General features: G+C 47.3%; 2 protein-coding genes across 4 annotated transcripts; both read right to left on the bottom strand.

Moving 5' to 3' along the window:
• Positions 1–113,088: 113,088 nt before the first annotated feature.
• RAB5B (RAB5B, member RAS oncogene family) lies at positions 113,089–267,766 on the bottom strand. Of its 3 annotated transcripts, none has more exons than XM_085600277.1 (7): positions 267,642–267,689; positions 205,283–205,327; positions 201,934–202,208; positions 160,375–160,526; positions 159,571–159,693; positions 158,918–159,011; positions 113,089–119,112 (listed from the first exon to the last, which is right to left on the bottom strand). In XM_085600277.1, exons 3-7 carry the CDS (start codon positions 202,094–202,096, stop codon positions 118,997–118,999), a joined length of 648 nt encoding a protein of 215 aa, XP_085456403.1. In that variant the 5' UTR covers positions 202,097–202,208; positions 205,283–205,327; positions 267,642–267,689; the 3' UTR covers positions 113,089–118,996. The 3 variants fall into 3 exon arrangements, with proteins under 3 accessions (XP_085456403.1, XP_085456404.1, XP_085456402.1); XM_085600278.1 differs by lacking the exon at positions 267,642–267,689 and adding an exon at positions 205,690–205,815; XM_085600276.1 differs by lacking the exon at positions 205,283–205,327 and having other exon boundaries at positions 267,642–267,766.
• LOC146832858 (uncharacterized) lies at positions 218,616–221,512 on the bottom strand. Its single transcript, XM_085600025.1, has 2 exons — positions 221,224–221,512; positions 218,616–221,141 (listed from the first exon to the last, which is right to left on the bottom strand). Exon 2 carries the CDS (start codon positions 220,780–220,782, stop codon positions 219,850–219,852), a length of 933 nt encoding a protein of 310 aa, XP_085456151.1. The 5' UTR covers positions 220,783–221,141; positions 221,224–221,512; the 3' UTR covers positions 218,616–219,849.
• Positions 267,767–288,358: the final 20,592 nt, after the last annotated feature.

The raw sequence follows: 288,358 nt of genomic DNA, 5'->3' as shown, positions 1-288,358 counted from the left end.
TTTTTCAGAAATTAATGTTTAAGCTTTTTGGGGAATGTAAAAATGTCCTTGCTTATCAGGACGACATCCTTGTTTGTTCTAAAAACACTGAAGAACACCTAGCAATTTTGAGTGATGTATTACAAATTATAGAATCACATGGCTTCACTGTTAAAAAAAGAAAAGTGCAAATTCCTTGTTAGCAATATTGACTACTTAGGTCGTCACATTTCGGTGTCTGGTATCAAGCCTAAGTCTGACCTTGTCAAGGCGATTTTTGACAGTCCTGCTCCTGAGAACAAAGACCAATTACGGTCTTTTCTCGGGCTGTGTGAATATTATTCACGCTTTGACAGTTTTTTTCTTCAAACTGAGCCCCTAAGGAAACTTCTGAGGAAAGGTGAACAGTTTACATGAGAAGAGTCTGAGTCTTCAGACTTCATTAACTCGAAAAATCTTATTATGAAAGCCCCTGCTTTAAATCCCTTTCAGGGATGATGTCCAATCTATTGCCACATTGGGTGCCAGTGGGGTTGGGCTAGGTGCAGTCCTCACACAGTTAGTTGAGGGCGTAGAACGCACAGTGGGTTTTGCCTCCAGGTCCCTTTCTCAAACGGAACGTAATAACAGCACTATTGAAAGGGAGATCTTGGGTCACCTAACATTTTTAAACCTTTCTCTGGGGTAGAAAGTTTGTGTTTCCACAAGCCCCTTGTTTTCTTGTTGTCAAAGAATGATCATGACAAGGTCAGTTCAAGACTAGTAAGACTACTCTCCAGGATGTTTGAATTGAATTTTGTCATTAAGCACATTCCTGGAGGGAAAAATGGTTGTGCTGAATCTTGTCAAGGTGTCTTCTACATGAATTACATTCCAACTCTATTGATGATGACTTAGAATGTGTAGTTGGTTTGGTTGATGGCTTGGTTGTTTTGGAAGGAGCCATCAGCAAATCATAATGGGTGGAATGTTCGTTAAATGATGAATCACAACAGTTGATCAAAGGCTTCATTACCAAAGGGTGGCCTGTTGAGAGGAACTTGTGTGAAGGTATACGCCCATTTTAGAAGGTGAAAGATGAACTCACCATCAAGGCTGATACTATCCTGAGAAGAAGTTTATTGGTTTCTCCTGGGCAGCTCAGGTTAAGGCTGATTAATTTTGCCCATCAAGGCCACCTTGGCATGACAGGCACTAAAAAACGTTTGCGACTTTACTACTGGTTCCCAGGCATGGATATTGAAGTGGAAAGTTTTGTGGGTCATTGTGCTACCTGACAAATCTGTGAAGGTACGCAACACTCCCCTTCATCCAGTCACATTTCCAAATGGTCCATGGGAAAAACTTGGTATAGATTTTATTGGCCCCATGTACACTCAAAGTCAATATGAGGTATGCTTTAGTCATAGTTGACTATTTTTGGAAATGGGTGGAGTGTAAGTTTTTGTCTGAACCTTCTACTACTGCTGTTGTTGGAATGCTCCATGATTTGTTTCGACGAGAAGGGTTTCCCAATGTCCTAGACTTGGACAATGGGGTTCAATTTGAATCCCATTCAATGCAGAATTTTCTGAAAATCATGGGAGTCAAGCACGTAACTGTGACCCTTTATAGTCCTCAAGGCAACGGCATTGTGGAGAGGGTGAACAGGATGTTAAAGGAAACTATTGAATTAGCTTCTATGCAGGGGAAGGCTGTTTATGAAGCTGTCCAAGAGAGATTGTGACGTTACCACAATACTCCACACTCTGTGACTGGCATTACACCTTTTGTTCTGCTTAAAGGTCGTTTTGGTTCATCCAAACTTAGCCCTAACTGGGTTTTGGAGCAAACCAAGTGTGCTTACAAGATCCCTGATTTTAAGCAAGTGCGTAACACTGTTGAAAAAGCTCAATTAAAGATGAAGCAAAACTATGACACTAACAAGAAAGTTAAGGATATTCAATTTCTTATTGGGTATCTTGTCAAGGTGAATTCTAAATTTTTTCCCATGACACGCATTGTGAGTTTCCAAACACGCAGTTTTGGTGGAGAATGGCAAATGGTGGAGTAAAAGGAATGTGGTGTTGGTAAGGAATAATTTGTTTCAGATTCTGATTTTGAAGTTCCCATTGAGAAGGATTATTCTTTTAATTTAAGTTTACCTGATGTTCCTTTACCTAGTCAACCGAATGAGATTCCTGCACATAACACAGGTAGTGGTGATGCCAGTTTTCTGAAGACAGTGTAAACATAGACATTAGCTGAAGGTGCTCAAACTGACTTTTGCTTATCAGAAAAGGAAGGAAGACTCAATAATAGTGTTGCTTCAAGTGGCGCTATTACTAGTAGAGCAGCTGCTGTGCCAAGGGAAAGCAGGAGAAGAATTTGTGCTCCTTATTACTTAAAGGATTACATTGTACAATGAATTTTTATTCCCTTTTCTGTTGTTTTCCCTAAGCTTACTCGCATTTTATGTTTGCATGTTTCTCTTTCGTTTTGTTTATGTTGACGCAATAGTTGTATTATGTTTATTTTGTTGTTGTTTTAAGAGGGAAGATGTGTTGTGTTTCCATTCCTATGACTATTGGAATGGTTACTGGAATGTGGGGGTGGAATGTACTGGGAGTTCTAGCTGGAGGGTTCGGGGTCCGGAAGTTATGCGGAGACCTCTGAAGCTGGCAGATGTGTCGGGATTGTCCTGTGTGCTATATGACATAAAGAAGGTTCCTGCAACATCCACTTGAATCCTTTTGTGATTGACGGACCCACTACAAAAGTCTGATCCCAAGACTAGAGGGCAGAAGTGTGTATAGCAAGTGATCTACATCAACACATGCTGCAAACCCTAGATTACTGTAATACTATCCTTGCTTGATTGGGACATCTGACTCACACTAAGCCTGGGAGATTATTGAAAAGGAAGATGGTGCCTAATGACACGGAGAATGTATGGCAAAGTAGAGCCTCCAAAGAACAAGGGATAATAGAGCTCTTTCAGAGGCATAAAGCAGAGACGCTGAAAACTAAAAAAGAACAAATGGGGCATCTAGAAATAGGCAGATCCGTAGAGAGAAAGGCTTGTTAGTAAAACGTTGGGTAAAGTGTTGCATTAGGGAATGACCACAATATCCATCAACAAGCATTTACAATGCAATGGTCTCGGCAATATTATAGGTAGAGCTATTGGTATTGCTCATTATTTTTTTTAATCATTTTTGTATCCCTAAATAAATGGCATTGTCATTTCTATTGGCATTAGCTTTTTTTTGCATATGTGATACCTATTGCATTAGCAGAGAGAGAGTGAGGTAGTGAGATAGAGAGAGTGAGGTATTGAAATAGGGAGTGAGGTAGTGATAGAGAGTGAGGTAGTGAGATAGAGAGAGTGAGGTAGTGAAAGAGTGAGGTAGTGAGGGAGAGGGATGTTGTGAGGTAGTGATATATAAGCATAGAGTGATGTTGTGATGTAGTGAGATAGAGAGGTAGTGAAAGAGTGAAAGTGAGTTAGTGAGATAGAAAGAGTGAGGTAGTGAGATAGAGAGTGATTGAGGTAGTGAGTGAGAGAGAGTGAAGTTGTGAGGTTGTGAGCTAGAGAGTGAGGTAGTGCAACCAAAACTGGAATCATGCCTACTTGACAGGCAAAATACACAGGAGGGAAGGGCAATGTCAAGCACAGTGCAAGGTTGTGCACGTCTTAAAGGGATCATGCACGTCTTCGAGGGATTGGTTATCAAGGGGGAAAAGGGACACCGCGGATGAGGTCCCTGTACATTCAAGAAGTACTGCAACCATGTTTGGGGTTCAGTGCACGCACTACTGTATGGGTGAGGCAATACTGCAGATTTGTGAGAAGGGACGGTGCATATTAATGGGGCTGTACATGTGAAGGGGGCGAAGTGGATTGCTGTAACGGGGGTGATAAATATTTGAGGCAATGGGGAATCCATACTGAAAACGACATGCCAAATAGAAGTAGCATAACGCAGAGACCTGCGCCTCCGCGGCGCAAACACTGAACTGGGCAGCCTGTCGCACACCCGAACCTTGTCCTGCAACATTGAGCCCGACATGGTATCCCTGTCCTTGCTCTCAGCCCTCTCTACAACGTAAATCGTGCCCCGGCCGTGCAGCCTACCTGCCCTCCAACCGCCCAGTCTTGGGGTCTAGGCTGTGCATCCCCTCTCTGCAAATCCACCGCCTGTGCACCCTCCCTCACCTCATTAATGAAAGGCGCCGAGCGGCGGCGCTGCATGGGCGGCTCCTCTGGGCCCGGCTGCGGCTCCTTCACTCCGCAGCGCCGCGGACATAGAGGCGCTCGGCGGGGCCGCCATTTTCTCCCTACTCAAGCCGTCCAGGAAAAGGATGCCGCGCGCCGCTACCAACTTCCGGTCAGCAGAAACCGTGCACACGCATGAGACACCCTGTAGCGTGACTGTAGGGGATTCTGGACACCAAGTTTACAAATGTAATCTGCCAAGAGACAACGGGGTTATTCTTATGGTATTACTTTTAACCTACATTATTGTTCAAAATATACATAAGGCACGTTATTCCACACTAGTTTCGTATTTCTTCCCAGCCATAGACGATGTAATTTTTTTACCCAGAAGACATAGTACACTGACATTTCTGTTGTTGATAAGCAATATCGATATTGATTATCAGGTAAGACTGATGTTGCGTGCAGCAGAAAAGGATCTGAATAACGACTCGCGTTGTCTTAAACTTTGTCGGTACATATGAACCACGGGCGTTAGTAAAATTACAATAAAATGCTGAAGATGTGTATTAACTCTCCTTTGAGGACACGTGACTAATTGTGGCAGACTGTAATACAACGCTAGACGTGCGCCGTCGCCCTCGATGGGAGGAATGGTTCTGGTATTACGGTCAACGCACATGTGCACTATGTTTTGTTTGTATTTCCGCTTGGTTGGTTTTCATGGAAATGCACTCACTGTTGTTTTGTGTTTTTTAACGACCCAAAGGGGAACCACTCCTCGGGGACTCGTCCTATCAAAATAAAGAGGGCCGGGCACGCTCAGCCTCATACGTTAAGTGGGCCCAAAGTTAAAATACAGCATTTCCTGGAGATAAGAACACACACGAACGGTCGCCGTTCCCTGAGCCTCTCCGTCCAACATAACAAACTGGTAATCTGCTCAACCCAGATCCCTCCCCCGAAGCTCCCTCACACCGCTCTCCTCTGGACCTTAGCTCCCCGCCGAGCTCCATCTTCCTCCCACAGCTACGAACAACATTTGAGTACCGCAACTGACTACCACCTCAATAACAACCTAAAGCTGCTCTACAACACCCTCTCTCTCGGGATACCTGCTCATTGTCTCCTCCTGTATCTCCTTGAATTTACTGACAACGAAGGATCTGAAGATCTCTTCGAAGTTGGCCGCCATAACTCGGCCGCGATCTACTCAGCAGCCGCAGCAGATCCATCCCACAATGCAACGCTCCGGAAACGAGCAGCGGTCCAAAAGCGAGCGACAGCCGGTCCTGTCACGGGCGCCGACAACATAAAAGAGGGAACGTGTTCGTTCGTTGTCGAGTCAGTCTGCGGCTGCGCCCCGTCGCTAGCCAGGCAGCCATCTTACAATTACAACTCAAAGGAAAATATATTGTCGATTTTGCGAAATGTTAATGTATTCCAACCTTTTTCATTTTTTAAGTAAAACACTAATTGAGCTCTCTGTTGACAAGTACACAGAAACCTGTATAGTATTTGGATAAAAAGTTCTGTTACTCTGTATTTTGTTTGGTGGCACTCTAACAGTGAAACTGTAATTTGAGACTTTTGTTACGAAACCGTTGCCTATCATGCGTTGATTCGATTAACTCTAACGGCTAAAAATAATAAAAACAGTTTTCGTGATTAGATAGATCTCCACCCAAATGACCTGGCCAACCCTTCTTGTGTTATTCGAATTTACGGCAGTCCACCTTTTGGCTCTTCAGGGGAATGTGTGCCCTCGAGTTCATTTACTATAAAGACAAGCACACCACCGCCTTTCTCCGAGGCGGAGCAGAAATGCCTCGGAGAAAGGCAGCGTCCTTTTCGGATTCGGGGGCGTGTTTTGCTGTTATCTCCTCCTGCCATTGGCTGGAGGAGATAATTAGACTTTCTGCAAAAAACACGCCCCCCGATCCGAAAAGGACGGGGCCTGATCGGAGTGACGGGACCTCTTCTCCAATGGCTGGCCAGCATTGAAGAGGCCAGCCAATGGAGAACAGGGGAGAAGAGGGGCGGGTTCAAGCCCCTCTTCTCCAAGTCATTAAATCTCGGATCGAGACTGCGCAAGCGCAGCCTTCGAGCCGAGACCTAAAAACGTCTTGATCAATAACAAAGAAGCGATCATGAGAACACTGGATTGATCTCACTGGAGGTGGGTGGGGAGGGAGGTTGCAAGAATACAGATAGACAAAGCTGATAAGGCCGTATCAGAAGGCTGGTCCCATGACATCATTGGGGCACAAGTAGACACTGCAGCACAATAAACTGGAGCAACTTAAAATGCTAAAGTGCCCCATGACGTACATCAGCAGTGTGACGCAAGAGGATGTGGGGAATCCATCTTCATGGAAGAGTCAGACACAGAGGCTCACACACACCTTGCGAGGAAGTCAGGACAAGAAGACTAAATTCTTCATTCTGCTTGAAGCAAGATCAGCAGACACCGTGCTCGGTTGTTGGGAATGCAGGCGCGTTCCCTGGTCAGTCGCCTGAGCGCAAATGTAAAAGTGGCAACAAACATTTAAAACAGGTGGACGTTGAAGGATTAGGATTGTTTTAAGAGCTTCTACTACAGAATTATTTTCATTTACCTTCTACTACTTGGCTCTGATTAAGCACATTGGAATGCAAAGCTTTGCCATAATAACAAAATGTGTGCACTGTTAGGAGACAAATCTGGAACCCTGTGATCACTCACAGTGTTCTTCACTAAAAGCAAAAGGCCAGCTGTGTCTCTACCAACATTTTTTGGATAAAGGGAAATATATATTGATCAGGAAATAAATCAATAGGGACCGACAGTGGTCGGAAATAGGATCACAAATTATGCAACGACAAACAAAAAAATGCCAAGCGGCATAATTATTTGCAGAATCCTTCTGCCAATGAAACTAAGAAAAATATGAAAATTGTAAAAATGACTTCAGACTAAGCCAAGGTAGAAAATACTTCACATAACTAACATAGCCAAACTTAAAAGTCCCCAGTCAAGGAAAGCCGTAGAGAAAGAAGCAGTGAAGCAAAGAGCCATGCGGATAAACTGGTTGAAGCCTTGTGTTTAGAACCCTAACTCAAATGCCGAAGCACTCAAACATTACAAAGAAATTGTAGTGCAACTCTATTTTTTATGAGCGTATAAAGAAAAGCACACCCCATAAAGAAAGCAATGAAGAAATATGTTATAAACCAGAATGACAGCAAAGTCCAAACTCACAGTGTAAAAGGGCAGAAATGAAGAGACGTGTTAACAGCACACATCACCAACACATTTACAGGCACATGCATCAAAAGAAAAACCGGTCGCAAACGGGCAGATTCTCAGAATCTGCCCCTTTGCAACCGGTATTTTTGCATTTGGGATGCATCATCCCATATGCAAAAATCGCAATTTAAGTAATGTCTAAATAGCGATTACTTAAATTGCGATTGCATTTAAGGAATTGCAAATTGAGATTCCTTAAATGCAATGCATTAAAGTAATAAAATTAGCGATTTCGCTAATAGGGGGCGCAAATTACCATGAAGTTGAACTTCATGGTAATTTGCAAAACCTTTGAAAAATGCACTTTTGTGCATTTTTCAAAGTTTCATGTTGCGCACACACATGCCCTTAGGGCATGTGTGTGCGCAACATATGTGCACAGGTCTATTTCAGGGGTGGAACAGGGTGACCTTTTGACACCCTTGCACCCTGAAATTGCATGCGCAATTTACGAGTACCTATTGGTACTCGCAAATTGCGCTTGCAATTTCCCATTCATTCCTATGGGCCTGTAGGCCCATAGGAATGAATGGGAATCCTTATTTGCGACTCGCAATTTGCAAGTCGCAAATAAGGAATGTGTAGGAATCGCTATTATAGCGATTCTTACATGCATAGGATTTTGCGAGTCCTTAATTGCGAATCCTTAATATTCGCAATTAAGGACTCGCAAAATCCTAGCTTGATGCATGTGCCAGTTAGCCACATTGAGCGCAGTGTGACAAGTTTTCACTGCAGTATTCTTTACATTGTGTGAAGAAAGGCATGAGGTCCTGTAAGATACACACCGGGGACTCCTAGCCTAGCACTGCAACAAAAAGTATCAGGATAAAAAGAGAGAGAGAAAACAGGGAGTAAGTAAAAACATCCTCTTAACAAAACTCTGTGGTTAAAGGAAAATCAATCCGATGTCTTGTAAAGCGAGACTACTCACCTGTAAGGGTCTCAACTCAAGGTGCGGGGGGAGGGGGGTGTTTCTGCTGGTCCGACAGGGAGCTGTGGCTCTGTCGAAGAGCCAGGTCTTGAGGTCCTTCCTGAAGTGAGGCAGTGACGGTGATTGCCTGAGGTGGAGAGGCAGTGTGTTCCAGGTCTTTGCAGCGAGGTTGCAGAAGGATCTTCCTCCAGCTGTGGTCTTGCAGATACGTGGGACGGTAGCCAGGGCCAGTTGAGCGGAGTGGAGGTCTCTGGTGGGTGTGTGGAAGACAAGGCGGTGGTTGTGGTACGCAGGCCCAGCGTCGTGTAGGGCTTTGTATGCATATGTTAGGAGCTTGAAGCTGATTCTTTTGTTGACTGGGATCCAGTGGAGGTCTCTCAGGTGGCTGGTAAAGTGGCTGTGGCGAGGGATGTTGAGGATGAGTCTGGCAGAGATGTTCTGAAGAATCTTGAGGAGTTTGAGTGGATGCTGGTGTAGAGTGCGTTGCCATCGTCGATTCTGCTACTGATAAGTGCGCGGGTGACCGTCTTTCTGGACTCTGTGTGAATCCACTTGGAAATCTTTCAGAGCAGACACAGTGTGTGGAAGCAGGATGATGAGAAGGCGTTGATCTGGTGGCTCATGGTGAGCGAGGAGTCCAGGATGATGCAGAGGTTCAGGGTGTGGTGTGTGGGGGGTCCAAGTGCTGTGGGCCACCAGGAGTCGTTCCACGTCGAGGGGGTAGAGCATATGATGAAGACTTTGGTCTTCTCTGAATTGAGCTTGAGGCAGCTGTTCTTCATCCAGGTGTCGACAGTCTTCATCCCGTCGTGAAAGTTGTTCCTGGCAACTGAGGGTTCGTTGGTGAGGGAGAGAATCTGCTGTTATCATCAGCATAGGAGACTATGTTGAGTCCGTGGTACCTGACGATGGCTGCGAGCGAGTCCATGTAGATGTTGAAAAGAGTAAGGCTTAGGGAGGAGTCCTGAGGCACTGTGCAGCTGATCTCTGTGGGTTCCGAGAGGAATAGAGGTAGTCTGACTCTGTGTTCGGCCAGTGAGGAAGGAGCGGATCCATTCCAGGGCATTGTCGCGGATACCAGTGCCTTGGAGTCTTGTGCATAGGGTGCGGTGTGGAACTCTTTCCCGGCCCACATTCGCGGGCTTACTAATTATCTTCACTTTAGGAAAGCCATTAAAACATTTCTGTTTCCTCCCTTGTAGACCTTCTGTGCTTGCTATTTTCTTGCTGCTTAGCGCCGGGACGCCTCTTAGCTGGGGCAGCTGTTGCACTTTACAAAATCTTTAACATAACATTTAACATAACAGACGGTATCGAAGGTGGCCGAGAGGTCCAGGAGGATGAGGGCTGAGGTTCCCTCGGTCAAGGAGGGCATGGACATTGCCTGTGGCGTCAAGGAGGGCAGTCTTGGTGCTGTGGTTGCTTTGGAAGCCGGTATGGAGATGTCCAGGACGTGGTTGTCTTCGATGAGCCAGTGACACCCAGAGGAGAAAAACTTGCTGAGTGTATGAACAAGAAAGAAGAGAAAAAGATTTAAAGAAAATCATTACCAATAGATTTCAAACATAGCAATCAACAATGTGGCTCACACAGAGGTTGTACAATTTAAAACTTATCCCCATCCCTCTGCTAAAAGGAGAGTAGCGCGAAAGGAGGATCATTCAGGCTTCGATAACATTACATGAAAATAACTCGTCTCTCTTTGACCCTTAGTGATCAACAAGAAATAACTGAGTGAAGATAGTGATATTGTTCAAACATCTAAGTCTTTTTCAAGGTCTGCGGATAGTTTTGAACTTCAGAAGTTGTAAGATAGAGTCAAAGAACTGGAACGTGTTCTTCCTTCTGTGGCTTTATGTGGACTTTTGTTACTGCCATAATATTTTAGTGAGCAGAGTGGAAACCTGTGGCGGTAGATATCTGGACATTTCTGAAGCCATGTTAAGTACTATTTTGTGGAGTGCTGTGGAGCCTAAGGCAGTTCTAGTGGAAACTGGGTGCCAATGTAACTTGCGAAGAAATCGGATGTCATGCATGCATGCATTAAACAGGATACTGTTCTGCAAGGAGTGTTTTGGACAGTCTAAAGATGATTGGTCACAGCTCAGGTGATGGTGATTTGGTGTTCTAAGCGGAAGAATTAGATTTCTTACTTTCAGGTCGAAATAACCGGCACGGACCTGTTTTTCACGTTCTTTCATTGGCATAGTGCTGTTAAAAAATAACCTAGGCTCGCATGAGTGGCCACTTAATTCCAGTGGGACTGGTACCAGCGGGTACTGGCCCCATTGGAACTAGGGGATCTGTGGGAAAACCATGACCATAGTAACTTTACCTGTTACTGAAAGCAGCCAGATCGGTAGGCAAAGTCCAGGTCATCATGACTAATTACTAGAGGGATTTGGACCCCAAATTATCAACTACCCCAATAATTGCCCATTTCTTAGTGGACAATAAGGGCCCAACTCATGATGGGAAGGATATTACCTGCCTCTTGGGTGCCTAGTGTCGGTAACTGCAGGGGTGCAGAATTACTGTGCCTTTTTATTAGCCACCGGTACTGATGGTTTTAGCATTAACATTTTACACTGTCCTAGTAGTGTAGTTATCTAGGGTGAATAAGAATAAGTTGTACTCAGATGGAGCTTATAGAGTTTTGAGTTTGATGCTTCAAAGTATGATCTATGACTTCCTCCATCATGCCTTCCAGACTCGGTGGTGAGGGTAGGTCAATGCGCACGGCATGAGCGAGGAGAAACTCCTACTTATTGAGGAACTGTTGCTCATGTTCAATCCACCGAGTACTGTTGTGGTCTGGACCTCTACTGAATAGGGTAGTACCAGACAATAACAGGTATTTTAGTCTGGAGACACTGACTCGCCATATACCTTTTTAACCAAGAGTATTAAAATTATTACATTCTCTATTTTTGTGTAGATAGTTGTTTTTCTAGGTCCTGAAGAATCGCGAGTGTAATAACTCTCTGCGAGAAACATGTTGACCAATAATTACTAATACAGGCCACTCCTACATGAGACATTATACTCTGTTGAGTGCTATACACACACGTTTTTAATCCGGGAAGGAGGCCCTCAGAATAAAATTAATTCCTAGCTGGCACTTTCAACCCTGTTTTATATCACTTATTCACATCTACACACTTGAGGCCCCCACACCCGCACTTCACCATACGGCAGTTGGATTGAAGATCTCCGAGAAAGTGCCCCTTTTTTAAGGGAGCCCGTTAGGCATTGCACCGCCGACCCGACGAGGAGCAGCCCATATGATGAAGCATGACACCTGAAAGGGTGTGTGAGGGCATTATTATCCAACAAATGGATTACCAACTTTAGACGCACTATGTACTTAGTTGGATCCAGCCTTCCCTTTTGACTCTTCCTTTTTGACTCTTCCTTTTCTTGAATTGAGGAACAGCAGGATTAACCCTTGTTTGGTACTCTATATTGCTGGGGCAGCTTTTCTTGCTGGACCTCCCACTCCCCTGTGAGTGGAAAAAGCCCCTTCTGTCCCTCTCTTTGTAGTTCGTTCTTCCTCCATCATTTGGCATGATCCACTGCAAATTTGCCACCACCAGTTTATGTAAATGTGTGCTCAGCATAAAAAACTTGTTGACATCTCTGCATAGTCAACCCACATTTTGATGATGTCTGGCACATTTTCAGTGTGTGTGAAATTCGCTTTCATGAAATTACGTGAACTTTTGTCAAAATTACACATATTTATGCAAAGTGCAAATCCTTCATTTAGTACTATATTTTAGGGCAAAATGTGTCCTCATATTTTCTGCAAAAAAAATGAGTGCAAAAACGAAAGCACCAGAAACAAAAGCTGCTCGCTTTCTACTGTTACCATGTGTTTGCTGTAATTTTGTATGCAAGAATGACACAACCGCTGTACATTTTTGCCTCTAATTACACGCAATTGCATGATGGCATAATTTTGGGAACTTTGCTTAGTAAGCGTAATTTGAAATTTCCAAAATTATGCAAATTACGCCAGAGCAATTTAAATTTTAGTCAGGATTAATATTTTCTTGCAAATAAAATCAATCAAATTGTGCAAATGCAAAATAGCATCAACATTGTGGCAATTCTCAATGTGAATGGCATTTTTGCAGAGTTAATTTGCAAGTTACACCAGAGCCTTCAGTGCAATTCTGATTTATTCACTACTGCAAAGGGTGCAAAACAGCAACTTCATATCTTACAAACAAAACAAGTGGCTACTGACCCGGAGAAAAGAAAGCAGGGAAGGTGATATTTGCACACAGGTGGAACAGCGTCACAACTTTTAGCAATAATGCTTGTGTCCGCAAAACCAGTTTTGTCTGGGAAGTAGGTGGTGTACGGAGGGTTGACACAGAGAACGTGACCCTCACTTACATGCTGCGCCGCTGTAATGGCGACAAGGAACACTGTTTTTAGAGGGAGATGTGAAGTGGCTCAAAGGGAGTACACATCGAATATATGAGGGCCAAGTTACAGTTCCACTATGGCGTGACAAAGGGAGAGGGAGGAATCAGATGTCACAACCTGCGATTTAAAAACTGAAAGCTGATCTGGCAACGCGCAAAAGAGCTGAAAGATACACTTTAACTGCGATCAGAGCAAACGTTTGTCAGGTGAGAGACAACATAAACAACAAAACATCAGATTACTTTGCCCGGCTGGCGTCATTCACAAGCCACAAATTTGTCACAACAACAGGCGTATACTCTCTTTGTCAAGGGCAGCTGGCTGCCAATATGACATCAGCCACCTCCAGAGAAAGGTTGAAGGTGTTCAGTTAAGGACTCAGTCCCATTGCTGCAACCGCTGATCCTCCTGGAGAGACAGCCTGATTGGATGAAAGATGCTCATGCCCAGATACCATACTCTCAGTGCCCAATCTATGGCTTGAATGACTTGGGCCCAAGGCAGTACCAATATTTTTCAGAACTCAGGAGAGGTATTGAGGGAAAGGCATACAGTAGTTCTGAGTTCCACCCTTGGCAGAATGCGTCTCCTAGTGAAGGACGCCTTGGAAACTCCAACGCACAGAACTACTGACTTTGCACATTCTAGGCGGTACAAATCGATCAAGCCAAGTTTCTCACCGTTCGCAGAAGAGACTTTGCACCACCTCCAGGTGATACTACCACTTGTGTTCCGCTAGGTGTCAACAGCAGAGCGTGTCCACTCTGGCATTCAAAGTTCCTGCCAGGTGGTGCTTCACCACCAGGAAAATTCCTTGATAGTCCAGTCATTTCCAGGGTATAGTGCCACCAGGCATTGGGTGCATAAACCCACCGAGCCCTGTTGTTTGCAATACCACATGGTGGTGGCCTTGTCCCTAAGCACCTTTACCAGCCTTTCTTTGATGATGGGGGAAAGCTTTCAGCGCCCAGCCCTCACCTCCAGCAGGCTGATATAGAGCCGGGACACTAGCCAGATGCCAGAGGGCTCTCACCTCCACCTCTCCCAAGTGGCTATACCAACCAAGAAGTGAGTCATTGGTTACCACTGTCAACTCCGGGTGGGGTAGGGAGAGGGGTCTGCAACTGACCCAAATGCAGTCCTGTAAACACCTCCGCAGATCTTTTGCCGTCATCTCCGAAATATGGGCGTGGTCGGAGAGGCTCCCCCTTGACGTTAGGCCCACTGAGACTTTAAATCCCACATATGCCACCATGCGTACCTGACCAGTAGGTTGCAGGAAGCCAGCAGCCTCAAAGTGGAGTGTACGGGAAAAGCAGGACAGAGGTTGAAAGACCGATGTTAGAGCATGAACGTCCTGGAATCTCTTTCCTGGCGAAAGGCATGAAACAGAACAATGTCCAGAATGGCACAGATGAAAGGGAGTACCTAAGAAGGTTGTATGACATTACAGCGTGTTGTTTTAGCACACAAGTTTTTAGATCACAGATTTTACCATGCATGCATTACCACGCATTTCCACTAACTCACGTTAAAAATACATTTACCAAGCAATCCACTTCCACGCACAGTTTTACTACGCATACTTATTTTGTTTTAATAATATTAATTATATGAGTAGTTTAAACGTGTAATGTTGATTGGTCCACAAAATTAGAAATACGCTATGTGACTCTTCCTATTACCAAAGTCAGGATAGCGTCTGCCCCCTTCGCACCAATAAGCCTGGAAAATATATTTATCTGTCCTTCCAAGTAAAATGCAGACATGTAAGATAAATAAAAGAGAGCCAGAAAGTGCGCCCAGAATGGGGACTCATCCATACTGCATTCCTAAAAAGAAAGAGCTGTCCTCCCCACAATGCACTGTCTACTGTGCAATGTCCTGATGCCATTCCAACCAGGAAGCACAGCCCCAGCCACATCGGTGCAGGCCAGGTTCAGTCTCTGCTCACTACACGCCGCAGGCTGCCTCCCTCTGCCTTTCAGCTGTGCAACAAAGGTCAGCCACTGGCTCAGAAAGCTCTATGTCCTGCCAGCTTACATGTAAGGCACACAATTTCCTTTTATTTTTCAAGAAGGGTCTTGCTATGGGTGTATGGGAGGCGAGGTCTGCCTCTCACTAGTAAAGAATTCGAGGCCAGGGCGGCACATAGGGATAGTGTGTTCCTTATTTTTCTAAAGCCTAATTCCAGGGCATACATTACAACACTGCATTCACTCAGATTAAAAATACATTTACCACACAATCTGCTTTTCTGAAGCCTAATTCCGGGACATACACTACAACACTGCTATATGCAGCCCTAAACTCTTTGTACAACACTGCCACCCACTGATGATTATTATTCGTGTGGTAAATGTAGTACTGCTGAAATACGTAGCAATGACTTGCATGGCAACAGTCATTACGTTGTAAAAAAAAAAAAGGCGTGGTAAATGTATTACGTTGTTAAAACTTCGGAATAAAGGCTGTTTCCCCCTAAGGAGGAGTCAGGAGTGACATTGGCACATTGATCGAGAACAACAAAGATGACATTAAATTTGCTGTAGTCTGTAAGTGGTTGACAACCACCCTGGGTGATCGATCCCGCCTTTAACAGCCAGTCATCGAGGCAGGAGAAGATTAGGATTCCTGGCCTCTAAAGATGTGCTGCTACCACCACCATCACTTTCGTGACAATCACGAGGGACACTGTTGCTACCAAAGGGGAGCACATCGAACTGAAAATGCTTCTGTCCCACCACAAACTGCAGGTAGCGCCGATGGGCATACAAAACAGGCATACGGAAATAGTCAGTCTCCAGGGCAGACAAGACCTGGGCCAGGGTGAGCATTCCGAATTTGTCCTTCTTGACAAAGGCGTTGATAAGGCACGGGTCTAAAATAGGATAAAGACTGCTCTTCTTTCACAGCAGAGAGTGGCAGGAACAACAACCAAGACCCACTTTTGGTGCAGATACCATCTCTATATCCCTCATGGCCAAAAGGGCTTGCACTTCCTGCCCTAAGACGGAGAGGAGGTCCTCCACAACTCATTTGGAAGGTGCAGTGGAGTGGCTATGAAGGGTAAGTGTACCACTGCAGGACCCATCTGTCCAATGCTATGGACTGGTGTACGTTCCCTGAACAAGATGGTGTGGGGGGGTGGGTCAATGGTTGTCATGGTTGTAGGAAAGTGGCTTTCTTTTGCAGTAACCCCCCCACTTTTTGCCAGACTACTGATGCACTTTTTCTTGGTGTGCCCGGTGTCCCTGCCAATCAGGTTCCCAGGGCCTGTATTCTTTCCCCAAAATTAACCCAATTGGCATCTCTGGCCACAGGTCAGCCCCTGGTAAATGGTACCACAGGTACCCAGGGCGCTGTGGCCAGGGTAGACCTCTAAGGGCTGAAGCACTTATTGTGTCACCCTTAGGCGCCCTGTACCTTTACACACACATACTGCCTTTGCAGGCTGCGTGTTTTGGTGCAGAACAAAGTAAAGAGTCGACATGGCACACATCCCTGTGTGCCATGCCTACAACCCACTGCCCTGGCATAGATCAGTCACCCATCTAGCTGGGTGCCCTATGCCAGTGGTGAGGGTGCAGGTGCATGAGCCCTGTACCCCTACAGTGTCTAAGCCCATTCTTAGGCATTGTAAGTGCAGTGCTGCCATTAAGAGTATATGGTGCCAGGAGCTTGTCATTGCGAACTCCACAGCACCATAATGGCTACACTGAAAACTGGGAAGTTTGGTATCAAACCTCTCAGCCCATTAAACCCACACTGATGCCAGTGTGGGATTTAATGAAAAATGAACACAGAGGGCATCTCAGAGATGCCCCCTGAAAAATGACCAGCCTCTTGTGGGTTCCCTGACTGGTACACACCAGTCTGCCACCACAAGACATGTTTCTGGACCCCTAGGGTGGGAGCCTACGCTCCCTGAGCCCAGAAACAAAGCCTTTCCTGGGCGGAGGTGTTCACACCTCCCCCAGGCCAGGAAGAGCCGTTTTTGACAGGGGAGGTTCAAAGGCCTGGCAGCCTTTGTAATGCAACCCCAAGCCTCTCCTGCTAGCAGGAGCAGGCTTCCTGTCTCCTCTCCCTTTCGGCGGGAAAACGGGTGGGAAAAACTAGCCAGCCCAGGAGGTGTGCCCACCTCTGCCAACTCCACCTATCAGGTGGGGGAGGCGAGGTGAAGCCCACTCTCCAGTGCTTGCATCTTGCAGATGGCAGGCACTCCCCAATCAGGACTAGGGATTGTGCCCACTCCCCCACGTGGGGTGAGCACACCAAGGGTGTAGTCACCCGAAGGTCAGTAGCCCATTGGCTACTGACCTCAAGACCCTAAAACGCCCCCTAAATACAGTATTTAGGGGGCATCCCTGAACCAAGAAGGCAGATCCAGCAACCACAAGAAAAGAAGAAGGACAAGAAGCCGTGCAGAGCTAACAAGAGGATGACGCCCCCTGACTTGGTCCCAGCCCTACAGGCCTGTCTCCCCTTGAACCCGGCGTGTCCAGCGGCCAGCAACCTCAAAAACCCTGGAGGAACTGCCTGCATTCACTTTCCAAGCTGTTTCTCCCGTGAACACCGGACATGATTAAACTGCAGCTTCTGGTGCCAGCTAGGAACCGCGAATCCAGCACACTCTGCACCCGCCGGGCCCGGCCTGTGTTTGAGTGAACAAACACCAGGAGGAGGTACCCCGGCGATCCTGGCCTGAGATCCGGCGACCCCTGACCTGCCTCTAGGCTCCAGCGATGCCTGCAGCCTCAATCCAGAGGACCCCCCCTACCGCGACCAGAGGGGGTAAGAGGCACCCCTGCACCCGACGCCCCATGGCCTTGTGTGCCCAACCCAGTGGTGCCTAACCATCCCTCTACATTCCAACTGACCCCTCGAAGTGGTGGTAACTTCTGGAAGATCCTCGTCCCCGAGTCTGCAGTGTTTTTGTCCCGGAGAATCTCCATTGAAATCAACAGGGCACCCGATCTCAAAACGGCACCATGCACCCGGCTGCCCTAGTGCCACTGAGGGTGCCCCTTTTGTGCTAACCTGGTCCCCAACTTGCCCTGAGCTTTAACCCTAGGAGCTTTGCTCCCACAACCCCATGACCTGCGTGACAGCCGCCACCAACCAGAGCCCCCCTATCCTCCATAGGATAATATTGGGCCTCAACACTCTGCACCCGGCCGCCCTAGTGCCATTGAGGGTGCAACAACAGTGCATCACTGACTCTGGGAGACCCCTGAGTCTTGCCCCAGAACCCTAACTTCAAAGACCAAATACTTACCTCGAAACCGATAACCTGTTTTTCCTCATAGGATAACATTGACACTTTTTCTCCCAAAAAGTTTCCAAGTGTCGACTTTTGAAAACTAAGACTATTCCTTAAAAATCGCACAAATAACCTAACCGAGTTTTCTCAACTGTTTGCAGGAAAGGCCCCAGTGCTGAACCCAGGTGTCCAGCACGGAGTAAGAAAGTAACTAAAAAGCTTACCTGTTAATTGAATTTCCTTCCGTAGGATAACATTGGGGGTTCTTTATGAAAAAGTTTTAAGTATCATATATACAGGGTGGTGTTTCGATTCTTTTTTTTCTTTTTTTGGTGGTCTGTTCCTTTTAGGCTTTAAAAGGGAAGGGGAAAAAAAAACACACAAAAAAAAACGTAACATCATAGCCTAAGGCCGATCATGTTACAGGTTAAATTTAAGGTACGGCCTAGCGGCGAGGTATTCTAACTGACAACCATCATTCAGGGTTTCCCTGTTTGCCCTATTTTTGGGGGTGGAAGCGAGGGAAAGGGGGGGGGGGTCACGACTTGGTGGTGAGTGAATTCACGATATTGACATTGGTTGATGAAACAAAACACAAAAAAAGAAGGTTAAAAAACAAATCAAAAGAATAGAAATAGAAAAGGGAAAAAGGAAAAATGTACGAGTAAATGAGTCTCAGTATATGGTGGAATACACTAAAGTCATGAACACTCAAGGCGTAGACCTAGGAGAAAAACAAAAATGCTAAACAATATGAATAATCAATGTTCCTTAAAAATTGTGTCTGTTAACATCTGTGGTCTAAATGATGCCCTGAAAAGGCATAAAGTAGCTCAGGGCCTACGTTTTTTGGGAGCTGAAGTAGTCACCCTGCAAGAAACGCACGTAGAGGGATCCCAGAAACATTTATTAAATTCACTGGGGTATAGGGTTATCGGAGGAACCTCTCAGGCGGCAAAGACAAGAGGAGTAGGAGTTTTTGTTCAAAACAGACACCCATTAACTTCCAATAGGGTGAAATCTGATTCTCTTGGCTGGTGGGTTATCGCAGAATGCCATATCCCTCCTAGCCTGGTCTTTACATTGTGCTCTATATATGGGAGTAACACTGATGACCCCGAGGTCATTAATTGGATCTTGGGAGAACTAGCCGATTGACCTCTACCACTGGTAATCTCTGGGGACTTAAATATCAACCCTCCCAGTAATTGGAAAGCAAATGATTACTGGCCTTATACAGCTAGGAAGCCTAAAGTCTATCAGGCCCTACTTAATTTAATTCAGACACATGGGCTCAGCGACGTCTGGGCCACTTTAAAACCAACCCACCCGGGATACACATATTTCTCAGCTCCACACCTCTCCCTTGCTAGGTTAGATTACTTCCTTGTCTCCTCATCTCTTCTCCAAAACTGCTCAATTGAGGTCACCCCACGTTTTATGTCGGACCATAATCCTCTTATCCTAAACATCAGTGGGCTAGGGCCCAGGGGCGAAATTTTGAGCTGGAGCTTCGAAAAAGCCCTACTGTATGATGAGGGATATCGATCACACATGCAGGGGTGGATTAAAGAGTTCTTGGAAAATAATATAGGCTCAGCAGCAGTGCGAACCGTATGGGATGCAAGGAAGGCGGGCATCCGAGGGGAGACCTTGCGGTATTCCATAAGGAAGAACGAAAAAACCAAAATCGAGCTAGAAAAGGCACAAGATAAAATGAAGCAAGCAGAGGAAAAACTAATCGTAGCAGTTAATTCAGGTGTCGAAATCGAAAATGCCCAGCTAGAAGTGATAGCCAGTAAGGCAGAAATAGGGGCCATATCTGCAGTAAAAAAACTGCTATGAATTGGACCTCTGCCAGAGAGAATATATATGAATGTGGTGATAACATCGGCTACCAACTTGCTCTTAGAACTAGACAACAAGTGTCTGCAATCGAAATTTTGTCAATTCAACTCAGCTTTGGCGAGATCACAAAGAATGCAACTAAGATCTGTAATGCTTTCTGTGAGTTTTATCAGAATCTTTACTCTGAAGACCACACAGGGTCCTTAAAACTGAGAGGAGGAGGAGAGCTTGGAATATCTAGAACAGTTCACCCTAGCGGCACTCAGTCCTGAAGATTACAACCAACTTGAGGAATCTCCCAGATGGGATGAGATAGCTAAAGGCTTGGCAGGTCTCCTGGATGGGAAAGCGGCCAGCGTTGATCACATACTGGTTGAGTTTTATAAAATATTTGCGCCTCAGATAAATACCCTTCTTACTCTATTGGTAGTTTCCATCTTTAATGGTGAACCTCCTCCGGACTCTTGGTCCAACGACTAGATAGTAATTTTCCAGAAAAAGGATAAATCTCCCCTAGAAATGGGATCGTACCGTCCAATAACCCTAATTAACAGTGATTCTAAGATTTATGCCAAAATATTCGCGACAAGACTATCTTTGAGAATAGAGTCTCTGTTATCACAGTGGCAACATGGGTTTATCCCTAAAAAGAGCACGACGGAGCATATTCGTAGAGCTATCACCCTGCCGGACGTGGCTCAAGTAGCAGGAGACCCGATCTCACTAATTCTACTCGACGCTGAGAAAGCGTTTGATCGGGTCTCCTGGTCATTCCTCTGGGCCACCATAAGGAAAATGGGCTTTGGGTCTAAGGCAATACAAGCCATGCAAGCTCTCTACTATAATCCCATAGCTAATGCACAAGTTACTACTTGTGTAACGATATATCTGTAAGAGACATTAGTTAGTGATAGATTCCTTACCTTAGAATATCCCCAGGCGTCAGACTGGATCCGGAAAGCTTTGTTTAGCAGTACCCCTGCACGTCAGTAGGAGACGTTGTGCGTCTCTGCGTCCGTCACTGGCATCGTAAGCGCCGAGATGACGCCACGGAGAGTACTTAGGTGCCACCCATGTGCGCTGTCAGTTCTGTACACGACTTTCCGCGCCAGGAACGCAAAGCCATGCAAGATGCTGACCATTGGTGCAGAAAACTAGGGCCCTAAGAGGGATGACCTTAACCCTAGTAACCAGTTCGCAGAACGGGGAGGATGGGTGGGGTGGTAAGGAATCTATCACTAACTAATGTCTCTTACAGATATATCGTTACACAAGTAGTAACTTGTGCATCTGAAAGAGACACGTTAGTGATAGATTACTTACCTTAGAATAGATACCCCAGCTCTACCAACCCCAGTGGCGGGTCTGCGAACAAGATTACACCAGAAAGTCACGGAGCACGGAACGGCCAAAGAAGCCGCCCCTCCGGACTTGACTGTCAAGGCAGTAGTGCTTGGTAAATGTGTGCAGCGAGGCCCACGTAGCTGCCTAACAAATGTCCTGCAAGGGGACGCCACGTCCCAAGGCAGTAGTGGCTGCAGTTGCCCTGGTAGAATGGGCATGCAGCCCCACAGGAGGCTTCTTCTTAGCCAAGGAGTAACATGCTTTGATGCACAGAACGACCCACTGAGAGATGGTCCGTTTGTGCACCGCCCGACTTTTTTTGGTGCCCACGTAGCCAACAAAAAGCTGGTCATCCACCCTGTACGCTTTAGATAGAATGCAAGCGCACGTTTTGGGTCCAGACAGTGGAGCCTCTCTTCCTCCCTGGAAGGATGCGGAGGCGGAAAGAAGGTAGGCAAAGTGATGGTCTGCCCGATGTGGAAGGGCGTGACCACCTTTGGCAAAAAAGAAGGACGGATCCTTAACACCACCTAGTCAGGTTGAATAGAAAGGAAGGGAGGTTTGGAAGAAAGAGCCTGGAGCTCACTCACTCTTCTAGCAGAGGTGATAGCGACCAGGAAAGCCGTCTTAAGAGTAAGAAGACGCAAAGGACAGGTATGAAGGACTCGAATGGAGCGTACATCAGATAGGTCAAAACGAGATTCAAGGCCCATTGAGGCATGATGAACGGCACAGGAGGAAACGTATGCATAATGCCTTTAAGAAAACGGTTAACAACCGGGGACTTAAAAAGAGAAGGCTGATCTGGAAGCCTCAAAAAGGCGGAGATGGCCGAAAGATAACCTTTGAAAGTGCCCAGAGCAGAGCCCTGCTGGGCCAAAGGAAGAAGGAACAGAAGAACTTTAGAAAGAGGTTGCAGAAAGGGGATCCACAGCTTTTGCAGTGCACCATGCCACAAACTTGTTGCACCTGCAGGCGTATACAGTTTTAGTAGAGGGACGCCTGGCTGCCAGAATGACATCACAGACCTCGGTAAGAAGATCGAAGGCTGTCAACTGTCGCCGCTCGATCTCCACGCACGGAGGTGGAGGCTGGACAGGTTCGGGTGGAGGACCGTCCTTTGCTGCTGCGACAGAAGATCCTCCCGAAGAGGCAGACGGATAGGGGGATCGATCGCCATGCTGAGTAGCTCAGGATACCAGTATCTTCGTGCCCAATCCAGAGCCACAAGGATGACTTGGGTCCGCTCGCGCCAAGTCTTCTTCAGCACTCTGGGCAGAAGAGGTATAGGCGGAAAGGCGTACAATAGACCGCAACTCCACTCGCGACGAAAAGCGTCGCTGAGCGAGTGCCGCCTTGGAAATTCCAATGCGCAGAACTGAGGACATTGAGCGTTCTCTTCGGCGGCGAATAGATCTAACCAAGGCTCTCCCCACTGCTGAAAGAGACCTTGCACCACGTCCTAGTGCAGATGCCATTCGTGATCCACCAAGCACCGGCGGCTGAGTTCGTCCGCCCTGGCATTCAGAGAACCTGCCAGGTGTTGAACCACCAAGGTAATGCCTTGATGTTCCAGCCACGTCCAGAGGCGCCGAGCCTCCTGACATAGGGCCCAGGACCCCACCCCGCCCTGTTTGCTGCAATACCACATGGCGGTGGTGTTGTCCGTGAACACCTGCACCACACTTCTCCGAACAGAGGGAAGGGATGCTTTCAGTGCAAGCTGGATCACCCGAAGCTCCAAAAGGTTGATATGGAGCCGGGACTCTGCCGGAGACCAGAGTCCTCTGATCTCCGCCTCTCCCAAGTGGCCTCCCCATCCCAGGAGGGACGCATCCGTCACCACTGTGTGCTCCGGTTGGGGAAGGGAGAGGGATCTGCCACTGACCCAATCGCGATTCGTGAGCCACCACCGCAACTGCTGTGCAGTGCCCTCCGAGATCTGGACATGATCGGACAGGTTGCCCTGATATTGCGCCCACTGGAACTTCAGGTCCCACTGCAGAGCCCGCATATGCCATCTGGCATGTGTCACCAGCAGGATGCCGGAGGCCATCAGGCCCAGAAGCCGGAGTCATCCTGACTGAAACCCGGGACAGAGGCTGAAAGATCGGAATCATAGCCTGAATATCCCGGACTCGTTGCTCGAGAGGATAAACCCGAAACAGCGTCGAATCCAGAACCGCTCCAATGAAGGGGAGCTTCTGAGAGGGACTCAGGTGTGACTTCGGCACGTTGATGGAGAACCCCAGCAAATGCAGGAGGTCAGCCGTAGTCTGAAGGTGGGTGACGACTGTCCGGGGCGAGCCCCCCTTCAACAACCAGTCGTTGAGGTAGGGGAAGACTGACACCTCCGACCTGCGCAGATGAGCTGCAACCTCCGCCATCACAGTCATGAACACCCGAGGGGCGCTGGTAAGGCCGAAGGGGAGCACGGCAAACTGAAAATGCTCCTGGGCTACCGTGAACCGCAGGTAACGCCGGTGGGCCGGCAGGACGGGAATGTGAAAATATGCGTACTGCAAGTACAACGCTACCATCCAGTCTCCAGGGTCGAGGGCAGCTAAGACCTGAGCCAGGGTCAGCATCTTGAACATCTCCTTCCGGAGGAAGCGATTGACTTCCCGGAGGTCCAAGATAGGACGCAGACCTCCATTGTCCTTCTTGGGGACCAGAAAGTAGTGGGAATAACAACCACTCCCTACTTCCGGTCCAGGAATGCACTCGATGGCCCCCTTGGCCAAGAGGGACGTGACTTCCTGTCGGATAAGAGCCAAGTGAACCCCCGATATGCGGTGGCACCGAGATGGCATGGCAGGAGGGGAGGACTGAAAGAGAAGGGAGTAACCATGGCAGATTATCTGCAGCACCCATTTGTCTGATGTAATCTCGCGCCAGTGAGGGAGGCGGTGGTGGATCCTGCCACTCACCGGCGTGGGTTACTCCCCGAAGCTCAGATTAGGAAGGTTTGGAGGCCGAAGGAGGCGGGGGTGGAGGTGAACGGACCAGCACGCTGGTTCCCCGACCCACTCCTGCGGAAACGGAAACCACGCCCGCGCTGGGGCTGCTTCTGCACAGGCTTAGGAGACGGGCGCGCCTGACTGCCTCTACCTTGGCCACGAAAGGAACGAAAACCAAGAGAGGCCGAGCTCTTAGTAGAAAGGCCCAAGGACTTAGCCGTAGCCCGCAAATCCTTAAAGCGCTCCAGGGCACTGTCAGCCTTGTCGCCAAACAGGTGGGTGCCATCAAAGGGCATGTCCATGAGCGAGCTTTGGACATTTGGCGAGAACCCAGTCGAACGCAACCAGGCGTGACGTCACAGCGCCACAGTCGTAGAAATCGCCCTGCCCAATGAGTTAGCGGTGTCCAACCCACACCGAATGGCGAACTTAGCCGCATCCTTACCCTCCGCAATTGCCTGAGAAAGGACAGCCTGCACCTCCTCAGGACACTGAGGCAACACCTGAGCAACGGCATCCCACACCGCGTGGGAGTAGCTGCCCAATAAGCAGGCGGTGTTCACCGACCGCAGCCCTAAACTGGCCGAAGAGAACAACCTCTTCCCAAACTGGTCCATCCGTTTAGAGTCCTTATCTGTCGGGCCGTAGGAAAAGCACTCTGTGATGTCGAAGCCTGAATGACCAGGCTCTCAGGCGTAGGGTGAGTAGTCAAAAAGGCGGGGTCACCGGGCGCCGGTCGGTGGCGCCTGGCGACGTTTTTATCCACCGAGGCCCCCGTGGCCGGCCTCGACCATGTGCCCAAGAGGACGTCGGTAAGGGCGTTATTGAAGGGAAGCAACGGCTCCGACGAAGTAGATGCCGTCTGGAGCACCTCGGTGAGGAGGTTGGTCTTGAGGGCCACTGTGAGGGAGGTCAAGATTGAGGGCCTCAGCCGCCTGACGGAGGACCACCGTGTAGGAGGCACCTTCCTCCATCGTAGGCGGGGGGAGGCGAACCCCGGGTCAGAGGAGACATCTAGATTGCCTGCCTCCTCCAAGTCGTCCACCCTATCCTGCTCAGAGTCACATTGACGGGCAAGAGGGTCCTCGGACCCTTCCTAGTCTTCATCCGCCTCTGGCGTAGAGGGAGCCGGTCGTGGCGGCAAAGCCGGAGCCAGAGAAGGGACGAACGGCGCCAGCCGGGGTTGGACCGGCGCCGTCTCCCAATGCGGATCCCAGGCCGGAACAAAATGGTCCTGGAACCAGGGCAAGAGAGGAATAAACGGCACCCAGTGTGGCGCTGAGGGTGGCGCCGGAGCCGGCAACGCTGCACCTCGTGGCGCCGGAGCCACAGGCGCAGGATCCTGTGGCGCCGGTGGCAGAGCCGCCGGGCCAACAGGATCTGGACACGGGACCGCGTGGCCCAAAGGTGCGCCGGCGGGAGCCCGAGGCCTAAAAAGCAGTCCATGTTAGCAAGGAAATCTTGCACCTGTTTGGGAGTCGCCGACGGACCCGGATATGGCGGGTAGGCCGCTGGACTCCCAGGCTCCAGGGGAGCCACCGGGGCAAAGCCCCTGTCCCCCGCATCCGCCTCCAGGGAGCGACGGGGGGACGTCAGAGAGCGAACACGCTTCTTCGACTTCTTTTTATGGTGTCGCTTACCGGAATCCGAAGGTGAAGACTTGGAGCCTGAGGAGCGATGGCTCCGGTCCCGCGAGCGGTCCCAGGAATGGCCCCTGGACCCGGAGCGGCAGCGTGACGAATGCAGGACCTCCTGCAACTTCCTACGCCGCTCCCGCAAGGCCTTGGGGGCCATGGCTCGACAATCCCGGCAGTCCCGGGAGTCGTGGGCAGTCTCCAGGCAGTAGAGGCAAACATCGTGGGGGTCCGCCACCGACATATTCCGGCGACAGGTCCCACAGGACTTAAAGCCGGGCATCCCTACGTGCACCAGGAGAAAAGAGAGAAGACAAAAAGTCTCAAAATAATAGTCAAAAAGTGACTAAGGTACGTGCTCAATCCGGATCTGCGCTTGCTGGCGCGGAAAAATAAAGAACTGACATCAGTGCGCATGGGTGGCGCCTAAGTACTCTCCGTGGCGTCATCTCGGCGCTTACAACGCCAGTGATGGACGCGGAGCTGCACAACGCCACCTACTGACACGCAGGGGTACTGCTAAGCAAAACTTTCCGGATCCAGTCTGACGCCTGGGGATATTCTAAGGTAAGGAATCTATCACCAACGTGTCTCTTTCAGATATTTGAGCGGTGAAGAGATTTGGGCTATATTCTAAAATCATGGCTTACGCCGACGACCTAGCAGTAGTGACCCCATACCCCGTGAGTGCCATTAATGCTTTAGAACAGAGGCCAAACAATTTAGGAAAATATCAGGCTACGCCCTTAATCAAGGCAAAACCCAGATCATCATTAATAATCAGATATACTGGACAGATAGCCGGGTGGTAGTCAGCAAAATATCTGGGGGTCACTTTAACAGACAATATTGACCCGATAGCAGAAAGGAATTTGACCCCATTGGCTACTGAAACCAAAAGAGCACTTAAACGGTTAAATAATTTACATCTTACCATAGTGGAGAGATGTAATGTCATTAAAATGACTTACTTTCCTAAACTGCTGTACTTTTTTCGGGCTATTCCTCTGGAGATGGGCAAAATAATGTTGCAGAGATTCGATCAGATCTTTTCTCAATTCATCTGGGTATACTCTCGACCAAGCCGAGCTTTTAAACTGTTTTCTCTTCCCCGTGAGAGGGGCGGGTGGGCGCTGCCCAATTTAAGATTTTATTATTGGGCCTCAGTCATGCAATATAGCGCAGAGCTGCTTCAGGAATACTCATATACCCCAAATACAGGCCTACCATCTCCTTACCAACTGCTTTTGGGGGAAGAGATTTGCGGCTGTCTTTGGAGACAGCTCTCCTTTGGCTATTACAAACGGGTAAGATTTAAGACCTTAATGAATGCCTTTAAAGTTTTCACCAACATCCGTAAAACTTTAGGGCTGGGTAGCCTGAACTACTATTCTCCCCTTAATAACAACCGTAATCTACCTGTGATTTTTGTGTCTTCTTACCTACATGAATGGCATTGAGCTGGCATACTAAAAATGGGAGACCCGATAACCACCGATGGCATCAAACTCTTCTGTGCACTTGAAACGGAATTTCATCTGGGGGAATTGGAGTCTTTCAAATACATGGCTATAAAAGACTTCTTGACCTGCAAGACCGGGGGGACTGCTGGCTTCTCTAGGGTAGACCTCCTTGACAAATTAAAAAACTTCACCCCACCTAGGATTGGATATATATATATATATAATATATTAGTTAGTTTAATGCCTGACGATATGCATGCTACCGCCAATAAATGGCAAGTGAAATTGAACATCCCCTTTAACATATTCAACCAGGCCTTCCAATCCGCAAGAGGGACTTATTTCAGCCAAACTAACTACAGGCACAATTTTTTAAAACCGCTTTTTTTCTATACATTACACCTGGCCGAGTCGCTAAATGGGGAAGGGGGCTAGAATTTTCTGTCCCAGATGTGCAGAGTTCAGTGTAGACTCGATACACATGTTTGCTACCTGTCCCCAACTTACACCCCTATTGGGTCAGATACAAGACTTCTTTATTAAAGTTCTTTCTCGGGAATTCCAGCTGACCCCCACGATTGTCTTATTAGGCACGCAAGACAAGATTAGTAGAAACAATGGAGGTGCACTTATTTTTGTGGCTATGACTATACTACGTCTTTGCATAGCTTCCTTTAGGAAAGACCCCAATCCTCCATCATTCTCTTATTGGTTAGCCCGATTGTTTTCTACCTATCATATGGAGAAGGCTATATTCTCCAGAATGGGCTACCAAGGAAAAAAGAAGGGCCTGGCCATCTGGAAACCCCTATCTGCCTGGTTAAGATGGAGAAGGATTTAATTGGGGCTCTAGGTACATAAATAAGTGATAATTTATGTTCTCCATCCTAGGCAGGTAACACCCAAACCCAGGAAAGTCTTTGCTGGGGGGATTTTCCAGGTACTTACAATAGTCCCAGGCTTGGCCCGATCTCAGATGAGACACTCAGTTATCTATATTGTTTACGCCATAACAAGAGTCAACTGCATAATGATGCATGGGATTTTCCACGTTTATCCTTTCTTTTCTTTTTCCCTCTATTCACTGGTTTACCGATTTTCGAACCTTTAGACATTGAACTCCTGCATTAGATCACTCACCAAGTTCCTATCCTAACGTTTTAAGCGTCAGGGGTGGGGGATGGGGGGAGGGCAGGGGTGAGGTACGTGTTCAAAATGGATTTTCTTCTTTTGAATTTTGACTTTCGTACTTACAATAAAAAAAAGAAAAAAAAAGAACAAGTAACTTACCTGTGAATTGAATTTCCTTCCATAGGATAACATTGGGGGTTCTTTATGAAAACGTTTTTAAGGGTGAACTTTTGAAATACAAGAATATTGTTTAAAAATCGTACAAACTACAAAAAGGTAATTACTTACCTGTTTTAAGTAGATGTCCCAGTGCTGAATCTAGGAGTCGATACCAAAGGACGGAGCGCTTGACCAAATCTTGAATCCAGTGGCAAAGTGAGCAAGGGACCTACGTCTGGGCATACCCTGCCAATTTAGGGCGAACAAAGCGATCCCAAAGGGGAAGATGGATGGAGCGCTTGAGCAAATCAAACACTCACCCCCAGTCAACTGATCTGGGTTTAATCCATCATCATTCTTTAGCTCACTCCACCACCCCAGTTCAGACATGGCCACATGCAAATCAGTCTGACCCTGTGCCTCATGGGAACAGTCCAGCCCGAACTGCCAAGTCATGTCTTCCCTGGAATTTAGGAGTCCAGCACTGGATTACATAAGTAACGCAAAAGTAACTGACCTGCCAAGTGAATTTCCTCCCATAGGATAACATTGGTGATTCTATGTGAAAAATGTTATGTGTCAACTTTTGAAATACAATAATATTCTTTAAAAATCGTACCTCTAACTAAAACGAATTTACTCAACTGTTTTCAGGAAATGTCACAGAGCCGAATCTAGGATCCAACCCTGTGTTAGCAAAAGTAATCTGAAAAGTAATTATCTGCATTTTATTTAAAAAGCCCATTCATGTGAATGTACTATACCTGCAATGTGTTGCAAACTGCTTATTTAAAACTGTAACCAAAACCAGTACAAGTCATACTGCAATTTTGAACTGTTCATACAAGTAATTTACTACTGCAAAGTATTTATATGCTTACCTGTACCAAGCTTGCTTGGTTCTAGAAATAAAACAGTGTATTTTTTTAATACAAATCAATTGGCCTAGAGTTCAGTTCTTGAGTGTGTAAATTCATTTGCCGACTGAGTGTGTACATCAAATGCTTAACACTGTCCTCTGATACTGCCTTCTGCTCGACCAAGCTACCACTTTAGAGAGTAAGGTTCTATCTAACTTTAACCTCTGCCAAACCTCTGGAGACCCTTGGACTCTATACACACTGTACCTCACCTTGGTGCAGTATATATAGAGCCAGTTTCTTACAATGGTCTCGACCAATAAACTGTTGGCCACCTTGCTGAGGCTGTAGGAGCTGGAGGTATGGGTTACCTCTGCCGAAACCACAAAAGGAACAGTAGGGCTGATGCATATATGTCCAGGCAGTGAGCTGTGACCCTGCTCTCTTTGAAACGTTTCAGAGCAGAATCTATCTTGTCCCCAAATAGGCAAGTCCCATGAAATGACATGTTCATAAGTGATGACTGGACAGCAAACAAAAAATCCTGTCAATAGCAGCCAGGCATGGGGCAGGAAAGTGAAACTAGTGCCCATGGCTCGACCGATAGAATTTATAGTCTCCAGGCCACAAAAAATTGTAAATCTGGCAGTTGTTCTGTATGGCTTGCATCAGGACAGGGTGCAGGTCTTCTGGGGCACCTGGGACGACTATGCAACCAAATCCATGTGAGTGTGGGAATAGCGGCCGAGCAGGACACTGGCAATGACTGGACTGAGAGCCAAACTAGTGGAAGAAAATACCCGCTTCCCAAAAGTCTCCACTCTCTTGGTCTCCCTATCTAGGGAAGTAGCTGGAAAAGTATTTGGATTCGTCTGACTCATGGAAGCCTGCACCACCAGGTTTTGAAGCAAGGGGTGTAGAGAGGAAAAAAAGGCAGGGTCGCCAGGGGTAGGCTGGTGGTGATTCACAATTTGAAGAATGAGTGGGAGCTGAGAACAAGGTTTGGCCTAGCTTATTAGGGGTGTATCAGGCAATTGACTGGTGGCTCAGCAAGGTCTGGCCCAGGGTACCAGTAGGGTATCAGTGAGTGCCTCATTAAAAGGAAGTAGGGGCTCAGTAGAAGTTTGCCCTGGATGGAGTACTTCTGTTAGGACATTGGTTTTGACTTCTATGGTAGGAAGCTGCAGGTCGCGGACTTCGGATATTCTCAGCATAACCACAGCAAAAGAAGCAATCTTTTCAGTGGCAGGACAAGGTCGAGTCTGGAGCGAAAACACAATGGGCACTTCAACGTGGATTGTGGCATGCCAGAGACTATGTGTGAGCTGGGAGAGGCATGTGATCAACAGCAAGCTGAAAGAAATCCATACACCTACCTCCTCCCTCTCTAGATCTCACAGGAAACAGATCCTAGTGTATGTGTATATATATATCCACAAACGTTGCCACAATGGAGAACAACAAGGAACAACAGCGGTCTGCATGCAGGTAAGTAGCTTTATTTAGTCCTTGGCATGATGCGTTTTGAATGCTGCCTGCATTCCCCCCATTGGTGGAGGCCCGATGGCCCATAGAAACTGCAAGTCCCAGCTGCCCCCATCTTGGGACACTGAAAATAGCTGCCATACAACGGAGTCAGTGTGCCTGAGACTCCGCATTCCCCACCTGCTGTGACCAACGTCTTCTGCAGCCTGTCAATGCGGACCAGTTTGTGAGGCGCCAGTAAATACTCAGTGGCTCGCCATGTAATCATGGCCCCATGCTGGCCAAACACAGTCCTCTCGTGGCCGCAGCGTTTCCAGAAAGATTCGATTCCTCGAAAAAAACGTACTGGTGCCACTTCTGGAAACGTTAGGACGGGTTCCCTCAGCGTGCAGTGGCCGCACGCAACATATCCACAAAAGTTGCCACAATGAAGAACAACAGGGAACAACAGCGGTATGCATGCAGGTAGGTAGCTTTATTTAGTCCTTGGCATGATGCGTTTCAGCTTTATGCCTTCCTCAGATGCCAAACAAACATTACTGGCGCTGATTGACAGTTCTTCTTTTGAAAGCTGCCTGCATTCCCCCCATTGTTGGAGGACCGATGGCCCGTAGAAACTGCAAGTCCCAGCATCCCCCATCTTGGGACACTGAAAATAGCTGCAAGAGTTACAGTTGTTCTGTATGGCTTGCATCAGGACAGGATGCAGGTCTTCTGGGGCACCTGGGAATACTATGCAACCAAATCCCTGTGAGTGTGGGAATAGCGACCGAGCAGGACACTGGCAATGACTGGACTGAGAGCCAAACTAGTGGAAGAAAATACCCGCTTCCCAAAAGTCTCCACTCTCTTGGTCTCCCTATCTAGGGAAGTAGCTGGAAAAGTATTTGGATTCGTCTGACTCATGGAAGCCTGCACCACCAGGTTTTGAAGAGAGGGGTGTGAAGAGCGAAAAAAAACGCAGGGTCGCCAGGGGTAGGCTGGTGGTGTCTCACAATTTGACGAATGAGTGGGAGCTGAGAACAAGGTTTGGCCTAGCTTATTAGGGGTGTATCAGGCAATTGTCTGGTGGCTCAGCAAGGTCTGGCCCAGGGTACCAGTAGGGTATCAGTGAGTGCCTCATTAAAAGGAAGTAGGGGCTCAGTAGAAGTTTACCCTGGATGGTGTACTTCTGTTAGGGCATTGGTTTTGACTTCTATGGTAGGAAGCTGGACGTCGCGGACTTTGGATATTCTCAGCATAACCACAGCAAAAGAAGCACTCTTTTCAGTGGCAGGAGAAGGTCGAGTCTGGAGCGGAAACACAATGGGCACTTCAACGTGGATTGTGGCATGCCAGAGACTATGTGTGAGCTGGGAGAGGCATGTGATCAACAGCAAGCTGAAAGAAATTCATACACATACCTCCTCCCTCTCTAGATCTCACAGGAAACAGATCCTTGTGTATGTGTGTGTATATATATATATATATATATATATATATATTGCCACAGCGTTTGCGAACAGCCACCGCACTCCTAATCAGCGGGTGCGTCGTCGAGCAGACCTCGCAAACTGGGTCCGTAATATGAACAGATACTCCTCTCAAGAAAAGGAATGACGACGCCACGTCTTGACAATCTGTATCAGATTTTAATCCGCGGCAATGTCGGACGCGTTTCGCCTGAACCAGCAGGCTTGTTCACCAACAAAGTTTTGTCAAAAAAACACCATTTTAAAGCTGTGCACATGATAAGTCACATGATAAACTACAAATAAAGTGCAATGAAAAACAGACTCGTAGTTCATTTAAATTCGTCATCAAAGCAAAAGCAGGCATAACGGAATTGGTGTGAATTAAAATCAAAATTAAACTGGTACCAAGACTTATTCTGCGTAAATACGCAATAAATACTGCACTCCGTATTATTTAAATTCCACACACCAAAACGTAAATGTTGCCCTAGTGGGCATGCACAATGGCTTTTGCTACCGTATTTCAGATTAAGCCCTAGTGGGCATGCACTACACATGATTCTTCGACTTGTTCAAACAAATCTGGACTTATCTTATTCTATCTAATACAGTGCTACCCCGTGCAAAACTGACAAAACATACAATTACACAAGCATATTTAAAAAGAGATTACAGAAGGAAAGCAGCAATGGCATAATACTGATGACTTTAATATAGACCTATCTCTTGCCCTTATAGATGTGTATACAGGTCCTCTTCCATATTGAGGCCTGACGGGGCTCTGCTATTTAGTTCTAAAATATAGCGAGATTCCAATTTTCTTAGGTCTTCGCCCCCAGCTATGCGAATTTGCATATGGGCTTAATCTGAAATACGGTAGCAAAAGCCATTGTGCATGCCCATTAGGGCAACATTTACGTTTTGGTGTGTGGAATTTAAATAATACGGAGTGCAGTATTTATTGCGTATTTACGCAGAATAAGTCTTGGTACCAGTTTAATTTTGATTTTAATTCACACCAATTCCGTTATGCCTGCTTTTGCTTTGATGACGAATTTAAATGAACTACGAGTCTGTTTTTCATTGCACTTTATTTGTAGTTTATCATGTGACTTATCATGTGCACAGCTTTAAAATGGTGTTTTTTTGACAAAACTTTGTTGGTGAACAAGCCTGCTGGTTCAGGCGAAACGCGTCCGACATTGCCGCTGATTAAAATCTGATACAGATTGTCAAGACGTGGCGTCGTCATTCCTTTTCTTGAGAGGAGTATCTGTTCATATATATATATATATATATATATATATATATATATATATATATATATATATATATATATATATATATATATATATATATATATATATATATATATATATATATATATATATATATATATATATATATATATATATATATATATGTGTCACTCAGACATTTCTCAATGGAACAGCCCTACACACGGAAAGCTCACCTCTGCGACTCAGCTTCACCAACGTCCTTCCTATCTAATGGAGGATGTGGCACCTGCTGTTAGGTGAGGCAGCATTCATGGGGTCTTGCTGAATAAAGGACTGTATGCAAACACAAGAGGGCATTCAATATCACACTTGTTGGCCTGGCTCTCTCCTTTGCAACTGTCAACTAGAAGTGGTAGAGTGTAGCCAAAGAAGTAGAATGCAGTGAAGTTGCTGCAATCACACAAGCACCACTCCTATCCATCATTACATCTAAACGTGTTCTTTTTGATACTTGAGCACAAAAGATTGCGAATTTCAAAAGGCCTCGTTCGTGCAACAAGCCACCACAATTCTGCACTTTAGTTGACATTTGAGCTTTGTTCCATTGAATTACTCAGCATATTATTCATACTTCACTTGGACTCTATTTAAGACACCATGCTCATTTTGACAAACAGACTTGGTTTCTTTTTCTGTGTCATAATTCTTTGTCTTTTAATATGGTGCTTATATTACCAGCAATCTCTTTTTTCCTCAGACTGATAGCGGCATTGGAAGGGAGAAGGCAGACGGAAAGATACTAATGTTGTGTAATAACTTACCTGTACCAATGCACTCAATCTTTCTCCTAGGATGCTGAGTTTACAAACGGGCCAATTCAGATGTGGTGTTTGTAGTAGTTTTCATTACACAAAGGAGAGACTTCTGTTCTAAGATTTTCTAGTTGTTTTCAACTGTGTTCAGCTTCCAGGCGTGATACCAAGTAACGTATAGTTTCTTACCTCTCTGTGTAGTTTTGCAGCTTGAAGAATTTTCTGGTTTCACTATGCTGTGCATTATTCTGCCATCTAGTGGTTGAGTCTGGAATTGTTGTATTTCTTTTTTATGTTTTTTTGTGTCCGATGAGCTTCGACATACCACCATTTGGTGTCCTTCTGTGACATCGACGTGCTTCCTCTGTAAGCTCCCACCTTTGGTCGCCATCTTCGGATTCTTTTTTTAAATATTTTTCTTTATTGTTCGTTCTCGTTTCATATATTTCTTCCTCTTGTGTCATCTTTTTGGCGGAGGAAGGTGAGTTCGCTAGTGAATCCAAAAAATTCTTCAAGCATCAAAACTACACCGACAGGTCAGAAACTATATGTTTTGCAGCGTGAATCTTTTCTGGATTTACTATGCTGTGCATGGACTATGCAGTGGTTTGCTAGTCTTGTGGTGGTTGGGTGGAAGATGAGCGTTGGTTTCTGAAAATATGTTGTAAAACCTTTTGTCCTACTTGTGCTTCTTTATTCATTCGAATATCAACGCAGTAGTGCTTTGTGAACGTGTGCGCTGAAGACCATGTTGCTGCTTGGCAAATGTCTTGAATAGGCGTATTTGCTAGAAAAGAAGCTACTGTTGCTCCTTTCTTCCTTGTTGAGTGAGCGTGCGGTGCTATTTGTAATGTCTGACCTGACTGTTTGTGGCACAACTGTATGGCTTGTGCAATCCATCTTGCAATGGTATTCTTTGTGACTGGTCTTTCAAGAACACTCTTGGCAAATGATACAAAGAATTGTTTTGTTTTCCTGTATTCTTTGGTTCTTTCTATGTAGTACATGACTGCCCTTCTGGCGCCCAGGGTGTGTAATGCCCTTACTGCTTGTGTCCTTGGTATTTGTATTGCTTGGTTTATGTGGAACTTTGATACCACCTTTGGCATAAATTGTAATCAGTTCTCATGACGATTCTGTCATTATGTTTTTGGAAGTAGGGCTCTTGCAGTGTTTGAGCTTGCAATTCACTTACCCTACGTAGTGATGTAATTGCAACTGAAAACACAGTTTTTAGTGTGAGCATTTGTAGCGTTGTTTTGTGGATTGGTTCAAATGGTGCCTTCATAATTTGAGCATTGAGATTCCATGCAGGTGGTGGCATCTTTTTTGGAGGTGTTATTCTTTTTGCTCCTTCTAGGAATCTTTTGACCACATGGAATGTAAACAAACTCTTCCCATTTCTCTCCTTGTGCACGCTACGATTGCTGCTAAGTGTACCCTTATAGATGTGTAGCTCAGTTTATTCAGTAGTAAATATGTTAAGTATTTAAGTACTGTTGATTCGCTTGTGATCCTTTTAGAAAGTTTTTTTCTAAGGCACCATTGAGAAAATATTTTCCATTTGGCTGTGTAACACTTCCTTGTTGTCGGTCTTCTAGTTTCTCTGAGTACTGCCATTTTGCTCTCTGGTTGTCTGAGGTGAGCAAATTCTAAGTCCTCAGGAGCCATGTGGCAGGCTTAAGCTCTCTGGTTCTGGGTGTTGCACCTTTCCGTTCTGCATTGTTAAGAGGTCCTTTCTGTTGGGGAACTTGTGCATTGTCCCCTGAGTCATTTCCATTATCTGTGAGAACCATGTTTGTCTGGCCCACTGAGGTGCTATGAGTATTAATGTCATGTGGCTGATCCTGCACTTGTTGAGTACCCTGTGTAGCAGTGGTATCGGGGGGAAAAGCATGAGCAAATGTCCCTGACCAGTCTATCCATAGCACATTCCCTAGGGACTGTTTGCACGGTTGCCTGGATGCGAAGTGTTGGCATTTAGCATTTTGGGGTGTTGCAAAAAATGCAATTTGCGGATTTCCCCATTTTTGGGATATCTTTAGGATTTCTGATTGATTAATTTCCCATTCGTGGGATGCTAATGCTTGCCTGCTCAGCCTGTCTGCTTCTACATTGTCCTTCCCTGGAAGATGTATTGCTAGTAAGCCTATTTTCCTTGGGATTGCCCATCTCCAAAATCCTTGGGCTAGGGTCAATAGTGTTATTGATTGTGTTCCTCCTTGTTTGTTGATGTAAAACATGGTAGTTGTATTGTCTGTTTGGATTAACACCCTCTTCCCGTAAAGCTCTTTCTGAAAGGCTTTCAAGGCTAGGAACACTGTCTTTAACTCCAGGAAGTTGATGCATTTTATCGCATCCTGTTGTGTCCACAATCCCCTTACTTTGAGGTTATGTGCGCTCCCCACCCTAGCTGGGAAGCATCTGTTGTAATGGTCATTGTTGGAGTTGGTTGTGTGAGAAGTCTCCCCTGTGCTATGATCTTTCTGTTCCACCATGCCATCTCTTGATGAACTGTTTGCGTGACAACCATTAGATCCTCCCAACTCCTTGTTGCCTGTGACCATTGCTGTTGAATCCATGCCTGGAATGGTCTCACGTGTAGTTGAATGTTTGGGACTAGATGAATGCATGAAACCATCATCTCTAGCAGTTTGCCCACTGTCCTCACTGTCAGAGCTTGCCCCTTGTGGTATGGATGTGTCTCCTTCAGTATCGATAATGTTCTCTTCGTGCTTGGAAATACCTTTCCTAGTATTGTGTTGATTTCTGCCCCTAAGAATATCTATACTTGTTCTGGTTCTATCGACGATTTTTCCCAATATATTGAAAAACCGAGTTGGAGCAATGTCTCTATGATTTTTTGTATGTGTTTTTTGCAAATATTGTATGAGCTAGCTCTTACTAACCAGTCATCTAGGTATGGGTAAACATGAATCCCTTGCCTTCTTAGGTGGGCCGCTACTGGTGCTAGGCATTTTGTGAAGACTCTGATTTCAGTCCGAATGCTAGCACGGTGAATTGGTAGTGTGTTTTGTTGATCACAAATCTCAATAGGCTTTTGTGTCTGCTGTTAATGGGGATGTGCAAGTAAGCGTCCTTTAAGTCTATAGTTGCCATGTAGTCCCTGTGAGAAGTTGGCCTGATGTATGATGTCACTAGTTCTAGTGTACACCTTATATCAGTCCAAACAACCCTTATGGTGATTGGTTGTAAAGTCAACCTTATAGACCAGCTATCCTAGTGGTAGCATGGACAAGAGCAGTCTTAGGCTAAACTCTGAATGGCATGTGAAGCCAGCTGTGATACCATATATAATCCCTTGAATACCAAATGAAAGGACACCACAACAGATATATATATAAAATAAAGTGTATTTATTCTAGTCAAGCCCTCAGCACTCTTTATGAGATTAGAGGTAAGTACAACACAGTCTTATTTAAGCATACATTAAGTCACACAGGTAAGTAATACAGTTAGGCCCTAGGGGCCACGCAAACCATATACTAAGTAAGTGGTTTAAGGACCACTGTCACGGAAATAGGATAGGCTTAGGCCTAGGGAATCGCTGGGGCTACACTACACTAGCAACAGTTAGGAAGTGGGAGGCCCACGGGATTCAGGTGCAGAGTGGAAACACGCACGCATAATGCGTATAGTCGATAGAAATAGTACAGTTTAGATATAAACAGTTTAAGGACACTTCTGAAGCAGCTAGAGAGTCAAGACTCAGAAACTAGACCTTAGGATAGTCACTACCCTTGTGAGCACCGAAGTACCCAAGTTACCTAGCCCACGGGCTGCGGGTGCATAGGTGTGAACTTGCGTCGGGTTTCGTCGTGGACTTCTATGGATGCCTGAAGGAAAGTTGCTGACAGGCAGTCAGTGAAGAATGTCCGGTGGATCCCAAGGCTGGGATCAAGAAGAGAGGAGACCTGCAAGCAGAAGGGACAGAGTCAAGGTCACTAGCCAGTGACCACGTGGAACCAGGAAGGAACCAGGCGATGTTGTGAAGATTGCAGGTGAAGGTGAAACTTGTCGCTGCAGCCACGAGGACCAGGGAACGTCGAGGACGACCAGGACCAGGAGGCGAGCTGTCCCACAAAGGCTCTTGCTGTCGGCGGCGTCGAAGTTGGACTAGGACTCACCAAGCCTTGGCAAGCGGAACCCACGAAGAACGGAGGACTTGCTTCTGGTGCAGACCAGGAAGGTCTGGGGTGCTTCTCTTTTTCAAAGAAGCAGGAGCCAGTCTGGAGGAGCCAAACCAGCGGTGAGGATTTCAGGATGCGTCGTCACAAAGGCCACTAGCCAGCGGGCAAGCAACCGGACAGACGCGGCAAGCAGGAAAATGCAGAAGGGCCCCACGCAGGACTCGTGGAGTGTGGGGGGCTGATCTTCGGTGCAGATGGTGCTTGGGGTTGGGGCTTCTCAATCCCCGGTGCACAACTTCGAGGGTGCCTCAGAAGCTGCGCTTGAAGATACTAGCCACTTTTCCCAGGTAGCCGGTCCCACGTCTCTCGTCGCCTCCACGGATCTCAGCTCGGCTGTGGATGTAGATCAGGGTCGGAGAAGTCTGGAAGTCAAGGCTCTGGTCGGGCTCTGCAGTCGGTCCCTCGTAGAACTTTAGCAAAGCAAAGGGTAGTCTCTTGGTGGTGCCTGTTTGCACAGGGTAGCCACTCCTTGGCCACAAGGGAGATTCTTCAGTCTTCTTCTTTCGTCGAATGTCAAAGGTCCAGAGTTTCTGTTCAAGTTGCAGGTTCAGGATAATCTAATCTCCTGGGGCCCAGCTACCACTCTTATCCAAATCTGGGGGGCTGGGTTACCTGCTAGGTCACGCCTTATGGGTGGGACCTGGGAGGGGGGTGGTTAACACCCCCTTCCCTTTGTCCAGTTTCGCGCCAGGACTGGGGCTGGAGTGCCCCAGCACCGGTTTGAACTGGACTATGCATGGGACACCTTGTGTGCCCCAGGCATGTCTCATTCCTTTCAGCCCTCCCTGCCCCAATACACTAAAGTCTGTCTGGGGAGGTGCTAGCACCTCCCCAAGCAGGAAACCTATTGTCCAAGCCTCCCTTGCCGGGATCACTCCCAGCAGCAGGAGGTCAGACTTGTGTCTGTGGCAGCAGCATCCATTTTGTGATGCTGAGGCTTTGGTTAGAGTTAAACAGCAAAGTAGGATTTTAACATGTCTCTCCCTCTAGAAGGGAGGAATAATATCCTCATCGCCAGAAATGGTATGGGGGTATTATTCCAAAGTGTTAGACACCTTACACGACATGTTTTGATAAAGCCAAACCATAGTTACCATAACCGTTTAAGATTATAAGGCACTTTAAGAGTATAAGGTAGGCTATATCATAGAACAGCTATAAGGACCTGGTTCCGAAAGCTGCAGACAGGCTCAGCTCATGCTAGAGCACCATCTCACATGTTACCAAGCACTCTGCCTCCAGGATTGTTAAGGCCTGCCATAGGAGTGACTGATAGGTACATGTTAGACGGCGACCTCAGAGGAGCTCGGAAAGGGGGTCCTGACTACCCTGAGACCCACCCTCAAAGTATCGTAGCCGGGCACTGGCGGGAGATTCCTCAGGAGGAGAAATCTCGGATCGAGGATCGTACTTCTGGCACCACACGACACAGAAACACAACACCGTGCGTCCTTAGGAATCAATCTTTATCAAACAGGTTAGCACTGCAAATATGTACAAGGAGAGCGCGGGCTCAATGAGTCTCGGAAGGGATAGGGGGTAGCGGGACAGACTTTGGCACAAAGGCTCAAGGTAAGGATGTACCCGGCGCACAGCTCACAATCCTCGAGCTGGGGGGGTAGGCTAGTTGTCGTGGGGTCCGGCGGGACCAGTGGAGTCTGTGGAAGCCGCGAGTCACTCAGCGGGCTCAGGTACCAGTTCGGAGGTTTTACGATCTTCAGGGAGCCGCGAGTCACTCAGCAGGCTCAAGTACAAGTTCGGAGGTCTTACGATCTTCAGGGAGCCGCGAGTCACTCAGCAGGGCTCAGGTGCAGTTCGGAGGTCTTACGATCTTCAGGGAGCCGCGAGTCACTCAGCAGGGCTCAGGTACAGTTCGGAGGTCTTACGATCTTCAGGGAGCCGCGAGTCACTCAGCAGGGCTCAGGTGCAGTTCGGAGGTCTTACGATCTTCAGGGAGCCGCGAGTCACTCAGCAGGGCTCAGGTGCAGTTCGGAGGTCTTACGATCTTCAGGGAGCCGCGAGTCACTCAGCAGGGCTCAGGTAGTTCTAAGTTCCAGGAGCCGCGACCGCGTCAGCAGGCTCTCGTTGTTCCAGCGTCGAATCTGCCGGACAGTCCCAGAGCACCCCTTGTTATAGGTCGACCCCTCTTTGATGTCCGGAGTCTGTGCACGCAGGGGTCTTGTCACCTGGGGGTCGCTTGTCGGGGTTTCCTGCCATTGTCTTTTGATCCTTTCAGAGCTGGGTCGGGAGGAGTCCCAGACACCCAGCAGGCGTGGAGCCAGCCTTCAGGGAAGCCGGAGGGCCGATCGAAACCCATCGTCCCAGGGGAGTTCAGAGGTGCGATAGAAACTGCTCCTCCCTCTCTCAACCCCTGGAAGCGTGATGTCCTCCAGCCGGAGTGGCGCCTCTAGGCCCGGGTCGCGCTGGGGCCGGGCGGCCATCTTGGTGCATGAAGTGGGCACGCGGGCCCGGGGTGGCCGAAAGGAGGGAGGCCATGGACGAGGATGTCCGGGTCGAGTGCGTGTGTTCTTGGTGGAAAGGCTTGGTGAGGCCGGGGGATTGGGGCTGCCGGCACCAGGTTAAGTGGTGTGGGGACCAGTAAAGCCATGTTATGAGGCCGGGTCCAACACGCGTCCCCCCCAGCTGAAAGCCGGAGAGAACTGCCCATCATCTTGGGGGGTTCTCTTCACTGAGGCGGAAGAACCGGGAGAGGCCATCGGCGTTGGCGTGGTCCGTCCCAGGGCGGTGTTCCACGGTGAAATCCATCCCCTGAAGGGAGATTGACCACCGCAGTAGCTTGGGGTTTTCTCCCCGCATCTGCATGAGCCATCGCAAGGGCCGATGATCGGTTTGGACTTTGAAATGTGTGCCGAACAGGTAAGGGCGTAGTTTCTTGAGTGCCCAGACCACGGCAAAGGCTTCGCGCTCAATGGTACTCCATCGCTGTTCTCTGGGCAACAGCCGCTGACTGAGGAAGGCGACGGGCTGGTCCAGGCCTTGGTCATTCATCTGGGACAGGACGGCCCCAATGCCATGCTCGGAGGAATCGGTCTGGACTACAAACTCCTTGGAGTAGTCGGGAGCCTGGAGGACGGGGGCCGTGCACATGGCCTTCTTTAGGGCATCGAACGCCTCCTGGCAGGCGGTTGTCCACTGAACCTTTTTTGGCTGTTTTTTGGATGTGAGTTCTGTGAGGGGGCCGACAAGGCTGCCATACCCCTTGATGAATCTGCGGTAGTAGCCAGTGAGGCCCAGAAAGGCTCGGACCTCCGTTTGGGTGGTGGGGGGTTCCCAGGCCACGATGGCGTTGATCTTTGGTTGTAGAGGGGCGACCTGGCCACTCCCGACCTGGTGCCCCAGGTAGACTACTGATCCTTGCCCAATTTGGCACTTGCTGGCTTTTACTGTCAGGCCTGCCTGGCGCAGGGCGGTTAGCACCCTCCGGAGGTGCTGGAGGTGCTCACTCCATCCGGAACTGAAAACGGCGATGTCGTCCAGATAGGCCGCGCTGAACTGTTCTAGCCCGGCCAGGACTCTATTCACCAGTCGCTGGAAGGTGGCCGGGGCATTTTTCATTCCGAAGGGCATTACGCGGAAGCGGTAATGCCCATCTGGGGTGGAGAAGGCAGACCGCTCCTTGGCCCCCTCGGTGAGCGCAATCTGCCAGTATCCGCAGGTGAGGTCGAAGGTGCTGAGGAACCGTGCTGCCCCGAGTCGGTCAATGAGCTCGTCGGCTCGTGGAATGGGGTGGGCATCGACTCGGGTGACGTCATTGAGCCCCCGGTAGTCCACACAGAACCGGAGCTCGGGGGCGACACCGGGGGCCGCTGCCTTCGGGACCAGGACCACGGGGCTGGCCCAGGGACTGTCAGATGGCTCGATCACTCCCATGGTCAACATCTTTGAGACTTCAGCTTGAATGCAGGACCGGACCCGGTCGGGGACCCGGTAGGCTCGGTGTCTCACCGGCGGGCTGTCCCCGGTGTCCACGTCATGGACACACCAGTCAGTGACTCGGGGGATCAGGGAGAAGAGGTCGGCAAATTGTCCTAGTAGCTGGCGACAGTCCTCTTGTTGCTGGGCAGTGAGGGCTGGGGAGAGATTCACTCCCTCCACGGAGCCATCCTGCTCCTTGACACACAGGAGGTCCGGGAGGGGATCGGACTCATCTTCGGCCCCGTCATCGGTGGCCAGCAGGAGGCTTAGTTCTGTCCGAACGAAGTGAGGCTTGAGGCGGTTCATGTGAAGGACCCGGAGGGGATCCCGAGGCGACTGGATGTCCACCAAGTATGTGACTGGACTCTTCCGCTCGATCACTTTGTAGGGCCCGGTCCACCTGTCCTGGAGGGCGCCTGGCTTCACGGGAGCCATGACCCATACTTGTTGGCCCGGCTGGAACTCGACCAGAGTGGCATTCTGGTCGTACCAGCGCTTCATCTCTTCTTGGCTTGTCTCTAGGTTGGCCTTGGCCAGTGCTCGGAACTTCCTGGTCTGGTTCCGGAGGGTCAGAACATAGTGGAACACATCTCGTGGGGTGGTCTGGGGTGTCGCCTCCCACCCTTCCTTAACCAAGCTGAGGGGACCTCGGACGGGGTGTCCATAGAGCAACTCAAACGGGCTGAACCCTAGGGACTTCTGGGGGACCTCTCGGTAAGCGAACAAGAGGCAGGGGAGCAGGACGTCCCACTTACGCCGGAGGGGCTCTTCTAGGCCGGTGATCATCCCTTTCAGAGTCCGGTTAAACCTCTCTACTAGGCCGTTCCCTTGGGGATGGTACGGGGTAGTGAATTTGTAGGACACTCCACATTGTTGCCACAGGGACGTCATGTACCTCGAGATAAAATTAGTGACGCGATCGCTCACGACCTCGCGGGGGAACCCTACCCGGGAAAAGATCCCCATCAGGGCCCGGCCCACTACGGGGGCCGTGACGGTGCGTAGGGGGATCACCTCAGGGTATCGGGTGGCGTGATCCACCAGGACCAGGATAAAACGGTGACCTTGGGAGGTGGGGGGGTCCAGGGGCCCCACGATGTCGATCCCGACTCGTTCAAAGGGGGTACTGACGACCGGGAAGGGTTGGAGGGGAGCCTTGCGCTTCCCCCCACTCTTCCCGCTAGCTTGGCACGCGGGACAGGACTTGCAGTGGGCTTCTACGGCTGCTCTCATCTTAGGCCAGTAAAAATGGGTCACGAGACGGCTGTAGGTCTTGTCTTGACCCAGGTGGCCGGCAAGGGGGACGTCGTGGGCTAAGCCCAGGAGGAAGTCTCGGAAGCGGAGGGGTACCACCAGCACCCGTCCGGATCCCAGCTCCACCGACTTCTGCTCACTATACAAAAGGCTACTCTCCCAATAAATTCGGTGCGTGCCAGTTTGGTCGCCTGCGGCTTGGCCCTCGGCCTGGCGCCGCAGTCCGACCAGGGAAGGACAGGTGGCTTGCTCCCGGCAAAACTCCTCCCGGGTGGGCCCCCCCTCGTGGCGCCATTGGGCCAACTCGGGTAGATCGCCTAACTCAGGGACCGGGGCGGTGTCGGACAGGGAGGGCTCGTCGCTGGCGACGGGCCCCTCCGATGGGGGGACGGGAGGACCCTCGGGGGTTACTGCTCTGACTTCTTCGGTCGGGGCGTCTTCGACTTCTCCCAGGGGGGTGAGTCGGGCTGACATAGATCGGGTGGTGGCGCACACCCACTCGGGGAGCCCCATCATCTCTAGGTGGGCCTTGCGTTCGACGTGCTTCCAGGGAGAACTCTCCAGGTCGTTCCCTAGGAGGCAGTCGACCGGCTGGGAGGTTCTTACGGCAACCCTCAGTTTACCTATCACTCCACCCCACTCAAACGGCACCAGAGCTACCTGACACATACTCTCTCTATTATCGGCGGAAATGACTGGGCAAAAGACGTTGGGGAGGATCTGCTCCTCGGGGACTAAGTGTCTGAGGACACCGGTGATGCTGGCCCCGGTGTCCCGCAGGGCCTCTATTTGGTGGCCATTGATCTTAACGAGCTACCCGTATTTCTTCGTGTTGGAGGGCAGGAGGCTACCAGGGACCATCTCCCTATCTCCCAGGGATACTAGGGCCATGGCTGCGGGTTCCCACTCCCCGGTTTCCTCAACCTCCTCCCCCAGAGCTACGTTGGCTATCTGTCTTGCAGGGGTGTTTTGGGTGGCCATGGGGCACTCTGGGTCATTGGCGTAGTGCCCGGGCTTCTGGCAACGGAAACAAGTGACGGTTACCCTGTGTCCCCGTCTCCCGGGGGGTCCGGTTACTGGTGGGGGGGGCGCTGGGAAAGGTGGAGATTGGGTCTTCGGGGGACTAGGCTGGGACTCTCTCTGGCCTCCCTGGTTCCCCCCTCCTCTCTGGCGGGGTGGTCCCTGACTGGCTCGGGGGTATTCTCCTACCATGCCCCGGGTGACCCTGGTGTTGGTCCAGCGGTCTGCTTCCACCTACAGCTTCCTGGGATCGGTGAGTTTGCTGTCAAGCAGATGCTGGCGTAGTTCCACAAAGCAGTTCGCAGCCAGGTGTTCCCACAATAGGAGGTCGGTGAGTTCCTCAAGGGTGGTGACTTTGCTGCCCTTGACCCACCCATCGAAGGCCCGACTAAAAAAGTTTACATATTCCACCCAGGTGGTGCCCGGGATTTTCCTGCAGTCCCGGAATCGCTGACGGTACATCTCGGGGGTGAGACCGTACCTTGTGAGTAGAGCCTCTTTCATGTGGCTGTAGGAGGTCTGCAGAGAGAGGGGTAGGTCGAGCAGGGTGTCTCTTCCTTCGCTCAGAAACCGTCCCCACAACCCTGCCCCCCAGTCCTTCTGCGGGACCCGATGGAAGGTCATGGCGACCTCGTAGGCCCTGAACCATTGCTGAATGTCATCGTTTTTATAATATTCCTTGACCACATCCTTGGGGATGTGGACCTTCTGTTCCGCTGGGGAGGTCGCCTCTCGGTTTCCCGGGGGCCTCCCTTCCTCACTTCTGGCCTTGAGTTCGATTTCCTTCAAGCTGCGTTCGTGCTCCAGTTGGAGCTTCCTTCCTTCGTGTTCCCGTTGGAGCTTCTTCTCTTCTAGCTCGCCTTGCACGCGCATTTGCTCTACTGCTAGCTTTTTCTCTGCTAACTTTAATTCGCCTTCGATTTTGAGTTTAGCTAGCTCGAGTTCGTGATTGCGGCTTCTCTCTCTGTCCGGGAGTTCCTCCGGGGACAGGCCCCCGTCTGGTACGATGCTTCGCACCTGATTGCTGCTGCTTTCGCCTTGGGGGGGTTCGGCCTCGTCGGGGCGCTCCCCCGTGTCTTCCGGGCGGGAGGCCCCGGTATCCACCCAGGCTTTCAGTGCTTTCTGCAAATCTTCCTTGGTGTTGAGACCGGTGGTAGCGATTCTAAGTTCTTTGCAGAATTGCTTTAGTTCTTTGTGTGTGTATTCCTCTAGTTGTTCCACCTGGAACACCCCTGTTGGCGTTGATTTCTGCGGGGATCATGGTGTTTCCTTCTGCCATCTTTGTTGGTAGTGCGTCCGTCGTTCACAGTACGAACTCTCGGTGATGGGCCCGATTCCCGTCGCTTGCCACCAATGTTAGACGGCGACCTCAGAGGAGCCCGGAAAGGGGGTCCTGACTACCCTGAGACCCACCCTCAAAGTATCGTAGCCGGGCACTGGCGGGAGATTCCTCAGGAGGAGAAATCTCGGATCGAGGATCGTACTTCTGGCACCACACGACACAGAAACACCACACCGTGCGTCCTTAGGAATCAATCTTTATCAAACAGGTTAGCACTGCAAATATGTACAAGGAGAGCGCGGGCTCAATGAGTCTCGGAAGGGATAGGGGGTAGCGGGACAGACTTTGGCACAAAGGCTCAAGGTAAGGATGTACCCGGCGCACAGCTAACAATCCTCGAGCTGGGGGGGTAGGCTAGTTGTCGTGGGGTCCGGCGGGACCAGTGGAGTCTGTGGAAGCCGCGAGTCACTCAGCGGGCTCAGGTACCAGTTCGGAGGTTTTACGATCTTCAGGGAGCCGCGAGTCACTCAGCAGGCTCAAGTACAAGTTCGGAGGTCTTACGATCTTCAGGGAGCCGCGAGTCACTCAGCAGGGCTCAGGTGCAGTTCGGAGGTCTTACGATCTTCAGGGAGCCGCGAGTCACTCAGCAGGGCTCAGGTACAGTTCGGAGGTCTTACGATCTTCAGGGAGCCGCGAGTCACTCAGCAGGGCTCAGGTGCAGTTCGGAGGTCTTACGATCTTCAGGGAGCCGCGAGTCACTCAGCAGGGCTCAGGTGCAGTTCGGAGGTCTTACGATCTTCAGGGAGCCGCGAGTCACTCAGCAGGGCTCAGGTAGTTCTAAGTTCCAGGAGCCGGGACCGCGTCAGCAGGCTCTCGTTGTTCCAGCGTCGAATCTGCCGGACAGTCCCAGAGCACCCCTTGTTATAGGTCGACCCCTCTTTGATGTCCGGAGTCTGTGCAGGCAGGGGTCTTGTCACCTGGGGGTCGCTTGTCGGGGTTTCCTGCCATTGTCTTTTGATCCTTTCAGAGCTGGGTCGGGAGGAGTCCCAGACACCCAGCAGGCGTGGAGCCAGCCTTCAGGGAGGCCGGAGGGCCGATCGAAACCCATCGTCCCAGGGGAGTTCAGAGGTGCGATAGAAACTGCTCCTCCCTCTCTCAACCCCTGGAAGCGTGATGTCCTCCAGCCGGAGTGGCGCCTCTAGGCCCGGGTCGCGCTGGGGCCGGGCGGCCATATTGGTGCATGAAGTGGGCACGCGGGCCCGGGGTGGCCGAAAGGAGGGAGGCCATGGACGAGGATGTCCGGGTCGAGTGCGTGTGTTCTTGGTGGAAAGGCTTGGTGAGGCCGGGGGATTGGGGCTGCCGGCACCAGGTTAGGTGGTGTGGGGACCAGTAAAGCCATGTTATGAGGCCGGGTCCAACAGTACACATGTGTCTATATATAAGGGTAGATATAGGCATACTATATCTAAGCAAGGGGTGATTACACGACCTTGCCCCAGCTGAGTGATCAGCCAGTTGTGTCTGATTGGAAGGTCAGACCAGGGGTGGCATAATACATGCTGCAGCCCCTGGGAGGCCTAGGGTACACCTATGCCCTGGGTACCTAGGGTACACTGTACAGGGTCCAATAAGGTGATCCTTACCAATTGGTTATGTACCTAGGGTACATGGAGTCCATTTTAAAGAGAGAGCAGACAGCCTGAGACCCTGAATGGCAGGATCTCAGGCCAACTAAGTCGAAAAACCAGCTAGACACTAGGCAAAAAGTTGGGGTTAACCATAGTCAGATATCCACCTTCCTACACAACCCCCCCCCCAAACGAAAGGAGATAAGGCTGGCCTTGACAAGGTAAGCCTCTATTGCCTAAGTGGCCATATAAGGAAGAACCAGCACTGGCATGGTTACCCCCTGTCTCATGGTCCACTAAGCAATCCCTCATCCTAAAGGTATCATAGGGTCTCCACCATAGGGAATCTCTACCTTGGGTGTGTCTTTGCAAAGTAAAAGGCTGGTGTTGAGATGGAGTACTGAAGTGAGTGTCCTCAAAGTGAGGCCTCAGCTTCCTCCAATCATCCTCCACCATGGATGCCTTTCTTTCTTTCACTGAGTTGCACTGTGCTCTCAGGGTCAGCCTCTGGCTACCTAAAGCTGGAGGCTGGGTCCCTTTTGTGGGCTTACTGGAGGGACAGGTCAGGTTTGGGGCCCTAAGGTCCCATGTTTGCCTGTGCCCAACAGAATCCCTCTGGGGGAGGTCCCTAACTACCTGTAAAGGAGATCCCTCAGGAATGTTTTTAACCATCACCTGGCTAGGGCTACTAGCCAGGCAATCCTCATTCTTTTGATGGGGGGGGTTCTTGTGGACAGGGGCCCTCTTGGAGTCCACTGGCCTCCCTGACCTCTGCAGCCCTGGGCTGACTGAGGCAGGGTAGAGAGAGGCAGGCTACCTGCACCAGACTGGGTCCCACCTTGGAAGGGGCCACTGACATCAGAGGCTCTGCCAGGCCAGGCCTGGCTACCTCTGGGGCAGTTCCTTCACAAGGGGTGAGGTCAGATCCCTGAGGAGGCTGACCTTTTCCTAATGTCTGGGGAGAGGGAGACTTTTCTTCCTCCCCACTACTCTCTGTTTGTGTGGAGTGATCCATAGTTTCAGGCTTCACTACACCTATGTCAGTCTGAGTATGGCTGAGACCATTACAGCCATGCCAACCTTTTCAGGGAGGCACTCAGTTTGGGTTTGAGCTGTGACTGTCACAGCTCTGCCAGTCTCTACAGGGAAGTCTGTCTTTGCCTGGGCTGTGGCTACCACTGCCCTTCCAACCTTTTCAGGGAGGAAATCTACTTGGACAGGGGTTGTGGCTGGCACAACCCCACTACCCTTTTGTGAAAGGCCTACCATTTTAGAATGGGTGTCTTGTTCAACTCCAGCCCAAGCTGAGAGTTCTAAGTCATTCCCCAGTAAGCAGTCCACAGGCAAGGTTGGAGACACTGCCACCCTTTTAGGGCCAGTGACACCTCCCCAGCTGAGACATACCTCTGCCATGGGATGACTGTTCTGTTTGCCATCAATGTTAGTTACCTGGTATGAGAAACCAGGCAAAAGCTGCTCAGAGGGAACTAGCCTATGGGCCACCATAGTGATGCTAGCTCCAGTGTCTCTGTAGGCCTCAGCTTTTCTACCATTGATGTAGGGCTCCTGTCTGTACCTACCCAAAGTGTTGGGACAGGTAGTGAAGTTGGCAAACCCCATGCCACCATCACAGACAAGAGTAGCTGCTGTAGGGGAATTGGCTAAGCCAGGATCCCCCTGTGTTCCCCAAGAAAACCCAACCAAATTTTTGGGAGCACTCCCACCACCTGGGGGATTACTGCTGACAGTAATAGGTGGTGTGACAGGAGTAGTTGGAGGAACAGTTTTGTTTTTAGCCTTTGGGCAACTGCTGTCAGTTTTCCAATGCCCAGGAGTTTTACACTCATGGCAGTAAGGCTTTTTAACTGTGGTAGAGGAGGGAGCTTGGGACCCACCACCCTGTGTGGAGTTTTGGGGCCCTGAGGAAGATTTCTCTTTTGCTTTATCCCCACCCTTCTCTTGAGGCTTGGTAGTATCTTTCTTTTGGTCACCACCCTGATTTTTAGGCCTAATCCTGGTCCTGACCCATTTATCTGCCCTCTTTCCCAATTCTTGGGGAGAGGTCAAATCTGAGTCTACCAGGTGTTGATGGAGAAGCTGGTTCTGACAATTACTAAGGATCTGCTCCCTCATAATCAAGTTGTACAATCCTGTATAGTCCTGCACCTTGCTGCCAGTTAACCAACCTTCCAAAGCCTTAGTGGCACAATCCACAAAATCAGACCAGTCCTGTGTCTGTGTCTTCTGGGTGTCTCTGAACAACAACCTATATTGCTCAGTGGTTAAGCCAAACCCATCTATCAGAGCACTCTTCAGGACTTTGTAATTCTTAGCATCCTCATCACTAACTGTGAGGAGCTTGTCTCTACCTTTGTCAGAAAAGGAGAGCCACAAGATAGCTGCCCACTGACTCTGGGGTACCTGCTGTACTTTGCAGGCCCTCTCCAAAGCAGTCATCCATTTGTGGATGTCATCCCCATTCTGACATGGGGGGACTATCTTGCTTAGGTTTCTATGGTCATAAGACCTATCCCTATCTCTAGGAATGTTGCTGCCACCAGTGGGTTCTGACCCACACAATTTTTGCTCTCTAGCCAGAGCAAGCTTCTCCTTGGCAAGGGCAAGTTCTTACCTCTGAATCCTCAGATTAGCTTCCCTCATTCTGGCTTCATGCTCCTTTCTCTCAGGGGAAGTCATTCCCCTGTGAGAGGAAGCACTAGAGATGCTAGAGACATGGGAGTGGATGGATTCCCTTGAAGGGGATCTGTCCCTCCTGCTTCTCTGGTTAAGCCCACTTGGGGGTCTGTATGGGGGGACCCCATGCAAACTCCCATGTAAGCTTAGGTTAGCCTGGCTAAGTCTTCCTACTTGGCCCTGGCTGTCTACCTCTTCATCTGAAGCCCCATCTGACTCCTCTGTGGTGGGTAGACCCTTATCTACAGCTATGGCACCATACTTGGCAGCTCTTTCAGCATCATAGGCCTCCAGAAGCTCCACTAGCTGTCTAAGGGTAGGGTTGGAACCCTGTTTTAATCTCCTGGAGGTACACAGTTGTCTCATCTCCTGGAAAGTGAATGCATCATATCTAGAGGGAACCTGTCTAGGATTCTCCTCTCCTGAGGGAGCATCAGTGTGATCTCCATTCGGGGACATGATTCTAGTGAGGGTGTGGTGTGTGCACCTACCTACACTAGTTGTATCTACTAAACCTCTCTAGTAGTTGTAGTCAGGGTGTGTTACTCCCTTCAACCTACAACCACTAAGTCCAGTAGGACTTAAGTATTATAATCTATGTTATATGTACCTAAACAATATCTGTGTGATCTTTCAATTTAGTATCTCAAGATTACAATGGTATTACAACAGCAAGCTCAGATCCCAACCGCTGCTCACCAATGTGAGAAGTTGGCCTGATGTATGATGTCACTAGTTCTAGTGTACACCTTATATCAGTCCAAACAACCCTTATGGTGATTGGTTGTAAAGTTAACCTTACAAGTTAACGGGCTGCGGGTGCATAGGTGTGAACTTGCGTCGGGTTTCGTCGTGGACTTCTATGGATGCCTGAAGGAAAGTTGCTGACAGGCAGTCAGTGAAGAGTGTCCGGTGGATCCCAAGGCTGGGATCAAGAAGAGAGGAGACCTGCAAGCAGAAGGGACAGAGTCAAGGTCACTAGCCAGTGACCACGTGGAACCAGGAAGGAACCAGGCGATGTCGTGAAGATTGCAGGTGAAGGTGAAGCTTGTCGCTGCAGCCACGAGGACCAGGGAACGTCGAGGACGACCAGGACCAGGAGGCGAGCTGTCCCACGAAGGCTCTTGCTGTCGGCGGCGTCGAAGTTGGACTAGGACTCACCAAGCCTTGGCAAGCGGAACCCACGAAGAACGGAGGACTTGCTTCTGGTGCAGACCAGGAAGGTCTGGGGTGCTTCTCTTTTTCAAAGAAGCAGGAGCCAGTCTGGAGGAGCCAAACCAGCGGTGAAGATTTCAGGATGCCTCGTCACAAAGGCCACTAGCCAGCGGGCAAGCAACCGGACAGACGCGGCAAGCAGGAAAATGCAGAAGGGCCCCACGCAGGACTCGTGGAGTGTGGGGGGCTGATCTTCGGTGCAGATGGTGCTTGGGGTTGGGGCTTCTCAATCCCCGGTGCACAACTTCGAGGGTGCCTCAGAAGCTGCGCTTGAAGATACTAGCCACTTTTCCCAGGTAGCCGGTCCCACGTCTCTCGTCGCCTCCACGGATCTCAGCTCGGCTGTGGATGTTGATCAGGGTCGGAGAAGTCTGGAAGTCAAGGCTCTGGTCGGGCTCTGCAGTCGGTCCCTCGTAGAACTTTAGCAAAGCAAAGGGTAGTCTCTTGGTGGTGCCTGTTTGCACAGGGTAGCCACTCCTTGGCCACAAGGGAGATTCTTCAGTCTTCTTCTTTCGTCGAATGTCGAAGGTCCAGAGTTTCTGTTCAAGTTGCAGGTTCAGGATAATCTAATCTCCTGGGGCCCAGCTACCACTCTTATCCAAATCTGGGGGGCTGGGTTACCTGCTAGGTCACGCCTTATGGGTGGGACCTGGGAGGGGGGTGGTTACACCCCCTTCCCTTTGTCCAGTTTCGCGCCAGGACTGGGGCTGGAGTGCCCCAGCACCGGTTTGAACTGGACTATGCATGGGACACCTTGTGTGCCCCAGGCATGTCTTATTCCTTTCAGCCCTCCCTGCCCCAATACACTAAAGTCTGTCTGGGGAGGTGCTAGCACCTCCCCAAGCAGGAAACCTATTGTCCAAGCCTCCCTTGCCGGGATCACTCCCAGCAGCAGGAGGTCAGACTTGTGTCTGTGGCAGCAGCATCCATTTTGTGATGCTGAGGCTTTGGTTAGAGTTAAACAGCAAAGTAGGATTTTAACATGTCTCTCCCTCTAGAAGGGGGGAATAATATCCTCATCACCAGAAATGGTATGGGGGTATTATTCCAAAGTGTTAGACACCTTACACGACATGTTTTGATAAAGCCAAACCATAGTTACCATAACCATTTAAGATTATAAGGCACTTTAAGAGTATATGGTAGGCTATATCATAGAACAGCTATAAGGACCTGGTTCCGAAAGCTGCAGACAGGCTCAGCTCATGCTAGAGCACCATCTCACATGTTACCAAGCACTCTGCCTCCAGGATTGTTAAGGCCTGCCATAGGAGTGACTGATAGGTACACATGTGTCTATATATAAGGGTAGATATAGGCATACTATATCTAAGCAAGGGGTGATTACACGACCTTGCCCCAGCTGAGTGATCAGCCAGTTGTGTCTGATTGGAAGGCCAGACCAGGGGTGGCATAATACATGCTGCAGCCCCTGGGAGGCCAAGGGTACACCTATGCCCTGGGTACCTAGGGTACACTGTACAGGGTCCAATAAGGTAATCCTTACCAATTGGTTATGTACCTAGGGTACATGGAGTCCATTTTAAAGAGAGAGAAGACAGCCTGAGACCCTGAATGGCAGGATCTCAGGCCAACTAAGTCGAAAAACCAGCTAGACACTAGGCAAAAAGTTGGGGGTAACCATAGTCAGATATCCACCTTCCTACAGTCCCCTTCCTGTATCTGAGGTATTACCTCTTCTAAGGTTGTCATTTTGAATTTTTTCGTCTTTATGAATTTGTTTAGGAACCTTAAGTCTAGTATTGGTTTTACGGTTCTGTCCACCTTTGGCATGAGGAAGTACGTGGCATACATGCCTTTGTTCCTTTCCTTGTATGGTACCTTCTCTATAGCATTTTTGCTCAGAAGCTCTTGTGCTTCTATGAGCAAATGATATAGTTCCTGTGAGAAGTTGGCCTGGTATATGATGTTCACTAGTTAAAGTGACCACCTTGTACCATGCCAAGCAACCCTTATGGTGTGGTTGTAAGTCAACCTTTTCGGACTAGCTGCCCTAGTGGTAGCGTAGGCTAAGCAGTCTTTGAGGCTAAACTCGTTAAAGCGTGTTAAGCAGGCTGTTTTACCAAATGTAACCCCCCTTTATACCAATGAAAGGACACCACACAGATATATATTGAAAATATATATGTATTTATTTCTCAAAGTATCCCCTAGACTCTTTATGAGCACAGGAGCACAAATCGTTAAACAAGACAACGTTATAATATACAGAAGTTGCACTTTATATGGATGGGCCCTGGTGGCCACTCAAACCATATACTAAAATAGTGGTATAAGTACCACGAACAGGAAAGGGAAAAGGCCTAGGGCCTCTAGAATCGCTGGGCCTACAAGGAGCTAACTTCAGTTAGTGACCAGGAGGTCCACGGGTCGCGTGTGCAGTGAGGAAAGTTACACGCGTGCTCCCATAGGTTTTCAATGGGTGCGTAAAAGTTTAAAAGTTACTGCAGAAAGGGTCTTCTGGGTGGACTACGATCTCAAGATTCAAAACACAGACACTAGAGATGTTTCTATACACTTGGGCACCGGAGTGCCAGCTTTACCTCACCCACAGGAAGCGGGTGCATAGGTCTCGAAGTGCGTCGGGTTTCTTCTATCGATTCAATGGGGCCTGATGACAAAGATGCTGCAGGCGGTCGGTCCAGAAGAGATGCGTTGGATCCAAGGGTGGATCGGAGTTGTAGAAGACCTGAAAGCAGAGGGGACAGTGTTCACAGTCACTAGCCAGTGACCGGCGTGGCACCAGGTACGTACCAGGCGATGTCGGGTGCAAACAGGCAAAGAGGTGTAGCTTGTCTCCGCAGCCACGTGGTCTCTGAAGGTCGACGACGTCCAGGAGTCAAGTCACGAGCTGTCCCACGCAGGCTCTCGCTGTCGGCGGTGTCGGCAACTCGAAAGAAGCAAACAAGCCTTGGCAAAGGCAGGAGTCGTGGAAGTTCAAGAAAGCTGATTGTTCTGACCAGCAAGGTCAGAGGGGCTGCTCTTTTGGAGAGCGGCTAGGGCCAGTCTGGAGCAACCAGACCAGCATCGTTGATTTCAAGTTTTGTCGCCAAAATGGCCACTAGCCAACGGGCCAGGGACCGGGCAGGCGCGTCGAGGTGCAAAGTGCAGAGGGGCCCCACGCAGATCGTGGAGATGCTGGAGGGCTCACCTTTGGTGCAGATGCTGCTCGGTGGTTGGGCTTCTTAGGACCCAAAGCACAACTCGGAGGGAGCCTCTGTCGCTGCGCTTGCAGCTTGTCGTCGGTCTTTCAAGATGGCTGGCTCCACGTGTCTCGGTGCCTCCACGGGTTCCTTCTTTTGAGGGACTGTGGATCGGGTGGTGAGAGGTCTGGAGGTCCAGGTCTTGTCGGGCTCTGGGCTCGGGCTCCGGCAGGAGGCAGCGGCAAAGCAGACGTTCAATAGCTGGTTGGTGCTTGCGTTAGCAAGATGGTCACTCCCTGACCATAGAGGAGATTTCCTTCAGTCCTCTGTGCGGCAGAGCGTCGAAGTTCCCGTCTTCTTCTTGTAGTTAAGTTGATTCCAGGATGTCTGAAGTCTTAGGACACAGCTCCTACCTTTAAGCGGATTCTAGGGGCCGGACTACCTGCTAGGTCCCTACGATCTCAAGATTCAAAACACAGACACTAGAGATGTTTCTCTACACTTGGGCACCGGAGTGCCAGCTTTACCTCACCCACAGGAAGCGGGTGCATAGGTCTCGAAGTGCGTCGGGTTTCTTCTATCGATTCAATGGGGCCTGATGACAAAGATGCTGCAGGCGGTCGGTCCAGAAGAGATGCTTTGGATCCAAGGGTGGATCGGAGTTGTAGAAGACCTGAAAGCAGAGGGGACAGTGTTCACAGTCACTAGCCAGTGACCGGCGTGGCAACAGGTACGTACCAGGCGATGTCGGGTGCAAACAGGCAAAGAGGTGTAGCTTGTCTCCGCAGCCACGTGGTCTCTGAAGGTCGACGACGTCCAGGAGTCGAGTCACGAGCTGTCCCACGCAGGCTCTCGCTGTCGGCGGAGTCGGCGACTCGAAAGAAGCAAACAAGCCTTGGCAAAGGCAGGAGTCGTGGAAGTTCAAGAAAGCTGATTGTTCTGACCAGCAAGGTCAGAGGGGCTGCTCTTTTGGAGAGCGGCTAGGGCCAGTCTGGAGCAACCAGACCAGCGTCGTTGATTTCAAGTTTTGTCGCCAAAATGGCCACTAGCCAACGGGCCAGGGACCGGGCAGGCGCGTCGAGGTGCAAAGTGCAGAGGGGCCCCACGCAGATCGTGGAGATGCTGGAGGGCTCACCTTTGGTGCAGATGCTGCTCGGTGGTTGGGCTTCTTAGGACCCAAAGCACAACTCGGAGGGAGCCTCTGTCGCTGCGCTTGCAGCTTGTCGTCGGTCTTTCAAGATGGCTGGCTCCACGTGTCTCGGTGCCTCCACGGGTTCCTTCTTTTGAGGGACTGTGGATCGGGTGGTGAGAGGTCTGGAGGTCCAGGTCTTGTCGGGCTCTGGGCTCGGGCTCCGGCAGGAGGCAGCGGCAAAGCAGACGTTCAATAGCTGGTTGGTGCTTGCGTTAGCAAGATGGTCACTCCCTGACCATAGAGGAGATTTCCTTCAGTCCTCTGTGCGGCAGAGCGTCGAAGTTCCCGTCTTCTTCTTGTAGTTAAGTTGATTCCAGGATGTCTGAAGTCTTAGGACACAGCTCCTACCTTTAAGCAGATTCTAGGGGCCGGACTACCTGCTAGGTCCCTACGATCTCAAGATTCAAAACACAGACACTAGAGATGTTTCTCTACACTTGGGCACCGGAGTGCCAGCTTTACCTCACCCACAGGAAGCGGGTGCATAGGTCTCGAAGTGCGTCGGGTTTCTTCTATCGATTCAATGGGGCCTGATGACAAAGATGCTGCAGGCGGTCGGTCCAGAAGAGATGCTTTGGATCCAAGGGTGGATCGGAGTTGTAGAAGACCTGAAAGCAGAGGGGACAGTGTTCACAGTCACTAGCCAGTGACCGGCGTGGCAACAGGTACGTACCAGGCGATGTCGGGTGCAAACAGGCAAAGAGGTGTAGCTTGTCTCCGCAGCCACGTGGTCTCTGAAGGTCGACGACGTCCAGGAGTCGAGTCACGAGCTGTCCCACGCAGGCTCTCGCTGTCGGCGGTGTCGGCGACTCGAAAGAAGCAAACAAGCCTTGGCAAAGGCAGGAGTCGTGGAAGTTCAAGAAAGCTGATTGTTCTGACCAGCAAGGTCAGAGGGGCTGCTCTTTTGGAGAGCGGCTAGGGCCAGTCTGGAGCAACCAGACCAGCGTCGTTGATTTCAAGTTTCGTCGCCAAAATGGCCACTAGCCAACGGGCCAGGGACCGGGCAGGCGCGTCGAGGTGCAAAGTGCAGAGGGGCCCCACGCAGATCGTGGAGATGCTGGAGGGCTCACCTTTGGTGCAGATGCTGCTCGGTGGTTGGGCTTCTCAGGACCCAAAGCACAACTCAGAGGGAGCCTCTCCTCGCTGCGCTTGCAGCTTGTCGTCGGTCTTTCAAGATGGCTGGCTCCACGTGTCTCGGTGCCTCCACGGGTTCCTTCTTTTCAGGGACTGTGGATCGGGCGGTGAGAGGTCTGGAGGTCCAGGTCTTGTCGGGCTCTGGGCTCGGGCTCCGGCAGGAGGCGGCGGCAAAGCAGACGTTCAATAGCTGGTTGGTGCTTGCGTTAGCAAGATGGTCACTCCCTGACCATAGGGGAGATTTCCTTCAGTCCTCTGTGCGGCAGAGCGTCGAAGTTCCCGTCTTCTTCTTGTAGTTAAGTTGATTCCAGGATGTCTGAAGTCTTAGGACACAGCTCCTACCTTTAAGCGGATTCTAGGGGCCGGACTACCTGCTAGGTCCCTCCCTAAGGGTGGGACCAGGAAGGGGGGTGGTTACACCCCCAATCCTTTGTCCAGCTCGCCCCAGGTCCGGGGCTGGGGTGCCCCAGGACCGGTTTGAACTGGTATATGCACCGAGGCTCCTTGTGAGCCTCAGGCATGTCTGGTTTCTTTCAAGCCCTACCTGACCAATACACAAAATCCTGTCTGGGGTGGTGCACGCACCTCCCCTGGCAGGAAACCCTTTGTCCCCACCTCCCAAGCTGGAAGGACTCCCAGCAGCAGCAGGAGGGCAGACTTGTGTCTGTGGTGGCAGCGTCCATTTTGTGGAGCTGAGGCTATGTCTGATTTTACCCGGGTTTCAGGTACTGTACATGTCGTGTCCCTCTAGAAGGGTGGAATGCTAACCCCGTCGCCAGAATTGGCGAGGGGTTAGTATTCCAATTCGTATGACACCTTACTCGACATGTTTTGATAAAGCCAAACCAAAGATAGCATTTAACCGCGAGGTTCATAATGCACTTAAGAGTATATGGTATGACGATATCTGGAAACGGTAGAAGGAAGTTGTTCCGACCACTGCAGACAGGCTCAGCTCATGCCAGAGCACCATCTCACATGGAACCAAGCACTCTGCCTTCAGGATTGTTAAGGCCTGCCATAGGAGTGACTCATAGGTTAACATGTGTCCCATTTAAGGTTAGGTATAGGTATACTACACCTAAGTAAGAGGTGGTTACACCAACTTACCCCAGCTGAGTGATCAGCCAGTTGTGTCAAATTGCTAGGCCAGGCCAGGGGTGGCATAATATATGCTTCAGCCCCTGGTAGGCCTTAGATACACCAATGCCCTGGGTACCTAGTGTACACTGGTACAGGGGCTCACAGGGTGATCCAATTCCAATTGGTTATGCACCTATGGTGCACAGTGTCAATTTAGTAGAGAGAACAGCAGGCTGGGGGTCTGATTAGCAGGCCCACAGCCTCAATATGTCAAAAACCAGTGAAGCAAAAATTTGGGGTGACCATAGGATAGCAGACCCTACTCTCCTACAGTTCCCTTGCTGAATGAACCTTGATGTTTGGTCTTTTGCAAGTTCTATGCAGTATCCGTATTGTATTATGTTTAATATCCATTTGTCGGATGTAATTTTCTTCCACTCCTGGAACAAGTTTCTTTTCCTGTCTCCCACTGGTGTTAGATGTTGGAGGAATGGTTTGTTCTTTGGGACATGTTCTTTTGTTATGTTTGTCTGTTGTTGCAGCCTCTGAGATTTTGTCTGAGTGTGCGTAAACCTTGCCGTGAAGTCACTTGGAGGTGGGTTGCTGCCCCCCTCTTTGCATTTGGCCTCTTCCTCGAGGGCGGCCTCGAAAGGACTGTCTTCCGTGTTGGTATTGCCAACCTTGTTGTTGTGAAGAACCAGGCTGAATTAGGCCTGGCGGCGCAGGGTACGCCTGAAATCTTCTGAGTTCGCCCGCTTAATTATACATAGACACGGAACACTCTGTTGGCATAGGAACTTCAATTTATTGGCTGCAGCTGGGTACAGTTGTCCTAGAAGTACATCAGTGGTAGGTTCTCAGGAGACTGCCACTTCAATCCGTGGCTCACAGTCTTTTATAGCGCTTAAATCCCCTAAAGCAACAACACCCTTATTGTGCAAAAACATGTCATCCACTAGCAAACATTCCTCTTACCAGATACAGGATAACAGGTAATAGAAATTCCTTCCCTAGGGTCGTGTTCTCTACCTGACCCCATAGGCCAGGTCGCATGAGCATTCCTAAGTTTAATTAATTTACAACAGGACGTGTTTGCGTGATGCAGGTGGTGATTCGTAAAACAAAGGGGGAGGCAGAGAAAGATCACCAAGGGTCAATAGATGGTTATCACGGAAATTAGTTGCTTCGAGCCGGGTCCCAGAATGTCCTTTGCTCAGAGGGACAGAAAAAGGTTATTTAACATGTTACAGTTCAGAGTACAAAGAAAAGGTACGAAGGTCGTCGGCGCCTGAGTGAGGGCAACATCACAATGGTGTCAATATACAAGATGGAGCCGTAATCAAATTTCCTCAGACCCTCCTTTTGCCATTACTCAGGCAAAAAACACACAGGCTGTTGTTAATCAGATTCGACTTCAATAGCCATGAAATCTACAAGCTGTTGATGCAGCATTATTTTCGTGTTTTCTGCTTTCTGGGATACAGGATTTGGAACACACAGGGTGGCGCAGAGCCCGCATATAGCGGGACCACATTGTAGGCAAAGGCAACATGAGAAGAGAATAGCCAAAGTCGATCCGACAAAGGTAAGAATCTTCCATCCCCACGTAGACAGTAGTCCCCAAAACCATCTCATCAGAGACCAATTCCCTTCATCCTGGTGAACGGACTCAGCGATCTTATGTAGTTTAGAGATGGCTTGGTATACTGTAGGGGCGTTGTCTGGAATATAAATGCAACAGCTAGATCCGATCAATTTGCATACGCCCACACGGTCATCAAGAATAATATCTAATACCATCCTGTTCTGAAGCGTGACAAGGCGGTCAGCAACGTGTTCTGCAGTGAGATTACTCAAAGCTCCAGCTGTTTCATTGACAGTGGCTTCTACAACTCGAATTAGTTGTCTTATGTCTCTACTGTTGGCTATTGGGCCCCAGAATGGAAGGAGTCCTTTCAAGACATCCCCGACTTCTTGTCCTGACGTATCCTGGTCAGACACCACCCTTCTTTCTGTAAATGATGCTTGGCATCCGCTATATATGTAGGGGGCAACAACCAAGCGATATAACAAGTGCCTCTCCAATTACCAGGTAGAGAAGTGTAAGCCTTATTTCCACACAGGAAGTATGTATTACGTGAGGGAACCATGCGAGGCCAATCTGTCCCATTCAAGGTCACAATATGCTGGCATTTGCTTGTACCTTTCTACTCTAACCCTCCTTTCCTAATACAGAATGGTGCTTGTCCAGGTACCACTAGAAAAGTTTGTCCTTTTCGAGAGGTTTTATTAGAGGGCAGGAAATACAAATCCATAGATCTGGTTTGGCGATCAGCATATTCTGACTTCTCACTATTCGTCCCATATATGCTTTTTCTGTCCCGCCAACATAAATGGTATAGATGCACTCCCAAGCTCCTTACGTCTCGGGTATCACCATCTCCAGAAAATACCCAACTGGCACTCAATTCCCACCATGCACTACAAGAACCATTAAATGAAAAAGGAAGGGTAATGTATGGTATTCCAGTATTCACGAACTTGGCAGAAGACCACAAACCCAACAGTTCGTCGCATTAGTAGCCAATTGGTGTTGGTGTAGCATAGAAACAAATGTGTTGTTACAAATTCACTCCTTCTCGACTCAACATGAGGGGGTAGAGTGACATGTGTATGCATTTCAATGGTAACTTTGGGAATAGGCTGCGTAAAAATTACATGTAGTCTCCATCCTATGCAAGACAATATAATACACATTAAAATCAATATTATTAAAGCCACTACAAAACGATTATGCAATAATTTACAATGCTTCGTGCTCATTGTTTGTATTTTGTCCATTCCCTTTCGAACAGTCATTTCCATCTCTAAATGTTGCCCGTGACAGGAGGTTGCTTCACTCAGCTGTGATTGTCTGTAGTTCTTTTTATTTTCCTACAAGTCCCACAGGGCTAGAGCCACACCTTGGGTCACAATTCTGAGACTACGATCACAGCCCTGCAACATGTGGAAATCAGGATAAAGACAAAGTCAATGAGGTACTATTGAGGTATTCTTTTTTTTTTTTTTTTTTTTTTGGAAAACCTTTATTTAACAGTATGTGCAGACAAATACGGGCCTACAACCCTCAGGCCGGCCTCGACAAAAAGGGCACATCAGCAAGCCATTATACGATTCAGCAGCATATCAATACAAGCACGAATAGACCAGATTACGTTATACACAATTGTGCCGTCGAGCGCCAGGATGATGAGGTTTAAGTTTTATAAAGTTTTGAAATAAGTCCATAGCGACAGGTCTGGAAGGATCCGAATCAGAGCAATGCAGTTAGGACTATAGTGGGCAACGATCATCAGAAGAGTCAGCAAGCATTATCCGTAAGGTAATCAATCGCACTCAATAAAATCAGGATAGAAAAGAAGCATATCACATGACGATCCCCAAGCACTACCCACAAGTTCCCAATCCTCCCCTCGACCCAAGAAATAAGAAAGGAAAGAACAAACGCGAAAGGTAAAGAGTAGAAAGGAAGAAGAGAAAGAGAGAAAAGAAAGAAAGAAAAAGGAGGCCCATAGAAAAAAAAAAAACAACAAGGAAATATACCCCCCACCCTACACGCATGCAGAGGCTACGGCCTACCCCCCCTAGCAGTGTGTCTGTCGCCCCAAAAGAGTACCCGAAATGTAGGAGAAGAGAAAGAGAAGAAAAAGAAGAAGAATGTCACGGTTGATCGGAGGAGGGCCAAGGATCTATTCAATACAAGCAAAATCGTTACCCGCGGTCACCCAACCCCAGGCCCCTACCTAACACCCTGCTACATGTACCTCCAACAGTCACAAGTCCCAGTCCCAGCCATATACGTATCAATGTGCAACAAGAAAAACCCCCTTCCTCAGCCTTGGCCCCTTCGAATCTGCAGTCCAACAGAGTCCAATTGCAGTACAGCCAACCTGGACGGGATGGGCCACCATGGAGTCCGTTGCAGCAATCGAGGGGTAAGAGACAAGTCAAACTGGAGCGAAGCTCGATAGTAAAGGACCACAGAATGCGCCACTGCTATGCGGTGGCTAGCACAACAGGGAGCAGGACGATGCATAAATCCCAGAGTAGCGGCCGACCGATGTACAGGAAGCAAGTCCAGGAGGACGCTCAGAGACGTGGCACCAAAGGACAAAGGAGATGGGCAAAACGGCGGCTGAGGCACAAGCTCCGGCCATACCAAGGGAGCAGGATTGTCAGACTCCTCCAGGGCAGAGCCGAGGAGTACCGCAGCGGGCACTGGGACACGTCCCCCCGTCACCGCCACATACCTCAACTCGAGTGATCCACCGACAGTCGACTGAAGACGTGGCTTAACATGCCGCACTGGAGAGTCATCATGGCCAGCTGAAAAAGTCCGATCAAACCGGTCCTCCAAACCAGTGGCAGAGTCGCGGAAGGCCAACCACAGGTCCTCCAGTGCTGCCAGGATGTCGCGAAGCCCCAGCGGTGGATCAAGGATGGAGGGTGCTGTTGCTTCCGCCATCTTAGGCAAGCAACCATCGAGCGCCCCGGGAAGCAAGCCCCCCTCACCAACCATCGGTATCTGGAAGGTGACAAGCTCTCTGCGGGGCCCCGGTGGTGCAGGAAACGTGGAGGCAGCCGGTCGTGGAAAGGCTTCAAGGACAGGGGAATCTGTGGTGCAGGGAAACCCACCGGCGAGACCAGGGCTTCCGATGCGGAAGATGGCGTCCGCTGCTGTAGGCTGCAACAAAGAAGCGATCCGGGCCCTCTCCCAGCTGGGCCGGGATACAGTGTACGGGAGCTGGATACAATGTTGCGAGCGGGGCGCGCTGGGCAGCCGAGCATGAAAAAGGCTGCTGTGAGAATCCCAGCGCCGCGCTCCAGGTCCGGTGTACCGGCTCCTCCCTCTCCACAGCGGCCGCTGCTATCGTTGTCGCCGCCGGCCGTCCCCACTAAACAATGGCCCGGCTGCGACCGCTTGGAAGGCCGGAATGGAAACCGGGGCCCAACTCCGCCGGGGCAGCTCCGTTTTCGACCGGAGTCAAAGTATCGTGGTCAGGGACGTGGCGCAGGTAAGCGTAGGGCTCGGAGGCGCAGGATTCTTGCCAGGATATCGACGAAGGGCGAAAGGGTCGGCGGAGCCGAAGAGCTAGGCGGCCATCTCGGCTGCAGGCTAGGCTCCTCCCTATTGAGGTATTCTTGTTCAGTCTGGGCCTCAAATCGTACCTCTGGGAACCAGGTACAGTTTGTTCTGGGAAAAGGAGATGAGGTTCAGTAGGGTCCAACTCCAATGCCGGTGGTATTGCTGCTTGGACGACCTAGTCTTCTTTTCCCTCTGATCTGGCAAAGTCTAGGTGTGACTCGCTAAACGGTCCATATCTTGGTATCCTTTCTCTTTCAGAATCGCCAATTCGCTTATGAACCCACTGATCATAAGGCAATGGTAGGGGCACTTTCTTGCAATGTACCCCATGTACCCAGTTCTTTTTTCTGACCACCTTCACTGCAGTACGCATCGTTAACAGTACTTGACGAAGCTCTCTCCAGTGAGGTTCCAAGTTCTTCGACCTCTGGAAGTTTTTAATGCAGACCCAATCTCCGGGTCGTATGGTATGATCAGGATCAGTTGAAGCCTGAGGCAAAGTATCTTGTACCTGTTGGTGAAGGACACGTAATTTAGTGGTGAGATCATGCAAATAGTCAATTAACAATGGATGCTCCTGCCTAGCTTCTGAGTTGCTTGAATATCTCCTGTAACCCTGCTTCGACTCTGGGGATCAGTCGCTGCTTCGTGACATCTAGCAATTGATATGCCTCTACTAGCGGCCGGCCCTGGTGGTTCTAGGCCCATATTTGTAACGATGCTATTTTGCACAATAAAGTTTTTTTTTTAAAAAACAAAAAAAAACAATGGATGCTCTATCTCGGAGTATTTCTTCGGCTTTGGGACTCCCCAAACATTTGCAGGGCATCCAAATACAACCTCATAAGGACTAAGCCCCATACGGGAATGGGTGGTTGTTCTAGTGGATAAGAGAACCAAGGGCAGAGCATCAGGCCAAGCAAGACCCGTGCTGGCTTGTATCTTCGCGAGTTTAAGCTTAAGAGTGCCATTATAGCATTCTACCAAACCCGCTGACTGAGGATGGTTTGCTGCGTGGAACTTTTGTTTGATGCCAAGGCCTGCACATACTTTCTGCATGATCTGACCCACAAATACACTTCCGTTGTCACTCCAAATAATTCTGGGTAACCCAAATCTCGGCAGAAACTCCTTCAAAAGGACTTTTGCCGTGGATAGAGCAGTATTATCTTTCAGGGGATAGGCCTCTATCCATCGGGAGAAGGCACATCCCACAACGAGAACATACTTCAGATTGTTACTTCGTTCCATGTGAATGTAATCTATTTGCAACACCTCAAAAGGGTACATTGGGGGAGCAAAGTGGCCTGCCGGTGTTGGTGTTCCCTTTCCCGGTTTATGCATCAAGCATATAATACAATGCTTAACCAGATTGTCTGCACATTTAGGGATCCCCACATTCTGCCATACCGGAGCCAGAAGTTTGCATATACCTTTAGCGCTAATGTGGGCTGGACCATGCGCCATGGTAACTACTGGGAGTACATAAGCATCTGGTAACAACCAGCGTTGATGTTCTGACAAGTCTGTCCAGCACCCTGTCACATCCAACCTTTCTATACTCTCTTTCCACTTACTTAATTCTTTCTCTGTGGCTTCTGCCTGGATCGTTTTCACACTGTCCACAGTATTCTCACACATCCCTCCTTGTGTAACCCATCTCGCAGAGCCCGCAACATACATGCGACTTCTAGTGTCTCTAGCCGTCTCTTTCGCTATCCGGTCTGCGAAAGCATTTCCTTGACCTACATCATCAGTAATCTTCTTATGTGCAATACACTTCACAATCGCTATCTGAGTGGGCAAGGTGAGCGATTCAAGAAGGTCATTTACCAATTGGCCATGCTGTATCTTAGTGCCATGGGATGTGAGGAACCCTCTTTCCTCCCACAGGCGGCCAAAACTATGGGCCACTCCAAACGCATACTGACTATCAGTATACACATTCACCCTTTTCCTTTCAGCCAACACACAAGCTCTAGTCAGTGCTATCAATTCAGCTGCCTGAGCTGAATTATGCATAATACGCGCTGTTTCCACAACGGTGTACAAGGTAGTGACTGCATAGGCTGAGGTCGTTTCACCATTGGGAAGCTTAAAACAAGAACCGTCCACCCATAGGATCCCATCCTGGTCCGGGAGTGGAGAATCCTTTAAATCAACTCTGCCTCTAGTCTCTTCCTCCGTGCGGAGGAAACAATCATGCTGCTCCGGAGTACCATTTTCTACTGGAATTGGCAGCAATGTTGCCGGGTTCAAGGTATTACATCGCTTAATGTGTATGTGGCTAGCCAAGAGCGTCAATTCGTACCCCGAAAGGCGGGCACTCATGAGGTGTTGAGTCTTCGTTCTATTTAGGAGGGTGTCTACTGCATGCGGCACCATGACAATGAGGGTATTATCTAATACCAATCCAGCAGACTGGCGAATGGAAACGGCTGCGGAGGCTGTAGCCCTCAAACAGCTGGGTAACGCCTTGGCCACTGGATCTAACGTGGCCGAAAAATAGGCACAGGGACGTTGCTTGTCCCCAAATTGTTGCGTTAAAACTGATAATGCGCAACCTTCTTTCTCATGAACATAGAGTGTGAAAGGCTTACTGTAATCAGGAGTACCTAACACAGGGGCAGAGCAGAAGGCAGTACGTAAATCAGTGAAACTTTTCTGACATTCCGCAGTCCATGGAAGCGGGTGTGGTGTATCTTTCAGAGTCAGTGCCAACAAGGGTTTCACCAGAAGGGAAAAATTGGGGATCCATTGTCTACAATAAGAGGTAATACCTAAGAAGGCACGCACCTCTTTTTGCGTACATGGAATAGGCATTTGGGCAATTGCTTGAATACTTTCTGGGGTCAATCGCCGTCCCTCCTTTGACAAGAGATGACCTAGATAGGTAACCTCTTGGCAGCAATATTGCAATTTAGACGGTGAAACCTTGTGGTGGTGGTCAGATAAGTGGCGTAACAGTGAAATAGTAACCTTTCCTCAGAATCTGCTGCAACCAACAGGTCATCCACATATTGAATGAGAGTGGCACCTGGTGGTAAAGACATAGTATCGAGCTGTGATTTTAATGCTTGACTGTAAATGGAGGGGCTCTCGCAATACCCTTGAGGAACCCGTTTGAACCGGAAGCTTCGGCCTGCTAAGGAGAAGCCAAAAATATCCCTACTTCCCTCAGCAATGGGAATGCTTAAGAAAGCATTTTTGAGGTCAATGACAGAAAACCAAGAGGCTGAGGCAGGCATCATTGTCAATATGGCATTGATATCCGGGACAACAGGGAATTGAGGTACTACAATTTTGTTGATCTCTCTGAGATCAATCACAAAATGATAGACAGGTGGCTGAGAGGGGTCGGTTCCTTTAAAAACAGGCAGAACAGGGCTATTGCATACATTTCCCCTAGTCTCTTCAACCACACCATTTTGTACCAAATCATGAACTATAGTCAAAAGAGCTTTTTCGCCGTCACTGGAAATTCTATACTGTGGAATGCGAGGAAATTTAACATTAGGCTTGAGGGTAACAATGTAGGGCGGAGTCCTCAGGAGGCCCACATCATTGGGGCCGGTGGCCCAGAGGGTGGCGGGAAGAGAGTGTAATTCAGGGGGAAGCTGGTCTTTAGCTGGTCTTTAGACAAATACATTGGTGAGGTCAATTTCTTACCTAAGGTAAGACGTACACCAGAAGGGGAACAGTGTAATGTCGCATACAATCTCTTCAATAAATCCAAACCCAGCAAATTTTCGCCACAACCAGTTGTTAAAAGGAGCGGGGCCTCCAATTTGTAAGGACCTATTGAAATGGGCAAAGGGCGTGAGACTGGGTTTTGAACTGGGGCGCCAGAAAAACCTACAGAAACATTCGTACAGCTAGACAAAGGTGCCCCAGGGAGTTTAGAGTGAATTATAGAGCTCTTCGTCGCACCAGTGTCTAATAGGAATGGCTCTGTAACACCTAATGCTACAACATCAACATAAGGCCCGCTTTGGTCCACTGGAACTGATACTACTCCCTCACTTTGTCCATGGCTGTCCTAGCTAGATTGGAAATTCTGACTCTCATTCTCGGTATAATAATCATCATTGTAATAATTGGTAGACTGAACATTTGGCTGATCAAAATAATTTGTGGAGTTTCCAGGGGGCATGGAACGTTGGTTATTAGGCGATGTACCTCGTCCTCTACCTCTGGGTGCTGACTGATAACCACCCCGGCCTCGTGACCCGGGAGTGCCGCCCGTACGCTGTAACAAAACCGGGCAATTATACTTTAAATGGCCTTTTTCTTTACAGTAAGCGCATTGATTCTGACCCAGTGGGGGTCGGGGAACAAAAGGCCCAGACGTCTGCAACTGTCTCTGAAATTGTTGAGGTGGCTGAAATTCACGTTGGGCAGGGCGAGGGGGATAAGCTTGTTGCAAAAGAACTTTTGTTTTCAGCTCTTTGGTCTTCTTATCAAGTTTCTCTCTTTTCTCTTTATCCCTGTTTTCATAATACTGAGCAGTAGCCAATATCTGGGCAGAAGATGATACTGCCCACGCACTTTCGGAATTCTTCAAGTTATTAGATATTTCCGGAACCAAATTAGACACAAATTTGTCTACAAACAGTCGTTGGCCACCTTCCGTACTCATATCCTGACCACTATGATCATTAAACGTCTCCTCAAAACGAGTGAAGAAATCAGAGACGCTTTCATCCGCTTTCTGCTAACAAGCTGTTAACTTATCCCAATTAACTCACAGAGGGGGCATCATAGTTTTCAGTAAGGCAATGATCCTAGCTGGGAGTTCTGTAATTAAAGCCTCAGGTTTGGCACCACCCACTTGCAGTCTGTCCGCGGTAAGTATGGCAGCCCAATCACCCCCCAATTGCCTGGGATGGTCCTCCTTCCGAATCCTAGCCCATAATGGTTGTGGGACCACATTACCCATTAGCATGTCTATATCGGCCAAATTCATAATACATGCATCAACAGTTTGGGACAACTCTTTGTAGTACCCAGCAGGATTTTTACGGGGGTCCGGTAAGGACTGTTTAAGGGCCAATACCTCAGATCGTTTCCAAGGAACGTGCACCCACACACGTTGAAAGTGAGCAGGTATAAGAGGATTACCACCCTGAGCTGCAACCTCCTCTCTCCACACTGGGGGAACCTCTCTCATAGGATAGTGTTTTAATTTTCGTCTAACAGAGGAATCGCGTTCTGGCAAAGACCGGCAAACAAACATCATTCTAAAGGTGACAAGCGTCCTTACCACATCCTCAACCTCTGTGCCCACAATCAGCCCTTTACCAAACTCGGCCTGAACATCTAGCGGGCCCTGAGGGGCTGGTCCCAATCCCATATCCTCCCACTCTTGACCTAAAATGTTACACATAGTATCAAAAACATATCTCTGCGTTGGTGCCTCCCACTGCTGAAAGGTGTCCATAATGTCTTGCATACTATACTGGGAGCCATTCAAGATCCACCTTCGGGCAAGAAGATCTAACACTTCCCATTCATCTGGACCTGGGAGCGGACTACGAGTTTGTCTACGAGGAGGAACAGGGGTCATTTTAAGTGTCCCAAAGAGAGGGGACAAAAGGCCAGAAACGGTATCAACCATTCGCCTTCGAACGGAGGGAGAATTCGTCATTAGGACAGGAGACAGAATATTAGGCGGGGCAGAAGAGGGAGTAATAGGTACAAAGGGAGACGAAGGTAAGGGAGAGCCCGGTAATACCGGAAGAGGCTGTGATGGGGGTGCGGGAACCGGTTGAGGAGCGACAGGTGGAACAACAGGTGGGACAGGTGGTAATAATAAAGGTGCATTTGCCCCTGGCACAGGCTGTAGTGCAAAAGGTACATTAGCCCCCTGGGCATAGGGCGGGGGCAACGTCAACAGATGGGACATTAAAAGATCCTTCTCAGGGTCCACATTCTTCTCTGTAAGGGAAATTGGCAACACTGGATAACATTTTTTTTTTTTTTGTCAAACCATTTTTATTGCAGGACCAAGGATATTCTACAGCAACCAGAACGCATGTCAGTGATGCGGGTTTCCCGTCCCCCCTTAACCATTTATCCGTACAGCGTACAGAGCCGTATTGCCCACATCCCGGAAGCCGGGCGGCATCCCTTATTCATATGGCACATTGATACAGTACTGACAAGAACGAACTTCTGGTGGGGAGACCCGCTGCCCGCTTTTGAGCGTTGTCCCCTTGCTCCCCCAGGTACTCACCTAACTTACATTCTACTTCCATGAAACCTTAAACTTGCAATCCCACCCTCAGCCCTCCCCTCACTAGTGCCCCCCCCCATTGCGCCTAGTCAGGAATAATTAGCATGTGTGGTGGGTAGCAGGAAAGATCCAGTAATCCCTAAGCGTGTGTGATTGGCAGGGGAGCTGATGTCACGACTCCGTCTACTACGTCATCAGAGTTCTCATCTTCCTCCCCACTGGCAAGGCTATCTCGCAAGGCCTGTACCAACATTTCCCATTCCATTGCCGCCGCCTGAGCCCGGTCATCCGGTTTGCGGTGAGCTAGCTGGTATCTGAGTGTGCTCTCGCTAGCCGCCCATTTTAGGAATTCGTTCAGCCATCTCCGGTGTGTAGGACCCACCTTCGACTTCCATCCCTTCGTCACCTCCCTCTTTGCCAGGATGAGACCCATGTCTATAAACTTGCTGGATATTTTATTCTTGGGCGTGTGCGGGAACCAGTGGAGTATACAAACGGCCGCGTCGTACTGTAAGTCTCTATCTGCTACTTCATTCAACGTGCCACCAACCTCCCCCCAGTACTCCTGCAGATTTGGGCAGGTCCTCAGCATGTGGATCAGGTCTGCTCCCACCCTGTTACATCTAGGGCACGCAGCTTCCGCAGCTCCAAAGTATTTCCTAATTTTGTCTGAGGTAAGGTATGCTCTGTGGAGCACATAGAAATGAATCAATTGAAATCGCGCATTTCTCGTGCTTTTTCTGGCTCTACGCACTAACTGCGCCCACGTGGTGTCAGGGATGTCCACCTGCAAGTCCAGCTCCCACTTGTTTTTTAACGCAGTCAGGGGCTGAAGGGTCTCCTTTACCATCCGTGAGTAAAGACACGTCACTGCCTTGAAGGTGCCAGCCGACATCATTGTGTATTGGCACGCCTGCGTCGTTGCGGGCTCAATTAGACCCTCACCCCAGTGTGCCTGTATGGCTCTCACTACCGCCGCATGCAATAGGTAATCCCCTCTGGGGAGGTCGTAGCGATCTTGCAGAGTCTGGAACGGGGACAGCACGCCGTCATCATACAGGTCCCCCACCATCTGCAGACCCGCCTCCTCCCACAACTGCAGCCTTGACCAATCACCCCCATGAGGGAGTGCTGTCACCATGCCCAGTGGGATTTCGGGCGCATATGGGTGTCTGACTCCTGCTCGTCTCTGCGTACTATTCCAGCATAGGCGGAACGTGCGCTCCTCCTGGGTCAGGTCCCCAAGTGCCAACCTCTGTTGGAGGGTGATGTAAGCCAACACATGGCGTGGAGTGCCAGTGTCCCTCTCCCTCTTCGGGCCACGGTATACTCTCGCTACTTCCTGAGTGAAGGACTGCAGTTGTGCTGCTAAATAATAGAGCTCGAAGTTCGGGACCGCCAGGCCCCCTTCGTCTTTTGGACGGGTCAAGGTCGTTAGCGCTATTCTGCGTCTGCCCGAACCCCACAGGAAGGATGTTATCAACGACTTAAGGTGCTTAAAGATCGCTCCAGGCACCCACACTGGGAGTGTCCTGAAGAGATATAATAATCGGGGCAAGGCGATCATCTTCAGGAGAGATATGCGGCCCGTTACCGACAGTGGCAGGGTGGCCCAGAAAGACATGCTACCTTGTAGGGCGAGGATGCAACGCCCTATGTTGCCCTCCAGCAAGGCCGAGGCGTCATGATATACGTGCAGCCCCAGGTAGTCCAGACAACGAGGCTCCCATCTAGTCAATTGGCAGGCGGGGGGCTGCACCTCCTCTCGCCGCAAGGGGAACAGACAGGTCTTATTCCAATTAACCCTGAGGCCAGACACCCTGCCGAAGGGCTCCAGGAGCCTTTCCGCGCCCTCCACCGCGCTGTCGGAGTTCTCCAGAAAGAGGAGGAGGTCGTCCGCGTATAGCGATATGTAATGGCGGCGCCCTCCCTCTGAAGTCCAGACCGCCGTAGTGGTTGCCCATTCTAGCCATGGCCGCCAGAGGCTCTATCGCCAATGCAAACAGCAGGGGGGACAATGCACAACCCTGCCTGGTGCCGCGACACACCTCAAACTGCTGTGACACCAGCGTGCCTACTTTCACTCGTGCCTTCGCCGAGGAATATAGCACTTTTGTCCAGTGTATGTAGTTGTCGCCCAGGCCGACCACTGGATAACATTTATCTACCGCCATACGATGTTGCCTATCTGAAACCTCAACCGCATGATCGGTCTCATTATTTTTAAACTGTTAGGCAGCTTGTATAACAGACATATCCCTCCTATCTCTTTTAGCTTGTTTTATTTCTTTCTGTTTGGCCTCCTTACGCCATAAGCGAAAAGAGTCAAACATAGCCGGCCGGGCTTTTCGTTTAAACAAAGTTCCCTCCAAATTATCTAAGATATTGAGCTCAAAACTGCCATTCTGCGGCCACCGTAAAACACCATCTTTCCTAGTATAGCGAACCCACGCCTCATTAAAGGCTATGGGTCCAATACCATGTTTAGAATATACTTCATAAGTGGGAGTCCCGGCCGGAGGAATTGGACAAGAGTCCTCCAGTCGGGAATCCCTATCGCAACAACAACAACACCATCTTCTAAACTTACTGAAACCAGGCATCGCTATTACACTAGTTTCCTCACAAACTTCAAGGGGTTAATTAGTCACTTTATAGTACAAAAACTGCACTCACCCCTCGGTTTCGGCTTTTGCAAAAGTCGAACAAAGACAAAACAAAGACAAAGGAGTGGCCACTATACTTAACTTAACCAGATGTTTTCTTACGCCAACAGAGGTTCGTCTAATGTCTCGCGATACCAATCATCATCGAAGGAGCCAAAGCATGGCGGCAGTCAGGGCATCAGGTCTTCGCAGCCGTTGGAAAGGAGAAGCCACACTGTAAAAACCTTCGGTCCACTTAAGACATGCAGGGGTCGATCACGTGGTGCGCGTCCTCCGGAATTTCCTTGCGGGGCTCCTCACGATCCGCGGGCTGGACCCACGACCTCTGAAGCCGCCTCACAGAGGGCACCATTTGAAGAACCAGGCTGAATTAGGCCTGGCGGCGCAGGGTACGCCTGAAATCTTCTGAGTTCGCCTGCTTAATTGTACAGAGACACGGAACACTCTGTTGGCATAGGAACTTCAATTTATTAGCTGCAGCTAGGTACAGTTGTCCTAGAAGTACATCAGTGGTAGGTTCTCAAGAGACTGCCACTTCAATCCGTGGCTCACAGTCTTTTATAGCGCTTAAATCCCCTAAAGCAACAACACCCTTATTGTGCAAAAACATGTCATCCACTAGCAAACATTCCTTTTACAAGATACAGGATAACAGGTAATAGAAATTCCTTCCCTAGGGTCATGTTCTCTACCTGACCCCATAGGCCAGGTCGCATGAGCATTCCTAAGTTTAATTAATTTACAACAGGACGTGTTTGCGTGATGCAGGTGGTGATTCGTAAAACAAAGGGGGAGGCAGAGAAAGATCACCAAGGGTCAATAGATGGTTATCACGGAAATTAGTTGCTTCGAGCTGGGTCCCAGAATGTCCTTTGCTCAGAGGGACAGAAAAAGGTTATTTAACATGTTACAGTTCAGAGTACGATTGAAAAGGTACGAAGGTCGTCGGCGCCTGAGTGAGGGCAACATCACAATGGTGTCAATACGCATGATGGAGCCGTAATCAAATTTCCTCAGTTGTTTGCCCTGGCTTTCTCCTTGGTAACCTTGCGGAAATGTTTTGGTGTGAGGCTACAGGCTGGTGGTTACTTCTGCCTGCTGGACTTCCTGATGGTGCTCCCCTACGCATGCCTCTGAATTATAGTGTCCCTATGGACCTTGCAGTCTCATTCTTTCTTTAATTGATTTAATTTGTCGTCCACAGCTGTTCCGAATAGTTGTTCACCATTGAACAGGGTGTTTAATATGTTATTTTGTACTTCTGGTTTGAAACCTGAAATTCTTAGCCAGGCGTGCCTCCTCTCAGTGACCCCGATCATCATCTGTCCGCTAGATGTTTCTGCTGCATCTAGGGCTGATTTTAAACATGCGCTCGCCATGTTCTTCCCTTCTTCCACTATGTGGCTTTCCCTTCTTTGGAATTGGTCTGGCAGATGTTTTAGTAGTTCACCTACTTCCTCACAGTGTTGATATGCATGTCTATTGATTAATACATTTAAATTTGCAATGCGCCACTGAATTGCCGCACTTCGTTCCACCTTTCTTCCCATGAGATCCATTCTCTTGCTCTCCTTGTCTGGTGGCGGCCCCACAATAGTGGGTACATTTGCTCTCTTCCTAGCCGTGGAAGTTATCATTGAATCAGCTGGCACTGAACCCCTGATATACATAGGATCCTTAGAGTAATGTTTGTATTTTTTCTCACCACTTGGTGTTACAGCCTTGCATGTAGCAGGTTCTTTAAAGGCTTCCTTACCCTGGTCCAGCACACTTGCTAGCATGGGAAGGAATTGACTCCTTGTTTGTGTGGGCAGCAAGGTCTCTAGGAGAAAACAGGATTGCGTTTTTTCCTCCTCTAACTGCATTCCATAAGGGTCTGCAGTCTTCTTTATCACCTGATTGTACATCCCACTGTAATCTGGTGGTGAGGGCCTAGAGGGGTATGAGTCTACCCCTTCTTCTGGTGATTCGGCATTGAGATCTTCCCACTGCATGTCTTGCGCCGCAATGGTCGCTGAACTGTGACAGGTTTGGTCCTCTTCCTCTCCTTCGGCCTCAAAGTAGTACTCTTCTTCCTCCTCTTCCTTGACCGGTTCTGGCATTGTCTGCAGCTCTAGTTCTTTAACATCTTTTTTGGCTTTGGTCGAAATTTTCAGCAGAATTTCGAATTGTTTCATTTTCTCGTCGAAATCCTTCCTGCGTTGCAAGATACTCGCCATTTCGGCTTCGAGCATTTTCTTTTCCATCTACGATGCTTGTGTTTGTGTCGAGATTTTCTGCCCATCTTTTGGAGCTTGTCGACGTTGAAGTCGAAGCTTGTTTAAGGCCTTTCTTTTTTCGACGTCGAGGAGTCCTTTTCAAGACTGCTTTTCGACGACTTTGTCTTTTCTAGGGTTTTCGCCGTCTGGGAGTCCTTGTCAAAGGAACCGACGGACTGTTTGTCCTTGGACGCACTTGTGGTCGTCGAATGTTTCGACGCCAAGACTTCTTTCATGGACTTGGAGTCACTCTTTCGTGGGTCGGCTGACTGTTTGGGGGTCGATGCTTCTCTTACCTCCTTCGGAGTTTTCTTTTCGACCTAGATGACTGGGACATGCACGTCCTCTTCGTCTTCAGGCCCTTCAACGCCATTGTCCTCTTCTTCGCTGGAGAGTCCCAGGTCTCGAAGCAACAGAGGTGGTCCTTGACCCTGCATGTTGTAATTTGCTCTCTTCTGCCTCTCTCTCACCCTTTAAGTCTTTGGGGTGAACGCCGAGCATGCGTTGCAATTTTCACTTCGGTGGTCCAGCGGGCAGGCAAAGGTTACAGGCCGGATGCTGATCCTTCTGTGCGTACTTGTGGTGACAATTGTCGCAGAACTTGAATGGTGTCTTGTCCATTACCGTGCACAGGGAGCCCCCTGTATGCGCATTCTCGGTAGGATGTCAAAGCTTTGGTCTTTTTTCTCTTCGCTGTGTCCCGGTTCACCGACTCGAAGGCCGGTACGTCGATAAAGATCTTTTCTTTGTGTTTTTGTTATTTTTTGTAGATTCGTCTCTCCAAATTTCTGGAGCTCCCTGCGTATCGATCCAGACCCAACGGCAGAAAATAAGAATCTGAAGAGTGCGACCAAAGGTGAGAGCTTCCGGAGGAATCATGTTGACGTCACAGAAGGACACCAAATGGTGGTAGGTCGATGCCCACAGGCCACGAAAATAAAGAAATACAACAATTCCAGACCCAACCACTAGATGGCAGAATAATGCACAGCATAGAGAACCCAGAAAAGATTCACGCTGCAAAACTCATGATGTTCCCAAGCCTTTCTAAAATAAAACATTTTAAATCCAAAACTAAACCAAAAATCACTGGCCCATCCAATTTCATAAAACAAAAAATGTAAGTCACAATGAAGCAGTGTAAAAAAATGCTTACTGTAATGGATAATAATCATCAATTGACAAAGCTGTGTCACAACGGCTCCAAAACTGCAAACACCTGATGTACAAGTGAGGCATGTACTGAACCAGGGAAAAGTATCTAGAGAGATCTTTCTCTCAACATTTATCAAAAATCTGGCTGTTATTACAGGAGGGTTTTACAAAAAAAAATGTTTTAGAGTTTTATATAGCACGAACTAGACCCCGGACATCGGGTATCAGAGCGCTTTACATGAGCACCAGTTTCGTTACATGAGGACACATTCATTTTTGTTAGGCACGGGGAGATTAAGTGATTTGCCCAGAATGACAGGATGTTGAGCGTCGTGGTCGAGACTTGAACCCGGTTCCCCAGCTTCTAGGTTTGCTGCTCTAGCCGCAAGGCTACATCCTCTCCCCTATTAGGGCTTATTAGCTTTACAGTCTGAACTAGTGACCTTAACCTCGGAGGTGTGATAAGGGTGCAAGAATTGGAAAATGTCTGGTATGTTTACATTTTTCACTATCGAGATAAGTAATCAGAGGGAATGGATGACTTTGACAGACGCATGCTTTGAATGGAAAGCAGCCACGTGCCTGGAGCTCAATTACGGAAAACAAAAAGGAGAGAGGTCGATTGCTTGAATTAATCTCAGCTACTGATAATTACTCTGGGCTGCAAGGTAGTGCATTTTTTTCCATCCATTCCACCTCAGACAAGAATTAGCCATATATCAGCTTTGGACGTGCGCCAGCTTGAACATTCCAACCTAAACTGCCAAGCCAGGTTTCCTCAAAACAGGAACACAAGCAACACCACACCAGTTTCTGCATATTGCGTCAGTGGGGTTCAACTTGAGTTTTGTAGGACAGTGTGCATGGGACCCATATCTGGGCATAACCATTACACTCAGGGAAACACACTGAGAAAAACAAAAATACAGCTCAGCCACTCGTAATTACTCTGGGGCACAATCCAGACCATCATTTTTTCGCACCATGCCCCATCAGACAAGAACAAACCATATACAAATCAGCCTTGTTCCTGTTCCAACATGAACAGTTGAGGCTGATGAGATCCAAATATGCCAAACATGCTCTTGCACTAGTTGTATTCCTCTCCAGAAGGGACGTAGACAGGATATTTGGGCAGGCCTGCTCCTACTGGAGCAGGAACAGGGCTGATTTGCACATGGCTGGTGAGCAACTGTATTAGGCTGAGGAAGAGAAGGAGCTGGATATTTATTGGAGAGCAAAACTCCCTTGTTTAGGTTTCTGGTTTGGGACATAATATGCTGTTCGCAGACGTTCAGAACTTGGTTGAACATCTGCATTAGCTTATGAAGATGGATATAGTTTGCCACCTGTCATGGTCTCATGTTGCCTTGGATACAAGGCTTGGGGTGCGGTGATTATCCAATAACACGATGATCGTACAAATTTATCTCCTCTGTAGATGCCAGAAATATTGGGAAATTTAAATTTGGTTAGTAGCATGCATCTCAATATCTCATGCTGGGAATCCTGTTTTACAGCAACCTCTTTTCACAAGGAATTTCCCAGGGTATTTGTTAAAATCCTTTGCATTAAACTAAATGGTTACTTACACTTAGTAGTTTTTACAGCTTGACATATTTTCTGGATTCAAATGTTGTACATTATTCTACCATCTAGTGGCTGGATCTGAAATTCTTTTCTCTGAAGTCCACTATTTATTTTATATTTTTCATGGGCGTCCTTGAACACTATTTCGTGCTATGTGCTTCCCATTGCTATGTTAAACGTACATCTAGGCAACCCCTGTGCATATTCACCATCTTCAAATTCTATATTCTCCTTGGCAACTTATTTCTTTGGCTTCCTCCATTTCCTGTCTTCAAGTCCTTCCATTCATTTATCTTAAAACATCTAATTTTTGGGGAGGTGTGACAGTCGCATGTGAATCCAGAAAATTATTCAAGCTGCAAAACTACTTCTACAGTTAAGTCAAAATGTTGTGTTACAGCGTGAAACTTTTCTGTATTCACATGCTGTGCATTGGTTTTGTAGAAGTATCCTTCCTGAAGTTGGGTTAAAATAAGTTTGTGCCAGAAAATAGGATGATCATGTAGCTGCTGTACATATGTCGTTAATGGACACATTGCAGAACAAGCATTGGCATAGCCAATAGGTCTCACCTTTGGGACCTTATAAGTGTTTAGCCATGCAACACTTGATGTTGTTGCACCAAGGATACTGTGCTGGATAACTAAACACTTATAAGGTCCCCAAAGATGAGACCTATTGGCTATGCCAATGCTTGTTTAATTAGCACCTGCGATTTTAATGGGTATGACTACTTAAAAAAAGTTTCCCATTTTAAAAATCAAATGTATTGAAGGGTCTGCTTCGGCGGGATCCAATTACGGGGGTCACAAATTGCGACCTTCTAAATTAACATTCATTAGGCGGATTATTTTTAGACACTCTAGCAATGAACGGTTTACAATGCAGCTTATCAGTACACAGGTTGATTAGTAAATTCCCGTTGCAAACCACCCGATGTGCAAATTGCAGATGCCTGATATTTGAAAGGTAATGATAGATCTGGACTTCGACCTCTACAGAAAGGAGCATGTTTAAGAACGTGCCAATGTGCCCATCAGACGGATGAACAAATGTTACTTACCTGTAAACTGTGGTTCTCCAGTATTGGTGTGTTTCATAGATTCACATGCTTGAATATTCCCCGTCGTCGAAGTGGGAGTCCCACAGTACATAAAAAAAGCAATAAGCCTCATACATATATATATATATATATATATATATACATACACACCCATATATAGGAATAAAATATAAATAAGCATTATATATTTTAAAATAACATACAAAGTCAAAAGTACCATAGGATAACATTGACACATAGCAATGCATTAAAAAAGAAATCACTTTACTGACATATCCATGTCGTTTTTATAGTCCAAACTCCAGCCAATCAGGCACAAACACCCTCTAGAACCTTCTCCTCAGAAGCTCAAGCCCTCAGATTTTCGGAGCACAAGAGTGACAAAATAGTCTTATGAGGAGAAGAGAGCCTCTGAGGGGAGGAAGGGTGGGTCGCATGTGAATCTATGAAAGACACCAATACTGGAGAACCACAGTTTACAGGTAAGTAACATGTGTTCTTCTCCAGAATTGGGGTGTCTTTCATAGATTCACATGCTTGAATAGAATAGTGAGCAGTACTCTGCAGCCTGAAGAGGCAGTATCAAAGTTGCATGAAATACAATGACATAGCATCACAGAATCACAAAACGGATAACAACCCAAGGAGGAGGGAAGTAACAGAGGCTCACCTTATTTGAAAAGATTACGAAGAACTGCTTGGCCCACTGCTGTATCGGCTTCGTTGATCGCCTCCAGGCAGTAGTGCCTCGTGAAAGTGTGCCTGCTGGACCACGTAGCTGCCCGGCAGATTTGATGAATCGGCACACCAGCGCATAAGGCAGTAGAGGAGGACATCGCCCTTGTAGAATGCGCCCTCGCTCCGGAAGGAAGAGGCTTGCCAGCCTTCTGATGTCAGAATGATATCGCTGAAGAAATCCAAAGTGCAATTGTTGGCTTGGTAACAGAATGTCCCTTACAGGTTCGTCCATAGGCCATTAACAGTTGGTCAGATTGGCGAAAGGGTGCCGTTCTGCTAATATAAAATTTGAGGCATCTCTTTAAGTCCAAAGAATGCAGACTCTGTTCCGCTGTAGATTGCGGATGAGGAAAAAAGGTTTTTTAAATCACAGGCTCATTAAGATGAAAGTCGGACGGCACCTTCGGCATGAAAGCTGGGTTAGTTAGAAGGGTAACACAGTCCGATTTAAATTGGAGGAAAGGAGGCTGGATTGTGAAGGCGTGAATGTCACTCACTCGACGTGAGGAAGTCCGAGCAAGCAGGAGGGCAACCTTCCAGGTCAAGAATTTAAAATGTGCTGAGTGTATTGGCTCAAAGGGCGCCTTCATAAGTTGCGCCAATACGATGTTAAGACGCCATGTGGGCGAGGGACGCCGAATGAGTGGAAACATCCGGAACAATCCCTTAAAGAACTGTTGAATCAGTCTAGACGAATAGAGAGAGGAAGAGCCGTCCTGGCGAAAACGAGAAATTGTCGCCAAAAAGACTTTGAGTGGAATGAGAAAGTGCTGACTGTGCCAACTGCAAAAAGAAAGGCAGAAGTTGTTCCGGAGAGGCGTGCACTGGGTGGATGTTAGCAGACGAACACCAATGGCAGAAGCGTTTCCACTTTAGTTTGTAGGTCTTCACCGTTGAAGGCGCCCGCGCCCTGGCAAGAACCTCTCTGCAGGCAGGCGAAATATTTAAGTGAGCAAATTCAAGGTGCTCAGGTTTCAGGCCGACAATTTGAGCGAACTGGGGTTCGGATGGCAGATCCGACCGTTGTTCATCGTGAGAAGGTCCGGCCGGGGGCGAAGAAGGATGGGCTCGCATTGTGAGAGAAGCAGTAACTCTGAGAACCACGCCTGCCGAGGCCACCGGGGAGCAATCGGGAGAATGTGGCATGGTTGTCTCCGCATTTTCCACAACACTCGAGGTACCAGCGGGATTGGCAGAAAAGCATAGGCAAATATCTTGCACCAGTCCATCGAAAGGGCATTCCCGCACGACCCGCTGTGGGGAAGCCAACTTGCGTAAGACTGGCATTTGCTGTTCTGTGGAGTTGCAAAGAGATCCAAGCCCGGGTGACCCCAGAGGCTGAAGACGAAGTCCAGGGTCTGCTGATGCAACTCCCACTCGTGGGTCGATGACGTGGACCTGCTGAGAGAATCCGCCAGAATGTTGGAAATGCCTGGTAGGTGGAGTGCTGTTAGCATGATCCGATGGAGTATGGCCCAATCCCAGATCTTCTGAGCTAGCTGGGAAAGCAGCGGAGATTTGGTACCGCCCTGCTTGTTGAGATAGTGCATGCTCGTGGTGATGTCCGTTTGAATGAGCACTGATTCCCCTTGAAGCAGAAGTCGGAACGATTTGAGTGCAAGGAAGATCGCCATCAGTTCTAGCCTGTTGATGTGCCAAGAACGTTGGGACAGATTCCACTTGCCTTTGATGGACAATCCTTGAAGGTGACCGCCCCACCCTTCCAGGGAGGCGTCCGTGGTAAGGACGAGCTCTGGAGCCTTTGCCAAGAAGGAAGTGCCGGCTGCGATGTTGCGAGGTTGCGTCCACCAGTGCAGAGCTTGTTCCATGCGAGCGGTGACGAAGATCCGGTCGCTGAATGACCCGGACACCTGACGCCACTGCTTGTCCAGTTCTTCCTGAATTGGACGACCCTTCAGTCTGCAATGTGGGATCAAAGAAATGCAGGAAGACGCCATCCCCAGAAAGGGCTTCAAGATGCGGACTGAAACGGACCGTTTTGATCTGATGTGAGCTGCGAGCTGCAGGATCCGCTTCTGCCGGTCGTCGGAAACAAAAGCCATGGCCATGGAGGTATTGAGTGTAGCGCCTAGGAAAGTTCTGTGAAGAGCTGGTGTGAACTGAGACTTTTGTGTGTTGACTGACAGTCCCAGAGATTGGAACAGAGTCCGACAAAACTGAGTGTCTCAGGATGCCTGATGGTAAGACAGAGACTTGATTAGACAATCGTCCAAATATGGGAAGATTTGAATGCCTCGCAATCGTAGATAAGCCACCACCGGGGCGAGGACCTTCGTAAAGACCCGGGGGGCGGTGCGGAGCCCAAAGGGCAGGACTCTGAATTGGAAGTCTCTCTGGCCTACACGGAAGCACAGGTATTTTCTGTGGCGTGGTAGAATCGGCACATGGAAATAGGCATCCTGAAGATCGATTGTCGACATGAAGTCGTCTTGAGAGAGGAGCTGAAGAATTTCCCTCAGTGTAAGCATACGGAAAGTCTGATCCTTTAGAAACTTGTTCAGAGCCCTCAGGTTGAGGATAGGGCGCCACTCTCCAGACTTCTTTAGCACGAGGAAAAAACGGGAATAGAAACCCAGCCCCCTCTGAGTCTTTGGAACCACTTCGATGGCCCCTTGTTTGAGCATTAGTTTGATTTGTTGGAAAAGCTCCTTGAGATGAGCGGGAGGAGGACCGGTTGGGGGGGGGGGGGGAGTTCCGAGGGAATGTGACGAATTCCAGAGTATGACCTTTTGAAAAAATGTCCAATACCCAACGGTCTGAAGTTATTAGCGACCAATTTCAAAAGAATTTCGGGATTTGTCCTCAAACTCTGATAGGGGGGGCCTTGAGAGGAGGGGGGTGTAAGCAAAGAAAGTCATTGTTTCTTGGAAGAGGTTCCCCAATAATTAGACTTTCCCCTTGTCGTGGTACACCTCGGGTTTTCTCCTCAGGATGACGCTGATGCTATAGAGGGGTCCCCCTCCCATCCGTCCCCAACCCGGATTCGTATAACAGACCCTCGGGCTCGGGAGACAGGTGGGCGAGGGAAGGAAGGGAGGAGACAGCGGGGAGAGATACCTGAAATGAGAGAATGAGAAGGATTAGGGACGATACTTTCTTCCCTGTGGCAAGAAGACGTTCCGCGGAGCTTTCCTTAATCACCTGTCTCTCTCTCTTCCCTAGACGGGGGAATTGGTTTCTGTATCTTCTGGAAAACGGCTCCGATGCCAGGACTCCTCTCGCAGGGGAGTCTCTGATCGGCTTCTGATGTGGCGGAAAACACCGGCTCCGAGCGTGTCTAGTCCAATGCGTTTTTGGAGCTGCGCCCTAGCCAGTGAGGGAGTACGCTCCAGGCCCAGGAATCCGTGGGGCCCGGGCGTGCCAAGCAGGGAGGAGGTTGGAGAGACTGGTAATGATATCAGGGGTTTCTCTGTAATTGCCACCAGCACTTCCACTCAAAGCCCAGATGTCCGTGGGGCTGAGGAGCGCTGATAACGTGGTTCTCACTCGGAGGAGGGAGGTGACTCAAAAGCAGCAGGGAAACCCCCAGAAACCGTTGTCCGCGCTTCCACTCGAAGCCCAGGTATCCGTGGGGCTGAGGAGCGCGGCGGTAACGGTTCCGGAGACGGAATAGAGAGGGGTCAACCGTTGACCCGTGAGTTACGTTCCGTAACTCTTGACGGAGCTGAAGGATCTCCGCGTCTGCGAGAGTTACGAAGATTGCAGCTGGGGAAGAAGGGCGGACCCTCCGGAGGCCAGAACCCGGCACACCACGGGCGACTCTGGCAGGGGGGCCTGTTGTATCACTCACCCTGTTCGCCGCTTTCGGTGGTTGCCGCGGAGGTGACCTTCCTCGGGTTCGGAACGAGGCGTGCAGGATTCCCGGGCAGTGAGCACGGGCAGAAGGTCTCTGTGTTTGTTCTCAGCGGAGACGAGCGCGGAGCTGACGAAGGCCGTTGACAGGAAACCTGGAAGTTTGCTTAATCATTGGCACCGCCCCTTTGCCTACGATCATCTTTTATGTCGGCAGCCCTATGCACCTGGTGGAACCATGGGCGCGGTGCCTCCTGGGCAATGTAGTGCTTGACTTTAGGTTCGTTGCCGGATTGTGCGCGGCTCGTCCCTGCCCGTCTGGGCGGTCATGACAGCACATCCCCCTTCACCCCGCGTCCCGCGGCGAGAGAAGGACGGGGCTTGTCCGGGCAGCGGCGGTGGAAGGCCGCCACCAGTCGATCAGCATGAACCGCCGAAGCGGGCTCCCAGGAGTTCTCCTCCGGGCCGTAACCTTTCCAAGCCAGAAGGTACCACAGCTTGCCTCGAGACCACTTGGAGTCCAGCACACGTCGTACCACGTACTCTTGTTCGTGTTGGACCCAGACTGGGGCCGTAACCTTACGGACCGGAAAAAGGAGGGTTTCAGCAGGGAGACGTGGAACACCGGGTGTATCTTCATCATCTTGGGCAGTTGCAGCCGCACCGCCACCGGGTTCACATGTCGAACCACAGGATAAGGCCCGATGAACTTTGGGTTGAACACGCTAGGTTTACGGAACCGGATGTTTTTCATTGATAACCACACCTTGTCCCCTTTGTGGTACTCCGGCGGGGCTCGCCGGCGCTTATCGGCCTGGTGTTTGTAGCGTGATTTAGCCAGGTTCAGATTGTCCCGGGCTTTTGTGATCGCAACGCAAATTTTCTTTATCCTGTCTTGGACCTCGGGAAGTTTACTGTGTGTGTGTGTGGTAGGAGAAATGGGAGGAATCGTGGGTGATGCCCAGAAGCAAGAAAGAAGGGTGTCAAGTGCGTGGAGGAGAGTATTGAGTTGTTGTAGGCGATTTCGGCTACCCAGAGCCAGTCTACCCACGTGCTTGCTGCCTGATCTACTTAACAACGGAGGTACTGTTTTAGAGTCTGGTTCAGTCTTTCGGTCTGCCCGTCCGTTTGGGGATGGAAGCTGGTGGAGAGGGAGGATTGGATGCCGAGTTCTTCACACCAAACCTTCCAAAAACGGGCAGTGAATTGCGACCCCCTGTCCGATACGATTCCTAGGGGAAGGCCATGGAGCCTGTACTACGTGTATCAATAGGAGTTTTGCCAGGGCCCCGGCTGTGGGCACCTGTTTACACGCGATGAAATGCCCCATTTTGGTTAAGTAGTCAACTACAACTATAATCGCAGAGCAGCCCTGGTCCGGAGGCAGACCGACGATGAAATCGACAGAGATTTGTTCCCACGGTTGCGTTGGGGTTGGCATTGGCATGAGGAGGCCTTGTTCTTTTTGTCGATCAGCTTTCATTTGGGCGCATACAGGACAGCTTTTCACCCAGTGCAGTACATCGGGACGAACCGAGGGCCATCAGCATTGTCTCAACACCAGTTCTAGTGTCTTTGTCCCTCCCATATGCCCTGCGCTCGGTGCATTGTGACACCAGGTGAAGACGAGTTTGCGGAGCCGAAGAGTAGGGAGCAACACTCGAGAACCGCACATGGGAAGGCCGCTGTGTAGTCGCCATTCTTTGTGTCGCTTCAGCCAAGACGCCCAGGCAAACGTCTGTATCCCTTTTTTCACCCCCTGTAAGAATGACGTGGTCTGTAAGCCGCCCACCACTTGACTTGGTGACAGGATGGGTTGGTCGATGGACTCTGCTGGAGAGCATTGAAGGTCCTGACGGGATAAGGCATCTGCCTTCTTGTTTTGGGCTCCTGGCCGGTAGGTAACCAGAAAATGGTACTCCGCAAAAAAGAGCATCCATCTCTTTTGACGGGGCGAGAGGTGTCTGGCTGATCGGAGGAACTGAAGATTGCGGTGGTCGGTAAACACCGTCACCTGGTGTTGCGCGCCCATCAACCAATGTCGCCACTCCAGGAATGCTTCCCTTATGGCGAGCAGCTCTTTTTCTGAGATGGTGTAATTTAGTTCGTCCGGGCACAGCTTACGAGACGTAAGGCAACTGGATGGAGTTGTCCGGTCTCTGGTTGTTTTTGTGACAAGACGCCCCCCACTGCCACATCGGAGGCGTCTGCTTCCACGATGAAGGGAAGGTTGGGTTTGGCGTGGCGTAGGATGGGCGCGGAGGTAAACGCTTTCTTAAGTTGGTCGAAAGCTGTTTGGGCCTCAGGAGACCAGACGAAAGGAACCCCTTTTCTGGTTAGTCTGGTAAGAGGGGTTACCATTTGGGAGAAGTGGTGGATGAACCTCCTATAAAAGTTCGAAAAGCCCAGGAAGCTCTGGACCTCTTTCACAGTTCTGGGTTGGGGCCACTCAACCACGGCTTGTTCCTTCCTGTTGGCCATGATTTGCCCGGTGGGGGTTAGTAGGACACCAGGGAATTCCACGGTTGTGACATGGAACTCACACTTCGTGAGTTTACAAAACAACTGATGTTCTTTCAGGGCTTGCAGTACGTTTTTTACGTGGTGTATATGGTCGTGTAATGTCGATGAAAAGATTAAAATGTCATCTATAGACACCACGACGAACTTGTCTAGGAAGTCCCTCAACACCTTGTTGAGGAAGAACTGAAAAGAGGCCGGGGCATTACAAAGCCCGAAGGGCATGACCAGATACTCGAACAGGCCAAACCTGGTTTTGAATGCGGTTTTCCATTCGTCCCCTCTTCTTATGTGAACCAAGTGGTATGCCCCTCGGAGATCCAACCTGGTGTAGATGTTGGCTTCCCGTACCTGTTCCAGGAGCACCGGGATCAGTGGAAGCGGGTATTGATTTTTAATGGTCAGTGCATTGAGCGCCCGGTAGTCAATGCAGCAGCGGAGTTCGCCGTTGGCCTTCGGAATGAAGAAGAGGGGGGATGCCGCCGGAGACCTGGAAGGACGAATGAAGCCCAATTTCAGAAATTCATCCAAGTACCGAAGATGCTGGGTTTCTGGACCCGTGAGGGCGTATATCCTGCTACACTGAACTGTGGCTCCCGGGATCAAGTCTATACGGCAATCGTATTGCCGGTGTGGTGGTAATTCTTCGGTTCTTCGTTTATCGAAGACTTCGGTGTAATCGGAGTACCAGTGCGGGAGTGTGACCTCCTTCTCGGCTGCCGTGGCCACGTGCTGGTGCGGGTTGTCGTTCGTGCTCATTTGCCGTGGTGGTTTATGGCACTGTTGTTGACAGAAGACGGAGTCGAATTTTATTGTGTTGTCCGCCCACGTTATGTGCGGTTCGTGCGCTCTCAACCAGGGTAACCCCAGTATGAGGTTGCAACGTGGAGCCTGGATGACATTAAACGTGAGCCACTCACCATGGTCTTCCCCGATGGTAACCCATAGAGAAGGGGTTTGATGAGTAATGGGACCGGAGTCCAGCTCCTTTCCGTCCACCGCGTAGACGAGTTCAGGCTGGTCCTTGAGCCTTAGGGGGATTCCAAGCCTTTCGGCCTCCTTTTTGTCGATGAAACACCCAGTGGCTCCGGAGTCTATCATGGCGCGAACGGGTTGGGGACAACGGTTTACCACCACAGATACGGAAATGAAGAAATGTTTGGGTTCCGTGGTGAGGTCGGCTTCGGTCGAAGGGATGGAGTGGTAGCTTGAAGATGTCCCTTCCTGAACCCTCAAGCTCTTGGGTTTCCCGCAGGTTCGTCTTGGATAACCACTGCGGCTTGTCCGCCGCGGTTGCGGCCTATCTTGGGACGCACAGGACATTCTCGTAGGAAGTGGCCCTTCTTGCCGCAGTATAAGCAGAGACCCTGCTTCCGTCGGTGGTCACGTTCACTGAGTGTTAGCGATGCTCTGACGGTCCCTATTTCCATAGGGTCGGAGCGGGGTTGCCTGGGCTCCACAGCGCGGGGGAGGTCGAACGACCCCGAGGTCTTCTCTTTTCGCTTATGATCTCCTTTACGTTCCCTCAAACGGTACTCTAGGCGGGACGCCAATTCAATCATCGCCGCACATGTGCGGGGTTGGGGGTCTATTTGGGCGATAACGTCTTTGAGATCCTCCGTTAGCCCTCGATAGAATATCGCCGCCTGCTTGGATTCTGGCCAGTCCGTTTCGGCCACCAACCTTCGGAAGCTGTTGATGTAACCGATGAAGTCGTTGGGGTTTTGACGAAGGTCAAGGAGGTCGCTGTCGGCTGAGAAGGTGTCCGCACGGCGATCAAAGGTTTTTTCAAACTCCATCCGAAAGGAGTCCCAGTCATACAGGAGGGCATCGTCTCTCCTGACGATTGGAACAGCCCATTGTGCGGCTTCTCCAGCCAGGTAGGAGATGAGGAACGCTACCCTGGCTTGGTTGGTCACAAACAGTTTAGGTTTGCAATGGAAGTGCAACAATATTTGCGTCATAAATACCTGCACTTTTTGTATCTCCCCATGATATCTTTCCGGAGGAGCTAAAGGTACGTGGGACGGCATCTCCACTACCACTTGGGGAGAGGTTGTCGGGAATACAGTCCCGGCATCAAAGGGGTTTCTCTGGAGGCGGTCCATGCGGGTATGCAAAGCCGCTGTTTCTGCCCTAGACGTGGCCAGTTCTACCTGAACCTGTGCCAGTGCGGCTAACACGTCCTCTAACGTGGCCATCCCTGTATCAGCGTGATCAGGAGGAGGGTTATTCGTGGGCCAATGATTTTGTCGTGGTACACCTCGGGTTTTCTCCTCAGGATGACGCTGATGCTATAGAGGGGTCCCCCTCCCATCCGTCGCCAACCCGGATTCGTATAACAGACCCTCGGGCTCGGGAGACAGGTGGGCGAGGGAAGGAAGGGAGGAGACAGCGGGGAGAGATACCTGAAATGAGAGAATGAGAAGGATTAGGGACGATACTTTCTTCCCTGTGGCAAGAAGACGTTCTGCGGAGCGTTCCTTAATCACCTGTCTCTCTCTCTCTTCCCTAGACGGGGGAATTGGTTTCTGTATCTTCTGGAAAACGGCTCCGATGCCAGGCCTCCTCTTGCAGGGGAGTCTCTGATCGGCTTCTGATGTGGCGGAAAACACCGGCTCCGAGCGTGTCTAGTCCAATGCATTTTTGGAGCTGCGCCCTAGCCAGTGAGGGAGTACGCTCCAGGCCCAGGAATCCGTGGGGCCCAGGCGTGCCAAGCAGGGAGGAGGTTGGAGAGACTGGTACTGATATCAGGGGTTTCTCTGTAATTGCCACCAGCACTTCCACTCAAAGCCCAGGTGTCCGTGGGGCTGAGGAGCGCTGATAACGTGGTTCTCACTCGGAGGAGGGAGGTGACTCAAAAGCAGCAGGGAAACCCCCAGAAACCGTTGTCCGCGCTTCCACTCGAAGCCCAGGTATCCGTGGGGCTGAGGAGCGCGGCGGTAACGGTTCCGGAGACGGAACAGAGAGGGGTCAACCGTTGACCCGTGAGTTACGTTCCGTAACTCTTGACGGAGCTGAAGGATCTCCGCGTCTGTAAGAGTTACGAAGATTGCAGCTGGGGAAGAAGGGCGGACCCTCTGGAGGCCAGAACCCGGCACACCACGGGCGACTCTGGCAGGGGGGCCTGTTGTATCACTCACCCTGTTTGCCGCTTTCGGTGGTTGCCGCGGAGGTGACCTTCCTCAGGTTCGGAACGAGGCGTGCAGGATTCCCGGGCAGTGAGCACGGGCAGAAGGTCTCTATGTTTGTTCTCAGCGGAGACGAGCGCGGAGCTGACGAAGGCCGTTGACAGGAAACCTGGAAGTTTGCTTAATCATTGGCACCGCCCCTATGCCTACGATCATCTTTTATGTCGGCAGCCCTATACACCTGGTGGGACCATGGCCGCGGTGCCTCCTGGGCAATGTAGTGCTTGACTTTAGGTTCGTTGCCGGATTGTGCGCGGCTCGTCCCTGCCCGTCTGGGCGGTCATGACACCCCTGTAGGACTTGTTAGTCTGTTGTCGATAAGACTGTGGAATCTGGGAGGAAAAACGCAGATTTCCTTGATTGTACAGGCGGTATTGTGTTGATCCGCCACGAAAGGAGGAGTTGGTGCTGCATCCGCGAGCACCCCGAAAAGGCTGTCTTTTAAACTGCAGCGTGCCAAGGGAACAAGCTGTTTCCGTGTCCTTTTTTATTGTTTGGAGCGCCTCATCCACGTTCTGGCCAAACAGCGACTCCCCATCAAAGGGCATGTCAAGGATTTTCGCTTGGACTTCCTGGCGAAAAGAAGTAGAGCGAAGCCAACCCCGCCTCTTTAGAACAGCTGCGCCAGCTAGCTGGCAAAAACCAGTTGAGGCAATATCCACAGAGCAGTCGATGATCTCTGAAGATGCTCTTTCTCCCTCCTGACGAATCTTTAGAGCGTCCGCGCTAGAGGGCTCTGGGATGACGTTGATGAAAGTAGCCATGTCGGACCACATTTGGCGGTCGTAGTGACCCAAGATGGCTAGGCAATTCGCTGCTCTGAGAGTTGTAGAGGCCATGGTTGAATTTTTTGTTCCAATGGCATCCAAGCGACGCCCATCACGGTCAGGTGGAGAGGTAAGCGGAGAAGACGGATTCTTTGAGCGACGTTGTGCCGCCTGGGTGATCACAGAATCCGGCTTTGGCTGGGATACCAGGCAAGCAGGAGAAGAGTCCGGAGCTTTATATTTCTTCTCCAACCGCGGGAGAACTACAGGAATTGAATTTGGTGTTTTCATCAATTTCATACCCTCGTTCCAGATGAAATCCACTATGGGCACAGCCCGAACTTGCTTCTGCGGCTGAGTTTTAAAATCATATAAAAAGCAATCCTCCTCTCTCTCTACCATTGGGAGATGAAAACGCTGTGCCGCTCTTTCCATCAATGGATGGAAACCTGTGATATCAACAGGAAGAGAATTCACTGGTGACCCCGGAGGCGGAGATGGTGAATTGATCTGGTAATCGTTCCAATCAGCCATACTATCATCATCATCACCCAGGAGTTCACCGTCTTCTCTAACCGGAAGGACGTCAGCGTCACCCTCTGTAGGACGTACTAGTAAAGGGACGGATGCTGTTGGTTCCGCCGCCAGCAGAGGAGGAGCTGGAGTGTTCGGAGGCGCTTCTCGTGGAGAGCCGTGGGAAGAAGGTGGGAAACTGCGGTTGCAATCCTCCAGCATAAATTGAAGATTAGAAATGAGGGATAATGGCAACTGTGCCATCGGAATCTGCGCAGGAGGTTCCTCCTCTTCCTCCTGATAATAATGGTCCTCCTGTTCCTCATCGTCGAAATCTTGACACTTTATGAAAAGTTCCGATGGACTGCGAGCAGCCCGGAATGTGGTATGTATGTCATCATCCGAGGCAGAATCATCCTCATGGCCAGAGGGAAACAGTTGTGGCGGTGGTTGCGTGGCTGGTGGCACTGTAATAGAATCCAAAACAGCGTGACGACGCTGCAGTAGTGAATCGTCGACAGAAACAGGCGTTGGCGTAGAAACAGGCACCAATGGACGAGATGCAAAATTTGGCGTGGAGAGACCTGCCATCGACGAAATAGCCAACGCCGTCGACGAAGCCTTAGTCACCGTCGACGAGGAGGATCTTTTCTTCTTGATCGTCGATGAAGATTTAGATGTCGACGGGACAGCCACAGGTTTCTTCGTCAGATATAGGAATCGTCGACGAGACAGATTTCAAGGAGACACAAACCAATGTCGCCGGATATAGCGTCGACGAAGCCGTCGTCGACGGCATAAGGAACCTGCTGGAAGCCGTCGTCACCGTCGTCGACGAAGTAGTAGAGGCAGCAGATTTCGCCGACGGAGTGACCGTCGACGAGCCCGTCGACGGTCTGGCACGCTTATGAGAGGAAACATGCGCTGGGAGAGCCACAGACGCCTGAGAGTGAGATCTCGGGGGCGTGGGCGTAGCAGCAGAGTGTAGTGGCACTTTAGCAACCTCCAAAGGGTGAAGCTTTCTCTTTTTAAGAAAGGGGGAGAGCAAGTCATGCACACTGCTACGCTTAGAGGAGGCTCCAGTGCGTCCAGAAGCCACTTTCGGCGTCAGAGAGTGGATTATCTGTGACTTTCAACTTCTGTAACCACAGAAGGAGGTGGCCCTCTCTATCCTTTAGAGTCATCTGAGAAAAAGTCCTGCAAATTTTGCAGTTTCCTACCCCATGGTCAGGGTAGAGGCAGTATATACACTTCTTGTGAGGGTCCTCTGAATAGAGCCTCAACTTCCCACAAGAAGCGCAAGGACGGAAAAGAGACTTCTTACTTGAAGACATCAGGAAAAGCTGAAGATATCCAAAACCAGAGAAAAAAACTGAGCAGAGCTCAGGGAGACTCCCTTCACACGACGTGCGGTAGAAAATCTGAGGGCCTGAGCTTCTGAGGAGAAGGTTCTAGAGGGTGTTTGTGCCTGATTGGCTGGAGTTTGGACTATAAAAACTACATGAATATGTCAGTAAAGTGATTTCTTTTTTAATGCATTCCTATGTGTCAATGTTATCCTATGGTACTTTTGACTTTGTATGTTATTTTAAAATATATAATGTTTATTTATATATATATATTATCTACTGGCGGTCGCCAGTAGATAGTTATAGTTACAACCTAGTTTCCATAGGAAATCTCAAAATTCTATTTTGAATAACTTTGGCGCCGGTTGACGAATCCTCGCGAAAGTTTCAAAACAAATGATGCGCTCCGTTCAGCTCCTACCCTGAAAGTCTCGGGGTGATTCGTCAAGCGGGGGCCGAGAAAAAGCGGGAGTCCCAAAACGCATTTTCCCCATGCATTTTTCCATAGGACCTTTAGTCGCAGCTACAGCCCGAACGGCTGAACAGAATTACGTGAAATTTGGCAGAGAGGTAGCCATAAGGTCAAGGAAGTGCCTTTTGCAGGTCTGGTGTAAATCTGTTCAGTATTTCCTGTGAAAATAGCATTTAAAAGCATATCAATATCTATACGCGCGCACCGTGCGCGCACTGTGCGCGCACCCTGCCGTGCGCGAGCGCAATTCTGATTGGTTGTTAGAGGTCGGTAAACATTCGAATCGGTCGAAACCAGGAAGTGTCGGCCGCCATTTTGTCTCTCGCAGTCTGAGGGGGTGAAAAACAAAGGTGGAGAACGTGAAAAGGGGGCAGAGTGGACAGTTCCTGACCCCCTAGCCTTGGTCAGGGGGTCACAGAAGGACCCCCAAGGGAGAGAAAAACATTTTTGGTTTTTTAAATCGCGAGGTGCGCGCACCGCGCGCGCACGGCACGCACTGCGAACCGTGGGTGCTCCGTGCGCGAAGCGCACCGAGCACCCACAGTGCGTGCACGGTGCGCAAAGCGCACCTTGCGCGCACGGTGAAAAACCTGACCAAAAAAATTTAATAAATACATAACTTAGCATTTAAAAAACCGTACAAGTTCACTGAAATAACCATAGGTTTCACACACGTTATAGTTACGAATTAGCATTTTAAAAACCTTGCAAATTCACTTAAAAAACCATATGTTTCACACATGTTATAGTTAGCTGGACATTTCACTCGTAAAAAACCAATGAAATTCCCCCGTTATAGTTAGTGCAGGCAACTATAACTCACGCGACCGCAATCCTCTGCTGATGACGTCAGATATTACATCACTGATGACATATGTGTCTTTATGAAAAATAAATATTTGTAATATATGTATAGCTAAAGATTAATGGAAGAAGACATGGGTAAATAAGTGTCTAAATACAGTGATGTAATATCTGACGTCATCAGCAGAGGATTGCGGTCGCGTGAGTTATAGTTGCCTGCACTAACTATAACGGGGGAATTTCATTGGATTTTTACGAGTGAAATGTCCAGCTAACTATAACATGTGTGAAACCTATGGTTTTTTAAGTGAATATATATATATATATATATATATATATGAGGCTTATTGCTTTTTTTATGTACCATGGGACTCCCGCTTCGACGACGGGGAATATTCAAGCATGTGAATCTATGAAAGACACCCCAATACTGGAGAACACCTGTTTACTTAGGTACGATGCACAGGATAGGAAACGTTATAAATTAATGATTGACTCCAAGACCTTCAACGTAAGACATTCTCATTAAGATATTCACAGGCTTTCAGCTAATTAGTTACACACACAAACATGTAAACACCGCTGGTGAAGTTCTCAACAGCATACACGATAATAAACAGCACCCCAATAGTGCACACTTCTTGGCAATGCATATAGGTGAGGAGACGTGTACGAAGCCTCCATGTCTAAGTCGCACTGCCAATAGCCATTCACACCCACAGACCACTTTAGACAGAACATTAGGCACATGTACAACACAGCTCAGATATTCCATATAGTTGGTTATTATGCTCAAGCTCACAACTGCACCAACCACAATGGTAAACAACCTGCAACAGAACACAAACAATCCCAGTCTGTGACAAAATCATTGCAAACCGGTCAGTTAACAGCATCAAAGGAAGTGACGAGCCTTCAGACTAAACACCATTGTCTTTAGCCGGGTAAAGATTAGAGTACATTAAGAAAGTACATATATTTTTGGCAATGCTGGAATCATGCGATTTGCGGAACATGGTGTTTTTTTTGCATAGTTATGGATTTGCTACGTTTCCTGCATTATCCATCATCTGCTGCAGAATCTACCCATTTCAACAAAAAAAAAATTCTAGCATAAATGAATCAAGAATTAGCAAAAACATGCCAGGTAGTACCGGCTGCTGTGCAGTAGAAGACGCTTCGCTGAGTTTGCCTGGTACCCTTTCTGTTGGTTTTTTCTATATTTGGGGGTTAAACTGGTACTAATGAGGCGAAACCTATGCCCACTGTTAAGAAGTTGTAAATCAACATAATTAAATAATGCTATCACAAAATGTGCCGCATAATAGTCGATGAGGTAAATTTTCGGTTCATTAATAAAAGTAAATTCTGAGCCAAAGTCAAGTCCCCAAGGAGGAGGGGGGGTCCCTAGGTTTTCGTAAAATGGCTTAAGACCTGTTTTTATTTTTTTATTATTAATTTGGTGTTTCCATGTCTCATGTTATTTTGCAGGGAGTGAGCAAGTAGAGAAAATCATTTTTTTTGTCCTCTGTGAATTAGAGTATTACATGGGAGGGAAGCAAATCTGGGGTTGCAGCCATGCATCTTCATCTGAATTAGGCTGCAGTTAAACAGCTGCCTCTGCCATTACAGGTTCACCCGGCTGACTCGGTTTATTGTTCAGCTTTGTCTTCGTGCAGGTTTTGGTGGCTTCCCTGTGTGTGTATGTGGCTGGTATGATGCTCGCTGCAAGTTGTTCTGTCCTCCAGACCACACAGGAAGGTGCGCAGGGCGGCATGAGGCCGCTTGGCGCGATGGCATCGGTGCAGACCCAGCTGGATCCGGCATCAATCATGACTATATAGGGCAGTGTGGAAAGGATGCATAGATGGGAGTAACTCGGAGACTCCGGAGGTCCGCAGCCAAGGTCTTAATTCTTGCCTCTTGGCTCCGTAGTGTGTCGATGGGGCTCGTTAGAGTGAGAGGTTTAAGGGGATGACTCAGTGCCCTGCGCAAGCAGCTCGAGGGGAAAACGGAAAGCATAACTGTATAAGGGATGGTGCCGGCTGCTGTCTTAAAGATGGAGTGAACAATATTATATACGAATAATGCTTAGCAACAAATATCTATACTGTATATTAGGATGAAGAAAAACTTTAATTATTCCTTCCTACGAGTTTCATTCTCTTGATTAATCAAATATCCATTCAAATAATGGTCAAAATGCAGTTCAAACACAATTCTCGAAAGAAATTTTAAAAGTCAAAACTTTTTTATACATATTTTTTGAATTTCAATATGTATGCATATATACAATCATATATTCTTATATACAATACATTATTTTTTCTTAAACACAATAATTACACCTAATCAAAACATATATCTACTATTTCTCATTACCCTATTAGTAAATAAGGATGCTTTCAATTTTTTAAGCAACGAGCATTCCTTTCAAAGGAAGATCACCCTTCAAGAAAGTGCTGAGGTATATTACTCCAACCTCAACATTTTTTTTAGTACTTTCAAACTTTTTCACACAATACTTTGAATTCACATGGGCGTCCTCGATTCATAAGGTCAATGCGTTTCAGCCCCACAGGTATCGGGCGTCATCAGGACTAGGGCGTTTGAGCATAATTTTTCAAAAAAATCCCCACTTAATTGTTGATTTCAAACGCTTCTATGTTCCTCCATTCCCGCCTACCATGCCAAGACAGTGCAGTAACAAACAGGGGAAATAATTCACCAAGGAGTCGCATTACTTGTGGGCAACCCTTTTCATATGTGGAGTCCGTTCTATACAAAGATGCAACGTTGGTGGAGCAAACAGCTACAGGGTCTGATATACCCAGAGTTCCACACAAATTGATTCCTCAAACAATGACGATCAACTAGAGCCCCCCAGCAAATTTGTAGACTCATTAAGGGAAATGCAAGCCAAGGGATGGCGGAGCAGGACCAGCACTTGTAGGTGAACTCTTTTCGAAAAAGGCTCTTTAATATTCAAGACAGGAAACCGCCATTCACACTGCGATTCTTCTCATGCATGACGCGTTTCAGACTCTCACAGGCTCCAGTAAATCTTTATGAAAAGGGTTGCCCACAAGTAACGCGACACCTCGGTGAATTATTTCCCCTGTTTGTTACTGCACCGTCGCGGCATGGTATGCGGGAATGGAGGAACATAGAAGCCTTTGAAATCAACAATTAAGTGGGGAATTTTTTGAAAAATTATGCTCAAACGCCCTAGTCCTGATGAGGCCCGATACCTGTGGAGCTGAAACGTGTCGACCTTATGAATCGAGGACGACCATGTGAATTCAAAGTATTGTGTGAAAAAGTTTAAAAGTACTAAAAAAATGTTGAGGTTGGAGTGATATACCTCAGCACTATCTTGAAGGGTGATCTTCTTTCTAAAGGAATGCTCGTTGCTTCAAAAATTTAAAGCATCCTTATTTACTAATAGGGTAATGAGAAATAGTAGATTTATGTTTTGATTAGATGTAATTATTTTGTGTTTAAGAAAAAATAATGTATTGTATATAAGAATATATGATTGTAGATATGCATACATATTGAAATTCAAAAAATATGTATAAAAAAAGTTTTGACTTTAAAAATATCTTTTGAGACTTGCGTTTGAACTGCTTTTTGACCATGATTTGAATGGATATTTGATTAATCAAGAGAATGAAACTCGTAGGAAGGAATAATTCAAGTTTTTCTTCATCCTAGTATACAGTACAGATATTTGTCCCAAAGCATTATTCGTATATAATATTGTTTATTCACCCAGATGCTGTTGGGTCATTTGGGTTACCCCTTTTATATAGCAGCATTAAAGATGGAGTGAAAACGCTGCAGCGTCCTGCGAGTGATGCGTGCGCTCGTGTTGCTGGTAACTGCATGGAAGGAACAAGCCCGGGAGTGGTGCGTGCGTGCACAGTCTGCTCATTTTCAAGCACTGCAGTTGTGTTTGTGCCACGCCCCTGCTTGCTCCTGCAAGGTGGATGCCGCCGAGTGTGTGCTTGAAAATGAGCAGAGCGACGGCTAAAGGCCCTCCTATATAGCGCATGCGCTCTGCGTAGGCGAGACCTAAAAAGGCGAGAGTTGCCCTCTTTTTAGGTCTCGCGTGGCGTGGCAGCGCATGCACTGCTCGCCTTGCGAGATTTATTGTTAACAAGGACTTTCAGAAGAGGGCTTTAAGCCCCGCCCCTCATTTCCATTGGCTGGCATCACCGTTTATGCTAAACGGTGGCCTGCTATTGGAAATGAGGGTTTTCTGTAGACGCCCTTTCGCCTCCGAGCCAGACTCGGTGGCCTGCTTTGCGTCTGTCGCAAAGCACTTCCTTATCTTAATGGGGCCATGTGTTTCTAATTTGAAACACATGGCCCCAAGAGATCGAGGCTTGTTATAGGACGGGCTGTGACGCGGAGGGGAGGGAAGGTACTGTTTAACAGAATCCCTCGTTCTATCGGTTCCTTGTGCAGACCCGACCTTGCAGCAGACAGGTAGAGGAACATCTACATTCAGCTTAGGCTAATGTTGCGGGGGGCTGTGGGGACGATCAAAGGCATTAAATGTAACCGGCTGCTGTATCTTTCTCTTCTGCTTCATAGACAGGCATTTAATCTCTCACCCTGATCCTTTCACTCTTGTTTACGGTTTCAGTCCTTCCCTCCCTGCCCATCTACTCACCGCAACTCTGCCTGCCCACTTCTTCCGCCACTAGCACTTCACCTCTCACCTTCCCACCTTGTACCTCCACTGACGACTAATAGGTCTTTTTTCCTCACTGTTCCTCGCTTCAGCACAGTCTCTCTGTCTTCACTCTCTCACTGCATTCACCACAGACACTGTCGAAATTCTTCTCACCTTGTACTTTTATTACGACCAGGCATTTATTTCTGTCTCCTCCCCAGCTTGCCCCACATTCGCTACAGATTCTGTCCACCCCCTTCTGTCCCTGCGTTGAGCACAAGCACCGCTATGCCTTCTCACCCTGTCTTTTACCTCACCAGAGGCACTTACGCCGAACCTAGGTGCATATAATGAGCGAATCAGTCGGTTGTGAAATGGAAGGCAGAAGGCCTTTCCTGTGTCTGATCCTGTGGTGTGAGCCGTTTTCCCAAAAAATGTCCATTATTATTGCCGCGGCGGAGGAAGTCAAGGGAGGAGAGAGGAGCTTCCCGACCTCCCCTCAAACCTAAGAAGAGGAGGGAGGGTGCAAAGTACAATGGGATAGACGAGACAAAAAGAGGAATTAAGGGGAGCAGGAGGAAATCTAGCAGGGACGTACTCATACTCGGGACTTGAAGTGGGTAGGGTCTGCTAGGTCCCTATCTGGCTCGGTTTTCAAGCCTTGGCACAGCCGGTCCGGGTTTTCTACAAACGGTAGCGTTGGGGTGAGCATGCCCACAGATGGAACTGTAATGAAGTCTGAGCTACGGTGCATATTGGTCTTTTTGGCAAGACGGGCCTTACATGGGAGTTTCGTTACTTCAGTCCTACTAGCCCTTTAGTGTAAAAAAATCTGTAGCGGCCTTCCTGGCCTTTCAGGGACATTGTCTGCTCTGGTCCTTCTATAAATTAAAAAAGACGAACGAATGATGAAAGTAGGAAACACAGACCTCTCTACCTCACTCAGGATGAAAGGAGAGGATCGTGATGGAGAAACAAAAATTGGGCAACCACCTACAAAGGCATGAGAGGGGCCGGATGAATGTTGTAAATAGATACGGGGAAGAGAACACAGGGAAGGTGAGCAGGTGAGCCCCCCCCCATGGAGAGGCAGATGGGGTGGTGTGAGAGGGTACAAGAAAGTGAGAGAGTAAGGGAGATAGGAGTACACGCAGAGATAGCAGGGAAGTAGCAAAAACAGTAATATCACCAAGAGAAGGGGAGGACAGAGCCCACCAGATAGCATCAGGGAAGTAAGTAACGAGACAGGCTAAAAGAAACATAGGAAGAGTAACAGTGACGGAACTAGAAAGTACTGAAAGACAGTAACAGAGAAGTAACACAAGTCAGTTCCTACGTTCAGGGAAGTTTTTTGTTGATATTTTATTATCCTTTGCTGAGTGAGAACTCTCGATTTCCTTAAGCACGAAATGCTAGGTCCCACGATTTAAGCCATGCCCCTAATTGTGTTGGTCACACCGCTTTAACAGGTTTGTCATGCCCCTTTTAGAAACACTCAAGTTTTTTCATCCCACTTAAAGCCCTGCTCTTCATCACCAACATTCTAAAGCCAATAGAACGCTGGTATTAAAACATGATAATGTGTGTAATCATGACATCACAGGAAGCTTACATGGCCTGATCTTTAATCTGACCGTGACATCATAGATAAGACCTTACACAAGTGACCTAGATCAGTCTGAAGGAAAAGACTGTGGCCTTTTGATACAGAGGATGTTGCCAGGGGTTTGGCTTTCTGTGCAAAACTGGCAGCGATGCCACACTGCACTACAGAAATATGGCATAAGAGGAGGACTGCAATCCTGTGTGCCCTCTTAGAGCCCTCTTGTTGTTTTTGGATCCTGCATGGCCCCATGCATTCCCCTTCCACACTCAAGGACAGTATCTCGTGCTATTTGCGGTTATTTTACGAGTAGAGAGCAGGAGGAGAAAGTCTAATATGAAAAAGACAGCAAAAGAAGGGCGAAGAAGAGAAAGGCGTAGGGAGAGACGGGGTAGGAAGAGGAGACGAGAGGAGGAAGAGAAAGGGAGGTAGTGAGCACAGCGGAGACAAAAGAGGAGGTAGAATGAGGTAGAGTGAAGGAGATGGTGGGAGAATAAGGAGAGAACGCGAGTAAAGCTCGAAAAAGGAGAGAAGAAGTGGGATTTGGAGGGTGATAGTAAGGAGGGTGCAGAGGAAGAAAGAGTAAAAGTAAATCAAATATATTGATAGAGAATGGCGGAGAGGGATTGAGAAAACGATGAGAGCAGAAGAGATGGGCAAAGGAGATGTAGAAAGAATGGTTCCCTAGTGTATACTTACAAGAATGTGAACAAGGTTGTCAGGAGGAGGAGACAGAGAAAAGATAAGGACAAGAGTCATCAGTAACAGGGAGAACCGAAAGAGAAAGAAGACTAGGGTGGGAGAGAAAGGAGGCGAGGGTGTGAAGGGAGAAAAGAAGGGGAAATCAGATGATCTGTAGATATCAAGTCAGATAAAAGATGGGGGCGCGGGGAGTGAGGAGGAAAGAATTGGGGAAGTGGATAGAGGAAAGAGGTTAGGAGGACAAGGCAAGCGCAACTTAAGAGGGAGAAGGGAACAAGGAAATAAGGAAAGCGGGTTCACACACAGGCAACAAAGGAGGAGGGAAAGGAAAGAAGGGTGTGGTCGGACAAAGAAAGAAGAAAGTCAGAAAGAAACACAGACGACATCTAGGAACAAAGAAGTGAGCTGGGAATCAACAGTCACTGAGTCAGCAGGACTTTCTCCTCTGGTATCCTGTACAACACCTTTCCTATTGCATAACCTCCGAGTTGCACCTGACCCTGTAGGGAGAACAGGATTGTTTTTCCAGAGCGTTTGATTGCACAATAGGAGAGCCGCCGCTCTGAAACATCCACTGCAGGATATATCCCCCTCTAAAAGTGCACCAACTGAAATAGCTAATTCAGAGCTAAGGGAAACAAGCATTGAAAATGCAATAGGTCTCAACATTGATTAAGTTGAAGCCATTTGCTTTGCTAATGGTATTGTATAGCAAAGCAAATGGCTTTAACTTAATCAAAGGCGAGACCTATAGCATTTTCAATGCTTATTTCCTTGAGGAGTGTGCCCTCGGTTTCTCTCTAGTGCTACTGCTGCTTTTTTGTAGCTTTATTACTGTCCCAGGTGAGATCTTCACTAGGTCTCAGAACCACTTCTGTCTTGCCCACTAGAATGCTATCAAAATCAGGATCATGGGTAATTGCTTTGCTTACAATTATTCATCACCAATAATAGAGGTGTTGAGGGAAAAGTGTTCGCAAATTTCTCTGACCAGTCTATTGATATGGCATTCCCTCCGAGATAGGTGGTGTGAGTACCTGGACGCCAAGTCTTGGCTTTTTGCTGGTGTTTCAAGCAGGTCTATATTTGGTATAGTCCATTTTTAAAAAAACCTTTGCAGCTGTTTTAGCTCCCATTCATGCAGGACACTTTGCCTGCAGAACTAATCTCCCAGTACATTTTGTACCCCTGGCAGCTGTACGGCCAACATGGTTGTGTGTCCCTGTACGGCCCATCTCTAGATGTCCTGGGACTGCTAGGACAGCACATAGAACTTTCTCCCTCCCTTCTTGTTGAGGTAAAGCACTGTAATTTTGTTTGTCTGGATTTTAACTGTTTTCTCCTTTACCTAGGAGTGAAAGGCCTTTAGTGCTAGGTAGACTGTGTCAATTTCCAACATATTTAGGTGCTTCACTGCCTCCATCAAGGAGCCAGAGACCCCTGATGTTCAGATTTCCAATATGTAAACCCAACCCCAAGTGGAATTCATCCACGGTAATGGTCACTTAATTTGAAAGGCTTTCCCATGGTAATGTTTCCTGTGTCCAAAAACAATATCTCCTTCTGCACCTAGTGAACGGTAACTTGATCCTCCAAACTCCCAGTGACCTGTAATCAATTGTTCTGTTGCAAATCCTGTATCAAACATGCGTAACCTCTGGTGTGGAATGAGAGTTATATAGGCCGCCATCATGTCCATCAATTTAATTATTGTTCTCATTGTCAGAGACTGACCCCTCAATGCCAGGACTCTCTTGGAAACTGGGAATGCTTTTGTCTCTTTTGAATTTAGTTTTGTGCCCAGTGTTATCTTCACTACCAGAAAGTTCTGGCTTTCTGCTTGCATTTATCAACCAGTTGTACAGATAGGGGTATACATGTATACCCATTCTTCTTAAGTAAGAGGTTTACTACTCCAAGACACTCTGTGAAGATCCGGAGTGCAGATTTTATCCCAAAAAGTAATACCTTGAACTGACAATGAACATTGTCTATGACAAATCCTAGGAACTTCTTGTGCTTCACCTGTACGTGCAGGCAGGTATCCTTGAGGTCTATGGTGTCCATGTAGTCCCCCTTCTTCTTGTGGTCATTTTGAATCGCTGATTGTTTACGGATCTGTTTTCCATGTAGTACCCCTTCTTTAGAAGGGGTATGACTTCTTCCAACGTGCTCATTTTGAATCGCTGACTGTTTATGGATCCGTTTTGCAGTCTAGGGTCCAATATTGGTTGGAAGGACAGATCTGGTTTGGCTCTCTTTTTCTATGGCTTGCTTTGACTGAGACATTCTTTTATTTCTTGCTGCAGGTGAGATAATTTCTCCTTGTTGTAACTGTTTGCACTGTTAGTGTTCTTTGAGCAACTTGATACAATATCCATGTTCTATAATGTTCAGTACCCACTTGTCTGAGGTGGTGAATCCTTATCTTCTGCCCCTCACTGGTGATGTGTTGGCCGTTTGAGTCATTTTGCTGCAGACCCTGTGCTCTTCCGAGTCTGTCCTCTTCTCCTTGCTCTGACTCAAAAGGCTTTCATCGTGTTAAAGGGTACTACCGTTGAGGCACTGTCCTGTGTGTGCTGAATGGCTGGGTGAAGGACACTTGGAAAGTGCTTGGCTGGAAACGCCCCTGCCCAATGGTCTTCTGGTGGGTGTGCTGCCACTCTTAAAAGCCTCCCAAACTGCAAGGCTCCCATTGCCATTTCATTATCCTTTTTAGCTCAAGCCTGGGCAGCGTGTGCGCTGCTCTGCGAGGCATACTGTATTAGAGTATGGACTTGAAGCAGCGCCCACTCTCTGCCTATATTTGTCATTGGCCTTTGTAAATGCTGGCTTCTGATTCAGTAATCGGCTTGTTAATCCCTTCTTAGTACTGCCTTGTTTTCATTTGTAACCTCCCATGAGGACTGGCCCTTTTACTTCTATTGTTACATGGTATGTCTTATTTAGGCTGTAAGCACTATTTTCTTTAATTTGTTTCTCCTATTGCAGGCACGACATGCTTTCCTGCAACATTCAGCGTGCCATGTGCCCTTTTACTTTCCAAGCAGCCTGGGACAACGGCGGCCGCTTGTTTGAAATTAAATAGGTCTCCCATTTACAAGAGTTTGAGCTATTAGCATTGTAAATGACAATGTCTTTTATTTATGTGTTAATTATTAAAACAGATAAATAAAAGGCATGGGCACTTACAATGCCAATTGCTTAAACTCTGGCAAATGTGAGACCTATTTCATTGCAAAAGCTTGTTTTATCTGTTTCTGGACTCCTTCAAAGGGCATGTTTAGGACTGAGGCTTGCCTCGTTAGAGCTTTCCCAGTCTGTGTACATTTAACTGACTGCAGTGTCTGCTGCGTCCAGAACCAATTTGAGGCATGTGTTTGTGATAATTTTGCCCTCCTGGACGATTGACTTGGTCCTCTTTCTGTATTGCTCAGGGTGGTGTTCCAGCAAATCTTCAATCTTCTCCCTAAGCTGGTGGCCATAGTGGCTGGGGACTGCACTGAAGTTCACCATCCTCCATCGAGTGACTGCTGCCCTCTCTATTACCCTGCCCACCATTCCACCCTCTAGCTCCCCTTGTACGGGGGTAGTTCCATTGATGTAGGGTTGTAGCCCGTCTTCTGTCTGATACCACGATGATTGAGTCGGTCACTGCACTGCCCCTAAGAAACACAGGTTCTTGAAAGCAGTGCTTGTACTTCTTTTTGACACAAGGATTCACTGTCTGTGGGGGATGGAGGCTCTCGAAAAGTATGCTTCGTCTAGTTAAGGATGCTTGGGAGCATGAGAAGCTACAAATTCTTCTTCTGGGTTTGTCATGAGGGTTTGGAGAAGGATGCAGGACTCCATCTGGTTACTCCTCGAGTTGCAAACCCATAGATATCTGCTGCATGTTTTTAAGGGTGTTGTAGACCGCTGGATCATCTGGCAGCAAAAGTCTTAAAGAATATAATAGGAGTCTACTGCCTCCTCCAGAGAGTCAGCATCGAGGTGTTGCCAGTGCTCCACGTGTGCGCCCTGTTTATCAAAGGCGATGTATTGCCCTTGTCCTCACAGAAGAATTATACCTGTTCCTATTAATGTAGTTTACGTGTACTCTCAACCTCTGTATGCTCTTCTGCAAATAGATTCGATTCTGCTGGCCTTGTTGGAATTTGAATCCCCTTCAACAACTCAAAGTCTTTGTTCTCTTGCAAAAGAGATGAAATTTCGGCTTTGAGCCAAGGTTTGTTTTGCTTGACTTTGAGCACCCATTGTTCAGTGTCATTATCAACTTCCTCTTTGACTTTGGTGGCTTTATATCTTTTGCGCCCTTGTCCCTCGCCTGCTGTGATAGCCTTCTGGTGTTGAAGCAGGCTCAGAGTTGCCTCCTGCAGTGTCCTTGGCTTTGGACCTGTGGGGCTCTTATTGCTTTTGCCACCCTTCGATCGCTAAGTGCTTCAACGCCGATGTGGTCTACAGGACTTTTGAGTTCGATGTTTTTAGCTTGGCCCCACTGCGTCAGTCAGTGTGATAGTACGATCTGGTGTTTCTTCAGGTCGACATCTGTCGAAGTCTTTCTCACTGCTTTCAGTCACTCGAGGTTGATGACTGACATTAGACCCCTCTCTCCCTGCATCAACTCGATTTCCTTGGCATTTCCACCTAGCCACTGCATGGGCCTGATGCCCTTGTGTGAGGTCTGCTGTAACTATCCTCGTATAGTTTGCCTACCACTGTTCATCCCTGACTTTGAAATGTTGGCTCGAACTCAGGGCAGGGTTCATAACCATCAATGCTATGATCCTTCAGTAGGCACAGGTTGTAGACTTTGTAGGAATCCTTTAGAGCAAACATGCGATGCCACCTTAAACAAATTTAAAGGGAGTGTTCTCCATCTCCCCCAACAGTCCCAAGTTCAGGCTGCACAGGTACTTGGCAGCCAGCAAAACAACAGTCAGGTTGGCCTTTTATCCAGACTCCTCGGTATCCTTCAATATTCCAATACTCTTTTTTTTGTTTTTTCAAAGTCTTCCTCGATGATCTCTTGATCCAAATCTTCCATCCTCCTGGAGTGCCTACAGACCAAAAAAGAACCTGAAAATGTCGACCATGCTCAGCGGTTTCTGCAGAGTATTTCTCAAGTCACAAGAGGAAGGACATACCACCAAATGGTGCTCAATGGCACTCACAAGGAAAAAAGGAGACAGAGAAGAGAATTCCGGACCCAGCCACTAGATGGAGAAATAATATACAGCATGTAAAGACAAAAAAGATGCATGCTGTAAAACTGAGGTTCTAAAGTCAGGGACCTTAAAGCAGCAGAGTGGGCTAAAGACCGGTGATGGATCAAACCCAGATCTGTTGACTGGGTGTGAGTGTTTGATTGGTTCTTATGCTCCGTCCATCACCACCCCCTTTTGTACCGCTTTGTTAGCCATAAGTTGGCAGGGTATGCTCAGACGGGAGTCCCTTGCTCATTTTGCCACTGGATTCAAGCAAGCCTGGCTGAAGACGGCTGAAATGCCAGACACCGGTCCTAGGAAGCTTGTTTCCGTACCAGGGAAGACATGGCTTGGCAGTTCGGGCTGGACGGTTCCCATGAGGCACAGGGTCAGACTGATTTGCATATGGCCATGTCTGAACTGGGGTGGCAGAGTGGGCTAAAGAACGGTGATGGATCAAACCCAGATCTGTTGACTGGGTGTGAGTGTTTGATTGGTTCTGATGCTCCGTCCATCACCACCCCCTTTTGTACCACCTTAAAGCAGTTACACATGTATCGACCCAGTCTCAATCGCGTTGTATGTACTGCCACAACAAGCTCATCCACCATCCCTGGAGCAGGTTGGATCAGAGTCCAATAGCAGGAGAAAACACTTCAGCTTGAAATCCTACAGTGACTAACATGTAGGGCATGATGACTGCCACTCTGCTTGCATAGAGCCACAATTTGTTTACTCGCCACTGAAGTCAAAAGCACTTCAATGCAACATGTTTGAAGAAGCATACTAAAGAGCAGGACAGCATCCAGGCAAAAGGCCCTTTAACATAACCCCCCCCTCCACCACACTCCACTACTGAACAGCAAGACAGAACCCCATGTTTGAAGTGACACACTAGCGAACACAGCAGGTATTTAAAACAAGCATTGGCATAGCCAATAGGTCTCGCCTTTGGGACTTTATAAATGTTTAGCCATGCAACAGTTAATGTTGTTGCAGTAAGGCTATTGTGCTGCATAACTAAATACTTATAAGGTCCCAAAAGCGAGACCTATTGGCTATGCCAATGCTTGTTCTAGGAGGGAACTAAGGCAACCCCAGTGATTTGAACAGGTTTCTTTGCTGTACATTCCTTGTACAATCAAGGTATTTGTAGATGTAGCGGGCATTTCCAAGGGGGAGGTTCTCAGCATGTGATGTAGATTCACTCTTTCGTGACAAGCTTGCTTTCTCATGGTGTGTGTCTCTGTATGTATAATAGGAAATATGCTACTTACCAGTATGCATCTGTTCTTGGCATGTAGAGCTGCAGATCTACACGCAGTGCATAGATCGCCATCTGGTGTTGGGCCCGGATATTGCAGTTGTTTTTCTCTTGGAAAGTCTTTAGAAGTCACGAGGTATGTGACTCCTCCTTTGGATCATATTGCGCATGGGCTTCGGCTCCATCCTCAGATTGTTTTTCGCCAGCGGGAAAATGATGGAGCCTTGTAAGAAAGAGGAAAGATGTCCATGTGTGCTGTATCTAAATAAGATAAAACTGGAACAGATAAAGGTAGCCGGGGAGGTGGGTGGGCGTGTGTAGATCTGCAGCTCTACATGCCAAGAACAGATGCATACTGGTAAGTAGCATATTCTGTTCGAGGCATATGAGCTGCAGATTGCACACTGTGCATAGATTATATAGCAGTACTCGCTCCTAGCGGCGACAACCAGTATCTGTTGCAGTTGTTTGAAACAATGTTTTGAGGACAGCCTGGCCCACACCAGCTTGTTGTTTAGTTTGCACATCTACACAATAGTGTTTAGTGAAAGTGTGCGGTGTAGACCATGTAGCTGCTTTGCAGATATCATCTAAGGGGATGTTCCCTAAAAATGCCATGGAAGTCCCTATCTTACGTGTAGAGTGGGCCTTAGGGGGAACAGATAGCGTTCATTTTGCTTTGTGGTAGCAAATCTGTATGCATTTCACAATCCACCTAGCTATCCCGGATTTGGAGATGGGGTTGCCTTTGTGTGGTGGTGAGAAAGACACGAATAGTTGTTTGGTCTTACGAAAAGGTTGTGTTCTCTCGATGTAGTAGAGTAAAGCTCTTTTGACATCTAGGGTGTGTAGCGCTCTTTCTGCAATGGTTTGTGGCTGCGAGAAGATTACGGGCAGTTCCACAGATTGATTGAGGTGAAAGGGAGAAATGACTTTATGAAGGAATTTTGGATTAGTGCGGAGAACATTATGATGCATTTGCAGAAAGTTCTTGAATGGTGAGTGCTTGTATCTCACTGACCCTTCTGAGCGAAGTAATGGCTACAAGGAAAGCAGTTTTCCTTGTTAAAAATTGAAGCTCACATTTATGTAGAGGTTCAAATGGAGGCCCCATTAGTCTCGTGAGAACGATGTTTAGGTTCCACACAGGTGAGGGTGGCACTCTGGGGGGAATTATTCTCTTAAGGCCTTCCATGAAGGCTTTTATGGCAGGTACTCTGAAGTTTGATAGATGCTGTCTATTTTGTAGATACGCTGCTATGGCAGCAAGGTGTAGTCTAATAGATGTGTAGGCTAGGTTGCATCTTTGTAGGTGTAGTAAGTAGCCTATGATGTGTTGGATAGACATCTAAGGGATTGACGTTATAGTTGTGACAATAGATCACAAAACGTTTCCACTTGGCTGCGTAGCAAGCTCTAGTGGTAGGTCGTCTAGCTTCTTTAATGACGTTCATACAGTCAGGTGGAAGATTAAGGTAACCAAATTCTAGGATTTCAGGAGCCAGATCGCAATGCTGAGCTGGGTCCGGGTGTCTGATCTCTCCATGGTTCTGGGTTAAGAGGCGTGGAGAGAGGTGTAACTTTTGGTGCAGAACTACGGAGAGTTCCTGCAATGTGGTGTACCACGGTTGTCTGGCCCAAGTCAAGAGCAACTAGGATGAGAGATAGGGAATGTTGCTGTAATGGAATGAGTGGGAGAGGCGGAAAAGCGTACGCACATCTGCCCGACCAGTTCATCCATATCGCAGTGCCTTTGGACAATGGGTTTGGATATCTGGCAGCGAAGCTTGGGCATTTGGCGTTTCGTGGGTGGCGAAGAGGTCTATCTGTGGTTACCCCCACATTTGAAAGTGGTTGAAGAACTTGTGGATGAAGTTCCCACTCGTGGATCTGTTGTGTTTGACGGTTCAACAGATCTTCAATGGTGTTTTGGAATCCTGGGACATGTTGGGCTAGGAGAAAAATGTTTTGAGGTATGACCCACCTCCATATGCTCTGTGCTAGCTGCAGAGAGTGTGTGCCGCCCTGTTTTTGGATGTAGTACATGGCTGTCATGTCGTCTGTGCGGACTAAGACAGCCTTGCCCGAGACGTGTATTTGAAAGGCTTTTAGGGCTAGGAATATGGCCAGTAACTCCAGATGGCTGATGTGGAGTAACTTTTGTTGAGGTGTCCACCTGCCCTGCATGGTGTGATGTAGTAGGTGAGCTCCCCAGCCGGAGAGCGATGCGTCCACAGTTAGAACTATTTGAGTAACGGGCTTTAGGAACGGTCGCCCTTTCGAAAGGTTTTTGGTGGTCCACCACTGCAGAGAGCGATGGGCACGACCGTCTACCAACACCAGATCTGATAATTGACCCTGAGCCTGGTTCCATTGGCGTTCTAAGCCCTCTTGGAGAGGACGCATCTGGAGTCTTGCATGAGGTACTATGAATATGCAAGAGGCCATCATCCCTATAAGTTGCATAAACACTCGGGCTGGAAGAGACTGTTGTGGTTGAAATTTGGCGCAAAGAGCCTGTATGCTTGCTATCCTGGCAGGACTGGGGTAGGCTAGCGCTCTTGAGGTGTCTATGGTGGCACCGAGGTATTGTTGTACGTGGGACGGATGCATATGGGACTTGGCATAGTTTACTGTGAAGCCCAGGTTGTGAAGTAGTTGGATAGTGGCGTGAGTGTGTTGTACACACTGGTTGTATGAGCTGGCTTTTATAAACCAGTCGTCTAGGTATGGGAAGACGTGGATGTGTGGTCTTCGCAGGAATGCTGCTACTACCGCTAGGCACTCGGTAAACACCCGTGGTGCTGTGGTGACTCCGAATGGGAGTACTTTGAATTGATAGTGTTGACCGTCCACTACAAATCTGAAAAACCTCCTGTGAGCGTTGTGAACGGGAATGTGGAAATAGGCGTCCTTGAGGTCTATGGTGGCAAGGAAGTCGTTCTGGGAGAGCAGAGGAAGTACCTGCTGGAGTGTGACCATGTGATAGTGGTCTGAGTGTATGTATTGGTTTAGGGGTCTGAGGTCCAGAATGGGTCTTAGAGAGCCATCCTTTTTTGGTATGAGAAAATATAGGGAGTAAACTCCCTTGTTTTGTTGGGTGGGTAGGAACTGGTTCTATTGCACTTTTTTGTAGGAGGGAGATCACCTCCTGCTTTAAAAGTGACAAATGTTCCTGTGACATTGGGCGCTGTTTGGGTGGAATGGTTGGGGGGGTAGATGTTAGTTATAGACAGTAGCCTGATGAATTATCTGTTGCACCCATCTGTCTGAGGTGATGGTAGCCCAGACAGGAAGGAAATTGTGGAGTCTGCCCCGACTGGAGTGGAATAGTCTGGGGGGAGTGGAGGGAAGTCACTGGGTGGGGGTGGAGGCAGAGCGGGAGGTGTTAGTTTTGCCTATGCCTTTGTTCATGTTACCCCTGTAACCGCCTCTTTGGTAACCCCTAGTGAAGGTCGACTGGGTAGGGGCCTTGTAGGAAGTGGAGGCGCTGTCCGAGGAGTAGCCTCTGGTGGTGCTTCTAAAGGAGGAACGGCGAAAGAAGCGGCTGGAAGCTTGCGACTGCAAGGCTCCCATAGATTTTGCCGTGTCTGTGTCCTTTTTCATTTTTTCGAGGGCTAAGTCGACATTAGGGCCAAACAGGAGTTTCTCATCAAAGGGGTGGTTGAGGATGGAACTCTGAACCTCAGGTTTGAACCCTGAAATGCGTAGCCAGGCATGCCTACGCAGAAGGACGCTGGTATTTATTGCCCTGGAGGCGGTGTCAGCTGCATCGAGGGCACAACGGATGGAGGTATTAGTGATGGTTTTACCCTTCTGAATTAATTTGTTGGCCCTATTTTTGTATTTGTCAGGGAATTGTTGCATTATGGACTCCAGCTCGTCATAATGTGCCCTGTCATATCTGGCTAGGAGGGCTTGAGTGTTAGCAATACGCCATATGTTGGCCGCTTGGGACGCCGTGCGCTTGCCAGAGGCGTCCAGGAGTTTAGACTCCTTATCTGGCGGTGGAGCCTCACCTGATGCCTGGGAGTTGGCACGTTTCCTGGCATTGGAGACTACCAGGGAGTCTAGTGGTGCAGGGCCCTCTAATGTAGGTTGGATCTGTTGGTGCAGCCTTATATTTTTTATAAATGCGAGGGTTTTATGACCCTGGCCCTAACCGGTTCTTTAAAGACCTCTGGTGCTTGCTTAATAACCCCCCCTTAAGCATGGGCAGAATTGAGGTGGACCTCTGTGCAGTGCCAAATGTGTCTAAGAGGAAATCCTCCTGCACGGGGGTCTGTGTGGAGATCAACCCCGTGGTAGTGGGCATCCCTATGGAGTAGCGGGTTAAAGCCCAGGTCTGGAAGGGTAAAGATCGTCCTGTGGGACGTTCGGGACGTTGTAGTCGTCCCATGGGTCTGGGGAGCCTGTAGGAGTAGGGTCACCTATTGGTTGGTCATCCGCTCCGTCACCTGTGTCGTAGCTAATGCCATCCTCATCTGGAGATGGTGTGGGAGAATGATGAGGTGGGGAGGAGGAGGAGGAGGAGGTGAAGGAATCCTCAAATGGGAGGTGGCAAAGTCTCTCTTTTTTGGTGGTGGAGCTGGTGCAGGCTTGTCCAGTGGTCTTTTTCTGGTGCGAAGCGTCAAATGCTCAGTCTTTGGATCCTTTACGAGGGTTTTTTGGTAAGGATCGGGTCGAAACAGTTGATCTGTAGGGGACAGATCCTTCGGTGCCGATGGTGTCGGAGCCGTGGGTTTTTTAGGCGTCGATTCGGCACTGGTTCTTTGTTTGGAACCGTGGGGTTTAGAAATGTCTTTCGTCTTCCTCGGTTCCAAGGTGGGTTTCGGCTCCGAGGCTTGGGAGTCGAGGCTCTTCGGTTTCTTGCTCGGCTCCAAGGATGTTATCGGTGCCGAGGAGCAGGTGCCAGTCTTCGGCGCAGAGTGCTTCGGTGTCTAGCTCGGCACGGACGAGGAAAGGGGTGTTTTCTTTTTCGGTGCCGGTGTCGTTGAGAGTTGTTCGGCACCGGGGGTAGGCTGGCTCGAGCCCAAGTCGCCTGAAGGCTTGGTGGGCTTCTTAACTGGGCCCAAAAGCGAGGTATGGGAAGCAGTCTCTCGATGTATACCTAGGCCCGAAGGCGTGACCGAAGCCTTTTTCAATGGCGTAGAGGGGGGTTTGGGGTCGGGGTCGACGCCTGTACTCACGCCCCTCTGTGCCTGAGTGTTGTCCTCAACGTCGGAGTCGTCGGCTTCAGAGGCGCCGACGAGGCCTTCTTCGGTGTGCTGTTGTTCCGGAACATCGACACCTTCTTCGAAGATGTCGTCGGGGATCGAAGTAGACGAGTGAGCCATAGTTCTCCTTGCTAGTCGGTCCTGAATCGTCTTCTTCGATCGGAAGGAGGCACAAGCTGGACAGTCCCTTGCCTCGTGCTCTGGAGAGAGGCAGAGGTTGCACACCTCATGTAGATCGGTGTGGGGAAACTTCGAGCCACATCGAGGACACTTTTTAAATGGCGTCCTTTCCATCAGCCAGGACATGAGACCCAGGTAGGCCTGAAGCCCTACGTCGATAACCGGAATCGAAGACTTCGATCGTTGAGTCGCGTCGAGTGTGGAGAAGGCGATCGAGACAATACCGTCAAACGCGGAAGGATTGCGCGCCGAACAAAAAAACTGGAATGGTTCCGAACTGGAGCGCGAACAACACATCTGAGCCCGATGGTGGAAAAAAACATTCTGAGGATGGAGCCGAAGCCCACGCGCAATATGATCCAAAGGAGGAGTCACATACCTCGTGACTTCCAAAGACTTTCCAAGAGAAAAACAACTGCAACATCCGGGCGCAATATAAATATAAATATATATATATATATATATATATATATATGTGCATTACACTTTTAAAGTCAGCAAGGCAGAAGATAAAACGCCAATCTTCCAAGATGAAGTGCATGGTCCTGAACATGATATGGAGAACCCTCAACGGAGCGAAGACCTATTACCTGCAATACGAGAACCTACACGGAGTGATACAGCTACTTCAATCCTTTTGCTGTTAAATGGAAGCACTATGATAATAATATCTTTCCTATGGCCTTAATGCATTGAAAAAAAGAGATCCTGGAAAGGGGCTTGGGTAGTGGTGCGCACTATTTCCCCCTCTTCAGTACAAGATGGTATCTGTCAGCAGGGTTTTTGTCAACCAGTAACTATGAAACAAGCAGGCCTATCTTTCACACTATAGCATCAGTATCTTCAATGCTGATCACTTAGTTTATATTGACTCAAGACTTGAAGAACCTGTGATGAGCTCAAGATTTCAAAGTAGGTGCCGTTTTGTTTCCTTAGACTTCAGGACAGTGCTCCTCCTGTTTAAAGGCAAACACCGACTGTTTGGGGGCAAACAACCCCGATGGGAAGTATTGTGTCTTAACTTAGGAGAGCAGAGCTGTGCAATCTGAACAGCTGCTCCAGACTGCATGCACCAAGTAACAAGGGTCCTCTATGCTCCCCACATGTTCAATGTTTTTTTCTTTAATCCTTTAACAGATCAAGTTTGCTAAGCGCTCATGCTTAACATATTTTGACTACAGGACCGTGATCTTAAAGCGCATTGAGACTGCGTCATAGCATATCAAAGATGTAAAAGCAAATCTGGAGAAAGGTCTCATTTAACTTTGGGTAATGAACTCCGATCAAATAATATATGAGAATTCCGCCAGGGTTTTTAATGTGGCAGTGGAGCATTTGGTAGAGCAAACAAGCATTGGCAGCGCAGCCGTGGAAGTGACACGGCCGCGAAAGTAAGTGATCGCGCGCTGCGAGCGATGCGCTTAATGAGCATGATGAGGAAAGCCAGACGGCGCCTCTGCTCTTATGCGCACGCCCACGTGCGTAACCGCAAGCTTAAGGTCAGCAAAAGTGTGTGGGAGCATATTCTGAAGCCCACTTACTAAAAGTCTCGCCAGCGTAGCGCGTGAGCTGGCTCAGGCGAGACCTAAAAAGTACCCTAAACACACATGCAAACCCCGCCACAGAACCAAAAAAAACACTGCAGTCAAAGGCAAGTTCATTTAATATCTGTTCTTTCAGTTGGATTTACTTACATTAAATACATTGGAAGGTCTGCTGCAGAACTCCAGAATCTCATGATTGTTATTAATGCAAAGGTGGTGTTCTCTCAAAGCAAATACAAATGCAATGGTTCCATCTTTAAAAAAAACAAAGTACTGTACCCCAATTTGGTCCAGGTCTTCACACATACTGGCAACATAATGTTGGCAACTGGGAGAGAACTGTACACATACAGACAACAGTTGCTCTAAACCAGTTCTACAGCTTCATGGCCTGCTAAAGGACAGTTCATTCACCCCCATAGGCCATAATCCACTAATAAGGCCTTCAAGTTGTCTGTGCGTCAGCTGCATGATTACCTGTTTAAAGGAGTGGGGATTAATCTTTCAAAAAGGTTATTTGTGTGCATAACTTGTCAAAGTTTCCCTTTGCTCCAGACTGAAGTTATTCTTGACTCCATGGCATCTGAGTCATTTAACTTAGCTGCCCATGTATGGTTACTATTCCGAATTGTTAAGTAAGCTGGACACAGCAGGAAAACTAACCTAGACACTGTGCATAATCAAGAACAAGGAATTTGGAATGGACTGAAACTGCAGTGTTTCTGCTAGTGCTCTTTGAGTGGAGACAACATCGATCTGCTCAACCAGGAACATTCTTTAAAAGGATGTCAATAACCATAGTTTGCTTTAAGGAACCCAAGCGAAGGCCAATGTTAGAAAATGTGCGCACACTATTGCTCCCTGTCTTTGAATAAAGGCAGCCTGACTTCTGCTTTCCTAAGTCAGTCTATGGTACAAACAGGAATTGTTCAGGAGCACCCACTCTTGGGACAACAAATGAGACAAGGCATGGACACTGAACATAGAATTCTTTCCCGACCGTAACAGTGCGTTCACATTTAGGCAATCCCATATCAAAAAGTCTTTCCAACTGTAGAAATCTCCCTTAAATAGGACCCTAGCTTTGTTGCTGCACTGGGATCCTGAGCATCTATTTTCGCAACGATAAATATTTTTGCTCATCAGACCTGGTTGGAGCTCTCACATGCGCAAACCAAAGTAAGGGCTCCTCAGTTTCTCTCCTACCTGTTAAGTCAGGCTTTTAAGAGCCTGGAATAAAATAATAAGACTGCTGAGGTAATAATATTTTCTGAGTACAAGCTGGGCTGGCAGATGAATTATTATACTATACTTGGGATGCAAACCAACATAGTACTGTACACTGGGGCTGAACTTTAGCAGCTCAATAACCCTCGATAAATACCTGCTACAACACCACATCTAGGCTCAACTTATGCTACTCTGTGCTCGGTGTGCCTCTAATATCCTCCACCATTTCCTAGTGACCCCCTCACAGCATGTGCAGATTGGTCTTCCAGTTCTCCCTGCTAGCACCCACAGCTCTGTGCACTTAAGCTTAACTAAGGCAGCTTTGGTCACCTAGGGCGTGAAGTACCTTAGGAACTCGCTATGATAAAAAACAGACTCCAAGGTCTAAACTTTGCTATGCTGTGAGACTAAGGATGCCCTCAGTTGAAAGGTTGCCAAGGCGTCAGGACACCAAGGGACAAAAATGGATGAAGGATATAGAACGGCCATACACAGGCTTCTGAGGGTCACAACAGTACAGGAATGACATATGAAGTAAAGGTGCCGGCCTGCGCAGTCCAATACAGACACCAGAAGCCAAAGCGTCACAATCGGAGGGGTTCACTCCAGGTGTAGAGTCAAACACCAAGACCTGTTCAGTGCCAGAAGGCTTTGTAGGGAACAACGATAGCTGAAATAATCCTAAGGGTGAACCATTCATACATAGAACTCTTGATACAAAGGGACACAATCCTATAAATGACAGCTTTTCTCCTGTGTGCCAATAAGGTGAGAGGTTACACTTGGCATGTGATAGGTGCCCCAATCCCATTCCAGCCTTGTACAAAGTGTGAGAAGCCCCACAGTCCTCAGAGAATATTTCACAGCTACCTTTTAGAATCTGTGTTAGTAAAAAAATAATTGGATAAGAATAAACACGTATGGCAGAGTCGAGACGAAGCACGATGGGATGGTTGTACCCAATCAATGAATGAACTTACAAGTGCACAAGAGTAAAAATGACAGCTAAAATATCCATTAACGGGCAATATGTTGGTGATTATACAAACTATAGTGTAATGCAGTACTGCACGGTTGATATCTCATATTATTTAAGCAAAGGTTCTTGATACGAGCTTCAGCCAATAATACCCATTGAAAAATGGTCTGTAAATCCAGGGCGGGAAACCTTCACCATAGGGTTATCAAAGAGGTGGCGTACTGACACAGTAAAGGACAACAGTAAGCAAGAGGCACTCTGACCTGCTTGTATGCCAAGAGAAAGCTAGCTTTTACAAAGAGCCAATGCTGGGCAGAAATGGAGAACGTTATGAACAGTTATGGTAAAGCAGATCAGGATGTCCACATATAAGGGCCAGATTTAAAATTCGAGCCCAGCAACCGTACTCCAACAGACTGCATCATAACCAGGAATGGCTGGCTCAAGAACATGACATTTGTTGAAGTGCAATGTGGGGGAAAGGTGCTGTTGATACCCATACCCCACTCTCCACGTCGGAAACAGATCTAAGTCAGAAGAGAGCTCATCTCATTCTCCCTCACTGCTTTGCCCAAAACTACCATTTTGCCCTCCACTCCTACATCAACGTATTCAAGGTGAAACTGCGACAGACTACAGCCTGTTCGGATACTACTTATGAATTCCATTTAAAGAGGGAGGAATCAGTTCTGCCATCTATTGACCAAAAAGAGTACAAGTATGCAAACAGCAGCTTGCTGCAATTTGCATCAGAGCGAATTATTCTCTGAGACACGCACACACACACCCCTACACGCCACCACACAAGAACAAAGCCGGCCATGCACGCAACCACACATTGCAATTTACACCGGAGGAGGAAAGTACACACCTACCACCTGCAAAATAGAGCAAGCCAGGGTACTGAAATTTGCACTAGAGAGAGGAGCAGTGTACTTTCTCCTAAACGAGAACATCTACCACCCACAGAAAAGTGTCAGTCTGCACAGGATCACATTTTATAGTTTACAAAGGATGGAGGAGCATCACGCGCATTTACTCTCACCCTCTCTCTACCCCTACTATCCCAAAAAAAGGAGACAGGTCTACACACAACCTCAGACGTCCATTTACACTGAAAGGGTAGACGCAAGCACCTACATATACACTCCCACCATCCATAAATAGTCTGGACGCACAGAGCGGTAGACCATATACAAAGGCGGGATGGTCGAAGTGTGCACTGATACACCGTCCATCCCTTACAACACAGTTTGTTAGTACAGTACATCTTACTGCCATTTATGCAGGACAGGGGAGCACTCAAGAAGAAGATACTACTAACATGGGGCACACTGTGATACACTGCCTCAGAATTGCACTTACACAGTAAGGTTGGAGGTAGTGTGCACACATTCGCTGTCTCAGACTGCCATTTAAACAGGAAGGGTACACTAGTTATGCCTACCTCCCACACAGGTAATGCAACCTGGCTGCCCACTACCACACAGGAGTAGGGAGCAGTGTACTCACACCAACACAAAGTATATCACCAGGCACCACGCAATTTCAGACTGCCATTTATATAGGGGGAGAGCAGTTTGAGAACACAAACAGAAGCCACCCACCCCTTACGTTCCACAAAATGCAGGCAGGGTGTACACTCCACTCCCAGTCTGCAATTTGTGTACAAGGAGAGAGCAGTGCACAAGCACTCGCAGACCATGCATGGGCACATGCACACATTGGAAATCCATTTTCACATAAGGGTGGGGAAAAAAATGTGCATGGGCTCGCATTCATGCACACATTTTTCTAAGACTCCACCCTGGGTCTCAAACCTAACCCGAGCGGAGGTCCACTGCAATGCACATACAAGCATAATTGTCAAACTACATTCATTTACAATGGTAAATTAAATTCTATGTTTACAGAGCTGCCAGGGAAGGCATATATAATATAGAAAAGATAGACAAGGTCAGAAGATGTGCAAGAATTTACCTTCTAGTTAACAACTGACAGTAACTTAACAGTCTTCCTGTCCAACAATCACCTCTCACAAAACATCTCAAATTGAAGAGGCCACTGGCCATTAATGCCAAGGAACTCTTGATCTGACCAAGGCCTGGAGTCTTAAATCCCATACACAACACTTGTGCTCTTTCTGAAGGACACACTATGTAAATAATGTTATGGGAGTATTTTAGACAAAGGGAGAGGTGGATGGCTTATCCCTTGGGGGGGAAAAAAAGATCAAAAACAAACACCACAGCAGGCACTTCTTGATAAAATACCACAGAAATAGACAAACATTTGATCACAGAAAATCAGTTTACAGTTCGACACGCCTGCAAATAAGGGCAGTAACTCGCCCTCTGCTGCCAATACCTCTTTCCACGTCTTACAGAACTAATAATGGTTACTGCTTTAACACACCTAAGGTATAAAGTGCAGCTAGGAGTCAGATGGAAATTATGTGGTTACACCTCAGGGGGGCGGATTTGTGAGCGTTAACTCCTTTTACAGGAAGCAAAACTATGCATGAACTGTGCATCAAATGGTGGAAGACTAATGTGACCTAAATAACGTGCTAAACTGGAAGGAAATGGGTTGCATGAAAACATTGCCATAGGACAGTAGGAGCATGTGTGGAGCAGAAACCAAGAAAATGAGTGTTGCTATCCCGCCAATCTTAAAGTTGGTTTAATTAAATTCCAAGGACAGAATGAACATGCAAATTCCTGCTGCTCAAAAACAAACAATGGGAGATTAAAGTTTAAGCTTTCCAAAGAGCACTGGTGGCCTGGTACCCCACAGGATACAGCCTCGTTGACTAACCCAGAAGACAAGGTGGTTTTTCACGGACACAGAGCAGCAATGATACCAGGTCTGGACAGAGGGGGCATAAACTGCCCCTAGAAACACAAGTTTGTTCTGGAAAATAAATCGAGGTCCTCAGGTGCTTACAGCACGAGAGTTTATGGAGAGGCAGGAAACGATTATTCCGTGGCCACTGGACAACAACCGTATAAAAAAAACACATTCTTTCAGGCCCTATGAGTACAAGGCTGCTGAAGACTGCTGAGCCATCCCGCTAAAGCAAAGTAAAGAAGAGACACTTGGCGTTCATGACAAGTCCCACTGTCCAGCGCCACAACCCCGGCCCCCCGCATCCCTCTCACTGTATTCCTTCTGGACCTCCAGCTGAAGAGTGGGGTCGAGACACAGACACTGGCATTCCAGCAAAGGCAAAAATGAAATGTTAACTGCGTGATCCACAGGAGCAGAGAGAACACCCAATTTTTTTGCAGGTTGCAAAAGGAAAGAAAAGGTATAGAAGTAGGAGGAATATGTCTCCCTCCTAAATAAGTTTCCTAGATAAACGTAAGAGGGCAGTTGTTGTGAAGACCTTAACACCTACATACTTGATCTTGCGGTTAACAAAAGCAGGGGGAGTTAGGTTGCTTGGGAGTGAGGGGGCACTTGGAAATATATTCCTGCATATTAGGATAGGTAGCAGAGGAAAGTGTATAGTTAGAATGTCTGTGGCTATAGTACAAAGTGTAAAGTTTTTGGAAGAGTTTGTCTTTTCCAATCTCGCCATATAGGTTGCAGGGAAGGGGGGTGTTTTTGTTTCTGACAAGCGTTAAAAAGTGCAAGTTACGGAGCTCTCGGCCAGGGGGTGGAGGGAGTTCATTATGGGCATCCGGTTCTTGCCCCCGTGTGCTGCTGTTACTGGAGGGAAGGTGAACGTGGAAGGTCTTTTGCATTGAAGGGGATGGAGATGTTTCTCTTATCTCGCCCTCTCCCAGGATCCACTCTCAGTTGCTGCAGCATTGACTCTTGTTCTGCTGGGACTGCTCATGAAGATCCACACCCCGGTTCCTGCCCGCCGGCCCACTCGCACTCTGCGGTTCGCTTTTTGGCAGCTTCTTTGCTGGAGGAGACAATCATTGACACACATCAGTGGACAGAATTACAGCCATAAGATTGCACAGTTTCAGAGACATCAAATGGGGGAGCTCAACATCAGCACTTCCTATGCGTACCCTTTCTTTTCACTCCAACCAAAGCCTAGAAATAAAATAAAGTAAATCAGAATGTTAAAGTTTGCAGATTGATATAGCGCGGCTTATCACCCATGAGGGTATCCAGGCGCGGTCCATGGGCATAGGGAGCTTAAGTGATTCTCCCAGAATCACAGGTTTTGAGCAGACGCCGAGACTCAAGCCCAGATCCCCGGCTCCTCAGTCAACTGCTCTGCCCACTGCGCCACATCCTCTCCCTATCAACAAAAAACACTGAAAAGTTTTTCCAGGCGTTCTAAATACTACTTTCTGTTGAGAGATTTGCAAAAATTCTCATGCACATTAACAGCAAACTGGGGTGCTGACACATCATCTAAGTAAAATGGACGACAGACACTGACAGCGGGTCATTGATGCACAGGGATCCAAATGCCCATTTGTAACAGGCCAACCTTACCATACTTCAAAGGAAGTCTGTGGTGTAGTTCCAAAAACAACAAAGGCCATTACTTACTTGTGAGACAGGGAGGACGGCAAGAGCTAAGAATACATTAACTGTGGCATGGAAGACTGCAAGAAAGAAAGATGTGCGAGCACTACACCAATGGTTCTTAACCTGTGGTGAAAGGACCCGTGGGGGTCCGGGGAGGTTTACTCAGGGGAACATCATATGTTTTATACAATTAAATATTAAAATTAATAACATGTATACAAATAAAGAAGCAAAATTCAAAGTTGTAAACCCCTTTCTAGGTCTGATAGCGAATTAAAGGATATTTTTCAATAGTCTCACATTTGTTTGGTGTATTCTTATTTTTGTGCATTTTAACGTTACAATTATAGAAATAGCTTTGTCCAAGCTTCCCTGGCTTTCAACAAAGTTTCTGTGGGGGTCCTCCAAATCCATTAAATATTCAGTGGGGGTCCACATAAATCAAAAGGATGAGAACGACTGGACTACGCCATTTCTCTAGCATTCACAAGCTAGCCCTGCCATCTGAAAACAGAGAAATCAATCAGGTGGCATACACACTAAAAGGAAGGAAGAGAGCTGAACACCAAGCTCTACAACCTTACTCTGGCAGAATCTGAAATCCACGCTTTAAGAACTTAGCCTAACCAAGCAGAATGCCCCTCAATCCATGGGAAATAAATCTCTCATCTATTTCTGCCACTTAAGCTATTATGTCACTTAGGTTTGCACCAACAATTTGTTTTTGTTGGTCTTTAAATCACTGCAGGCAACCCCTCTACTCCACCACAAGTGTCCGACCCCCCCTGCTGTAGAATCCAAAGCCAGCCATTAGCTGGGGCATTAATAGCTTATAACTGACGTCACCATGCGTCATAATATCCTTCTCAATCCAAATAACAGACTAACATATCCACCACTCAAATTAATTTCATATTTCACTATACTAATTCACCATTAAACCTTTAAGGTTTCTGGAGTAGCATGCTACTCGCCAAAAAAGAGCTTTGACGCCTCGTCAGCAGTAGTAAGCACTAGATAAATGCAATTACAATACGGATACGATACAATAATAACACTACCTATCCTCAACACACAGATCAAAACTTCAGTTTTGGATGTTCTTCCGGAGCCAACCAGGAGATGGCAGATTAACACCAAGAATATTAATCTAGAATCGTTCATGCCGCAAAAAACGTGAATCTGGGAGCATGCCCTGCTGTCTACAGTTACTGAAACACATTTTCCACCCTCACTGCATCACACGGTTTTCGCACTATAGTGTAGTAAGGGAGATAGTTCAGCACTTGGTGTGGCAGCACCCATAACTGGCATTCTCTGATGTGGCTCTCCTGGGCCCAACTGCTGCCCTGAAGCACAGGCAGTCAGTCCACTTTTACCTCCTCCATCTCTGCAACTTTCTGCCCCAAGAGTCTCTCTTTTTCGACCACTGCTGCATCCCTACCACCATCTTCTTTGTCCCCTTCACCACCCACTACACTTTTGTACACAGCTGCCAAGGTTTCGGTGTGCACGTGTGACATTTGCCCGATTTCAATGTATTTGTGTGTGACATTTCAATATCTTAGGTGTGACACTGAGCGACCGGTTATCATAAGTAGAACAAGGTACAGAAGTTCATAAATGAGGGGAACTTTAGAAATTACCCCACATTTTTGCAATGGAATAGTTGTAAATGTCCTTAAAACAACACTCATGTTCCTGAACTGCCTATGCAAGTGGCACATCACGTTGTGTCCTTTCCTTAGCCTCTCAGGTATCCCTATTTGATGCCACCAAGGATGAGATGAAAACAAGTTACTTACCTGTAACTACAGTTATCCAGTATTGGTATCTTTCATAGATTCACATGCCTGAATCATTCCCTGTCGCCGAGAAGGGAGTCCCGCGGTAAAATACAAAAAGTAGTGCCATAAGTAATAAATAGGCCAAAAGAGGCCAAAGGCTATATCTTAGTAGCCTATGTCCTTACAGGAAAAGGACTAAAAGTCAGCTCCAACCAATCAGCACCCTTTAGAACACTTCCAACAGAAGCAGTTCTCCGCACAAGTGGTAAGTAAATACCCCTAAAATCACTAAGAACTGGTTCCACGGGGAGGAGGGTGGGTGCATGGGAATCTATGAAAGATACCAATACTGGATAACTGTAGTTACAGGTAAGTAACTTGTTTTCTTATCCAGTATTGGGGTATCTTTCATAGATTCACATGCCTGAATCAGAATAGCAAGCAGTTTCCCAATTGTACTGTCGTTTGCGGATGGTGGGAGAAATGTAGTTTAAAACTACCAATATACATCGACAATCTTGAAACATTGCAATGACAAAGCATAAAAGCAATAATCATACAGTGAATATCAGCATAAGAAACGTACAAGCTGATAAACATAGGAGCATGAACACTGTAAGCAATGCAACAGTAAAGAAAGCTACTAAAAGACAAGCATTAAAGAAATAAGAATCTGACCTTAGTGAAAGATGACGTAACACAGCTTGTCCAACTGCTGCATCCTCCTATTGTGCAGATTGGAGGCAGCAATGTGTTGTGAACGTGTGGACATTCTTCCATGTCGCAGCACGGCATATCTTGTCCAATGTAACTCATGCGAACAAAGCTGTGGATGCAGCGACAGTTCTGGTGGAGTGCGCTTTAGCTTTCAACTTGAGAGGTTTGTTGGCTTTTTCGTGGCAGAATTGAATGGCAGATGCGACCCATCTGGCTATTGTGGCTTTGTAACAGCCGTTCCCTGTTTTCCTTGACCGTAGGTCACTAACGGTTGATCCGTCTTTCTAATATCCTTAGTCCTTTGAAGATAAAACTTCAAACCCCTTTTTACATCCAATGAATGTAATGTCCTTTAAGCTGGACTGGGTGGATTTGGGAAGAAAGTTTGTAGCAATACCGGTTCATTCAAGTGAAATTGCGTGGGAACCTTTGGAATGAACTTGGGATTCGTCAGCAGAATTACATACTTCTGAGTAAAACTCAAGAATGACAGGTTTGTTTAAATGGAATTGTGAAGGAACCTTAGGGCTGAATCTGGGATTCAATTATCTAGAGAATAACCATTTATTTAAAAAAAAAAAAGAAGAAAAGGATGTTTTATAGTTAACGTTTGAATTCACTAACCCTCCTGTTTAATGTTTGGGCGAGTAGAAGAGCCACTCTACTTGCCAGGTATTAGATGTCAGCCCTATAGATTCGTTCAAAGGGCTGCTTCACCAACTGCGACAGGACTATATTTAAGTGCCACTCAGGAGGTGAAGCCTTAACAGGTGGAGAAATGCGAAACAAGCCTTTCAGGAATTGCTGTACAATTCTGGTAGAACAAAGAGACAGACGTTTAGGGGAGCGTCTATATCGAGAGATAGCTGCTAGATGAACACTAATTGAAGAATATACTAGTCCTGATTTTGCAAAGGTATGGTAAGATTTGCTCTGAAGCAGAGATACATGGATGCACGTTGTTTTGATGGTACCAGAGACAGAATTGCTTACATCTCAGTCTAAGTCTTGTAGGTGCCATCCGCACAAGACCTGGCAATAATGTCTTTATACTCCTGCGTAATAGTCAAATCCTTAAATTGAAAGAATTCAGGAGCCACGCATGAAAATAGTGGGGGCTATCAAGCTGAGAGGACCCTGCTCCGCTTTTCTTTTGCTAAGAACCTTATGTATTAAAGGTATCAGGGGAAAAATTACACCGAGATACTAGACTATGTGTCAAAAAGTTTTCCTTCATGATCCTGGATGTGGATGACAAGTTGCATTGAATTGGCATTTGCAGGTTTCGTTTGTTGCAAAGAAATCTAGAGCCAGTTTGTCCCAGAACGATTTGGTGCCGACCAATCAAACTTTATTCGTGGAGGCCGCTTCATTGCATGCTGGTGGTGGTATTGCCCATGCGAACTAACACCGAAGACTCTGCGATCATTGGCAGGATAACTTGGAGACAGAGTTGGATGGATTTGAGCTGCAGGCGATCGATATGCATGCTCTTTTGGAGCGGAGACCATTTCCCTTGAATTTGTAGGGTCGGTAGATGACTACCCCAACTCTCCAGGGTGGCACCTATAGTCATTACGAAGTGAGGAATTTAGGGTAAGAACGTGAGGCCCTCTAATAGGCGAGAGATCTGGGACCACCAGTCTAGAGTTTATCATGCATGTGCAAAGATCACCAGGCCCCTGAATGATTTTTTAGATTGCATCTATTGTTTTGTAGCTGTACCTGTAAGAGTCTAATTTCCAGGTGCGCAAGAAGGGATCATATTGATAGCTGAGGACATGATGTCCAGAAGCTAATTGATCCAACGCACTGATCTTTTTTTTTTTTGAGAACCAGTTCCTACAACTTTAGTTGCCTGGCTTAGGATAGAAAGTCTTTTGTCTTGGACAGTATCAAGTGTTGCGGCCTAGGAACAGAATCTTCTGGAATGAATGAGTTGATGATCTTAGATAATTCACAAGGGGACCTAGTTTAACTTTAAGCAAGCTTCTGTGACTGTGGGCAATTAAAATGGTCTTTGGTACGTTAATCAACCAATTGCCGAGGTAGGGGAATACCAGATTGTGAGAAGTTGGCCTGGTATATGCTGCTCACTAATTCTAGTGATCACCTTGTACCATGCCAAACAACCCTTATGGTGGTGGTTGAAGTCAACCTTGATAGACCAGCTATCCTAGTGGTAGCGTGGACAGTGCAGTCTGCAGGCTAAACTCTTGAGGGCATGTGAAGCCAGCTGTTTTACCATATGTAACCTCCTTGAATACCAAATGAAAGGACACCACACAGATATATATTCAAAATATATATGCATTTATTTACTTTAAAGTATCCCCTATACTCTTTATGAGCACAGAAGCACATTCGTTAAAACAAGGCATTGTTTAAATATACAAAAGTTGCACAATTATGGATGGGCCAGGTGGCCAGCTAAACCATATACTAAAATAGTGGTATAAGTACCACCAATAGAAAGGAAGGAAGGCCTAGGGCCTTGGGAATCGCTGGGACGACAAGGAGCTAACTGTAGTTAGGGACCAGGAGGCCCACAGGATGCGTGTGCAGTGTGAAAAGTTACACGCGTCCACCTATTGATTTCAATGGGTGCGTGAAAGTCACAAAGTTAAAGAAAAGGAAACCTTCCGGATGGACTAGAACCTAGCAACTTGAAACCTAGACACTAGAGAGGTTTCTCTACACAGGAGCACCGGAGTGCCAGCGTTACCTCACCCACAGGAAGCGGGTGCATAGGTGTCAAAGTACGTCGGGTTTCGTCGTGCAGGTCTATGGAGCCTGAAGATGAAGATGCTGCAGGCGGCCAGGCAGGAAGAGTTCGGGTGGATCCAAGGGTGGATCTGAAGAGTAGACGACCTGTAAGCAGAGGGGACAGTGTTCAAAGTCACTAGCCAGTGACCGGCGTGGAACCAGGAAGGAACCAGGCGATGTCGGGTGCCAACAGGTGAAGAAGGGAAGCTTGTCTCCGCAGCCACGTGGAAGTGAAGGGATCGACGACGACCAGGAGTCACTCACGAGCTGTCCCACGAAGGCTCTAGCTGATGGCAGTGTCAGCTTCTCGATTGGAGCAAACAGGCCTTGGCTAATGCAAGCCACGCAGGAGTCGATAAAAGCTTGGTGCTCTAACCAGCAAGGTCAGAGGGGCTGCTCCTTTTCACAGGAGCAAGGGCCAGTCTGGAGCAACCAGACCAGCGGTGTTATTCATAGATTTCGTCGCCAAGATGGCCACTAGCCAACGGGTCAGTAACCGGGTTGACGCGTCGAGTGGCAAAAAGCAAAAGGGCCCCATGCAGATCTCGTGGATGCTGGAGGGCTGGTCTTTGGTACAAATGCTGCTCGGTGGTGGGGTTCTCAGGGCCCAAAGCACAGCGTTGAGGATGCCTCAGGTGCTGCGCAGTCAGCTTCTCGTGGACGTTCCAAGATGGCCGGTCCCACGTCTCTCGGTGCCTCCACGGGTCTCTTCTTTGCAGGGACTGTGGATCTGGCTCAGAGATGTCTGGGAGTCTGGGTCTTGTCGGGCTCTGGGCTCGGTCTCCGGCGGGAGGCGGCGGCAAAGCAGTCGTCGAGTTGCTGGATGGTGCCTGTATTCACAGGGTGGTCACTCCTTGGCCACAAGGGAGATTCTCTTCAGTCTTCTGTGCAGCAGAACGTCGAAGTCCAGTAGTAGTAGTTCTTAAAGTCGAGTTCAGGATGATCTGAAGTCTTGGGACACAGCTCCTACTCTTATTCCAAATCTAGGGGCCGGATTACCTGCTAGGTCCCTCCTCTGGGTGGGACCAGGAAGGGGGGTGGTTACACCCCCTTTCCTTTGTCCAGTTTCGCGCCAGGACTGGGGCTGGAGAAGCCCAGCTCCAGTTTGAACTGGCATATGCACAGGGACACCTTGTGTGCCCCAGGCATGTCTCAATCTATTCAGCCCTCCCTAACCCACTACACAACATCCTGTCTGGGGTGGTGCTAGCACCTCCCCTGGCAGGAAACCCTTTGTCCAAACCTCCCAAGCTGGAAGGACTCCCAGCAGCAGGAGGGCAGACTTGTGTCTGTGGTGGCAGCATCCATTTTGTGATGCTGTGGCTCGGTTTAACTTTACCCGGGTTTCAGGTTAGGTACATGTCGTGTCCCTCTAGAAGGGTGGAATGCTACCCCCGTCGCCAGAACTGGCGAGGGGGTAGTATTCCAAATCGTATGACACCTTACTCGACATGTTTTGATAAAGCCAAACCAAAGTTAGCATTTGACCGCGAGGTACATAATGCACTTAAGAGTATATGGTATGGCAATATAATGAAACAGCTAAAGGACGCTGTTCAGAAAGCTGCAGACAGGCTCAGCTCATGCCAGAGCACCATCTCACACGAAACCAAGCACTCTGCCTCCAGGATTGTTAAGGCCTGCCATAGGAGTGGCTGATAGGTTACCATGTGTCCATATATGTTAGATATAGGTATATTATATCTCAGTAAGAGGTGATTACACCAACTTACCCCAGCTGAGTGATCAGCCAGTTGTGTCAAATAGTGAGGCCAGGCCAGGGGTGGCATAATACATGCTGCAGCCCCTGGTAGGCCTTGGATACACCTATGCCCTGGGTACCTGGGGTACACTGTTACAGGGGCCAATAAGGTGAACCAGTTCCAATTGGTAATGCACCTAGTGTGCATTGGCATAGTTTAGGGAGAGAGCAGCAGGGCTGTGGGTCTGATTAGCAGGCCCACAGCCACACTAAGTCATAAAACCAGTGAAGCAAAAGCAAAAATTTGGGGTGACCATAGGATAGCAGACCCTACTCTCCTACACTGATGACCCTTCGTCCTGAAAGAAACTGCCACAGGGCTATGCAGCAGGTAAAATGCAGGAAGTTGAACTGAAGCCAAATGTGAGGGCTTTAATGCATGAGAGGAAAGTGGAAGTATGAATCCAGTAAATTCAGAGCTGTCATGTGGTGTCGGAGAGGGGGACCACGTAATAGTATTGGTTTCAGAAATAATTGTTTGATTTCCAGAGGTCTACGATGGATAGCCAATCCTTTATTTTCGTGTCTATGAAGAAAAGATGAGACTAGAAGCCTGTTTGCTTAAAATGTACTCCTTTCTCTATGGAACCTCCGGGTAGAGTAGCCATCACTCCTTTTCGAAGCAGATGCAGATGAGGGGGGCACCCTGTGTAGGAGAGTAGGGTCTGCTTTCTATGTTCACCCCCACTTTTTGCTTTTGCTTTACTGGTTTTCGACTTAGATGTGGCTGTGGGCCTGCTAATCAGACCCACAGCCCTGCTGTTCTCTCTCTAAATTAATACTATGTACTTTAGGTGCATAACCCATTTGGATAGGATCACCTTATTGGCCCCTGTACAGTGTACCCTAGGTACCCAGGGCATAGGTGTACCCTAGGCCTACCAGGGGCTGCAGCATGTATTATGCCACCCCTGGCCTGGCCTTCCATTTTGACAACTGGCTGATCACTCAGCTGGGGCAAGGTCGTGTAATCACCCCTTGCTTAGGTGTAGTATTCCTATACCTAACTTACATATAGACACATGTGTACCTATCAGTCACTCCTATGGCAGGCCTTGACAATCCTGGAGGCAGAGTGCTTGGTAACATGTGAGATGGTGCTCTAGCATGAGCTGAGCCTGTCTGCAGCTTTCGGAACCTTGTCCTTATAGCTGTTCTATGATATAGCCTACCATATACTCTTAAAGTGCCTTATAATCTTAGACGGTTATGGTAACTATGGTTTGGCTTTATCGAAACATGTCGTGTAAGGTGTCTAACACTGTGGAATAATACCCCCATGCCATTTCTGGACATGAGAATATTATTCCCCCCTTCTAGAGGGAAAGACATGTTGAAATCATACTTCAACTGTTAGCCTCTGACCAAAGCCTCAGCATCACAAAATGGATGCTGCTGCCACGACACAAGTCTGACCTCCTGCAGCTGGGAGTGATCCCAGCCAGGGAGGCCTGGACAATAGGTTTCCTGCTTGGGGAGGTGCTAGCACCTCCCCAGACAGCCTTTAGTGTATTGGAGCAGGGTGGGCTGAAAGGAATGAGACATGCCTGGGGCACACAAGGTGTTCCTTGCATAGTCCAGTTCAAACCGGCGCTGGGGCACTCCAGCCCCAGCTCTGGCGCGAAACTGGACAAAGGGAAGTGGGTGTAACCACCCCCTCCCAGGTCCCACCCATAAGGCGTGACCTAGCAGGTATCCCAGCCCCCCAGATTAGTATAAGAGTGGGAGTTGGGCCTCAAGACTTTAGATTATCCTGAACCTGCAAAACTGAACAGAAACTCTGGACCTTCGACATTCGACGAAAGAAGAAGACTGAAGAATCTCCCTTGTAGCCAAGGAGTGGCTACCCTGTGCAAACAGGCACCATCAAGAGACTACCCTTTGCTTTGCCCACGTTCTACGAGGAACCGACTGCAGAGCCTGACCAGAGCCTTGACTTCCAGACTTCTCCGACCCTGATCCACATCCACAGCAAAGCTGAGATCCGTGGAGGCGACGAGCGACGTGGGACCGGCTGCCTGGAAAAAGTGGCTAGTATCTTCCAGCGCAGCTTCTGAGGTACCCTCGAAGTTGTGCACCGGGGATTGAGAAGCCCCAACCCCAAGCACCATCTGCACCGAAGATCAGCCCCCCACACTCCACGAGTCCTGCGTGGGGCCCTTCAGCATTTTCCTGCTTGCCGCGTCTGTCCGGTTGCTTGCCCGCTGGCTAGTGGCCTTTGTGACGACGCACCCTGAAATCTTCTGCGCTGGTTTGGCTCCTCCAGACTGGCTCCCGCTTCTCTGCAAAGAAGAAGCACCCCAGACCTTCCTGGTCTGCACCAGAAGCAAGTCCTTCGTTCTTCGTGGGTTCCGCTTGCCAAGGCTTGGTGAGTCCTAGTCCAACTTCGACGCCGCCGACAGCAAGAGCCTTCGTGGGACAGCTCGCCTCCTGGTCCTGGTAGTCCTCGACGCTTCCTGGTCCTCCTGGCTGCAGCGACAAGCTTCACCTTCACCTGCAATCTTCACGACATCGCCTGGTTCCTTCCTGGTTCAACGTGGTCACTGGCTAGTGACCTTGACTCTGTCCCTTCTGCTTGCAGGTTTCTTCTCTTCTTGATCCCAGCCTTGGGATCCACCGGACACTCTTCACTGACTGCCTGTCAGCATCTTTCTTCAGGCATCCATAGGAGTCGACGACGAAAACGACGCATCTTCACCCCTATGCACCCGCAGCCTGTGGGCTAGGTAACTTGGGTACTCCAGTGCTCATCAGGATAGTGACTATCCTAGTGTCTAGTTTTCAAGTCCCAACTTCCTAGCTACTCCGGAAGTGTCCTAAATCTACCGTTTTCTAAACTGTACTATTGCTATTGACTTTTACGCATTACGCGTGAGTGTTTTCACTCTGCACACGAATCCCGCGGGCCTCCCACTTCCTAACTAACGCTAGTGTAGTGTAGCCCCAGCGATTCCCTAGGCCTAGGCCTATTCTATTTCCGTGACAGTGGTTCTTATACCACTTACTTAGTATATGGTTTGCGTGGCCCCTCGGGCCTAACTGTATTACTTACCTGTGTGACTTAATGTATGCTTAAATAAGACTGTGTTGTACTTACCTCTAATCTCATAAAGAGTGCTGAGGGTTTGACTAGAATAAATACACTTTATTTTATATATATATCTGTTGTGGTGTCCTTTCATTTGGTATTCAAGGGATTATATATGGTATCACAGCTGGCTTCACATGCCATTCAGAGTTTAGCCTAAGACTGCTCTTGTCCATGCTACCACTAGGATAGCTGGTCTATAAGGTTGACTTTACAACCAATCACCATAAGGGTATTTGGACTGATATAAGGTGTACACTAGAACTAGTGACATCATACATCAGGCCAACTTCTCACATTGGTGAGCAGCGGTTGGGATCTGAGCTTGCTGTTGTAATACCATTGTAATCTTGAGATACTAAATTGAAAGATCACACAGATATTGTCTAGGTACATATAACATAGATTATAATACTTAAGTCCTACTGGACTTTGTAGTTGTAGGTTGAAGGGAGTAACACACCCTGACTACAACTACTAGAGAGGTTTAGTAGATACAACTAGTGTAGGTAGGTGCACACACCACACCCTCACTAGATCATGTCTCTGAGAAGAGATCAAGTATATGCTCTCTCAGGAGGATCAGGTCTGCAAAAGACCCCCTCTAGATATGATACCTTAACATTCCAGGAGATGAGACACTTGTGTACCTCCAGAGGAATAAAACAGGGTGCAAACCCTACCCTCCTTCAGTTAAGACAACTCCTAGAGGAGTATGACATTATTAGGGCATCTCAGGCAGGTACCCTAGGTACAGAGGAGGGTCTACCCACCACAGAGGAGTCAGAGGAGACTTCAGATGAAGAGGTAGACAGCCAGGGCCAAGTAGGAAGACTTAGCCAGGCTAACCTAAGCTTACATGGGAGTTTGAATGGGGGTCCCCCCTTACAGACCCCCAAGTAGGCTTACACAGAGAAGCAGGAGGGACAGATCCCCTTAAAGGGAATCCATCCACTCCCATGTCTCTAACATCTCTAATGCTTCCTCTCACAGGGGAATGACTTCCCCTGAGAGAAAGGAGCATGAAGCCAGAATGAGGGAAGCTAATCTGAGGATTCAGAGGGAAGAACTTGCCCTTGCCAAAGAGAAGCTTGCTCTGGCTAGAGAACAAAAGTTGAGTGGGTCAGAACCCACTGGTGGCAGCAATATCACTAAGGATAGAGACAGGCACTATGATAATAGAAACCTGAGCAAGATTGTCCCTCCCTACAAGTGTGGGGATGACATACACAAATGGATAACTGCTTTGGAGAGAGCTTGCAAAGTACAGCAGGTACCCCAAAGTCAGTGGGCAACTATCTTGTGGCTCTCCTTCTCTGAGAAAGGCAGAGACAAGCTCCTCACAGTTAGTGATGAGGATGCAGATAATTACACTGTCCTGAAGAGTGCTCTGATTGATGGGTTTGGCCTAACCACTGAACAATACAGGTTGTTGTTCAGGGATACCCAGAAGACACAGACTCAGGACTGGACTGACTTTGTAGATTGTGCCACTAAGGCTCTGGAAGGCTGGCTAACGGGAAGTAAGGTTAAGGACTATACAGGATTGTATAATTTGATCATGAGAGAGCAAATACTTAACAACTGTCAAAACCAGCTATTGCATCAACACCTGATTGATTCTGATCTGACTTCTCCCCAAGAATTGGGAAAGAAGGCAGATAGATGGGTCAGGACTAGAGTTAAGCAGAAAAACCAGAACCAGGGCGGTGATCAGAAAAAGGCAGACCAGAAGGGTAATGATCAGAAACAAAAAGACGAGAAGTCTTCACCAGGCCCCCAAAAGGCTCAGGGGGAGGGTGGTCCCAAAAAGGATAAAAAGAAAGATGGCCAAAAGAATCCATGGTGCAACTATTGTAAGTCCAACTCACATTGGTTTAGTGAGTGCACCAAAAAGGATAAGCCCCCAGCCACCATTGCCCCTAAGGCAACTGTACCCCCTAGTTCAGCTGTAAGTGGTGGTTCCCAGCAAAAGGGTGTAGTAGGGTTAACCCTGGGAACTGAGGAGGATTCTGGCCTAGTCAGAGTACCTACTCAGGCTGTTCTGATCTGTGATGGGGACTTAGCTTTGTCCTCTACTGTAGGCCCCAGTAACCTGGGCAAGTACAGACAGACACCTTTTATCAACCAAAGAATGGCTCAGGCCTACAGGGACACTGGAGCTAGTGTCACAATGGTGACACCTGCTTTTGTGGACCCTGGACAGATCATACTAGGTGAGAATTACCTAGTGACCAATGCTAGCAATGCCACTACCTCCCATAGTGTGGCTATTGTTAACTTCTCCTGGGGAGGGGTAACTGGCCTCAAGAAAGTTGTTGTTAGTTCAGACCTTCCTGTAGAGTGTTTACTGGGCAATGATCTTGAAACTTCAGTTTGGTCTGAAGTGGAGTATAGGACCCATGCAGAAATGCTGGGGATAGATGCACATGTCCTTGCTGTGACCAGGTCACAGGCCAAAAAGTGCACCACTGAACAAGTGCTGGATCCTGAAACTATGGACCAGTCACAACCCAAGAGAAAGAGCAGTAGGGTGAAGGCTGTGCCTTCCCCCCTGCCTCAGGTGGTGGATCAGCCCTCCCAGGAGGATGATTCTGAGAGCCCTGAAGGAACTGTCCTAGAAGAACTTGAACCTGATCAGGTTGAGTTTCTTGGGACAGGGGGACCTTCAAGGGCAGATCTGAGGCAGGCTCAATTAGACTGCCCCTCTCTTGAACCCCTCAGACAGCTGGCTGCTGCTGAGGCTGCAGGGAATGCTCAAGGTACCCATAGAGTGTATTGGGATGAAGGGCTACTGTATTCAGAGGCTAGAGACCCCAAGCCTGGTGCATCCAGGAGGTTGGTCATACCACTGAAGTTCAGAGGCTTCCTTCTAACCTTGGCCCATGATATTCCCCTTGCAGGACATCTAGGCCAGAACAAGACTTGGGACAGGCTTGTCCCTCACTTTCACTGGCCCCATATGTCAGAAGATACTAAGGAGTTTTGTCGCTCCTGTGTCACCTGCCAAGCCAGTGGCAAATCAGGTGGCACCACAAAGGCCCCCCTCATACCACTACCTGTGGTGGGGGTCCCCTTTGAAAGAGTGGGCATAGATATTGTAGGACCAATGGACCCACAAACAGCATCTGGGCACAGATTCATACTGGTGATAGTGGACCATGCCACCAGGTACCCAGAAGCAATTCCCCTGAGGACCACAACAGCTCCTGTTGTGGCAAGGGCCCTGCTTGGAGTATTCTCCAGAGTGGGCTTTCCAAAGGAGGCCATTTCTGACAGAGGTACCAACTTCATGTCAGGATACTTGACTGCAATGTGGAAGGAGTGTGGTGTCAACTATAAGTTCACCACACCCTATCACCCACAGTGCAATGGGCTTGTTGAGAGATTCAACAAGACCCTAAAGGGAATGATAAAAGGATTACCAGATAAGCTTAGGCGAAGATGGGACATCCTTTTACCCTGCCTTCTGTTTGCTTACAGAGAGGTCCCACAAAAGGGGGTTGGCTACAGCCCTTTTGAGCTTTTGTTTGGGCATCCTGTAAGAGGACCCCTGTGTTTGGTGAAGGAAGGATGGGAGAGATCTCTCAGACAACCCAAACTAGACATAGTGGATTATGTACTTGGTCTCCGCTCCAGGATGGCAGAGTATATGAAGAAGGCTTCTAAAAACCTTGAGGCAAGCCAAGAACTCCAAAAAGCTTGGCATGACCAAAAGGCTGTACTGACTGTTTACCAGCCAGGACAGAAAGTGTGGGTGTTGGAGCCAGTGGCCCCAGCAGCACTCCAAGACAAATGGTCTGGACCCCACACTATTGTTGAGAAAAAGGGAGAAGTCACCTACTTGGTGGACCTTGGGACTCCCAGAAGCCCCCACAGGGTGCTTCATGTCAACAGATTGAAGGCATATGTTGACAGGGCAGACATGGGGCTACTCATGGCTACAGATGAGGGGCAGGAGGAAGAGAGTGACCCTCTCCCAGACCTGTTGACTCAGAACCCTGATGATGGCTCAGTTGATGGTGTGGTCTTTTCTGACAGCCTCACTGTCCATCAGCAACAGGACTGCAGACAGGTTCTGCAATCCTACAGACATATGTTCTCTCTGACCCCAAGTCAGACAAACTGGTGCACCCATGAGGTGGACACTGGTGACAGTCTGCCTGTGAAGAGTAAAATCTACAGGCAACCTGACCATGTCAGGGACTGCATAAAAGTTGAGGTACAAAAGATGTTGGAGCTGGGAGTCATTGAACCTTCAGAGAGCCCTTGGGCTAGTCCTGTAGTTCTTGTGCCAAAACCTCACACCCAAGATGGTAAGAGAGAGATGAGGTTTTGCGTGGATTACAGAGGTCTCAATGCTGTCACTAGGACAGATGCCCACCCAATACCTAGGGCAGATGAGCTCATTGACAGACTGGCAGCTGCTAAGTTTTTGAGCACATTTGACCTAACAGCAGGCTACTGGCAAATCAGACTAGCTGAGAGTGCAAAGGCCAAAACTGCTTTCTCGACCCCAGGAGGACATTATCAATTTGTGGTAATGCCCTTTGGTTTGAAGAATGCACCTGCCACTTTCCAAAGGTTGGTGAATCAAGTCCTTACTGGGTTGGATGATTATTGTGCAGCTTATCTTGATGATATTGCTGTCTTTAGCTCCACCTGGGAGGATCACCTGGTCCACCTGAGGAATGTTTTAGAGGCCCTGCAAAAGGCAGGCCTCACTATCAAGGCCACTAAGTGCCAGATAGGGCAGAGCAAGGTTGTATACCTGGGCCACCTAGTTGGTGGGGGTCAGGTTCAACCACTGGAGAGCAAGCTCCAGACCATAAAGGACTGGGCTCCTCCAACTACCCAGACTCAGGTCAGAGCTTTCTTGGGCCTGACTGGGTACTACAGAAAGTTTGTTAAGAACTATGGGTCCATAGTGACACCACTTAATGACTTGACCTCCAAGAAGATGCCAAAGAAAGTTCAGTGGACAGTAAGCTGTCAAAAAGCATTTGATGACCTGAAGCAGGCCATGTGCAGTGCACCTATTCTGAAAAGTCCAGACTACTCCAAAGAGTTCATTGTCCAGACAGATGCTTCTGAGTTAGGTGTGGGAGCTGTTCTTTCACAACTGAATGTAGATGGTCAAGACCAGCCCATTGCTTTTATAAGTAGAAGGCTGACCCCTAGAGAGAAACGTTGGTCAGCTATTGAGAGGGAGGCCTTTGCTGTGGTTTGGGCCCTGAAGAAGCTGAGGCCATACTTGTTTGGCACTCACTTCAAGATTCAGACAGACCATAAGCCCCTCTTGTGGCTAAATCAGATGAAGGGTGAAAATCCCAAACTTCTTAGGTGGTCCATTTCCCTACAGGGGATGGACTTCACAGTGGAACATAGACCTGGGACTGACCATGCCAATGCAGATGGACTCTCCAGATATTTCCACTTAGAACATGAAGACTCAACTGGTCAAGGTTAGTTTAATGTCCCTAAGTTTGGGGGGGGGGGGGGGTTGTGTAGGAGAGTAGGGTCTGCTTTCTATGTTCACCCCCACCTTTTGCTTTTGCTTTACTGGTTTTCGACTTGGATGTGGCTGTTGGCCTGCTAATCAGACCCACAGCCCTGCTGTTCTCTCTCTAAATTAATACTATGTACTTTAGGTGCATAACCCATTTGGATAGGATCACCTTATTGGCCCCTGTACAGTGTACCCTAGGTACCCAGGGCATAGGTGTACCCTAGGCCTACCAGGGGCTGCAGCATGTATTATGCCACCTCTGGCCTGGCCTTCCATTTTGACACAACTGGCTGATCACTCAGCTGGGGCAAGGTCGTGTAATCACCCCTTGCTTAGGTGTAGTATTCCTATACCTAACTTACATATAGACACATGTGTACCTATCAGTCACTCCTATGGCAGGCCTTGACAATCCTGGAGGCAGAGTGCTTGGTAACATGTGAGATGGTGCTCTAGCATGAGCTGAGCCTGTCTGCAGCTTTCGGAACCTTGTCCTTATAGCTGTTCTATGATATAGCCTACCATATACTCTTAAAGTGCCTTATAATCTTAGACGGTTATGGTAACTATGGTTTGGCTTTATCGAAACATCTCGTGTAAGGTGTCTAACACTGTGGAATAATACCCCCATGCCATTTCTGGACATGAGAATATTATTCCCCTCTTCTAGAGGGAAAGACATGTTAAAATCATACTTCAACTGTTAGCCTCTGACCAAAGCCTCAGCATCACAAAATGGATGCTGCTGCCACGACACAAGTCTGACCTCCTGCAGCTGGGAGTGATCCCAGCCAGGGAGGCCTGGACAATAGGTTTCCTGCTTGGGGAGGTGCTAGCACCTCCCCAGACAGCCTTTAGTGTATTGGGGCAGGGTGGGCTGAAAGGAATGAGACATGCCTGGGGCACACAAGGTGTTCCTTGCATAGTCCAGTTCAAACCGGCGCTGGGGCACTCCAGCCCCAGCTCTGGCGCGAAACTGGACAAAGGGAAGTGGGTGTAACCACCCCCTCCCAGGTCCCACCCATAAGGCGTGACCTAGCAGGTATCCCAGCCCCCCAGATTAGTATAAGAGTGGGAGTTGGGCCTCAAGACTTTAGATTATCCTGAACCTGCAAAACTGAACAGAAACTCTGGACCTTCGACATTCGACGAAAGAAAAAGACTGAAGAATCTCCCTTGTAGCCAAGGATTGGCTACCCTGTGCAAACAGGCACCATCAAGAGACTACCCTTTGCTTTGCCCACGTTCTACGAGGAACCGACTGCAGAGCCTGACCAGAGCCTTGACTTCCAGACTTCTCCGACCCTGATCCACATCCACAGCAAAGCTGAGATCCGTGGAGGCGACGAGCGACGTGGGACCGGCTACCTGGAAAAAGTGGCTAGTAACTTAAAGCGCAGCTTCTGAGGTACCCTCGAAGTTGTGCACCGGGGATTGAGAAGCCCCAACCCCAAGCACCATCTGCACCGAAGATCAGCCCCCCACACTCCACGAGTCCTGCGTGGGACCCTTCAGCATTTTCCTGCTTGCCGCGTCTGTCCGGTTGCTTGCCCGCTGGCTAGTGGCCTTTGTGACGACGCACCCTGAAATCTTCTGCGCTGGTTTGGCTCCTCCAGACTGGCTCCCGCTTCTCTGCAAAGAAGAAGCACCCCAGACCTTCCTGGTCTGCACCAGAAGCAAGTCCTTCGTTCTCCGTGGGTTCCGCTTGCCAAGGCTTGGTGAGTCCTAGTCCAACTTCGACGCCGCCGACAGCAAGAGCCTTCGTGGGACAGCTCGCCTCCTGGTCCTGGTCGTCCTCGACGCTTCCTGGTCCTCCTGGCTGCAGCGACAAGCTTCACCTTCACCTGCAATCTTCACGACATCGCCTGGTTCCTTCCTGGTTCCACGTGGTCACTGGCTAGTGACCTTGACTCTGTCCCTTCTGCTTGCAGGTTTCTTCTCTTCTTGATCCCAGCCTTGGGATCCACCGGACACTCTTCACTGACTGCCTGTCAGCATCTTTCTTCAGGCATCCATAGGAGTCGACGACGAAAACGACGCATCTTCACCCCTATGCACCCGCAGCCTGTGGGCTAGGTAACTTGGGTACTCCGGTGCTCTTCAGGATAGTGACTATCCTAGTGTCTAGTTTTCAAGTCTCAACTTCCTAGCTACTCCGGAAGTGTCCTAAATCTACCGTTTTCTAAACTGTACTATTGCTATTGACTTTTACGCATTACGCGTGAGTGTTTCCACTCTGCACACCAATCCCGTGGGCCTCCCACTTCCTAACTAACGCTAGTGTAGTGTAGCCCCAGCGATTCCCTAGGCCTATTCTATTTCCGTGACAGTGGTTCTTATACCACTTACTTAGTATATGGTTTGCGTGGCCCCTAGGGCCTAACTGTATTACTTACCTGTGTGACTTAATGTATGCTTAAATAAGACTGTGTTGTACTTACCTCTAATCTCATAAAGAGTGCTGAGGGTTTGACTAGAATAAATACACTTTATTTTATATATATATCTGTTGTGGTGTCCTTTCATTTGGTATTCAAGGGATTATATATGGTATCACAGCTGGCTTCACATGCCATTCAGAGTTTAGCCTAAGACTGCTCTTGTCCATGCTACCACTAGGATAGCTGGTCTATAAGGTTGACTTTACAACCAATCACCATAAGGGTATTTGGACTGATATAAGGTGTACACTAGAACTAGTGACACCATACATCAGGCCAACTTCTCACACCCGCCTTTTGGTGGAGTAGATGACACAATTATGGAACTGTTTCTCCCAGAGGATGGCGTAAGCAGCACTAGAGCATTGTCACTGTAGGTAAGCTAGCCTAAAGGCTACTGATAGCGTCATTAAGTCTGATACCTTTGGCATAATTCTTGATACAGAGGAGTATCTCTTTCACAAGTGCCTCAAAAGGGTGTTTCTTCTGAAATTGAATGTGACAAAATATTGCGGTGTCAGAGTCATCCTTGACTGCTTGCAAGGTGTCGTCAAAGTGCTTGCCAAACAGAACATCGTAATGGTATGGTAAAAATATTAGATATATATTCAGTAGTCTTGTGCCAACATTGGCATCCAAGGACCACTGGCCCTGCCAGTTGTGAAATACCTATTGAGACTATATCTGTAGCGCAATATATATTTACTGATGAGGAGGTTTCAACCCCTGCAGAATCTTTCATTTATTTATATATATAGAATTATTTTTATATTTATTTATTGTAATTTTTGCCCCATCTGTCTTCCGGCAGAAATTCTATGTATGTGGCAATGTTGAACTACATCTCGTAATTATGCCAGCCCCATATTGCCAGTGATTGGGCAGCCCACACAGTAGCACCAAGCATAGTTGAGAACGTCTCCTTGCTGGTAAGGCTGGGTTATTCATGATTGCAATTCCTCCCGGATAAATCAATAATTGGACTAGGTCTCACAGCTTTTCTATTCAAAATCAGAAGGAGAACAGACCATTTCTTATTTGCTTTTGGACGTTAGAAGCGTTTGGGTGCACGTTCCTAAGGGTCTGGAAACCATCAAAAATCAGCTGGTGGGGCATCCAGCAGTTGTGGGTTTTCTCCCTATCAAGACCAGATATGAATGGGTCGTTCCCAGGAAAGGAAAGTAAACATTTTCTTTCTTTTTTTTTTTTCTTGACCTTGGGATAACTCTTTTGTGGCAGGAGCATCGGAGTATGCGGACATACCGGGCACAATGTGGCTTTGCAGTCTCGGGAAAGTGTTAGTAGTAGTCCGGTAACACGCCCTATAGGTTTAGTACTAGAGCGACATAGATCTGACCTATGCTGTAAAGTTGGAAGCGGAGCAAAGTAGTGAATTTGCTCCACATATTGCCTCTCTATATATTGGGTTTCTGTTATAGACTTACCCGTATTAGTCTCCTTAATTTGTGTCATAAAGTTATTCTGGACAATCTGCCTTCTGTACTTGTTGATGATTATGGTGAATTGCCATTGAGATCATAGTTGCCTAGGTAGACCCAGATGACTATGCTGATGTTGACAATCTTTTGTCATCGACGAGGCCGTTGTACAGGATGTAGTCATAGATGAGGCCATCGTAGATGATCTCATCATAGACTAGGCCGTCGTAGACATGGTTATGTAGGCGAGGTTATCGCAGACGAGGTTGTCGTCATAGATGACCGTCATGAACAACCATCCTAGATGAGACTGTCGTAGACAACCGTCAGACAATGCCATCGTAGATGAGGCCATTCGTAGATGAGGCCTCATTGATAAGGCTGTCAGACTACCGTTGTAGATGACCATTGTAGATTAGGTTGTCATTGAGATGAGGCTGTCCTAGACAATGCCATTGTAGAGGAGGCCACCATAGATGAGGTCATGTAGACGGACATCGTAGATGAGGCCGTCGTCGACGACCGCCGTAGAGGAGGCCGTCGACGACGACCGCCGTAGATGAGGCCGTCGACGACGACCGACGTAGATGAGGCCGTCGACGACGATCGCCGTAGATGAGGCCGTCGACGACGACCGCCGTAGATGAGGCCGTCGACGACGACCGCCGTAGATGAGGACGACGACCACGACCGCCGTAGATGAGGCCGTCGACGACGACCGCCGTAGATGAGGCCGTCGACGACGACCGCCGTAGATGAGGCCGTCGACGACGACCGCCGTAGATGAGGCCGTCGACGACGACCGCCGTAGATGAGGCCGTCGACGACGACCGCCGTAGATGAGGCCGTCGACGACGACCGCCGTAGATGAGGCCGTCGACGACGACCGCCGTAGATGAGGCCGTCGACGACGACCGCCGTAGATGAGGCCGTCGGCGACGACCGGCGTAGATGAGGCCGTCGGCGACGACCGGCGTAGATGAGGCCGTCGGCGACGACCGCCGTAGATGAGGCCGTCGGCGACGACCGCCGTAGATGAGGCAGTCGGCGACGACCGCCGTAGATGAGGCCGTCGACGACCGTCGTAGATGAGGCCGTCGACGACGACCGTCGTAGATGAGGCCGTCAACGACGACCGTCGTAGATGAGGCCGTCAACGACAACCGTCGTAGATGAGGCCGTCGACGACAACCGTCGTAGATGAGGCCGTCGACGACGACCGTCGTAGATGAGGCCATCATTGACGACCGTCATAGATGAGGCTGTCGTAGACAACCGTCGCAGGAGGCCATCGTAGACGAGGCCATCGTAGAGGAGGCCATCGTAGAGGAGGTCAATATTGGTGAGGCAGTAATAGCAGGCATGGAGTTTTGTTATAGACTCCTTATTGCAAGGTTATGAGGATTTCCCTGATGTAGTGTCAGGAATTAATAGGGAGTTGTAGGATCTGCCTCTGAGGTTGTTTTTTTAATATTTTTTTTTTTTTATTACCTCTCTCTGTGAGAAATGCCTTATCAAGACTCAAGGTAGGTCTTTTTTATGGCTTTCTTGCGCGCCCTCTGGAGACTCTTGGCACGACCTCTCCCTTAGACCTCTCCTATGAGGTGAAGGAATCCTCATCTGAAGTGACAGATTTAAGTTTCTGTAGTCCCAATACAAGCTTCATCTCTCAGAACGTGAGAGTTTTTGAGGAAAAGGTTAGACATATTTCATAGTCTATTACCTTGTTTTCTGCCACTCTGCCATATTAGTGCCAGGGTCAGAGAAATTAAACATGAAGAAACTGAGCAGAGCTCAGGGAAACTCCCTTCACACACGACGTGCGGTGAAAATCTGAGAACTGCTTCTGTTGGGAGTTTTCTAGAGGGTGCCAATAGCGGATTGGTTGGAGCGGACTTAGTCCTTTTCCTATAAGGACATAGATAGGCTACTAAGATATAGCCTTTGGCCTCTTTTGGCTCATTTATTACTTCTGGCACTACTTTTGTATTTTACCGCGGGACTCCCATCTTGGCGACGGAGAATGATTCAGGCATGTGAATCTATGAAAGATACCCCAATACGGGATAATTGAACAGTTTAAATCTATCCAATAATTCTTAGCCAGTAAAGGACCAATCGTGGCCATTATTGGAATCCGGCGACATCTTCAAGAGGTATAGTTTACACTTTGAGCACTCAATATGTATCAACAGATCTCTGGCAATTATTGGGCCAGTTACTGTCATTGGGGTTAAAATCTCTTTGAAAGCTCTTCTGATCAGTAAATATTAAAGTTGAGAGATACTTCATTTAATGCTACCAAAATGTGAAAATGTCATTTAAATACATTCCACTATAGGAACTAATTTTCAAGCCTCAGTGTTCCAGTTTGATTCAATATTGTGACCGATTGCCATAGGTAGTCGAATGTAAACGTTGCCTGGTACCTGCAGCGGTGTAACTGTGTTCCGAGGCCCTGCTACCTTTCCAAGTAGGATGTTACTCGATGCAAAGGAGGAGGAAAGGTGTCAGTGGAAGTCTCTGTCACTTATGTCTCATTATTCAATTCAGGTCACCACTCACTGTGAACCAGGCTGTGCAGGTCTAGCGTGACTGAGCAGCACCGTTAAGAGAAAGTCAGCTGTTTCCTTAAGTGCTGTACGCCCCATCACAAAATAAGCTAAGAGGGGGCTTGCTCAAGGCTCCAGTCACACATCACAACAAATCCTGTGCATATCCAATGCAATCTCACTTCTCCTCAACTGATATCTCTGACTGCTGGGAGCACTCAGCATTGTAAGCGGAGAGCTTATTTGGAATATTGGAATGCTGGGAGCTCTGTTGAAATCAATGGAGTGCTCCGAGCTTCTAATTGCCGGTAGAAGCCCGGAGCTCCAACATTCCAATGTTGTTCACAGCTGTTGCGGTGAACAAGGGCCTCACGGAGCCTGAGAGGATTTCAACCCCCTCCGGCTCCGTGAGGCCTTTGGTTTTATATGTTACAAAAATCTGCCCTCTCGTGCCGGAATATTCTAATAGTCTTATAGCTCTTCGTAGCTGGGCTATACTGGCATTAAAGTCCTGCTCCCTTGTTAAAGGCCCTTGCCTTTGGCTCAGCCCTTTAAAGCTGGAGCAGGCCTTTATCGGGCTGGTAGAGCCCTTTATGGTGGGGTATAAGGCTATAAGAGAGCCTCGAGCAAAGTAGAAGGTCTTACTGCGTGACTAATGCATTTCCGTGGGGGATACAGGGACAAGCAGTGAAATGCGCTAGTCTGACCTCTGATGCATAGCGCATTTAGCTGGGATGTCTCCATCCACACAATTTATAGCTCTCAACAGTCACGTCGGAGCACTGCCAGCCACAGTCCACCTCTTTCCATGTAACTTGGCCTGTCTTTGCTACCTCGGGTGCCTTCCCCGCCTTGTACCACCTAGCTTCCTACTTTGATATCCCGGGGTCACGAGTGGCACTTCATGGCCAGGGCTTTTAAGGGCACATGTATTTTCAAGGACTATGATCAGGATTTTGAAAAAATGACAAGTGAAAGACCAATAAAGATATGGCAGTGTGGGGGGGAAAAAGCAACAAAATTGCGTATGTAATTGTTTCCTTACAAAGTTTTTAACCTGCACCTAAATCCAAACAAGCATTTGCAATGCAATAGGTCTCGCATTTATAAGAGTTTGAGCTATTGGCATTGTAAAATTACAATGCCTTTTATTTATGTTTTGGTTTTTAAAACAAATAAAAGGCATTGTCATTTACTAAATGCTAGACCTATTGCATTGCAAATGCTTGTTAATTCTGTACTTGAGGAACGATCATGACATTTGCGAAAGATAATTTGAATATGGAGTGAATCAGTTAATTGGCTCAAGGGAAAGACTTGGACTACCCTCCTCATTGCATGAATATTTATCCAGAGTGACGAGTATGATAAAAGTAAAGAGAATATTTTACTGTTTATTATCTTATTTCTAAGTTATTAAGGACTAGTTACCCACCGCCTGGGCGCAAGCTGACGCTAAGCTTCATGACTCTATAAAGCTCTTGGACGCAACGTAGTTTTGACGCTAATTTATACAGCTCGCCGATTAACTATTGCACATGTTAATCTCAGAAAATCAGCTGCTCTCCAATAAACCAACTCAATCACAGAACGAACGTCAGACACAATCAATTGATGGTTTTCATATCCTTCAACACAGGAAACTCAGAGTACAAATTTAAAAGCTGTGGAAATTGTGGTTGGCGAGCAGTAAAAGAAGGCGTGGCACTTGTGGAACAGGCGCTGATAGTTTGAGTGTTTACAGCGTGACGGGCGAGGGAGGGGGCAAGTGCGATTGTTGAATGTGAGTCAGTGCTGTTAATCTAAAAGGGTGCATTTTCATAGGTCTGTACGCAATTTAAGTTAAAAAAAATTATGTTTGTGTGCTGAGTGTACAATCATATGTTCCCATGCTATTAATCTTAAAGGGTGCATTGTGTGGCCCCATTGTAAAAGTAAAAGCATGCATAGCGCTCTAAATAAATTAAAAGTGCCCGCTATTACTAAAGCTGGCGTCCCACCAGTGCTCTTTCGATAAACTGAGTTAAACAATGCGTTACTAAGCAGGGACTAACAAAGCCTGTAAATGAATCAGAAGCAACCATTAACAAACCACTGCAACAGGAGACAATTGAACCTAGTATGAAGCGTTTTGCTGTCACGCTCTGAGGAAGTTGGCCAGGAGTTTGTTTGGTTTGTTACTAAGCCGCCGAGGGAGGGGGTGGCAAATGGTGAGCACTTTTGCGGCCGCTTTGATGGTCTCAGTGGCCGCGCGGCTCACGGAGAACATCAAAGCGGCCGCAAAAGTGAATCGGCAGGCTGACAAATGGTGCGCGCGCACATGCACTATATTTGGAGGCCTGAAAAGCACTAGTTTGCACTTCCAAATCCCCCGTTTAATAAAGCTCTCACCAAAGCAGCGCTAAAGCGATGGCTCAGGCGAGACCTAAAAAGGTGTACGACCCAGATCAAAAGGACCAAGTGACTGCCTTCCAAAAGGGCTGGAAACATCCCAGGGTCTTGCGAATGTGAGGCACTGTGATCAAACACCCGATTCTGAGCACTTGGGACCATGGAGCATTAAATGCTCTAAGACCAGTTACACTGACACAAGTCAACAAGGTATGTCATTTTAACCTCAGAAGCTGTATCAGCTAACCACTAAGACTTTTGCCTTTTTTCCTCACAGATATTTGCTGCACAAGCCATAATACTTGGTGTCTTACCAGCCTGCGCAGAGCATGTGGTATGGTTTTGTTCCTCCGGGGAATGTCACGCAGCCTAAAAACAGGACCACATATAAACAAGGAAGCAAGTGGAATTTGTTCTGTTACAGGGTACACACCTCACCTGTGTCACAGTAGAAAGAAGTCCAAGTAAAACAAGAGATGGCTATGAAACGATCCAAAAGAGGACTACGTCTGACCTCAAGCAAGTTAATGCAATGGAATAGATGGGAAACTTTCAGAAAACAAGCAGAGGTTACGCTTGTAACGAGGATAGTATTTAAACAAGGAAACTCTTCTATGTGCAGGCCTCCCTGGACATGCCCAGGCCTCCCTGGACCTGCCCCCAAACCTCCAAACAAACACTGGAAACCAAAGAACCTTTAGCTAAAGGACTGATTTAGATATTAGGCAGACGGGTTACTCCATCACAATGTTGATGGATATCCCATTCGCCGATATAGAAATCCCATGTTATCCTAAAGGATTTATATTTTGGCAGAAGGGATATCTGTCGCCGAAATCTAAATCAGGCCCTTAGTTTCAATACCTGCGCAGCATAACTGCTATGGAACCCACTTGCTCCCTTATATGTCTGAGTGCTAATGTCTTAAAGTGGGCTCCCTGTGCAGCCTGTGCGAGGGCATGCATGTTGGACATGTTTTCACCTAGTTTGTGGGAAGGGCCATGACCCACAAGAGGTGAAATCTCAAGATGGCCATGTTGCCCCCGTTTCTTCAACAATGGTTTATTCTGTGCTTTTTTTGTCAAGTGCAATTTTTATATATACAGGCATTTAAGCAGACCCAGAGTACAATCTCACTTCATAGGCCCATAGTGAGGGCAGTGAAGATCCAAGACCAGGGAGATCCAGAATGCCTTGATGGCCCAGAAGATGAGCTCTGCTATAGTCATAGAATGGGATTTCACCTCTGTGCTGCAATCATAAATGTCTAAATATGTGTTTTTACCATACTTACTCCAACAAACATATCTTACCGGGCCGCATGCTTTCACCGGCATGGTTCATCTATCTATATACACTTGCATATTAAGATGCCAGGAGGCTTTGCCATTTTCACTTGTGAAAATCACACACTTACTATTGGGGCTGGCTCCATGAGTGCACCACTGAGTTAAATGCTTTCTACTGATATCGGTGGTGGCCCGTAGATCGAAATTATTAATCCCAGCAAGGATTTCAGCCTTCCATACTTTAATGTCGGTAAACTGAATACCACAAAATTTGGGAAATTTTAACACCTGTTATTTACAGCAATTAGAAAATGCAAACATGCGTTATTAAGCGCTTTGAGAACAAGGTATTGTCATTATTATGGCACAGGCATTAGACAAGACACAAAGCTGCTTGTCGCTGTCAGCTGCTGTGCCCAGAGACTTCTGCTCGACCACCTCCGAATAAAGGCTGCCTGTTTTCTGTGGTTTAGATTGTTTTTGGGAGTGTGTTTAGCACTCGTTTTGAGGCGGGAGGAGAAGGTTTTTTTTAAGTGTGCAAAAACCATTTAGTGTCTTAACATTGCAGTTTCTGATCAGCCCTGCAGGTAAGGCCCAAAGTGTTTATTGTGCCAGTCTGAATCCAATGAGATTGTGAGCTGGACAGCAGCTCCCTTGCCCCCTCTGCATACAAGTTTCAGGCTAAGTGAATGGGCAGGTCTTCCTCCTCCTCTCACACCTTGCACTGCCCCTTAAGTTTGGGACAACAACCCCAAGGTAGACATCTCCATTTTGTACCTGCCAGCTTCTGTGAGCCCTGAGCAGCCCTCAGACCAAGGCTAAAAAAAAGTGGCAAGAGGAGGCACGTTCTGTTGTGCAATTTCATTCTACCCACCTCCTCCCAAGTACAATAAAAATGAAAAATAGAAAAAAAAAAGAAACCGTACCCTGTGTGTGTAGAGACTGTTGAGGTGAACAGCAGATTCATTCTTCCTTCTACACAACAGTTTCAGGCTAAGTGATTGGGCCAGAGACACCTGATCAAGCCTTCCACCTTCCATCACGCCTTCCATTGCCCCTTAGGTTTGAGGTCACATGCTTTTAGAATAACATTTTATTGGTTGTATGACCTACATTTTGATTTGCCCTAAGGACTAGGACTTTTTTTGGACCTATGGCTTAAGGCTTGGGCTCTGACTGGTTGATAGGTCTATGGTGCTGACTGGCTGATAGAGCTAGGGTTTCTATTGGACCAAAGGCTCGATTTCTAATTTGTTGATAGGACTAGGGTTTGCATTGTCTTCTAGGACTAGGGTTTCTATTGGACCTAGGGCTTGGGGCTGTTATTGGTTGATACGGTTAGGGGCTGTGAATGGTTCCTAGGGGTAGGGCTCCCATTGTACCTAGGGTTAGGGTTCCTATTGACCCATGGTCATCTCATCATTAGGTCTATTTAACCCTAGGGCGTCTAGGTGAAGGGCAGCAGGTTGAAGGTTCTGCCTATTCTGGCCTGGAAAGGGCCTATGGATGAAAACTATCTCCACCAGAAGAATTTCAGGTAAGCAACTACTACCTAACAAAATCTTTATCAACTAATAAACTCTAAAAACTCCACCTATACTAATTACAGACTCCTCATATACAAACCCTGACTGCCTTTAACTACTAATAAATCTCCCCATCAATTAACAAACTTTTCCAAAACGAAAACACCCACAATACCAACACCACAAACAATTATACACACACAATACAATTCAATAACCATAACCCAAATAACCAACAAAAACAATTGAAATTGCCAGATGGAAACTAAAAACCAATGGAAGGCATGAAAGTATGATCACATGGTTCCCTAATCGTACCTTCCCACCACAACCCCCTACACTCTACAGAAATCACCAAACACACCAGTTACAACACCATGACACACCAATAAAAGCCCCCACACACAAACATATCCCAAAGTCCTAATTTCTCTAGCAAACAACCTCCCTTCCTTCCTCATCAAACCCCACAAGCACAATATACACTTAAACCAGCCGTAAATAAATTCCCTATGCCCCTCCACCCATACTACAGGACATGAAGAAAGAAACACAACAACTAAAATGCTTACTCTTTGATGCAAGATCCATGAACAAAAAAAACCACTAACATCTTTGACCTGCTCTCAGGGTAGCAGTAGGGTTACCAACTGGTAATAGTGAGGTGAAATGTATAGTTTACCTGTCGGTGGAGTTTTGCAGCTTGAAGAAATTTATGGATTCACATGCTGTGCATTATTCCGCCATCTAGTGATTGGGTCCAGAATTGTCCCTTTTTAGGTCTTGCTGAGCCAGCGCATGTGCTGCACTGCGAGACATTTAGTGTGTGGGTTTTCAAAGTGCTGCCAAAGGCTTTTGTAAGCAAATGTTGGGAATCGAATGAATGCATGAAGCCATCATTCCTAGCACCTTACCCACTGTCAGAACTTGCCCCCTCTGGTATAGATGTGTCTCTTTTAGCAGGGCTAATATTCTCTTCTTGCTTGGGAACACCTTCCCCAATATTGTATTTATTTCTGCTCCTTAGAATAAATACTTTTTCTTGTTCTGGCTCGGGGGTATTTTGAAAATCCAAGTTGAAATAGTGTCTGTATCACTTGCTGTATATGTTGTGTTCAGAGACTGTATGAGCTTGCTCTTACTAACCAGCTGTCTAGGTACGGGTATGAAAACAAGTTACTTACCTGTAACTTTGGTTCCCCAGTATTGGTAACTTTCATAGATTCTCATGCTTTGTATCATTCCCCGTCGTCGGAATGGGAGCCTCGGTAACAAAAATATATATATATATATATATATATATATATATATATATATATACATATGTATCACCATAGAAACAAAAGAGAAAAATAGGCCTAGGCCTCATCTCATTTTGTAGTATATCACCCTCTTTGTGTAAAAGAGCCCAAACTTTTGCCAGGACCAATCAGCACAGCCTCACCCTCTGGAACCTTCCTGAGAGAGCTCAGAGCCTCAGATTTTCGTAGCCGTTGTGCCAACAGCCACTACCTTAGTAAACCGACAGAGCTTTCCCAGGGGAGGTGGGTGGGCGCATGAGAATCTATGAAAGTTACCAATACTGGGGAACCAAAGTTACAGGTAAGTAACTTGTTTTCTTACCCCAGTATTGGAACTTTCATAGATTCTCATGCTTTGTATCAGAATAGCAAGCAGTAGATCACGACAAGCACATTTCGGTAAATACATGGCTTTACAAAATCATCTCAGTGTACATGATAAAACAAGCATTACTGAAAACAAATGTGCTTACCAGGATGGAGGGATTGTAGGGAAAGCTCACCTCTCATTGAAAAAGATTCCGGAGGACTGCTTGACCAACAGCAGCGTCAGCTCGTCCCACCGATTCCAGGCAGTAGTGCTTCGTGAAGGTGTGTACACTGCTCCACGTTGCTGCCCTGCAAATGTCCTTAATCGCCACTCCAGCAAAGAGAGCCACTGAAGACGCCATCGCTCTCGTAGAATGCGCTCGGGCCTTTTTATCCAAAGGTTTGCCCGCAGCCTGATGACAGTACTGAATTGCACTGGAGATCCAGCGGGAAATGCCACTCTTGGCGAGCGGCAACCCCTTCCGTGGTGCACTGTAGGCAATAAATAGTGGAGTAGACTTTCTGAAAGAGCGTGTGCGCTCCAGATAGAATTTCAGGCATCTTTGGACATCCAAAGAATGCAATGTTCGTTCCGCTTGAGTGGAAGGACGCGGAAAAAAGGAGTTCAAAATTAAGGGTTCATTCAAATGAAACTCCGAAGGCACCTTCGGGATGAATTTAGGGTTGGTTCTCAAAATCATGACATCCCTCTTGAACTGTAGAAAAGGCTTCACTATAGAGAGAGCCTGGAGTTCACTAACTCTCCTAGCCGAAGTCAATGCCAGGAGAAGGGCTAGTTTCCAAGATAGGAACTTCAAGTCCGCTTTGTGAATCGGCTCAAAAGGCGCTTTCATCAGTTGAGCCAGTACTAGGTTAAGCTGCCAGATAGGCGGAGGTGGCCGGACCGGAGGATACATCCGAAATAACCCCTTAAGGAACTGCTTAACAATCCTTGCGGACCATAGAGATGGCCCCGATGTCTTCCGTCGAAAGCGGGATATGGCAGCCAGATGTACCTTGATCGAAGAGTGCGCCAGACCTGATTTAGCCAGAGACAAGATGTAAGGCAAAATCTGATGTGGCAGGGATTTGTAAGGATGGAGTTTATTCCTCCGGCACCAAAGGCAAAATCTCTTCCATTTTGCCCTGTAGGTCTTATTAGTGCTTGGTGCCCGCGCCTGAGATAGAACATCCCTGCATTCCTTAGACAGATTCAGATGGCGGAATTCTCTGTGCTCAGGAGCCACGCTGACAAGTGAAGTGACTCCGGATCTGGATGGAGGACTTGCCCCTGATTTCGCGATAATAGAGATGGAATTAGTGGCAAGCGAATCGGGGGATCCTGGGAGAGAAGTAGGAGTTCCGAGTACCAGAACTGCCGCGCCCATGCTGGAGCAATGAGGATCATCTTGCATGGTTCCGCCCTGACCTTCCTGAGAACTCGAGGAATGAGGGGAATCGGAGGAAAGGCGTAGCAAAATGCGCCGAACCAAGCAATCGAAAGGGCATTCCCCAGAGACCCTCGCTGGGGAACCCTGCTTGCGTAAAACCGGCACTTGGCGTTCTCCGGGGTCGCAAAGAGGTCTATGGTCGGAGTACCCCATCTCTTGAACACTGCCTCCAGCGTGGCCTGATCCAACTCCCACTCGTGTGTCCCCTTCGTCTGCCGACTTAGAGCATCTGCTGTGATGTTGAGACACCCCGCTAGGTGCTCGGCTCGCAAAGTGATCCCGTGAGAGATCGCAAAATCCCAGATCACCTGAGCTTCTTTGGACAGCGTCCGCGATCTTGTTCCCCCTTGCTTGTTGATATAGTGCATGGCCGTCGTGTTGTCTGTCCGGACCAGAACTGCACGGTTCTGAAGTCTGGGAAGGAACGCCAGCAAGGCTAAGTGAATGGCCCTCAGCTCCAAAAGATTGATGTGGTGCAGTCTGTCTGCTGGACTCCAGTGACCGCTGACCTGAAGCTCCTGGAGGACAGCTCCCCACCCTTCTAGGGAAGCATCCGTGGTCACCACCATAGGAGAAGGAGGGATTCGGAACGTTAATCCTCCTGCGATGTTCTCCTTCACCAGCCACCATTCGCAGGCTGTGCACATGGCAGGCGTTATCCATACTTTGTCGTTGAACGATCCTTCTGCCTGGCGCCACTGTTTGTCCAACTCCTCCTGTAGAGGACGCATATGAAGCCTGCAATGCGGTATCAAAGGTATGCAGGATGAGATTGATCCGAGCAAGGACTTGTACTGTCAAACCGATACATGTCTCTTGTGCAGCATTTGACGAGCGGAAGTGGTCAGTTTGCCCTGACGCTCCTCTGACGGACGAGCCGTGCATCGTCTCGTGTCCAGAATAGCCCCAAGGAACTTCCGTGACCTGGAGGGTATCAGTTCCGACTTGGACACATTGAGTTGAAGACCCAAATGGGCGAACAATCTTATGCAAGTTGACACAGCCTGAGACGTTGCCCTGAACGACGGAGCCTTGATGAGCCAGTCGTCCAAGTACGGGAACACTTCCAAGGACTGCTTCCTCAGAAAAGCAGCGACTGGTGCCAGCATCTTCGTGAAAATGCGGGGTGCCGACCGAAGGCCAAACGGGAGCACCTTGAACTGGAAATGGCTCTTGCCTACTGTGAAGCGTAGATATTGCCTGTGAGCTGGGTGGATCGGAACATGAAAGTAAGCATCCTCTAAATCCAGGGATGCCAAAAAATCTCCCGGATTGAGTAGTCGTAGAATATCCTGGAGAGTGACCATCCTGAAAGAGCTTGATGAGATAGGTGTTGAGCTCCCTGAGGTCTAGTATAGGACGCCATGTATCCTCCGTCTTCCGAACCAGGAAGAACCTGGAATAAAACCCCTTGCCCCTTTGTGAAAGCGGCACGAGCTCTATCGCCCCCTTGATGAAAAGCTGGTGGGCTTCGAGATGTAATAGTCGGAGATGTTTCGCTGCACGGGCATCTGGAGCTCTTGTTGGAGGAAGATCTTGGAACTCCAACGTATGGCCACTCTGAACTATATTCAAGACCCACCGGTCTGATGTTAAACGTACCCAGCTGTCCAGACAAAAAGATATCCTGCCCCCGACCGGTGTTTGTGGTAGGGGAGGAACAGTAGCCAGAGCCAGGAGGCCGCTATTGCCTCTTAGCGTTGTCTCGTCCCTGACGATTCTGACGTCCTCTCTGGGACTGCCGAGAGAAAGACGCCGACTGTCCTTGGCGCTGGCTGGAATATTGACCTTTATAGAACTGTCCTGATTGTGTGGAATATGGTCGTTGGTTTCCTCTGTAGTTAGAAAACCCCCGACCACGTGCCCCTCTGAATGGCACTTTGCGATAGTTCAAAGATCCTAAGGACTTAGCTGTGTCGGTGTCCTTTTTAATGCTTTGGAGGGCGTCATCCACATGCTTACCAAAAAGCATCTCCCCGTCAAAGGGGAGGTCCAAGATCTTATTCTGGACCTCCTGGCGAAACCAGGTCGCTTTCAACCAGCCTTGACGGCGCAAGACGGCTGACCCTGCCAAAGCCCTGAAAGCAGTTGAAGCAATGTCCATCGCACAGTCGATGACTTCCGAAGAGCATCTTTCTCCCTCCATCAGCACCTGTCTGGCTTCCTCTTGACTAGAGTCTGGTAGCTGGTCCAGGAATGGCTCCATATCAACCCAGAATAGCCAGAGAATTAGCCGCACGCACCAACAAGCTGGCCATGGTGGAGAATCTTTTACCCACATTGTCCAGTCTTCTGCCTTCTTTATCTGGAGGCGTGGTTAATGGAGTGGACGGATTTTTTGACTTACTTTGTGCGGCTTGTGAAATAACGGAATCCGGCTTAGGTTGACCTAGAAGACACGCAGGACTGCCTTCAGGTGCCTTGTATTTCTTCTCCAGCCGGGGAAGAACCGGAATGACTGTCGCTGGATTTTGCATTGTCTTAAGTCCCTCATCCCAGACATGTTCTATAATGGGAATTGATCTTACCGACTTCTTATACTGAGCTTTAAAGTCATATAGGAAGCAGTCGGACTGCTCCACCGTAAAGGGCAAACCAAACCGCTTGGATGCCCGTTCCATCAAATTATGGAAACCACCAATGTCTGCTGGAGGCGATATATTTGTCTCTCGGCCTACAGCATCTGGATCCTGCGTATCATCAGGGTCCCCATCCGGATCCCCTGGATCTGTAAGAGGGATCACCTGTCCCTCGTCGTCTTCGTCCGTATCTGCATCTTGTGCGTCTCCATCAGCAGGTTCCGTACCTGAAGGTTGGGGAACCACTAAGGGCACCACCGGTGAAATGGTACGAGGTATCTCTCTTGGTAGAGGTGGCAAGTCCATTGGCATGTCACGTGGCACTACCAATGTAGAAGGACGCACTGGAGTGCGATCCGGCAACGTCGGAAAACGAGATTTATAGTCTTGCAGCATCTGTTGCAAATCCGACACTAAAGCCACTGGCAAAGCAATCAAGTCCTGCCTCAGAGAGCGGGGGTGTAATCCCTGTGTCAAGCTTTGGTGCCCCTCCTGCACCTCTGGACCATAAAACTCCTCCGTATCTGTGTCCTGCTGTTTGACATTCAGGTCTGAAGGGCTGTATGCGTCCCCAAACTGCCCATCCTCCTCATCCTCCTCCGAGTCCTCGAGAAGCATGGATGGTGGCAAAGGCGTGACCCGCCTAGGGGAAGTCATGTCCGGTGTAATCATTAATCTTTGGGTGGCAAAATCCGAATTTTTCGTCGTCGACGGTCCCGTCGGCGGTCCCGTCGACAGAGTCGATGGCAAAGGGATTACCAACGTCGACTGAAGGGCAACTGTCGTCGACGGAGCTGAAATCGTCGTCGACGGAGCAGTCGTCGACGGAGCTTTTTTCTTCGTCGACGGAGTATGTTTCATCGTCGGCGGAGCACCCGTCGACGGTCTCGTCGACGAACTTGTAGTCATCAACATGGACGAACTCGTCGTCGTCATAGTCGACGTGGTCTTCGTCGTCGACACCGCTGTCGAAGACGACGAAGTAGATATCGTCGACGGTCTCGTCGACGACCCCATGGAAACAGTCTTAACTGAGGAGATCGTCGTCGACGTACCTGCTTTCGCCTGCGTCGACAGACGCGGTTTCTTTCCTGGAACTGACTGAGGAGTTTCTGTAGCATGTTTTTTTACAGGTTTCTCCTTCTGGGACGGAGGGGATGATGTTGGAACCTCCTTCTTGTCCTTAGGGGCTATGTCCACAGTAGCCCGTCCCTGCCTCTCCTTTACACTGTCGTGAGGAGATTTTTTGGGACCAGCCTCCTCAGACCTGTCAGAGATCCCGTGAGGGGCTTTGAGAGGGACCTTGAGAGGGGGTTCCACAGAAGTGGAGGGAGATGACCTACCCCTCTTCTTCGATCTCCTGGAGGAGGTGCCAGAGATTGATTCCTCCTCATCCGAAGAGAGGACCTCCGTCCTGGTCTTTAGCTTCTGCAGCCACGTCAGCAAGCGCCCCTCTCTGTCTCTCAAGGTCTTGGTCGAGAAGGTCCGACAAATTTTACAGTCTGTGGCCTTGTGTTCCGGGTACAGGCAGTATATGCAGTTTTCATGTTTGTCTTCCACAAACAGTCTCTTCTTCCCACAAGAGGCACAAGCTCTAAATAAAGCTTTCTTCTCCTTTTCTGACATTCTGTCACAAAAGATGGCAATAAAGATATCCAAAAGTTGAATTCTGAGAAAAAACTGAGCAGAGCTCAGTGGAGACTCCCTAGCACAACGTGCAGTAGAAAAATCTGAGGCTCTGAGCTCTCTCAGGAAGGTTCCAGAGGGTGAGGCTGTGCTGATTGGTCCTGGCAAAAGTTTGGGCTCTTTTACACAAAGAGGGTGATATACTACAAAATGAGATGAGGCCTAGGCCTATTTTTCTCTTTTGTTTCTATGGTGATACATATGTATATATATATATATATATTTTTGTTACCGAGGCTCCCATTCCGACGACGGGGAATGATACAAAGCATGAGAATCTATGAAAGTTCCAATACTGGGGTAAAAATGGATTCCTTGCCTTCTTAGTTGAGCGGTTACTGCAGCTAGGCACTTTGTGAACACTCTTGGTGCTGATTTTAGTCCGAATGCTAGCACTTTGAATTGGTAGTGTGTTTTGTTGATCACAAATCTTAATAGTTCTTTGTGTCTTTTGTTCATGGGAATGTGCATGTAGGCGTCTTTTAAGTCCATGGTTGCCATGTAGTCTCCTTTTTGCAACTACAATTTGCATATGGCCATGTCTGAACTGGGGTGGCGGATTAAACCCAGATCAGTTGATTGGGGTTGAGTGCTTGCAATGTTCAACACTCCGTCCATCATCCCCTTTGGTTTTGCTTTGTTCGCCCTAAGTTGGCAGGGTATGCCCAGACCTGGGTCCCTTGCTCACTTTTCCACTGGATTCAAGCTAGCCTGGCTGATGATGGCGGATTAGCCAGAAACCGGTCACAGGATGCTTGTTTCCGGTCCAGAGAAGACATGGCTTGGCAGTTCGGGCTGGACTGTTCCCATGAGGCACAGGGTCAGACTGATTTGCATATGACCATGTCTGAACTGGGGTGGAGGAGTGAGCTAAAGAATGATGATGGATTAAACCCAGATCAGTTGACTTGGGGGGGGGGGGGGGGGGGGGGGGAGTGCTTGCAATGCTCAACACTCCGTCCATCATCCCCTTTGGTTTTGCTCTACTCAGTCAAGAAGCCAATTCCTCCCTAATCTGCCAAGTGTTTTAGATCAAGGGAAAAAAGCACTTAAATGGCCTGCCACATGTAAGGTAGTCACTCCAAGAGGGGAGAAAAAATACAAACATTCCTCAAAAGACCCAAATAACATCAAGGGGTCAGTGGCAGCGGATTCCATAATAATATCCACTGCTAGGAAAAGGGCTAATGTTCGAACCACCATGGGTTCACCACCAGACAAGCAAGAGGATGGACCTTATGGGGAGAAAGGTCGAAAGAAGTGCGGCAAATCAATGGTGCATAGCAAATTCAAATGCATTACTCAAAAGGCATGCATATGAACATTAGGAGGAGGTAGGAGAGCTACTAAAGCAACTACCAGAACAATTCCAAAAAGAGCAAGCCACATAGTGGAAGAAGGAAAGAACATAGCTAACACATGCTTAAAATCAGCCCTAGATGCAGCAGAAACACCTATCACACAAATGATGATCTGCATCACCGAAAGAAGGCACGCACGTCTGCGAATCTCAGGTTTCAAGCCAGAAGTGCAGAACAATATACTGAACTCACCGTTCAATGGAGAACAATTGTTTGGAAGAGTCATGGATGACAAGCTGATCCAAATTAAAAAAGGACAATGAAACAGCAAGATCCATGGGCACCTTACAATTCAGAGGCATGCGTAGAGGCACACTCTCAAGGAGACCAGTGGGAAGAGGTCACCTACAACCTTGCATCAAACATAGCAACAAACTCACCAAGTAGTAAGACTGGGACAACCGGGGCAGGAACAAAATAGGCAATACCAGCAAGGAAGATCATCCTTCCGAGGACGTGCCGGAGAAGAGGCCTTCCGCAAAGAGGGGGAGCTCCAACTACAACAAAGTGACTGCATTCTAAGGCATGCACACTGCACACACTCCAAGAACATCAGAGTGTTCTCCCAACAAGACAATCATTAGCAAAACAACATCCTATGAACAAACAGTTCCTACAGCATACTACACCAGTAGGAGGCAGATTTAAAGTACTTCCTCCACAAGTGGAGAGAGATCACTTCAGACAAATGGATCCTAAACATAATACAGTACAGTTACTGCATAGAGCTAAGCAAACTACCTCCACACAAGAACATACATTCAAAGAGAGAATAACTCAGTTACTCCAAGAGGTTCGAACTGCAAGCCAACGATACATAGAACAGGTACCACTCAAGGAAAGGAACAAAGGCATTTACTCCACGTACTTCCTAATTCCAAAAATAGACTGAACACTGCATCCAATATTGGACCTAAGATTTCTCAACAAATTCATAAAAACTCAAAGGTTCAAAATGACATCTCTGCAAGAGGTGATTCCTGAGTTGCAAAAAGGAGACTACATGGCAACCATGGACTTAAAAGACGCCTACATGCACATTCCCATGAACAAAAGACACAAAGAACTATTAAGATTTGTGATCAACAAAACACACTACCAATTCAAAGTGCTAGCATTCGGACTAAAATCAGCACCAAGAGTGTTCACAAAGTGATGGCCATATGCAAATTGTAGTATACTTGTGCTCCTCACAAGATGGCCACCTGTGGCCATTAGACCGTCCTTTGTTTTTTCATCTCCGCAGCCTCTCAGAATACCTGTGTGCATTCTACCTTGTACTGTTGGAAGGTTCCACTCTTGTCAGTTGATGGTCTGGTCAGCTGGCGAGGTGTGCACTCTGCTGTGTTCCTAATAAACCTATCTTTGTCCTGCTGCATACATCAACTAAATTTACCCATCGCAACAGTGAGGCTGCCATGGATTCCCCTATACTTGCAAATGCTGGATTCCATATATTTGCAAACACCTTTCCAATGAGTGTGCACTTGCCCAATGAGCAAGCTTATACTGTTCCTTTATTTGCACTGCAGAATGCCTCTGTGTCCTCACATCTAGTACTACACAGTGCACATCAAAATTCTCCAGTATTTCCCAGTTTCCAGCAAGATCCAGGTGTAATTTATGGGACAGGATGGTCTTGTACTACCACCAGGATAATCTTCACAATTTTGTGTGGTCGCTGAAGGAACGGTCTTCACCGGATGGCACCTTCCTCTCCAATACTCGCACAAACTGGACTCTGGGTTCCAAGGGCTCACAGTTCTCTGGGCACAGTTCTGTGGGTCACTGACCAGGTTCAAGTTGCAGGACCTTTTCTCTGTAAAGGAGGAAGATGTGTAGTATACTTGTGCTCCTCACAAGATGGCCACCTGTGGCCATTAGACCTTCCTTTGTGTTTCCATCTCCCCAGCCTCCCAGAATACCTGTGTGCATTCTACCTTGTACTGTTGGAAGGTTCCACTCTTGTCAGTTGATGGTCTGGTCAGCTGGTGAGGTGTGCACTCTGCTGTGTTCCTAATAAACCTATCTTAAAACTACAAAGAAGTGTCCTGCTGCATACATCAACGATATTTACAACACAAACCAGTCTGACCCTGTGCCTCATGGGAACAGTCCAGCCTGAACTTTGCCACTGGATTCAAGATAGCCTGGCTGATGAGGGTTATGAACCCGAAACCGGTCCAAGGATGCTGTTTCCGGTCCAGGGAAGGCATGGCTTGGCAGGGAAGACATATCTTGGCAGCTTAGCACATTTCACCAAAGCAGATTTGAATCCGGCTAAATAAGAGCTACCAGATCCTGAGTCAGGATAGATTTCACTCATTTCCAGTACTAATAGTAGATTTTTAAATAAAAAATTGGCCCACAGGTAGGACTGCATGCTGGCAGTAACCGTAAGACACAGAAAAAAGATTTAAGTGACCATCATTCCAAATAGAGAAAAGGGACCCTAGTAAGAATGAGGCATATTTGAGGTACAAATGCACGGAAAACTAAATATAAATTTGTGACAGGCAGATTGTGTGGCCTATATTTACTAACAAGTGCTGCTTAAAAATCCTGCGTGGGTTTGGCAGACAACTTATGGCCCTTTTGGAAGACAGAATCTCGCCTGGACACCAGAGGCTACCACCTGCATGCGCAAACAATTCAGATCTGCGTGACGACACACAGCAGATGTGTTGAGATTCCTGCATTCTCTCATCTATGCGAGTGTGTGTCCAATCACGAGTTTGCAAGAAGAACAGCATTTTAACTGTAATGTAGTTACTTTCTCAGCCCCCACCAAGGCATTTATTTCATTTACAGAAATTCTACCAGGACAGAAGGCTTGTTCATTCTAAGTCAAAGCCTTAGTGACCGGAGGAGACTCGAACATTGACATAATACGGCGACTATTTAGTGTCGGAATGCACCAGGACATCATCTCAGGTGTAGGATTCTATCTGTGACCTTTTCCAGGTTACAAGGTCTCACCTTCCCTTCACTAATTAAGTGTCAACCACCCTTCCCAAACTGCTTTAGATTAAGCCAGATGCTGCATCACCTACAAATCAAATCTCCTCACAACCCTCACTGGTTTAGAATAAGCAGCTTGATGCATCCAGTGCCTCCCCAAAACCGCTTTTGCAACACATGCCTTCTGGTGAAGCCTACATTTTTATTTACATATCCATTGCCCCCTCCCACCTATCTCTACATAGTTTTAGGTTAAGTAGGCAGCCATTTTGCTCTACCTTTGGCTACACGACAGGACATACCCACCTATTGCCAGGAAGAGGTCGTTCACATTCATTGCGGTCTTGGCAGAAGTCTCCATAAACAGAAGGCTGTTATCGTCTGCATACGCCTGGGCCTCCTGGAAATCAAGCAAAGCCATCAGATCACAGTAGAGCATTTGTATAGGGCATGAGCCTGCAAACTACTTCTCAAAGCACTAGATTTATTTGGGATTCAGAAATGGGCTAAACAACAGATAAGCCTAGTTTTTTCCACAGACTCTACACAGTTTTGACATGGACACTTTGCAGTTCTCAACTCTTTGAAGGAGGATTGGCTGCCAAAGAGAGGTTAGGCTCCTCCATATCAATTGGATAACATATGCCTTTTGCTAACTATAAAGCACATTCTTTCATATCAGTGGCTATGCCTCTCATTTAGATTATTTTGACACCGTTCATGCTTTTGAGTTTATGGTGTATATCGCCTGCTGCTGCTGCGCGGCTTCAGCACCAGTAACAAGGTGTTGAGCACCAGCTTGAAAATCTTATATACTATCAGAACAATAGAGTATCTGTAGAACAAGGAGAGTCAGCATTTTGTATCTGAAGGTATATGGTGTGGCCCGGTGGATGTTGAGAAACCAGACAAAGGCCTAGACGATGTCTGCACTATAATCGTCAGACTCATTCACTCACCTCATACTCCACCATGCGCTTGTTGGCAAGGTCTGCTTTGTTCCCTGCCAGTGCAATCACGATGTTAGGACTGGCTTGTCGTTGCAGTTCCTTTACCCAGGTCTTTGCCCGTGCAAATGTTTCCTGTGTAAATAAACAAGAGTCGGGTAAAGTGCCACATGTCCAACTGATTCATGATGCTAGCTGCACGATTGCGCTTTCCGAAAGAAGCAAATGAGAGTTGCAGCAAGAAGACATTAGCCAATGAGATGGGTATCCTGCAACCATTTACTTTACAGTCCCAATAGCCATCACTAATAGCTTCAAGAACATCGTCCACACAAAATGCCCCCATGAAAAACTCAAGTAAAGCACTGTTACCAGCCACATCACATTTTCATTCATAACAACACTATAATATTCTCTTTTTAAATTCATCTATTAAAAGGACTGGATTGAGATTATGCATATGTGCAGATACATCCATCATATAGATGGCAATGCATGCAGTGAATCCGAGATCCCATTCTGGCATGCAGTCCAATTCTGCGTACTGCCTTTTCTATGGAAGTTGTAATGGCAAAATATCTGCTATACTGCCTCCAGAATCTGCCCCAGTCCCACTAGAATTGACCCCTCTGACAAGTAGCGGCCAGTGGGAGTCTGGACACAGGCCAAGCATGCCACAAACAAACCACCTGTTAGCTGCTGCAGCACAACAATTCAATCTGGCACACCTACAAATGTCATCAGGGAAGCTTTTGATCAGCATGGCCTTTTTAAGCAGCTCTTAGCCCTGAAAGCTGTTAACCTGGGATTACGTACCTGGTTGGTGATGTCATAAACCACAATAGCTGCTTGGGCTCCTCGGTAGTACATGGGCGCCAGGCTGTGGTATCGCTCTTGGCCGGCCGTGTCCCAGATCTCAAACTTCACTGTTGTGTCGTCCAGACAAACGGACTGTGTGAGGAAGGCCGCTGTTGGAAATCAAGGTGAAAAGTTAAAGCATGAGAAACAAAATTAACCACCAAACCTGCACCTAACCCCACACTGATGAAGGAAGTGACCAGATTAGGGACACCCGGGTCACTCGCGACCACGTCTCAACCTTCCTAACAAATGAAGTCAGTAAGACAGTAGAGAATACAAACCAAAGGTATTTATTTGAGGTACACTCGAGTGGAGTCCGGTCTGACCAGCCTCCTCAAGACTGCTGTACAGGGACTGACCTCTGCCAACGTGGTAACAGACAATGTACATCTTCATGATCACTAAAGACATGCACAGACTGGAAATTTCCAGTTGGTAGCTGGTGAACAAAGGAGATACAGAAAGATGAGTTGCAATCTCGGGACCGGGTACATGCTATCTCAGCATCAAGGTTACTCTGCCTGTGCCCGCCGCTCTAATGGTGGGAGCAGGCCTATCTAGTGAGAAAGGTATGTGATGACAAAACAGTCTATTCATTAGTACATCAAAGCTCAACCTTGGAGAAATACAAAAAAAAAATATATCGTAGCTGCTTTCTGCTGAGGCGGACAGAGTGAGACCGAAGTTAGTTTCGATCATGGCTCAAAATGGCGGCTGAAGTGCTGCGAATGCTAACTTAAGACATGCAATGCATAAAGAATTCGGCTAAAACATTTCTATTCCAACACTGAGTAGAGTTCAACAATGGGCACGTAAAGAAGTAAAACATTACTTCCCTGTAACACTCGGTTTGAGTTTGTAGTGCTGTTACTCTCCTGCCATCTAATGTTGAGCTCGGAACATTACTTGTTTTTCACTGACAGTTTCCCTTTAAAGATGACCCCTAGTACCTCCCCTGAAATCCACAATGCATCAGGATACAGGCTTCACATCATTTTTTACCCCGTCACCAGGCTTGTACATGCTATGAGAGCTCGGTCATCCTTATGCAACAGAACTGCAAGGACTGGCACAGCTTAAGGAACTCATGAGTTATTTCTTACAGCTCTGCAAAGAGGGAGGACTTCCTGAAGAATGAAACTTATTCTTCAGGCTCGTTTTCCATCCTTTCACTTTAACACTGAATCGCACAATACCTCCTGCACTTCTACAGTTGCACTGATGCACTTTTGCAATTATTCACTGGAGGACATGTTTCAATTCCAACCAGTCCTACATCCTTCCATTTCCCCTCTGCACAGTTGAGCTCCAAACTAATAAGCCGATTTGTTACCTACAGCTCTCATTCGTAGATATTCTTTTCTTTTCTCCAAATCTGTCATATTTGATTCCACTGAGCTTAAAAGCCAAGCAGGAGCGCATCTATGCAGTTTAAGATTAAGCATATGTGCAGGGCAGACTTAGCCTGAACCCTCCATTATTGAAGGATAAAGTGCGATAGATACACTTAGGATGGCGAGGAGACAACTTTGGGTTGTGGCTGGTGTCTCTGAGCAGTCTTCTACTTTTAAGTTAAAGGAACCAGTAAGCAAGCAGGCCCCTCCTAAAGAGAACAACAGTTTACAGACCCCAGCGCTGCATAGCTCGTCAGTGTCAATAGACTTGTAAGGCAGCATGTCTGCACTTGAATGCTGCTTGGTTAATGTTCGTTGGATCGGCATCAGTGCTCATTAGACCTAGGAATTGTAATATAAAATTTAGCATAAAGAAATATTTCGTACTTGTAATTCCAGTTATACATTGTAGAAAAAGTCACTGAAATCATATATGTAGAATATGTCTGCCAACGTGTTGAGACCAGAGAATTCTCATTTTCTATTATATACTAAAAAAATCTTCATTGGCGGTAGACGTTTCAAAGTAAGTCATTTATATGTTACTTCCACTGAGTTAAGCTGGAAGACTTCTGCTGAGTTTCTCTCACTGGAATAGCCGAATTAGGGACACGCAAAAAAGGCTACACTACAGCACCTAACAGAAAAATGCTAGCTCCCCAGGATAGTGGCATCTGCAACTCTCTATTTCAGGAGAGGAAAAAGAATGCCTGCTAAACTAAAGTGTACTAGGTCAAGTGTAGGACACTGCTCCTTCAAGGGCTATAAGCACCCTCTCCCAGCATACACTCTACTGGTAGTTTGCCTAAAGAGCTCTGTTCTTTTTGAAAGATAAAAAAAGAAGTTCAAAGTTAATACCAATGAAAACAATGGTATTCGGGGAGGAGGCTGGCTTATTAAGACTTAAGTAAGGATTCCTTTGTTGCAGAACTGGAATTACAAATAACATCTTCTGCACTGTGGGATCCTCACTCATTCATAAATGTAGAATAAATTAGCAATAATATATCTCCGAGTAAATAACAATATTTTCCCATAAACCTACAAGATATAAAACAGACAGAACTATCTATAATCTTAACCAAAGAGATTCTTTAAAACGGCCTGACTAACTAATGAATCTGCTTTAGTGTCCTCACCCAAACAATGTTTGAAAGAGGTCAAACAGATCGTAGCAGCTTTATAAAATTTAAGAGAGAGGAGCATTCCTCACCAAAGTAGCTGTAGCTGTTTTCTCTCTTGTGGAATGTGTTACTGGTCTATGATGCAAAGGTTTATTAGCTTGTCGGTCATAACGTGCTATGCAGGACACTATGTTTACCTAGTGGACACTATTACTGGTACAGAGGTGTCCAGAATTTACAAATAAATGGGTGGATTTGCAAATGTCTTTGGTTCTGTCTAATATTTTAACACTCTAATATCTAGTGAGTGTAGCATTTTTTACACTGGAGTGGATGGACTGCTGAAAAATACCGTAGGTACAAAATTTGGGTGTGTTCTCAAATCTATCCTATTGTGATGAAAAACCGTATATAGTTCAACTGCAGATCAAGTGAACAACTAACTCTCTTATCAGAAAAGATCACAACCAGTAGACTACCTTCCAGGAAAGGTGTTGCAATGATGCCTTTGGTTAGGCTCTAAAGGTAGAGCCATTCGTTTAGATGGAACCAAGTTATGTTCTCTTGGGGAAGAAGGATGCATTCTTGGAGAATGGGCTTTCTTCAGTCCCTCCAAAAAGTCTTTGTATCACTGGAAATGTAAAGAGGGATTTTTGATTTGGCTCATTTATGTAAGGAGTAACGGCAGCTAAATGGACTTTATCAAAGAATACTGCAACTTTGATTTTGCCAGACAGCGAAGATAAGGTATTATGACATTTTCATGCCATTGAATGGGATCATGGTTATTCTGCAGACACTAGATGACACATCTCTTTCACTTAAAAATGTAGGAGTTCCTTGCGGTAAGCTGTTTAGCTTCCCGAGTATGTTCATGCATTCCAAAGGTAGACATAATGGTTCATATTGCTAGATCGCAGAAGACGAGCAGCCAAACACAACAACTAAGTTGGCATGAGGAATATTCCCCTGCATTTTAGACAGCAAATTTGGTCTGTACAACATCTTCTTGTGTGGTCTTTATGACAGACGAACAAGTTTTGGGAACCACCATTGCTGCGCTCATTCGAGGGCGACACACATCTTTGCATTCCAAAGCTTTAGTCTCATTAGCACTGATGGAATTAGTGCCAACTTTGGAAAAATGGAAAAAAAAATGTGTTGGTCTAATTTATCAAAAGCGCATCACCCAATGACCTTGGTTTCCACACTCTTGACGTAAAGATTTGGCATTTTGTGTTTTGCTATGTTGGGAACAGGTCTATTGAAGGATATCCCCAGTCCCAGAAAATATTTTAAAGTACGCATTATTTCCCATATATGGTATTTGATGAAAAACATGCTTAAGAAATCTGCCTGACAGGTCTGAATCCCTACTACATACAGCCTGAATGGACAGACTCCTCGCCAGACGCCAATGCCAGATTATTTGGGCCTCTAGAGATAGAGTCCTTAACTTTGTGCCCTGTATGTTCAAATAATACAATGCAGTTGTATTGTCTGCCTGAACGAGCAACATTCTTATTATAAATGAAGGTTGAAATGCTTTCAAAGCAAGATGAACAGTTTTTAGCTCTAGTACATTAATATAGTGTAGTTGTTGGTTTTTCGACCACAAGCCCTATATTCTAGGGAGCTCCTCAACCCATCAGGGACACATCCGTCACTATGTTCTGAGAAGGTTGGCTCTGGTGAAACAGGAGTTCTTTTTAGAAGGTTCCTTGTTTTGAATCACCACTTAATTGATTCTCTGGTGTGTGTATGTGGTACCAGCTTCAGTCTATCTTCCCAATTGTTCGGTCTTGAATCAATTTCTCTGCATTGCATTGTTGGAGAGGTCTCATGAAGAGATATGCATTGAGTAACCAGATCAATGCAGATGGCGGTTGTTCCCAGCATGGCTGATATCAGGCGTAGGAAATGGAGTTTGCAGCAGGTTCTGTCCTTTCTTCAAAAAGATGTACCCTGAAGGAGACACACCCCTTCAGTTTTTGGGTTCAGAGTAGTGCTCTTAAATAGTCTAGGATCTGGATAGGAGTCGTCGTTTATTTTCCATAGTTGATCTGAAGACCTTGATAATGAAGAAGGGGCATGGTGGTATTAAAATCTAATCAAGACTGCTCTGGCGATTGTAACTTTTACTAACCAGCCTTCTAGGAATGGCTATATGAAAACCTCTTGCTTTTTAAAAGAGCTGTCACAATTGTCATGCAAATGAAAAATATTTTTGATGCAGGTCTCAGCCCAAACAGGAGCACTTTGAATTGTTAATGGGCTTCTCCCCCACACTGCAACTCAGGAACTTTTGGTATTGTTGTATAATGGGGATATGAAAACACACATGTGTTCACCCTAATTTGGCAGGGTATGCCCGACTTCGGTCCCTTGCTCACTTTGCCACTGGATTCAAGCTAGCCTCGCTGATGAAGGCTGTTACCCCGAAACCGGTCCCAGGATGCTTGCTTCCGGTCCAGGGAAGACCTGGCTTTGCAGTTCGGGCTGGACTGTTCCCATGAGGCACAGGGTCATGACTGATTTGCATATAGCTGGGTCTGAACTGGAGCAGCGAAGTAAGCTGAAGAACAATGATGGATTCAACCCAGATCTGTGACTGGGGACGAGTGTCTGATAAGTTTCATTGCTCCGTCCATCATCTCTTTGTGTTTGATATGAAAACACATACGATCTACTTTCGTAAGTTGAGCATAAATTTGGCATAAGGACAACATCCTGAACTTTTGTTTTCTGATGCACTTATTGGGTTGCCTCAAGTTCAAGAAATTCCTTCTTGGGACGTTTATTGTGAACTAAATATCTTGAGTAAATACATTGCCACTGATTAATGGAAGAGCAGTTTTTACTGCTCGTTTTTTAAGCAGAGAAGTTACCTTCTGTTCTAAAAGCTACTACTGATGTTTTGGCGCACTTTTTGATTGAATCGTAGAAGACAGGGATTTGAATTTGATAGTGTATTCTTTCACAATGATTTGCAAGACCCACTTGTCTGATGAAATACTTCTTCAATCTTCCACACATTTTGATACACTTCAACCAACCAGAGTGGTGAACAGAGGAGAGGTTATAGTGCTGTTATTGCTTGGAAATGGTTTTTGGATTTCCTAGAGAAGGATCGTTGAGGTTGCTGCTAATCTCTTCCTCTCATTGATTGTCTGTGGTTTGGGCCTTACTTTTGCTGGTGGTGTAGGCCATATTGACAGTAGGCCCATGGAAGGGATTGAACTCTTGGCCTGTCTTGTTAGCTATTCTCTGGGCAGTGATACTGGGGTTTAAATATGGTTTTCTTTCCTTCAAGCCCCACTGCATTTAGTGTTTCTCCCTTTTACTCTTTCCATCTCATTGTCTGAAAAGAAAGGTTTGTTATTATTAATTGGGCGAATGGCTTCAATGTTGTTAATATGCCTGAAAGCAGTACCATGACCGAACTATGTAGCTGATATCTACAGAGTCCACTGCAACACTAATCACCGAACTGTCCTGCCTGAAGTATTACCGGGAAATATCGCCTGCATTCACTGGATGGATTGTCCTCAAAGGAGGACAGGCACTCCCACAGCAATCTTTCATATGAGCCCAATAAAGCTGTGTTGCTGACAGTCTTAGGAGCCACCACTGGCAGTACAACATACTTTCTGCCCTGCAGCATCAATTTTCTTGCCCCTATGATCTGGGGGGCACTGGTATTTTTGGGGCAGATGGATGCCTTTTTGTTATTGCAGAGACAATAACCAAGTCAGGTTTAGGTTCCAGGTGAAGCTTGCTTCAGTGCATTAGATTTCTTTTGTAGTTCAAGTGTTGCCATCTTAATGGTTGCAGGAGAGAAAAATATTTCCTCTACCCATTCCAGAAAATCCTGTAATGAGAGGCAAAGTTGGCTGGGAGCTGCTCTAGGCTACAGTGTCTGCATGATTACAAAAGGGAGATGTGTGTAAGACCTCCAATTCCATATTGCGTTTATTTGTGCCGCTTAGGAGTACATCCTGAAAGGAATATGCTACTTACTAGTATGTAGAGCTGCAGATCTATACACTGTGCATAGATCGCCATCTGGTGTTGGGCCCGGATGTTTGCAGTTTGTTTTTCTTCTTGGACAATCTTTGGAAGTCACGAGTTCGGTGACTCCTCCTTCGGTCCGTACTGCGCATGGGCTTCGGCTCCATCCTCAGATTGTTTTTCGCCAGCAGGGAAAAGATGGAGCGTAGTGATAATAGTAAAGAAACCCATGTGTGTTGTATCTAAATAAGATAGACTGGAACGGATACAGGTAGCCGGGGAGGCGGGTGGGCGTGTATAGATCTGCAGCTCTACATGCCAAGAACAGATACATACTGGTAAGTAGCATATTCCGTTCGAGGCATAGGAGCTGCAGATTATACACTGTGCATAGATTATATAGCAGTACCCAACCCTAGCGGCGACCACCGGTATCCGTTGCAGTGGTTTGAAACAGTGTCTTTAGTACAGCCTGGCCCACACTAGCTTGTTGTTTGGAGTGCACGTCTACACAGTAATATTTTGTGAAGGTGTGCGGTGTTGACCATGTGGCTGCTTTGCAGATGTCCTCTAAGGGTATGTTCCCTAGAAAAGCCATAGAAGCCCCTATCTTTCTTGTAGAGTGGGCTTTAGGTGGAACAGATAATGTTCTTTTTGCTTTGTACTAGCAAATTTGTATGCACTTTACAATCCACCTAGCTATCCCTGATTTTGAGATGGGGTTGCCTTTATGCGGTGGAGAGAAGGAGACAAACAACTGTTTAGTCTTTCTGAAAGGTTGCGTTCTTTGTATGTAGTACAGTAAAGCCTTTTTAACATCAAGTGTATGTAGAGCCCTTTCCGCAACAGATTGAGGTTGCGAGAAAAAAAACGGTAATTCCACCGATTGAGATGGAAGGGGGAAATGACCTTAGGCAGAAATTTTGGATTTGTGCGAAGTATCACCTTGCTGTGATGTATTTGTAAAAAGGGTTCTTGTATAGTGAACGCTTGTATTTCGCTAACCCTTCTAAGGGAACTGATAGCTACGAGGAAAGCTGTTTTCCAAGTAAGGAACTGTAGCTCACATTTATGCATTGGTTCGAAAGGCGGACCCATTAGCCTTGTAAGAACTACATTTAGATTCCACACAGGTGAGGGTGGTGCCCTGGGCGGAATTACTCTTTTAAGGCCTTCCATGAAGGCTTTAATAGCAGGCACTCTGAACAGTGATAAATGCTGTCTGTTTTGCAGGTAAGCAGCAATTGCTGCTAGGTGTAGACGGATCGAAGAGTACGCCAGGTTACACCTTTGAAGATGGAGCAGATAGCATATGATGTGCTGTATGGATACATCTAAAGGGTTGATTGTATTGTTACGGCAGTAAACAACAAATCTCTTCCACTTTGCGGCATAGCATGCTCGAGTGGTAGGATGTCTGGCTTCCCTGATAATGTTCATGCAATCAGGGGGAAGGTTAAGGTATCCAAATTCTAAGATTTCAGGAGCCAGATCGCAAGGTTGAGCTGAGCTGGGTCCGGGTGCCTGATTTCTCAATGGTTCTGGGTTAGGAGGCATGGGGACAGGTGCAGTTTTTGGTGTGGTACCACCGAGAGCTGTAGTAGTGTGGTGTACCACGGCTGCCTGGCCCATGTTGGAGCTACCAGAATGAGTGTGAGGGAGTGCTGTTGTAGCTTCCTTACCACTAATGGAATTAGCGGGAGAGGTGGAAAGGCGTATGCAAATTTGCCTGACCAGTTCATCCATATCGCATTGCCTTTGGACAATGGGTGTGGGTATCTGGCGGCGAAGCTCGGGCATTTTTTGTTTTCGTGGGTGGCGAAGAGGTCTATCTGAGGATGCCCCCACTTGTGAAAGAATGGGTGAAGGACTTGTGGATGCAGTTCCCATTCGTGCATTTGCTGCGTTTGTCTGCTGAGCAGATCTGCCATGGTGTTTTGTATACCTGGGACGTGTTGTGCCAGGAGAAAGATTTTTTGTGGGATTGCCCATCTCCATATGCTCTGTGCTAAGCGAGAGAGCTGGGGAGAGTGTGTCCCCCCCTGTTTTTGAATATAATACATTGCAGTCATATTGTCTGTGCGAATGAGGACTGCTTTGGCTGAAATTTGTTTCTGAAACGATTTCAGGGCTAGAAAGATCGCCAATAACTCCAGATGGTTGATGTGGAGTACTTTTTGCTGTGGCGTCCATACACCTTGCACTGTGAGGTGTAATAGGTGCGCTCCCCAGCCGGAGAGCGATGCGTCCGTTGTTAGAATCACCTGAGGAACCGGGTCCAGGAACGGTCGCCCTTTGGAAAGGTTTGTGGTGTTCCACCACTGCAGAGAGCGATGGGTGCGACCGTCCACCAACACCAGATCCGTCAGCTGTCCCTGGGCCTGGTTCCACTGGCGTGCTAGGCACTCTTGGAGTGGACGCATGTGGAGTATTGCATGAGGCACTATGAAGATGCAAGATGCCATCATCCCTATTAGCTTCATGAACACTCTTGCTGGGAGAGAGTGCTGAAGAAGGAATCTTTGGCGCAAGGCTTGTATGCTTGCGATTCTGGCTGAATTGGGATAGGCTATTGCTTTTGAGGGGTCTATAGTGGCACCGAGGTATTGCTTTGTGTGAGACGGTATCAGCTGGGACTTTTGGTGGTTCACCGTGAAGCCTAGCTGGTGGAGTAGTTGGATGGTAGTGTTTGTATATTGCACACACTGGTTGTAGGACGCGGCTTTTATGAGCCAGTCGTCCAAGTAGGGGAAGACGTGAATGTGTTGTCTTCTGAGGTGTGCCGCCACTACTGCTAGGCATTTGGTAAACACCCGTGGTGCGGTTGTGACCCCGAAGGGGAGAACCTTGAACTGATAATGCTGGCCGTCCACCACAAATCTGAGGTACTTTCTGTGAGAAGGGTGTATTGGAATATGAAAGTATGTGTCTTTCAGGTCCAATGTAGTGAGAAAGTCGCCCTGACAGATGAGTGGGAGAACTTGTTGGAGAGTTACCATGTGAAAATGGTCTGAATGTATGTATGCATTTAGAGGTCGGAGGTCTAGAATGGGCCGTAGGGTCTCGTCTCTCTTTGGTATCAGAAAGTACAGAGAGTAGACCCCTAAATTTTGCTGCTTGACGGGGACCTGCTCTATAGCTTGTTTTTGCAGGAGGGAGAGTACCTCTTGTTTCAGCAGTGTGGTATGTTCTTGTGACATTGTACGGTGCCTGGGTGGAATATTTGGGGGGGTAGATGTTAGTTCGAGACAGTACCCTGACCGAATAATTTGGGTCACCCATTTGTCTGAAGTTATGGTCTCCCAGGTTTGAAAAAAGTCTTGTAGTCTGCCCCCGACTGGAGTGGAATGGTCTGGGGGGAGCGGGGAAAAGTCATTGCATGGTCGGAGTGGCAGAACGGGCGGTGTTGGTTTTGCCCCTGCCTTTATTATTGTTCCCTCTATATCCACCTATTTGATAGCCCTTTGAGAAGGTAGTCTGAGGAGGGGACTTGTAGGACGTGGAGGCGTTATCGGCAGAGTAACCTCTGCCAGTGCCTCGAAAGGAGGAACGGCGAAAGGAGCGTCTAGGGGTGTGGGATTGTAATGCCCCCATAGACTTCGCCGTATCTGTATCCTTCTTCATTTTTTCCAGGGCTTCATCTACTTTTGGGCCAAATAAGTGTTGTTGGTCAAAAGGGTGGTTCAATATAGATACTTGGACCTCCGGCTTAAAGCCTGAGATTCTGAGCCAGGCATGGCGGCGAAGCAGAACACTGGTGTTTATAGCCCTGGAAGCTGCGTCTGCTGCGTCAAGGGCACATTTAATAGAGGTGTTGGTAATGAGCTTTCCCTCTTGTATGAGTTCATGAGCCTTATTTTTATATTTCTCTGGGAGATGTTGCATGAGAGCCTCCAGCTCATCATAGTGCGCTCTGTCGTACCGTGCCAGCAGCGCTTGCGTGTTGGCGATGCGACACATATTGGCAGTTTGCGAGGCATCTAAGAGCTTGGACTCCTTATCGGGTGGTGGAGCCTCACCTGATGACTGAGAATTGGATCGCTTCCTAGCTGTGGATATCACTAATGAGTCTAAGAGAGCAGGTCCTTTAATATAGGCAGGATCTGTGGGGGCTGCCTTATATTTCTTCTCTATTCTGGGGTTTAAGACCCTAGCCCTGACTGGGTCTTTGAAAACCTCTGCCGCATGTTTGGTCACCCCTTTAAGCATGGGCAATATGGCAGTAGATTTATCTGCGATGTCAAAAGTGTCAAGTAGGAAGTCTTCCTCAACTGGATCACTGTGTAACTCCACCCCATGATAATGTGCCGCCCGCTGCAACAAGTGGTGGAACCCCAGGGAATCCTCCGGTGGAGATGGCCTGAATGGATAAAGATCATCCTGAGGCACATCTGAGACATCTGGATTGTGAAAATCCTCCCATGGGTCTGGTGTTCCCGGAGGAGTGGGGTCCTGTGGGGCATCTGTTGGTTCATAATATGGATCCCCTTGGTCATCAGGGTCTGGAGACGGGGTTGGAGAGCGATGAGGCAAGGGTGGAGAAGGTGGAGGTGGAGATGGAGGAGGTGGAGGTGGTGGGGAGGGTACTCTGAAGGGGGATGTGGCAGAGTCCTTCCGTTTTGGCGGTGGAGGAGGAGCTGGCTTGTCTAAATGTCTTTTCTTGGAAGACAAAGTTAAATGTCCAGTCTTTGGATCCTTTGTTAAAGACTTTTGACGAGGATCTGGCGTGAAGAGCTCCTCCGGCGCCGAATCCTCTGTCGGTGCCGATGTTTTCGGAGCCAACGGCTTCGTTGGTTTAACCGTGCCATGCTTTTTCGGGGCCTCCGATTTTTTGTTCGGTGCCGAGGCAGGCTTCGGCACGGGAGCGTCGGTGCCGAGGGATTTATGTTTGGTCGGCACCGAGAGGCCAGGTTTAGACACTGATGGCTTCGGAACTGAGCTCGGTGTGGTCTTCTTCGGTGCCGAAGGGTGTTTTTCGGCGCCGCTAGCGGGCTGGCTCGAGCCCGAGCCGCCAGGAGACTTATGATGCCTCTTCACCGGGCCCGAAGGTGGGGTGATGGAAGCGGTATGCTTGTTGGTTTTCCCTAGGCCCGGAGGCGAAGGTGTAACCGGAGTCTCTTTCGGTATGGGCGCGGGAGTGGGAGGGGGTAGAGTACTCACGACCCTCTGCGCCGGTGTGATCTCCTCCACGTCAGAGTCATCGGCTTCGGAAGCGCTGACGACATCGTCCTCCTGTTCGGTGTGCTGCTGTCCCGAAGCTTCGGTGTCTTCTCCGAAGATGTCAGGTGGAGCAGAGGTCGATGAGTGCGCCATGGTGCGTTGAGCTAGTCGATCCCGAATAGTCTTTTTCGATCGAAAAGACTTGCAGGCGGGGCAGTCTCGGGCCTCGTGTTCGGGAGAGAGGCAGAGGTTGCACACCTGGTGTAGATCGGTGTGGGGAAACTTAGACCCACATTTTGGGCACTTCTTGAAGGGAGTCCTTTCCATCGGCCGAGACCGGAGTCGAGATAGACCCGAAGGCCGCTGCCTGGAATCGAGGAAGTGCCGAAGAGAGAGATGAAGAAGAGGATTCCGTCTGAAGAATCTCGATGGACGAGGATTTGTCGTCGACGGTCGAACGGGAAAGGTTCGAAGCCGGAGCACGAAGTATTACATCCGAGCCCGATGGCGGAAAAAAACAATCTGAGGATGGAGCCGAAGGCCATGCGCAGTACGGACCGAAGGAGGAGTCACCGAACTCGTGACTTCCAAAGATTGTCCAAGAAGAAAAACAAACTGCAAACATCCGGGCCCAACACAAGATGGCGAACTATGCACAGTGTATAATCTGCAGCTCATATGCCTCGAACAGTAGTGATATCATCCATTGGGGTGTGCGCACAGGAGACCTTACCTTACTGGTGACCGAGTGTATGTTGAAAAATAATCTGGCATGAAACAGGTTGATGGAGATGGCGATAGGTTAGGAGATCTTCTCCATTTACATCTATCAGGTGTTGCTGGTGGAAACATGCTTGAAAGAGATGGAATTAGAGGTAAAAATGCAAAGGCATCTTCCTGATTGGTGACAAAAGTGCTCTTTTGTACCATTCTTGGCACAGACGGCAGCTCTAAAAGGTCCTAACTGATCCCGAATAGGACAAGTCGCAGGAATTATCATTCTTGGCATTTGCTCATGCAGAAGTGAAACCAGCGCCGAAAATGACAGGCGCCCTGCTGTACAGCCAGAAAAGTGTTCCTTAGAAGAATGGTCTGACGGCGATCTGTCCGACTGAGATCTGTCCGTCTCCAATGATATTCTAGCCGGCGATGTCCTCTTAGTCATTGGTGCTGGTGTCAACCAGAAACTCTTCGCCATCAAACCCGCTATTGAACTGCAGTTCGACAGCAAACAGGTCTGTGCCAAAGCTTACCTCAATGGTGCCAGGGAATCCAGTGAACATTGGGAGTGTCTGAAGTAGTGCTTATGTTGCCTCATTTCTTGGCATCTCCTAGTAGTTCGCTCTAGGAGAAAGCAAAGCTTCAGTAGTGGACTTCCCTTCTTTATCCTGCCTCCTGTGTCTCCTCTCTTGCTCAGCTTTCAGATCCTCCGCCTATCCTTGCAGGCATTTTTTTCATTGTCTTTAAAGGTTCTTTTGACATTTTTTGACAGAATCCACAAGATTTGACTGAATATGTAGGTGAGAGACATACTTTACAGTCAAAGTGAGGTTATGTGGCAGCCTTCTTCCTCCCACGGGAAGTGACTTCACAAATAGAGAAGGCATTGTGAGAAAACCTTCACCACACAAATTTGAGGAAAACACATTTGGATTAGCTGAAAAGACTTAAAAGCTATCCAATGAAGTCCAAACATGATAAGTTGTGAAGAAAAAAAGTCTCCATAAACAGAAAAAAACTCCCTGGACAGGCCTCAAAAAAATCTATTCACCCGCTCGCTAGGGTGAATCAGATTTTATCAGGTTGCGCTATTTATAGGACCTACTCATCCATTCTGGCGATTGAACTTAAACTTGAAAGGAACAGGTATTCTGTTCATTCAGAAAGTGAATGAGTAATTAAAACGCCTTTGAATCTTGTTTTTATCTTGACACATTTGCTGTCTGTTCAAAAACAGAGGTCAAATGTCAGTTTATGTTTTTACTAATTGATACTTAACTTATCCTGGAAAATACGGTTTACTTTTCTCTTACTACAGTTAGAGGTTTTTGGCAAGTGATCTATCTGACCATCAATGTGAAATAAAAGCCTGAAAGATGACTGTGTTTTTCCTAACACACAACATTTAAATAGCTTGTAAATGAATAGGACAAATGAACAAGTAACTTACCTTAGGTAACTATGTATCTGGTAGAGACCTAGTCTAGCCGCAGATTCCTTAACTTGCAAATTCTCCTCAGGCGTCAGACTAGGCCCGGAAAACTCTCTCAGCAGTACCTCTGCACGCCGCATGGCTCCGTAGGACGTCGACTTCGGATAGGACGTCAGTGAAGCCATATATGTCCCCTCTAGCGTGCGGACGTTAGCATCTTTTGTGAAAGTTACCGCGCGAAACGTAGGAAGACAGTGGAAACTGTGCTAAAAAGAGGATTTTTTTTCTAGAACAAACGGAAAAGGGAAAAGAAGGGTAAGATAATACCAGAGAAGACCCTTGAGGAAAAGGCCAAAAAGTAAAAGAAAGACAAACCATATAGGAAAGTGCACAGAGACGCATGACAGTATACAAGAAAAACACCTTCTACTCCCTTAACCCTATAACAGAAGGGAAGGGTCGAACTGATTTGACGATGTACCAAGAGGAAAGGGAAAAGAACTCCATGTAAGGTCAAAGAGACCAGATCAGCAGATCTGGAGAACCCCCCCTCAACAGAAGCAGAATAAGGAAAACAAGCATTTGCAATGCAATAGGTCTCGCATTTACTAGAGTTTGAGCTATTGGCATTCTAAATCACAAAGCCTTTTATTTATGTGTTTTGAAAACCTGCAAGCAGTGCGTAAACACCCACTTTGTACTTCTAGTCCTTGCTTACGAGAAGCAAGGCTGGCAGCAACTATGCCTCTTTTGCTGCCAGCATGGCTTCTCGTAAGCAAGGACTAGAAGTACAAAATGGGTGTTCACACACCGCTTGAATGTTTTTTAAAACACCTAAATAAAAGGCATTGTCATTTAGAATACCAATAGCTCAAACTCTCGCAAATGCGAAAGTCTGGGAGCAAGAGGCTATACTTTACCAAGAAATGTTAATCAGGACGAGGTGAGAGAAAGGTGGATGAATTGAGAAAGCACTAGATGGCCTTGCAGCGCTAGAGGAAGCTAGATGGTTGGAATGGTGCTGGTGATTTGAGCTACAAGGCTGAACCATCAGGTTAAACAATAATCCTTAAGTGTGAGAGTCAGAGGCAGGGAGGTGTGAATTATTGGGCCCCTGAGCAGTAACTTGTCCCCGTTCCGCCACTTCAAGACTTGCAGTAAGAGGAGAAGTGTCTTTCTACAGCTTTATCAAGAGACATGAACTAGATCATAAAAGATTAAAGGGTGTTGGAAAGCTTTTGAGGGCGGTGGAGAGAGCAACCCTCCGGCTGAGGAGACAGAGCGAAGGAAGAGAAGAAACGCAAGGACCTGGAACCTGGGGAAGAGAAAGTGAAAAATGACAGAAAACATTCCCAGCAAAAGTGTGTTTTTTTGGGGGATCCATTTCACAAGGGAACGAATGAGGAAAGAGAGAGGGTAAGAAACGTGTCTGGAAGTCACGGTTTTCAGCAAGTTAGGAGGAGCGAGACAGAAGGAAGAAGAGAAATAAAGAAAGAGGGAGGGGGGAGGCTGATAAGGACAGTGTTTACTTCTCTTGCACTGCCTCTGTCTGGCTAGGCAAGAAAGAAGAGGCAGAGTCCTTTTGCTTCTCTGCCCTCTCCGCCGCCGAGCCTTATCTATAGGCAGTGGCTATATCTGACACGCTGGGATGCACGTTTAAAAATAAAACAGTATGAGAATGGTTTCCATTAAATTAAAGTAGACGCACGTTGTGCCCTGTCGATCCCACCCAGTTCATTCTCTTTAAATAATAATGTTAGAACAGATAGGTGGTATGGAGTTGGTTTCTGGACATAGAAAATAAATATGCCGCGAGCAATCTGCAGACAGAAATGCCAATTCTGCTGGAAATGTAGTATGTAACACGGCAATAAAACATTTTGTACAGAGAGCAGTGGAGTAGATCCATTCCTCTCTTCCACGCACTTCTCAGACACACACTCCTATTCCGCAATTGCAGGGGAATAAATACCACGTGGAGAGTAAATAAAACTCACCAGATTACATCTCCTACTCTGCTCGCCTGGCTGCCGTATGTGTTGCATAGCAAACAGCATTGGCCTAACTCGTTCCCTGCTGGGGCCAGCTTGGGCTGCCTAGTTGTAAACGCGCCTATTTGAATGCAGAGCGCGGGTTGGGGAGTGTTGTGGGAAGCCAGAGATTAATTAAAGTGCAACCTGCTGTGACGAGAGACCGGAATGAAACTGAGGGCGTGGCACGCTGATCCTTTGTCGAAGGGGCAAGAAATTATCTGATTAGGCGCACAGGTGTATTGTTAAAGTGAATTAACCTTGCGAGGTAGCGAAAAGTGCTTTACGGCATGTGTCCGTCCCTTTGGGAAGTATGGAAGGCAAAAAAAACAAGCCCGGCGGAGCGTGGCGCGCGCGCTTGACGGGGGCGGGAGAGCGGACCCTTTGAAGTGCGATGCCAAACGGATTGCATGGCGGCACGATGCGCGTGATTGTGCGCGTGCTAGCCATGCAATCCGCTTATTGGGAGCACTTTTAAAACCCCCTTACAATAGTCTTGCTTTGCCATCGCTTACGCGATAGCAAGGCGAGACCTGACCAAGAGCAGACAAAGGTCATTCGCAGAGCGGGAAGCATGGGAGGGGCGTTAAGGAATCCGCGGCTAGACTATGTCTCTACCAGATACATTGTTAACGAAGGTGAGTAACTTGTTCATCTGATGGAACCATCTAGCCGCAGATTCTTTAACTTGTGAATTAGACACCATAGCCATAATCTGAAGAGGAGGGTCGGCGGACCAATCCCACAGTAGGTCCAGGAAGACCGGCTGACTGAAGTTAAGATCGGCCACCCCTCGGTGGGAAAGGATAAGGAAAAGAGAGCTCTCTACTAAAGGTGGAAACTACCACAACAAAAACACAAGCAAGGAATATGCACCAAGAGTAAAGAGCATGTTTCCTCAGGCATAGTGGTACTGAAATACAGATGCCCATTGTAACCCAACTCCAAAGAGGAGCGGCATGGATCCAATTAAACAAAGGCTAATTGGCCCCAATGGAACGTGGGTACATAGCCACTAGAAGGGGCAGAGCAGTCTACAGTGTATACAATACAGGACTGAGCCATCGGACCGACTAACCAGAGGATGGCATCTTTTTTAGGTGAAAGAACATGACCACTAGAGGAGGCAAAGCAAACCACCAAGTGGAAAGAAAAAAACTAAGATATGAAGAAAAAGTGCAAATGGAATCCGTCCAAGCACAACAAAATGAATAAAGTCTCCACCACCAGGGCGGATAGAGATACATCAAAAGTACAGGACACTGCCTCTGGGCTACAGCGCCTGGCCCAAGAAGAGGATCAGGCAATCCCGACAAGGAAAAACAGAGTCTGTGAAAAAAAGGGAATGAAATTCCACACAAAATCACCTGACAACAGTCAGGGTGTTGTATGTGAACCACAAGTCCACTAACAATAGGTACGAAAGAACACATGAGGCTCTTGCCCTGAACAATGGAAGAAGGGCCACCAGACACAAATTCCCTACATGCAAGCAGGGTAAGTCCCTAGAAAAACGAGGCAGACATCAAAAGAACATTGGAGAATGCTTCATTCTGTGTCCTTCTCTCACTTTGACCTTTCACTTCACAGTTTGTTTGTTTTTTGACCGAAAGGGAGGACACCACGTGGCCGAAAGACCTGCATAACAAAACAGATGCAAAGGCATAAATGGACATATGAAAAACTGAACACAGTCTTAGCAATACACCTATGCATGTAATGCATGCTGCAGTCTGAAAATACATGGCACGCTCAAGGCACACCGACAACGCCCGAGTACCAACTATAGAAGAGGGGAAAAAAAAGAGATGGGAGGGCTTTCCAAGAACAGAATGGGGCCAGAGCACAATACAACATTGCCTGCGAGAAGAATCTCAACAGGCACGTACTTCCAAAGGGTAAACACAAAAGAGTGCACTAGTCCAAAGCGCGTACCAATAGTAGACCTGGACAAGAAGGAGGTATGAACGAGTATACCAGAATCACCCAATGAAATATCCAAGTATTCCAGAATCACCCAAAGGAATATTCAGAAGAAAAACTCCCACAAAACAGATCAGGGAGCGATCCCCATTGAACGGGCAACCATCGAATATTGGAATATATATACATCATAGGTTCATACAAGGATCGAATATCCAGGAGGCATGGAGACCACATCCTACAACAGCCGATAGGCAAGTACAACAGGTCATGCATCGACCATGAGGGAAGGATAGCAGGTCACACAATGGCCTTGGGGTGGGGCAGAAAAAAAAACAGGACAAGCATTTGCAATGCAATAGGTCTCGCATTGACGCGAGTTTGAGCTATTGAAATTGCAAATAACAATGCCTTTTATTTTTGTTTTCTTTTTAAAAACATAAATAAAAGGCATTGTTATTTGCAATGTCAATAGCTCAAACTCGCGTCAATGCAAGACCTATTGCATTGCAAATGATTGTTTTCATTGGAGTCTAAATGAGCGTTTTAATCTGTAGCTGCACGTTTATTCTGACCTAATTTTAATTACTCCTGAGCATTTCAGGCTTTTTGTTTCTTTGGCCCCTCACACTTTTACTCGTGCTGCATTTTCACACCCGACAACTGCATTTTGCTTTGTAACTAGTTCCAAGGAAGGAGCATCAACGAGCGTGTCGGAACGGCAACATAAAAAGAGGGACAGTAACATCAAAGAGGGAGGCCGAGACTATGGGCGAGAATAAAGGAGAGGACCCGGTTCCCTCTGGAGGCTTGAAGTTCAGCAGAGGAGAGGACAAGGGAAGGAACACTAGAGGGTGCGCTGTGATCCAAGGGAGTGGTTGCGACCGGGGAATAGTGGATCGAGCAGATTGCGGTGAGAAATGAGGCCCACATTAATGGAGGTGGGGTTGAAATGGATGTTAACAGGGAGACCGTGGGAGAGGAAGATGGTGAAAGGGATCGACTAATGAAAGTAAATTATGAGATCTGTGTAGGAAAAGGAGGGACAGTGCAAGGGGAGAAAGTTATGTTAATACAGGGGGAGAGGCCGCATAAGGGAGGGGGTGTCAGACAGCTAATTCACCTACCGTGATGTCAGCCTCGTAACTGATGTAATAACTGGGCAATAACGGACTGTGGCCAAGTGGCCCTGGAGGTAACTTGAACCCCAGTTCTAGGTACCAGTTCAATTTTGGATAATTTAGCAACTACGTCCCTGAGGCGGAGAAGGTAACGCGGGTGCCGTGGAAGTCCCATCTGTGTGGCGGTGAAACAGGCTCCTGCAGAGACTCCAGATCCCTTTGGTCCAGTCCCTTGGAAAGTAACCCCATTCCCTTGGAAGTAATCCAGTAGTCCACCCCCTAGTAGTGCCGTGTATTATTTCACTCCCCGCGGCGGTAACCTAGCACCCGTGCAAATAGTCCAGACATCGTGGGAGTAAAATAGCACCCGGGACGATAGTTTAACCTCTTTAATGCACTCCACCTGAAAGTAATTCCGTGACCTTCAAAGTAATCCAGTACCGGTAATCCACCCCCTGGGTGCTTATCTATCCCCGTGTGTTTAGTTCAGTTCCCGTGGCGGTAACCTAGTGCTCGTGCAGATAATCCGGACAGCATGGCGGTAAAATAGCACCCGAGCTGATAGTCCGACACCTTCAGTCCAGTCACTCTTGAAGTAACCAGGAGGCCTTCAAAGTTATCCGGGTCCGGTGGTCAGTCCCTGAGGCGGTAATCTAGTTCCTGTGTATATGGTGGAATTCTTCTTCGATACGTTCTTTGTCTTTAAACACAGGTGATCGCTCTGTCAACAGAGTAGCTGGTTATAGAGCGCAGAGAGGCCTCGCTTGTTGCCACTCAGCAATTCAGTCCCTCGAGCAGCCCATGTTTTACCGCATCGGCGGTCAATCAGTAAATCTTAATACCCTCCCATCGGGGCTGAGGTTAAAAGTGCCGAGAAACGGGCGCTTGCAAGACATAACGCGAATGCCTTAGTTTTAGGTAAATTGGACATGTTTGACATCGAGGCGCTGTAATGGCAGATTTAAACTAACAATCACATTTGCGCGCTTCGTCGCTGCATAGAAGAGTGAAGCGCTATATAAATGCTACAGTATGAAAGAAGTACCTGCCACTGAAAAAAAGATACTCTACACAGTACTTCGGCCGTTCAACAATTGCGTAGTTTACAGAAATGTTGGGGAGGGTTTTCTGCCCCATATCAGTGAACTCTCTATAGCTCCTTATTTCACACTACTTTCATTCAAATTTACATTGACTGGAGTAAATCAAACATTGAGTGTAACGATGAAAGAGTGTCTGTCCCGTGGCTAAATAAAACTGTGTATTAACCATCCCTATTATTGAAGTGCCCAGAGGACCCGTGGTGGGCGCTGTAGGCATGCGAACAATCTCAGGTGTTGCAAGCTGCTCATTCATCCTACGTACACCGCCCCCTCCCGTCTTGGTAGCTTTGTGTTACGAAACTGGTGTGAGCTGTCCATATTGATTTCCACAAAGTGAGTGTTTCTTCCACATATTACGCAGGGGTGCTCTCCAGGCCCCTTTCAGCCCCAGTGATCTCTCCCTCGGGGGCCAGGCTGCTCGTAAATAGCCCCCGGAGGTGTGTGAATCATTGCAGCCCAGAGTACGAATAGAATGTGCCCGGTCTGCGGTGTGTGGCAGGGACTAGCCCTGTGTGCACCCCCCACATGCACGGAAACCTGATCGGGGACTCAGTGTCCCGTCCGTGCGCTGATTCCAACAATTACTCGCCCGGCTGCACAAGCCCTTATCTGAGGCAGCATCGCAAAAACTGAGTGTGACAATGAGGGTGTTTCCGCGTTGTGAAAGAGGGTTCTCCTAGAGAGGGCGCATTTCCAAACAAGGGAAAGTGGGGGAGCGCCATGCGCGCGTTGTAGGCGTGCCGTGATCGTGCACATCGGCGTGGCCTGCGGCTCATGCCCAGTGGCGGCGCCTGCAGACTTCGCCGTACTGGAATGGGTGCTGCGCAGCTCGTCCCAGGGCGCCCAAGGCGGGGACACATGGCAGCTGAGTTGGAATTGCTAGCTGCTCTTGCGCTGGATCACGGGGAGCCGTCACCTGTATTACCGTCATAACCGCTCCGCCGAACCCAGACGCCTTTCTTCCACCCTGCGCACCAGCTAGGCTCGGTGACATGGAGAATATGAAGCTTGAGTTTCCACCCCTGCCGCAGTTTAAAGAGGACTTGGAGGTAAGAACCCCAGAGGTGTTGCTGCTGATCAGGGGTGTTGTGGGTACTTGTGAATGATGCCAAGGTGTGCTGTGATTGCCGGAGAGGAACACTTACTTCGGTGCGCGTTGATGGGCCAGCAACGGGAGGCTACCATAGCCTCGGTCATTGACCCCTGTTACGTTTGACACTTTCAGCAGACATCGACGCGTGCTTTGTATACGTTTAACATGTAGGTACGGGAATGTCCTGGGAGTACTTAAGACTTGTAGGCACGGAGTTATTGTCTTAATATTACAGAGACCAATTTGAAAAGCTGTCTCCGTGGAGCCGACGGGGGAAGGGAAAGTGAAAGTAACGCTGCATGAGACTTGCGAGGAAGGAAGGGGGACAGGAGATGTGCACACCGCGTGACTGTACGTGCGCGTACACATACTCCAATCCGCCAAAAGCCCTGCACGTGCCCATCTCCTGTCTCACTTCCGAGGCAAGTCAGCAACAATAGATCTCGCTGGGGACTAGCTTACGAGGCGAGGCCAGGAGGCGATAAAAGAGGGGAAGCAGGGTATGAATCCAGCCTGCTGGCTTCACCCAGCTCAGCAATCCAGCTGGCCAACATAGTAGGAGCTGCAAGCACTGGCAGCTCCTAGGAGGCTATCCTCTCACATCTTACCCCCAAATGAGCCTGTGAAACCTCTACAGAAACCATTGATCCGGAAAATGGCTCCATAACTGGTGTTGGATGGCGCTGACCCGGCGCCGTACCGACGTCCGCCTGGGAAGGGGGAAGAAAAAAAAAAAAAAAGTCGATGGCGCATATGCAAGGAGCTGAGGGAAAGGCGAACCTATGAAGCGCACAGCGGTGTCGTGCACTGACTACAGCTTGGAGTTTTCTGGCACTGTGGAAATAGGCAACGGCAGGGCAACCGACATTGCATCAGGGTCGACAGACATCACTAGTGAAGGTCCCGAAGGATCATCTGAGACTGGAACTGCCACCGAGAGCGAACCCGTCAGCGATGACACAGTTACTGCACCTACAACCTCCTTGGGATCCCTCAGATGCCCCAGAGAGAGACGAGGGCCCAACAACAAGATGGAGTCTTGTAGCACTCCTGCATCAGGTTCCAGGTCACCTGCTTCCAGGTCACTGGCTCCAGGAAAAGGTGGGAGGCACTAGAGCAACACAATAGCGGATGAGTTACCATGATCCACCCTGCTAGTCAAAGGAACCACAGAGGCCCGGGTACGCTGATGTCCGTTTCTTCTTTTACCGCGCTGCACGTGGATCCGAAGTTGCGTCACTTACACGGCTCCACTGACGTCATATCCGGAGATGACGTCGTACGGAGCCATGCAGTGGCGCCGCCCCCCAGCAGACAGAGGTACTGCTGAGAAAAAGTTTTGCAGGTCCAGTCAGACACCTGGGGAGAATTCACAAGTTAAGGAATCTGCAGCTAGATGTCTCTATCAGATATTTCAAAATATATCAGGAAATACGGAAGCACTTTTTTTGTGTAATTGCAATGCAAACAAAGATTTTATATAGGAGTACAACAAATCCGATCACTTTACTTGATGATCAAATTACAAATATTTGCAGAAACTATTTCTAAACATTGTTTGTACACTATATAGTTGAATCAGTAAAACTGCGTCTCTGTAGGAAATTGTGACCATTTCAATGGAAAATCTGCTGATTGCAGCAAATGAGTGTGCTACCATTTCATGCTTTAGGTATGTATATATTAAAATAAGTTTTTAAACATGATTTGATAAACATTCCGCTGTCCTGATAACAATGTCGTTAATAAACTAGGAGGCAAGTCAGTGGTCATGTGTATCCTATATGTGGTTAGAATTGTATTGTGTAAAGAGCAAAAGTTTAGTCTATTAAAATAAATCAAAAGTGTTTTTTGTACAACAGACATGCTGAACTCGCGTGTTTCAAGGTGCTCTCATATGTGATAAAGAAGCAAATGGGGGCTCAGTGAATTAAGAGATTTGCCAGGATTACATCATTCGAATCCATTTCATGTGTCAAGAGCATTATAATTAGGTTGAGTAGATTATTAGACATGCAGGTCTAGTAAAATGTTTATGATTTTTCGAGGCCTGCTGAAGTGTTCAAAGATCCAGTCAACACCAGCCGGAAAAAACAGAACGGAGGCAAACGCCCGGTAAAGTGAATGGTGGAAGAGAACAGCTGCTGACCCTTTAAAGGAACAGAATCGTGGATAACGCAGTCCGCACGGCAAAGCGGGAGGAACTCACGCAGAAGGTGCGGGAACTAGAGCAGATGCATCAACGTACTGGTGCTCCTCGCATTTGGCAACAACTCACAGAGGCCCGAAAACAACTGACTGCTCTAGACTGGGATAAAGCACAATACGCTGCGATCCGACTCCGCCATTCCTTCTACACAGGAGGCGATAAGTGTGGCCGCCTTCTCACACACAGGCTCCGCGAGGCCCGCTTGCGCGAAGGTGTACAAGAGATCAGGGACGGCGCGGGCAATACCCACTCTGAGGACACAGCTATTGTCGACACCTTCCGCACGTTCTATGCCCAACTCTACGATGACCAGCCCTTAGACGAGGCGGACATCGACTCCTACCTATCTGAGGCCAACCTTCCCGCCCGGACACCGGACCAGGCGGCCCATATTGAAAGAGAGATCACACCGGAGGAGGCTATCTTGGCCATCACCCGCCTGAAACTGGGTAAATCCCCCGGCCCGGATGGCTACACAGCAGCCTTCTATAAACAATTCTGTGGGATACTGGCTCCCTTGCTTACCCAGCTTTTTAACTCTTTTGCCACAGCCGGGGCCATCCCTCCCTCAAGGGGGAGGCGGCGATAGTCGTCCTCCCCAAGCCCAGGAAAGATCAGACGGAATGCGGCTCCTACCGGCCTATTTCCCTCTTGAGCGTCGATCTGAAGCTATACACTAGCATCTTGGCGAGTCGGCTCGCCCCTTACATGCATGGATTAGTGGACCCAGACCAAGCCGGGTTTAAACCGCAGCGTCAGACAAGTAATAACACGAAGCGGGTCACACACCTCATCGAAAAGACCTCCCGCATACCAGGGAAGCACATACTCCTCACGATTGATGCGGAGAAGGCTTTCGACCGGGTCCATTGGCCATATCTTGACTGGCCAGCATAGGTCTTGGGGACAAGATGAGGACCCTCATCTTCAATTGTTACTGGTCACCACAGGCAAGGGTGAGAATTAATTGGCATACTTCCACACCCTTCTCAATCCATAGGGGGATGAGACAGGGCTGGCCTCTGTCCCCCCTTCTCTTTGCTCTTTATATGGAGCCTATGACGCAAAGAGTTCGGGACCACACGCAGATCACAGGCTGTCAATTCGGGGGGGGGGGGGGTGGAAAACTCATACCATCAGCCTATACGCAGACGACGTGCTTGTCACCTTAACAAGTCCCGAGAGAACCTTGGGTGCCTTCTTAGAGGAACTTGGCACGTTCGCTAGGGCCTCTGGGTTTCGGGTCAACCTGACCAAGTCCATCGCGTTGAACATCTGATTATCTCCACAGGAGAGGGCAGACTTACAGACTCGCTTCCCTCTTCGCTGGTCAGACGACACGGTCCCGTACCTGGGCACCCATTTGGCCCCATCCTTGCAAGCTATGCGTCTAGTCAACTACTCACACCTCCGTACACACATCCGCTCCGAACTCAGACGGTGGAGACACCACCAAATCTACTGGTTAGGGCGTATTGCGGCGATAAAGAAGACTGTCCTCCCTAAAATTCTCTATTTATTTCAAACCCTCCCCTTGCCACCCCCCACTGGCTGGCTCCAACAGGTTCAAATCGGACCTCTCTTCTTACATTTGGCAAGGGCAAAAACCACGACCTAAATGTGCGGTCAGCGTTCTCCCACCTCATGAAGGGGGACTCAGGATCCCGGACCTTGCACTTTACTCTAAGGCTACGCAGCTCCAATATCTGGTTGAATGGAGCTGGGCCGAATCCGAGATGCATTGGCTCTTCCAGGATCGGGCAGTGGCAGGCACCTCGCTCATGAAGATCCCGTTTCTCCGGAAAGACCACCGCCCCCACCCCCAACCTCTAGGCGACACGCACAGCCCTAATAGTCTGGAACCAGACATGCACACGCCACGAACTCACAACCTCCCCCTCGCCGCTTACGTCAATTCTAGACAATCCAGACTTTAGTCCTGGGACGACCCCTCAATCCTTCCGCCTGTGGCAGGAGTCCGGTTGCCGCGCGCTCCGTCTCCTATTCGCAAAAGGGGATATTCTCTCCTTCCCGCAACTCCGGACAGACTATGGTCTCCCAGAGACAGAACGTATACATTACCTATGATGCTGCTGTTTGTAATAAACTAATAAAAAGAATTATAAAAAAAAAAACGTATGCATTACCTACAGGTCCGACACTGGGCCATGCACCCTGACAACAGCGCACAAGCAGCAAGACTTCACGCCGTATGAGAGGTGGATCATAACGAGGTTCTCGGACAAAAAACTGATTTCCGATCTTTATAAGATGCTGCAAGCCAGATACTCCCGTATTTATCACGCGGGGAGGGCACGATGGGAGCGGGACCTAGGGCGAAATCTCACCCCCGAGGAATGGGAGGGGGCATGCTATAGGGCGCACCACACGGCAACACGTGGGCCTCACTGAAACCTTCACCAAACTAGTATATCACTGGTACTACACTCCAGAGAGACTCCACCAAGCTCAGAGCCCCGACTGTTGGAGGGGTTGCAGGGAAAAGGGGACACTAGTACATGTGCTATGGGATTGCGTACATATCCGGTCCTACTGGTCACACGTATTGGATGAAATAGACAAGCATATTGACACGGAACTCCCTAGACTACCTGCATACATCCTCTTAGGAGTGCCCAACCTTATCACCTACCCCCTCAAATCTAGACGAGGGAAACCGATTGCCATAGCTTTGGGCACGGACGTCCAAAACATACTGATTCACTGGAATACTCCCCGCATTCCTACACACACGGGTTGGTATCGGAGACTCTGGCAGATTCTAGGAATGGAAAAGATCTCTCTTGTTCTGGCTGGGAAAGGTTCCTCCTTTAACGACCTGTGGCAGCCCTTCCTCACATTGCTTGCACAAGAATTTCGGGAGTTGTCCTGCCCGAGATATTTACGTCTCCTGCGCCTCACAATGCCCGAAACTGCCTCCTAGGGGTCCAGGAATCTAGGCCTGCCACATCACCTGACTCAGGGCACGCTCCCCAACTTGGACCGGGGACGGGCGGTTTCTTTTCTCCTTTTTCCTTTCCTTCTTTCACTTTTCCGGGCGATGGTTGGGGTGTGGGAGCGGATTGTTCATTTCATACTTGTTATGTTGCCTTTCATCTCAGCTGGGCCCTGGGTGACCCTAATATTGAGCACCTTTTATTGCAACGCCTAATAAAAAGAATTAAACCATAAAGGAACAGAATCCTCTTTATGACCTAGTTTACTTTAGCAAGCATTTTTTCTTCATTTTTCGATACTAAAATACTAGGACGCACATGTTTCTAACTTGATAAGCTAACATGTTTCTGTTAGGTGCTGCAATGTAGCCTTTTTGTGGTTCCTTAAATTGGCTATTCCAGTGAGAAAAACTCAGCAAAAGCCTTACTGCTTGACTCTATTGAGGTGACATATAAATAACTTAGCTTGAAATGTCTTCCTCCAATGAAGATTATCCTTGTATACTTAGTAAAAGAAGTCCTCTGTAGATCTCTGCACATTGTCAGGAATAGTCTACGTTTATGACTAAGTCAGGATCCTATAATGCAGGACTTCAGAGTTTGCACACAGACCTGGTTATGCAATAAAAGTACCATAAAAAATAATGGTGTTACCCTGTGATTTCTAGGAACCTGGATCTATAAGATATGAGCTAAAATATGTTCTGTCGGGTAAAGCAATTGCTTAGCGAAATTAGAGAGCAATATATCAAAAAATATATACACCACAGATCAATCTTTGAACTGCGTCGTTCAGTAACTAACACATGAAACAAATATTGGTCTAACCTGGACCTCACGTCTTGACACACCTGTTTTACTATGAATGAACAATAAATGACAACACACCACACTAATATTAATCAGCTTTCTGTGTTCAAAATCATATTTTTGCCTGATGGGTATGATTTCCTTCATATAGAATTCACTGCATCTCTGACTGGGAGAGGAGTTTTGAAGAAGAACACATCCTCGCCCATTACGGGCATCGTAATTCTCATCAGAGCCCACCCAATCTGCTCTTGGAAACTTTACCTGTGAGAATTAACCCAGGCCATATGGCTGTATTAACAATTAGTGTCTCAAATTGTTAACAATTACATGCAGCGCCTTCCTCTTGTAGGAAGAAGTAGTGGACAATTGCCCTTCGCAAGTCGGCAACAGGAGCCGTTCTAACCATCCTGGCCCAATAGTTTGTTGCAATACCAGAGTGGGTCCCAACTAAGCGGTCATGGCTCCTCTATACAATCAGTCAACCCAAGGTTATTACAGTCCTGATGAGACCCTTAAAGGGTTGAAACGCCGCCGACATGTATACTAAGACAGACTATTTTTGTATAATTGTGACACACTGATTTATCCCGTGTCCTTGACTGTATTGAATATAATTGGCTGTATTTTAAAGAAAATAACCCATATACCGTTTATGCTTACAGTATCTTGTCACTTGGGGTCAATTTATTTCTCTCTTTTTCTTTTTGAAAAGAAACTTCTTATCACTCACAAAGTGTTTTTTTGACGGACTTGTTACTGATGTGCAGCAAGGAGTTTGCATTTACTGCATGAAGAAAATGATTTTTCTGAGATTAACTCAGAAGAACTAAATATACCCAAGTGGGATAGGATTTTGCCCAGCTATAGATACTTTGGGATTATACATTGGAGGATCATACAATGGTTGTCCCCTCACACCCGAAAAATCACTAGTTGGGTGGCATGGGACGATTTGCTTTGTCTTTGGGTGGACTCTATCCCTGTGTGGAGGAGGTCCCTTGATTTAAAAACTGCTTGGCTGTCCCCGAAACTCACCTGTCCCGAGGAAGACCTACTGTGATGTGTACTCATTAACACATACACTGAGGGTCAAAACTTTGAGGATATTTTGAGTAGTCCATGTCCTTAGCCAAACCATCCTGAAACCAAAACGAATGTCTCTAGAGGGTTATGTTGAATCATTTATTAAAAACAAGGACGGACACCAGTGTATATTTTGTCTAATTGCTGTATTGTATAAAACACTATTGCACTTCATGTTTCTCTTTTCACTAAGTCACGTATTATGTGTTTTGTATCTGGGACAGCCATCTATGAAGGAAATTATACAGATCAGCCAAAAGGAATATGCTACTTACCAGTATGCATCTGTTCTTGGCATGTAGAGCTGCAGAGTTGTACACTTAGCATAGGTCGCCATCTGGTGTTGGGCCCGGATGTTTGCAGTTTGTTTTTCTTCTTGGACAGTCTTTGGAAGTCACGAGTTTGGTGACTCCTCCTTCGGTCCGTACTGCGCATGGGCTTCGGCTCCATCCTCAGATTGTTTTTCGCCAACAGGGAAATGATGGAGCGTAGTAATAACAGTGAGAAACCCATGTGTTGTATCTAAATAAGATGTACTGGAACGGATACAGGTAGCCGGGGAGGCGGGTGGGCGTGTACAACTCTGCAGCTCTACATGCCAAGAACAGATGCATACTGGTAAGTAGCATATTCCGTTCGAGGCATATGAGCTGCAGATTGTACACTTAGCATAGATTATATAGCAGTACCCAACCTTAGCGGCGACCACCGGTATCCGTTGCAGCTGTTTGAAAAAGTGTCTTTAGTACAGCCTGGCCCACCCTAGCTTGCTGCTTGGAATGCACATCTACACAGTAGTGTTTTGTGAAGGTGTGCGGTGTAGACCATGTGGCTGCCTTGCAGATGTCATCTAAGGGTATATTCCCTAGAAAAGCCATAGAAGCCCCTAACTTTCTTGTAGAGTGGGCTTTAGGGGGAACAGATAATGTTCTCTTTGCCTTTTGATAGCAAATTTGTATGCATTTTACAATCCACCTAGCTATCCCTGATTTTGAAATGGGGTTGCCTTTATGTGGTGGAGAGAAGGAAACGAACAATTGTTTAGTCTTCCTGAAGGGTTGCGTTCTTTGTATGTAGTATAGTAACGCCCTTTTTACATCAAGTGTGTGTAAGGCCCTTTCTGCAACAGATTGGGGTTGCGAGAAGAAGACAGGTAATTCCACTGATTGATTGAGGTGGAAGGGGGAAATGACTTTGGGCAGAAACTTCGGATTTGTGCGAAGTATGACCTTGCTGTGATGCATTTGTATGTAGGGTTCCTGTATGGTGAACGCTTGTATTTCACCAACCCTTCTAAGGGAAGTGATAGCTACAAGGAAAGCTGTTTTCCAGGTGAGAAACTGTAGCTCACATTTGTGCATTGGTTCGAAGGGCGGACCCATTAGTCGTGTAAGAACTAAATTTAGATTCCATACAGGGGAAGGTGGTGCCCTGGGAGGAATTACTCGTTTAAGGCCTTCCATGAAGGCTTTAATAGCGGGCACTCTGAAGAGTGATAAATGCTGCCTGTTTTGTAGATAAGCAGCGATCGCTGCTAGGTGTAGGCGTATGGATGAATATGCCAGGTTACACCTGTGAAGATGGAGTAGATAGCATATGATGTGCTGTATGGATGCATCTAGAGGGTTGATTGTATTGTTACGGCAGTAAATTACAAATCTTTTCCACTTTGCGGCATAGCATGCTCTAGTGGTAGGACGTCTGGCTTCCATGATGATGTTCATACAATCAGGGGGAAGGTTAAGGTATCCGAATTCTAGGATTTCAGGAGCCAGATCGCCAGGTTGAGCTGAGCTGGGTCCGGGTGCCTGATTTCTCCATGGTTCTGGGTTAGGAGGCATGGGGATAGATGCAGTTTTTGATGTGGTACCACTGACAGTTGTAGTAGCGTGGTGTACCACGGCTGCCTGGCCCACGTCGGAGCTACCAGAATGAGTGTGAGTGAGTGCTGTTGTAGCTTCCTGACCACTAATGGAATTAGTGGGAGAGGTGGAAAGGCGTATGCAAATCTGCCTGACCAGTTCATCCATATCGCATTGCCCTTGGACAATGGGTGTGGGTATCTGGCGGCGAAGCTTGGGCATTTTTTGTTTTCGTGGGTGGCGAAGAGGTCTATCTGAGGATGCCCCCACTGTTGGAAGAATGGGTGAAGAACTTGTGGATGCAGTTCCCATTCGTGTATTTGTTGCGTTTGTCTGCTGAGCAGATCTGCCATGGTGTTTTGTACGCCTGGAACGTGCTGTGCCAGGAGAAAGATGTTTTGAGGAATTGCCCATCTCCATATGCTCTGGGCTAAGCGGGAGAGCTGGGGAGAGTGTGTCCCCCCCTGTTTTTGGATATAATACATTGCAGTCATATTGTCTGTGCGAATGAGGACTGCTTTGCCCGAAATCTGTTTTTGGAAAGATTTTAGGGCTAGAAAGATCGCCAAGAGCTCCAGATGGTTGATGTGGAGCGATTTTTGCTGTGGCGTCCATAGACCTTGCATGGTGAGGTGTAGAAGGTGCGCTCCCCAGCCGGAGAGCGATGCGTCCGCTGTTAGAGTCACTTGAGGAACCGGGTCCAGGAACGGCCGCCCTTTGGAAAGGTTTGTGGTGTTCCACCACTGCAGAGAGTGATGTGTGCGGCCGTCCACCAACACCAGATCCGTCAGCTGACCCTGGGCCTGGTTCCACTGTTGTGCTAGGCACTCTTGAAGTGGACGCATGTGGAGTCTTGCATGGGGCACTATGAAAATGCAAGACGCCATCATTCCTATGAGCTTCATAAACACTCTTGCTGGAAGAGAGTGCTGAGGAAGGAATGTTTTGCGTAAGGCTTGAATGCTTGCGATTCTGGCTGAGTTTGGATAGGCAATACCCTTGGAGGTGTCTATAGTGGCCCCGAGGTATTGCTTTGTGTGAGATGGTATGAGGTGGGACTTTTGGTAGTTCACCGTGAAGCCTAGCTGGTGGAGCAGTTGGATGGTGCTGTTTGTATGCTGCACACATTGGTCGTAGGACGCGGCTTTTATTAGCCAGTCGTCTAGGTAAGGGAAGACGTGAATATGTTGACGTCTGAGGTGTGCTGCTACTACTGCTAGGCATTTGGTAAACACCCGTGGTGCGGTGGTGACCCCGAAGGGGAGAACCGTGAATTGGTAATGTTGCCCGTCCACCACGAACCTGAGGTATTTCCTGTGAGAGGGGTGTATTGGAATGTGAAAGTATGCGTCTTTCAGATCCAAGGTTGTGAGAAAGTCTCCCTGGCAGAGGAGTGGGAGGACTTGTTGTAGAGTGACCATGTGAAAATGGTCTGAGTGTATGTAGGCATTTAGAGGCCGGAGGTCCAGAATGGGTCTGAGGGTCTCGTCTCTCTTTGGTATTAAGAAATATAGAGAGTAGACCCCTAGATTTCGTTGGTTGACGGGGACCTGCTCTATAGCATGTTTTTGCAGGAGTGAAAGTACCTCTTGTTTGAGCAGTGTGGAATGTTCTTGAGACATTGGCGGTGCCTTGGTGGGATATTGGGTGGGGTAGATGTTAGCTCTAGACAGTACCCTGACCGAATAATTTGGGTCACCCATTTGTCCGATGTTATGGACTCCCATACGTGGATAAAGTTTTGTAGTCTGCCCCCGACCGGAGTGGAATGGTCTGGGGGGGAGCGGAGGGGAGTCATTGTGCGGGGGGGGGTGGCAGAACGGGTGTTGTTGGTTTTGCCCCTGCCCTTATTGTTGTTACCCCTGTAACCACCTCTCTGATTGCCCTTTGAAAAGGTATTTTGAGGAGGGGACTTGTAGGAGGAAGAGGCGTTATCGGTGGAGGAGCCTCTACCTGTGCCACGAAAGGACGAGCGTCGAAAGGAACGTTTGGAGGCTTGTGTTTGGAGTGCCCCCATAGACTTTGCTGTGTCGGTGTCTTTCTTCATCTTTTCGAGCGCTTCGTCTACCTTTGGCCCAAAGAGTGTTTCCTGGTCAAAGGGGTGATTGAGTATGGATGCCTGGACTTCTGGTTTGAACCCTGAGATCCTGAGCCAGGCGTGGCGGCGAAGCAGGACACTGGTATTTATGGCCCTAGAAGCAGTGTCGGCTGCATCGAGGGCACACTTAATGGAGGTGTTTGTGATTAGTTTACCCTCCTGTATAAGGTCATGAGCCTTGTGCTTGTATTTTTCTGGAAGGTGCTGCATAAGAGCCTCTAGTTCGTCATAGTGTGCTCTATCATATCGCGCAAGCAGTGCTTGTGTGTTTGCAATGCGCCACATGTTTGCAGCTTGGGAGGCGGTGCGTTTACCAGACGCGTCCAGAAGTTTAGATTCTTTGTCTGGCGGTGGGGCATCTCCTGAGGATTGGGAGTTAGCCCGCTTTCTAGCTGTGGAGACAACTAGGGAATCTAGGGGAGCAGGGCCCTTGATGTAAGCAGGGTCTGTGGGTGCCGCCTTGTACTTCTTCTCTATTCTAGGGTTCAGTACTCTGGCTCTGACAGGGTCTTTGAACACCTCTGTAGCGTGCTTGGTGACACCCTTAAGCATGGGTAAAATGGAAGTAGATTTGTCTTGTATATCAAATGTATCCAGTAGGAAGTCTTCTTCTACTGGTTCACTGTGCATGTCCACCCCATGGTAGTGTGCTGCTCTCTGCACTAAATGATGAAACCCTAAGGAGTCCTCTGGAGGAGACGGCCTTGATGGGTATAGGTCGTCCTGAGGTACATTGGGTATATCAGGGTTATTGTAATCCTCCCATGGATCTGGGGTCCCTGGTGGAGTGGGATCCATTGGGGGGTCCGCCGGGTAATTGTCCGGATCCCCATCATCTGGATCTGGGGATGGGGCCGGATCGTAGTGAGGTAAAGGTGGCGGAGACCTGTGAGTTGGAGGCGGTGGAGGAGGTGTGGGTAGGGGAGGCGGTGGTGGGGAGGGCACTCTGAGGGGAGAAGTAGCAGAGTCCTTCCTTTTGGGTGGAGGAGGAGGAGCCGGAGCATCAAGGCGTCTTTTCTTGGTAGTTAAAGTCAAAAGCCCAGTCTTTGGATCTTTGGACAAAGTCTTTTGTAAAGGGTCTGGTGTAAACAGAGCCAACGGTGTCGAGTCGTCTGTCGGCACCGGTGATTTCGGAACCGGGGGTTTCGATGGTCTGTGTGCGCCATGCTTTTTTGAGGTCTCCGGGTGTTTCGGCGTCGAATGATGTTTCGGCGCCGGAGCGTCGGTGCCGACAGATTTGTGTTTGTGTTTGGTCGGCACCGAGTGTCCAGGCTTCGGCACCGGTGGTTTCGGAGTCGAGCTGGATTTTGCAGTCTTCGGTGCCGGATGCTGTTTTTCGGCACCGGGTGTCGGCTGGCTCGATCCCGAGCTGCCATGAGACTTTGGGTGCTTCGACACCGGGCCCGAAGGTGGGAAGATCGAAGTTTTGGTTTTGGTTTTGCCCAGGCCGGCAGGCGAGGGAGTAACCTGAGTCTCTTTGGTTTTCGGCGCGGGGGTGGGAGGGGGCATAGTACTCACGGCCCGCTGCGCTGGTGTAACGTCCTCCACGTCGGAGTCGTCGGCCTCGGAAGCGCTGACGAAGTCTTCCTCCTGCTTGGTGTGTGTTTGCCCCGAAGCTTCGGCGTCGTCTCCGAAGATGTCCGGTGGAGCTGCCGAGGATGAGTGCGCCATGGTGCGTCGAGCTCTTCGATCTCGGATGGTCTTCTTCGATCGAAAAGACTTGCAGGCGGGGCAGTCTCTAGCCTCGTGTTCCGGAGAGAGGCAAAGGTTACACACCTGATGGAGGTCGGTGTGGGGAAATTTAGACCCACATTTTGGGCACTTTTTGAACGGAGTCCTTTCCATCGGCCGGGACCGGAGTCGCGGAGGGCCCGAAGGCCGGTGTCGATGTACGGGATGGAGAAAAGTGCCGCTTCGAGAGATGAAGATGATGAAGGAACTCGAAGAATCGAGGATTTTCCGTCGAGGCTGGAACCGTAGAAGTTCGAAGCCGGAGCACGAAGTATCACATCCGAGCCCGATGGCGGAAAAAAACAATCTGAGGATGGAGCCGAAGCCCATGCGCAGTACGGACCGAAGGAGGAGTCACCAAACTCGTGACTTCCAAAGACTGTCCAAGAAGAAAAACAAACTGCAAACATCCGGGCCCAACACCAGATGGCGACCTATGCTAAGTGTACAATCTGCAGCTCATATGCCTCGAACATATGATTTTGAATACACAAAACTGATTACTATTAGTGTGATGTGTCTTCCGTTTATTGTTCATTCATAGTAAAACAGGTGAGTCAAATATTGGTCTAACACGAACCTCACACGTCTTAGGTTTCATGTATTAGTTACTGAACAACTCAGTTCAAAGAATGATCTGTGGTGTATATATTTTCTAATAAATTACTCTCAGATTTCGATAAGCAATTGCATTACCCAGCAGAACATATTGTAGCTCATATGATGTTATTAAAGTACAGCATGGTTATCCTACCTAGCTCCAAAGCGTTGCTTGGTAAAGCAATAAAGTACAAGTTACTTAGCTTTGGTAATGCCTTATCTGGTAGAGACTATCTAGCCGCAGATTCCTTACCTTAGAAACATCCCCAGGCATCAGACTGGATTTGGAAACTTGTGAACAGTACCCCAGTGCACGTGTAAATGGCGTTGTTCAGCTCTGCATGGCGTCGTACGCACCAGAAGTGACATTTGCGGTGCCTATTCCAGCGCTACCCAAGAGCGCTGGCATCAGTTACTTTTTGCGTCTTGCCACGGCAGAAGCGCTGAGCCACGGATTACACTCACCACTGGTGTGGAAAAATAGGGCCCTGAAGGGGGAAAAGCCCTGTCCCTAGGAATCTGTTTGGAGAGCAGGGAGAATGGGTGGGTTGGTAAGGAATCTGTGGTTAGATGGAGTCTCTAATAGATAAGGTGTTACCAAAGGTAAGTAAATTGTTCATCTGATAGAGACTTGTTGTTGAGGATTTCTTACCTTATACTAGACACCAGAGCACACTCTCTCCGCAGGTGGGTCTGCAGACCAATTTCACATGAGGAAGTCCTGCAAGCCCAAATGGGCAACATGCCCATCCCTACAGACCCAACTGTCCAGGCAGTAATGTTTGGTAAACGTCTGCAGGAAAGCCCAAGTTACCGCTTGGCAGATGTCCAGGACCGGAACTCCGCAAGCTAAAGCAGGGGTTCCATCTTTAGGTCCAGTGAAATGACCACGCAAAACCTCAAGGGGGTTGCTTTTCAGCCAATGAGTAGCAGATTTTCATCCAAAGTACAATCCATTGTGAGATGGTCCGCTTTTGTACCTATCTGCGCTCTGACATTCCCCACGAAGAGCTGGTCATCCACCCAGAACTCTTGTGTGCGATCAAGGTAGAATGATAACACTCTTTTTGGGTACAGACGGTGAAGTCACTCCTCTTCTTTGAAAGGATGAGGCGGAGCGTAAAAAGAGTATTGGATTGGCCAACATGAAATGAAGTGACCACTTTTGGAAGGAAGGAAGCTCTTGTAGGAAGCACCAATTTGTCTGGGTGGATGGCAAGACAAGGAGGTATAGATGACAAGGCCTGAAGCTCACTGACTCACCAGGGAAATGTTACCACCACCAGGAAGGCAGTCTTGGTGGTAAGGAGCCTGACTGGAAAACTGTGCAAAGAAGGCTCAAAGGGAGAGAACAGAAGGAAAGTGAGGACAAGATTGAGGTTCCACTGGGGCATAATAAAGGGAAAAGGCAGAAACAAATGTTGGAAACTTTTCAGAAACATTTGTACAACAGGGAATCCTGATCAGGCAACTGCAAAAAAAAAAAGCTGAAATGGCAGAGAAATAACCCTTCAGAGTGCCCAAAGCAGAGCCCAGCTTGGCAAGGGAAAGGATAAACAGGAGAACATGAGAAGGGGGGGTGGGAGGGAGAAAGGGGATCAATTTGTCTTTCTGTACATCCTGCCACAAATTGTGCCCAATGGCAGGCGTAAACCATTGTGGAGGGACATCTGGCTGCCAAGATAAATTCACAGACTTTGGGTGGAAGGTCGAAAGAGGTCAACTATCACTGCTCAACCCCCAAGCAAGAAGGCAGAGCGTTGATAGGTTCAGGTGGGGAGAACCCTCCCCTGCGACAGATGATCTTCCAGAAGGGGCAACCTGATCGGAGACCGATGGCCATGCTCAACAGCTCGGGATACCACACTCTCCATGGTCAGTCCAGAGCTACAAGGGTGACTTGGGCCCGGTCAATCCGGATCTTCTTGAGATCTCTGGGCAGGAGTGGTATGGGCCGAAAGGAATAGAGGCGGCCTGAGCTCCAATCGAGATGAAAAGCATCTCGGAGCGTGAGCTGCCTTGGAAACTCGAGCTCATAGAACTGCTGCCATTCCACGTTCTCGTCGGTAGCAAACAGATCTAACCTAGGCTCTCCCCACTGCTGGAAGAGACATCGCACCCCCTACACATGGACACGCCATTCGTGATCGGAGAGACATTTATGGCTGCGTTCATCCGCTCTGGCGTTCAGTGACCCCACCAGATGTTGAACCGCCATGGAAATGCCCACAACCGCACGGCGCCCTGTTTGTTGCAGTACCATAGAGCGTTGTCGTCGTCCGTGGACACTTGCACCAACCTTTCCTGAAAGGAGGGCAGAAAGGCTTTCAATGCTAAACGGATCGCTCGGATCTCCAATAGGTTGATGTGGAGTCCGGATTCCACCGGAGACCAGAGTCCTTTGATCTCCACCTCTCCAAGATGGCCGCCCCATTCCAGGAGTGACTCATCGACCACAACTGTGAGATCTAGTTGGTGGAGGGAAAGTGGTCTGCCGCTGACCCAATTGTGGATCGTTTACCACCATTGCAGATCTGTTGCAGTTACCTCTGAGATCTGGACCATGGCAGAGAGGTTCCCCTGATGTTGCACCCACTGGTCCTACTGCAGAGCCAGCATATGCCAACGGGCTTGTGTCACCACCAGTATGCAAAAGACTTGGAGGCCCAGTAGCCTCAGAGTCAGTCTCACCAAAGTGGAGGATAGAGGCTGAAAGAAACGTCAGTGTCATAGCTTGAATATCCTGGACTCGTCGTTACGGAGTGCTGGCCCGAAACTGCACAGTGTCCAGAATAGCTCTGATGAAAGGGAGCACCTGAGAGGGAGTGAGGTGTGACTACGGCACGTTGATAGTGAACCCCAGAGAATGCTGGAGGTTCGCCATGGAGGTGAGACACAAAAGTCTGGGGCGAGCCCGCTTTCAACAGCCAGTCGTCAAGATAGGGGAAGACTGGCACCCCTGATCTCTGCAGATGAGCTGCAATCACCTCCATCACCTTGTTGAATATTGGAGGGGCGCTAGTGAGGCCAAAGGGGACCACAACGAACTGAAAGTGCTTGTGGTCCACTGTGAACCACAGGTAACACCTGTGGGCAGGCAGTACGGGAATATTCGTCCTGCAAGTCCAATGTTACCATCCAGTCTCCTGGGTCCAGGGCAGATAAGAGTTTGAGTGGGTGTTTTGCACTTCTTGAGGAAGAAGTTGAGAGAGGAGGAGGTCTAAGGATAGGATGAAAGCCTCCGTCCTTGGGCACCAGAAAGTAGCGGGAATAACTACTGTGACCCACTTCTGGTGTCGGCACTCTCTCTTATGGCTCCTTTGGCCAAAAGAGCCATCACTTCCTGCTGGAGAAGAGATTAGTGATCCTCTGTCAGCCTCTTGTAAGTAGGTGTTATCGAGGGAGAGGACGTCTCGAAGGGGAGGGAGTAGCCCCTTCGGACAATCTGCAAAACCCACCTATCTGATGTTATGGACTGCCAATGGGGCAGGTGATGGCGAATCCTGCCTCCCACTGAGCACACATGACAGTAAATGGGCAGACTAGGCGGGTTTGGAGGCTGTGGCTGCTGGACTGACGAGACCACTGGCCACCTGACCCACAGGCTGATAAGCACTGCATCCATGGCCACGCAGAGGCTGGAAAGCTTTTGCGCCGTGGTGGCTGGGCAGGTAAAAACGCAGCTGTATGCCCCTTCTGTGGCCATGAAAGGCGGATTGAGGGTGTAGAGGGGCCATGTAAAGACCTAAGGACATAGAAGTAGCCCTGCTGTCCTTAAAGCGCTCCAGCGCCGAATCTGCCTGGGAGAGCACAGCCCAGGCCTCCTCCGTAACTGTTGGAAATACCTGCACAACCGTATCCCACAGGGTGTGGGAAAAGCGCCCCAAAGGTCATGCGGTGTTCACCGACCTCAATGCCAGACTGGTGGAAGAAAACATTTTCTTGCCTAAACTGTACAACCTCTTGGATCCCCAATCTAGCAGAGCAGCTGGGAATGCGCCAGGATTTACATGTGAAGGTGAGGCTTGGCCCACCAAGCTCTTCGGGGTAGGGTTTCCTGAGAAGAATTTGGGGTCTCCTAGATCTGGGCAGTGGGCAATTGTCCTGTTCACAGGAGCCCGTGTTGGGCTTGGACCAAGTGCCAAGAAGAGCAAGGGCTTTGCACCACCATGGCGAATGAAACTCCCTCCTCCATAGCCATGGTAGGGGGAGAAAGCATGTCAGTATCTGGAGAAGTGTCCAATCCGCTGGCTTCACCCAGATCTTCACACCAGTCCACAAATTCATAAGGCTGGTATTCCTCAGGGACCAGCAACCCCTCCCATTCTTCCCCGAGTCCTAGATCAAAGGAATAGGGTTCAGGCTCCATCCTGGAAGGCATGGATCCAGTCAGCGCAGGAGTCAGACGACACCCCTCCGGCTTAGAGTCGGGGATGTAAATGGGATAAAGCTGAACTCAGGACCAGTGCCGGGGAAGGGCGACATTGTATGACAGTGAAAGACCTAGATCCATCTGTAGATCCTTGGAGTTTGATTGGCACCAGAGCTGCCAGCATGGATTTAGTAGGAGCCTCTCCCGAAGCTGCGGGGCCTGAAGGCGCACCAGAAAGAATAGGCTGTTCAAATATGAGGCGTATGGACTCAGAAAACTCTTGGATTTGAGGGAGGGTCTCTTCGGCTCCCGGAAATGAAGGGAGGCGCAGAGTCGACCCAGGAGCTGGCTCAACCATGGAGCAAGTCCTCCAGGGGCACTCCCTCGTCTCGTCGACCAACGGATGAGGTGAAATCAAAGCAACCTTCAACAACAACTTTTTTTGGTGGTACAGAGACTTACCCAAACAGCTCGACGACTTGGGAGTGTGACGATGACCTCGGACTAAGCAACCGCGACCTCCCTCTCGACCGGGAACTTCCTCTCAGCTGGGACCTCGAGCGCTGCAGTGTCACACGTCAAGTGGCTAGGAGCTTAAGGGATTGCACCCTCAAGGCCTTCAGGTGCATGGTGCAGCAGTTGGGACAGGCCTCCGGTCATGGTCTCGTTCAAAGCACCAAAGGCAAACAAGGTGCAGGTCCGTCACAGACATCGGTCCGTGACAGGCACTGCAGGGCCTGAAACTGGCGACCTTTGATAGCTTATCTGCCAAACCAGGATGTAAGGACTCAAAAAAAGACTGCGACAAAACATTTAAAAAAAAATCGACTACAGGGTAGCTCTTCGTGGATCTGCGTTAACTGGCGTGGAAAGAAAAGAACGTACATCAGTTCACCTAGGTGATGCCTATAGAGGTACCACGAGCGTCACGACTGGTGCAGGCGATGCAAACAACGCCACGCAGAGCCAAACGCCACCTAACAGAACACAGGGGTACTGCTCATGAAAAATTTCTAGATCTAGTTTGACGCCTGGGGATAATTCTAAGTTAAGGAATCTGCATCTAGAAGTCTCTAAGATAGGAATATCTTTGAAATTATCAGAGCAAACTATACCATGCGTTCCCTTTCCTGGACCCTCTGGAGAATTCTGTTAAATGCTACCATCTTGAGTGTTAGATTGCAAGGATCCCTTTAAGTGTTGTTTCGTAGGACTTATTTTAAAATTTGGTTGCATAGTGCCAACAGACAGGTGTCCAGGAGTAGACTGGAAAAGGGACATGAAGGGAAATTAGAAGGCTCTAAACCAGTGTACTCCACGTTGGTCCCAGCCTCAACTCATCACAACATACACTGTGTAGTCCTATTCGATTAGGTCACAAGCAAGACTCTGTAATGGGGTAAAGAATCTTAATGCTATGGAAGACCCCGGTCTTGATATGAATTCCTAGACAGGGGCAGATTGATATTTTCTTCCTACCTGTTGAGCTGTATAAGGCTGTATAAGTGCAGTAAATAGTTCCAAGATTGATGACACAAATTCCATCACATTGGCCACCCGGCTTACCAGACACAGTGGCAGAATGCAATTCAGAAAGAACACTGTGGCATAACTTATTGTTGGATAAACAAATAGGCATTCCTTGACGAACCTGCTCAGTGCCTTCCAGTTGAGGCAGTGGAGTTTAAGCTCCAATGCTTAAAATACACATTTAAAAGGCATGGCACTCAAATACAGGTGAAAATGCTCCCATATATCCGGGCATCTGCCCTTTGGCCAATACATCACCTGTTGCTTAGACTCCCAAAATCAAAGTGCACAAGGATAAATGTAAAGATTCTCACATTGCAATCCCCTACTCTGAAAAAGTGTTCTGATTTGAAATATTATGTGGCTGTGATGTGCCATGTAGACCATACGGGCCACAGAATTATTTACAGGTTTCCTAAATGTTTGATGCTTCCAGGCAATTTAGTTTGATATGGCGGCAATTAAAATAAAAAGAAGCAAACCAATGTGTGTTCGTGTATCTGCAAAAACAATCCATGTCTAGGCAAAAAAGCCACAAGTCAGACAGCAGGCAGCATTTGGCGCTAGGAGCCCTCTCTAATACAACAAATTACTAACCTCATAATTCTGACATGCCTTGGTGTTATCTAGATCCAATTTCAGGACCTTTAAATCAAACACAGCAGCTCAAGCCCCGAAATAACAGTCTCATTCTCATGGGCACAGAACTAGGACTGCAGAGTGTTGGAGATAAAAGGCATTTTCTAGATTTCCAGTAATACCCTAAGTTTGCGCTCAACAGAAATCTGGGCTCAGTACTATAAGATCAGAGAAAAGGTTCACTCTGTGCAATACAGAGTGCTCTACAAGGCCCTTCTCCAAACACTCTAATTGGCTATTTAAGAACATGAGTAACTAGGGATTAAGTCACCCGCCTGCCTGTCTGGAGCAGACTACCCCTTAAATAGTATTGGGACCCCATGTAAAGATGACCTTAAAAAAATCTGAAAACCCCATCATGAAGGCTTAACAAGGCCACTTGTGAATTTTTGGACACTGCCCAGAGGCTGCAGCCCATATGAGGCACCATACAGACTGCACGTAATCAACCCCCTAGCTCAGCCTTACAAATCACAAATGAACTTCCCCAGCAGCACCCACTGACTTACCGCCTATGGTGCTCTCCTGGTACTCATGAAACTGCCCCTTCACGAAGCGCAGCACCAGGCTGGACTTGCCCACTGCCGACTCCCCTAGCAGCACCAGCTTGAACTGACAGATTTTACTCGTCTGGGTCTGACCATTTGGCCTGGTGGCTCCTCGGCTGGTCATGGCCTGTGCTCAGGTGGTGCAGGGAGCCCCCAAGTGGGCTGAATGGCAGTCAATCTCCAAGACAGGATGGGTGTTGTTCGGCGTCAGGCAAAGTCTTGGATGCACTGCTGACCTACAGGGATAAAGAAAAATAAGAAGCATTAGGGCTAATAGACTGACCTGAATTTTGGCGGATGCTGTTCCTCCATCATAAATGTGCCAGATATCCTGTTGGTCTTATTACAAGCACATTATATCCTACGCCACTTGTAATAAGGCATGACTGTGATGGAGTACCCATCTGCGAAACTCGAAATCAGGCCCCAAGTCTTTAGAAGGTATTCTTCAAAATACACTAAGACGTCATCCTTACACAGCCTTCTGAAACGGCACTGTAGGACGCACACATGAAGAACAAGCATTTGCAAAGCCAATAGGTCTGGTCTATGTAAGAGCTATTGGTTTTGCCAATGTGTTTTAGCAATGTTGTACACCAGAGAGGCTGCTGTTTAGCATTGCCTAATGTTAGTAGGTGTGAGGTCTCGTAAAGTAGATTAGAGTGGAGTGTTATGGAGTGGCATACAGAAGAGCAGAGTGGTGTGGAGAGGAGTGACATGGAGTGTTGTGGAGGGAGTGGAGTGTCGTAGAGTGGCAGGGCGTAGAGTTGAGTACAGGGTCATAGTTCAGTAGAGTGTTGTGGTGTAGAGCGGAGTGGCATACAGTGAAGTAGACTGTCAGAGTGGCGTGGCATAGCGTGGAATAGAGAAGAGTAGTGTGTCAAAACAGAGTGGAGTAAAGTGCCATAGAGGGAGTTGCGTAGAGCGTCGTAGAGAAGGGTCGTGGAGTGGCAGAGTGGCAATGGAGCAGCATTTATTGGAGTAGAGCATCAGAGTGGAGTGTCGTAGAGTGGCCTTCAGTGAAGTGGCGTAAAGTACAGTGATATAGAGTAGATTGGTGGAGAGTGCCGTGGAGGTAGAGTGCATTGTTTTTGTGCGGTGGTGTAAAGTGCAGTGACGTAGAGTAGAGCGGTGCAGAGTAGATTGCAATGGGATGGCGTGGCGCAGAGTGGACTAGAGTGGAGTAAAGTGAAGTGGCACAGAGTGCGTGGTGTAGGGTAGAGAGGAGTGGTATGGCGTGCAGTGGCGTAGAATGCAGTGGAATAGCATGCTGACATGAAGCGTAGTGTGTCAGAGTGCAGAGTTGTAGAGTGGTGCAGAGAGCAGTGACGCAGAGTAGAACAGAGTGGTGTAGAGTTAAGGGATGCAGAGTACAGTGGTGCAGAGAAGTGGTGTAAAGTGCAGTGACGCAGAGTGCTATGTAGAGTGACGTAGTGTGCATTGGCATAGAGTAGAATGTTGTAGACTATAGTAGAGTAAAGTGCAGTGGGGCTAAGTAGTTGCTGTAAGTGCAGTAACGTAGGGTGCACTGGTTTTGAGTAAAGTGAGAGAAGACTGGTATAGAGCGCAGTGGTTTATGGTACACTGGCATAGTAACAACTACAGTGCTGTAGAGTGCAGTTGCATAGCGTAGATTGCTTCAGAGTATAGTGGAGTAGAGTAGAGTATAGTATAGTGGAGCAGGGTAGAGCGCAGTGGCAGAGTAGAGTGGTACAGCATTGATTGCAGTGGCATTGAGTGGAATGGTATAGAGTAGCGTAAAATGCAGTGGCAGAGTACTGTGCAATAGAGTCGATTGTTTCAGAGCAGACTGAATTGGTGTACAGTGGAGGAGTGTGATGTAGAGTGGAGTGGTGTAGGGTAGAGTGTAGTGGTACAAAGTAGTGGCGTAGAGGGCAGTGTTGCAGAATGGAGTGTGTGGGGTGGTGCAGAGTGGATTGGCCTAGACTGGAGTGGTGTAGAGTGCAGTGTCACAGAGTGTAGATTAGAGTGACATGGAGTACACTGGTGTAGTGTGGCGCAGAGTGGTAACAAGGAGAGTAACGTGGCACCGAGTCGAGTGGCAGAGACTGGAATAGAATTCAGTGGCAGAGAGTGCAGTGGCATATAGTAGATTGTTTCAGAGTAGAGTGGAGAGGTGCAAGGCAGGGTAGAGTGTAGTTGCGTAGGTAGAGCGCAGTAGCGTCGAGTGGAGTGCTGCAGAGCTGATTCCATGGAAGTAGAGTGGCGTAAAGTGCAATTGCATAGAGTGCAGTGGTGTAGAGTAGATTGTTTCAGAGTAGAGTGAATTGGCATAGTGAGTAGTAGTTTATGGTAGAGTGGAGTGGTATAGAGTAGTGGCAAGTAGAGCACTGGTGTAGAGTGCAGTGGTGTAGAGTGCAGTAGCGAATACTGCAGTGGTGCATAGCAGAGTGGGGGTAGAGTGCACTGGCATGGAGTAGAGTTGGGTAGAGTAGAGAGACGTGAGGTGAAGTGGCATAGAGTGCAGTGGTGTACAGTAGATTAGAGTGGTATAGAATGCATTGGTGTAGAGTGGCTGACAGTGGAGTGGCAGAGTAGAGTGTCAGAGTGCATGGCTATAATTCGTAGTGGCATACAGTGATGCAGAGTTGCGTAGGATGCAGGGGCATACAATGCAGTGATGCAGAGTAGATTGGCGTAGAATGCAGCAGAGTAGAGTGTATTGGTTTTGAGTAAAGGGGTGTAGAGTACACTGGCGTAGAGTGCAGTGGTGTGGAGTGGCAGAATGCAATACAGTAGCGTAGACTGTAGTGGCAGAGTAGACTGTTTCAGAGTAGAGTGAAGGGGCGTAGAGTGCAGTGGTATAGAGTAAAGTGTCGTAGAGTGCATTGGTGCAGAGTGGCTTAGAGTGGATAGGCTTAAAGTTCAGGGGCGTAGAAAGGCAAAGTGTAGAGTATACAGTCAGAGTGCAGTTGTGTATAGTAGTGGGGTGGAGAGCATTGGCGCAGAGTGCAGTGGCACAGAGTAGAGTGGCAGAGTGCAGTGGTGTAGAGTGCAGGCATGCAGAGTAGAGTGCCATAGTGGTAGTGGTGCACAGTAGAATAGAGTGGCATACGGTGATTTGGTGCAAAGTAGATTGGCGTAGAGTCCATTGATTTTGAGTAAAGTAGTGTAGCGTGCATTGGCGTAGCGTGCATAGTTGCACAGTAGGATGGTATAGAGTGAAGCCGCGCACAGTGGTGTAGAGTGCAGAGATGAAGAGTGCAGTGGTGCATAGCAGAATAGTGAGGGGTAAGGTGCACTGGCATAGAGTAGAATAAAGTGGTGTAGAATTGAATATGCTACTTACCAGTATGCATCTGTTCTTGGCATGTAGGGCTGCTGACATTCATATCTGGTGGAATAGAAGTGGTCCCAGAGTATACATAGAGATTGAGAAAGATCAACAAAAGGAAAAATTGCAACAATTTTAAGACAAAACCATAGTGTTATTTAATCACACTAGGAACAGGCATATAAATGCATAAAGTAAATCACACTATTTACAAATGTGCAGGGTGCCACGGGGAAGGGGAGGGAGTGAAGAATTGGGTAGGGTAGTAGAATAAGTGACTTAGACAAGTTCAAAGCAATGGTACAAATCAATTGTTGGGCACCTTAGTGTCGTGCCAAATATTCAAGAGTCATTCATTGACAAAATCAAATATTATTGCCAGGAGGCCATATACAAGTGAAAGTTCACAGTGCTCGACGCACTATTGAGGGTACTGGCATGATGGGATGTCGACGTTTCGACCCCTCTTCAAAGGTAGGTAGGTTAAATCCTTACAGGTGGGGTCTTCCTCAGGACAAAGAGGATGGTGAACCGGGGAAGGTAGGCACCTATGCAAAGATATGGGTGGGAGTTAAAAAAGGAATAGTGCCAAGCGGAAATTCAACTGTAGGACTGGATAAGGATATGACTGCCGTAATTACCAGAAAAAGAGAGGACATCAAGTCAGTGACAGCTTGGCATCTGGGCACAGAAGGCTCAAAAAGTCAGGTGGGAGTGAAAGTCACCTAAAAATTAATTTAAAAGCGACAGTAAGGTCAACAATGCAGTTGGTTTTAAAAGCGGGAGGTGGGTGATGACTCCAAATAAATCTAAACTCACGTGTATTTTTTGAAAAAAGGGAGGAATAGAATACTCCATCAAAAACACACCGCTGTGTAATCGGTATGTAGGGTGAGACGAATCACCGAGGAAACAGCCTCTAAAAACAAATGGAGAAAGCGTTCTATAAATGAGTGAAACAATAGGTGGTCCTACAATAGAGAAATACAGAGCTAACAGGACCAGGTCACCCACATTATCATCCGTATACTAAGATGTCAGAAAGCGGGACTAACAAATCCAGTCAATAGCAAAACTGAGAAAATGTATAATTAATGAGTCGAATCCAGCAGGACTAGCTTATACCCAAAAAGTAAACAAAAAGGCGATTAATCGTGTTGTGCCCGAGGACTAATTAACCGGACTGAAGTTTGACCAGAAGCACGTACAGGTGAAAAACCATAGCAATAATGAATAAGGCAAAAAATGACTATGAGTGAAACGGGGGACTAAACATATGGACAGGGACAAAAATCTGGGTCAAATTAATCAAAGTAAACGGAGTGTCTTCCAAAAAGTTCCCTTACCTTGAGACGGCGTGCTAGACTGAACTCGCTCGACTCTACCGGCTAACTGAGGACGCGGAGCGGCTCCCAGATAAGGAGAACGCTGGAACCGCGTGACGTTAAACCGGGTGCAGCAGCAAGATGCTGCCAATAACTGGAGAATAGAAGAAAGACCATTCGAGTAGTTCAAATGCGAGGTTAGAAGATAGAAGGTGGGTAAATGAAATCCCGGACAAAATAAATAGAGTAAATAGGATAAAGTCGGATTAAATGTGTTAATGAATATCATTTAATAGAATGCAAGACTGAAAGGGCCTCGTCGGGGCCCGGGGGATCAAACTAATCAACGGATTGGGGTTGGGATGGTGAAATATGCACGTAGGGGATCACGTAAAAGTAATGAGAAAGGTCTCATCGATTTACAAACGATTGTGCACTTTTGGATTGCAAAATTACATATAATAAAGAGCATACAATAAAACTCGTGATCAATTAAGAAAACACATAAATGAAATGACTGTTATACAATGAATTGGTTCGAAGCGTCTCAAGGTTGAAAAATGACACATTAAACCGGCACAGCATATTAATGAAAAAGGCAACCAATGGTTGTTAAAACAGACATATGAGCTCATATCGGTCAACATTTTCAGATGAGGATGCAAGAGAAATAGAAGGTGATTACATTGAAAAAAGACGTCAATTGGTCATGTCGATACATGTGAATGGATACAAGCTTGCTGGATATGACAAAGTATGGTTCCAGTGGGAAAAGAACAATCAAAAAATGCATGTGCATAATACGTACATTGGTCAAAAAAGGCTCATGGTCAACATCATACAATGTCTCAGAAATAACGTTAACCACAGGTTAGAAAATGGGCTGGGGAGAACAGAGCAAAAAAGAACCTTGTTCATGAGCTACCGAGGGTAGCTAATTGGGCATTACTCGGGTCTTGCTCATTTAAACCAGTTAGAATCGTGTCAAAGCGGATCATCATTTTTGACTCTCTAATAAGCAGGATAGAGGATATATTACCTCCCCGAGGTCCCAGTTCTGTCTTTTCCAAAACAATCCATTTCATTTCTTCGGGGTGGTGTCCCAGTTGGTGATAGTGATCGACTAAGGGTGCACCTGTCACATTACATCTGATTCGACTTTGGTGTTGAAGGATTCTGGCCTTGGCTTTCTGCTGTGTCTGGCCAATATATAGTCGGTCACATGGACACAGGATCCCATAGATGACGTTGCTAGAATTGCAGTTGGTATGTGATTGTAATGTAATGGTCTGATGCTTGTATTCAAATTTCTTTGATTGCATAGTTGTGGGGCATGCTTTACACGAACCACACTTGAAGTGACCTATGATTGGTGGTAAACTCCAGAGTGACCGAATCGTTGGTTCAACCGGGTCCTCAAGGAAGGAATGCACCACATGGTCCTTAATGCTCATTGCTTTCTTAAAAGAATGCATCGGTGGGTCAGGTTGGTCAATCTCCGTGGATATAATGTTCCAGTGTTTATTGATGATCTTTTTCACTGCATTACTGCGTGTGGAGAATGTTGTAACACATATCATTTTGTTATTTTGACGTGATGTATTGGGATGTTTGGGTGAGAGCAGAGTGTCCCGTGGGTTGTACCATGCCCTCTTCCGGGCCCTCTTAACCAGGCGTTTTGGGTAACCTCTTAGTATTAACCTGGCTGTTAGGTTCTCAGATTCTGTAATGTAGTCCGATCGTTTCGTGCAGTTCCTGCGGATCCGCAGGAACTGTCCCACTGGGAGATTGTCGCGCAAGCCGCGCGGGTGGTGGCTACTGTATCTCAGTAGCGAATTTCTTTCCGTTGGCTTCCTATATAGGGTAGTAAGAAGTTTATCATCTTCGTGGAAGATTTTTAAATCGAGGAAGGGTATCTCCTGATTGCTGGACTGCATGGTGAACTGAATGTTAGGGTCGCACTGGTTTAGCCATTGGTGGAACAAATTGAGTTGGATAGTCTCACCATTCCAAATCATCAATATATCGTCAATATATCTCTTCCAAGTGTTGACATGTGCCAAAAAGGGGTTGTTGGTGAGGACGAACCGCTTCTCAAAGTTATCCATATATAGGATCGCTAGATCTGGAGCGAAGGCAGCCCCCATCGCGACTCCTTTTGTTTGTACATAGTACTTTCCTTGGAAGTAAAAGAAATTCTTTTTCATAGCGATGGTCAAGAGAGCTATGATAAAATCTGTAGGTACCCTTGTTGGTGCTGGTCTTAGATCCAATACTTCCCGCATAACTGCCAGTGCAGGCTCCTGCGGAATGCTGGTGTATAGCGAGACTATGTCACAGGTGACAAGTAACTGCTCAAATGGGTTGAAAGGTTGTTGATCAATCATTGCAATAACTTGCATGGTGTCTCGAAGGTATGTTTCTGTTTCTTCTGCCAATGGTTTCAAGAAAATGTCTATGTACTTGCATAGGGGTTCCAAAAGTGATCCGCAGCCAGATACTATAGGGCGACCTGGTGGATGTAGGATATCCTTATGTATCTTGGGTAACGTATAGATGGTAGGTAGTCGTGGATGTTGTTGATTCAGATAGTCGTATTCCAATTTACTTAGAAAACCACAGTTTAAAGCGTCCAGAGTTATTAAATGGATTTCCTCCATCAGGTCCTTCGTTGGATCAGACCTCAACAGAGAGTAACTGACACCGTCTTGTAATTGCCGTAGAATCTCCGATTTGTATGCAGTCGTATCTTGCACCACTATAGCCCCGCCCTTGTCGGCAGACTTGATCACAATATCTTTGTTATTTCGGAGGGTTTGGAGAGCCGCTTTCTCAGACTTACTGGTATTCGGTATGGTGTGTTTGTATGTTGAAAGTAAAGTACCAACATCGTTCAGAACCATGCTCTCGTAAGCCAAAATCCTGCTACTCATAGCATTGGCAGGTGGAAAAAACTTCGATGGAGGCCTTAATCCAGTGACCGACTTGGGTAGACTGTCTTCCTTATTTTTAAAAAAATACCTGAGACGGATCTTACGAAAAAACCCTTGGAGTTCAGTTTTAAGGTTGAATGAGTTCGGATGGGCAGTTGGGACGAAAGACAAGCCCTTGCAAAGTACCGCCTGTTCGTCAGCGTTGAGGTTATATGCAGAGATGTTGACCACCGGACTGTCACTGGGCTCTACCATCTGTAGACTTTGCGCCTCGTCGATATCTCTCCGTGGTTCTCTTGCTGGAATCGAACTTGTTTCGGGGTTGTCCCTCGGCCTCTGTCCCAGTTGGCGCTCGGTGGATTCTGCTGGCCTCTCGGAGGCCCTCTTGGCCAGTTGCCACCTCGTCCTCGCGGTGGTCTCCATTGGCCTTCCCCTAAAAAAGGGAAATAACCTTGGGGGGGGTACCAGTTGTCTCGGTAGTTATAGTCGTAACTGGGGCCAGGAGTCTCTGGATCACTGTCAGAACTAACCGTAGAATCGGAAAAAGTGGTGTAATTCCTTCTTCCTCTGAAGGCCCCTCGTCCTCTGCCTGTGAAGCGGCCAGAGGTATCCTGTTTGTAATAGTCTTCGTTGAGATAGGGATATGTGTTCTTTTTCTCATAGAACCTGATGTCTTTGGAGAGTTTATCTAATTTTTTATTCTGCGTAGTGGTTTCAAAGTCTTTAAGTGATTTTACGAGATTCTCAAGAGCACTTTTAGCGTTGGTCAAGGTTGAATCCCCTGCAATTTCTTGTTTGAGGGCGGCTATTTCTCTGGTCAAGGCCTGAACCTGTTCAGCCGCAGTTTCTACTCCGAGAACCATCCAATGTCGCGAAGCATTGTTAGCAATAAAACTAAAACCTTCTTTGAATTTTGGTAGATCTACAAAAATAGCAGGTTCATTTCTTATCTGTAGCCCAACTGGTATTATATTCGCCTGTAAATATTTGGTAAGTAAATGGCCATGAAGTTTTGTACGAATTAGTTTCTTTTCCAAGCGTTCGAGTTTAGCTATTTTGTCATTGAGTGTGAAATCAATATTGGGTGTATCGGATGACAGAAAGAGATTCCTGGGGTCCTGTAGCAGCTGGTTAATGTATTCCTCAGTATAGGAGAGGGTTTCACTCTCCACCATTTTATAGAGAGAGGAAGAATTCACAAAGAAAACCTCGCAGGTGTGCACCTGCTCATTAAAGCGTTAGAACTAAGGGCAAACCCAATAATCACTGGGACCTGGGTAACAAACAGTGGAATAGAAGTGGTCCCAGAGTATACATAGAGATTGAGAAAGATCAACAAAAGGAAAAATTGCAACAATTTTAAGACAAAACCATAGTGTTATTTAATCACACTAGGAACAGGCATATAAATGCATAAAGTAAATCACACTATTTACAAATGTGCAGGGTGCCACGGGGAAGGGGAGGGAGTGAAGAATTGGGTAGGGTAGTAGAATAAGTGACTTAGACAAGTTCAAAGCAATGGTACAAATCAATTGTTGGGCACCTTAGTGTCGTGCCAAATATTCAAGAGTCATTCATTGACAAAATCAAATATTATTGCCAGGAGGCCATATACAAGTGAAAGTTCACAGTGCTCGACGCACTATTGAGGGTACTGGCATGATGGGATGTCGACGTTTCGACCCCTCTTCAAAGGTAGGTAGGTTAAATCCTTACAGGTGGGGTCTTCCTCAGGACAAAGAGGATGGTGAACCGGGGAAGGTAGGCACCTATGCAAAGATATGGGTGGGAGTTAAAAAAGGAATAGTGCCAAGCGGAAATTCAACTGTAGGACTGGATAAGGATATGACTGCCGTAATTACCAGAAAAAGAGAGGACATCAAGTCAGTGACAGCTTGGCATCTGGGCACAGAAGGCTCAAAAAGTCAGGTGGGAGTGAAAGTCACCTAAAAATTAATTTAAAAGCGACAGTAAGGTCAACAATGCAGTTGGTTTTAAAAGCGGGAGGTGGGTGATGACTCCAAATAAATCTAAACTCACGTGTATTTTTTGAAAAAAGGGAGGAATAGAATACTCCATCAAAAACACACCGCTGTGTAATCGGTATGTAGGGTGAGACGAATCACCGAGGAAACAGCCTCTAAAAACAAATGGAGAAAGCGTTCTATAAATGAGTGAAACAATAGGTGGTCCTACAATAGAGAAATACAGAGCTAACAGGACCAGGTCACCCACATTATCATCCGTATACTAAGATGTCAGAAAGCGGGACTAACAAATCCAGTCAATAGCAAAACTGAGAAAATGTATAATTAATGAGTCGAATCCAGCAGGACTAGCTTATACCCAAAAAGTAAACAAAAAGGCGATTAATCGTGTTGTGCCCGAGGACTAATTAACCGGACTGAAGTTTGACCAGAAGCACGTACAGGTGAAAAACCATAGCAATAATGAATAAGGCAAAAAATGACTATGAGTGAAACGGGGGACTAAACATATGGACAGGGACAAAAATCTGGGTCAAATTAATCAAAGTAAACGGAGTGTCTTCCAAAAAGTTCCCTTACCTTGAGACGGCGTGCTAGACTGAACTCGCTCGACTCTACCGGCTAACTGAGGACGCGGAGCGGCTCCCAGATAAGGAGAACGCTGGAACCGCGTGACGTTAAACCGGGTGCAGCAGCAAGATGCTGCCAATAACTGGAGAATAGAAGAAAGACCATTCGAGTAGTTCAAATGCGAGGTTAGAAGATAGAAGGTGGGTAAATGAAATCCCGGACAAAATAAATAGAGTAAATAGGATAAAGTCGGATTAAATGTGTTAATGAATATCATTTAATAGAATGCAAGACTGAAAGGGCCTCGTCGGGGCCCGGGGGATCAAACTAATCAACGGATTGGGGTTGGGATGGTGAAATATGCACGTAGGGGATCACGTAAAAGTAATGAGAAAGGTCTCATCGATTTACAAACGATTGTGCACTTTTGGATTGCAAAATTACATATAATAAAGAGCATACAATAAAACTCGTGATCAATTAAGAAAACACATAAATGAAATGACTGTTATACAATGAATTGGTTCGAAGCGTCTCAAGGTTGAAAAATGACACATTAAACCGGCACAGCATATTAATGAAAAAGGCAACCAATGGTTGTTAAAACAGACATATGAGCTCATATCGGTCAACATTTTCAGATGAGGATGCAAGAGAAATAGAAGGTGATTACATTGAAAAAAGACGTCAATTGGTCATGTCGATACATGTGAATGGATACAAGCTTGCTGGATATGACAAAGTATGGTTCCAGTGGGAAAAGAACAATCAAAAAATGCATGTGCATAATACGTACATTGGTCAAAAAAGGCTCATGGTCAACATCATACAATGTCTCAGAAATAACGTTAACCACAGGTTAGAAAATGGGCTGGGGAGAACAGAGCAAAAAAGAACCTTGTTCATGAGCTACCGAGGGTAGCTAATTGGGCATTACTCGGGTCTTGCTCATTTAAACCAGTTAGAATCGTGTCAAAGCGGATCATCATTTTTGACTCTCTAATAAGCAGGATAGAGGATATATTACCTCCCCGAGGTCCCAGTTCTGTCTTTTCCAAAACAATCCATTTCATTTCTTCGGGGTGGTGTCCCAGTTGGTGATAGTGATCGACTAAGGGTGCACCTGTCACATTACATCTGATTCGACTTTGGTGTTGAAGGATTCTGGCCTTGGCTTTCTGCTGTGTCTGGCCAATATATAGTCGGTCACATGGACACAGGATCCCATAGATGACGTTGCTAGAATTGCAGTTGGTATGTGATTGTAATGTAATGGTCTGATGCTTGTATTCAAATTTCTTTGATTGCATAGTTGTGGGGCATGCTTTACACGAACCACACTTGAAGTGACCTATGATTGGTGGTAAACTCCAGAGTGACCGAATCGTTGGTTCAACCGGGTCCTCAAGGAAGGAATGCACCACATGGTCCTTAATGCTCATTGCTTTCTTAAAAGAATGCATCGGTGGGTCAGGTTGGTCAATCTCCGTGGATATAATGTTCCAGTGTTTATTGATGATCTTTTTCACTGCATTACTGCGTGTGGAGAATGTTGTAACACATATCATTTTGTTATTTTGACGTGATGTATTGGGATGTTTGGGTGAGAGCAGAGTGTCCCGTGGGTTGTACCATGCCCTCTTCCGGGCCCTCTTAACCAGGCGTTTTGGGTAACCTCTTAGTATTAACCTGGCTGTTAGGTTCTCAGATTCTGTAATGTAGTCCGATCGTTTCGTGCAGTTCCTGCGGATCCGCAGGAACTGTCCCACTGGGAGATTGTCGCGCAAGCCGCGCGGGTGGTGGCTACTGTATCTCAGTAGCGAATTTCTTTCCGTTGGCTTCCTATATAGGGTAGTAAGAAGTTTATCATCTTCGTGGAAGATTTTTAAATCGAGGAAGGGTATCTCCTGATTGCTGGACTGCATGGTGAACTGAATGTTAGGGTCGCACTGGTTTAGCCATTGGTGGAACAAATTGAGTTGGATAGTCTCACCATTCCAAATCATCAATATATCGTCAATATATCTCTTCCAAGTGTTGACATGTGCCAAAAAGGGGTTGTTGGTGAGGACGAACCGCTTCTCAAAGTTATCCATATATAGGATCGCTAGATCTGGAGCGAAGGCAGCCCCCATCGCGACTCCTTTTGTTTGTACATAGTACTTTCCTTGGAAGTAAAAGAAATTCTTTTTCATAGCGATGGTCAAGAGAGCTATGATAAAATCTGTAGGTACCCTTGTTGGTGCTGGTCTTAGATCCAATACTTCCCGCATAACTGCCAGTGCAGGCTCCTGCGGAATGCTGGTGTATAGCGAGACTATGTCACAGGTGACAAGTAACTGCTCAAATGGGTTGAAAGGTTGTTGATCAATCATTGCAATAACTTGCATGGTGTCTCGAAGGTATGTTTCTGTTTCTTCTGCCAATGGTTTCAAGAAAATGTCTATGTACTTGCATAGGGGTTCCAAAAGTGATCCGCAGCCAGATACTATAGGGCGACCTGGTGGATGTAGGATATCCTTATGTATCTTGGGTAACGTATAGATGGTAGGTAGTCGTGGATGTTGTTGATTCAGATAGTCGTATTCCAATTTACTTAGAAAACCACAGTTTAAAGCGTCCAGAGTTATTAAATGGATTTCCTCCATCAGGTCCTTCGTTGGATCAGACCTCAACAGAGAGTAACTGACACCGTCTTGTAATTGCCGTAGAATCTCCGATTTGTATGCAGTCGTATCTTGCACCACTATAGCCCCGCCCTTGTCGGCAGACTTGATCACAATATCTTTGTTATTTCGGAGGGTTTGGAGAGCCGCTTTCTCAGACTTACTGGTATTCGGTATGGTGTGTTTGTATGTTGAAAGTAAAGTACCAACATCGTTCAGAACCATGCTCTCGTAAGCCAAAATCCTGCTACTCATAGCATTGGCATTCATATCTGTGCATAGATCGCCGCCTAGTGTTGGGTCCGGATGTTTGCACGTTGTTGTCCTGGAAGAGTCTTCGAAGTATCCTGGGATAGGTGACTCCTCCCCTGGACTACAGTGCGCATGGGCATCCTCTCCATCCTCAGATTGTTTTTCGCCATTGTGGCAGTGATGGAGTAGATACAGAAAGTGATGACCATGCTTACAGTAATTCTGAGAGCTGCAGCTGCTACAGGCGCCGGGGAGGAGGGAGGGCGATATGAATGTCAGCAGCCCTACATGCCAAGAACAGATGCATACTGGTAAGTAGCATATTCAGTTCGAGGCATGTGGGCTGCTGAATTCATATCTGTGCATAGAATACATAGCAGTACCTCCTATTAGCGGCGGCTACCAGTGCCAGCTGCAGCGGTCTGAAAAAGAGTTTTGAGAACAGCCTGTCCTACAGCTGCCTGCTGTTTTGATTGCACATCTACACAATAGTGTTTGGTAAATGTGTGTGTAGTGGACCAGGTGGCTGCTCTACATATATCATGCAAAGGAATGTTTCCCAGGAAAGCCATGGAGGCCCCTAACTTAGGTGTTGAGTGGGTTCGTGGGGGGATCGTTAATGTGCGTTTAGCTTTTTGGTAGCAAATTTGAATACATTTAACGATCCATCTGGCTATACCTGCTTTGGAGATAGCGTTACCTTTGTGGTGTGGGGCAAAGGCAACGAAAAGTTGTTTAGTCTTCCTAAAGACCTTAGTCCTGTTGATATAGTACATGAGGGCTCTCTTTACATCTAGTGTATGGAGTGCTCTTTCTGCGACAGTTTGTGGGTTTTGAAAGAAAACGGGCAGTTCAATAGTTTGATTCATGTGGAACTGCGATATCACCTTGGGCATGAATTTGGGGTTGGTACGTAGTACGACCCTGTTGGCGTGAACCTGTATAAATGGCTCTTGAACGGTTAGTGCCTGGAGTTCACTAACTCTCCTCAAAGAAGTGATTGCTACTAGGAAAGCTACTTTCCAGGTGAGGAATTGAATCTCGCATGAGTGTAGAGGTTCGAAGGGTGGACCCATCAGTCGTGTGAGGACCAAGTTGAGGTTCCACATTGGAGCTGGTGGGTGGCTTGGAGGAATTACTCGTTTGAGTCCTTCCAAGAATGCTTTGATGGCCGGCACTCTGAATAAAGAGAGGTGCTGCCTGTTCTGGAGATAGGCTGATATTGCGGTCAAATGGACACGTATTGAGGTGTATGCCAGATTGCATCGGTATAGGTGTAAGAGGTAACAAATTATGTTTTGGATGGATGCGTCTAGCGGGTTAATGTCATTATTATTGCAATAAATGACGAATCTTTTCCATCTGGCTGCATAGCAAGCTCTGGTAGTGGGTCTCCTGGCCTCCTTAATGATGTCCATACAGTCAGGTGGCAGGTTTAGGTAGCCAAACTCTAGGACTTCAGGAGCCAGATTGCCAGGTTCAGCTGTTGCGGATCTGGGTGCTGAATCTCTCCATGGTTCTGCGTCAAATGCGCGGGTTTGATCCGCAGCCTTTGATGCGGCACCACGGAAAGTTCGAGAAAGGTGGTGTACCATGGCTGGCGTGCCCACGTTGGAGCAACCAGGACGAGTGTCAGTGAGTGTTGTCTGAGTTTTCGTGCCACCAGCGGTATCAGTGGTGCTGGGGGAAAAGCGTACGCAAATCTGCCGGACCCGTTCATCCATATCGCATTGCCCTGCGACTGCGGATGTGGGAACCTGGCGGCAAAGCTTTGGCATTTTGCGTTTTCGCTTGTGGCGAATAGGTCTATGTCTGGATGACCCCACTGCTGGAAGTACGGCTGGAGTACTGATGGGTGTAACTCCCACTCGTGCATCTGGTGGCTGTGTCTGCTGAGCAGATCCGCCATCTGGTTGTCCTTGCCGGGGAGGTGTTCCGCCATGAGGAACATGTTCCTCTGAATGGCCCACTTCCACATGCTCTGAGCCAGGTGAGACAACTGTGGAGAGTGTGTTCCTCCCTGCTTCTGTATGTAGTACATGGCGGTCATGTTGTCCGTCCGGATCAACATGACTTTGTTGCACAAGTGTACTTTGAATGCTTTCATAGCCAGGAAGATTGCCATCAGTTCTAGAATGTTGATGTGCATCTTCTTTTGTTGTGTTGTCCATAGTCCCTGCACTGTGTAATTGAGTACATGAGCGCCCCATCCCTGGAGAGATGCGTCCGCTGTCAGTATTATTTGTGGAACAGGCTCTTGGAACGGTCGGCCCTTGCAAAGGTTTTGTGGATTCCACCAATGCAGAGAGTTGTATGCCCGACCGCTCACCAACACTAGGTCTTTTAGTTGCCCTTGAGCCGGATTCCATTGACGTGCTAAGCACTCCTGAAGCGGGCGCATATGTAGTCTCGCGTGTGGGACTATGAAAATGCAGGAGGCCATCATGCCTATCAACTGCATGAACACTCGCGCGGGAAGGGAGTGTTGTGGTTTGAACTTGGAAATCAGCATTTGCATGCTGTTGATTCTCACTAAATTCGGCTGAGCTGTGGCCGTCAGAGTGTCTATGGTCGCACCTAGGTACTGTTGTACGTGTGCGGGTTGGAGATGGGATTTTGGGTAATTTAGTGAGAATCCCAGACTGTGAAGAAGGTGAATGGTGCGGGACATGTGGCTGGCACATTGCTGGGCTGACTGTGCTTGAACAAGCCAGTCGTCCAGGTAGGGGTAGACATGAATGTGTTGCCTCCGTAAATGTGCGGCCACAGTAGCCAGGCACTTTGTGAAAACTCTGGGCGCTGTTGTCACGCCTAAGGGAAGAACCTTGAATTGGTAGTGCTGCCCTTGAATAGTGAACCTGAGATATTTCCTGTGTGATGGGTGAATGGGTATGTGGAAATACGCATCTTTGAGGTCTAGCGTGGCTAGGAAGTCTCCCCGTTTGAGCAGTGGTAGGACTTGTTGTAGGGTGAGCATGTGGAAATGCTCCGAGAGAATGTAGCGGTTGAGGGGTCTCAGGTCTAGTATAGGTCTGAGCGACCCGTCCTTTTTTGGTATTAAAAAGTACAGGGAGTACACCCCCGTACCTTGCTCGTGGACGGGTACGACCTTTATTGCGCCTTTTTGTAGCATACTTAGCACTTCCTGCTGTAATAGCGTTAAGTGCTCTGAGGACATAGGACGGTGTTTTGGCGGTATTGTGGGTGGAGAGGAGGTTAATTCTAGGCAGTAACCGTGTTTGATAATATCTTTGACCCACCTGTCCGTGGTGATGGAGTTCCACGTGGACAGGAACTGTTGTAGCCTTCCCCCGACAGGTGTTATGTGGTCGGGAGGAAGGGAGAGGGCGTCACTGTTTGTTCTTGGGGGAGGACCTGGTGTTGCCATATCCGCGTCCTCTGCCCTTTGTGCTTGAGCCACGATATCCACCCCGGGTGTTTTTATCGTAGGAACTTTGTGTGTTTCCTTTGTTGTAGGTTTGCTGTGACCCCTGTCCTCTACCTGCTCCTCTATTTCCAGGGCGACGAAAGGAGCCGCTTCGAAAGGTCTGCGTTTGGAGAGCCCCCATGGACTTTACAGTGTCTGTGTCCTTTTTTATTTTTTTCTAGGGTGGTGTCAACCTCTGGCCCGAATAAGTAGTCGGGGTTGACCGGCTGGTTGAGGATGTTATTTTGTACCTCAGGTTTGAATCCGGAGATTCGTAACCGGGCGTGTCGTCGTAACATGACGCTAGTGTTTATGGCTCTGGCAGCTGTATCTGCGGCATCCAGTGCACACTTAATGGATGCGTTCGTGAGTAGTTGTCCCTCCCTGATGAGGATCTCTGCTCCCTCTTTGTATTGGTCAGGGAGATGTTGAGTAATGTTTCTAATGTGTCGTAATGTGCGCGATCGTAGCGAGCTAGGAGCGCCTGAGTATTGGCAATACGCCATTTGTTAGCTGCTTGGGCTGCAACCCGTTTGCCGGAGGTCTCTAGCACCTTGGACTCTTTGTCCGGGGGAGGAGCATCCCCTGTTGTCTGCGAGTGCGCCCGTTTGCGAGCGTTCGCGACTACTATGGAATCCAGAGGCAACTGGCCTCTAATGTAGGTAGGGTCCCCAGGCGCCGACCTGTATTTCTTGTCGATCCTGGGGTTTATTACTCTTGCCCTGGTGGGTTCTTTGAAAATGTCCTTTGCTGGTTTGAGGACACCTATCAACATGGGTAGAGTTTTGATATTCCTTTCTGAGGATGCGAAAGTATCCATGAGAAAATCGTCCTCGATGGTGTCAGAGTGGAGTTGCACACCATGATTGGCCGCAGCGCGTTCAATGAGGGCGTTGAATGCGGCAGTGTCCTCTGTGGGAGACGTTTTTGCGCCATGTAGCTGCGTGTCCTGTGTATCCATAGGTGCACCCGGGTCTACAGGGTCATCCCAAGCCTGGTCAGGGTCATGTTGGCCTTGAGGGTCCATCTCTCCGGGGTAGGGGACGTGGTCACCCATGTAGTCCTCCAAAACGTCGGTTTCGGAGTGTGTTGGAGAGAAGGACAGTGGATGTTGGTAAGAGGTATGGAGAGGTTCGTAAAGAACTGGTTCCGAATCCACTGGCAGCTTTTTCTTAAAGCAGGATCCGGTAGGAGTCCAAAGCTGGCTCGGAAGTTATTCTCCTCTTGTGGAGCATCATTCTGCCGGTGTCGGCATCGATTATGTGCGATGGTGACGTCTCCACAGGAGAGCGTTCGGCAGGTGTGATCCTGGTGTGGGTGACACGTGTTCTGATTTCGAATAGTTTTGGGGCCGTGGATGGCGGCAGGCCAAAAGTAATGTTGGCCGGTGCCGGAGAAGCTTTTTGATCTTTTTTCTGCTAGGAGCCTGACGTGTCCTGGAGGGCTGCTTTGTCTTTGATGCGTTGCAAGGACGCTACAACTTGCCGCACCTGGAGCGCCGACGGTTCTTTGGTGCCGACCGGTTCTGTCGAGGCGGGCGTGGACTTCTTCGGCGCCACTGGGTCATCGAGTCGAGGAGAGGTAGTAGCTGTCGACGGTGTCGATGATTGTGCCTTTGGTGCTGCTTTCGAAGCGGTGTGAGACGCAGCAGCCATTTTGACCTTTGTGGCCGGAGCCGATTGTTTCGGTGCCGGGAGCCGAGGCGGTTTGGCGGTACCGATGGTGTTTTTCCGTGTGTCGGCGCAGACGTCGGCTGCTGCAAGCTCGGCACCGAAGTCCCGTTTGGTGCGGTCGGTGCCGACGGGTTTGGCTGGCGTCGAAGGTGTGGTGGGCTTCGATCCGACCAGTGTCACTTTCAGTTTCGGTTTCTGATGAACCAATACGGCTTTCGGTTTCGATGAAGGGAAACCAGTCGTTTTGGGTAGTAATGGCTGCTGCTGAATGTCCGAGGCCGGGCCAGAGGGCGGGGCCGCAGAACTGCGGGATAGGTCTTGGGTAAGGCCCGAAGGCGATCCCTCGACCGGATCCATAGACTGATGCATCGGGATATCCTCAGTCTGTACGGGTAGGCCTTGCTCGTCACCGGAGCTACTCTCTTCGGCCCCTAAGGCCTCATTGTAGTCTCCTACCTCGGTGTCGGCTTCGTCTCTGTGAAAGAGTCGTTCTTCGATGTCTTCCGATCCGGAGTTGTGTTCGGAAGCGGGGCTGGAGGGTAGGTTCTCCACGTCTTCGACCTCTTCGTCCTCGGCGCTGAAGATGTTGGTCGGGGCCGGTGCCGCTTGCTGCGCTTCAAGTCTCGCTGCTCGTCGATTCCGGAGAGTCTTCTTGGACCGGAATCGGGCACAGGCCATACATGTGGACTCGTCGTGATCCGGTGAAAGGCATTTGTTGCACACCGGGTGGACGTCGACATGGGGATATTTCGCGTTGCATACAGGACACCGCTTGAATGGTGTCCTCGATTCAATCGTCGATGTCGAGTCGATGGTCGGGTATGATGCGAAAAAGTTGTTCTTGAAGTTAGTAAACGAACAAATAACTATCGATACCGATCGGGAACAGTACCGACGCGAACTAAAGGCCTTTTGGCCTGTAAAAAGTTTTTCCTAACTTGAGTCAAGATAAGCACATCCGAACCCAATGGCGGAAAAAAAACAATCTGAGGATGGAGAGGATGCCCATGCGCACTGTAGTCCAGGGGAGGAGTCACCTATCCCAGGATACTTCGAAGACTCTTCCAGGACAACAACGTGCAAACATCCGGACCCAACACTAGGCGGCGATCTATGCACAGATATGAATTCAGCAGCCCACATGCCTCGAACAGAGATGAGTGGTACAGAAAAGAATGGAGTGGTGCAGAGTAGAGTGCAGTGACATGGAGTGGGGCAGGGTGGAGTGGGGTAAAGGGGAGTATGCATGGTATGGTAGCGTACTGCCATTACAGACAACACGTCTTCAATTGAAATTACCATTACATTTGCACTTGCATACAGTTTTACTGATAAAAGTGTACAGCGCACAAACGATAGTGTGGAAATGTCATCACCCAATTTTTTCGTTTGATTGTCAGCATAGTTCATTTACAGACATTTCAACGTTGTTGTGTGCTAGAAAAAAGAAAAAAAACACCTGTACAGCCCTCCTCAAGAAGACCTCCACTAACAAGTATGATGGTCACATAAATCCTCTCACTTTGAAGTTAGAGATTGAAAAATGAGCACCAAGCTCCCTGGATGACAAAGTCTGACATTTGACCTCGATCTCAGACTGCAAATGTGACAAGATAAGAACAACATTTAAAGGCCGGTTTATAGAAAGTGAATTCGTGGAAGAATACAGTAAACAAGGTTTAGGAAACGGGAGGGAAGAACTCTAGCTGGGCAGCCTTAAGCAAATAAAGCCAGAAAATGCGAGTTACAAAGCCAATGGTAAGCAACGGGCAGAATCCATTCCTAGGTCTACTTTCTGAATGTTGCCACAATGTCTTTAGCAAACCAAACAGCAGCGCGGTCTGTAAGGCTGCGACCTAACAAAACCAGAACCATTTGTGTCAAGCCACTGTGGCGCGGAGTAGAGACAGTACTTGGGGTTTTCCATACAGCTCTCATCGGCTCATCTTTCATTAAGGATCAACATAACCATAGAGGTAAAGAGGAGCAAGGGCTTTCAAACCAGTTCAGGCTGAACTTCAAAATCACAGCTGGGAAACACTTCCTAGGTCGAACATGAGGGTGCCTGCTGAGAAAATATTTTACTTATGGCGAGAAGGGTGATTTTCCTGGCGTTGCAGTTGATAAGAAAGCCAATGCACAGGAGAAAAACTTTGGTGTGGCTAAAAGGGGGCCATGCCATTTTGAAGTTAACTAGCAACGTGCGGAGCAGTGGACAAGAGAATCCAAGCTATCTCCTCTTACTGTAAGTGGAAGATGCAGGCCAAAGATACCTCACACTGATGCAGAGAAACTCAAGATACCAAGTGTAATAAGCATCCCTTAAAGAACGCTGAAGCAATGACAGCTAGTAAGGACATGCATATACAGTAATAAAGTCAATACAAATGTCAGATAAAACTGGGTTCGCTAACAGACATCATCTTATAAACAGACTAAGGGACACCCAGAGTACAATGAGGGCCCATTCTTGCAGAACAAGAGCACAGACTCCTATATCTGCATGGCAAGGACAGGGGTGGCTAACGATGGCAAGATCCATGCCCGACTTTCTGATAAAACTCTGGTTATGAAAATAATTTCCTTTTAGATGAAGTGCATGTACATTTATCTCATGTGAATAACCTCAATACTTGTATGGTGCCAGCCTCTAAAGAACCAGCATTGAAAACCACTTGTCTACGATTGGAGCAGCAGAGAAACAGACGTCTTCCCATTGGATTCTTTGGGAATTTGAAAGAGGGTCTCAATCTCCTAAAATGAAGCATTGCATTTTAGTTGCTAGGCCGAGCACATTATCACATTTACAGAATGAGACAGTACTGCTGGCATACATATAACTTTGATAGTGTCAGCCACCTCGTTACTCTTACCATGTCTGCCACCGAAGTAATCCCAGCTCACACATTACACAGACTCTGAATACAATGGAAGGAATTATGAAAAAAGCCTCTCTGCGAGATGATCCTTTTCAGGTCCATCCATTAGTTCAAGAATTCTCAACTTACCAACCATGCACCATCCTTCCACTTTTCTGAACAGTCCCCTCCCTACACTGAGTGAGGACTGCCCCACACAACAGCTAGAGGTGCTTTCTCCAGAGAAGAAAATGGTCAAATACCGTTGATGGCGGCTCATCCCAACCTGGCCACTCAGACCTATCTAAGGCTAATATTTGGCTAGCTGCAAGGCTTAATGTAGTGTACAGCAATGCCACTCCTAGGGTTGTGAATGGCTTGTTAGATACAGGCCTAGATAAAACAACCCTGCTACAAAGCAGAGGTTGTAAGGATCAACTCGGAGTAACAAAGGTAAGACTGCATGTGTTGTGTGTCGGACCGGATACTGACACTGTGATGGAAAACTGAGCTTCCAGTCTCCTCGATTCTCCTGGCAACAGTAATTGAGAAGTTAGGGGTAGCTCATGGGAGCCTGGGCGATGGATGAGAGGAGATACAGGTTAACATCATAATTACTGCCACAGCAAAGAAGGACTGTCCACCCAGGGTTGTTACTTTGAAAACGGAATGCAGCTTCAATAAGACCTAAACATTGTCACACAATAGAAAGTAAAATAAAGCATGGAAACTTAAAATCTCCAACACAGGTGTTGTACCTACCTTTAATTTCACATCAGGGTCTATGTGCACTGCATGCAAAGTAAGGGCAACTGGTTGCTGGACTTCCATTCAGCCTGGTGCGGGCTGAAGGTGGGCTCAGCATACTTTCACGGTACAAGAGAAGGGTTATGGGAACTGTGTAAGGCTAATGTGCACTGGGACAGGATGCTACAGCGTGGTGCCACATTAAGTCAGAGGTATATACAGTACAGATTTGGTGGTGCAAGGTGCGCATGACTGCCAGGCAGGTCACTTATTACCTGAGCAGCACATCTGCCACAGGCTGTGGTCTCTTGGCCAGTATGGTTAATACTCCCATTGAGACTGCTGTCACTGGTTAACGGTTGTGCAGAGGTTCAGAATTCCGGGTGCCTAAGAACAAGCCGGTCCTGACCCCAATGTGCCCTTTCTTTGCACCACTGGGGGCACACCTTAATTGCATTCAGGGATCCTTCTCCATTCTGAAACTCTTTGTGTGAAATCCTACTCCCTTCAGGACCCGGAACCATCAATTCCGTATTGTTAGGATATTCTGTCCCTGAAACATCTATTTTAGGAGCCTCTAGGAGCTGTTAACCCTACAACAGGAAAAACCAATGGTTTTTGTGAGCAAGCCACAGTGAAATTACTTGAGAGCAACAAACGTTTTAACAGTTACAGCTCTTTTTAAGACTGAGCTACCAAATCGGACCAGATGGATAGTCTGAGACTTCCGAGGGCCACTAGAGTTGACATTTTAAACAGGGATCTGTAGATCCCAAGATATCAGTGAGGGAAACTTCAGTACTCTGGGGACATCCATCAAAACTCTACAGCGATCATTAGGAAGAGAACCACAGTGACCTTTGGTTAAATTCAATCCAAGTTTTATATTTAAGTGAATTCACAGAATTAAACCAGGCTTGTTTAACCGAAATCTTCATTAAGAGTTAAAAGTTTTAACTAGAGGATTAGCCAGTCACACCCCCGTGGCACTTCCAAAGTCAGAATCTCTGAAAAGTCCTTCAGCTGCATCTCCATAAACTCCTACATGGAATTACTTCACCACTCTAGACATTTACAGAGGTTTCCATGGTGCTCAAACTCCGTGGGTGTGCACTGGCTCATCGTTTCTTCTGAGATAGCTGCAATCAGTATTTTTTGTGACAGAGGTTTGTGAAAGGCACAAGAATTGTTAACAGAAGATTTGGGGGCTACAAATTCTGATGAGATTTTCAGTTTCAATGCTTTTGCTTTTTTCTCGTCGATTTCAATATGTTACTGAAGCCTTCGTCCTTTTTCAAAGTAATAAGCTTAGCTAGAAATTCAATCTTTATTGTGGCTGTAGTTATGTTACGCAAAAACAACAATTGATGGACAGAATGCAGAACAATGTCATACATTCACCCCAGTACAGAGATCTGGGCCTAAATCCATCGCTTTTTTGCTCACCATGCCTTTCCACTTTTAACCCGGCCATATGCAAATCAGTCCAGCCCGAACTGCCAAGCCAGGTCCTCCCTGGACTGGAAACAAGCATCCTAGGACCGGTTTCGGGGTTTCACCCCTTTTCAGCCAGGATAGCTTGATTCCAGTGGCATGGAGAGCATGTTACAGCATATCTTCTCGCAAACATCACACCACTGCCCTAGATCTAGGCATCTACTGCTCAACAAAGCAAACTTTCAGTTCAAGGATACTTCGGAGGTTTAGCTTTCGGTCACAAAGCCAGTATCCTGGTCAGTACGGAGCACATGCAACTATAAATGCAGCTCAAGGGAGACTTTACTGGATAAGTAAGCAGACGAAAAACATATCACTTACGGAAATAAGACTATTATTGAGGAAAAAGGCTTTCAGATCCACAAGCATTATTTAATTGAAATCTCAGCAGCTTACGCAAAACCCCATCCACAACCCCAACAGATCATTGCAGATTTCCAGCAAATTGTAGTTAACCACATGTTGCATTGTAGTTAACCACATGTTGCGTTCACAGAGTTGTCACCCTCGGGTAACTTCTAGGAACATTTTGTGCTACATTTAAGCCACAGTGTAGTGCTTGGTTGTAATACTGTCCAGTCGACTTTGATGAGGAAGTGAAATGCGATGCAAAGATTGCGGGACAAAGTGTTTCTCAGACCTTGAATAAGCCCGCCCTGGCCGCGCACAGAAGCACCCACTTTTGATACAAAATATTATGCTAGGTAAACATTTATGGAGTTATAACTTGTGACCCGCATGTTCTAACAACGTTTGTGTTACACAGTAGATACTGATTTCAACCTTTCTTGATTGGGGCAATTAATTAATTGACATTAGATTTTATCTGGTACCAATGTTCTTTCCAACTTCTATAGGAAGCTTCGACTGCTTAGCTACAATTACCACTGAAACGCTTAAATAACTCCACTGCAATCCTAGGAAACAAAATCCAGGCCTAGGAGGAAGATCCTGTCATCTGTGACACCATATGACGCCCACTAGCAAAAACTAACAGGATGTGGAGAAAACGTTTGTCAATGAATCTTTGGAGAAGTGTTACAGAAATACCAACGTTCCTAAGGTGAGGCTATTTCCTTCACAAACTTGACTAAAAAGGAGAGGCTATAAAAAAAAAAAAAAAAAAAAACTCTGGTACGCGCCACATAACTCAGCTAATCCTCAATCTCATGACCAGCACAGACCGTTTGCTCATCACATGTTTGGAACAAGGGCTGCTTCATACGCTTGAGAACTTCCTAATCAAAAGAGTGCTTACTTGTGAAGTAGCGACAGCGCTGTTTTCATGGCTCCACAAAAATGTGCCAGTGGGGTCCTTCTCACGAGTCAAAAGCAGCAGACACCTTACTGAAGGCGACAGAGGGCAAATTAAACACAGCTTTCACCAACGCCGAGAAAAAGCATTTTTCCCCACACATGTACTCTTGCCTCATAAGACGCAATCATTGGGTCAGTGGGTGGGTTCAGAGAAAATAAGCCACAATTTAAGAGGACTATCTTAAAATGCGGCACCCAAAAGAGGCCACATAATATTACATTTATGTTTCTTTACCTAACAAACATTTTAATTCAGGATATTATGGTGCCGCGGCCTGTGTTAAGTAAGCTATGGCACTCCTATTGCAGACAGTTAGGCGGAATGGGCTTGTGTTCAGAGAATTTCAACTGGTCACTAAAAGGAAGAGATTCAGTTTTTGTGTGGCCTGCTGTCTCCTCAGGTGGGCACTATTCAGACCACCACACACAATCTCAAAGAGACTTAACCACTCTGACACTTAAAACATAGTAAGAGTCAATATGTTCTGAAGAGCAACTAGCGGAAGGTCTTCCACACTCTGAATTTGTGAATAAAAGCATACGTTTATTAAGTAATATGACATGCTTCTGGTTATCATGATATATCAAAGGTAGATAGCAATCATCCTCTTACGCACACCAGGCCAAGAGTCACAGACTGCTTATGTAGACATGAATAATGGAGACACGCATTAACGGCACGGTCATGTCTTTAAAGTACAGCATGCAAATAATAAATGTATTGCAATCAAACCTCTTGGAGAAGCACTGACTTTTCACCAGTGCGCCGACGGCCCATTCAAAAGAACAGAAGCACAGAGCAAAACTGGAATGGTGGAAAATGAGGAAGCCATATTTGTAAAGGTAATGTCGGGTTGTGTGCAGGCATGAAGGAAGCTGGACTTACCTCACGCGTAAAATACCAAACTCAGCAGATGCAAAACGCGGTTTAAGTTCATACAAGGTCCAGGAGGACAGTATAATAGTTATACTCTTCAAATTTATAGTAAATCAAAAACTGACTTCAGTTGCATGAAAGGGTTTCATATTGCTTTTCCGATACACTGTATATCTGTGAAATATTTATCACATTGGTTTCAATCTTCGTGCTACACAAAGTAAGGATTCTACATCAGGTCATAGCTGGATATACCGTATCAGTAGCCTTTGAGCTGAGAATTCCCCACCTGTGCCTCCTCGAACACTTTATACCTTGGCCCTAGCTCCCCTTTTTTAAGGTTTCACCTACCAGACAGCTAAAAGTTGTTTGGCAGTCAAAACCTTAAATAGGGGAGCTAGGGCCAAGGTATAAAGTGTTCGAGGAGGCACAGGTGGGGAATTCTCAGCTCAAAGGCTACTGATACGGTATATCCAGCTATGACCTGATGTAGAATCCTTACTTTGTGTAGCACGAAGATTGAAACCAATGTGATAAATATTTCACAGATATACAGTGTATCGGAAAAGCAATATGAAACCCTTTCTATTCTTGTGTTTGTCACTCCACTGAAGCATAATCTTTTAAACAGAATTTTAAATTGTGTCCTTTGACCGCTCCCTTTTAGGGAATTACTTTCTTCTTTTTAGTCAAGCAGTCCATGAGAATGCATGTGTTTTTCAGCCCTCTCCCTCATGTGCTTCTTTCCCGCACTCCGTGTTGCTCTGTCCCTCGTGCGCTGCTGTTGTAGGATTCTCCCTCACTATCCCAAGCTCTGTGTTGCTTTTTACCTCGTCTGCTTCTCTCCTCACCTGCTGTGTTGGTCTTTAATTTTTAATTTACTGACCATGCTGCACAACAAAGGAAAAAATACTTTTAGGTGATGCTGTAGACCATTGCCCGAATCCATTCGCAAAGCCAGTAAGTCCAAAAGGCAAGACTATTAGCTTAGCCAATGCTCATTTGAGGCCTATCCTAGTTCATCTTGTGTTTGTCCCTCCAGTTCTTCTGTGTGTCCCTCTCCTGGAGCACAGACTACCATTCTTCTGACTCGATAACTTGTATCCTTCCCTTGCTCACACTTAGGGAATTGCCTTTCCACACTCCATGAGAGTACATGTTTTTTCTAGCTCTCTTCCCTTAGGTGCTGCTTCCCATCCCCAAACACTCACCCCCCCTGGCGTACTCCATTTTGCGCCTTCATTCCTCCCAGCAAGTTTGTCCATTGCTTTTCCCACCCCTACCTGCTTTAAAAAAAAAAATGGCATTCCCCAGCCCATCCTCAAGTCCCTTTGTTGCTTCTTTGCCCCTCGCCCACTCACTGTTGCTTCCTCCAAAACCACCCCCACCACCCTCTGTTACATTACCCCTTGGGTCCTTTTCTTGTTTTCTTTAAAAAAAAATTGTTTCTTTGGGAGGGCCTCTGCCTTACAAAAAACGCTTTTGCAATCAATGCTCAAATGTCTTAATTTTGCGATGTTTTTTTTTTTAATGATCCATTTTGAATCGGTAAATTTAAAAAAATGCAGCCAGAGTTATTTCGTAGGTGCATGCACAAGTCATCACAAATGCAGGCTCCTAGAAAATAACAAGCTTGTCAGCAGTTGCGTCACCACACCTTTTTTTTCTTTTGACCGATGCTGCACATAACTGGGAAAAATAAAAATGTTGCCAATGCTGCACAGCATCAGCAAACAGCAACGGCACAGCCAATTGAAAAGACCTATTGGATTTGCCAATGCTGGTTTAGTATTTCTACTGCATTTCCCCGGGCCTGTCCTACTGTATGTGGAGGAGCACAAACAGTCATAAGTGGTGGAGGAAGGCCACAACCATAAAACAATAATGAATTGGGCTCTGTGGCCCATCTTCTCAGTAGAGCAAGCCTCCTTTTCGGGTACAAAATGTTACTTGTGTTTTTCTGTGCACTGCATATCTCTTGGTTGTTTTTGTGTTGTTCTACCTCAGTGCACTACTATGCCCAGGTTTGAATACTTATTTTCCCCAATGGTGGTGCCCACACTTAACAGTTTTCCCTGTGTAACAGAAATGCTCGACCACCACACAAGGCTAAACTTTTTATTTTAAGCCTGACTTTTGAGGAAACCCCAGTGGTCCTACTTGACCAGCGTTTGTTTTCATGAAATTCATACATAATATCGATACTACAAGGGCCTTTTGGCCAGCGGGCTTCATCCACTGGTTTATTAAAATTGTGACTCGCATTTTGCTACCACTCACCACAGCATACAACATGCCGAAATCAGTCGATTCACTTTACCCATTGGCTCCCATCACTTTGTGTGACTGCCCAAAGTCTGCACATTGATCATGCCTGTCCACAAAAAGGTTTTTTCTCTTTAGTTGCACAACTGGTTCAAAGCATGCGATATATATATATATCTATCATCTACTGGCGGTCGCCAGTAGATAGTTTTAGTTAGGATCGTGTTTGCATAGGAAATCTGAAAAGTCTATTTTGAATAACTTTGGCGCCGGTTGACGAATCCTCGCGAAATTTTCAAAACTAATGGGGCGCTCCGCTCAGCTCCTACCCTGAAAGTCTCGGGGTGATTTGTCAAGCGGGGCCGAGAAAAAAGGGGGGTCCCAAAACGCGTTTTCCCCATGCAATTTCCCATAAGACCTTTAGTCGAAGGTACAGCCCGAACGGCTGAACAGAATTACTTGAAATTTGGCAAAGGGGTAGTCCTCAGGTCAGGGAAGTGCCTTTTGCATATCTGGAGTCAGTCAATCTGTTCAGTATTTCCTGAGAAAATTGCATTTAAAAGCATATAAATATCTATAACGTGCGCAAGCGTAATTCTGATTGGTTGTTAGATGTCAGTCAACATTCGAATCGGTCGAAATCAGGAAGTGTCGGCCGCCATCTTGTCTGTCGCACTGAAAAGGAAAGGTGGAAAAAAGGTGGAAAACGCGAAAAGGGGGCAGGGAAGAGAGTTCCTGACCCCCTAGCCTTGGTCAGGGGGTCACAGAAGGACCCCCAAGGGTGAAAACATTTTTTTTTTTTCATTAAAATCACGGGGTGCGCGCACGGTGCATGGTGCGCGCAGCGCACGGTGCATGGTGCGCGCAGCGCACCGTGCGACCAACGTGCGCGCAGCGCACCGTGCGCCCAAACCACGCACGGTGCACGCAGAAAAACATTTAAAATATATATATATTAATAAATACATAACTTAGCATTTAAAAAACAGTACAAATTCACTTAAAAAACCATAGGTTTCACACACGTTATAGTTAGGAATTAGCATTTAAAAAACCTTGCAAATTCACTTAAAAAACCATAGGTTTCACACAGGTTATAGTTAGGTGGACATTTCACTCGTAAAAAACCAATGAAATTCCCCCGTTATAGTTAGTTCAGATAACTATAACTCGCACGCCCGCCACTCTATCACAAGGATGATGTCATCAGTGATGCCACTGACCAGGTCATGAGTGATGTAATATGTGACGTCATGAGCAGTGGATTGCGGGCGCGCGAGTTATAGTTATCTGAACTAACTATAACAGGGGAATTTCATTGGTTTTTTATGAGTGAAATGTCCACCTAACTATAACCTGTGTGAAACCTATGGTTTTTAAAGTGAATATATATATAAATAAACTTTAAATAACCGCTATTTATTTTGCCTTCACACCTTTTGAAGGTTATGTTATAAAGTGTTGAAGTAACGGTGCAACACTATTGCCACGTTTTATATTAGAGTACTAGGTTAAACTGTGATTTCGTTTTGTTGATAATAATAGTGATAATAATTATGATAATAAAATGCATGGCGCAACAGGAAGGCTCTTTAAAAAAAAAAAAAAAAAACATCACTGGTAAAAGCTCCATAGGTGACTACTTACATTTTTAGGTGAAGGCTCGAAGGCTGCGCTTGCGCAGTCTCGCTCCGAGATTTAATGTTTTGGAGTGGGGCTTTAACCCGCCCCTTTTTTTTACCTCTTCTCCATTGGCTGGCCTCTTGAATGCTGGCCAGCCATTGGAGAAGAGGTTTGTCTCTCCGAACAGGCCCCGTCCTTTTCGGATTCGGGGGCCTGTTTTTTGCTACTTTTCGAATTTTCGCAGCCCGGCCCTTCTTTCGCTGGTGGGAGTGTTTGTTTGGTTTTTTTTGCATCCGAAGGTTCGGCCATTTCGTGCGCCGCGGGACTGGGAACGGAGCATTCGGTGTTGATGGCTCTCTGAAATGGCTTTCACGTTAAGGCGGACGCAACGACCGGCGTTGTATCTCAACAGCAGGCGGTGCACACCCAACGGCGCGTACATCCAAAACGTCTCTCGCATTACAAGAGACCCGCCAGACCGGTGTTGCCAGGCAGGACCAAGCTTTTACAGCTCCGTCTCAAATTTTCAGTCGCGCGATACCCCCATGACATAGGTCTCGCGAAAGGTCGCCAGTATGGTTCTGCTCACTACTCGTTCCACCATCAACGCTCGTGGCAGATGAACACGCTTAGGGGGAGGAGGAATCGCATGCCGCTCAAGCTCGCGTTCACCAGCCCTCCTCCGTTGTTTGCTTTCCATGCCTCGCCCGTCTCCCAGCACGGGCTATCTAGCCTCATCTTTCTCAGCGGAACGGCTGCCTCTAATGGTTTTTCAAATGAACACATTCCGTCCTCACCCGCACCCACCCCAAACAAAATAAATAAATAAATCAGCACCTGCAGGTTTACGACTTGGCATGGATGCATATTTCTGAGTTCTTGGAAATCATACATTTCCAAGTAAAGTCTGGAAACATGAAGCAGGAGGTTTGTACCGCTGTAATAGAGAATTCCATTCTTTCATGTGAGAATTTACATCTAAAATGTATGTGCAAGCAGTAACACGTACAGCAAATGAGTTTGTTAAGTTTTATCTTTTCTTTTTCTACTCTGGTAAAAATATTTTGCCATGCGGAGAAACTGCTCATGCGGAGAAACTGCTCACCACACATTCCCGCTATTTTGTTGGGGGGGAGGGGGGCGTGTTTTTATACCTTTCACACCGTGGAGAGGGATTCGGTCTGATCTTGGCAGGAGTATATGGAGGGCCCGGGCCTGCTGCTGGCCCTGGTACGGGAATTAAGAGGGCTGCCCGACAAGCATGTGAGGAGGGGGGGGGGCAAAAGTGTTGTTGGGGGTTTAAAAGCGTCGACTTCTAGGGGCAGGTGAGGCAAACAGGACTCCCTCTGGAGGGGTCGGATGAGGAGGACCATCAGGGAGTGTAAGCGGGGGCAGGACGGAATTGTGGGCACAACAGTGCTCTCAGCTGAGGGTTCAAGAAGAGGATGGGGCAAAAACTTGATACAAATGCAAAGGCACAGCTATCAATGGCGCAGCATCTGCAGTAGCACTGGGACCCTGGAGTACGGGGGCGTTCCATGCCCCTACCATGCATGGATGCAAGGATGTGGAGTAAGCGCTACAGCGGTCAACCTCGAAGCTGTGGTACAGGGATCAAGTCTCGGTAGGTACGCTCAACAGCCTGTGATTCTGGGCAAATCACTTAATCTGCCTGTGCATAACAAAATGAGTGAGTCCGTGTGTAAAGCAACTGGTGATCATATGTAAAGCGCTCTGATTCCTTCAGGTCGTGTTTGCGCTATATAACGCCCCCCCCCCCAAAAAAAAAGCTGTGTGAAATTGTGATTTGAGGGGACAATTCTTCTTCACTTAAGCTATAGTTCGTGTCACCCTTGCTACGTGACTGGAAACCTGGGCGCACAAACGGGGTTCTGGAGGGGTGGTCATGTGAGAGTGGGTAGGAGGGTGGGCAGAGGGCTGGTCACGTGAGAGTAGGTAGGAAGGTGGGCAGAGGGCTTTCCACAATCCGCAGGGCTAGTGACATCAAACATGTGGGCATGGGAGGGGCAGGTAGGAACATCTGGCAGCGAGGAGAGCAGCAACTCACAAACAGAAGGCTCTTGCGGGCACAATCAGGTGAGGTAAAAGAGGAAGAGCAGGAGTAGGAGAGGCGTATGGCGTGGCTATGTGAGCGGCTCTGTGTGTGTGGGTGGCTGTGTGTGTGTGGCTCTGTGTGTGGGTGCAAATGCAATACGTCTCGCATTTGAGAGTGATTAAGCTATTGACATTGTAAATAACAATGCAGTTTCTTGAAATATTTAAAAAACAAAAAACAATGTCAGGAGCAATGCCAATAGCTCTAACTTTAACAATGCCGAGACCACTGCATTGTAAATGCTTGTTGTTACAGGAATGGGTCAGGTCGCCCATGTTAAAGCGATCTCATGCATTTTTTTTTTTTTTATACTTTTGCGGTATATGCAATAAAAAATGAATTAACCATCGCACCAGCATGCCAAAGCTAGACGTACTGGGCTTTGTCAATGCTGGCTTTCCTTATCATGGAACTGCATCTCCCACCCTGCTACATCACAAACATGTTTAGGTGACAGTGGCTGAGAGCTGCACAGAGTTGATGAAGGGCGACTAACCCACAGGGAGCATAGAAAAGTAACAAGCATTGGCAAAGCCAAAACGTCTAGCCTATGATATGCAGGCGAGGTGCTAGCTACTGGTTTCGATATTTTGGTTTTACTTTATTTTATGTTGAAACGTTTTTAAAGAATGCTGACCAATGTGCTACAGGCATAAGTATGTGACTGTATGAAGTTATTTGACATTAGGAAAGGAACTACATTATTATAGACTTGTAACATACAAAAATGTAAAACTGCAGTTCTGCAATAGCATGGTATTAACAGCAGTAAAATGTTTTTTAATGTAACACCTTGATTTGATAGTGTTAGAGATCTATCATTTTTTAGAAACTTATTGTAAACAACGTGTAATTGTGCGGTTTGATTTCATGTCTACATTTTTATAAAGTTAGAAGCATATGGGAAAAGGTGTGGTTTAATGGCGAGAGCTGCTGACTTTGGAACTGGGTAACGAGGTTCGAATTCCTCGGCTCAACATCCTGTGATCCTGGGCAAATCACAATCTTTCTCGGAAACAAGATAGTTGCAAAACTGTTAAAATGTGCGTTTCACACTGTTCAGGTGAACGCAGTTATTTAAATAATTTTAGCTAGGTATTAGGTTTAACACACGTTCATGAGGTCTGCTCCCAAATTACAACTTCATGGCTATCTGATAAAGTGTTTAGAAGAAACTTGTTAGATTCTTTAAAAAGCATGTGTTGGCTTGTAAAACAAAAAACCACCGCTCTCTATTGCCGCTTCTCGAGAAATGATGGTACTTTACTGCTTGAATAGTCCGGATGTCGCACTAATATTTTTGTTTAAATCGGTTGTTTCCCCCCATTAACAAAGTAGACATTTACACACTTTCTGGCACATCCTACTCAAATGTGCACTGCACAACTGCCCCTTTGCAGATTTGATCCGTTAGACATATTAATTACACTGTACACAGCAGATCTTGGCAGACGCACCAGCGGCTGTGACCTATCAGAACATCCCAGGAAGGTATCTGCATTATTGTAGTTGCGAGCTAATCTACTACCTTTGGGAAGCGGAGAGTAATGGGTGGGACACAGAAAAAAATACAGGGAATGGTGTCTCGAACTGGCGCAGCCCCAGATCCCAAACATAACATTTTTGTGTGTTTCTTGTGTCCTCCATCTTTTGTTTGTGGATGTCGCACTAACGGGAGTCAGTCGCTGCTCTCGAGACATTTACATTTGACCGCCTACAGGGCGCGCTCAAGCTTCAGACACAAGGGGGAGGCCAGTGACAACTGCTACCATTTGAAAACGTGCGCTTTCATGAAACTTTGCCTTGCACACACTGATGGCTTCTTTCCTGAAGTAGCAGTGTTTTAGTAATTGTACAATTATAGAACGACTGAGGAGTAATCTCTGTGGGCGGCTGGAATCATCACACAGAGCTGTACAACGTATTTTGCAAAACAACTGAAAATATATTTTTTTTGTTACGTAGCAGTGCTTTGCTAAATATAGAGCAATACAAAATACATAAGGTCCTTAATATACCGAAAGTTGTTGAACCAAATTCTGTTTTGTGTCCATGAAGGAGTCTTTTGTTACTCAGCAGTGTTTTTTTATGTATCTATTACGAGCAAATACTGCAAAAAGCAACCTCACAGTTCGGATAGAAAAACATTAAACAGCAAGGTTCGACATCTGGCAAAGTTCAATTTTAAAAGCAAGGGCGGAGATAAGCAACCTCTATTGCAATGTAAAATACATAGCAAACGTGTCCTTAAGGTATGTATGGTTAGAAATCTAAATGGTGACTCAAAGTTGGCTAGCACATAGCAACACAAAAGAAGAAATAGCAAGTACAGGCAAAACCAATACACTTCGGAGAGCAGGGGAGTGAAGACAACGACGGAGACAGCTCGAAAACACACCCACTCTCATGGAGTGTTCAACAAAAGAAAAACAATTAAGTTCTTGTAAAGTAAACAGTGGAAGCAGCGAAAGGAAGCAATCAAGAGATGTAAAGAGGCAATGCTCCATGGCAGGGACCAACACAAGATTGACAGGCTGGAACACAAATAAGAAGCAGGCACATGAGTGTGACAAGAAAAGCCAACAAATGGTAAGCAATGGGCAGGTTCCAAGCCCCTCTATATTCTTGATGAGAGACCGAAGGCCCGACAAACTAAAAAGGTTGTACACCAAAGGCAAGTACCTTTGTTGTGGAATATGGTGCAGATAGCTAGAGAATTCCAAGACCGATGGGCAGAACTATTGAAAGCATGCGTCAAGCATTTCTGCTTCCATGTTTTAAGGGATGTACAGTCTTTTTAATGACGAGCACGTATGTTTGGGGTTAGTAAAGCCAAGGTACTAAGATAGGCAGAGTGCAGAGACTTGCGAACAACTATGGAGAGGTAAAAGAAATGAGAGTTGAAGGTCTTCGGTCAAAGTCTATTTAGCAACTTGTGACCAGTGCTGGAGACTGGTTCAAGAGATTCACCAGTAAACTAAAGAGGCACAGAAGAGACCTACACACAAAACACTGATGTCATCATACATACAGTAGGAGAGAAGAGAGAGGCGCACAGCCTTAAAACATTCAATTGTCTTAATCACAACAGGATGAAAATATATTGTGGTGGAGAACAAGGGCATAGTGAAGCACCCGTTACAGCAGCTTGAGCAGGGATGTCACAGGATACATAAAATTGTTTCTTATGGCTTTCCTTTACTTCGAATTGTGACTTCCAGGTCACAAGTAAGAAGCAAATAACACCGCAAGAAAGATGATAATGTGACACAGTTGTGTGTTAGGGGAAATGGGATGGCAAAGGAGCCAAACATGGTAGCAGAGAAAAAGGGAAGATGAAGGAAATTGTAAAGAAAATGTGAGAGGCAAATGGTGTTGAACACAAAAGAAGGGAGGAAAGAAAAATGCTATGAAGAATGAAAGGAAAAATAAAATATCAGGAGACAAATAAGGTTGTAAGGAAATAAAAGTAAAAAGTAGAAACAAGGAAAGGAAAAAGGAAAGAAAGTCGAGATTGCATGCTTCGCTCACTCACTCACTCAGCTGTAACCATCTAGTTCAAAGTGGGGGTGGGTATTTAATTTCGCTGGCTATTCCCTTTCAGTAAAAGATTTGTTCAATGCTTAGGTTTTATGCAAAGACTAAAGGCGGCTCGACTATAAGAAAGCAAGTCGTGGAATAAAGGATGGGTAATAAAGGACAAGTCCAACAAAAGGCTGGATGTGACTGCCACACGAGCAGTGTAGAGGACCGCCACAGGGAAAATACGAAGCGATATCAAAGGGGATGATGGACGGAGAGTTTGAGCAAATCAAACACTCACCCCCAGTCAACTGATCTGGGTTTAATCCATCATCATTCTTTAGCTCACTCCACCACCCCAGTTCAGACATGGCCATATGCAAATCAGTCTGACTCTGTGCCTCATGGGAACAGTCCAGCCCGAAATGCCAGGGAAAATACGGTCACAGATGTTTGTGGTGGGAAAACACGCAGACAGAAGTGCTTCAAACCGTTTGTGCTACGAGCACAAATTAAGGGAATTTTTGGAATGTAAAATACAAAGTCCACATAGATCTGTAAAGTAGTGCACCATCAATAAACAAAACAAGCATTGGCTAAGCCAATATTTCTGGCCTTGACAAGACAAATGTTTTCTTTTTAATTTCTATTTTGAAAATATATGCATTCTACATTAAAAGTGTAAAATTAAATTTAAAAAACGTAACAATGCCACTATCTAAATTTGCCATGCACATATGCACTATAAAAAAAAGTACAAAAGAAAAAAAAAAAAGCTTGTTCAAAAATAAACACTTTTTTCCCTCATAAAAGCAGAGATTAGCTAGCAGCCCTACACTGGCATGGTTTACTTTTTAAGTGGACGTGTACACATGAAACAAGAAAATGCAGTCACTCAGAGTGTAATGAGCCAATGGATGAAGTGGCCTGACCCATTGCACATGCTATATACTGCAGTGGTGTAAAGCAACATGTGAAAGACACTTAACTTTTACCACTAACTTTATTGCAGTTTATCAGTAAAGCATACCGTTTTACTTAAGAAAGAAGTCAAATACAAAACATACATAAAGGTGTACAAGCTGCTACATATTACCTTGGTAGGTATAACAGCATACAGAGCAACCATACCAAAGATGATCATGTGAATGTCACTTAGGCCAATGGCGGGGGGGGGGGGGGGGGGGGGGGGGTAATATTATAAATAAAATTATTAGGAACGTTTTGAAAAACAGGAGGCTAGCAAGACAGCTGAAGCGGTCTCCAGGCCAGACCCTAAACATCGAGGTGGGCAAAAAACGCACCCTAAAAGACGAACAAGGCCAGGTTTTCCCATTGGTATTAACCTTCCATGCCACACAAGCTCAGCAAGATCAACTACCTTCCAAATAAAAAATGTAGGACACTGCTAGTAAAGAGACGACTAATCCAGAGTGATTCATTTACGTTCTGCGAAACGAAAAGCATGGAGCGAGTCCTACCATCTCGTAAAGAAAAGTAAACTGGGAGCCACCCCACGGTGTAGGAGTGCCTGACCACTCCAGGTCAGCAGACACGGGCTCCAGTCCTGGGATTTCATCCCATACCTCCATGCGCTTGGGAACAGTGGGCTAGGCCTGCTCCCACGGAACCAATCCGACTAACGCACATGAATCAGGCTCGGGGAGCAGTGGTAGCCTTTTAATAAGATATATAAACACAGAGGGGGTGAAGAAGTCGCTGTGAATAAGGCCGGGAAGCAAACACGCACTGATGAGAAACATGTCACATTTAAATTCCTCGGACGTGGGACCTGACGCATTCTCCTGTATGCCAAACATTTCTGCAGCTAGCAGTAAGTCTTACGGCCTCCACCAGGCCTAGCACCACGCCAGTCACATGAAGCAGGGGGGCCGAACGCACGTGAAGTCAGCAGTGGTGTGGATTTAGAGCAGAGCAGTTACACTGACGGCTTAAAAAAGAAGTCTTTCCTTTCAATAAGTAGCACCGCGTGTTTAACGTAACAAGGATGGTCTGTTCTTTAGCCCTGAGGTTCGTTCAAAACTGAGAACGATCCCGCTATCAGACTTCACGCATCTGTAGAATTATTACATCAAAAACATACAATGCAGGGGGCAGACATTAAACAAGGATTAATGTCAGGAAACAGTGGGAGGTACAGGTTTAAACTGAAATTCACAGACGTGAGCCAAAATAGGAGATCTTTACTTTACACGAAGAACAATTGCTTAGTGGCATTTGGAGTACACAAAATCTAACGCCACGAGGGCGTCGGGTATGAATAGGGGTGAAAAATGTCTTTGTGAGGCGTACGTAAGTGGATGGATGCTGAACAGATCAGGTGCTGAAAAGGGTGGCCAACCCACTATGGTTTACCTCAATCTATGGTAAGTGCAGAAGGGTGGGCCGTTTCACATCACACGGTTATGCGGTTAGTTGGTGGGGCTCATGAACCACTGGCACACAGAAGGCCGGAGTGTCAGTCTGGCCACTTCCAGAGCAATCTTAACCAGTGGAGTATCTGTCTGCGATGGTCAGATCCAAGGAGTAGACTGGTTTCCTGAGACATTGTTCCTGTAACTGGTTGCAGCAACATTCTAGGCCAAGAGGTCTACAATCATGCACCCCGTGTAGGTTCGTCTGTAGCACACCGGTGACGCCAGAGCTGGTAAGGGGATCACAAGGGCGATGTTATACATTACTCAGTAGTGAATGCCTACTTTTCTATCACATGCCAGTGTGCTGCTATACCCCTTATTGCGTTGTCTTGAGCCCGTCTCCCTCACATATCCTTCTGTGGGTGCAAAGATGCTCAGTAACGTTAAGTTTAATATCCCTGTTGAGGTGCAATATCACAATTGAAGTGCACTGGTGCAAACTGGCGGTATCACCCCTCTTTCTTTTGCCTTTGTCGCTGTGTGCAACAACGTCCAACACAGGAGAGTGTTTGAGGGTGGTGTTCCAACAGTAGCTGTGTAAGGTATGCTGATGCACTCATAGCATCAGTAAAACGTCAGGGTAACATTCAGAGACGCTGCAGACTTCCCCCGAACCAGACAGCGAAGGTGAAAAAGCCAATCATCCCCCGAGCAGGCTGAGCGGGATTGCAATCCTCAGACTTATCGGCTTAGAGCACATTAAATTTCTGCAAACCTCCATGTGCGCAGAGCCGATAATGCTCGCCTTTCATCTTGGCTTTCCCGCTGTATGTACAGTCCAACTAGAGAATTCAGACATCCTCTGGTCCAAAAATTCACACTCTGCTGGCACCACCAACTGCAGAGAGGGGCATTCAAAGGACCAGGCACCACCAACTGCAGAGAGGGGCATTCCCAGGACCCACCGCTCCATGCACATCAAAGATCTGTGCCAGAGTATTTATTCACATCCTACCCAATTACTCACCCGCTGCAAGTTCAGGAATAGAATACTAGCTCACAAATGCAGTTCAAGATGACATTTGTAAGGCCCATTTGCAGCACCCTTTCTCTTTGAAAACTCAGCTCGTGCTACAGCAACCCAAGTGGCAGACCCCTTTCATAAGCTTAGTTAACTTAAGAACAGACCGTGATTCGTAATCAATTCTTTCAACTCAAATAAGGGAGTGTAGGCCGGGTCACAGAGCATCGTTCCTTAAGAACTCAATAAGGAAAAGTACAACTTCAAAACAGCCCTGCACTCATACACCTCGTGGGCTCATGAAACAGAGCTGTGTTTTCTGGAGCTTGTATGAATCCCTAGAAACTATCAGAGAAGAAAACCAATGCATAGGGCTGCCATCAGCCAAGGCCGATCATAGGAACCGTTTTCCGCCCGTCCCCATGTGCTATCATTACTGTTCACTTTACTCCGCACCTCCATGCAAAGATGACGCCGACCACCCCCTGCTGACAGCCGAGAAACCTCTACAAAGGCCATTTCCTTAAAAGTGCCATGAATGCAAAACCATTGCTGCCTGTTTACCAGGAAGTCCGTTAGATTAATGGCCCTTTTCAGAAGTACAGAGTCAGCAAAAGAATTTTGTTTTCGACGGCCACTGTAATCTCTAAACGTGCTAGGAAAAAAAATGCAAGGTAGACCGATACAAAATTGATTCCTCAAGCCGATTCACCATGCAAAGTCGCTGCTTGCAACTCGACAGCAGGAGTGGCATTCCAACACTAATGGGCAACAGAGTTCTTTCATAGTGAAAGCAACAGCAAACCATGCAACACGAGAGGACTGGCACCTAAGCACCACCACCACAGCAGTCAGGACAATACGGAACCTGTGCATCATGTATGCAAGAACGCAACAGCAGTAGTGGCACACCAACACTACTGGTCAACAGAATCACATAATTCTATCATAGTGAAAGCAACATCGAACCATGCAACACGAGAGGACTAGCACCTAAGCACCACCACCGCAGCAGTCAGGACAATACGGAACCTGTGCATCATGTATGCAAGAGCAACGCGACAGCAGGAGTGGCAAACCAACACTACTGGTCAACAGAATCACAGAGTACATTCATAGTGTAAGCAACAGCAAATCATGCAATACGAGAGGAACAGCACCTAAGCACCACCACAGCTGCAGTCAGGACTAATACAGAACCCGTGCATCATGTATGCAGGAGCAACGCGACAGCGGGAGTGGCACACCAACACTACTGGTCAACAGAATCACAAGTTCATTCATAGTGAAAGCAACAGCAAACCATGCAATACGAGAGGACTAGCACCTAAGCACCGCCACAGTCAGGACCAATACAGAACCTGTGTATCACATATGCAAGAGCAACGCGACAGCAGAAGTGGCACACCAACACTACTGGTCAACAGAATCACAGAATTCAATCATAGTGAAAGCAACAGCAAAACATGCAATACGAGAGGACTAGCACCCAAGCATCGCCGACGCAGCAGTCAGGACCAATACAGAACCTGTGCATCATGTAAGCAAGAGCAACGCGACAGCAGGAGTGACAAACCAACACTACTGGTCAACAGAATCACAAGTTCATTCATAGTGAAAGCAACAGCAAACCATGCAACACGAGAGAACTAGCACCTAAGCACCGCCAGGAGTAATACGGAAACTGTGCATCACGTATGCAAGAGCAACGCGACAGCGGAGTGGCATACCAATACTAATGGTCAACAGAACCACAGAGTTAATTCATAGTGAATGCAACAGCAAACCATGCAACACGAGAGAACTAGCACCTAAGCACCACCACCGCAGCAGTCAGGACCAATACAGAACCTGTGCATCACGTATGCAAGAGCAATGCGATAGCGGGAGTTGAACACCATCAACACTATAGGTCAACAGAATCACAGAGTTCATTCATAGTGAAGGCAATAGCAAACCATGCAACGCGAGAGGACTGGCACCTAAGCACCACCACTGCAGCAGTCAGGACAATACAGAAACTGTGCATCATGTATGCAAGAGCAACGCGACAGTGGGAGTGGCACACCAACACTACTGGTCAACAGAATCAGAGTTTATTCATAGTGAACGCAACAAAAAAGGAATAGCACCTACACATTGTCGCTGAAGCTGTCAGAACTAATAAAGAGATTGTGCAGCTTGTATGCAAAATCACTTCATGCAACATTAGGTCAAGATCAGCAGGTCAACACTTGTGGTTAGGAGTATCATAGAATTCATGCAAACTGCAAACCATGCAAGGCAAAAGTACTAGCAACAACATGATGTTACTGCAGCGGTCAGGACTAATACAGAGATAATACATCTTGTATGCAAGAGCACTGCTTGCACACAAGACAAGGATTAGTAGACCAACACAAGCAGTCAGGTTAATCCCCGAATTAATTAATTGTAAATTGAACAGCAAACCATGTGTTGCATGACCGATAGCACGTGCACCACACGGTCACCGCAATAGTCAGGACAAATATAGAGACCGTGCCTCCTTTATGCAAAAGCACTGCTTGCAACACAAGAGCACTATTGGTGCACCAACACTAGCGGTCAAGAAAATCACATAATTCAATCATAGTAAATTTAAGAGCAAACAATGCGATGCATGACTAATACCACCTAAGCACCGTCACTGCAGCGGTCAGAGACCATGCCTTTTGTGAGCAAGTCCACTTTGTGCCCCATATGAGAAGAACTGGCACGCTAACACTACGGGTCAATAGAATCCCAGAGTTTATTCACAGTGATAAAACGGAACCTCATGCTTCGCAAAGAGCAGTAGCACTGCTACTAATTGTCAGCAGAATCACAGTTCATTCGTCGTGTACACAAGAAAATGTCTAGCAATACTGAAGAGAGAAGCTCCAGCACGCAGACACTGGGCATCAGTACCACTGAATGTTTGTTCATCGAGTGCACAAGAGCAGTTCAACTCTATACGCGAGTTCTAGCAATGGTGCACTAACACCAGATGTAAGCACAATTACAGAGTTTGCTAATTTTCAATGCACCAACACATCATCCACAGAGCAGCAGGACCGGAGCTGGCGTGCCGATTGATACTAGTGGTTTGCATAATCAGAGCTCCCTCACTGTGTATGCAACAGCTTTTCTTGCAATGTGAGAGATCAGCAAACTGACGATAGTTGTGAAGGGAATCACTGAGGTTGTTCATTTTGTCTACAGCAGCACCTCACGCACACAAGTGCAGAATAATCATTGGTACAACAAAGTAAGTTTTCAATGGAATTCTAGAGTTTGTTCATGTTGTACGCAACAGTAGGATGGCATGCCGACAACAGCTGTTAAGATAATCAGTTAGTTCATCGTATACACAAGCGCACTCCATGAAGCACAAGAGCGGGGCTGGCCCAACCACGACCGCTGTTACTACATCCACAAAGTAGGTTCCTCATTTATACAAAAGTACTGCACACGGTATGAGAGAAGGACGAACACTGACATCTCTGATAAGAAACATTAGTGTCTAAATACACTGCAGCGCACAAGACAGTGTAAAGAGCAGGAAATTAATAGCTATATTCCAAGAGCCTAAGGCCTGAACCAGTGCACTTGTAACTAAGAATCCTGAATTTATGAAGAGAGATGGTCAGTAAAGTGTGAAAACCAACTAACTACTTAAAGTAAATCCTACAAACTTGTGAGCCTCGCTAAGCTTTTACAAACCCTCTTGAACCTGGAACTCCTAATTCATGTTTAATTTGAGGGGTATTCGTGTACAGTTACGTAATTTGCGAACAGTTACTAATAGTCAGGTTTGTGTTGAGTTGCACCAACACTGAACCACCGAATTTCCTTCTGAAGCCTCATCCTGTGTGCTAATCATCCACAACACCGCCTGTAACACGATGCGGTGGCACACTCAGATTTACCTGAAGAACCTACCCTGTTGTATAGAATCAAGCTGCACTGCACCATAAGCAACCATGGTGTGCCAAGGTTTAAAAAGAGCAGGTTGAGAAGGCCAAAAACTTTGAGACATTGGTGCACCTGGTTGAACTATGTCCTTTGGGATCTATGCAAGAGAAGTGATCTGTCTGCAACAGACAGACACAAAACACATAACTTTGGGTATCCACACAACAGGAGCCAAACTTTCTAAATAAGTCTTGCCGCTAGTGAACGGGATAGTATCCAGGATCTCCTTGACATACGACTGGATGGTGTGTCAAAACACGTCTTTAAACAGTGACTGGAACAGCAGCAACCAAGCCATGCAAGATTGGATCATGGCTTTGCAGACTGAGAGGTACCACAGCTGGCAGACTTCTGTTGATGCCGAGCAGATCGTGGTGCAGTAAACTAAAGCATGCAAGTGATGCCATATTAGGTATCACTTTGGAAGACGACAGACTTTTACTGCTGATTAACAAAGAGCATTGGGGACATGGCTCTGCTGGCTTCACTAAAACACACTGAAGAGCACCACCAAATTTCCTAATTCATTAAAAAGTACCCGCTGCAGGAAGCAGCAGGCTTCCATGCATGTCTGTAGCACTGCACCTGGGTTGCTTCTGGGGTAAACAAGAAATACAAGATAAGCAGCAGTTCTACAAGTATATATTCACAAATTAAAAGAGTGTTAGGTAACTGATCTACACTGCATCACCATCGAGGCCCTAGATTCAGACAGTAAGAATCAGAAACATCCTATTTCTTAATTAACTAAAATCTATTTTTAGAGATCCCCCAAAGCCAAGTCTTTTAAACAGTGTTAAAAATGCATTGCTGTAAGAATTCTTATATCGACCGTTTAGCAGTCGATAGTTCACGACGACAGTATACATCTCATAAATAGACAAATTAGATCAGAGGACAATCCCGTCATGTCTACAGACACCAACCAAATGTAAGCCCGGCCTCCACATGACATCTCAACAAAGCAGCACTAAAACTTACAGGCACTCTTTGAATCCTATCCTGAAACACTGTCCCTCTTTACAGCCCTTGTAGGTCTCCATGGACTACATCAGGATGCCTTGTTGCATCAGCACTGTAGCTCCGATGAAACACACAAGCTACGTTCACACAGTTTGCAGTGTAGTACAAACATGACAGTCTATTAAGAGGTGTAACAATCCCACTGTAGCATCTCAGATAGCCCTGCATACATGTTCTGTTTATGTGGGTTCAACAGCACAAGTTTCAGATACTATGTAGAGGAGCCCCACTTATCGACAATAAGATGGAGGGTTGGCATAGATTAACCCAGTACTCAGTGAGTTTGAACCAAAAAGCAGGAGTGCGAGAGGGTTGGGATGATTTCACTCACAATAATTAAACAGATTAGGGGCTAGTGGGTGAATTTAATATGCAAGGTTTTCCCAGGAGTTCAGTGGTGTCTGGTCTAGTGCATGAAGGTTTTTGGGTGCTCTGCAGATGATGGGATCAGTCCCACACGAAGACTAAAATATTACAGAAGGGACAAGTTTTAGTCAACTGACAACACTAGGGCATAACAATAGTTAAGGGGGGGGCATGCTTCATTTGTTCAATGGCATAATAGCCCATGCCTGAAATGGTAATGAGGGACTTTGATCGCTGCAGTATGTTTCACCTATTCTGAAGTAATTTCTATCTGCTCGACAGCTTTGCCCTAGTCCATTTCAGTCCTGATTCAATCCGCTCACTTATGACCAATTCCTCTGCTTCTGCTGACAACTCATTAGTAATGGCTGGATTACTCATCAGATGTCTTTCCAGTCCTGGTAGTTTTCTTCGTGTTCTGCTCTTTCAGCGACATGAGTAATTTCCTCTCCACATCATTAGTCTGCAACTGGTCACAATCATCGCTTATCTGGGAAAAGAACGTATCCCCTTCCTCTTAAATGGTCCTTCAACAGGCCTCAGTCATACTGCAGGTGCCATAAAAATGAAGCCCTGTTCTTCCCATGCCAAAAATATCTGTGTGCCAAGGTCATCTCTTGCACACCTGTTTGCCAAGAAAAAAAAGGAGTAGTTAGACACTGGTGGGATTTTGGTGGGGTAATCTTTATTGCTAGCTCTACAATCTTTGGAATCCACCAGTCTAGGAGTCCTTCAAGAGCTCTTTGCTTGGCTCCTATGGGATATTTAGCACCCTCACTTTGTTTTCTATGATTTCTGTGCTCCAGCCTAGAAAGCCCTCCATTTCAGGGTTTGTACGGAGGTTAAAAGTTCAGATTTTAATCTTATGTGTGTTAAGACTATATTCCTCTATTTGTTCACTTCACTCTCCACTTACACGGAATGATTTTTCTGTTTGTTAGATTTGTTTAATAAGGTTGTGTAATGCTTTCTACTATAATCTAATATAAAACGACCAAAGGTCACTTCTGTCATACTAAGGAACCCTTCCCCGAGTTCTTTATAAAAATCGCAAAAAGTGCTATTCTATAAAAACCCAAATGTGGCCCTCACTCACTGTAAAAACTCACACCTGCCCCTCCATCATTGCAACTACCCCAAGACGTACCATTTTCTCTTTCCACAACCTTCCCCCTCCCCTCCCCCATTCTGAAAAATGTACTCTTCCACTCCTGGCTCACTTCTTCCTCTGTGATCATCCTCTGATGAAGGTGCCTGTAATAATGTCTCTGCCTGCTCTCTATTTGGAATACTATTCCGCTTCAATTTTCGACCTCGATCTCCCCTCATCCTCCATTAACATTTGGGTCTTCTTTACGAACCCTCCTAGCATCCCTCCTTCTAGCCTCTCACCCCTTTTCTTATTGAACCACCATTATCACACTTTCACCTCCTTAAACTAAGCTTAAGAGTGCTACAAGTTTTATGTCCCTAACCTAATCCACTGATATGCTCTCCTCCTCACTCATTCTCATTTTAATGACCCATTTTGCGTTCCACGATCTCCTATGACATCTTAAGATGCTTCTTTAAGCATGAACAGACCACATCATGATCTACTTCCACGCGTCTTATTCTGCCCCACTCTCATTAAACCCGTTATTCGCAGCTGTGACGCTTTCCCACAATCCTTCCCTAACACCAAGACCCAGCCCTCATTTCAGCCACCTTAACTGCACCCTATGCTACAGCACTCCTGGACAAAACATGCAACTTACTTATCTCTTTCCTCTCACACTCCCTGTAAGTATCCCTCTGGAACATGAGGCACTATTTCCACATAACCCAGTCAAATCCTTCTCCTGGGATCCTCTCTCTGGTCACCCCACAACATTCTCTAATGCGTCTCTCCCTATCCCTTCTCTTTGTAGCCCTTCCGTCCTCCTTTTCACCTCCTTCAACTCTACCTAAACTGTGTACCACCACAAATGGCAGGACGACGCCCCCCAAAAATCAGTTTCATATCTTTGATCTACTCATTGCAGGTGCCCAAACCTTGCAATCAAAGACATGATGGGATGAATGCACCACTATCCCAAAGAAGCCATCCGATGACCTAAAGAAAATTGCACAGTGTGTGGCTGTGTCCAAAAACCCTTTTGGTTTCGATGTCAGAATGTGACTCTTCTTATCAGGTGCAATGCGGTCTTATTTAGCTCACTCAGTTGCATTTTCCGACTTCCCATCCAACCCCTTTTCCACTAATAACCCTGAAAGTTCAGCCATTTCTTGGGAGTTCATTTCAATTATGAAGCTCCAACATTAAACACTGACAAATACTGTACATTTAAGTACTGGTTTAACAAGCCACATTGTTCACCATCCAAATGGTCATCAATATGGCAGAATCTTTCTATCAAACACAAGGAGATGATGGGCGGAGAGCTGAAACTTTTCACTCACCTCCAGTCACTTCACCACCCCAGTTCAAACCAAGAAATATGCAAATCAATCTTGACAGTGTTCCTCATGGGAACAGTCCAGCCCGAGCTGCCAAGCTAGGTCTTACCTGCAGCAGAAACAAGCATCCTGGGACCGGTTTCAGGGTAAAACCCCTCTCATCAGCCAGGCTAGCTTGAATCCAGTGGCAAAGTGAGCAAGGGACCCACGTCTGGCCTACCCTGCCAACTTAGGGTGAACATAGTAAACACAAGGAGATGATGGACGGAGAGTCACAGATCTGGGTTGAATCTATCATCGTTCTTTAGCTGACTTCGCCTCCCCAGTTCAGACCATCATATGCAAATCAGGCTTAAGCCTGTTCCTCATGGGAACAATCCAGTCCGAACTGCCAAGCCAGGTCTTCTTGTACTGGAAACAAGCCTTTTTTTAAACTTTCATCAACACCTACAACTCTGCTTAACACAAAATATGTGCTGTCTTTGCAGATCAAACAACACTTGAGGTCTGAAAACGTTTCCTCTCTGCTACAGTGCTCATCCCATAAGCTCCAACTCATTCCCACCTCTAAAATGAAGCTTAGAGTTTCAAGCTCCAATTGTGCAAGCTTGGGTAGCTTCACATTATCTTGTAAGGCAGTAGTTCCTTGCAACTTCCTCTCTATTTCCACATCACCTAGGGCATTTCTGTATACCAGAAAAACCATAACTTACTTTCCTGCCTAGCACTTGCTTGGTGAGTCACCAGCACCAGAGCACCCTATGGTAGTAGTGTGTTTTCTATTTATTCATGCTGTCATCCAATTCAACTGCTCACCATCCATTTGGCTTAGACCTATCAGCATCGACTCACATCAGCAAAGCACCATTTCACGCATGCAAAGTATCCACTCCAACACTAAGCAAATTTACATCCCTGAAAACAGCAGCCTGCACTATCGATCACTGATGCTTGAATGAATGTTACTACGCAGCACTGGTCCAACCTCCACCATCCCTTCAGAACAGATCCCCAAAAACGTTAAAACAACCAAATTGTCTAAAAGTTACAATCTGCTCCTTAGACACCAACTGAAGAATTGACTTGGATCTCATAGACAACAACATGACACCCAACACCTCAAGTGCCACAGAGAAACTAACTTGATAGCAAATCCAGCTACTATGTAGTTGGTCTTTGATGCAACTGCCCATTAGAGGAGTCATTGATGATCAGCTCAGAATTACTAATACCGTCATACTGATCTTCCAAGTTGATTGCCTCCTCCTCCAAAGGTCCCATCCGAGTAACTCTGCAACGTGTTAGCCCCTCATCTTAATATGAAATCCGAGGAACTTGAGACAAATCTCGCAAACCTGAGGACAGTTTACGCCCTTCCACCTACCACCTCAATATTCCCTTTGGTTACCTTAAGTCTCATAACTTAAGACTCCTATGTTTCTAGAGCTTATTAAAACCCACCCTAAATCTGAATCCCTTGTTATAGTCTTTTTTTTGGCAGAGTTTTATATAGCGTGAACATGACCCGAATCCAATCAGGTATCAGAGCGCTTTACATAGTACCAATAACGTTACATGAGGACACACATTCATTTTTGTTAGGCACGGGGAAATTAAGTGATTTGCCCAGAATCACAGGATGTTCAGCGTCATTACCGAGATTCGAACCCAGTTCCCCAGGTCCGAAGTCGAGCGCCCTAGCCGTTAGGCCAACTCCTCTCCCCAAGCTTACTAAAAGGATGATGAAACATAACTCTGCCTCAAAATCAGCAAACCACAGACTGCTCTGCTTTTAAAGTAAGAAAGGTTTTTTTTTATTTGCAGAGTAAACTTAAAGTAATTCCTTCAGCTTCCTCACCTTCCAGGACCAAGATTCCTAACTAGACATCTTTCAAATCAGAACCTTTCCAAACAACCTGAAAAACTCTCATGAAGAAACCTGCATACGACACAAGGAATCCTGACAATCGCAAATAACTGTAAACAGATGCTTGTTAGAGAGAGTCAAAGAGCAGCATACCACCAACCCTCAAAAGGAATATAAACCTTTTGGGTAATTTTCAACTGGTATTCTGTCCAAACTGTGTGAATAGATGTTTATAATCTCCGCCTGGAAAACCTTGAATCTCAAGCAGATGCCAAAGGAGCATTTTTTCATCCTCCTAAACCAGTTTTGAAAATGCTTATTCTACCATCCTCCATTCCAGTCATACAGGTGTGGTGATTGATGATGGCTAGTGATGATATGTCTGTTTCTGTTATTCAATAAAGAATCTTTAAAATATACGGGTGTGCAGGCTCATGCCTTTAACTGAATCTCCTACCTTGCTAACCATATGCAGTCTTCTTTTCAGTCCCTTTCCTTACTCTCAGGAGACCATTAAGGAACCGCTACAACAATTACAATGTTCACTGTGTACATCAACAAATTAATTCCTCAGGACCTATTTAATGACTCAAGTGACCAACTAGACCTCCAAAACGTGCCTCGTATCCATCTACTTGCCGTGAAATTAAATGACCTCGATGCTTTAATCAGCAATCTCACTCACAAGCTAAGACCCCCTTAGGCAAAAGTATGCATTAAAGCAGAAACACCTATACTATCATCTAGCTGCTGCATTACAAGTCTAGCATATGTTTGGCCTCCACACATTGCATTGCCCCCGCTCACCTTTCCCACATGCATGTACCTGAAGCATCTCAAACTGCTTAAGAATAATCTGTTGTAAACACCTTTATGCTGTGTCAAGACTGCCACAACATGGTCGGAGTCTAAATCTAGCCCTCACAATACACAGGCAATTCTTCACATCTAGGTAAAAGTATCTCAACACTTTGCAACCCTACAAGACAGCTCTCAAATACAATCCTCAAACAAAGCAACAGTGATACACAGACAGTCATTCCACACAAACAATACCTGCCCTTGCTAATTGAGAAAACCTCCAACCCTGCACTCCCATCACGAACAATCCATCAGGCTGGTCCTGCATGATAAACCCAACATTCAGTTATTTTGTCGCAAAACACCCATACTCGTTATTGAGTTCTCAACTTGCCCTTCAAAGACATCATAAAGACTTCAACATGCCTCCTCTCGTCATAAAGCCCCATCTCTCACTATAAAGATTTCAACATGTCCCATCCCTGTATAAACACTAAACATGGCCCTCTCTTACCATTAAGATCCATAATCCCAATTATAAAGATTCCAAAATGGTCCCTTTCTTGTAAAGAAACCTGCTACTCTTCAATATTCAGATTTCAACTTGCCCCTCGATGGTTGTACATAACTTAACTGATTACTCTTTCACCGTAAACAACCTGCTGCACCTCACAACACAAGCCGCAAATTGCACCCCTTTCACAGTATGGTCCAATTCGGACTTAATCCAATTTAGGTGAAAAACAACCAAAGTATCATCACGTGTTCCATTCTTTCCTATGGACTCTCTTTACCCTCTCTCCCTCGAGTAGTCTTTCTTCCACTTTCTTTTTTTTTTTTAGACAAAGGAATTTTCTGAACTGGCCTTTGAGTGGAGGAAGCAATAAATGTGCAACCCACCAGGGGTAACACCTCACTATGGAGAGTTACATTATTTATTTTCCATTGTTAAGGCGTCATACAAGCCGCCTTTTTTCAAAAAGAACCAAACTGACAACTCTCTCAGCTAAGAAAGACTAACCTTTCCATCTCTAAACATAAAATCTAAACACAGATTCACTAGCATCATAAAGGTTCAGCATACTCCCCTTTACAATACGAAAGACCAGAATCTTTGTTTTTCCAGGTGTAAAGAGCCCAAAATGTTCCTCTTGCATTATAAAGAGCCCAGGCTGCTCCATTTTCATCCAAGTCACTTTATCGCATAGCGATTTGAATAACCGTATGTATAGATGCGAAGTGAAGTCTCTAATTTGTTGCATCTGTCCGAACTGCAACAAAGTGCCACCAATTTTAAAGAAGGGCCTGATTTAGACATTACTTAACTGCTACCGGCAACTACCACTTCCTTCTCCATTTTTAAGCTGTCGGATGGGGAGTTGCTTACATTACAATTCCCACTTTACTACAAAACTCTTGCAATGCCTTGCAGTGACATAAGACAATATGTTTTCTCTGTGTATCAGGGACAAATAGGTGCTAGATTTAACAGAGCACCAACCATGAGATGCTGTCTACACTATTCAGACAATGGGAAGTGTTTAAATGTACACAAGTTTCAAACATTTCTTGAATTGTTCACTGCTAATAAACAGGTTTTTTAGATAAAGGATTCATGGAGTATTATATATAGAAAATAAAGATTTCTACATTGAGCTAATAAATCATTACAGTCATCTGATTTGCCTCCGATAGGAAGACATTAAGAACCTGACTGGAAAGGACCCAAAATGTGCCTGACAGATTGGTTTCAGACTGCAAATTACTCAGTCTGATCTTCAACAGACTCCTCTGACCTAAGGGGGAGCAAAGACAAATTTAAATGTAAACGCATATTTTTACAGGATTCCCACATGACACTCACCAATCTCTAAAAGAAGCCTATCGGCCACCAGCTATCATCATCACAAGCAAAGCAAAAAAGCCCTTTCTACAACAAACCAACCCTAAGAGCAGGGCCAGGGGACCGGAACAACAACTGGTTTGCTCAAGAAAGAATCCAACCTGCATTAACTCCCCTTCCAAACTAAAAGGCACCACCAACATAAAACATAGCAAACAACAAGAGAATAAATCATTGTATATCAAATAACTATTAACAGCGCCCAAACAAATGCAAAAGCAATACCAGCAAGCGTTATATTAAAAATATGAATTTATTTTGTCTTTGCAAATTTGTAGGGCACGATCCATGCCCAAGCAAAAGACCACTTCATAAAACTAAAATTTATCATAAGAATTTCCATCAGGTTGATTGGACCATACTTCTCACTGCACTAGATAAGAGATTAGACAGGTGGTTTACCTAAAAATTCAAAACCATAGCTTTACCATCTTTAAAAAAATATTTATACTTCCAGGCCCTTGTTCGCTCAGTCCAAGTTCACACACAAACAACATAGAAAATGTATATTTAAGAAAAAGGGGAAAAAATAGACAACCGGCAAACAAAACATAAATCAACAATAGTATGTACACAATGGGAACAAAGCAATTAGCTAAAAGGTGGTGCTAACTCAAATTGGAAGAATAAGATTGAAATAGACAAACACTGACAAATAGGAGTAGTTTAAATATTCTGTTACATATATTTCCAGGAGACAACCCTAAAACTACACAATTACTAGACTCGTAAGAGCTACAAGAGGTTAGCATTGTTTAGGTCAGGTACAGTAGATTAATAGAAGCATTGGCAAAGCCAAAAAGTCTCGCATATGCAAGAGCTATTGGCTTTGGCAATATGTTTAAGCCATGTTGTACACCAGCATGGCTGTTGTTCAGCATGGCTAAAAGTTAGTGGCATAAAGGAGAGTGGTGTGTAGTGGTGTAAAGTTGAGTATCATGGAGTAAGTAGAGTGAAGTGTTATGGAGTAGCGTGGAGTGGCAAAGATTGGTGTAGTGTTGTGGAGGGAGTAGAGTGTCGTAAAGTGGAAGGAAGTAGAGTGGAGCAGAGAGTTGTAGACTGGAGTGGCATAGATTATCGAGGAGTGGTTTAGAGGGTGCTGAGTGGAGTAGTGTTGTAGAGTCGCGCACAGAGCAGATTTACGTAGAATGAAGTGACAGTGTAGTAGAGTGGAATGGCATAGAATGGAGTAGAGTGGAGTACAGTGTTGCAGTGTCTTAGAGTGAAGTGGCGTAGAGCAGAGTAGAGTGGCGAAAAGTGGAGTGGCATAGTGTCAGAGTGGAGTAGAGTGGTGTAGTGTGTCATAGAAAAGAGTGGAGTAAAGTGGCATGGAGAGGCATAGAGAGTTGTAGAGTGGAGTAATGGCAGAGTGAAGTAGAGTGTTGTGGAGTGGCAGAGTAGAGTTTAATGGAGTAGAGCGTCATAGAATGTAATATCGTGTAGTGTAGTAGGGTGGGGTACAGTGGACTAGATTGAAGGCGCGTAAAATACAGAGCAAACTGGCGTGAAGTTCAAAGGCATTGGTTTTGAATAAAGTGATGTAGAGCAAATTGGCATTGAGCGCAGTGACAGAGTAGAGTGGTCTAGAGTTAAGTGGTGTAGAGTGTAGTGCCACACCATAGACTGCAGTGGCGCAAAGTGGAGTGGTGCAGAGTAGAGTGGAGGGGTGCAGAGTGGAGGGGTGGAGGGGTGCCTGGTAGAGTGCAGAGGTGTGGTGTAGAGTAGTGTACAGCAGAGTGGCATAGAGTGCAGTGGAGCACAGTAGAATAGAGTGAGCAGAGTAGAGTGGCATAGAGTGCAATTGGATTTATTTAGCACTTACTACCCCTGAAGAGGCTTTAAAGTGCTTTACGGCAAGTAGCACGCTACTCCAGAACCCAAGGTTAGTGGTTAATATGTAGGTTATTGCCATTAGTCTAGTGCTCTCAAGAAAAAATTGTATGCATTTACTCCTGTTACTTTGTGATAGATTATACATTACCAGTTAGGTGTGATCATTAGTGGGGTTAGGTGGATTCAGGTGAGTAACTGGTGAGAAAGATAGGCTGGCAGGGTTTAGGTAATGTTAGGCTACAACGGAGTGTGTTAGATTGCGCCTTTCGCACTGATTTTTAGTGCCGGGTATTTGTCCTGCACTGGAAAATCAGCCAGGACGGCACTGTGCGCAGCGCAAGAGAGCGCTACATCTTTTCGCCGCTTGAGTAGATTTCCTCAACGTGAATAGGTTTCTCAACACGAGCGGCAGCGGCCATCTGCGACCGCCCGCTTTGAGAAATCTCGCCAGGAGATGGTCTGGAGTAAGATTTTCCTCGCTAGCCAACTTAATGTTGGTGAGCGTGAACGAGGAAAAAACTCCACTGCGGACGTTTTTTGGAACTCGCGCACTACATGGAGCAAGAGAAACTCCACGAGCGGAGCAGAATTTTGTGTGCAGGCCTAGTTGTGATCTATTAAATGAGGTATCAACCAATTGCTGATTTACAATAAGAAGGATTGAGACAGGCATGAGACTGAGAGGAGGTTACACTCTGAAACAGAAGGCACGCAGAGTAAAGAAAAGGTAAGAAGAGGGTCATTCTGAAAAAAAAGTATGTTGAGGTAAGGTTTTCATGCAGGGTTTTAAGAGTATAATCGGAGAAGGCTTTCTGAGATAGCAAGCAATAGGAGAATGTAAGAAACAATGACAAAAGAAACAACATTATACATAGTGCTCTATATACAGGGCAGACCGTGTACAAATTATTAATCAAAGTCACCCAAGAGCAGCAAACTAAACCGGAGTTATTAATAAATAAATAAAAGCGCATTTTGAACTCGTTTTTTCACTGAAAAAGAAAGGGACTATTTTTAGGTGGATGTTACCACTGCGGCAAAGGTAAGTCCTAAAAAGATACTTACCTGTAACTACAGTTCTCCAGCTTGGGTACGTTTTCTTAGCATCACATGCTAGAATCAATCCACATCATTGAGGTGGCATTTCCACAGTATCTTATAACAGCAGTACCTTATAACAACAGTACATACCTAAAAGGCCTTAAGGCACAGCCACTCTAGTACCACACACTCAATGCAGACTTTATTCGATCAAAATTAAAAATTGATCATAAAAGAATAAATACATAATATATCTTAGCTTCCCATTATAACAATACAATTTAATTCCCCAATTCGTTAAAATACACTTTTAGTCCCCAATGCAATTAAAATCACAATCTAAAATCATTGACATTCTCTCATGAATCGCCCCCAGTTAAAAAAGAGAAAACCTCACAATATATGCATCAATTAATATTATAAAAATCAAGATACTAATCCGACGTCCATCCCCTTTCTCTTCCTCCAGCATGCCCATAAAAAAGAAGCCACTGAAAAACAAACAAACGGGTCTGGTAAAGACTTTAAATCATATAAAGCCACCCGACACTGTGTGAATCTAGCTTTCTTTAACAGTGGCTTTAGATAAGTTTCCCTTTCTTTTTTATATAAAGTACAAAAAATAATTAAATGCATCTCGGATTGTTCTGATGCATTGTCACATGGGCAAGTGCTTAACTCATTAATACTGTAGGTTTTATCGGGATAGCCCAACATACACGGGATGAGGTTTGTTCTAAACCTTAACAGAATGTATCAATGATGTGGCATATTAGATGTGGATAAGTAGGAGAACCGACCCTCAGTGACTGTGGTGTTTTCACAATATAACTTAGAAGTCTGTTTACCTTTAGCCAATTCATTCCTCTTATACTCGGCCATCTTGCAAAACCTATTCGTTCGTTTCTGCTTCGTGATAACCTTGCATGTTGTCGGACCCTTAAAAAGTTCTGGGAGGCCAATTTCACTTAGGGTCTGCTCCACGTATCTCAATCACCTGGAATTCTTCCAATAATCCATATCTAAACAGCTCTTTATTATTAGTTGAGTAAGCGGTACAGATTCCCTTCTCCATATAGAAGCGCCATAAAAGTAATGGTGCTAATTTTATCTGTTCTACAATATGTGGGAGGTCCAACTCCCTATGTAATATACAATTCATAGGGGGGGGGGAGGGACCAACCACAGATTTAAAAATATATTCTCCGTAACCTGCAGTATAGTCGGATCCGCCACCCCCCACACCTCTGCTCCATAAGTTACTGCTGCTTTTACCCATGCCTGGTATATACCACACATTCACCATTGGAAGAAAGAAAAAAAAAAAAACACACCCAACGAGGCAAGAGTACCCTTAACCTAACCTCTCCCAGAGGCCATCTCACCTTAGACCTCCTGCACGAGTGCGCAAACTCAACCACAATGCAGAGCCAATATCTGAGGTGAAGGAGGAGGGAGGGCTGCATGCGAATCAACAACAAAAATCCAATGCTGGAGAACTGAAGCTAATCTCCAGCAGAGATTAATACAGCGATTTAAAATGACCTCCAAACTATCCAACGAGACTGCATATTGCCTTTTACATCCATCAACAATTCTTACAACAAGCAAGTCCCACTGTGCGTAGACTACAACATGCTAAACCTCATTGGAGCCCTTTCAGACTCCAGGCTAAAATGTTAACATAGGAATGGCAGAGAATGCACATTCGGCAACCAAGAATACTGTCCAGCAAGAACAGCAGACTGTGCAATGTATAAATGGCAATAACAGAATGTAAGATAACAAAAGCTTTAGCTAAGTTGTTTGGATGAGAGATGGAATGAATGCCAAGTCTTGGAGAGGTGACTTCCAAGTAAGTGAGCTCTACTCCAAATTACTGAACCAGCAGCTGCTGCAAATCTACTTCACATCTGTACACCTGTTGCACCAGTCAAAATCCCCCAGCAGCCGAGAAACGCGAAAAAATGAAGACCAGTAGGGAGCAGTGAGGGTGCTGACTACAGCCGCATCCAGTGGGAACAATGTCCAGTTCTGATTACAAATGCAAACAAATTAATTACCCCACGTTTCTTCTACCCCCAGCTGCTGGCAAGACCTGTTGCTGGCGCAGTTATGACAATTTGGTTAGGTGAGGTCGTTCTGGACCCACCCGCCCCCCCAGATTTTCAGCCTCTAGAAGCGACCTCTGGCCGTATTGGGCTGAGGTAGGGGAGCTTCTGAATGCTGTCACGGACCGGGAGGTGGAGTTTGATATGGCGGCCTGCTTATTGCTCTGGTTCCCACACACGGCGAAGACGAAAGTGACCAGTAAGTTCATTGACTTGGGCCTCCTGCTGGCCCAGAGAGAAATTACGTGGCACTGGAAATCGCGGGAGGGCCCGTCATATGGGAGATGGATGGCTGAGTTGCAGAAGAGGGCGAGCTGTGAAAGTGTGCTGAGGAGGCGTCAGGCGACCAGGGCAGGGGATGAGAAGGGGCTGGACTGGGTGAGGGCATGGGAGCAGATAGTACAGGCTCTGAAAGATTACCGGCTGGACAGCACTGAGCAAGAGGACCGAGAGGGAAGGGCTCCATGAGGCCGGGAGGCTATAGGCGAATATCCGGTAGCAGTAGCAATAGTAAGCTAGATTTCATGATAGGGGCCCCCGTCAGCAGTATTGGGTGGGCGGGAGGGGGGGGAGGGGAGTTTTCGGGGTGTGGTGCTGATATATTGACGGACAACCGGGGACTGAGGAGGATGGGAGAAAAGCAGCTGTTGCCATGGGAAATTTACCTGCTCGATGGGGTCAGTCTGGTTATGATATTCAGGGGCCTGTAATGTTGTGCCGCCCAGCCTCCGGGATGTGGGCTGAATGGCTGTGTAAAGTGTTACAAGGATGCGAGCCTTTGGGACACATTGTGGGCATGGGAAGTTATTATGGAGTTCTCACACTTAATTCTGCAATAAAAATACGTTTTCAAAAAAAAAAAAAAAAAAATAGAAGCGACCTCTGGTTGTCGAGATCTGGAGTGCACCCATGGCATTGGCAGCATCTCTGTCCTTTATTTTATCCAACATGTCATCAACCAGCGGATTAAAGACGAGATCTCTGTCGAAATGCAGGCTAATGTGGAGTTGTTGAACTTTTGGTTTGAAAACAGAAATATGCAGCCAGGAGAAGAGGCATACGATACTGGAGGTGATTACCGCTCTGGCGGATGTGTCCGCTGCAACTAACACGCACCGTACAGTGTCATTATAGAAATAACTTACCTCCTCTATGATTTCCTCCCCCCTTTTACTGCACTTGTTAGCGGGATGCTGTAGTAGGGCTTCCAACTCCTCCCACTGGGCCTTTCACAGTGTGACAGGAGGTCCACAGAATTGCAGATGAGTCCGTGGGTGGTAGCACAGACTGCTGCAATTGTGCCAGCTGCATCAGTGCGTTTGCTCTCCATGTCAGGGCTGGGAGCGTCACCTATCGCTTGGGAAGCAGCTCGCTTACAGGCAGTGAAGACCACTAAGGAGCCAGGGGGAACGTGCCCCCTGATGTACAAGGATCAGAGGGAGAAGGCTTAAATTTTCTCTCTCTTTCCTGGGTGTTACTACCTGGGAATTTTACTGGCTGTCCAGGGTGGGTTTGATAATGCTCTTCACCAATGAAAGAAACTGGGGGAAAACACACTGTCCTGGATAGTGGCTCGCCCAGGTCATCATTATCAGGCGTTAAAGTGCTTCTCTATCATATGGTAGACAGCTGCACAGTGAATAACCCTGTTGTATGTGGTTGTATCATCTAAAAGGGAAGCCTTAACAGACACATGTTGAAGGTCTGGGTCCCCCACAGGGTTCGATGTCATTCCTAAGAGTCATTCGAGAGGTGTTGGTACAGAAGTGCTTCGAATTCCTCTACTGGGGAATAGGGGTTTCAAAGTCCACTACTGGGCAATAGGGGCTAGGGCTGCCCATGTCCAAAAGGACTGCTGTGACCCCTGTGTGAAACATGGAGGTTATGTAATAGGAAGTGGAATGGGTGTAGGCGAAGGTGGAGAGATGGTAGCCTTGCCCTCAAGTCTTTTATGGGCCACAGGACGAAGCGAGGCATCCAGTTGTGGAGTGTCCTCAAACATGTGCCTCCTCCTTTTGGGAGAAGTCTCTCTGGGAGTAGCAGAAATGTTGCTTGGGTGGTGTAGAATGTAGTGGCGAGGAGTGAAGTGATGCATTGTGGAGTGCGGTAGAGTGCACTGGTATAGAGTAGAGTTACTGCTCGAAGAGCCAGGTCTTGACGAGTCTTCTGAATGTGAGCAGGTCTTGGGTCTGTCATAGGTGGGTAGGGAGGGTGTTCCAAGTTTTGGCGGCGAGGAAGGAGAAGGATCTGCCGCCGGAGGTCGTTCGTTGGATGCGGGGGAAGGCGGAGAGGCTGGCGGAGCGGAGCTGGCGGGTGGGGGTGTAGAAGCTGAGAGTCTTCTGTTGAGGTAGGCTGGTCCGGTGTTGTGGAGTGCTTTGTGAGTGTGGGTGAGCATCTTGAAGGTGATCCTCTTGTCGACAGGGAGCCAGTGTAGGTCTCTCAGGTGGGGGGTGATGTGGCTGCAGCGGGGGACGTTGAGGATAAGTCGGGCGGAGGCATTTTGGGTGCGTTGCAGTCGTCGCAGGTGTTTGGCCGGGATTCCTGCGTAGAGTGCGTTGCCGTAGTCCAACCTGCTGCTGACGAGGGCCTGTGTCACCGTTCTTCTCGTCTCGGTGGGGATCCACTTGTAGATCCTGCGGAGCATGCGGAGGGTGTTGTAGCAGGAGGAGGAGACGGCGTTGACCTGTTTCAGCATGGAGAGGGAGGAGTCGAGGATGATTCCTAGGTTGCGTGCGTGGTCGGTGGGTGTCGGTGCTGTTCCCAGCGTGGTCAGCCACCGGGAGTCGTCCCAGTCTGAGGGGGTGGATCCGAGGATGAGGATCTCCGTCTTGTCCGAGTTCAGCTTCAGTCGGCTGCCTCTCATCCAATCGGCGACAGCCTTCATTCCCTCATGGAGGTTGGTTTTGGCAGTGTGCGGGTCTTTGGTGAGGGAGAGGATGAGCTGGGTGTCGTAGGCGTAGGAGATGATGTTGAGGTCGTGCTGGCGGGCGAGGGGGGCCATGTAGACGTTGAACTGCGTCGGGATGAGCCCTGGGGTACGCCGCAGATGATGTCGGTGGCTTCAGAGTGGGGGGTGGGGGCGAACGCTCTGGGTTCTGCCGGAGAGGAAGGATGTGGTCCAGTCCAGGGTCTTCTCTTGGATTCCGGCTTCTTGGAGGCGTGTCTTTAGTGTGCAGTGGCAGACCGTGTCGAAGGCGGCTGACAGGTCCAGGAGGATGAGGGCTGATGTTTCGCCGTTGTCTAGTTGGATCCTGATGTTGTCAGTGGCGGCGGTGAGGGCTGTCTCGGTGCTGTGGTTTTTTTCTGAATCCGGACTGGGATGGGTCTAGGATGTTGTTGTCCTTGAGGTAGCGGGTCAGTTGCGTGTTGACGATTTTCTCGATTACCTTCGCCGGGAACGGGGGCAGGGAGATGGGCCAGAAATTCTTAAGGGCCTTGAGGTCCGCCTTGGGCTTCTTGAGAAGGGCGTCGATTTCGGCGTGCTTCCAGCTTTCCGGGAATGTAGCTGTCTCGAAGGAGATGTTGATTACTTTCCGTAGTTGGGGTGCGATGGCTGCGTCTGCTTTGTTGAATATGTGGTGTGGGCAGGGGTCTGACTGTGATCCTGAGTGGATGGAGTTCATGATCTTGCGTGTTTCGTCGTTGTTGACGTTGGTCCAGGAGGTCAGGCAGTTGATGCGGGTGGTGTTCGTAGGGGGGGGGGTGGAGTCTGACGATTTCGGGGTGGTCGTGGTGGTGTTGAAGCTGTCGTGGAAGTCAGCGATCCTGCGGTGGAAGGTGGTGGCCAGCGAGTCACACAGTTCTTGTGAGGGCGGGATGTCGTTGGCGAGTTCCTTCACGATGCTGAAGAGCTCTTTGCTGCCGTGTTCGTTGTTGTCCAGGCGGGTTTTGAAGGAGGATCTCTTGGCTAATCTGATGAGAAGGTGATGTCTGCGGGTGGCGTCCTTGTGGGCTGCGTGGCTGTCTGGTGTTCGTTCGTGGATCCATTTCTTCTCCAATTTCCGGCATACTAGTTTGGAAGTCTGGAGTTCTTCGGTGAACCAGGTGGCTTTCTTGCTCTTGCGGCTGTTGCAGGGTTTCTTGAGCGGGGCGAGGGTGTTGGCACAGTCGGTGATCCACTGTCGGAGGCTGCAGGCGGCGGCGTCTGGGTTGGTGGGTGGGTTCTGGTAGAGGGTGGTGGCCAGCTGGTCTTCGGTGATTTTGTTCCAGCAGCGGCAGGGCAGCTGTTGGGTGTGGTGGTGTGTGGTAGGTTTCTTGCAGGTGAAATGGATGCAGCCTCGATCCATCTAGTGGAGTTCGGTGGTGCGGTCGAAGGAGACGTGGGTGCTTGTGGAGAAGATGGGGTCAAGCGTGTGGCTGGCGGCGTGGGTGGGAGTGGTGACGAGTTGTTTGAGGCCGAGGTTGGCGAGGTTGTTGATCAGGGTGGCGGAGTTGGCGTTGTTGTTGTTCTCGAGGTGGAAGTTCAGGTCCCCGAGGAGGATGTAGTCCGTGGAGGCGAGTGCGTGGGTGCTGACGGGGTCGGCGATGGAGTCGCTGAACTGTGGTCGGGGTCCTGGGGGTCTGTAGACTAGTGTTCCTCTGAGGGTGGTTTTGGGGTCAGTGTGGATCCGGAAGTGCAGGTGTTCGGCGGTGCGGAGGGTGTCGTCTGAGTCGGTGGAGACCTTGAGGCTGGACTTGTGGACAAAGGCTATATTCCTCCTCTAGTTCCGTTGGTGAAGTCTCTGCGGGCGATCTTGTAGCCGTCCGGGACGGCTATGGCGATGTCAGGAGCTGAGAAGTCGTTCCACCAGGTCTCAGTCAGGAAGGCAACGTCTGGGGTGGAGGTGTCGAGCAGGTCCCAGAGCTCGACGGCGTGTTTGCGTGCAGAGCGTGTGTTTAGGAGTATGTAGCGGAGGTGGTTGGGTCCGGTCCTTGGTGGTTTGGTGGCTCTGTCGCAGATGAAGCTGCAGGTGCGGCAGGAGAAAGGTCCGTGGGTGCGTTTCAGGGCGGCCTGTAAGCAGCTGTGGTCTCGGCCGGTGTTGAGTGCGTGGAGGGTGCTGGCGTCGTATCGGAGTCTGGTGTCGTGGCGTTCGCGCAGGCCGGGGGTTCTGGCGCTGGGCGCAGTCCGGGCGCAGACGGGCTTGCCATAGGCACGCCAGCGGTGCGGCTGCGCAGCATCCGGCATATATGGGGAGGGAGGAGCAGCTGGGAGGCGGGAGCAGCGAGTGGGCGGGGCCGCAGGGGGCACAGCGGTGGGGAGAAGGAGTGGTACAGAAAGCAAAATGGGGCACAGAGGAGGGGAAAACAGAGGCACAGAGCAAAAAACGGGGCACTAAGGAGGGGGAAGAACGAGTGGCACAGGAAGCAGAGAAAAACAGGTCACAATGGAGGAGGAAAATAACGAGTGGCACAGAAGCAAAGAAAACGGAGGATGGACACACTTACCAGTGCGTCTTAGTAGTGGCAGCAGGAGCACACAGGCGGAGCTGCGTGGAGGGGGAGCGACCTACCAGGAGGGTCAGGGGTCGCTCTCCTCACCGCGCAGCGTCCAGCATATATGGGGAGGTGGGAGGGAGGAGCAGCGGGGAGGCGGCAGCAGCGAGTGGGCGGGGGGCGGGCCGCGGGGGGCACAGCGGCTGGGAGAACGAGTGGTAGAGAAAGCAAAATGGGGCACAGAGGAGGGGAAAACAGAGGCACAGAGCAAAAAACGGGGCACTAAGGAGGGGGAAGAACGAGTGGCACAGGAAGCAGAGAAAAACGGGTTACAATGGAGGAGGAAAAAAACGAGTGGCACAGAAGCAAAGAAAACGGAGGATGGGCACACTTACCAGTGCGTCTTAGCAGCGGCAGCAGGGGCACACAGGTGGAGCTGCGTGGAGGGGGAGCGACCTATCAGGAGGGTCAGGGGGTCGCTCAACAAGATTTAAAGGCCTGTTTAAAGTGATCGAGCACTGGTGGAAGGATACTGTAACTAGGATATGGCCCACAGAAGGGCAATTCTAAAGCTGGACAGTCTAAAACACAAAGCCAGCATATAGAAAGAAAGCAAATGTGAGTCACAAACCACAAAGCCAATGGTAAGCAATGGGCAGAATGCATTCCCAGGGAAGCTTTCTGAATGTACCCAAGATGTTGTTAGTAAACCAGAAAGTAGTGTTGTCTGGTAGGCTTCGGCCTAAAAATTACCTACCAATTACTTGAACAGACAGTCTTAAAAAGTATACTGAACTTAACAAGAAGCCAATGGAGTAAGTACAGAATGGGTGTCACTTGCTGGAATGTTCAAGCTCCAATCACCGGTTTGGATGCAAAATGTCATCTGTTTTTTGGGTATAGTGTTTTCCAAAAAGATCATTAAAAAAAATTACATACATACAAGTACAGTTGCTTTCGGTTAGCCCTGTTCATCCTTTGGTCTGTTTTTGTCTCATTCACATTTTGCTTCTGCCCTCCACATCATACAGGATGGGGAAATGTGTCTTACCCACTTTAGCCATTTGCCTCATTTTGTATAAGTGACGGTATTCTTCCCAAGAACAATGTAGTCATCCACACATAAATGTTTCCCTTTTTTTGCCAAGAACTGGAGTAACAAGCCAAGGTGAAGCTCATCTTTAGATGACTTGTAACACCAATCGAAGATGGTTGCCCTTCCATCCGCAAACAGAAATGGGCAGTCTTCTTTGAATGATTTTTATTATACTCTACCAAAACACATTCAAAGAAAGCAGCATTTGTAAAGTCAATAGCTTGCCAGCCAACACCAGACCTATTGGCTTTGCCAATGCTTGTATTACATGATTAGATGACCTACATCGAGGTTTAGTTTTCTTCATGACCATTCTGTGAAACGTCAGGCATGATTACATGAGCCAAACCCCGTTAAACAACCAGTAAGAATTACACAGAAGCACTACGTTATTGCACCATAGCAACACATCCACTGCTTATGCTGTTAAAAAGATGATGAAACATAACTACTTTAAACTCGGCATCCCATAGACTGCTCTGCTTTTAAGGGTGAAAAGTTATTTTTGCGCAGAGTAAAATGAGAGAGGCGGCAGAGCATTAATTACAACCTAACCCAGAATTGTTTCTTCACTTGTTATCAAGTGGCATGCGCAAAACGTAAAGAGCCTTTATTACGAACACTGCGCAAGGCACTCTGGGTCTGTTGATTGTAGAAAGGAGAAGGTTACTGCAACCCTCAGGCCCAGAGATTAGGCCTCAACTATCAGATTTACATTCAACTCAGTGAACAGGTTCACATTTTGTTCCTGCATCTGTACTCGGTTGAGGGGAAATCAATTTATGATGGAAAAAGTGAGAACTGGAGTCAGCTACAATTCAAACTCTTAGAAAAATGTGGCCATTAACCGTGAAGTTCAAACAGGTTTAGTGGCTCAATGGAACAAACACTGGCTAAGCCAAAAGAACTCGCCTTTCAAAGGCGTTAGCTGGCCATTTGCCAGTCAGTGATTAATATCAATGCTGAACAGCATAGGCAAAAAAAGAGAAAAAATGCTTTGCTGCACAAAAGTTATTTTGACAACCGACATCTCTGAAAGCTGCAAGATCTAACGAGTCTAATTTCAACTGATCTGCTTTAAGAAATTGTATTTATACACTGGGAGAGGCCTTGGCTAGTAAAATAACATTTTACAGGTAACAATGCATTATCATAAGAGGTTTGAGAATAAGGGTATGATACCATTGCAATTCCTGGTATTGATCAGCAAATAACAGTGGCACTTGATTATTTAAAGTGCCCATCAAGTGAAAGGTGATATAAAGGGTAATTGTGTAATGTGGGCTCTTACTGCCATTGAAGGTGCTGTTAACATCATAAACCACATGGCAGAAAGCATAGTTGTTTGTGAATATCACACAAACCTAGAGATTAAAATGTAGAACAAGTTATCAGCCATGTATTTTTATAACATGTTTATTTAGGAGCACGTAGCCTGAAAACAAAGTTTTGTTTTTTAAATGGAGTACATTTACTCAAAGCAATAAGTGAAATACTGGATGATGGTGTTCGATTGTAGTTAGCAAAAAGTATTTAATAGTATGTTTTATCTGCAACTCGGTATTCTTAATCAGTCTACTTTCTTAAGAGAACGGATTTAGACTAGAGAAATCCGAGCTCTACTAGCAAGGTGAAGCAAACACTGGCGATAATTGCAATTACCATGTTCATCTTTAATGAAGACTGTTGAAAAAACAGAGTTTAGAGTAGGCACTGTAGAAGCTACTACCACAGCTAACAATGGGACTTGTTTACATTTTGAATGTTATAGTTCTACTTAGCTTTCATAAGTAAGAGTAAGACTGCTAATTAAGCTTTCCTCCTAACCTTCTTTCCAGCCCAGTATGGTTTATGGACTTTTTGGCCTCTACAGTCCCTCTTCTTCCTCTTTACTTTGTACTGTAACTGTTAGATGAGTGGGGTCCGGCCTCCCCTGGGGGGCTCATCATGGGCTTTCAGTGTTCTTGCCTTGCTGGGGTTTGTTGTGCGTTTTTGTGTTTAATTAAAATTTAACCTTTGCACTTCTCCTTTCATGGTACTGGGGACGCATCTCTGTTTCTATATATCGATGCTGCCGAACCTCCGGGTTGTCGGCTGAATAGCTGTGTCCTGACTTTTGAAAATAAAGGTTTTAAAAAAAAAAAAGACTGCTAATTAAACAAAGAGTTATGGCTAAACACAGAAGCTTCAATTGTTTCCTAATTAAATGGTGGGCAGAGGTGAACCTCTATAGAGCCAGTCATTATTTAGGATATTTTCAATAAGTATAGAAAATATTTCATGGTTGACTGTGAAAAGTGGGCTTTTAGACCACTGCACTGAGCTTAGAGATATAATAGGACCCAAACCTGTAATGTAGATCTATACGATGAGTGAAAATAAATGTTATTGGAATAAGCATAATGATAAAAAGATTTGTTCCATTATTACCACAGTGAATCTCAACTGACTTCAGAAAGCACTGCTTAATGCCTCATTGAATCCATTCAAGCCTGACTTGATAAAGAGAACGAAGAGAACCATATTCACAAGGCCTAGTTTTGATTTTTATCTCGCTGCGTGGATTTAACCCCCTTGCCCTGGTAAGGATTAAATACCTTTGTTAAGATCTGCACCCAAAAAATGTCAGGGCAAAAACCTTACGAGAAAATCTGCAATGTGTAATAGGCACATTTTGCACCACTGTTTACCGAGGAAAGGTAATCAACACTCATTCGAGGCTTAACCTCCCCTACACAACATTAAGGTAGTAAGTGTATGTTACTCACTACACAGAAAGATATATGCTATATTTACTTTTAGATTCTGGGAGTACTTATGCCACCACAGCTATGTCAAAGAATGACCGCGCTAAAGATGGGGGGGGAAGAGGAGGTCAGAAATAGGGAGCGCCCCTCCTCTTATCTAGATCTGTCCGTCACGTCTTAGGTATCTGTCCATGTCTCCGAACTACAAGGCAAGATCCTTTCTCTGTTGTACCTTTTTCCAGGCCTAGATTTTACTTCATCCTTCCAGGAGTCGTTCTTGGTATGTGTGTATGTGTGTATATATATATATATATTTTTTTTTTTTCATCCTTCGGAGACAGAACTCCCTCCCCCCCCTTGACACTTCTCGTGAGTATCTCTTCCCTAGCCCCGGTCCTCGCTCCAGGCCAATGTACGTAGGACTCCACTTAAGATCATGGTACCCAGATTGCGCTATGCCCCAAAACCCTTCCCCCGAATTACTTCCTCCCTCAGTCCTGACTTCCTCCAGGTCTCCCTTCTGTAGGCACGGACCTAATCCAAAGACCCCTCCCTAGGCCTCTACTGCCCTCCCCCGGAGACGCAAATATATAGTTTCGGCTTTCCTCATTACAAGCGCTACACTTGCGTAGAGTTTCTTCGCATAAGGCAACATTCAGCCCCCTCTGCAAAGCAAGCTCCAGGCCCCAATCGTACACTCACCGCCTTGGCTTCTCCTGCGCCGCTCCCGGGGTCCTCCTGACACTGAGAAGCCCCTCCTCGGACGGCCCCGCCCCTCTGGCGGCCCGGACACGCAGCTCAACCAATCACATCCTCGCTATTGGTTGATGCAACCAATCACATCTCTGCATTCTGCATGCAAGCCCATCAAAATCGGGGCGTTGTTCACACACGGACTGACAGGTTGCAGAGTCAATCAATGAAAGAATATCACTAGACCGATACCACATGCGTCCAACAGGAAGTAAATTGTGATTTTATTGGCAACACAACTAACCCAATCACTTGGCCAAGATTGTTAGCAGGGCGGGCTATAAGACGACGACTTCTGCAGAAGGGTGGGGGGAGGGGAGTGGCCAGTTTGCTGCCTGTAAACAGAAAATAAGGTGATCATGGAAGGCGAGGCCTGGTCCTCTGTATAGCCAATGGCGCTGGCGCTTAGTTGACAGACCGGTTGAAGGACCAAAGTGAAGCTTCGGGTCTCTCTGGCCTGGGTAACCTTCCTGTTTCGTCACTGGGCAGAGGGTCAAACTGCTGCATTCCGGAATTGTGCCGTTTTAATGTTTAAATGTAGTTGTAAAAGTAGAGGCTACATGCAATTTAGATAAATCAAACACACTGAATCTGCGTGTAATGCCCACGTATATTTAGAACCCCCACAGTAACATCTCCTCGATAAAATTAATGTCATAGAAAAGCAAGCTCTCTTAATTTTTTATAATATTATGGCAGCCAAATGACATTGCAGACTTTCGTACTTAATAGCGAGCAACTGTTTGCCTGCCGGGACGGACTTCTCTTAGAACCGGTAAAACGAAACCAAAAGTCCCACGTACTAAAGTTACTTCATATGCAATACAAAAAATAGGCTGTCTTCTTGAGTAATCCTTCATTTTAGTTTTAGACACTAGTTCATTAAGTCCAACTATACAAGAAGCAAAAAAAATACAAACAAGCGCAGTAAGGATGAGAACAAGTATCAGTAAAATTGACCGGTACTGTCAAGTACTTTTATTTCTTAATTTTGAGAGGAAGAAAACCTAGTAATTCTCTAGAAGTGCAATATTCTTAATTGAAGTACCGCCACTTCTAAGTAAAAAAAAGAATTTTCAAAGACAATAGGGTTCACCCTGGGACCTTGACCGTGCCAATGATTTTACTTATGCAGCACAGCTACCCGATGCATTATTTTGTAGGCACATCCAAGTATGCACACACCTACACAATTACACCACTGCTTTTCTTATTTTCAGTTACCAATTCGGTTAGGATTAGTAGCTGGAAAGGGAAAACAAACTTTTTTTGTTGTTTTAAAGCATGTAGGGTCACAAGCATCATAGGTGCAGGTGAGGCGTCCATTTAAAAAAAAAAACGTAATGCGGGAAGCAAAATGGGGCAGTAATAACATGGGGGCATGGGTGTGAGATTGAACAGCGAAGTGTGGAGCTGGCAAAGAAAAGCACATGGACGAGAAGGCGACACCAAGAAGTAGGGGAGAAGAACTTGGGGGAGAAAGAAGTCTGGCAGATGCAGGTGGAGAAGCACACAGGAGATCATGATGAAAACACCTGCATTCTCCTAGAGTTTTAAAGAAGAAAGTACCACATGAAAAAGAAAGCAGAGGAAGGACATAGTAATAGGTCCATGCTGTAGGAGCAGGACAAACACAAGAAAACAAATAAAGCAAATTTGAGTGATTATAAAGTCAACCAATGGTTAGCAATGGGCCATCTTTAAACCCACTGTAAGATAACAATGTGTCCTGCAACAGAACAGCTCATGCACTGTCTTACGTGAGACCTAAAAAAAAAGTGGCTCAGAAAACAATTGTTAAATCTTTTTTGCCACCAAAAATAAAGTGATGGATGCAATGCCTGAATTAATTTCAGCCACCGACAATCGTTTGGGACGCATCCCAAGCCATTGTGTTTTGCCCACCTTGCTATCTCAGTTTGGGCCTAGCCCTATACAAATCTGTCTTGGCTCAGACATAGACCAATGAAACCAAGATATAGATGGCTGATGAACCCTAATAAGGGCAAAACCAGTCCTGGGTTGCTTGTGTTCCATTTCAGGGACGACCCGACATGACAGTTTGGCCTGGACTGTTCCCATTGGACTAGGGTAAAGACTGATTTGCATATTGCTGGATGCATGGTATGGAAAAGAACAATGGGCTGGAATGCAGACCAAGTAAATACCAGTGGCTGATATTAATTAAAGCATTCCTTCTGTTAGACCCAGCAGCCTTACAGTGGTCTTCCTCCAAATTTTGGCCTGCCTCCATCCATTTTCTGACCTAGTTTTTGCTGGTTTTAGGACTCTGTGCACCTTACCACTGCTGACCAGTGCTAAAGCACTTGTGCTGTCTTCCCTAAACATGGTAACATTGTCTTCACCCCAATTGGCATATTTAATGTACTTCGAAGTCCCTAGTAAAGTGCACTACATGTGCCCAGGGCCTGTAAATCAAATGCTACTAGCGGGCCTGCAGCACTCATTCTGCCACCCACTTTAGAAGCCCTCTAACCATGGCTCAGGCCTGCCACTGCAGAGCCTGTAGGTGAAGTTTACACTGCAACTTTGACCTGGCAGGCCTAGGCCTCCCCTTTTTATACATATGTCACCCTAAAGTAAGACCTCTATGACCCACAGGATGCAATGTATTTAAAAAGCAGGACATGCACTTTTAAGTTTGACATGCCTTGGTAGTGAAAAATGCCCAATTCGTTTTTTCACTTCGGCAAGGCCTAGCTCCCCGATAGGATAACATTGGGAGTACCTTATTACATCTTTTAAGTGTAATTCTATGTCAGTCCACGGAGGCTCAGATTATGCTTCCCAATCTTTACTGACAAAATACAGCAGCCAATAAAAAACTTTAAACTTGCCTGACCCCCGGAAGGTCAATCCCCTCCAGTGTCTGCACCAATCACCATCTAGTCCTTCACATAAGTGTCTGTGTAAACGCCGTGACATCCTCTTTCTTTGCTGCTGCAGCAGCAGATAAGTGCCTTTCCCTTCATTATCTTTTTAGGTTATATGTTGGGGGAGGTTGGTTTCACGATATTTATTTCAAAAGTTTGTTAATAAGGCTGGCTCACGAGCGCGAGTGTTTCACGGTGCGCTTTTGCGGGTGTTGGGTTTCGCGACGCAAGCTTTTTGCAGGTAGGGGGCGGTGGAGCAGGAGAAGGCAGACGCGAGACTCTCGCGCTCAGGGAGCGGTCGAGTTGTGGCCCAAACACTGCGCGCGAACGTGAGGAGCAGTTTTCATTTGAAACCGAGTGACTGACTCCGTTTTTTACACGCGTGCAGGACTGCATAAATCCCTGGCCTTGTGAACGCCTACCGGGGCAGTAACCGGATAAGAGCTTTGCTCTAGGGGAGTATAGGGGCTCCTTCCACCTTTATACTTTTGCCTCATTAGACCTCAGAATATTGGGTTTTTCTTCAGATTTGGGACTGTAGCAAGCTCTGAGGTACCCCAGGGGTCTCCCCCCTTTTTGAAAGTTCCTCCAGTCCTCTCTGCTTTGTGGCAATGGCGTACTACGCCGAAGAGGAAGACCAGTGGGTTGAGTGCAACCAGTTTGAAGAGTATCAGGAGCCTGACGATGATGTGTTGGAGGAAAATCTGGTAGAAGCTTTGGACACCCATGTCCAGGGTTCGGTAAATAAAGCCCTGATCAAGGCTTTAAAGCCTTTTACTAAACCCCTTCATAGTTATGGCAAAAGGAAGATGAAATCTTCTCATAGCAGCGCGGGGCCCTCACAGTCACCGGCCCAGATTTTAGAGCGCATGGCCAAGAATGTTATGAAGGACCATGGCTCCATGGCTAATTATACTACTGGGGAGTCTTCCCAGTCTGCTCCGGCTACCTCAGATTCAGAGGTTGAATCAGTGTTACCTAAAAAGAAATCAAAGAAAACTAAACATACAGCTTACAAAGCAGATGACAGCCAGGCGCCCAAAAACCTCTTATTTGACTCTCAAAGTTTGATTCATCCTAGGTCCACTGAGTGGGTTCCCTGTCCCGAAGTGGCACATTATGTGGCTAATAATTTGCGCCAAGGATTTGAAAAAGAAGTACGGGCCACCTTACGTTCGGAATGCCCGAGGCCTTCCTTGATAGGGAAGGTGGCGGATACGCCGGGACTAGATCCAAATATGGCGACGTTCATGAGAAGGTTTGCGAAAGACCCTAAGAAGGGTTTAGATAGGGCTTGGCAGGGGTGCCAGGACAAATTATTGGATGTCTCTGGGCCCCTCACGAAAATCCTCAAGGCTGCAGTTAATGCGAAGGATCAGAACATCCCCATGAATACATTGGATGTCATGGAATGGGCCCAAAGGGCTTTGTGCTTTCTGGGAAATGCCAATGTGGCTCTCTCTACGGAGAGGCGACGATCCTTTTTAATGCGTATTGACTCCCAATTGGCGGAGATGGCCACTACAGAACCGGGTTCCCTTGCCAATGGCATGCTTTTTGAAAACAAGTTCATTAAGGAGATGGGGAAATATGTGGCCACTTTTTCAGCGTTGGACAAGGCCCAAGCCAACATTAAAAAAGTGTTTCACATGGGTGTTTTTGACAGGGCCGGCCGCTCACGAGGTCGAGGGTTCGGCTGAGGTTTTAGTCAGACCTCACGAGGAGCGGAGCAATGAGGCAGAGGTAATCAGAGACCACAATTCTACCCCTCCCGTAATAGGGGAGGAAGAGGCAGGGGAGGAAGAGGCAGAGGCCAAAGAGGAGTCTATCGAGGACACCAGAACACATCAGGAGATGCCTCCTATTCAGGTACGAGTCCTAGATCCCAAGGAGTGCATGGTGGGTGATCGGATAACCTTATTTTTCCACAGATGGCAGAGTAGCAGAACCGACCCCTGGATTTTACAGACTGTGCAGGGATTTCACATAGAATTTTATGCCTCTCCAGAGCAGACACACGTGCCCAGCCCTCTACATTTTTCCCTACTAGAGCAGAGTTTCATCGACAGAGAGGTGGAGGCGTTGCTCCAGAAAGGGGCAATAGTGGAGACCGTACCTCACACGCGGGGTTTTGTTAGTACCATCTTCGTGGTCCCCAAAAAGGATCAGGGATTTCGCCTGGTGCTAAATCTCAAGGAGTTCAACGCATGGGTCGTGTATCGACACTTCAAAATGGAAGGCATACACCTCCTGCGAGACATCCTCCTAGAGGGCGATTGGCTGGTTCGATTGGACCTAAAAGATGCCTATCTCGCGGTTCCTATATTCCCTCCGCACAGGCGTTTCCTTCAGTTTCTTTGGCAAGACCAATGGTTTGAGTTTTCCGCCATGCCGTTCGGCCTTTCGTCCGCCCCTTGGTGCTTCACCAAGTTGATGAAACCCGTAGTTCAGTGGTTAAGAGAAAGGGGAGTACGTCTGATCATTTACCTCGACGACACTTTGATCATGGCGCAGTCGAGAGACCTTCTGTTAGTCCACCTGTCATGGACGATACAACTCCTGCAGGAATTAGGATTCATTCTGAATCTGGACAAGTCCATTCTGGTACCAGCACAGGTCATGGATTTTCTGGGTTTCCAGATCAACTCCCTTACGACGCAGTTACTTCTACCTCTCAAGAAGAGAGTAGCGATCAGGAAGGAGTTCAGGAGAGCGCTTGTCTCTCCGACAATATCATTGAGGACTTTGGCTCGACTGGTTGGACTATTGGCATCTTCCATTCAAGTGATATTTCCGGGTCCATTACATTACAGGGCCCTACAGAGACTGAAGATATTACATCTGCGCAAGGGTCTTTCGTACGCGCAACAGATTGTACTGTCATCAGAGTCACGTACGGAGATGACTTGGTGGTTAGAACATATGGACGCCTGGAATGTCAGGGCCATTTTCTCAACCAGTCCGGACGTGGTGATAGAGTCGGACGCCAGTCGTTGGGGCTGGGGAGCACGTTGTGGGACTCTAGAGACAGGGGGTCGGTGGTCCCGGGAGGAGTTGAATCTGCATATCAATTGCTTGGAGCTTCTAGCAGGCTCATTTGCGATACACACGCTGGCTCCTCAAAGGGTCTCTTGCTGCATTCTTCTCCTCATGGACAATGTGTCCGCGGTCCGTTATATAAATCGCCTGGGAGGCACCAGATCTCGCCTTTTGGCGGAAATAGCAAAGGACTTCTGGCGCTATTGCCTCGACCATCACATTGTGGTGACAGCGGAGTATATTCCCGGGTCGACCAATGTGGTAGCCGACTGGAATTCTCGACATTTGAGGGACGCCAGCGATTGGAGAGTCCACCCCAGAATTTTCAGGGCCTTGAACCTCAAGAGGGGTCCTTGTACGATGGACCTGTTCGCGTCCAGACTCAATTGTCAGGTTCCCCTGTTTTACAGCTGGCGCCCGGACCCTCTAGCGGTCAGCTCGGATGCCTTCCTTCAGTCATGGACGACGGGCATTCTATATGCATTTCCACCGTTTGTCATGATACCCAGAGTGCTGGCGAAGATCTGCAGACAGAGGGCGGAGGTTATTCTGATATCACCGTGCTGGAAGGCGCAAGCGTGGTTTCTGAGCGCGCTGGAGTTGACTTGCGCGCCTCCGGTTCGAATTCAGTCATTCCCGGATATCCTCACGGACCCTCAAGGGCTTTGACATCCTTTGGTCCTACAAGACCAGTTAGTCCTCATGGCCTGGAGACTTTCAGGCGTCGTTGGCAAGTGCCGGGAGTTTCACAGGACACTCTCTTCTTTCTGTCCCAGGCCTGGGCACCCACAAGCGGTACGAATCTGCTTGGAGACGATGGGTTAGTTGGTTTAATGAACGACAGAGCGATCCTATGGGATCCAACATACATATGATTGTAAATTTCTTGTCGGAACTCGCCAGATCGGGGCTAGCGTATAGGACTGTGAACAATTTCAGGTCAGCGATTTCAGCGGGACATCCGCATGTCGAGGGCAAACCGGTGGGGGAACATCCACTGGTTTGCAAGGTGGTGCGAGGTATTCGGTTGGTGAATCCTCTCCAGCCTAAGTATACGACTCTTTGGGATGTTACTGTGGTCCTACGTTTTCTGATGAACTGGCCAAGTAACGAAGGTCTGTCAAGGAAGCAACTATCGGCGAAATTGACGATTTTGTTGTGCCTGATCTCATGCAGACGAGTGTCTGACATACGGGCCTTGGATTTGGCAGGTAGAGTATTTACTCCCTCTGGAGTTTCATTCATGATTTCAAAGCGTACAAAGACACATTCGCATTGTATTTCTTACCCTGCTTTTCCTCATCACAGCAAATTATGTGTAGTCAAATGCTTAAAGGTTTATGAGGATTGTACTAGAGAATTTAGAAATGATTTGTTGGGGCAATTGTTGATTGCTCTTCAGAGACCTTTTCGCCCGGTCACGTCTGCGACTCTGGCCAGGTGGGTCATTTGGTTACTGGGTCTAGCAGGTGTGGATACCTCTAAATTTGGAACTCACTCAGTTAGAGGGGCTATGGCCTCCAAGTCATTTGGTGCCGTTTCTCGGCTGCAGTACATCATGACTGTGGCGGATTGGTCTACTGATTCTACGTTTAAGACTTTTTATCATAAACCTATTGTGGATGTGGCTTCGGTGGTGGTGGAACAACTTTAAACTAGCATAATCTGAGCCTCCGTGGACTGACATAGAATGAAAAATTGTCTAGCAATCGCGACAAAGAATTTTCAATTCTATTAAGGACACGGAGGCGAGGATTATCCCACCCAGGCTACAATGTCAGTGACTATATTATGTTGATTACTTTGCATTTTATTATCCATGCTACAGTGCAGTGACAATATTGTGTATATTATAATGCAGTATACCCACCCTAGAGCTGATCCATGATTACGGTATGTCCATCGGTTTGGAATGGAATTTACGGTGTTGGTTTCCATTTCAGGTGACCAGAGCAAGCAGTCCTGAACCTGAGAGTGTAATATACCTGTATTGCGGAGTTCACTGGAAGTTGCGGACCGCTTCAGTTGTGACAAGATTCTACGTCACGTGTTTCCAGTTATGGTTGGACTGTTGAAATTGATCGCAAAGAAAGAGGACGTCACGGCGTTTACACAGACACTTATGTGAAGGACTAGATGGTGATTAGTGCAGACACGGGAGGGGGTTGACCTTCCGGGGGTCATGTAAGTTTAAAGTTTTTTATTGGCTGCTGTATTTTGTCAGTAAAGATTGGGAAGCATACTCCTCGCCTCCGTGTCTTTAATAGAATTGGAAATTCTTTGTCGCGATTGCTAGACAATTTTTCATTCACAATTGCAAAGAGAGACTTCTCAAGTTCAGTGCCACTGGACTCACAATTTAAAATCACAAATTATGGTGAAGTTGTATTATAAATTACAGTTTAGCAAATTCCACTTTTAGGAAGTTGTATTTACTTGCTTTTGTCATTTGGTGCATGCTGCCTGTATCTGTTCAGATTGGGTAGGGTGGCAGCTGGGCTTTGTGTATTCCCTCTAGACAGCCACCAAAAGGAGCAGATATGTGTCTTCCTGGGAGATGGGAAGGAGGAGTTGGGCACCGCCTCACACACATGAAAAGGTTGTGCCCTGGCCATGCACAAAGGGCTACATACACCCCCTGTAGTGAGTCTGGAGTCAGGGCAGGAAGGGGGAGGACTACTGTGCAATTCAAAGCCTTCTTTGAGGTCTCCCCCATTTCAAATGCACATCTGGGTATAAGTACTGGACCTTTAACACCATGACTTCCATACACTTCAGGACCTGTGATCACTCTGCTAGGAAAAAGAACTGCTGCTTTACTGGACTCTTGCCTTGAGGTGCTGCCCTGCTGTTCTACTGCCTGCGTGAGGACGACTAAACCGGCATCACTTGAATCCAGAGTGACTCCCAAAAGCTTGCCTCCTGTTGTAAGCCTTAAGGATATCAAAGACTTCAACTGCCTGCACCTGGGCTCTACAAGCTGCGAGTCTGCCCTGCCAAGTGGTGCTACCCCGGTCCTGGACTCTTGGAAGTGAGGCCTAAGGTGCTTCTTCCTCCAGAACCCACACATTATCATCGAAACCAGCACATTTTCACCCTTGCATGAGTCGGAACCAGCATATCTTTATCGTTTCGTAGAGTGGACCAAGCACATTAACTTCAGAATCAACACATCGTCTACTGTGGGAGCAGCAGTTGCGCATCACATTCGGAACAAATGCATTGCTGCAGTTACGTAGAAATAAAAGACACATCGGCCACTGCGTGGCTAGACGCATCACTTCGGCTGCACTTCACATCTTTGTCGTTGACGCATTCCAGATCAAGGTACTTTGGTTCAGCAGGCCCAAGTGGGTCTCTGTATCCTGCCCACAGTCCATCACAGTCGACCTGAACCTTTGACTTTGCCCCAGTCTAGCACAACCAGATAACCCATTCAAGCTCTTATTGCTTTTAAGCATTATTTTACATTTATTCTTTGAAAATTCATCTCTCGACTTAAACTTGTTGGATTTTTGTTGTTTTGATCTTGTTTTATTTATAAAATTAGGCTCTATTTTTCTAACCTAGTGTGTTTTTGTGTTTTCACTGCATTACTGTTTGAAGAGTTGCACAAATACTTTACACATTGCCTCTTAAGTTAAGCCTGACTGCTCTGTGCCAAGCTACCAGCAATTAAGCACAGGATAATTTAGGGTGTGTTGTGTGTGACTTGCTCCGATGAGGATTGTGGTTCATGCTTGGTCAGGGTGCATACATTTGCTAACGAGAAACAATTTCTAACACCATCCATCCCTTTTTGTATGCTTCTGTTAGAGGTATCTGTATTAAATAATGAACTCTTAAAAACACAAGGGGAGCAATTTAAAGCAATGTTGGGCGAGTTGACACAAATTAAAGGATTAATGCCGGCATTAGTTAGACCAATTGGTGGAGAAAAGGAGGGGGTAAGCAGTAAAGAGGAAGAGGCAGTTGTGTTAAGGGCTCCCAACTTACAGAAAGAGGTACCGACTTCATATATATCCCGACAGCCAATGATTGTGAGGAAATGGGGCGAAAGGAGATATTATATGAGGGGATTCCGGAGGTCTAGGTGGGAGGAGGTCGCCCTTAGAAAAAGACAACTAACAAGACATCATGTGAGGAAGGCGAGAAGAGGGAAAGGAGAAAGGAATGAACAAGAAGGTCAAGAGAGGGAAGCAACGCAAAGGTCAAAGGAGAATAAGGTAAAGCCCCTAGCCAAACGAGAAGAATACTAGAATATGCTAGAAAGATCAAAGAATAGCAAAAGTAGTTTGGCGCCAACAACGAAAGGGAAGGAGGGGAAAGGTACAGAAAAGAGGATAATTGCACAGTTGGGACCTGGAAATCCTAGACGTGGTAAGGCCCTAATGGAAAAAGATAAGGGAGTCATTCTAACAAAGAGAAGGAAAGCTGGTTTAATGGGGGGCATCCATGGCTTAAGGCAAGAATGCACCCCCGACTTATGGGTTTTCCTCGAACCTTCCGGCCAGGGTAAAGGCGGGAAACAAGCTAGGAAATGAAACCCATTAAAACGATCAAAACTTCTATTCTCCCTGTCAAAATGTGTAAGCCTTGGCAGCATTGGCACAGAGGACCTTAGAGAAGTAGGGTTTGTTACAAGTAGTAAAGGGGGTGAAGTGACCAAGGTTCTTTTTTACTCTGCCTTGGTGAAAGCCGCGTTGGAAAATGCTAAAAATGAGCTGCAAAAGGAGGGGATTAGATTGGTAAGAAGGGAGGAAATCCAGGGGCAGCATTTCCTTACGAACCATGCTGGACTAGGGTTACGTCAGATAAGGTTAATCAATTCAAGTTGGAATAAGGAGGAGGATCTTGCAATAACCATAACTGATAACGAATCTGCAAGATACGAAACAGATATATTTGCTGGAAATAGGTTTAACGTCCTAGCATCCCCAGAATCTAGTACGAAGAGGAGGGGTTTCTGAGTGAAATAGACTAGGAGCATGGGTCGTCACACAGCCTATCAGTTCTATCATGGAATATAAACGGCTACAAGAAAATATCGACTCAGAATAATTTTGATAAATTCATCAAGAGTAACAATATTGTGTGCCTGCAGGAGACTTGGCTGTGTGATGATACCCTAGCAACCCTAGTTACAGAAGGATTCGCCCAACACTCTAAAGCAGCAAAGAAAAACACTCTGGGGAGGCCATCGGGGGGGGCGGCAATTAACGCTGATTTCCACACCGATAGTTAGGAAGTGTCATGCCCCGCGGTCATGCCTGGAGATGCGGAAGATATTTAAGGAGCACTGAGGGTTTCTAACGCTGCTTAGCGTTCTAGCTGTTAGCCCGTTTCCGTCCTTCGTTGTATTGCCTGACTTCCTGTTTTGGCGTGTTTCCTGTTTCCGGTTCAGTGGTCGCTGTGTAGCGAACAGTACGAGCTGCCGTGCTGTTCCTTGTGTGGCGGTGGTTGGATTTCCAGTATTCATTGGGGCAGCAACGGTAGTGGTGCGCTGGTCCGTTTACTTGCTGAAGTCGTCTACCGTCCAGAAGCCTCTGGTTCCAAGTAAGGCCTCGGTGTTAGTAGCTTGGTGCTACTCACGGGGCTGTTCTCTATTCAGCTCACTGTTGTGGACTTCTTGTGTTTTCTACGAATCCTGCGGTTAAGGAGCCTCTCTGACTATTCTGGCCAGAGGGATATTGTTTTCTTGGATTTCTTCAGTTCCGTTTATCTTTCATTACCACTGTTAGGTAGGAGAAACTGGCGTGGACCTTTGAGTTCTGTCGTAGGTTACAGTAGTACTTCCCCAACAAACACGGTAAACATTAGTCATTGCACGGGTCTAATTGGGAGGGGGTTGTTCATGTATATCCCTTACATTCTTTTCCACTCATATTCCCTGCAGCTCTTCGGTGACGTATTCACCTCAGACGATCAGTAGACAAACAAAGAAACTAGCATTCCGCCTACTCCTACTCGTTAGAAGATAGGGGTAAGCGCAACAATTACAGTTAGAGATTTATGGTCTAGAGAGGGATTGATTGTTGGTGGTAACACTTGTGTATTCAAATAGGGTTCCTAGCATCTACGATAAGATACGTGCTGAGAGTTCCCAGAGTCAAGATAGCGTGGTAGGTGTCTTTCCACTCGCACAAGGTTAGACAGTAAGGGTGAATTAATGCACATTAACGAAGCGTTTTTTGTTTTACAGCTGTGAAGGCCTGCCTGTTACCCAGAAGTTGTCCACCACACGACCTGCCTTTTTTCCCCTGCCTACCCTTGTTTTGTTTCCCTGTTTTCCCTAGCGTCCCTCCTGGCTCTAGAGTTTGATAGAGCAGAAGGGGCGTGGGGGACGACTGAGGACTTCTCTTCAGGATTCCTGGCGCTCCTGCGGAACAGAACCATTGATCGTTACAGGAAGGTTGAAAATGTGAAACTACACTGTGATTGGGCATTAGGCTGTAGGGTTCTACTGCAGAAGTCGGATCCCTGCTATGATGAAATATGTATTATAAATGTATATATAGAGAAGAGAAAGGACCATGAATATAAGGAGAACTTGGGAAAACTGAAAGAAGATGTAGCGTCTGTTAGCGTAAATTATCAGAAAGATATATTATTGGTGTTAGGTGATTTTAATCATAGATTAGATCCCCGAAGGGTGGATAGTTGGCATAAGGAATTACTAGCATCTCATAATATTGAAGTGGCCATCTTCCCTAGAGGAGCGATCTCGCCACAGGATGCGACTTTTACTCAGCTGATGGGCTCACTAGGCATGGTATGCGTAAATGGGAGAAAGCAGCCAGATCGGCCAGGGAGACATACTTTTCTGAGGGGCCAGCAACTCTGCCCAATAGATTACGTGTTTTACCAGGCCTGGTGCTTTGGGCTAATCAAAAATTTTGAGGTGGTGAAAACGAAAGGTAGCTACCATTATCCATGGAGGACAGGATTACATTTATCAAGAAGTAAAAATAGAGAAAGGGTTCTGCAGGTACATGTGGATTACCCAAAACGGTTGACAACTAGTATAACAGAGGAATATATTGAGAAGTTAAAGCAAACCCAGCAGGCTATCCCTGTAGAAGAAATCCAATCTAGAAATGGAATTATCTGGTTTGAATCCACCATAAACAAGTTGGTGGAAAACTTAAAGAAAAAATTTAAATCAAGAAAGTCAGGGCCTGGAAGCCATAGAGTTAATAAAAATATGAATACCTGGTTTGACGATGAATGCCGGGTAGCCAAGGCACAGATCAGGTAGAAGGAGAGAAGATTAAGGGTTAGGTTTAATGTGGTACTATCTCAGTCCCTCCAGTCACTAAGGATAAGATATAAAACATTAATTCGGAACAAAAAAAGAACTTATAAAGATAACTGCTGGGCAAATATGTTGGAGGTAATTGAAACTAGAGATGTCAATGGATTTTGGAAATTAGTCTAAGAAAGTGTGGGTAGAAAAGTAGGTTCCCTAGACTGTATGGCCCCTGAAGATGACTGGGTGGGCTACCTGGGAGAAATATATGGGAAATGGCCAATACAAGAAGAGGCAAGGATGCCAGTTTGGCCACGGGTGAGGGTTGACATAAAATAATATTTTACTTCAAGTTATATAAAGAAAATGATAGCACGTTTGAATCTTACTTATGCCGCAGGCCCAGATAATCTTCCGGCAGTGATCATAAAAACTAGACCAGAATGGTGGGCAGAGTTTTTCGCAAAGATGTTCCAAGTGATCTTGGATACAGGAATTGTACCAGAAAGCTGGAGGGGTTCAATCATAAGACCAATACATAAGAAGGGCGATCTAAAACTACCGAAGAACTATAGGTTAATAAATCACCTAGATATAGGGGAAAAAGTCTTTGCAAAAGCCATTTTGGGTTTTCTTAAAGATTGGGCGGAGGAAAATCAGATTATACCCCCCAAAACAGGGGGGGGGTTTAAAGCAGGCCATTCCACAATGAACCATTGCTTTGCTCTCTGGGCCATAGCGCGGAAGTCGATTGAACAGTGGGGAAGCTTATTCTGTTGTTTTGTGGACTTCCGCGCAGCCTTTGATCTAGTGGACCAGGAGCTGTTGTGGGAGGCCCTAACTTGTTATGGTATCCCAAAAGATTTGTTAAGACTGATTCGAATGCTCCATACTAAGAACTGGGCCCAGATAATTTTAGATATACGTGGATGTTTATCTGGGAAGATTGAGATCGGAAATGGGTTGCTGCAGGGATGTGTATTGCCCCCCCTGCTGTTTTCTCTGTTCTTAGCAGATTTTCCGTTGACCTTGGGGAATGTCAACGGGGCAAGCCTGAAACAAGATGGTAAGCATATTGCATGTTTGCTCTATGCGGACGATCTGTTGATTATGGATCAGACCGAAGTTGGCCTGCAAAGGAAACTAAATATATTTAATGATTATTGCTCCAAGAAAAAATTTGTGGTTTATATGGACAAGACTAAAGCCTTGAGCTTTGGCCGGAGGAAAGTCAGGTTCACATGGTGGTTGGGGACTGAGAAAGTGGAAACAGTCACAGAATATAGGTACTTGGGTTTATGGCTTGAAAGAAGTTTGCAATGGCATACCCACCTAGATGCGTTAAAATTAAGAACATCAACATTGATTAGTGGACTGAAATTGTTTAACAAAGCCTATGGCACAATGTCAGATAGACCAGTGTTAAAAGCTTATTCGGCCATGGTACCCCCGCAATTTCTGTATGGCGCATAACTGTTATACTTGAGCAGCAAAGAGGGCTGGGATGTCGAGGAAGGCAAACATTTAAAAAACCTATTCATACTCCCCGTTGTCGGCAATGGTTCAGGTCGTAAGACTTGAATTAGGACTGACTTCACGGGGCATTTTAACCAGTATGGTCCTACACCGTTTTTGGCAACGCCTAGGTGTAGGCGAGAACACCAAAATATCACAATGGTGTAAAAACGAAATACAGAACAGCAAATTAAAATGGGCAAGAGACACTAGGGCTATCATGATAAAGCTATGTTGTATGATGAAGGTTAAATTGTGCCCCATTACCTACATGATTAGTATTGATAAGAAGGTACTTAGGACGCTGGGGAAGGAAATATCTCAGGTACAGGACCAAAACTACCTTGCGAAGCTCAATGATTGATAAGACGGGAAGATGCACTTGCACTTTGGGCTCCTCATGTGACTTGTTACATATTTTAATAGATTGCCAGAAGTTTCTTGATATTCGCATTATGTTTTTAAGACCGATATTTAAGAAATATGAGATTAAAACTAGGGCCCAGGCTGTAATTTTGGTGACTGAAATGATCCATTTAGATATTGCCATTGCTATTTGGAAATTTATGCAAAGAGTGAAGGCACTTCTTTTTAGCCTTTTTTAATGAGTTTTAGCAAAACAATTTACCCTAATGTAGGAAATGGAGGGTTTTATAATTGTATGTGTTTTAAGATTTGTTTTAGCGTATTTAATGTTGTGTACTTTCAGATGTATTTTAACAAATATATGCATTGTTTGAGGACCAATGGTCCAAATAAACGTGAATTAAAACTGAACTGTATGCTTCAGTGCCTTTTTTTTCTGTAGCATCTCTCTTTCAGGTGCTTTTGTCAGTGAAAGCTCTTCAGTGCTACCAGGCCACTTGCTGACTTTAAAACTGACCTTCATACATTAAATGGAGGCACAAGGACATAGCCAAAGATCAACCAGAACAACTGTGAAATTGATACACTCCTATAGACTGAGTCAAGATATGGTAGGCAATGTCTCGTACCAATAGCCAAAGGTTCAAGAGTAAAAGGGGGGGGGGGGGGAGGTGTCAGTGGCTGCAGAAGGCGGACCCAAATTCCCATATAGTAATTATACAATAGTGTTTGCCTTGAGTGGTGCTAGTGCCATTAATGTCAAATCTAAAATAAAAGTGAGATGGAGAGTGATGAGTCACAAAATGGGAACAAGATCCTTTTGTTAAGAATATGTCAAATGAGCACAGCAAACAAATCAAATCATTGCAACGGAGCCAAACCATTTGATTGGAAGAAAAGACACATTTTGTAGCATAGTCTAAGCAGATCAGAGGCATACAGATGAGCTCCTCTTAAACATTGTTTCCTTTCAAACAACCACACAGTAAGGACATCACGTTTGAAAATCCAGGCCATGCAAAAATATTAATTTGTTTTTAATAGCAATCTACTGATGTTTCTTCTAAAATTAAATTTTGGGAACCAAAATACAAGGAGCATAAAAGTGTTTTGTTAATTAATCCTAAACCACACTGTTACATTTTTTATTTGTTGGGATGGGAACACCTGCACAGCTCAATGGAGCATGCATCTGTGTCCTAAACTTCCCATTTGTTGAGAGTGAACCATTCCCAGGAAGGTTTGCTAAATGCTGGCAGCGGTGGCACCAATTTATCATAATGGTAAGGACAGACCTTTTTATTTTAACCTGCATGGGAAGAGAGGCCTATTGGCCTCTCGTGTTAAAAAGGTTTCCACCAGCACCTTTTACCTGGGTTCTTTTTACCATCCATGCAAGGAATACATTGCGCATTTTTTTGATCTGTGATTCTGTAAAAGAACAAAAGTGAAGTGACTGCAGGGGCACAAGAATCCATTTTGGACGTTCTGTGTAATAGTGGTTCACAAAGTATAAGATGGAGAAAGCATGCCGGACAGGGAAATGAATTCTGTGTAACCCAAGAATACTCCTGAGAGCCACTTGAAATTGACCAGGCATCTGTAAAATGATTGAGGGAGACACACACTCAGTGAAAGGATGGAAGGACATAGAAATCCATTTGAAATGTATGGACAGCCCCCCCTTCCTTCTCCATTGTGCCCCAGGTGTAGGCACAGACATGCTTTATGAGTAAGGAATGTGAGAGGAGGCAGCTCAAATAATGCCAGTGTTTCACAAGCCTCTCAGGAAACACCTAGATACATTATTCTGCCAGCCAAATCAGCAGAAGAAAGGCAAGTGGTTGAATAGTTAGTGTGAAGTGTAACCCCACTCAACAGAACCCAGTGTGACGCATGGATCGCTGAAGTCAGAGGAGGAGCAAGGTAGCGAAAGGCAAGCGAGTGTTGAGCTGCAAGGCAGCGGAGGATGTTGAGCAGGTAGCACAGACGACTGCTGGAGAGGGTGACTTTTGTCGTTAATGCTTCAATTTTTTGCCTGCCGTTTACCAATCCCAAGTTCAAGTTTCATCTAGCGTGCTCGTGCCACCCGTAAACTATTGGAGGCCATATTATGTGGGGGGCAGCCTAAGTGTGGGAAAGTGGCTCTGTATATACTGTTCCCAAATAGGTACAGGGTGTACACAGTCCACAGTCCCCAGAGGCTTGGCAGAGGCTAAAGTTAGATATAACCTTACTCTCTAAAGTGGTAGCTTGGTCGAGCAGTAAGGCAGTATCAGAGGACAGTGTAAAGCATTTGTTGTACACACTCAGTCAGCAAATGGTCTCACACACTCAATAACTGAACTCTTGGCCAATGGTTTATATATAAGAAATATATGCTTGTTTTATTTTAGAACCAACAATTGGAATTAAAATATACTTTCTCAGAATGAGATGCTTTATATAAATACTTTTGCAATATGCAATTGACTTTTGTACTGTTTCCCCTTCATGGCAGCCCAGCTTGTTTCCGCCCATTTTGTTTCCGCCACGGAGCTTGGCAGAGCGGAAGGTAATCCCCACTGGATTGCCGGAGCTCCGTGGTCCACAATCCATGGGTTGCCTGCAAGCACTATTTCCGGAGAACAGCTGGGAGAGATGCGAGGGCTGCTATCTGCACTTCCAAGGCGCCTTGCAACGAGCCACTGCTACAGGTATTTAGGTGTATTCAAAGGGGAATAGCGCAGGAGCACTTTTCATGGGAAGTTCCCCGTCACGCTCTTGTTTTTACTTTTCGCCTCACTTGTTTTGAGTCTATCCCATGACGCCGCAGCTGTGATTGTAACAGCAATAGCTTATGTATGGTCGGCGCTGCATTTAGCGAATATCCTGACTCCCTTTGCTCCTTCTGAATCCCTCGAAAGAAGGGGCGTCAGTGTTTATCTTCCCAAGACTATTACCTACCTCCAACTGGAGAACTGCAGTGGTTGCCTTTTACCTTCGAGGAGCCCCTATGCCTCTTGTTGTGCGTTGCCTCCTGAAGAAAGAAGCAGGTCTCAACAGAGCAGTCTGGTCTGCAGAGTTTATTATTTTATCCACTTCCCTTTCTCCCGGGGGTGCCTCTGCGCATGGTAGTGTGTCATTCATTCTATGTGGGGTTGCGCTTCTGGGAAGAGAGAGGCTAATCTACCAGTCATCGTTCCTGCTGACGATCTTCAGAGGTTAGTGGCTTTCTCACATACTGAGCTACTGGCATCCGACAGATTGTCAAGCCCACGACTTTTTGTCAGCCTGAGCGATGGATACCAATGTGGTTTTGGCATCCCTGTTGGAGAGCCTTACCGCTCTTCAGCAGGAACTACAAACCTCACGACAGGAAACCCAAGAGCTAAGAAGTGAGGTTGGAACCCTGCGTAGAGAGGTAGCGGGCATCTCAAGACACGGCAAGTACTATGCTTCCGGGAAGGGCTCATATATTAAAGAGTGGTCTCTTCCCCCACCTGCCTCATCCCCAGGGGTGGGGTCACAGGGCACTTGTTTCTTTACCACCCCCACAGCAACACCACAGCCCCCAGACACCACTCCCACAGTTCATGTCAAACAGAACCCTGGTGTTCCTTTGGCCCCCCCAGAGCGTTTCTATGGAGACTCAAAGAAATTCGAAATCTTCCTCAATCAAAGTAGACTCCATTTCCTTTGTAAACCAGCCATATTTCAAGACGACGCTTCAAAAACGTCCTTCATGATGTCATACATGGGTGGCAACGCGGCTAGTTGGACTATTCCACTAATGGAGCGGAATGATCCCATACTCCACAATTTCAAGGATTTCTGCTTAGAAATGCGCAAGCTGTCCAGCAGAAAGACGCATATGATGTCGCTAGACCGGGAACTGATCTCCCTACGGCAAGGGTCACAGGACTTATTGACCTATATCACTACCTTCAACCGCCTCATCGTGAAAACCGATTGGCCCCAAGAAAAAAGGACGACTCTCTTCTATCAAGGAATACGCAGTGAGTTGAAGGACGTCCTCTCGCAAGTGGTCCAACTGCCACACACCTGCGAGGAATTAATCGAACTCACTGTACAACTCGACCATCGGATGCAAGAATGAAAGGGGGATCGAAACAGAGGAGAAACACGTTACGTCGTCCCCAGATCCCGAGCGGCCCCCGAGGAACACGTCAAAACAGCGGATGGAGCTGAGCCCATGCAAATCGGTGGGATCCGAGGTCCACTCACCACAGAGGAGAGAGAGAAAAGGCGCCAGCAGAAGCTCTGTCTGTATTGCGGGAAAAGTGGGCATTTCATCAGAGACTGCCGAGCCCGAGCTAGGATTCCGGAGAGAGAAGCGAGTCCCAGAACACAGAAAACAGCCCAACAGGGGGCAGAAAACTAAGGAACCCAAGTACGGACGGGATCTCCGCCTTGGGTTCAGCTTCTAGTACGATCCCTTCAGTTCTAGCCAACACCATTCAGCCTTCAGTGGCACACATGAACGTGAATGTAATCTTATGGGTCACTTCGGTCAATCCCCTCAGTGTATCCGCCTTACTGGATTCTGGAGCCACTGGGAACTTCATGGATCAGCAGTATGCTCGGAACATCGGAGTCCCGTATGAACAAAAAGAGACCCCTGCGATTGTAAAGGCAGTGGACGGTAAATCGCTGACTTCTGGACCTGTCAAATACCACACAGCTCCTCTATCCCAACAGGTCGGTAAGGACCATTATGAACTCATACAGTTTGACCTCATAGATGCTCCCCATTTCCGCCTTATTCTCGGAATGCCCTGGTTAACCTTACATGACCCTATTATCCGATGGACAGAGCGCACCGTCTCGTTTTCGTACGCCTTTTGTAAAGAGTATTGCACCAGACAGTCCCTGATCCAGGAAGGCACAACCAAGACCCAGGCTGAGCTGCTAGCCACAGGATGTGAAGAAGCGGGGTTCTGCTGCTCTACCCTACTACCTAACGAATACGAGGAATATCAGGCTGTCTTTGACAAACAAGCTACCCAGCTGCCACCCCATAGACCTTACGATTGCCGTATTGATCTCATCCAGGGAGCCAACATCCCCTGTAGCCAAGTGTATGCCCTCACGGAGCCGGAATTGCACTATCTCAAAACATATCTAGAGGAGAATCTTGCTTCCGGTTTTATCAGACACTCAACCTCCCCAATTGAAAGGAGCTCAAATCTTCACCAAGCTAGACCTACGAGGCGCCTATCACCTGGTACGGGTCAAGACAGGTGACGAGTGGAAGACGGCCTTCAGAACCAAATTTGGGCTGTATGGGTACCAGGTGATGCCCTTCGGATTTTGCAACGCCCCTGCGGCATTCCAATTTTTTATGGATGAAGTTCTACGAGGGCTGCTGGAGACCATTTGCATCGTCTATATCGACGATATTCTGGTGTATTCAACCAACATTCAAGACCACATCCGTCATGTGAAAATGGTGTTGAATAGATTACGAACACACTCGTTCGCTAAATTGGAAAAATGTCTGTTCCATGTAAAGGAAGTCGCCTTTTTAGGGTATGTCACCAATGCTCAAGGCTTCCAAATGGATATGAGTAAGGTGGCAGCAATAACACATTGGAAGGCAC

This window comes from Triturus cristatus, chromosome 4_2 (genome assembly GCF_964204655.1).
Source record: "Triturus cristatus chromosome 4_2, aTriCri1.1, whole genome shotgun sequence".
Classification (NCBI taxonomy): domain Eukaryota; kingdom Metazoa; phylum Chordata; class Amphibia; order Caudata; family Salamandridae; genus Triturus; species Triturus cristatus.
This window is presented reverse-complemented; position numbering and strand designations above follow the sequence as displayed.

What these genes read in the sequence shown, in the direction of transcription:
- RAB5B (XM_085600276.1), bottom strand. Translation starts at nt 202,096, where the DNA reads ATGACCAGCCGAGGAGCCACCAGGCCAAATGGTCAGACCCAGACGAGT. An exon ending in TTTATGACATCACCAACCAG is followed by an intron (nt 159,694 to 160,374) that starts GTACGTAATCCC and finishes TTATTTACACAG; the next exon opens with GAAACATTTGCACGGGCAAA. An exon ending in AGCGCATGGTGGAGTATGAG is followed by an intron (nt 159,012 to 159,570) that starts GTGAGTGAATGA and finishes CTTGATTTCCAG; the next exon opens with GAGGCCCAGGCGTATGCAGA.
- LOC146832858 (XM_085600025.1), bottom strand. Translation starts at nt 220,782, where the DNA reads ATGGCCTGTGCCCGATTCCGGTCCAAGAAGACTCTCCGGAATCGACGA.